Source organism: Chrysemys picta, chromosome 1 (assembly GCF_011386835.1).
Source record: "Chrysemys picta bellii isolate R12L10 chromosome 1, ASM1138683v2, whole genome shotgun sequence".
In the NCBI taxonomy this organism is placed as follows: domain Eukaryota; kingdom Metazoa; phylum Chordata; order Testudines; family Emydidae; genus Chrysemys; species Chrysemys picta.
The window spans coordinates 185,021,052-185,309,409 of record NC_088791.1 but is presented as its reverse complement, the minus strand read 5'-3'; the positions used below and the strand labels follow the sequence as shown (position 1 = coordinate 185,309,409).

At 40.5% G+C, this 288,358-nt stretch overlaps 1 protein-coding gene and 2 long non-coding RNA genes across 5 annotated transcripts; 2 read left to right on the top strand and 1 right to left on the bottom strand.

The window, feature by feature from the left end:
• Window positions 1-130,678: 130,678 nt before the first annotated feature.
• On the top strand, window positions 130,679-135,859 carry LOC135977134 (uncharacterized). The gene is made up of 2 exons (XR_010594485.1): window positions 130,679-133,785; window positions 133,928-135,859. It is a non-coding gene; the product is annotated as an uncharacterized LOC135977134 (long non-coding RNA).
• Window positions 133,728-161,548, bottom strand: LOC101950857 (T-cell surface antigen CD2-like). 3 transcript variants are annotated; one of them, XM_005289282.4, is made up of 5 exons: window positions 161,350-161,548; window positions 156,123-156,425; window positions 147,352-147,612; window positions 140,197-140,313; window positions 133,728-137,885 (listed from the first exon to the last, which is right to left on the bottom strand). In XM_005289282.4, exons 1-5 carry the CDS (start codon window positions 161,546-161,548, stop codon window positions 137,800-137,802), a joined length of 966 nt encoding a protein of 321 aa, XP_005289339.1. In that variant the 3' UTR covers window positions 133,728-137,799. The 3 variants fall into 3 exon arrangements, with proteins under 3 accessions (XP_005289339.1, XP_005289340.1, XP_065432377.1); XM_065576305.1 differs by having other exon boundaries at window positions 137,876-137,885; window positions 140,197-140,317; XM_005289283.5 differs by lacking the exon at window positions 140,197-140,313.
• A 306-nt stretch (window positions 161,549-161,854) lies between these two features.
• Window positions 161,855-272,556, top strand: LOC135977132 (uncharacterized). The gene is made up of 3 exons (XR_010594484.1): window positions 161,855-162,121; window positions 182,972-183,426; window positions 272,244-272,556. It is a non-coding gene; the product is annotated as an uncharacterized LOC135977132 (long non-coding RNA).
• Window positions 272,557-288,358: the final 15,802 nt, after the last annotated feature.

The following is a 288,358-nucleotide window of genomic DNA, read 5'->3' as shown; positions in this document are numbered from 1 at the left end:
CAGACACAGTCTCTCTTTGCTCCAAGCCACTTATTTTGACAGCTAGACCAGCTTCTGTGGTTGCTAAAATGAAGTATTTAATTGTGGATAGTATAAACAATATCTCCTCTGCTATAAAGCAAATGACAACTACAAAATAAAAGGAGGCAGTTGAAAAAATTCAGTAGTCAAGTTAGCCTAAAGTACTTGTAATAACTTGGTTTCAGAGTAGCAGCCATGTTAGTCTTTATCCGCAAAAAGAACAGGAGTACTTGTGGCACCTTAGAGACTAACAAATTTATTAGAGCATAAGCTTTCGTGGACTACAGCCCACTTCTTAATTCATGAGGTTGATGGATTTCCACTCCATACGGCTAAATGCAGTGCCTTGCATAATGACAGGTCCACGAAAGCTTATGCTTTAATAAATTTGTTAGTCTCTAAGGTGCCACAAGTACTCCTGTTCTTTTTGCGGATACAGACTAACACGGCTGCTACTTTGAGACCTGTCATTATGCAAGGCACTGCATTTAGCCGTATGGAGTGGAAATCCATCAACCTCATAAATTAAGAAGTGGGCTGTAGTCCACGAAAGCTTATGCTCTAATAAATTTGTTAGTCTCTAAGGTGCCACAAGTACTCCTGTTCTTTTTGTAATAATTTGGTGTCCTCATTTGTCCTTATCTCTGCTCTACGTTTTTTTAAAAAGTCTGGTTTCAGCATCCATTCATATACCACAAAAATGAATGTTATAACTATATAACTAACTATAACTAAAATTATATATATATATATATATATATATGCACTTCCATATTTCTGGGCTTCCAAGAGTTTCAAATTGCGAACTAAAACCAGAGGCTTTTGAGGTCTAATTGTGTGGCTTGTCTCCACTCCATATTGCCCACAGATTCAGCTACCACTAGCTCTTCAAGTAATAATGTTTAAATGCAGAGACAGTACCTGAGGATACTATAGTGTGTGCTCATGCCAACATACTACTCTAGTATCTAGTATCTGTGAAGCAAGAGCTATTTGGTAAAATGCTTGGGTATAGCTTGTGCGGTCTTGGTTGTTGAATGGTTCCCTTACAATCCACTCAAAAGCAATTAAAAGTAAGCATAGTTAGATGGTGAACCTTCATCAGCATGAAAATTTGCGAATAATTCAGCCTTTGGAGAAGGAAGCCTCAGGAGCAGGGGTAGTATTTCTGGGAAGTGCCAAAATGGTGGCTTGGCTAGGCAATGAGGTTCTCTCATTTTCCAAACAACTTCATCAACGTCCTATGAAAAGTGCCTGAGAAAATGGCGCAGGATGAAAAAAAAGTTGGATAATTTGGGAGGTGCTTTCTACCAGAACAATTTTTTATCTCATTGGAAACATCTCATATATTTTACCATGATTTTGTCCTTTTCTCTTTTGCCCTTGCTGCATGATTCAGAAAATAATAAATGAAGAGACGAAAAAGGAGAATGAGAGCATGTGATCCCATAGTAAGATGATTCTTGGCAAAGAACCACAAATAGGATTTAACAAAGAGTAAATTACTAGATCCAACTGAATGATAGGTCTGTGCAGGCAAAATGTGTTCAAAAGTTCTCCTTTTTAATTGATTTTTGCTCTTTGATCAGGGAGGCAAATAAGAAAAGGCCTCAGCAGTTCAAGCAGTGGTTGGAAAGGGGCTAGAATGGAAGCAGCTAAAACAGTACATTTGGACAGAAGCTGCAACCATCCATTTTTGGGGGAACTTCCTGATGATCTTAAACTGCAACAGATACAGAGATCACCTGGCTAGAATGCTACCCACTATGAGATAGTGGGATGTAGGACTGTGATACTTCTTGCTGGACTTCCAGAGGAATGCTAACAAAATTTCACTGGGATCATTCAAACTCTGTGCATATTAGCACAACATGAGCAGTACTTCCTTTTGTCATGGGAGCTGCAGTAACTATTGATTTCTTTTTCTTCACAAAACATTGACCAACAGACTCCCCACCACCACCACACAGACCGCACACTAGTTTTTAATGGGTCAGGATTAGGTAATTTCTCTTACTGAGAAAGAGCCCTTTAAAAGTGAAACATGCTGAAATCTCTCTCGATGATATAAAGTTCAGTCTGTCAGACAAGAAGATAGATCCAGGAGTGCTGCTAGCTTTTCCGCTGCCCTAGGTGGCGGAAGGTCCCACCCCGAAATGCTGCCCCCCCACAGAGGCGGTGGAAGGTCCCGCTGCGGAAATACCGCCGCGGTCGCTGCCCCCCAAATCACAGTGTCCTAGGCAACTGCCTAGGTCGCCTAATGGGTTGCGCCGGCCCTGGATAGGTCTAGTGGATCTGAACACATTTGTGACTAGGGTGAAGAGTTAATTTGTTGACTAGGGTTTGTTGCTTCATTTGTTGCTTTTATTCCATTTCTTTAGTCAAATAGTAAATTAAAACTGTGTGTTAACTATGTTATATGGGGCCAAAGTTTGCCAAAGTGGTGCAAAAATCTCCTCTTTAAATAAAGAGTCCTGAGGTTTATCTGAGTTTCTGGCTCCAGAGACTAGGCCTGCCTACTCCAATCCTCTATTGAAGTATGTCTACACAGCCTCTCAGCCCAGCTCAACAGACTCAGACTAGCAGAGCTTGCACAATTGTTTGAAGTTGCACCTTGGCCTGGAGCTCAGGCTTTGAAGGTCTAGGCTTCAAACAAACACACTGAATCCCATGTAAAGTTAGTCTTTGTTATTTCATTCTACAACATTTGCAGCACAAATCAGGAGAGAAAACAGATGTGCTCATCAGCTCTGGTGTTCAGAACAATGGTGGAGCTGCAGCTAACATCCACATCTCACTGCCTCATGCAATTGCTTAACTGCATGACTCACTTATACATTCATTCACGCTGTTTTGTTGGTAAGGAGGGTGTCTCGGGCCCCAAAAGGGAGAAGATGTTAATGAAACCCTCATTCACTGTTACATCATTAAATAGTGAAGTGTGGTTTGGAGTTTCACATCAAGCTATTGCTGGTAACAATCACCATTAAAATATGTTTAATGTTTTTGTTTTGTTTTTTAAAGAAACAGCAAAAGAAGGAAAAAGAGTTAAAGCATTTGAAATGTAAAGCATTAAGGAAGGCTTTCATTTTAACAATAGCCCTTGCTCCTTTTCCCATTAGCTGAATAGATTTCTTAGAAGGACAATCCCTGTTTGATCGTTTTAGATGGTATTAACTGTCCTTTGGGAGCAAAAGTTAGCTTAGATGGTTTTGTGCTGCTGTTGTTGGAGTCTGATCCTGCTGTCTGTAAGATAAAACAAGACAAACACACACAAAGGAAGAGAGAAAAGAAAAACCAAGCTAGAAAACACCATTTTTGGTTCTGGTGCTGACTTTCACGTATATTCTCATTGCTGCATAACACAGGCTCAGTGCACTTAGACAATTTGTGACCTAGCAAACTTGTACGAGTGCTGGCCAGTCTAATATGGTGCTTTTAGCTTGCCTTTCTGGTCACAGATTTACAGCAGTGTCACAAAGGAAGGAGTTGTCAGTGTCTAAGTCAGACTATTACTAGACAGAAAGCAAAAGAAGAGAAAGAGGAAAAATAAGACAAGGAAGAAAAACGACACATGACATTGGGTGAGACAAGAACTCGAGTCTCTCTTTCCATGTGTTGTCTGGAATGTAGCCAAAGCTGGTGGAGGCAGTGATTATGTCATCTGGTTCCAAGTCTGTGATCTGCTCAGGATGCCTTTTAGCAGGACAACAAAGGCCTGAAATTATGGTGTCATGGTGGATCCCAGGAGATGATGAGAGTGACAGCCATGAATGGAAAATTGCTCCTTTCAGTCCAATTGTCACACTGCTCCCATTTAGTGATCCATACATTTACATTGTCTAAGAAAGGATGGCAACGTCATGTTCATACCATTACTATTAGCCAGTCAAAACAGATGTAAGTGATTTCAGCTTTAAAATGTTTCTCCCATTTCTAGAATCTTTCAGCTCATTGCCAGGCCAAACTGTGACTTTACCAGGAGCTTTAAAGACCACTTATCACATTTCTTCTAAACAAACGAGTTTGTATGGATTTGTCCCCATTTTTTGACAGTGTTGATTTTTTGCTGATTTTCATAAACAATTGTATGGAACAGCACCCCCAGAACCCTTAGTTCCAGCAGCAGTGGCTGCAGTATAAATTCCATAGGTGGACACTGTGGGTGTGAACTAAAAGGTTCCTAGTCCACATAAATGTAATCATCTTCAAACAGGACTACATTAGTGCAAACTAGGACTCTTTTAGTTTGTGCCCTCAGAGTTCACAGGGGAGTTACTGCACAGCACTTCGGTGTGCACAGGTATTCACATCCCCAGTGTCCAAACTCCAGCACAGTGTAGACATAGAATGAGACCCTGCACAACAGTACCTGCTAAATACTGCCCTCTCCCATCCTCCATCATTCTCATCCTTCATCTAGCCAATGACCGAGGACTAGGTGGGATGTAAGCATAGTTCCAGGGGCTGCTGATTATCGGGGCAAGTGAAGCTATGCCCCACCAGGAATCCAGGCCTTCCACAGTGTCCGGCAGATAATCTACAACTTGACCTTTAGTCAAACCATCAACATAAGATTGAAATTCTCTTATCTCACTGTCTGTCTGTGTCATCTTCTCCCTCTGCTTGTGAACTCTTTATTCCTATTGGAGAGCAGTTTGACTTTCATGGGACTACTCATAAGAACATAAGAATGGCCCCACTTGGTCAGACCAAAGGTCCATCTAGCCCAGTATCCTGTCTTCCAACAGTGGCCAGTGCCAGGTGCCCAAGAGGGAATGAACAGAACAGGTAATCATCAAGTGATCCATCCCCTGTCACTCATTCCCAGCTTCTGGCAAAGAGGCTAGGGACACCATTCCTGCCCATCCTGGCTAATAGCATTGATGGACCTATACTCCATGAATTTATCTAGTTCTTTTTTGAACCCTGTTATGGTCTTGGCCTTTATAACATCCTCTGGCAAGGAGTTCCACAGATTGACTGTGCATTGTGTGAAGAAATACTTCTTTTTATTTGTTTTAAACCTGCTGCCTATTAATTTCATTTGGTGACCCCTAGTTTTTGTGTTATGAGAAGTAATAAACAACACTTCCTTATCTATTTTCTCTGCACCAGTCATGATTTTATAGACCTCAATCATATCTCCCCTTAGCTGTCCCTTTTCCAAGTTGAAAAGTCCAAGTCTTATTAATCTCTCCTCATACGGAAGCCGTTTCATACCCCTAATCATTTTGTTGCCCTTTTCTGAATCTTTCCAATTCCAGTATATCTTTCTTGAGATGGGGCGACAACATCTGCAAACAGTATTCAAGATGTGAGTGTACAATGGATATATAGAGAGGCAACATAATATTTTCTGTTCTATTATCTATCCCTTGCTTAGTTATTCCCAGCATTCTGTTCACTTTTTTGACTGCTACTGCACATTGATTACATGTTTTCCAAGAACTATCCACAATGACTCCAAGATCTCTTTCTTGAGTGGTAACAGTGAATTTAGACCCCATCATTTTATATGTATAGTTGGGATTATGCTTTCCAATGTGCATTACTTTCATTTATCAACATTAAATTTCATCTGCCATTTTGTTGCCAAGTCACCCAGTTTTGAGAGATCCTTTTGTAGCTCTTCTCAGTCTGCCTGGATCTTAACTATTTTGAGTAATTTTTTATCATCTGCAAATTTTGCCACATGACTGTTTACCCCTTTTTCCAGATCGTTTATGAATATGTTGAATAGAACTGGTCCCAGAACAGACCCATGGGGGACACCACTATTTACCTCTCTCCATTCTGAGAACTAACCATTTATACCTACCCTTTGTTTCCTATCTTTTCACCAGTTACCAATCCATGAGACCACCTTCCATTTTATCTCGTGGCACCTTACTTTGCGTAAGAGCCTTTGGTGAGAGACCTTGTCAAAGGCTTTTTGAAAATCTAAGTCACTATATCCACTGGATCCTCTTGGTCCACATGCTTGTTGACCCCCTCAAAGAATTATAGTAGATTGGTCAGGCACAGTTTACTAAAACCATGTTAACTCTTCCTCAACAAATTATGCTCATCTATATGTCTGACAATATTGTTCTTTATTATAGTTTCAACCAGTTTGCCCAATACTGCAGTCAGGCTTACAGGACTATAATTGCCAGGATCACCTCTGGAGCCCTTTTACTCATGCAAGTAAATGTTCATCACTGGGAGCACAAATGTCCATGGGCCAGATCTTTATCCGCTGTAAATTAGCAATGAATGCAATGGAGTGATACTGAAGTGGTGAGGATCTTGCCCCCATATTTCATGTGAGAAAGTACACTGCCACTTCTAATAACTTTATTTCCTTATCCTGATTAAAGAAAAAACAAAACCCTCAGTAGTTAATCTTAAATGTTGGCAATTTCATCTGCCAGCTTCTTCTCTGTCCCCCTTTTTCATTCCTTTTTTTTTAAATGGTTAATTAAAATCTCCACTTGTTACTTCACAAAACCACAATTGTTGCTGTATCAACATTTGAGACTGGTAATTGCTATTTCATTTGCTAGCTGTACATCAATAAAAGTTAAGACTTTTCTATAGAGGTTGAACAAATCTTTCATAGTGAAGTCAGCAGTTTTCTCCATATAGAAATAATTACAACAGAAATGTAGGTCAGTGTATTTTATAGTTTGCACACAGAAAAATAACTACAAAACTCATTCTGAATTTCTGACACATAATATTTTTATGTACAAAAAAGTCCCTTCATAAAGAAAAAAGAGCAGCTACACTGTGTATACTAAAAAGACATAAAAATTCCAGAATAAAAGTAATATACACATACCTGATAGTCTCAATGATTCAAATTAAAGCCTGAGTTCTATAGTAGTTCCCTTAAAGAACCATTGGACTCTTATGGAAAACTGAAAAAATTGAACTAAACTTCTCTCTCCAGACTTTTTTGTTAGGTCATATTTTTAGATATTTTCTTCTGATATTTATTTTTTTCCTTTTTTTCCTGACAAAAGAGGATCGTCGTTGTTTAGACCTCCAGTAGCTCATGCTCCTGAATCGCCTTCTTAAACTCATTTGTAACTAGAGCTACCCAGATGAAAACTATTCTGTTTGATGATAATTTTCAAGGTTTCAAAATTGGTTTTAATTCTGCATTTTTTAAAATGAGACTTAAGCTCGTACATTACTTAGGCCTTACAACATTGAGCAAAGCAATGCCTAAACACTTTTAAAAATCTAGACCTTAGTCCAGGGATAGGCAACCTTTGACACACGGCCCACCAGGGAAAGCACCCTGGCGAGCCGGGGCGGTTTGTTTACCTGACGTGTCCGCAGGTTCGGCCGATCGCGGCTCCCACTGGCCGCGGTTCACTGTTCCAGGCCAATGGGAGTGGCGGGAAGTGGCACGGGCTGAGGGATGTGCTGGACGCCGCTTCCCGCAGCCCCCATTGGCCTGGAGCAGCAAATCGCGGCCAGTGCGAGCTGCAATCGGTCAAACCTGCGGACGTGGCAGATAAACAAATTGGCCCGGCCTGCCAGGGGGCTTACCCTGGTGAGCCACATGCCAAAGGCTGCCTATCCCTGCCTTAGTCTCTAAACTGTACTTATCAGCAAAGAGATCAAGTAGTGCCAATTGTGATGTGAACAAATGTCCACTTGTAACTGGACTGACACGAACAGATCACCTCAATTATTTTTATTTATATTCCAATAGTACTTAAAGGCCCCAACTAAGACTAGAACTTCTCTGTATTAGGCCCTGTATGAACATAGCAAGTGACAGTCCTTGTCCCAAAGAGCTTACAAGGTGAATAGACAATACAAAGACTGGGAGAAAAGAAATACTGTTATTAATTCTGTTTTACAGATGAGGAGCTGAGGAAGAGAGAGATTAATTTGCTGACGTGACTTGAGGGTCTCCCAGGCAGTCCATTGCAGATCTTTGAAGTGAGCGCAGACCTCCTCAGTCCTAGGTCAGTGTGTTATCCACAAAATCATTCTTTCTTGAGAGCACTGCCTAACCATCACATTGGTTTTATATTTTTGGTCAGTCCAAACTTAGACCAGATTCAGACCAGCAGTAAAAATCTTTTAGCTATTACTAGTCTCCTGAGTGATCCTGGGTGAAATCCTGGCTCTCTTAAAGTCAATGAGAGTTTTTCTATTGATTGCCTTGGAGCCAGGATTTCTTATTTCTTAACACATTTTTTTTCAAAGCTTTCTATAAAATACTGCTGTTCTAACTTTGTATTCTAATGTATTTTATTTACATTGAAACAATGCATGACACAAAGAAAAACTTATCCCTTAACTTAATGCTGCTATCATTCTTGCTGCTGCTGAAATTTTCTTGAGCTCTCAGATCACTAGGTGACGGATTCTGTTTTCTCCCATTCCTTCATGAAAAAATGTATATGCTGAGAATGGAAATAAAACCTTAGATTTCTCATAATTGTATAAATATATAGTGTTTGTTTATTGAAGAATACTGTGACTTGAATCCTGCCTTCTTATGTGACTTTGACAGCTTAGAGAAGCTGCGATCAAAAAACATCTACCAGCACTGTTAAAATATTACCCCAACAAACACACAGAAAATGAAAAATATATGTTATTTTCACTGAGATGAAAGTACTTTTTATCCATTTGTCTGTGTTTGGTCTTTGAACAGGTACTGTTTCATCTGCGCTGGTATCAGTAATGTATTTAGCATACAGCATCCTTACACGATTTCAGGAACCAGACCCTGCGCCATTGAAATAATTGACAAAACACTTAGTAGGGGTAGGACTCAGCCCCAGTTCTGTATTAATCCCTGTAAATATGATTTTGGATTTTTCCCTCCATCTCAAAGGTATACCTATTTCTGTCTGAAGGGAGTTCAGTCAGGGCTGAGTCAGGAAGATCAATTGGTATTTGAAGTGGATGGAAATTTAGAGAGCTTTTCTTGTGGACATCTAGAGTGAAATTTGTACAGAGCCAGCACAAGGCCAATGCACCATATAAACCCTTAGAATGGGTATCAATGGGATGTAAATGGTGTATGGACCTTGAGCTGGCCCTCTGCACAGGGATGAATTCTACCATTTCGATTCTAATTTGAAATCCATTTCTAGAATAGTATGGAGAAGATTAATTTCAAAAAGTAATAGGAAGGACCTGGCCTCCATCTTAAAGAGAAGATAGGATACCATCCTCCCATTACCATTGGATTACTTTGTATTTTCTCAGCCTATTTGGAAATATAACTCCTTTCTGAACTGGTCTGTGTACAATAAAATAGCTGTGTTAATTTTCTTTCTGGACGAGTAAAATATTTATTTTATTCTCCATTTGCATTGATATGATAAAGTTGGGTGAACAGGTTTGTAGCAGAGAAGGTAAATTTTGATCATAATTTTGCAAGATTACATTTAAAAATAGCAACAAGGCCCAAATGACTGCAATAGGAGCAGAGGGCACTCTGCATCTTTCAGAATTGAGCCAACCAATACTTATTGTATTGACTCTTCTTTTCCTAAAGCCTTCCTTAGTAACATTCATGTTTATTTTTAAATCTAATTCTGCTTTCATAATTTTTGTTTTTTTCAATTACATAATATCTAGTGAATAATTAACAGGGATTTTGGTTTGTTTTTAAACAACTGGTTAATTTTATGAGCATTGATGACAATCCAGCAATAACAACAGTAATAACATATTATGGACCAAACTGAAAACCACAGGGGGTCAGAAAGATATGTGTTCCCTGTGGATAGCATTGCTCAGTTAGATAAGTGTGTTATGGAGGGTGTTCTCTTCCCTCTAAATTTTCAGGTATTGGTTACAGTCAGAGGCAACAGTCTTGTGATCTGGTATGACAAAAAACTATAGACAACATATTCGAACGTGAGTACCTAACATTAGACTCTAAATCCAAATAGAACTTAAGTGATGCATATAACTTGTGCTATCCCTCTGACCAAGGGTGAATTTTATCACTGCCAAAAAGTGGGCTGATTTTCAGAGATGCTCTGTACTCTAAGAGGGAGCAGTCAATAGGAGTTTTCAGTGCTCAGTATGTCTAAAAACCAGGCCAAACATTTTAGGGCCTGATCTAAAGCCCATTGAAATCAGTGAAAAGACTCCCATTAATTTTAGTGGGTTGGAAATCAGACCATAGGATCTAGGGGCCTATTGTTATGCATCAAAGTTTGCAAATGTTGGTCTATGTATCTATAATGCACTAAAATCTAAACCTTGGCTAATCAGGCTCTGGCTCATCTCAGAAGCATACTGGTGTTCAGCATTTGATTTTTTTCAAATGTATGTTTTAAATAAATATACAGATTAGCTATGGGTAAATGCATTCAAAATATGTTCCTTCTAGCTAGATGTGTTTGTGTGTTCGTATGTATACAAATAAAATTATTTAGGTGAATATCCAGATATCTTGTACATTAAAATAAAATCTACACTACACAGAAAAAAAAAGGAGATAAACTGTGCTTTCAGAATTCCTTCTGTGTTACTCATGGATCCTCTTAGCTAGTCGTGTTTTCCCTTTCCATTTGTGGGGAGTCTCACCATACCATAGCCCCCATGGAGCTGATATGCTGTTCATTGGTCAGCTCCCCTTAATGTGTCTTTCCCTCTCAACATTTGCGTGCATTCATTTTGCTGTTTTGCCTTCCTCTTCCCTGCACCACTACTGAACATCCCGGAGTAAGATTCTTAGGGCTTGTCTACACGGAGCAGAAATGTGCACTATAGAAATCACAACCAACTGTGCGCATTGCTGCTCTGTGTCGAACACCCCTAGAGTTGCTTTTAAATATAAAACTAAAAAAAATGACAGGCATTTTTTTAGATCTAAGGGATCTGGATTTTAATTCTGCAATTTCATTTCCCACCCACCCCCATTTTGAAGCAGAACGAGAAGGAAAGAAAGAAATTTCCCATGGAAAAAAAAAGTTCCATCCCATAGTTCATTTTGAGTTGATCAAAATGTTTCATTTAGATAAAATCAAAAACATTTTGTTCAATTTAGACTTTTGAAAACATTTTTATTAGGGCTGTCAATTAATCTCAGTTAATGCATGCTATTAAGGCAAAATAAATTAATTAGATGAAAAAATAGTTGAGCTTTAGTTGAGCTAATAACCTCCATCCTGAACACCCCTTGTGCATCCTGTCAAATAAGTCCTCATAGTCCCGAATGTTGTGCAGATTAATCACCTCCTCCTGCAGTTTTCTTATCAACTGACTGAGGGACTCCAGCAACAGACACCTCTCACACCAGGTGGTTTCCCTTGCCTAGCTGTCTGTGGCAGGGATATGCAGGCTGCATTCCTGGCAAATCACGACCAGGACCTGAGCAGAGGCCTCTAGGATCAGGATACCTGTCTGGCCTGGAGCCCCATAGATGCAGGCAAACAAAAATCTAGCTGTGGTGTTGATGACCATATACTTTTCCTCTCCTTGTGGGTTCTTGCTTGTGGAGCATCTGTACTGTGAAGAAAGACTACATCCTCTGCTGGCAAACTCAGATGGCCAATTCCCTTAGTTTCCCAGCTTCCTTCATCTTACAAGCCAGTAGGAGCCTCTGATTATTTTTTTTAAAGCTGCCCCACACTCATACTATAGGCCACAGGTGGAAAAGGTGACTCCCCTCCATCCCCTTTCACTCAGCTACCTCCGGGTTATTAAAAAAAAAAAAACTGCACTGCTACTCACCTAACTGAAGGTCAGTCTAGCCTAGATAGTCAGTCAGAAACTAAGGGTATGTCTACACTACGAAATTAGGTCGAATTTATAGAAGTCGATTTTTAGGAAGCGATTTTATACAGTCGATTGTGTGTGTCCCCACTAAGCGCATTAACTCGGCGGAGTGCGTCCACAGTACCATGGCTAGCGTCGACTTTCAGAGCACTGCACTGTGGTTAGCTATCCCACAGTTCCCGCAGTCTCCGCTGCCCATTGGAATTCTGGGTTGAGCTCCCAATGCCTGATGGGGCAAAAACATTGTCGCGGGTGGTTTTGGGTACATGTCGTCAGTCGCCCCTCCCTCCATGAAAGCAAAGGCAGACAATAATTTCGCACCTTTTTTCCATGCAGACGCCATACCACTTTCAGCAAACAGTGCAGTAGGACAGCTAATCGTCATTATCCAACCACTGCTTCCATGGCAACTCTGTTCTCCTGCAGAAGCCATACCACGGCAAGCATGGAGCCCACTCAGCTGACCGCTGCTGTTGTGAGCATTGTAAACACCTCGCGCATTATCCTGCAGTATGTGTAGAACCAGAACCTGCAAACGCAGGCGAGGAGGCGACAACAGCGTGATCACAATAGTGGTGAGGACATGGACACAGACTTCTCTCAAAGCGTGAGCCCTGGCAATTTGGACATCATGGTGGTAATGGGGCAGGTTCATGCTGTGGAACGCCGATTCTGGGCCTGGGAAACAAGCACAGACTGGTGGGACTGCATAGTGTTGCAGGTCTGGGATGATTCCCAGTAGCTGCAAAACTTTCGCATGCGTAAGAGCACTTTCATGGAGCTTTGTGACTTGCTTTCCCCTGCCCTGAAGTGCCAGAATACCAAGATGAGAGCAGCCCTCACGGTTGAGAAGCGAGTGTCAATAGCCCTCTGGAAGCTTGCAACGCCAGACAGCTACTGGTCAGTTGGGAATCAATTTGGAGTGGGCAAATCTACTGTGGGGGCTGCTGTGATCCAAGTAGCCAATGCAATCACTGAGCTGCTGCTATTAAGGGTAGCGACTCAGAGAATCCCATTGCAGCAAAACCATCCACTATGACCTGCACATTTCCCAAACTGTGGTGGGGCGATGGACGGAACACATATCCTTATCTTGGGACTGGACCACCTTGGCAGCAGGTACATAAACCGAAAGGGGTACTTTTCAATGGTGCTGCAAGCACTGGTGGATCACAAGGTACATTTCACTGACATCAGTGTGGGATGGCCGGGAAAGGTACACGATGCTCACATCTTCAGGAACTCTGGTCTGTTTGAACAGCTGCAGGAAGGAACTTACTTCCCAGACCAGAAAATAACTGTTGGGGAAATTGAAATGCCAATAGTTATCCTTGGGAACCCAGCCTACCCCTTAATGCCATGGCTCATGAAGCCATACACAGGCACCATGGACAGTAGTAAGGAACTGTTCAACTATAGGCTGAGCAAGTGCAGAATGGTGGTAGAATGTGCATATGGATGTTTAAAAGTGCGCTGGCGCAGTTTACTGACTTGGTTAGACCTCAGCGAAACCAATAACTGTTATTGCCACTTGCTGAGTGTTCCACAATATCTGTGGGAGTAAGGGGGAGACATTTATGGTGGGGTGGGAGGTTGAGGCAAATCGCCTAGCCACTGATTACACACAGCCAGACACCAGGGTGATTAGAAGAGCACAGCAGGGCGCGCTGTGCATCAGAGAAGCTTTGAAAACCAGTTTCATGACTGGGCAGGCTACGGTGTGACACTTCTGTTTGTTTCTCCTTGATGAAAACCTGCCTTCTTGGTTCACTCTACTTCCCTGTAAGCCAACGGCCCTTCCCCCTTCGATCACCGCTTGCAGAGTCAATAAAGTCATTATTGTTTCAAAATCATGCATTCTTTATTAATTCATCACACAAATAGGGGGATAACTGCCAAGATATCCCGGGAGGGGTGGGAGAGGAGGGAAGCACCGGGGGTGGGAGGGGGGATGAGGGGAGGAGGGAAGGACAAGTCCACATTGCACTTCAAAACTTACTGAATGCCAGCCTTCTGTTGCTTAGGCAGTCCTCTGGGGTGGAGTGCTTGGGTGCCTGGAGCACCCTCCCTCCCCGCGTTCTTGGGCGTCTGGGTGAGGAGGCTATGGAACTTGGGGAGAAGGGTGGGCGGTTACACAGGGGCAGCAGTGGCGATCTGTGCTCCTGCTGCCTTTGCTGCAGCTCCACCAGATGCCAGAGCATATCAATTTGATCCCCCAGTAGCCTCAGCATTGAATCCTGCCTCCATGCATCGCGCTGCTGACATCTCTCATCTTGCTCCCGCCACCTTTCATCTCATTCATCCCCTCCTGTCCTCGCGTTCATTTTCTGCTTTCCTGGACTCTGACATTGTTTGCCTCCATGCAGTCTGCTGAGCTCTTTCAGCGCAGGAGGACTGCATGAGCTCAGAGAACATTTCATCACGAGTGCATTTTTTTCACCTTCTTATCTGCGCTAGTCTTTGGGATGGAGATGATAGGGTTAGAGTCAAAATATTTGCAGCTGCAGGAGGAAAAAAAGGGAGAGTAGTATTTAAAAAGACACATTTTAGAGAACAATGGGTAGACTCTTTCACAGTGAACCAAGCTGTTAACATTACATAGCACATGTACTTTTGGGACAAGGTCGCATTTTGCCTCTTATATTGAGGGCCTGCCGGTTTGGTGTGAGAGATCACACACGCAGGGCCGGGCAACAGAATTCGGCTTGCAGGCAACCATGGAAAGCCAGAGTCTTTCAGCTTCTTCAACCTTCAAAACATGTGGGAATGGTTTCAAACAGCAGCGCCCTCCTTTCCCATACCAAGCACCAGTTGGATTGGCCATTTAAAAGAGGGGCTGTACTGGCCGCAAATGCATCCCAAGTCTTCAGGGCAAATTAATCATTAAACACACTTGCTTTTAAACCATGCATTATATTGACAAAGGTACACACACCAGAGGTGCCTTCTCCGGCTTCATGGTCCACGAGCCCGGCTTGGGAGGGTTGGGAGGGTATTAGCTCCAGGGTGATAAACAGTTCCTGGCTGTCGGGGAGAATGGTTTCTCCACTTGCATGCTGTGTACTATCCTCATCCTCCCCCACCTCATCTTCCTTATCCCCAAAATCCTCATCTCTGTTGCATGAGACTCCCCCTTGCAGGTGTCCACAGACAGGGTGGGGTAACGGTAGCACCCCCCCCCCTAGAATTGCATGTAGCTCATCATAGAAGCAGCATGTCTGGGGCTCTGACCAGGAATGCCCTTTTCCCCTTTGGTAGGCTTGCCTGAGGTCCTTAATTTTCATGTGGCACTGCTGCGGATCCCTGTTGTAGCCTCTGTCCATCATGCTCTTGGAGATTTTTTCAAATATTTTGGCATTTCGTCTTTTGGAACGGAGTTCTGATAGCATGGATTCCTCTCCCCAAACAGCAATCAGATCCAGTACTTCCTGTTTGGTCAATGCTGAAGCCCTTTTGTGATTCTGGGACTGCATGGTCACCTGTGCTGATCAGCTCGCCATGCTGGCCAAACAGGAAATGAAATTCAAAAGTTCCCGGGGCTTTTGCTGTGTACCTGGCTAGTGCACCTGAGTTGAAAATGCTGTCCAGAGCGGTCACAATGGAGCACTCTGGGATAGCTCCTGGAAGCCAATACAGTCTAATTACGTCCATGCTACCCCAAATTCGACCCGGTGATGTTGATTTCAGCGCTAATCCCCTCATCGGGGAGGGGTACAGAAATCGATTTTAAGAGTCCTTTAATTTGACAAAAATGGCTTTGTCGTGTGGATGGGTGCAGGGTTAAATCTGCTAAATTCGACCAAAACTCGTAATGTAGACCAGGGCTAAGCCCACATTTCAAACACTGCAAACAAGCCAAATCCAATGGCAAGTTCAAAGCACAAAAAAGTGCTTTCTTTTTGCCCCTACAACATGCACAAAAGCAATAAGGCAAAATTAACCCAGAGATCTTCACCCACTGACTTAGTCTCCCAGCTGACTTTGTCTGATCACCCAGGTGTATGTTCTTAAGTGCTTTATTCGACTGAAGTCTAGTGCAGCCCCCATTCTTGGTGTTTTGTCCTGCTTTTCTCTTTCTGTATCTATTTCCTTCCTTTTTTCTCTCTCTTCCCTTTCTTTTAGTCTCCTTTTCTGTCCCCTTGGTGTTTCTCTTTCATGTCTTGTTTTACTTCCAAGTCCCTATCTCTCCCTCTGCCCCTTCATTTTCTTAGATTCTTCTTTGCAGGCTACTGTGATTCTAAAGGAGCGCATTGGAGCAGCATGAAAGAGCTTAAATAAAAAAGAGAAGGGGAAATGGAGGATGCCAGTAAATGCCTCAGAGATGACTTAAAATACTCAAAAGGTACTTTAGAAATATAAGTGCCCTGGAGCCCTGCTAGGCAGGTACTTTAGAAAAATAGGTATCCTGCTCAAAAAGTACCCCAGAGCACTCCAAATCATAGTAACTGCAAACTCAGTGTATGAAATGAAAAATCCACGTCCAATGCACTGGGGAAGCTTTTAGGGATGTGCAATCCCCGTTGCCTTTTTTGTTATGTGCTGCACACTTTCACAGTATAATTGCGGTTAAAAAAGCCAACAGGGTGCAGAGATCACAAAACAAAAAGCACTTCAGCCTTTCCCACCCTTTGGCCCCAACAATAACCTTTCTTCAGTACTGTATTGATTTTCCTCACTCTTAGCACATCATTTCTTGCCTCAAGCAGGAAGCTGTAGAATGGAGACATTTTCCCTCCCCTCAAACACCTTTCAGATGAGTACTTCCATACCAGTGGGCAGATTTAAAAACTTACAGCACCTCCTTTGAAAATGTGCATATAAAAATGTAGTTGTTTGGGGTTTCTTCGACCCTTCCTGACACCAGGGATACAAGTCCAGCTGTCTCATAACTGGGGATACATGTCAAGTAATTATTGGCAGACCTATGAATTGATCAGGAAAAATTAATATGGTAGGATATTAACCCCCCAAATTTAAAATTCAAACCCTGATCAAACATTAATCATAGAATTACTGTTCTTTTGACCTGTGTTTTAGATTATCCCAAGAGATATTTTACATCACACAAAATGGTAACGCTAGCCTATTGAGTCTTATTCTCTTGTGTCTGTATTATCCTGTGCTGTGGAGAAGAGAGTCATAGTTCTTCTTTTCGTCAGTACATTTTCCTCAATATAATGAGGCACTATTATTTGGGGAATTAAGAGTCCTGTGCTTTTGTGTTTTTGCTTTACCCCTACGGTTATGTAAACTTTTTGAGGAGATGATATTTAAGATCATGGGAACATTTGGAGGGAAATAAAGATCATTCTTTATTCTTAGGGAAAATAAGATCATTCTTAGGCTGAAGAAATATTCACTGTCACTGAATATCTTTGCCCAGATGGAGTCTGTGGCTCAATTAGCACATTACATGGAAGATGATTTAAGATACACTTTTGTACTGGAAGTAATTATAAATGATTAAAGTAAAAGAGAGCACAACTTATAAGGGTCACACAGTGCTGGCAGAAAGAATTGCCAACTTCCTGTGACGTATTTTTTGTCAGGCAGTCTTATTAAGTCTACTCTATGCTGTCTCCTAGCTCCTCTCTTTCAAAGTTTATAATGAACATGGATGCGTGTATCTAAATATCCACATACTTCAGGCCTATATATGATCAAGATGCACCTGGATTTATAGGCAGTTGAAACGAAAGGTCATAGCTGGGAATTACAAACATGAGTAAGAGTTAGGTGCCCAACTCCTACTGAAATTCATTGCAAGTTCAGAGTGGGTTTTTTCAAAAGCACCTAAGTGACTTAGGAATACAAGTCTCTGAATTTCAGTGTGACTTGTGAGCCTAAAACACTTAGGCACTTTTGAAAATGCTAGATATAATTTCATTGAGTACATATGCAGCTCTGATTGGTATTAATGTGCCAGAGACTGAAGGCAGTATGTAATTATTATTCATTATAGTAGATAGCTATAGGAAACAGAGTATTATGTGAGAGGAAAAACAATGGTATTACCTCATAAATAGATGGGGGCATTGTAAAATACCATAGAATGTGCTTATTAAGGCCTCTGTTCCAGACCAAAGTGGATGAGCGGCAAGATATAGTGCTGTGCCAAAGATACTGGGGCGGGGGGAGGCTGCTGAACATAGTACTTCATTATGCACTGGAGTATAGTTGATCACCTGTCCTTTAATTAGACCATATTTCTACCCCTATCGCCCCTATTTGTCTGCTATTCACCAAGCCTTTGTTCAGTGCAAATGGAGAGGATTGCTCATATGTGAACAATGTACATATTTCCGTCATGGGTGCTGAGCAATCCCCACATGGTGAGCACTCATCCATGCTTCTGGCAGTAACAATTTCCACCCTGCAGGACTGAGTCCTAGTTCAAATGCTTTACAATATGAACCCTAGTCATCAGCTGCCAGGTTAGTTGATGGAGTGCTGCTGTGCTATGGAAACTCCTTCAGGAATCTGCCTTATGTGCGCAACATCACCCAGTGCCTTGGAGCATCTCTTTCCTCCTTTTTCTGAACAGCTATTCTGTTACATTAACCACGGTGCAAGAAATGGAAGAAAATTGATTTTACCTTGATTTTATTTTTCTGAGTGGGGCAGTGACCCAGATGTCAGAAGGAGAGAGCCACCCCTAAGGAAGGGAAGGGGGGAATCTGAACATTAATTATCCATGTTGGGCAGCTAATATATAAGCCAGTACCAAAATGGGAGAGAAGTTTATCAGATATTGTTTTGGTGAAGGACCTTCATTTTATGTGATTTAATGAAATCCTTTCTGTGATGGTAGGTGAAAAGGAAACTGAAAGGAAAATAAACTCTCTACAAATATTTGTTTTAAAAACATATTTCCAGTAGTAGTTTTTGCTTAAGGGTCCAGCCCTAGAAGTCTTTTAACTTGTGTAAGTCACATCTGGCCCTTGGGGTTTAGAGGTCTTTTCTTCAGACATTGGAGTCTTTGGAAATATCTATTATAGCAGCAGATACAATAGCAACTTGCACAACACAGCAGAAGACCCCGTTAAGGGATATTACCTTTCATTAATTGGCATTGATTCCTGAGTCAACAGGGTCTTCTGCTGGGTTCATGCACAGGAAATAAACCCTTTCAACACATTAATATCCAGAGGCACTGACTTTACTTCCTTTACGCCTCAACATCTCATATCCTTAAATCAAGTGGAAAGTAAATGACTAATAGCCTCATGCTGCCCACTGTGAAAATAACTCCAATTAGGAAAGGGAAAACTTCTCCAATTTCAGTTTGGAAGTTCCCTAGGAATTTTTCCATTAGGGATGAGTTCTCCCCTTTTTTAGAAAAAGCCAAAGACTTTACCCCATTTACTGGTACAACTCAGGGATCTGTAAAAGGTAAGGGATGTACACCCTGATTCCCTTTACCTTAGCACAGGTGCACCTGCACTTGTAATCAGGGGTGGCTCTAACTTTTTTGCCGCCCCAAGCACGGCAGGCAGGCCGCCTTTGGTGACTTGCCTGTGGGAGGTCCCCAGTTGCACAGATTCGGCGGCATGCCTGCGGGAGGTCCACCGGTCCCGCGGCTTCGGCATACCTGCCGCTGAATTGCCATCGAATCCACCGGACCGGCGGACCACCCGCAGGCATGCCGCCGAAGGCTGCCTGACTGCTGCCCTTGCAGGGACTGGCAGGGCGCCACCCATGGCTTGCCGCCCCAGGCACGTGCTTGGAGCGCTGGTGCCTGGAGCCACCGCTGCATGTAATGTTTCAAGAGGCTCCTGCTACTGTGGCTAGCATCCCTCCCCCCATCCATTGAAAAGGATGTCTGTGTCCCACATGGAAGGGAAACCACTGTCAGTTAACGTGGCTTCTATTTATTTACTTTATTAACTTCTTGTTATCTTAAGTGAGAATTCAGGGGGACCAGCAAGCTACCAAACCGTTTTCTGACCATGCAACCTTAACTTGGCCAGCATAAGTATATGCATTCTGATACAGTCTTTAATTACAACAAAGAGTCCTGTGGCACCTTATAGACTAGCAGATGTATTGGAGCATAAGCTTTCGTGGGTGAATACCCACTTCGTCAGACGCATGTAATGGAAATTTCCAGAGGCAGGTATAAATATGCAGGCAAGAATCAGTCTGGAGATAACGAGATTAGTTTAATCAGGGAGAGTGAAGCCCTCTTCTAGCAGTTGAGGTGTGAACACCAAGGGAGGAGAAACTGCTTTTGTAGTTGGCTAGCCATTCACAATCTTTGTTTAATCCTGATCTGATGGTGTCAAATTTGCAAATGAACTGAAGCTCAGCAGTTTCTCTTTGAAGTCTGGTCCTGAAGTTTTTTTCTGTAGGATGGTTACCTTAAAATCTGCTATTGTGTGGCCAGGAAGGTTGAAGTGTTCTCCTACAGGTTTTTGTATATTGCCATTCCTAATATCTGACTTGTGTCCATTTATCCTTTTACATAGGGACTGTCCAGTTTGGCCGATGTATGTAGTAGAGGGGCATTGCTGGCACATGACGGCATATATAACATTGGTGGACGTGCAGGTGAATGAACTGGTGATGTTGTAGCTGATCTGGTTAGGTCCTGTGATGGTGTCGCTAGTGTAGATATGTGGGCAGAGTTGGCATTGAGGTTTGTTGCATGGATTGGTTCCTGAGTTAGAGTTGTTATGGTGCATTGTGTGGTTGCTGGTGAGAATATGCTTAAGGTTGGCGGGTTGTCTGTGGGCGAGGACTGGCCTGCCTCCCAAGGTCTGTGAAAGCAAGGGATCATTGTCCAGGATGGGTTGTAGATCACTGATGATGCATTGGAGAGGTTTAAGATGAGGACTGTAGGTGATGGCCAGTGGAGTTCTGTTGGTTTGTTTCTTGGACTTGTCTTGCAGCAGGATGCTTCTGGGTACACATCTGGCTCTGTTGATTTGTTTCCTTATTTCCTCGTGCGGGTATCGTAGTTTTGAGAATGCTTGGTGAAGATCTTGTAGGTGTTGGTCCCTCTCTGAGGGGTTGGAGCAAATGCGGTTGTTCCTCAGTGCTTGGCTGTAGACGATGAATCATGTGGTGTATCCGGGATGGAAGCTGGAGGCATGAAGGTAGGCATAGCGGTCAGTGGGTTTTCAGTATAGGGTGGTGTTAACGTGATTGTCAGTTATTTGTACTGTGGTGTCTAGGAAGTGGACCTCCCGTGTAGATTGGTCCAGGCTGAGGTTGATGGTGGGGTGGAAGCTGTTGAAATTGTGGTCTTTAATTACGGTATCACACACTATTTGTTCTACAGGACCCCTGCTTCGTTCAGTAAATTGGATGGACAATGAATGAGTCAGAGGATTTCAAAAAGAGATCTGATGTCTTCTTGTGTTCAAAGCACTGGACTGGGACCCAGTAAAGCTGTCTCTCTTCCTGACTTTGCTGCAGACTTCCTACGTGATGTTGGATAAGGTTAGAGCAATGCATATGCACAAGAGATCAAAATTAACAGTGCATGAACAAACTTAATTCTAGAATTTTGAGTGCTAAACTTTGAAACCTTAATGTCCTTTTCACATAGTTTCCCGCCCTGACCATCCCCATGCAGTGGGATATATAAACAATTTCCAATTCATTTTCAAACCTGCCATTCTCAATCATCTAGTTTCTGGTAGGTGTAGCAGCAGAAGTAAGTTGCCATGAGGGATTTGAGAGAGAGGTTTATGCCCTGCAGATGAGCCTAGGAAGAGTATAACAACAGCCTGGCTCCTTTCTCCCTAGCCATTCCTCCACTATCCCCTCATGCATGTACAGGGAGAGACGAGAGCCCTGTCTGTGGCCTCGAATGGAAGCAATATGGCAATGAATCAAGTTAACTACACCTAGAGCTGGGTGAAATTTTTCAGCCCCAAATTCTTTTGGCCAAGCAATGCTGATTTAGGTCGACCAAAACATTTTGTAAATTAGTGTTGGATTCACCAAATTTGTTTTGACTGAACACCCCCCATCACCACCACTACCAAAAAACCCCACCCCAAATTGAAATGTTTTTATTTCAGCATCTTTATATGAAACATTTTTATTTTTCTATTCAAAATTACTTTGTTTCAAAACGTATATAGTTTTTAAGTTTCCAAAGTCTTTAAAAAACAAAACCAAAACATTTTGTTTGTTGTGAAACATACTTTTTGGTTTGCCAATTTTTTTTTAAATGTTCCAGGTTGATCCTAAATTATTTTGTAATTTTTTTTTTCAGTGTGGCCAGTGAACCAAACATCAGTTATTCATACAGTTCCAACTGCAAACAATTAATAGATTCCAAAGCCAGAAGGGACCACTGTGATCATCTAGTTTGACCTCCTATATAGCACAGGCCATAGAACAGGAATCGGCAACCTTTGGCACACGGCCTGTCAGGGAAATCCGCTGGTGGGCCAGGCCGGTTTGTTTACATGCAGCGTCCGCAGGTTCGGCCGATAGCAGCTCCCACTGGCTGCAGTTCGCCGCTCCAGGCCAATGGGGGCTACGGGAAGCCGTGCGGGCCGAGGGATGTGCTGGCCACCACTTCCCACAGCCCCCATTGGCCTGGAACAGCGAACCGCGGCCAGTGGGAGCTGCGATCAGCCGAACCTGCGGACGCTGCAGGTAAACAAACCGACCCGGCCTGCTAGCAGATTTCCCTGACAGGCTGCGTGCCAAAGGTTGCCAATCCCTGCCATAGAACTTCCCCAGAATAATTCCTGGAGCATACCTTGTAGAAAAAAATATCCAATATTGATTTAAAATCTTTCCCCTGCAGTTATTTTGCTCCTTAGAACCCTCCCTCACAGTAGAATTTTAATGATATTGTAAAACATGATACAAATATTTTCCATAATTGACTAACATAGCAAAATGTATTTTTTTCTGTCGCAGGACAGACTGTCTGGAGAGATAAAAGAAAAAGTAAAATACAGTTACCATTGTTTATCAGATTCCGAGGAACTTCAAAGAAGGAATCAGAATGTAAAATATCTTATTAAAATAGAAATGTCAAGCCTAGGATGAGCTCTGAAAGACTATAAAAGGTAAAGTTCCCTTTTAAATACCATGGCATTGCTAGTTCATTAACTAGGAACTCGGATTGTTAACTAAGCTGTCAACTAGAATTTAGAATTAATTATATAGAAATAGCACTTTGATTTTCTTAGTCGTTACAAAGATTTAAATGCCGCCTCTTAATACCTGATTTTTCCTTAATGAGAATTAGATATTGAACAAAATGCCAGTCTTCTTAACAGTGATGCATGTGCTGTGTGCGCATTTTGGGGGAGTGGGAAAAGGTGATGCCATGTTCAGCCCCCTTGTACCAGACAAATGATCCCTCTGTTTGGGGCTTTTGAGGAAATATAATGGGCAAGGGTAAGGATCCCATCAGCCCCCTGAAAGGAAGGAACAGTGGTAAAGGGGCTAGTCTGGGATTCAGGAGACTACGGTTCAGTGGCTTCTTGTGTGATCTTGGTCAAATCATGTAGTCTTTCTATGACTCAGTTCCAAATGAGGACAATAGCCCTTCTCTACCTTCCAGGGGTGTTGTGAGAATAAATACATCCCAGATTGGGAGGCATTCAGATACTATGGTAACATGATCCTATAAGTAATGCAGGGTTAATTTTTTTGGCAAAAAAATGCAGGTTCAGTGACACCCAAGTCTTTGACAAATTCATGTAGGTTCTGTGGCCTGCTCCATCGGCAGTGCAGTGCATGCTACCCCTTCCTCAGGATAGATTATGTAGTAGTTAGTATTGACCATTAGCCTGATTGTGGGATACATATAGGCAACAAGGCTGATTCTCTTCTCACTTTCACAAATATTACCACCATGAACTTAAAAGGAGTTTCTCTTGATTTTTCACCAATACAACTAAGAGGGGAAGTAGGGCAATGCTTAGGGGACAGCTGAAGGCAAACCCAGCCCAAGTCTTTCTTTCTATAAGACACAGTGCCAAGCCACTATGCTGGTTCAACAAACTTATACATGTAATGATCTCCATTTCCCACTTCTGCTCAGTTGGAGATATTCCAATCCAAAGATATTTTTTTTAAGAGAGGCATTCTCTTTGTATTAAACATCTTCATTTCCCTCTTTCCTTCTACAGTAGTTGCAAAATGATTTCCTCACCCACTCCTTTTGTGATTAATAAATATACTTAGTGAATAAACAGAATTATTTCCCTTTCCTCACCCCCCTCCTAGCTACCATGTCATACTCCCTGACCTGATTTCTGTTATTACTAATAAGTGCTAAGTACCAATGTGTAAGTATTACATAATCATATAAAGTTATTATTCAGGATGAATAATACATTAGTCTAACAACACTGACTATTCTGCTCACTTGTTATTTGGGAGTTGATAAAAGTGAATAGTTGTGAAGAAGCGTAATTCCAGTTGCCAAATTAGTCATCTACAATGTATTGCACCTATTTTCAGTGGTAATTAATTGTTTCTCTTGCTTTCCTTTGCTATTTTTCAGCCCCTCCCCTACTCCCCCCCCAAAACCCCCACAAAACAAAACAAAATGAACCCAAAACCTTGAAGCTCAAGAAATAGCTCCATTCAAATTCTGACAACAAATAGTAGAATCTTTTGTTTACCCATTAACCCATCCTTACTGTCCTCATTATTGTTTATGTGTTTAGTTGCTTAGTGCTATAATTGAGCACAGCACTTTACAGGTAAATTAAAGACTGGGGCAAGATCCTCAGCTGGTGTAAATCGATGCTGCATCATTAAAATCAAGGACGTTGCAGCAATTTACACAGGCTGAGGATCTGGTTTTCTAGCTCTGTCCTAAGGAGCTTATGTTACGTCCTTGGAAGACCCCTGTTGCTCACCTGAAAGACCAGAGCTGACCTTCAGTGAAGAAATGGGCAATCCACTCATTTTCATGTTGCCTGGATTTTTGTTGGATGGGCTCCTAAACTTCACTTGAGAATTAAACTATCAACCACCAAGAGAGGCGCTTCTTCCCTAGATAATCAAGCATAAACAACCTACCATCATAAAGAGACTAAAGGTCAGTGAGGGGAAAAATGAGGCACGGCTATACTCTGATGCTGGCAAGGTAAGAGGTGTTGCCAGCTCATGATTTTTTCCATGAGTCTTTCGATATTTGGTATTTTCTTAAAGTCCCAGATCCTGAAGTCATGTTAATTACATGAAAATTTCAGCTTTTTTTAAAAGTGAGTTTCTAGCCCTCATAGTTGCAGAGAAAAGCTTGAAATATGCCTCCTAAAGTCTCAAAATGCAAATGAAAAGACCCCCAAATTCATTGCATTTTAAAATCTCATGATTTTTTGGAGCCTGATAGTTTCTGAATGATTGGGGTTGGCAAATAGGGGCTAGCCCACAATATTAATAGAAATGCTCAAAATACGGACATAGGAATTGTCCCAATAGTCCAGATTAATGATCCCATCTAGTCCAGTATCTTGCATTAGGAGTGTTGGCCATTATCAACAGCTTCTAATCCCATAATTTAGATGGCGCAACCTATACTCACTGCAGTCACCTTGGATATATAGTGAGCTGTTTACACCGTATAAAAATGTGATATATGTCTTATAGAACGTATAGAAAGAAAAGATCCTTGCCCAATAAAAGTTACAATTGTGAACTATTAGGTAGGTCTCAGTATCAGAATTTAACAAAACATAGTATGCATAAGAGAAACAATGTAGGATTTTATTTAAAGAAACATAGGAAATAATTTTGGCAGCTATAGACACATACAATTTGGCTTCTGCTATGTTCTTCAAATATATTTCTTCCTCATTGTTCCTAGAATATAAAGCCTCAAAGGAGATTATAACTAGGAGAAGAAGATGCTTTTATTGACACTTCTCTGTCAGTAATGTATGTAGATCTGGAAAAGATTTTAATAAGAATATTTCCTTCTGTTTAAATAAAAAAAATCTCATTAAAATAACTGAATAATAAGCATCTGATTAAATTTTGAACTTGTCTACACAAGGCAGCAAAGCGCACCAGAGGGTGTCATTTGTAAAGCACACTAATGTTCTGAGCCCTAACTGCTCCATGTAGAATCAATCCTGCTCTAAAAGTTACCTATGTTGTGTTAACATAATCTGGAACTATATCAGTGAAAACTAGGTAAAATTCAGAGAGTCCCAGAAGGGTCTATGCCAGGCAATTCGAGTGCAACACATTAGAGCGTTCTCCAGTTTGCACCCCTGTAACTTTGCTGGTGTTGTGTAGGCAAGCCCTTGGTTAATTTAAATTGAGGCTTTGTGACTTTAACAGAATTTTATGCTCAGGAAGACTCTGGGCTTATCTACACAACAGTTTATTGCTCAGCAAACCAGAGTGTGAATGTACAATATACTAGACATACAAGGGTATGTCTTCACTAGCAACGTTAAAGCGCTGCCACGGCAGCGCTTTAACATAGCTGTGTAGTCGCGGCACCAGCGCTGAGACAGAGCTCTCCCATGAGGGGAGTAGCTACCAGCACTGGGAGCGCAGCACACGGTCTACACTGCCACTTTATAGCGCTGAAACTTGCAGCGCTCGGGGGAGGAGGGGGTGGGAGGGTGTTCTTTCACACCCCTGAGCGAGAAAGTTGCAGTGTTATAAAGTGACAGTGTAGACAAGGACTTAGTCACTGCGTGGGCCATGCTACTACACACTAAAATCCTGTACAGTATGTCAAACCGAAATGCAGAACTTATAGTGCACAGTAGCCGGCTCTACATGGTAACTTAATGCATGGAAGGGTAATGCACTATAGATTCAAACCCTGGCTTGATGTGCACTAACGTACCATGTAGATAAGCCTGTAAGAATTAGAGCTGGTAGGAAAATAGAATTTTTGTTCCTCAGGAAATTCTGATATTTTGGAATTTGTTTTCATTTCGAATTCAAACAAAAAGTCAAAATGGCAACATTTACCACAATATGAAATTTCAAAAATATTTCATTTAAGGAAATATCAAAATGACTGTTGAAATATTGTTAGGTTATGTTATATTATAATATGTAAATTTTCACCAGCTCTTCTACAAATAAAAGAGCAGTCACAATTTAGTTGAAGGTATACATAACTTGTGCAGGTTAGTCCTTTTGTAAAAAATAGAGCACTACCTATAGAGCAGGGGTCGGCAACCTTTCAGAAGTGGTGGGCCGAGTCTTCACTTATTCACTTTAACTTAAGGTTTCGCATGCCAGTAATACATTTTAAAGTTTTTAGAAGGTCTCTTTCTATAAGTCTATATGATATAACTAAAGTATTGTTGTATGCAAAGTAAACAAGGTTTTCAAAATGTTTAAGAAGCTTAATTTAAAATTAAGTTAAAATGCTGATCTTATGCCGCTGGCCCACTCAGTCCGCTGCTGGCCTGGGGTTCCGTTCACCTAGTTCGGCAGCGGGCTGAGCAGGCCTGCGGGACCCCGGCTGGCAAGGGGCCGGCAGCTGGGACCCCAGATTGGGGGTGCAGGTGGGAATGTGGGGGGGGGGGTGCAGGAGCTCCTGTTTGGTGCTCAGGGTGGGGGTGCAAGAGTCAGGGCATGGGGTGGGGGAGGTCTGGGTATGTGTGAGGGGGGTGCAGGAGTCAGAATGGGGGCTGGAGGTGTGTGAGGGGGTACAGGGGTCAGGGCAGAGGGCTGGGTGTGTGTGTGGTGTAGAGGTCAGGGCAGAAGGCTGGGTGTTTGAGGGGGGTTCAGGGGTCAGGGCAGAGGGCTGTGGGGGGGGGTTCAGAGCAGAGGGTTGGGTGTGTGTGGGGAGTGCAGGGGTCAGGGCAGAGGGCTAGGTGTGTGTGGGAGGAGTGCAGGGGTCAGGGCAGAGGGTTGGGTGTGTGTGTGGGGGGGGGTTCAGGGGTCAGGGCAGGGACCACAGACCGGGGGTGGGAATGGGGGGAAGGTGCAGGAGCTCCCGTTTGGTGCTCAGGGTCAGGGTGGGGATGTGTGTGGGGGGGTGCAAGAGTCAGGGCATGGGGTGGGGGGGTGGGTATGTGTGGGGGGTGCAGGAGTCAGAACGGGGGCTGGAGGTGTCTGAGAGGGTGCAGGGGTCAGGGCAGACGGCTGTGTGTGTGTGTGTGTGTGTGGGTTTCATGGGTCAGAGCGGAAGGCTGGGTGTGTGTGGGGGTTCATGGGTCAAGGCGAGGCTGGGTGTGTGGGGGGGTTCAGGAGTCAGGGCTGGGGTGCTCAGCTCGTGGGGGTGCTCACGGCAGGGGGCTGGAGGGGATGTGCCCCATCCCCACTCCTTTCCCCAGGGTCCTGTCCCCACCTTTTCTCTGCCTCCTCCCTGGAGCAGCGAGCACGCTGCGGCTCGGCTCCGTTCCGCTCCACTCCCCCTCACAAGGGTGATCAGCTGATTGGCGACAGGGAGAGGGACAGGAAGGAGGAGGGCAGGAAAGCACCATGCTGAGGGAAGAAGCAGGGGAGGGGTAAGCTTGGCTGCCGGCATGACCAAGCTTCTGCCTCCTGCCCCCGCAGGAGAAATCGGTGGGTGGGAGGGCTGAGTGGGGCCAGGACCCCAGCAGGCAGCAGCCTGACATCATAAATCGGCCCGCATGCTGTCTTTGGCACGCGTGCCACAGGTTGCCGACCCCTGCTATAGAGCTTAGTCCTGTTATGAAGATGTAATATAAATACTTTTACTATGTACACATCGGCTCTGATCCTGATAGTCATTCCTCCTGGGTGTAACCTGGTGCCTGAACAGAGCGCCCCACTGTAGTCAGATGATCTCCATGCAGGCACAGGTGTAGCCTATAGCAGTGGTTCTCAAACTTTTTATCCGCGGACCTCTTGAAAATTGCTGAGGGTCTCGGCAGACGACTTAATGATCTTTCCAAATGTTTTTTGTACCGTTAGCTAACTATTGTAAAGCGCTTTGGATAAAAGCACTATATAAAAAACCTTATAATAATTTAAAGTTTTTTTTGTTCTACAAATAAAAGCACACACCTCATATTTTAATATCAGTAATCTTACCCTTCTAATGTGATGGATGTTCCCTCTCTCCCACACCATGGCAGCCCCCCAAGCTGGGGCTGGGAAGGAGGGGGGCCTCCCCTCTCTCCCCTGCCGTGGCAGCTCCTGAGCTGGGGCTGGGAAGAAGGGGGGTCTCTCCCCCACCGCAGCAGCCCACGAGCTGGGGTTGGGAAGGAGGGCTATCTGTCCCTGGCAGCCACAGCCCTGGAGCTGGGGAAATCCGCTTCTTTCTCTGTCTGATTCAGCCCTGCACATCCCAAATTCCCCCTCCCCTCTTCTCACCCCATTGCCCCCTCCCAACTACCCCCTATTGCCCCCAAGGCCACCACCTCACCTTACATGTGCCTCTTCTCCAGGGTCCAGGCACCTAATTAGTGGAGCCACGCCAGCGCGGCTCCAGAAATTAGGTGGGTGGCCCTTCATTTTCTTGTGTGCGGCTGCTTATGCGTGCACCTTAGGTGGAACTATCCATGGACCACCTGGATGGAGTTCACAGACCACTGGTGGTCAGTGGACCACAGTTTGAGAACCTCTAGCCTATAGGATGGTTTGGGTAATAAATAAGTAGAAGTAAGGTTTGGGGCCTAAGTTAGCTTAAGTGTACAGGAGTATGTGAAATTGAAGTTGGTAGTGTGAGAAAATTGGAGGCAGAGTGTTATGGGAAAGTAAGATTAGCAAGGACATTATCATTATGTTTTGGTTATAATTGGCTTGAGTAAGGTTTTCAATAAATATTTTTAAGAATTGAGTGTTTTTATTAAAATGTCATCTATATTTGTAGTATGAGAAGGACATCAGTGCAGATGTTAATTTAAATAATGTGTAATGTAAATTGCCATAAGAAGGTGGCAGAAATATAATTATGGTTAGGGGCATTTTAATGATAATTAGTATTATAATACATTATAAAAGGAGTAGTTTTGCTAAATTGAAGGAGAGGTCCAATTAACATCAAATGGATACTGTTAGGTTCCAGGATTATAAAACTGTATTTCACTCTTTTGTCAGTGGACTGATGATCCATTGATACACCATTCCATCTGTGAGTGTAAGTATAATTGTAGTATCGTGTCAGAAGTAATTGCGTGCTGGTTTGCATAACTAATCATTTGTCTTTTTAATACAGTTTGTTTGTATCATTCAAACTTTGCCTGGTGATCCTCTACTAATTTTCTGTAACCGACCCAGAGGCTTGAAACTGAAAACTAAGTTGGGGTTCATTGCACCCTTATCTTAAGCAACTTAATTTGAATTGGGAATATTTGAACATCAAGGTTACAAAATGTTACGGAGCTCCAGCCATGGGAGTGATTTTCAGGGTCAGATCCTGGGTATATGCATTAGGAGCATGATCCTGCGCCACTGAATTCAGTGGTGTAGAACTGGCCCCTAAATAAATAGATTTACTTCTAACTCGTGTGGTGCTGAGTCCTCCTTTCACCCCTTTCCCATCTCTCCAAAATCCTTTGATACCATTATGTAGTGGGTCTTACCTTGCATGTATTTTATGTGTAATAGCTTTCTTCAACTCGGTATGACCCCACTTTTATAAATTAATGCTTCAAGTATACATTATACCTGGACACCTTGAAATCCTAGAACCTAAAGGACACTTTTTCACAAATAAATATTGCTCTTACTTCAAGATGTGCTTTAATAAAACACTAGCTTTCCACTCTGACAGTTCAACTCTCCTCTTTGCATTTCAGACTCCAAGAATTGTTAACAAGGATGTGGGAGGGAAAGCAATATACCTAGATGAAGTGAGCTGTGCATGAAATCAATATTTATTTGCATATACACTTTGCTCTGGATGTTTGTAGAGTGCAAAGGGATTTTTTGAATGTCTAAATGCTTTAAATAATAGCCCTTCTCCAGGAGTACATTGTATATCACCAAATAACAAAACCACCTATCTTATCTTAATTTACAATGCCTCCTGGCTTTCAGAACTCAGTCCAGTAAATGACCAGCTATACATTCTCTTCTCTCTACCACATCTACTGGAAAAGTACATAGTTGCAGTAAGTAGGTCAAACATATTACTCCTGTACGGAAGAAAACAATCTGTTAAAACCTGCACAGGAATGTGAATTTTATCACTGTAGATCAAAAGACCATTCTTTGAAGGATGAAGAATGCAGCCTAAATCCTCCCCTACACCCTTTTGGCTGTTATTGGGAGATATGGATTGTTGCTGCCCACATGAAGAGCATCCCTGATGAATCCTGCCAGCACAGAGTAAGAGGGTTCGAGGAGGTAGGCAGAGGCATGCTCAGGAACAAGAGCGGCGCCAGGGTTTTTGCCGCCCTAGGCGGCAGCGCTCCTCCTCTGAGCATTCGGCGGCGGGGGTCCTTCCGCTCCACATCTTCGGGGCACTTCGGTGGCGGGTCCCGGAGCGAGTGAAGGGCCTGCCGCCAAATTTCTGCTGAAGACCCGGAGCGGAAGGACCCCCCGCCGCTGAATTTCCGCCGAGGATGGCAAAATGCCGCCCCCCAAATCCTGCCGCCCTAGGCGATCGCCTAGGGTTGCCTAGTGGAAGCGCTGGTCCTGCTCATGAACACACCTTACTGCTACTCCAGAAAGCAGCAGTCAGTAGTCCAGTAGCTCATACTATTGACTGTAGCAAACAGGCCTGGCAGTCACCAACCCCTTCTCCCCCACCCAAAGAAAACAACCCACAACAGAAGACCATGCCCTCTTGGAACTCTTGTCTGATGGGTGTTTTAGCTAGAGCTTTCCTCCTAGTGCTAGGTGAGTATCTTGCCTGCTACTGTATGGGTGAATTAAGGGGAAAAGAGTCTCCCTGTGCCCTACCACTCCTAAACACACCCATCCAACATAAAAGAGAGCTGGCTCCTTTATATGATGTTGCATGATTTCAAAATATTGGTTCATGAAATTTAAATAGTCTTATCCTGCAGTCAAAATAGCATAGTTACAATGCTGAGCACATGACTATAACAGTACCCTAGTTGAAATAGAATTCATTAGTTGGCAAATGTACTGAATTCATTTCTTATATTTTTATATATGATTGGAACACATCTTTGAGACACAACACTGCCCTAGTGTTGAATAGCTGACAATGTTTCTTTATACCACACAGCTCTCATCATCCACTAATAAATGTGTATGTAGCATCGTAATGTATTCTCAATAATACTTCTCCAAAGTATTTTAAGAGAATATAAACATAAATGCTCCTATCCTGCTGGTGGACCCTTGTACCCATGTGAAGACCCACTGACTCAGTGGTGCTGCATGAAGATGAAGGGGTCTATTTGTACAAATGCAGTTGCCGGTCATTGCCTTGATCTTTTCTACCTGTGTTCTAACTATTGCTTAGACTCACAAATAAGACAAAGTGCTACATTCTGAATAAATTCGCACAAGCTCTCAAAATGCAAATATAAAACTCTGTTTCCACTGACAAGAATGGTCCGATCAAGCAGTAAAAAGCAAGTAGGACAAGGATAGGGTGCACTCATTATTGTATTTTTTTTCCCTGAGTTCTTTGCAGGGCTAGCAAAACAAGCAACCATAACATTTGACTGTCAATCATTTGAAAAATAAATTACTTTGCCTTGCATCTTAAGCCTATTTTTAAAAGACCCTTGAGTGTATATGCCCAGTTGCTTTTCTTTGTTATGTTTGTTTGTTCAAAATATGCTGAACTATTTGAAATAGCTTTGAGAAGGAGCACAAAGGGCATAATAGAAACATGTTGGCTGAATTCTTATTTTGAAATAGTACTCAATAAAATGAGTGATTGATGTCTAGTTTTGAAATGTGCAAAGAAACTTTTTATTTTTTTTAAATATGTTCTCAAGTCACTATTACACTATGCTTATTTATGGAATTTATAGTTACATATATCTTCAAGAGCAGCTGATTATGAGGATCTGATGGAGTAAATCTCCACCAATAATATGTTACAATTGTGGCTGAAGTCCTTAAATTGCAATAACACTTGCTGCCACTAAGGACTCCTGGTGGGGCTGCAGTACATATCTGGCTTCCCCCACTGGGAATTCTGGCTCTGGAATACACAGAAAAGGCAGCAGAGGAAGAAAACACAAAGGAGGGACCTGACTTTTTGGGGTTATTTCACATCACATGCTCCCTGTGGCCTCTGTTCCTTTTCCAGACCCAGGAAGGACCTGGGTAAAGGAATGTCTGAGCTTGGTTGTGGGTGCTAAGCAAGGTCCTTAACTGTTGTTTCTGACCAAGACTGCCATTTTAAAAAATGGATCATACTGTATATGCTAGCAAATAGAAATAATCATAGAAAGAATACTTAAAAATTAAACAGAGGAACATGTTGGAGTGGTTGATTATCCCTTTAACTTCCTTTGTTCCTCTGAAGAAAACTTTAGCCTCCTAACCCACCATCTCAGCTGTGTCCATTTTGTTCTTAGCACCTATCTAGAGCTGTGCGCTGCTTGAATTCTAGTACTATAAAGCAAAGTTAATTGAGAAAGCTGGGCTTTTATAACCCTGAGCCAGCTTTCTAATCAGCTTTTTGTTCCACAAAGTAAACTCAATATCTGTATTTACAGTCTAATTATAGTCTAATTCCTTTAATTGCTTTAGATTAGTTTTGTATCAAAGACCCTTTCTAATTTCTTGTAAATAGAAAACACAAATACAATCCTTTGCTGTTGTTTTTTCTTAAAAAATCCCAACACTCAGGTCAGGCAAGAAGAGACCTTAGCAGAGGAGACAAAAAACTGAATGCCTTAAGCACAGGAGTTAATAGTGGTAGAAGTGTTTTTCCTTTGGTGGAGTAGCATTTGTAATTATCCTGCAGCCTGAAGAAATGTGGCAAAAGAACTTGAGAACGCTGCTTAGAGAAGAAAAAGTAAGTGCATATGCTCTCTCTACACTAACCTTCATGCTCCCTACCACTTTCTATAGATTCTCTTCCCCTCCCCCCCCCCCCCCCCCAGAGGGATTAAATCCCCCATACGTGACCACATCATTTAAGCTAGGTATCCTCCCTCTGGGAATGATGCACCATGACCAGGGACTCCTACCATATCCCCCTTCTCCTCCCACCAACTGGAGAGAAAGTGATGTATCATGGGAGATATAGTCCAGCCAGGGATCCCAGCCCATGGAAAAGAATGGGAGTATAAGGTATACAAACTACAATTTCCATGAGGCACTGTGGCAACATTTGGAATAACAATATTTTGGGAGTTTGGCTAAAATATTTTGTTTTTCAATATTTCACTGACATTTCATTTTGATCAAAGTTTTTCCAAGGTGATGATTCTGTTTTCCAACCAGCTCTTATTGGAATGTATCTATTATTCAGTGGAGAAGAGCCACCCATCATGGAAAATTTAGGAATAAATTCACTCAACATCATATGACAGTCTTATAATTGCATAGGCTATAAGAATATAAATAAAATGAATAAGCATGCAACTGGTTTGGGAAAGACTTTTTTTTCCCACTCGTGGATTTTTTTTAAAGGAGTAGTAACTTTAATATCAAAGAATCTGTGATTCATTACAAGATAGGAATTAGGTGTGATGTAGAAGGAAGTTTTATATTGATAAGTATCATGATATCTGGAGAAGACTACGCATTTAGGTCAGTCTATGATTTTATTTCTAGGCAGGAATTATTTGCTGATCAATTTTTGGTTAACATTGTAAATTTTGTAATAAGAATTATAAGTGGAGGAGACATTAACACCTCACTAAATCTCCTAATGGATAAATCAGCTAATAATAAATGTAAAAAGCCATAGACTAGGACCTACAGTCAAGGGAAAATGTAATCAAATGTGGCTTCAGGATGACACCTGGAGGAAACAGCCAGATTATACCTTTTTATCACTGTCTGCAAGTTTATATACCAGGATTGATTACATTCAGGCCACATCACACATCACAATTGTTAGCTGAGGTTATAGATTCAGCTACCATACCCCAAATATGGACAGATCATGTATATCATGTTTGTAATTGTGATGGGGGTGTATAAACTCCACATCAGGCAAGAAGGGGTGGAAGAGCAGATTTCCGCTCAGGCAGTCCCAGCCCACTGTGCCTATGAGGAGGAGCCTAAAAAAAGAGAAGCACAGTACAGAATGGCCCAGCCTGAGGAAGAGGAGGACAGACCTCCCTGAGAGGAGCACAGCAGAGACCCAAGCTATCTTAGCAGTAGGGTGGATGTCTGAATGATCCTGATAGGGCAGTAGAGCTTTATTTTTGTTAACTTAGTTGTCTTTCCTTTGTTACATGGGACTAGGAGCCTGACCCCAGGGAAGACTGCTGCTGAGAATGTGATCCCTCTGAAAGAAAGGTGGGATGATGTAGGAAGTAGCCCATGGAAGAAGCAAGAGGTGTACTCACACAGCCCTTCACTGCTTGCTACAAGGGCCCCTGGGCTGGAACCTGGGGTAGTGGGAAGGACTGCGTTCCCCTAGAGCCTTAGTGGTGAGACCAGTGTGAGGACCCCAGACCCAAGGGGCCAGAAAGACTATTGGGCCTGGACCAGGGCCATTGACCTGACATGAAATTCTGGGACTGTTGAGTTAAAACCCTGGCTTATCGCAAAAAGGTTGAATTCCAAGTAACTAGTCTGGAGGGCCAAGTCACAAGACAATGGGGACCACTAGCAGACCTGGATGGATGGTCAGCAGGACTACTGAGAGAGACACTGCAATGCCATACCTAGCCACAAGGTGAGTAACCCTATTTGAAATCAGTAATGGTGATCTGACAGAAAATACATGGATAGAATCATAGAATCATAGAATATCAGAGTTGGAAGGGACCTCAAGAGGTCATCTAGTCCAACCCCCTGCTCAAAGCAGGACCAATTCCCAGCTAAATCATCCCAGCCAGGGCTTTGTCAAGCCGGGCCTTAAAAACGTCCAAGGAAGGAGACTCCACCACCTCCCTAGGTAACGCATTCCAGTGTTTCACCACCCTCCTAGTGAAATAGTTTTTCCTGATATCCAACCTGGACCTCCCCCACCGCAACTTGAGACCATTGCTCCTTGTTCTGTCATCTGCCACCACTGAGAATGCTAAATAATTCTCCCAGTTGAAAGATTCATTTATTTTGAATTCTATAAAGATGGAAATTAAATTCTGTTTTGATACTAATGGTAAGGTCAAACATCTAAAAACATTGTTTGGGAGGTATATAAAGGAGTAATAAGAGGTAAATAAGTTAGCTAGCATCCCGAGGAAGAAAGAAAGGGAAGCAGAAAAAAGAGATGATATGATCAGGGGATAAGAGGGGAAATCAGGCTAATAAAAACCTCATAATAGATTAAGAAAAGAGAAAGACAAGAGGATAGGACAAGAAGCAATGGGCTTAAATTGAAGCAAGGGAGATTTAGGTTGGCCACTAGGAAAAACTTCCTAACTGTCAGGGTAGTTAAGCACTGGAATAAATTGCCTAGGGAGGTTGTGGAATCTCCATCATTGGAGATTTTTAAGAACAGGTTAGACAATCACCTATCAGGGATGGTTTAGATAAAACTTAGTCTTGCCTTGTGTGCAGGGGACTGGACTAGAAGATCTCTTGAGGTCCCTGATATGATTCTAAGAGTCAAAGACAGGCAACAAAAATGCAAAATAAATAAAATTTTATGCTAGAAAGATTACTGAAGAATTCAGAGGTTTTATACTACTGTTTATGCCTCTCACTATTAAGAGAGTATGGGTAAAACTATAAAATATATTAATGAGTATAGCTGATCAAAAACATTGTGACCAAACATTTTTTCTCAAAATTTGCTGACTTGTCAGAATTGAGACATTCTGCAGATATGGCTTGTTTTGTGAAATTCCCACACTTGTTTTCCTGCCAGCTCAGACTCACAGCTCCTCGGCAGCCAAGTGGACTACTCTAGGGCTAAGTTACTCAGGCCTTTCAGAAACAGGGCTCCACTCCCTCTTGCAAAAAATTTAGATTTTGTTTTTGTTTTTTGTGCCTAATCAGAATGAAACCAAATTTTGAAATTATCCATGAACCAGAATTGCCCTTTTCTACCATGCACTATTAATGAGGCTAACAAGTCAAGGTTCACTCAGGAACAATTAGATTAGAAAGACCAATGGAAGATGAGGTGGTCATGATTAAATCAATGCCACCACAGAAATCCCTGGGACTAGATAGGTTTTATAAAATTACATCAGAAATTATTGCAAAGAAACTAATCATTCTGTTTATATAGAGTAAGGACATTCAAGTACAGGAGGTGGACATAGTAGATAAAAGACAAGCTTCTAAATCATACTCATTGAATGTCTCGTTTGCTCATACAGTCCACTTTTAATGTAGGCGTGACAATATTTTCAAAGATTCTTGCCGGTGGAATAGAAGCAGTCCTTCCCCAGTTAATACACATTGATCAAACAGTTTTCATGTGATAATTGAGTCATAACATTAGCTGACTCGTAGAAATAATTTAAAATCTATAAAATAAAATAAACATCTAGTGCTATTCTTAGATACCAAGACCTTTGATGAAGGAGCGAGTCTTTCCTCAAAACACTGTCTTCAGAGATGGGGTTAGGAGGCAATTTGAAGATTTGGATAAATATATTGTATCCTCCTTCCCCTAGGATAAGAGTTAATAAGGTACATTTCAAATAATTTCAGCTACAAAGAAGAATCAGACAAGGTCATCCTCTGTCTCTCTTGTTGTTTGCCCTCTTTATTGAATTCCTGGCACAAAAAATACATCAGAATAATAGCATAGTAGAGGTTACAATTAATAAATGAACATAAAATTGCACTGTATGTAGAAGTGGAGGTACTCATGGTTACTAATTGAGTAAAATCTATGGCATATTCTGAAAGAAACTAATAAATGTGGTGACATCAGGCTATCAAATTAGTTATACTAAATATAGGGCTGGAGAAGTATGATGGGGTGTCCACCCCCACACTAGGCCTGAAGGGATTAAGTGGCCCAATTAACCACCTAGGCTGCAACTGGAGGAGAAGCCATGGAGCAAGGAGGACTAATTAGAGATGAAGCTCAGTGGGAGAGGAATAGGAGGGGCCTGTAAAAGCCCAGTTGCTGCAAGTAGAAGGCGGCTGCAGAGGAAGAGATGATGTAGTCACTCTTAGGGCCAGAGAAGGCAAGGTACGAAGTAGCCCAGGGATACAGCCATAAGGTTGAGAACTGTACAGAATTTGACTGCTTGTTGCAGGGTCCCTGGACTGGAAACTAGTGTACATGGGGGCCCTGAGTTCTCCTACCAGCTACTGGGGAAGAGGTACTGTTAAGGGGCAGTGAAAGGGAATACAGCCTGGGACAGTGAGTCCTTTGATGCACACAACCCCCTCACTTCTCCCTTGAAGGGGAAAACTGCACTGACATGGCTGGCATACCAAGCCACAAAGCAGGAGTAGTCAAATACCAAGCAAGTGAGACATGGAGAGAGATGTAGTGAACAACTGCAGGAAGAGGTGTCAGACTGGCAGAACTAATCCCTAGACACAGCCAGAAGGAGGCACTCCAGCAGTGAGTAGAGCACCCTAAACAAGGAGCCATTGATCAACAGCTGCAGAATGTATTCGTGTTATTGTGTAGAAATAAATTCCTTCGGAGTCAATATTTCTCATAACCTCAAGCATCTATATGAAATTAATTTTTCTCCCATTATTTCAAAACTTAAAAAAGCTCTTTTGGATTGGAAGAAACATTTGGCTTGGCTTGGTCATATAGCTGTGGTAACAATTAATTGGTGGTTAATTTCCAACTTCAGGCCCTACCAATATGGATACCAAAATGAACTCTAGTGGAAATTCAGACAAGAATTATTAAATTTGTTTGGGGCAATTGTGACGGGTTGGGTCACAGAAACCCCCTTGGGGCTGCCAACTGATGTGCCAAGACTACTTCTGCCCCTGCTCTTCCTGCCAGCTTGGGACTCCAGAGCCTTGCCTGGCTGTGCCAGACACAGTTGCCGGCCACAAACACAGACCCAGCTCTGACCCACGTCCCACAGACTGTAGGCTTAACTGAAAGCAGCTTAAGAAGTGTTCCTGTCTTTAACACTCAGCCCCAAATAAATCCGTTTTACCCTATATAAAGCTTATACAGGGTAAACTCATAAGTTGTTCACCCTCTATAACACTGATAGAGAGATATGCACAGCTGTTTGCCCCTTCCCTTCTTCCCCCCAGGTTTAATACATATTCTGGGTTAAATAATAGGTAAAAAGTAATTTTTTTTTAAATACAGAAAGTAGGATTTAAGTGGTGCCAAGTAGTAATAGACAGAACAAAGTAAATTACCCAACAATTTAAAATAAAACACGCAAGTCTATGCCTAATACAGTAAAGAAAACTGAATACAGATAAAACCTCACCCTCAGAGGTGTTCCAGGAAGCTTCCTTTTGCAGACTAGTCTCCTCCTAGTCTGGGTCCAGCAATCACTCACACCCCCTGTAGTTACTGTCCTTTGTCCCAGTTTCTTCCAGGTATCCTTTACGGGTGGAGATGCTATCTCTTGAGCCGGCTGAAGACAAAATGGAGGGGTCTCCCAGGGGTTTAAATAGACTTTCTCTTGTGGGTGGACACCCCTCCCTCCCCCTCTGTAGAATCCAGCTACAAAATGGAGTTTTGGAGTCACATGGGCAAGTCACATGTCCATGCATGATTGAGTTCCTTACCAGCCAAGCCACATTCCTGGGAAAGCTCAGATGTGGATTGGTGTCTCCAAGTTCATTGTTGGCTTAAGGGCTTCTTCATTGGGCACTTACTGAGAATAGTCTTTTCCAAGGAAGCTGACCAACTGCTTCACTAAAACCTACTTAAAATCAAACAAGTATACAGCCAATATTCATAACTTCAAGTACAAAAATGATACATGCATACAAATAGGAGGAATGTATTCAGTAGCTCATAACATTTACAGAGATATGTTACATGGCATGTGTAGCATAAAACATATTGCAGTTATGTCATATATACATTCATAAGCATATTCCCATAAAGCATTATGGGGTGCAGCATCACAGCAATAATTTCTCCAGAGTGAATAAGAAAACTCTATAGTCCTCTGTGGAAGGGAGGAAAAACTTATCAATGGTTTCAGATTCTATATAAGATAAGCCTATTAAATATAGTATACTACAGGTTTAAATGTGGAGTTGAAAATCGTGGAGAGATGTGGACCTTTCTGCATAGATGGTGGGAATGCCCTAAAACAATAACATTTTGGAGGAAAATAACAGAATTTTCAAGATAATTAAAATGACCCATAATGATTCTATTAGGTTACAGTCCAAAGGAGGTAATTAACTTGAAGAAAGTCCCATTAATAACACAATTACTTCTAGCAGCCAGATGTGTAATACTTCAATTTTGTTAAGGACAGATCTTGCAACACTATTGTCCTGGAGAAATAAACTATGCAAAATCCTTTCAGTGGAAAGAATAACAGACAGCTTTGTACCAGGAACAAGTACATTTTACAATGTATGGTTACCACTTTTGGAATTTGACCAAAATAAATACAGAGCTAATGATACAAAGTTGACCAAACACAAATAGTTCTTTTAAAGGTTAGAAATTTCATGTTATGAATAAAGTTTGTTAATATTGTGTGGAAAGTTCGTTTGTTCAGTCAAGCTTTTTTTTTCTTTTTTAACTTATTAACATACAAGTCCTGCAGTGACATCTGTAGCTCATCAAACTTGGACCCCGTTCCTACAAATATTTGTCCAATTTGCATGTCACTAGTGCCATTGATGTAATTATGATAACGCATGTGCATAAATCTTAGTGGGATCAGGACCCAAGGCTCCAAATGGGAGTCAGGAAGAGCAAGTTTCAAAAGTGGGAGGGCTTTCAGCAGACAGTGCCGTGTCACCAATCTTAGAAAACAAAGTTTCCAGATTTATGGCAATCTGTCAAGATAAACAAATGTACTCTTATGTTCCATGAGAGAGTTTAAATGCAGTATGAGGAGTCTGAGAAAACCCCTATAGGAAAATGTGGCACATACAATAGGACTACTTTAATCTTACCAATTGTACAGATCTTTATCTTCCTCTAACAATTGTGTTCTTATTCTGTGGAGTTAATAGCTAGTTATATGACATTTGTGATGAATTTGAATCAAGGACTTTTTAATAGTCTCTGGTATAACTTCACTGATTGCAATATCTCCTGCCTAAGCCCCAGAGCGATTCACTAACCGAGGGAAGATAGGCATTCAGCTGCCTAAGTCACATGTGGGACTTTGGGTGGCAGACACATATTTTCTCTCAGTTTGTGGATTGCAAGCGGAGATGGGTGCCTCCCTGCAGTCTGGACTTAGGCACTATTTCCTGACACGGGAGGGTCTTAGGACACACCTGTATAGTCACCATCTCTCATTGGCTAGCTTAGGCAGCTCCCCACCAGGGGTGCTGGATTACAGTCTAAGGCAGAAGTTCCCAGACTTGGTACATGGCTGGTGGGCCGCGAGACACTTTGTTTACCTGAGCATCCACAGGTACAGCTGCTCGCAGCTCCCGGCCAATGGGAGCTGCGGAAAGTGGTGGCCTGGCCCAGCATGCCTAAGGTGCCTATCTTTCCCCATTCATTGAATGGGAGTCTAGCACTTAATCAGACTTTGTGTATCACAGTTTTGTTCCCATGATTTTCTGGGTTCCTAAAATTTGGGCACCATGATGCCTAAGTCTCTTTGTGGATATGTGCCAAAGTTCTCTATGGATTTTTTTACCCCAGCCGGACCATCCTCAGTGTGATGTGAGGCCAGCAAATACAGGCCTATGTTTTAGCACACCCCTTCTTTCTGTGTAACATTTGGCCTATAGACTAAATAGTGTTTAGCCTATAGCAGAGGTTCTCAAACTTCATTGCACCGTGACCCCCTACTAACAACAAAAATTACTTCATGACCCCAGGAAGGGGGGACTGAAGCCTGAGCTTGCCCAAGCCCCACTACCCTGCGTAGGGGGGGCCAAAGCCCGAGCCATGTTTTGGCTTTGGCCCTAGCTCATGCCATGCTCCATGCCACTGCATTTTCACTGCTATTTTTAGCCACATTAGCTAGATTAAAGTTAGCAGCCGGGGGGGCGGAGGAGGCGGGGGCTAAGAGGCAATGATGTTAAAGCACTGCCGCGGCAGCGCTTTAAGCAGAGTCCTTTGCCACAGCAGCGCTTTAAAATCAGCTGTATGGGCCAATACCAGTGGCCACTTTTTACCAGTAAGTCATACTGGCCCGTACTATCTTACTTTCACCCCTACTTGTTTCTCATATTGACATCCATCACTAATCCCTGAGCTGGCCCATTGTTCTCTTTTGGCTAGCGATGGTGATAATGCAATGATCCAATTATGCGTAATGAGGATTCAGTTATTGTTAGATGTTTTCTTTTTTTCCCTGCATCTTAAAATAGCAAGTTTGTGCAACGTGGTTTGCAGTGATGTAAGTTCCCTTTTATTATATGCAGTAAATCAATCCACTATTTAATTTAATTTGGTTAACAGTGAGGTACAATCAGTATCTTTCACTGTATAGTATTTAGCTATTTTGGATGCATCTAGACTACTTTGTTTTCCCTGCACGGTGAACTTTACAGCCCCATTACAACCATTTCCTTTTAAGCTAGATGTGTGACTGACATCTTTTATATTTTTCCAACATTAAAACAAATAAAAGGCAAAATGTTGTTTGCTTTTGCTTCCTTTCTAAAGAAATGAATTGCTGCTCTAATTTATAGTTTCACATTTCTGATAAGACCCGTGTTTTTTGAGGAGCACTCTTGATGACGTATATAACTGTTTAAAATATTTATTTAGTGTGTTTGCTAGTCATTGTTGGTTTTACACTTTCAAAGAGTCCTTGTAAACAACACAATAATTCTTTCTTTGTAAGGAAGCCCGAACCCCACTGTAATGATTTGGGAGCAATCAGAGACTTGACTTAAGCCAGCAGTTTATTCCATCACTGCTACAAGCCTGAACCAATAACTTTGCATTTATTGTATGTATTTGATTCCTTTAACCAATTTTAATTCTCACCTTTCTTTCTTTTTATAAATAAACCTTTAGATTTTAGATATTAAAGATTGGCAACAGTGATTATTGGGCAAGATCTGAGTTGTATATTGACCTGGGTATGTGGCTTGTCCTTTGGGGTGAGAAGAACCTTTTATTTGATTAAATTGGTTTTAAAGAACCACTCATCTTTAAGTCTATTGTTTTTGGTGGAAATATAAGGACTGGAATATCTAACAAAACTGCTTTTTCTTCTTAGCTAGTGTAGTGAAACAGAAATTTACTTTTGTTGCTAGTTTGGTATATTTTATGGGAGAATAACTGCCAGTTTTGGGGTGTATCTGCCCTATTTCTCAGCAGTTTGTTCTGAATTTGGTATTCTCAATTGTGACCCACGAAGGCACAGTTACGCATCTCAGCACCAGAAGGGTTTTATTCATGTTTACAGTATAAGTATAAAAAGTATTTAATGTTCCTTTTAGAAATTACTTTCTTAAACTGTTTTCCTTTCAGAGAAGAAATAATTCTGCCCTTCAGAGGACATCATAGCTCTGAAAATAGGAGCATCACTCCATTAATTTCTGAACCAACTTGAACTCACCAGTTTCTGTAGTAATAAACATGAGATACAGTCTCTGACTTAGAAGAAAGCCAGATACCAGAGGAGAAAAGTAATGATCCACCAGTTACTTAACACAGCTACTCAGAGTCAGCCACAAAACTTTGTTTTCTTGCAGTTCCTTTTTATCTGTATTTCTGAACATGTGGAAGGTAAATAAAGAAATAAAAACTCGATGATTGACTGCTTTAAACAGGAATCTACCAGCAATTCATTGTTGTCTTCCTGCTAGTTCAGTGAACATGGATTAGGGATATTTTTCAAGAAGTTTTCATAAAGGTCTCTCCTGAACTATTACACCACAAGAATGAAGATGTGTATCTGTTATTGTAAATTTGCCATGTGGAAAATGTGGAAGCTTTGAGCCCTCAAAAATTCTTCACATGGATTTCCTACTGAAATCAAGGGGTGTTCAGTGGATGAACGTGTAGTCTGAATGCAGAATGGTCTGGAGGACTGAGCACCAGGTTGGGAGTTCTAATGCTGGTTTTGCCACTGATTTACAGTGTGGCCTTCGGAAAGTAAATTCACCTTTCTCTGTTTCTCCATCTGGAAAATAGGAATAGAGCTTATCCATCTAATTCACAGGGCTGTTGTGAGAGTTCATTTGTATGTAAAGTTTATTAATGATAAATATTATAGAAAAGCTACATAGTACAGCTAGAAATGTTTAGTTAGTCTAAAAAGGTCTAGAAGGAATTATTTGTGTACATACATCCTCTGTCTCTTGTATGCACAGTATAAGTGTACATCAGTATCTATATACATGAATTTCTTTGCTTTATTTCAATCACTTCAAACCTGTGCATTTTCATGAGTATTCACATGCAATTTTGTGAAATGCTGCTTCTTCTTTTCTTCAGCAAAATGGCAGCTCTTCATCTGCAAAAAGGGGAACAAAGAGGACCAGGGGAATTAGAGACCAGTCAGCCTAATTCCAATACTTGGAAAGATACTGAAACAAATTATATAACAATCAGTTTGTAAGCACCTAGAGGATAATAGGGTTATAAGGAATAACCAACATGGATTTATCAAGAACAAATCCTTTTTTGAGAGGGTTATTGGTCTACTAGATGGGGAGTGGGTAGCAGTAGAGACAATATATTGATTTTTAGTAAGGTTTGTGATATGGTCCCACATGACATTCTCATAAGCAAACTAGGGAAATGAGATCCAGATGAAATTACTCTAAGGTGTGTGCACAACCACTTGAAAGACCGTACTCAGAGAGTAGTTATCAATGGTTTCCTGTCAAACTGGGATGGTGTATCAAGTAGTATTCTTGTAGGGGGTCAGTCCTGGGTCTAGTACTATTTGCATTAATGACTTGGCTAATGGAGTGGACAGTATGCTTATAAGGTTTGCAGATGATATGAAGCTCGGGCGGGGGGATGCTGCAATTACTTTGGAGAACAGGATTAGAATTCGAAACAACCTTAACAAATTGGAGAGTTGGTGTGAATTCAACAAGATGAAATTCAGTAAAGACAAAAACAAAGTACTTCACTTAGGAAGGAACAGTCAAATGCCCAACTACAAAATGGGGAATAACCGGTTTGACAGTAGTACAGCTGAAAAGGATCTGGGGGTTATAAAGGATCACAAATTGAATATGAGTCAACAATGTGATGCAGTTGCAAAAAGGGTAATATCATTTTGGGGCAAATTAATAGGAGTGTTGTATAAAAGACTCGGACGGTAATTGTCCCACTCTGCTTGGCACTGGTGGGGCCTCAGCTGGAGTATTGTGTCCAATTCTGGGTGCCACGCTTTAGGAAAGGTGTAGACAAATTGGAGAGAGTCCAGAGAAGAGCAACAAAAATAATAAAAAGTTTAGAAAACATGACCTATGAGGGAAGGTTTAAAAAATTGGGCATTCTTAGTCTTGAGAAGAGAAGACTGAGATGAGATCAGATAAGTCTTCAAATACAGTGAAGATGTAGGTCTGTTAAAAAGAGGTCTGTGATCAATTGTTTTCCAGGTCCAATGAAGGTAGGACAAGAAGTAATGGGCTTAATTAGCAGCAAAGAAGATTTAAGTTAGATATTAGGGGAAAAAATTCTAACTATAAGGATAGTTAATCTCTGGAACAGGTTTCCAAGGGAGGTTGCAGAATCCCCAATGTTGGAGGTTTTTAAGAACAGATTGGACAAACACCTGTTAGGGATAGTGTAGGTTTACTTGGTCCTGCCTCAGTGCAGGGGGCTGGGCTTGATGACTTCTCAAGGTCCCTTCCAGCCCTACATTTCTCTGAATCTCTGTTTCTATAAATGTAGACATGCACCTTCTTAAACTGCACAGTGAGTTGCATTTTTTACAAAACCGCAAACATAATTTTCTAATGATGACAATTTTCCTTTTCAGAAATGTTGCCTACCCAGAGAACAAGGAAGGAAGTTCAAATTAGCTACATCTGATTTCAGTGATTGATTTTTATACAACTATTGTAATTGTCTGTTGCGGCTCTGGATTAAGTTAAAACACCCTTTTCTACTTTTAACTTTTTGATTTGTGAGAAAAAATGTTAGTTTGTTGGAGTTATTAGCATCTGCAAATATAATAGCTTATGGAAGTTAAGAGTGTGTGCGTGCGTGCATTTCAATGATATTTCAATGTGTTTGGCTGACAGTTTTCCTATTACTTCTATCTAAATTGATTTTTGTGCATGAAAAGTCTCTCCTCTCATTAAGTTTGGAAAGACTCTTGCAGCTGTCTTACTGTTTCCTGTGGCTTTGTGTGCCTGGAAGTGTAAATTTCCAGTAATATTTTATTCATTTTGGCCCTGATCCAAAGCTCACTGAAGTCTTTGAAAAGGCTACTATTGACTTCAAAGAGTTTTGGATTAGGGACCCTATTAGATTAGTGGAGGTTCTCAACAGAAGTGTGCATGCGTCTTTGCTGTGTATCTGAAAATCATAGTATATGTGTGCGCCCATGGCTCTATTTTGTTTCTCTGTATCATACTAGACCATTACACATGATCTTATTTTTGAACAAGCTACTTCAGCTAACTTGTGGGTTTGTCTGTGCTAGAATTTTAATTTTTGTAGCCTATTTACCAATTATTTAAAAACAGACTAGTGATATTTTCAGTGTCCAACTTGAAACATTTTAAAGCAGCTTGACTTCTAGAGGAGGGCGCTCAGTGCTTTCTAAAAACCTCTTTAAGCTGGACACCCCAAAATTGAGACATGCAAATCAGAACTCACTTTTGAAAATCTTGGACTAAGTTTTAGGATTTTAAAGGATGTATGTTTCACATCACCATATACACTAAAAATGGTCTAGAGTTAGGGTTAATCTACAAATGAGGTAACAAATGAATGTAGTCAACACAGACACTGAATCAACACAGGGTCAACAACACAGCATCACACCCAAGAACATTCTCCTTCACTTTTCTTTTCCCCAACCCCTATCTGACCCTATCCACCTGCAACCTAGTAGTGGAAGGGAAACCCATGACAATATCTTAGTAGTAGTCTCTGGCCTGGTCTACACTATGACTTTAATTCAGATTTAGCAGCGTTAAATCGAATTAACCCTGCACCCGTCCACACAACGAAGCCATTTAATTCAAAATAAAGGGCTCTTTAAATCTGTTTCTGTACTCCATCCCGACGAGCGGAGTAGCGCCAAAATCAATTTTATCATTTCGAATTAGGGTTAATGTGGCCGCAATTCGATGGTATTGGCCTCCGGGAGCTATCCCACAGTGCACTATTGTGACCGCTCTGGACAGCAATCTAAACTCGGATGCACTGGCCAGGTAGACAGGAAAAGCCTCGCGAACATTTGAATTTCATTTCCTGTTTGCCCAGCGTGGAGAGCACAGGTGACCACAGATAGCTCATCAGCACAGGTAACCATGCAGTCCAATAATCGAAAAAGAGCACCAGCATGGACCGTACGGGAGGTACTGGATCTGATCGCTATATGGGGAGAGGATTCAGTGCTAGCAGAACTTCGTTCAAAAAGACGAAATGCAAAAACTTTTGAAAAAATCTCCAAGGGCATGATGGAGAGAGGGCACAATAGGGACTCAGATCAGTGCCGCGTGAAAGTCAAGGAGCTCAGACAAGCCTATCAAAAAACAAAGGAGTCAAACGGTCACTCTGGGTCAGAGCCGCGGACTGCATGCAGTTCTAGGGGGGGCCGCCACCACTACCCCACCTCTGACCGTGGATTCCGAGGGGGGGGATCATCTCATCAGCTACACCTGAGGATTCTGCGGACGGAGAAGAGGAGGAGGAGGAGGATGAGCTTGCAGAGAGCACCCAGCACTCCGTTCTCCCCAACAGCCAGGATCTTTTTCTCAGCCTGACTGAAGTACCCTCTCAACCCAGTATCCAAGACCACGACCCCATGGAAGGGACCTCAGGGGAGTTTACCTTTTAAAATATAAAACTTGTTTTAAAAGCAAGGATTTTTAATGATTACTTTGCCCTGAGGACTTGGGATGCATTTGCAGCCAGTACAGCTACTGGAAAAGTCTGTTAACGTGTCTGGGGATGGAGCGGAAATCCTCCAGGGACATCTCCATGAAGCTCTCCTGGAGATACTCCAAAAACCTTGCCACAAGGTTTCTGGGCAATGCAGCCTTATTCTGTCTTCCATGGTAGGACACTTGACCGTGCCATGCTTGCAGCAAGTAATCTGGTATCATTGCATGACAAAGCCTGGCAGCGTATGGTCCCAGTGTTTGCTGGCATTCAAGCAACATCCGTTCTTTATCTTGCTGTGTAATCCTCAGGAGAGTGATATCGCTCATGGTAACCTGGTTGAAATACGGGAATTTAAGTAAGGGGCAGAGGTGGCAGTTCCTACTGGGCTGTTTGCCTGTGGCTGAAAAGAAATCCTTCCCTGCAGTTAGCCAAGCGCAGGGGGGCGGGAATTGGCCCAGAGCTTTTCGCGTTTGGCTAGCAGGGATCTTCCCTGATACCAGCCACGCGGTGGGGGGAGGGATAAAGCAATCATCCAGAGAATTGGATGGGGGCGTGGTTAGTTTGTTTTCTGAGGCTTAATGTTAACAGGAAAACCGCAGCACTCAACGGGCTTTGCTTGGTATGTGGGAAAGGAGGGGCGCAGAAGCCGAAAGACAATGGCTTACCATGTCTGCATGCAAGCCGAATTCTGTTGCCCGGACCTGCGTCTGTGATCTCTAGCAGCAAAGCCACAGGCACTCAATATTAAGAGGCAAAATGCGATCTTGCACAGAAATCACATGTACTATGTAATGTGAATAGTGTTGGTCACCGTGAAAGAATATAAGCATTGTTCTGCAAAATGTATCTTTTTAAAAAATTCTCTCTTTTTTTCCCTCCCTCCAGCAGCTGCAAATTCTTCAAGCCTCCTTCCTCCGTCCCGAAGGCTATCACAGATAAGGCGTCGGAAAAAGAAGACGCGAGACGAGATGTTCGCAGAAATCATGAAATCCACCCGCAGTGACAGAGCTCATCTGAATGAGTGGAAGGACACGGTTTCAAAGTATAGGAAAGAAGACAGTGAACGTGAGGACAGGAGGGACCAACGTGAGGACAGGAGGGACCAACATGAGGAGAGGAGAGACGCTCGAGATGAGAGGTGGCGGCCGGAAGATCAGAGGAGGCAGGATGCAACGCTGGGGCTGCTGCGTGAGCAAACAGACATGCTCCGGCGTCTGGTGGAGCTTCAGGAATGGCAGCAGGATAACAGAGTGCTGCTACAGCCCCTGTATAACCTCCCTCCCCCCTCACCATGTTCCATAGCCTCCTCACCCAGACGTGTAAGAACGCGGGGGGTGGGGGGGAGGCTCCGTACACCTTCCCATTCCACCCCAGTGGATAGCCCAAGCTAAAGGCTGTCATTTTTTTAACCTTTTTTTAGTGGCCTTTTCCTTCCCGCCGATCCTCCTCCCAAACCCCACCCGGGTTCCCTTCCTCTTTTTATAATGTATTAATAAAGAATAAATGATTTTTAAACAATAGTGACTTTATTTGGTTTGAAAGCAAGCTGGGGGAAGGGGGAGGGTGGGTTCCTTACAGAGAATGAGTCAATAAAGGGGGCGGGTTTTCATGAAGGAGAAACAAACAGATATTTCACACCGTAGCCTGGCCAGTCATGAAACTGGTTTTCAAAACTTCTCTGATGCACAGCGCTTCCTGGTGTGCTCTTCCAATCACCCTGGTGTCTGGCTGCACATAATCAGCAGCCAGGCGATTTGCCTCAGCCTCCCACCCCGCCATAAAGGTCTCGCCCTTACTTTCACAGAGATTGTGGAGCACACAGCAAGCAGAAATAACAATGGGGAGATTGGTTTGGCTGAGGTCTGAGCGAGTCAGTAACGATCGCCAGCGACCTTTTAAACGGCCAAATGCACATTCTACCACCATTCTGCACTTGCTCAGCCTGTAGTTGAACAGCTCCTGACTCCTGTCCAGGCTGCCTGTGTATGGCTTCATGAGCCATGGCATTAAGGGTAGGCTGGGTCCCCAAGAATAACTATTGGCATTTCAACATCCCCAACGGTTATTTTCTGGTCCGGAAAGTAAGTCCCTTGCTGCAGCCCTTTAAACAGAGTAGTGTTCCTGAAGATGCGAGTGTCATGAACCCTTCCCGGCCAGCTCACGTTGATGTTGGTGAAACGTCCCTTGTGATCCACCAGTGCTTGCAGCACCATTGAAAAGTACCCCTTGCGGTTTATGTACTGGGTACCCTGGTGCTCCGGTGCCAAGATAGGGATATGGGTTCCATCTATCGCCCCACCACAGTTAGGGAATCCCATTGCAGCAAAGCCATCCACTATGGCCTGCACATTTCCCAGAGTCACTACTTTTCGTAGCAGCACCTGAGTGATTGCTTTGGCTACTTGCATCACAGCAGCCCCCACAGTAGATTTGCCCACTCCAAATTGATTCCCGACTGACCGGTAGCTGTCTGGCGTTGCAAGCTTCCACAGGGCTATCGCCACTCGCTTCTCAACTGTGAGGGCTGCTCTCATCTTGGTATTCTGGCACTTCAGGGCAGGGGACAGCAAGTCACAAAGTTCCATGAAAGTGCCCTTCCGCATGCGAAAGTTCCGCAGCCACTGGGAATCATCCCACACCTGTAACACTATGCGGTCCCACCAGTCTGTGCTTGTTTCCCTTGCCCAGAATCGGCGTTCCATGGATAGAACCTGCCCCATTAACAACATGATATCCAAAGCACCGGGGCCCACGGTTTGACAGAATTCTGTGTCCATGTCCATGTCCATGTCCTCATCACGCTTGTCGCTGCGCTGCCGCCACCTCTGCCTCCTCGCCTCGTTTTTCTGGTCCTGGCTCAGCATAAACTCCATGAGAACGCGCGAGGTGTTTACAATGTTCATGACTGCTGTCTTGAGCTGAGTGGGCTCCATGCTTGCCGTGGTATGGAGTCTGCAGTGTTCACCCAGGAAAAAAGGCGCGAAATGGTTGTCTGCCGTCTGTTGCTTTCATGCAGGGAGGGAGGGAGGGAAGGGTGAGGCTGTACCCAGAACCACCTGCGACAATGTTTTTTGTCCCATCAGGCACTGGGATCTCAACCCAGAATTCCAATGGGCGGGGGAGACTGCGGGAACTATGGGATAGCTATGGGATAGCTACCCACAGTGCGGCCGCATACATTCGACTTCATACAATCTGTTTCCCAAATTCGAATTATATAAATTCGGATTAATCCCGTAGTGTAGACATACCCTAAGTGATTAAATTCTCCATTCCCAGTTTATGTGAACAGGTCTCTTCCAAATTGGTAATGTGCTCCCTGGCATTTCATTTCATAAGTGGCAAATGTCACGTGGGTGAAAATGTTGAATGCTAGTAGCAAGTCTCCTTTTCAAACACAATAGTTCTTTTATTTGTGCAGATGTTTCTTTCCTCACCCTACTCTTAAAATTTCTGTGTTCTGAAGTGTATTAGGGTAGCTAGAAGCTTTAGCCATCTCTCTATAATTGATTTTTTGGAATCACTTGTTCTTCATTGTTCTTTCCCATTCTTTCAATCTCATACCGTTCATCCATTAGTTCCAGTATTTGCCTATAATAGCTGGAGTATCACTTTTGCCTGCTGACCAACGACGTGAGTTTTTTTACTATTTTAAATACTGTCACTGTTTTCTCATTATCTGTGTCTGAATTGATTTCACCTAGCTTTTTTATTTGTTCTTTCACTGACAGATTAACTACCAAGTGTTTGTTCAGCTATTTCCTGATTCACTTTGACATGAATGTTTGACATTTTCAGTCTGATATCTTTTTGAATATGTCTTCTGCACACATTTCTTTTCATGAGTTGTATTATAGTCTGAGATGACAAAATAATCTCAGTAGACTCTGTTAGTAATGGTCCAATTTTTAGACACTTTGAAATATTGTATCCACTTCTCAGGAAAAATCCTTGATATTACCGTAAACTCCAGGTAATATCACAAGTCAAGCCTTCTCATGAGCTGGCCATCTTCATTCAGCTACCTTATGTACATTCACCACAAGATAGGAGTGAAACAATATTGCAGTTTAATAGGATAATTTACCCACAGGCTACAACTTTAATTATAGCCTGTCTTGCTTTTCTATACATATTTGCTAAACCAGTCATAGTAACTTGCTCAGACTGTTAATTTTATTATGTTTATTTAGATTTTAAATGATAAAAAGATGTCTATCCAGGACTTGAGATACCTAGATATCTTTAATAACATAAAAATCTCAGCAGTAATAAAGTGATCATTTCAATAGGAACTCAGACATCTACAAGAAGCTCTTTATTATAGAAAAAATATCATCAGCTCTCTCCAGAATCCCTGTCAAACAAATGTCCTTTGCTTAATGCTATATTCTTAAGTATATATAATTTTAAACATATATGCTTATGTTCTAAATGTAGTAAACTGTCTTTATTAACTGACTAAAGGAAAGCAATTATCTTTTTTTTTAAATTTTTTGGTAGCAAGTAAGCAATTCTATAAAGGTTTGTAGGGTAGCAGTGTGTGTGGGATCTGTAACAGCATGAATTGCATAAGTGCCAACAGCAATAAAAGCAAGTACTATAGAAGGAAAAACACAGAGAAAAAGCTCTCAGTAGTCTTTTCAGGAAAAGGGATAGTGAACAGAGAGATGGGGGAAATGAATTATAAACAGCTGAAGAAAAATCAGATGATTTAATTATGCAGAGAAAGAGAGATTAGCCTTGAAGATAGAATGAAATCACAGTTAGCTGACTTGCTGTATTCTAATGAGAAATGATGGTCCAGGTTCACAGAGAACCTCCAGCCTGCTACAGAGGGCCCAGCAGACTGGGAGAATCTTGGAGTCAATGTCCTGGAGAGAAACAGGGAAGAGGCTGACAAAGGCAACAACTACGTTCCATCCAAATGAAGTACACCACTGCAGCAATAGACAGCTCAACAGCTGGAGCAAGAGAAGCTACAGCTGGAGAGGGATCCAGTGTGTCTGGAAACCCAGCAGCTTGCAGACTGGGAGAAGCAGCCCCAGTAAGAGAGAAAAGAGAAGGAACACCAGTGTCAGTAGGAGAGAAGAGTACCAGTACGAGGATAGAGAGAAGGACAGGAAGCATCAAGGATCAGCTCAAGATGGAGAGACTACACCAGTAGAACCAGAGTCCGGTGGGTGGAGCCAATCTTCAGGTATCTGTTCTGGTGAGTGACAGACTCCAAATCACCTCCTCCCTTTAGGGAGGGGTATGATAAGGATGTGTTCCAACATACTTTTGAAAAGAGGTGTGAATTGAATAAGATGGGGAATGAGGACATGGTATAGTACCTGACACCACAACTGTCTTGGACAAAGGACTTGGACATTTTTACCCTTATGGAATGGGTGGACTATAAAGATTATGATCATTGTCAACAAGTTTTGTTGCAAAAATCTTAATTGACACCAAAGTGTATTGGAGAAGGTTTTGGGGAATTGAGAAAAAGGGGACATGACCTATGCAGAGGTTTTAAATCAAATTAGGGGTCATGTAAGGAAATGGGGCACTGGTTGGGGTGTTACCATGTTCGAAGAGACCTCTGAGTTAATGGGGGTAGAACAGTTCTATCAACTCTGCCATCCCAATGTGAAATCATGGTTAATAGACAAAAATCATAGAGATGTTATGGTAGCTAGAAAGCTGGCAGACGAGTATGTGGATAGTCATCCTGGTTTAGAAAGGGATGGATGGGATCAGAGGGCAGGGACCAGGCCTAAGCCTATACCCACAACTAGAGGGGAGGGAAATCATCTCTGAGAAGCCCTGAGATGGGTGAGGAGTAGCGGAGTGCCATATGTGGCCAGTAGGGTCACTTTGCCCAAGAATGCCCAATGAGTCCCAGTGCAGCCCTGGAAAGGCCAGCTGCACCCCAACTCACAGAGTTAACTGTGTGACTGAACCTTGGGAGGGAAAGAGTCACACAGACTGTTTGCCAGTGGCGTGTAATGTTCATGCTGAACTATTCACAGCCCATACCACTGCTATGTACATGACCCCTTGCAACTCCCTGGTACAGTTTCACTTGACTGCCAGTAGGCGCAGAAGATGGTGGTAATTGGAGAGACATTCACTGGCTGTAGATATATGGGAACTGCTAAGATGATAGTTAAGCTCTATGTAGTGAAACTCCATGAAATACATCCAGGGTGTGAAATGTGGGTTAAGGCTCCTGGTGTAAAAGCTGTGTTCTGCCTGTAGCACAGATTTCTATACAGACTTAGGAAAGGCCGGGGGGTTCTGGGTATAGGGGTGTTGTCAGTTATTCCGTATTCTTCGCTTGTGGGAAATTATGTTATAACATTGAAAACAGAAGAGGTAAATCAGGCTACCTCAGTTAGCCTCAGGCAGGCAGGAGAGTGTGTGAGCAAAAACTAAAACAGAATAGCTTATGGGGCGGAAGAGGTTAACATTCACCCTGCCAGTGTCTGGGAAGAGTCAGGTTATATCCCCAATCTATGCAGACAAATACCTGAGGAGAAAGGGGATGAGATCACCAGCTGTTCCGGAGAAGGGACAAGACCTACTGACTTAAAAGGAAATTCAGAGGGCCCTAAAGCCAAGATCAGGGAAGTAAGCTCTCTCCCAACCTTTACATTCAAAGGGACTAGGAACAATACAGGGCACAATGATGGCAGTGTCTCCAGCCAAAAGTAGGGACACAGAGGTAGCTGTGGTCAGGGCTGGCTCCAGGCACCAGGCACCCAAGCACATGCTTGGGGCAGCACCTGGTAAGGGGCAGCAGGGGGAGCGCGGCACGGCATTCCACGGGGGAGGGGGGCGCTCCGGCAGCGCGGTGCTAGGTGGGGGGGGCGGGCTCTGGTACGTGGCGCTTGGCGGGGGGGGCGGCGCGGGCGTGGCGCTGGAGGTGGGTTCCGGCGGCGCTCGGCAGGGGGCGGGGACAGGCTCCGGCGGCGCGGCGCTCGGCGGGGGGGGGCTCGGGGTGGCGCTTTTTTTTTGCTGCTTGGGGCAGCAAAAAAGCTAGAGCCAGCCCTGGCTGTGGTGCATTACCAAATCTATGACACCCACCTCAGGGTGGGAAATGCCCAAGTAGAGAGCAAGACAACTGCTTAGGAGATGGTAAAGGATCCTGAGCCGCATGGGAGAGGGAATTCTGCTCACCTAGACTCAGTGTGTGGGGAACAAAAGGCTACCCCACTGGGGGTGGGGTATCAATACTCCTTCCCCCAGAAAAGCTGAGGTTAGCAGAGTCCCTGCGTCCCAACCTCAGGGGAGGTAGGGTAGAGAAAGGAATTAGGCTATGGAGAAGTGTGACGTGGTGGGGAAACTCCGTCCAGTGCACGGTGAGTTCACCCCATCCTTGAAGCTGCCCTCTGTCTCCAGGCCATGAGACCTAAGGGCAGGAATCCCTAGAGATGCCCTGATCTGCAGGGTTTTAAGGCCCAATGGCTGGAGTCTATGGGATCTCCTTGATCCACAGGGCAATAGGGTCAAGTGACCCACTTCTGGGGTGTACCTCTTCTCTGCTGTGCAGTAAAGACTAGTGGCCAGACTCCATAGAGGTACATCAGGGTTTTCAAGGCAGTAAGGCCCAATGCCCAAAGTCAATAGAGATACCCTGGGTCTACAGGGCAGTAAGGCCTAGTGGCCAGAGTCATTAATGGTACTCTGGGTTCGCTGACAGTCTGATCTAGCAGCCAGAGTCAATGGAGATACCCCTCCAGGCGTGGCTGTTTGGCCTAGTGGCCAGAGTCCATAAAGTCACCCTCCAGGCGAGGCTGTATGGCCAGGCAGCTGGAGCCACCTTCTCAGTGTGGCTGTATGGCCTAGTGGATAGAGTCAGTAGGATAGCCCTCTGGGCGGGGTTGTACAACCTAGTGGGCAGAGTCACTAAAGTTGCCCTCTGAACAGGGCTGGATGGTCAAGCGGCTGCTTGGAGTGGGAGGAGTTGGCTGCCACCCAAGTGGGGAGGGGAGGGTTGGCAGCCAGGTAGGGGGACCCAGGCCCTCTCTGCTTCACCGGGTCACAGCCTAGGCCCCTTGCAGTGACAAGTGTGTCTGCCGCTGGGTCAGTGAGGAATCCGTCTGCAACACATTGACCAGTCTCGGGACAATAGCTTGTCCCTCCCCAGGGCTACTTCCTACCTTGTTGCTCCAGTCAGCGATCTGAGCGTCTTTGGGGTCTCTGGGTCCTTTGGCCGGTGCAATTCCCTGTAGTTCTGACTTCCCTGGGGTGTCCACCGGTAGCTGGCTGTCTGTGTGGGTCTGGGCTTCTCTGGCTTCCACGGTCCGCTGCTCCAGTGGTTCCTGAGCAGGAGCCAGCAAGGAGCGTCCTTCCTGTCTGGCAGTCAGCCCGGACTGAGCCTCCTTATAATGCTGTTACACCTACAGCATGTTTATGTGAACAGGTGAGATGTGAAATTGTGAAACGTAATGGCAAAGCTGCCATCCAAGGAATAAACCTGTCCTGGCAATAAGTCAATTGGTCCTCCCCAGGATGCCAGTCAGCACTCTAGTTACACTCACTTCTGTCGTGGGGAGATGTGACCGACTGACTATATCCTGTAATAGCCTGAACAAACCTTATGGAATTAAGATGAACGTTACGAATTTAAATTAAACTTTACTGAATTAGGGTTAACGCCTTTGAGGTGCATGGTATTAAAAATGCAAATATGCATGTGGTGTTGTGGATTTCTGTGTACCTTCTCTAGTACAAGTAGGGATGCTCCATTATCAGGCTTTGGAGCCACCACCCGGGGAGAGGTTTGTACTAGTTCAAACTGGATTTTCCAGAGGCCAACAGACAAAGATGACTTTTGGATAAAAGCCTGAGTTTTAACCTGACTCAGGGCCCTCTTCCTGATCCAGCAAGTGGACAGGACCCCTGGTCCATGGAGGGTCCCAATCCTTAGGGTAGGGTTGGAAGGACTGGGCCTACTGACAGCTCATAAAACGAGATAATTGTTCAAAGCTGCAACTCTGATGAGCTTGTAACCACAAAGAAACAGCTAGGGAGGGTGTCCGTTCTCTTATTGTTTTTAATATGTTTTCTCTGTAATGCTTTTCACCTTAAGAATTAAGTAGGCTTGCTTAGGAAGAGCCGTGTGGTAACTTATCTCTGTGCAAATCACTCTGTCATCAGTCTCTAAAGAAAAAGCAAGGAGGCCTGTTTAGACAGACTGTCTTTGCTGGGAGTAACACAGTGAAGGCAGGGAGCTGTTCAGCCTGGAAATAAGCCAGTCAGAAGGGAGTGAGATGTGGGTCTCCCCCCGGCCATTGTCCTTGTCGGGTGAGCTGGAAGCCTGAATGTGGGTGCCCTTGCTAGACCACTGAAGGGAGAAACAGGTGCAGTTGCCCTGAACTGAGACGGTTTGGTCCCAGCATTTGAATACATGAATTTAACAGAATTAATAACTCAGCATGCTCTCATCAAACCAGGCACTCCTAGGTCTTGATAATCCATTCTGCTTAGATATATAGTATGTTTTCTATAAATATAGAGCATCTGTTCCAATAAGGCCTGAATTCTGATTGGGGTCTTTGGGCATCACCATTATACAAATAATAATTAATAGTATATCCAAATCCTCTCCAAAATCTAATCAGTTAGTCTGGCTGTTCTCCTCTACATTTCAATGATCCCAAAGCCCACTTAGTTCATCCCTGCATATGGATTAAAGAAAACATTTGGTTATAATGAGCAAAAGAGTATAAACCAGTTCTTTTGGTGAATCTCTTAATGAGGTAGTGGAGTACCATGAGGTTATTTTTATTGTGATATGAGACATTACACAGTTTACTATGTATCTAGTCAACAAGCTGCACACAGTTATAAAAAGACTATACGTTTCTACTTTATCTAGTATGAACCTTCCAATAATCCCTGACAGCCTGCAATCTCTGCAGCTTGTTGTTAAAAGATGCATTAAACAAGCCTGTCATCAGTCTTGCCTCTTACTGCTATAACTCCAACATTCAGTAGCTACATTGACTTGGAAGAAACTCTAGTTTTGAAAAGCATATCTCACGGTCATACTGACGATCTATTGTACAGATCTTAACTAACTCAAGCAGGTTTTATTTGTTTGCACACACTATTTTCAAGTTAGTTATACCGTAGAATTTCAGAGTTATGAACACCAGAGTTACAAACTGACTGGTCAACCACACACCTCATTTGGAACCGGAAGTACGCAACCAGGCAACACCAACACACACAGAGCAAAGACAATACGGTGTTAAAAGTAGACTACAAAAAAAAAAGGAAAACTAAAAAAAAAAAGGCTTGACAAGGTACGGAAACTGTTACTGTACTTGGTTTCATTTAAATTAAGATGGGTTAAAAGCAGCATTTTTCTTCTGCATAGTAATGTTTCAAAGCTGTATTAAGTCAACATTCAGTTGAAAACTTTTGAAAGAACAACCATTACGTTTTGTTCAGAGTTATGAACACGCCGGGAACGGAGGTTGTTCATAATCTGAGATTCTACTGTACCTTCACAAGTTGAACAGTGAAGTAAAGAAACTGTGCTGTATTTATCTAGGCAGATTTCTTATTTAGGATGGCGGAAGGGAGTATAACAAAAGAAATGTAGATAGAATGATGGGGAATAATTCCCAAGGGTAAGATCTGTTCAGCTTTTAGAGTGAAATAGTCTCCTGAGGGAATGATTGTTTTTTTTTTTTTAAAAATAGTAATCTAACAAAAATACTCTCAAGTGAATACTATGGAGGGATGATGGGTGAGAGGGAAATGCATATACCTTGTTTGAAGGGAAACTTGTTAAGATCACAAAAATGAATGAAAAGGATCATGAATATGAATATTCATATGAGTAATGTCATTGTTCACAAAAAGTTCTCATACCCCTACCTGAGGATGCAGATAGGTCTCAAACTCTCATTTTGCATCCCCTTTTTGTTGTCTGGTCTACTAAAGGTTAAGTCCATTAGTTCAAATGATATAGGTTTCTAATGAAAGGCTATGTTCAAGCCCTGCTGAAGATGCACAAGGGTGGTGCTACGGTTACCGGTGATAGAATTTTGTTTTTTTCTTCCAGTTTCCTTGAAAATGCTATATGTAATTCACAATCAACATAGTTGTTTTTAAAAGACACTAGAAAACATCAGGCATTTTATAGTGCAATGTGCAAGAAAATCCAGGTGTTCTACATCATGGTCAACTGTCACACGTTTCTTTTTACTTATGTAATGCATGGGCAGGTTTGACATTAGAGAGGTATGGTTCAGTGCCAAGGCAACATTACTTCCCAGAACAGAAGACTATCATAAAGGTCTTTCACTGGTTTAAAGGGATATGGTTGAAATACTTCTTCTCTCTTAAAGAATATTTGAAATGATACGGAGATCTACTAAAAACTGTTGCTATAGTGGTTCCTCATTTAAAAAGAAATCTACCAGTTGCCTTCGATAAGTGAATAAAAGTTTCTGATTATTGCTTATGTTACATACAGAAAATACTATATTGGTTTTTATTAATGTGGGAGATTTTCTATTGACTTCAACAGGCTTTGAATCAGACTGGTTTGTCTTGGTTATATTTCCATTATTGAACAATTACCCATGGGTCTCTGAATTCCTGTAAATTTTGAAAATGTTATTTTTTGTCTTGGCATAATCATACTTTCAGAATAACAAATATAATTAGCTCATGATTACTTGTGCCAAGATTTCCCTCTCTCTTGTAATTTCCTCTCTTTCATTGTTGACCAAGCCCAAAGGCGTCTCACTTTAACTTGTTTCAAAGAAGAGAGAAATCAATTATGTTTACACAGTTCAAATGCTTCCTAATAATTCTGCCTTATGCAAAATTTATAGTTTGTTCCTCAGGGGCATTCAAACTCATGACCCATGATTGACAAAACCAGTACAATAATAAGTGAGCTCTATAGACTCGTGCCTCAGAGTTAATATGCCAGTTTGCTACCTCACATTTAGTATGAATTAGTACAACACATCACACATATATTTCATGCAACATCAACCAGATGAGAAGAAAAGGCATGTCCTCTCTAAGACACATATATTAGAAACATCTATTATACAATGAATAATGAAGCCTCATTTTTAATTGTTAACAGTTGGGTATTTCATAATATGTAACAATAAGTGAGAGGAAGCACACCTCACTACAAAATTAAATCTCACAACATACCTTTGAAGTAGGTCTTTTCATTCCCCTTTTACAGATGGATACATGAAGCATAAACTGTGAGACTTGCTCAGGGTCATCACTCAAGTCAGTGAAAGCACTGAGATTAAAAACCAAGGCCCCTGATCCTGCAAAGATTCATGCACATGCTTTAACTACATATGCTGTGAGTAGCCCCATAGAAGTGTTTAAAAAGAAACCCTGAAATAAAACCTACAATAAAAGAATATTAAGGTTGAAAAACCAAGCACTTAAAAGTTAGGAAATGCCAGAATCAAGATTGCTGTGTGTTGCCTTAGCTCAGCTCCCTTGTGAATATCCATACAGTCTTTAACTACATGTTGAATGCTATTTTTTTTCCACTGGATCCCTGCCTTGCTCAATGCACAGAGGTGACAGTGCTCAATGAATGGGCAACCGATCTATATTTCTTTTTATCATCATCATAATCATTCACTCTGTTATCCCACATCTTACTGACTGCAATTGTTGGAAATAGGCATGCAGCCATTCTGCAAAAAGGGCCATATTTTTGAAGTTTAATTAACCCATCCTACCTAGCCCCACATCATATATCATTTGAAATCTTATTTTATGCATATATAGATGAGGTATAATGTGGAGCTGTCAAGTGCTGCCATAAGCCTTCAGGCAAGGTGAAACAATGGAACCCAAAATAAGAAAGTGTCATTGTTTTGTCTGAAGTGTTGTTGTAGTTGTGTCGGTACCAGGATATTAGAGAGCCAAGGGTGAGGTAATATCTCTTATTGGACCAACTGTCTCCACAACAGAAGTTGGTCCAATAAAATATATTACCTCACCCTCTACTTTATTTATTTTTGTACAATTGCAGAGACACTGCAACAGGACTATGACTACAGCCTTTATTGTTTAATTTCCACACCTTAGTGTGCTGTTTATTTGTCAAAGCTACCAAATGACAATGTATTAAAATATTTGTATTGGTTTTGCAAGGGAATTCCCCCCCCAAAAATGAAGAAGTTGTTTGGCATGTGGCAAAAATGGCAAACAACAACATTTTGCAATATACCAACATAAAATGTTTTCACATGGCATTCTTAATTTTCAAAGTATCTCATTATAGGTTTCTATATTTTCAATTGCAAGTTGCTGACCAGATCAATCTCACTCTGAAAGCTGTGCACCAGTAGCAGTAGATTGCGTACCCATAATTTGTTCTGCATAGTGGATAGATATAAATGTATGTGAACTCCTAATGTAACACTTCTCTATTTGTAAACTTTTGTACATATGCTGTAGGATCTAGTCTGCCGGGTAGAAGGTTTTAATTTGTAATTGCTGTCATGCAGTACTAGCGTTTGAAATATTCTAGAAACTGATTTTTTAATTCAGGTCAGTATTAGTGTCAGAGATGATTGTACAGAACTTCATATTATGAATATGCAAAAGCTATTACAGAAAGTGCCCTAGCAAGAATTAGTGAAGATAAATCCACAGACAAGTCCTTGTTTCTGCACTGAAGAGGGAAGAAAAGCATGTTACAATTCTTATCAATCATGTCATCAACAATATGACAAACCCATTTGACCATGAACCATATCCAGAGGTCCTTATCAACATATCTACTGGACTGTACATAAATACCAGATGTACCAATAGTCTCTGCTGAAAATAGCAGATGTTGGTTCACTTGATTCTGATGGACCACATAGCTTCTTCAGTGTGGTGACGACGCAGGAAAGGAAACAGAACACCAGGTCTGTGGTAGCCGAAAAGCCCCTCTACCTCCAGGAACTTTTCCTGGGGCTTTTATTCTTTACTTACTTTGTTTACAACACTTCTTAGTGGTTACATTCCTGCGCATAAAAAGGCCAGGCAGTATACATGCACATAAGATAACAAACCCATCTCTTGAGCGCGTGAATGCCAGCTGCGAGGAAACAATCAAATCAGCCAAATAAGTTTCCCAAACATAGGCGCTAGAACAAGGTCACTCCTGCCTCATTGCCAAGGGAACAGTTTGCCGTTCTTCAAGGCTTGTGATTAGGGAGCAACACATTCCTACATCCCCCCCTTATTTTATTTTATAGATGCGGTGTGTAAACAAAGCGCTCTCGCAGGGTAGCATACACAATGCCACTAGATTGGGTATACACTAAACAAAACAGCAAAGCAAAACGCCAATCCCATAAGGCTTGACCAGTTGCCAAACACCCCCCATGGGGTTTGTAAGTAAAACAATTAACTACTTTGGCACAAGTATTATTAGCATAATTTGCTACAAAGGGGGTATAAAGCTGTACGTAATCAATACTCTATTATTGCAAATTGAATGGTTTGCAAACAGGAACAAGGCAGGTACTTAACAAACTTTGCATTTATACCTTTCATTACAAAAAAAATAATGAGGGACAGCTGCATTTCGTTATACATAGGCCATCTTGATATCTTAATTCCTTACTTGTTTTGACTCTTGCCAACATACAATATTTTCTAGACTTTATCTACACAAGGTCTTCTACACCTTATCTATACAGGGTCACAAAAACTTCTCACACAGTACTTTCTCACCCGCCTCACACAATCCTCGCTTCTACAAATCTCGCGTTATCAGGGTTACAGTTAGCCTGACTCTTGCTAACAAACTGTCATGCATAGCAGTTCTTTTCTGACAGTTCTTTCTCTGCTTCCACGACCCCCCCCCTTTTGTACTTCTAGTACAACAAACATTCTTAAATCTCTATTTGCATTAAGCCCTGGACTTCAAATTCTACATCAGATGCTTCAATCTTAGGGGTTCTGATTGGATGTAATGACAATGCATGATTAGCATAAACATGAAAGGTATTACTATTATTACGTCTTTACAATAATGATAACATAATCCTAAGCTAACTAATAGCAACACAAGCAATAACATTCCCATAGCAATAATATAATGGGGCTGTTGTACAATCTTAATCATAAAGCACAATACATCCTACTTAGTACATAAAATGGATACTCTATAAGCTGTCTGGAAAGCATACTTTTCAACTTAATATATATTTTGAAGCATGTGAATTTGCCCTTGTACTTCAGAGATTTTCTGAATCTCTGGTAACAGTGAAAACAAATTCTGAAATCTATCAGGTACTAAACTAGTCCAATTAAAGGGTATCTGGAACCTAAGGGCTACTTAAAAAACTCTATCTGCAGGCCAGTAAATAATATGATTGCCTGCAGTGGTAATGAGATTAAAATGTATGTCTTGCAATGTGGAGGCTTTAACATACACACAGCTATCATTAGCTTAAAAGAGTAAGTGTCCTGTCAGGTGTAATCCCAGGAGCACTGACTAAAATTAACTGGGCATACCAGGTAGTTTAATTTCCCAGATGTTTTGGTGAATTACCCAATCCCACATGCATCCTCCCTATGGACCCGGCAGGATTCGGTATGTGGGAGGCCACACCCTCTTTACCGGTCCATATGCTTGGAAGGAGCATTGAGAACGTCTGCACTTTCACTTAGAAAGTCTTCAAGTATATCTCCATGGCCACAGATTAGATGGTACTCCTGATGTGTCTGTAAGGGCAGTGGGCCAAGCCTGAACATGCTAGATCCCACTGCAATGCCTTCCCAGCCTCAGTGATATTCAATACTATCTCTGTCAGCAACTTCTGGGTCATTGTCTGTATTTGGATGTGTTACAGGGGTAATAGTGTAGTAGAGGAGATGGCAGGGGCAATGGCAACAAGGTGCCTTTGGTACTTATCATTTAAAATCCAATTAGGGAGGGCAATACATGCTGAAGGACTTATCCAAAACACAGGGCGCAGCCTGTAGAATAAACCTTAAAATCTAATCAATACCACGTTCCCAAGAATGGGTTCCACAAATTTCTTCCTGCCAGTGTATAATTTTTTGTTTCTTCACCAGGGTCAGTTCTTAATGTCTCTTGTAGTCAGGAATTCCTGGACTTTGTGGTTTCAATGAAGCAAGTGTTCCTTCTTCTCTTCTCTTGAAACAGTGTGGTTTAGCATCATACAGGGGAGAGGTTACTAGCACATCACCCTGTAATGGTTTTGCTTCTTCTAGAAAAATCTAGAGGCACAGTAGGTCTGTCAGTGGACAAGGGAGAGGTTACTAGCACTTCACCTTGTCTTTTTTTTTTTTTTCTTTCCTTTTCCTGCTGTCCAGAAGACACGGCCGAGCTAGAAGGAGAAATAGGCTTATCATCAGTCGGAGAGTCCTCCCAAGGTGGAGGGGTCTTTTTACAGTGAGAAGCATGGGTCCAGGCAGGTAGTCCTTGGCACTTCACAGCAGTGTTGGCGGTTAACAGGACTTGGAAAGGGCCTTTCCAGTGTGGAGCCAAAGCAGTCTTTCGTTGATGGACTTTACATAGACTCAGTTTCCTTGTTTCAATAAATGGCAGGGCTGCTAGGGTCTTTGGGTAGCACTTCTTTTATCTGTGGGAAAAAAAAACCTAACACATTTCATTAGTGCCTGGCAGTGTTTTGCAGATCTCAGTTGCTTGGGCACATTCAGGCCCCCCCTTTTCGTGGCTGTCAGCCAGGTCTTATCTTTGGACTGAGCTTGCTAGCTATTTTTTCCTCAGTTAACTCATTCCGTGCTTTTTCCTCTTCTCCCTTTCTCGGCTTCTTTTAACCTACAAAGGCAACTTTCACTCTTCACTTATACACTTTTTTCCAACAATGAACGCATACACATTGCCATTTACAGTACATTAGTCTTATTATTCAATGTATGCCATGTACACTCTTCCAGTAAAATAACTTTATTACAGAGCTTTGGAGCAACAAACCGGGACAAGCACACCCACTTTTGAGGAGTTCACTCGGTACAACCTCAGGTGTCTAATCGCTTTCCTCCCTCCCCAGCCCTCTGGCTAGAAATCTGAGGTAGCCAGAAGGATCCCATGGGCAATATGGGGAGTGGGTTAACCTTCCATGTCCTTGTTTCCAAAGACTGTTGGTATGCAAATTTTAACAACAATTTTTCAATTAAAAAATCTGGCCAATGAAGTTTCTTTTTCTTACTTAAGCAAATATATCAGACTTTAGTATATCACATTTTCCTGATTTATCCAAACACTTTGTATTCCAAGTTGAATAAAACAAGTATCTGCTTTTTGATTTAACCCTTCTATTTAAATTTGAGCTAGACTGTCCTATGAAAATATTAAATCCAACAATTCTGGCCACAAGACAAACATCACAAGACAGGACAAAGAACACAAAAATAATTCCTATTGTACCAGTAAATGCATGGTACATCGAATGCTATTCAGCTGGCATCCGTTTTCTCTGATGATCTGAAAGACAAAAGAACCGAGGTCTACCCCTTCTGGGCAGTCAGTCATTACTTAAAATATTTACTTTATTACACATACTCTTGTTGATTTTAGGCAAAACAGAGGAATTACCACATATTTCCTTGTATTTGTTTCATATGCAGCCCAGGTTTCAGTGGCTACTACCTTATTAGTTAGAAAATTGCATTAATACAGATGCTTTCTGGCTTGCTTCCAGATCCAAAGCTATCCACGGCTTAAAGATTCTTACTTAAAAAGGGACACAATTAACTTTCCCGGACTTTTGATTGCCTTTTACTTCTAACTCCTGCTTTCAAACACACAGTGATCTGAACAAGACAACACAACCTATATTGGTAGGTTTGCATTTCTTATACCTCTACTACAATATATACTGCACATGTTCTCCACAATTCAATTTCCACAACACTAGCCACATCAATTTCTACACAAGGTGTAACTATTTCTTTTTGAACACCGGGTAAAGGCCATTTACTTAACATATAATTCAAAGAGCTATCCTTAGAGGGTTTTACCAGAGAGTGTCTCCTTATCCTATTAGGACTCACCTTATTGGAGCACGAACCCAGGGGCTGCGGTGAAGCAGAGAAAAGGGGCGAAACACCCCGTTGGCGCCGTTCCCAGTTCGCCGCAGCCGTCCGGAGTCCAATGTCCGAGCCAGGAGAGTCCCGGCGGAGTCACCAGAAACTGTTACCGAAATATCGGGTCCACCTAGCTGAGAGCCAATAACAGCCAGACAGGGATAAGGAGGAGTTGCTTTATTCTGCAGAATAAAGGAGAGCTTTGCACCTTGGTACAAAAACTCTGTCTCATACACATTTTACCATTCCAATTATCATCCTGGGGATTTGAAATCCCCATGCCTATAATTACTTACTCCTTTCCTTCCTCTATGCCCTCAAAGTTTCCAACCTGTTTTCCAGTCAAGAAGCCATACCGACCCGCAGTCTGGATACCAGGGGCACTGGTGATCTATTTCCCTTAGGGGGTCCTCAATATGAGCGACCGGGACAACGATGCATGATCGCTGCCGTGTAATCTTGAACTCTCTTGTGTGCTCCTTCTGGGCACTGGAAAGTTCGCCCCCCATACTCACGAATAAGGGGCGGCAAACAGCCGCGGGCGCGCTCGGCATATCCAGCCGGTGAGTAGGGGGTTATCACGTCGGGGTCACCAGCTGTGGTGACGACGCAGGAAAGGAAACAGAACACCAGGTCTGTGGTAGCCGAAAAGCCCCTCTACCTCCAGGAACTTTTCCTGGGGCTTTTATTCTTTACTTACTTTGTTTACAACACTTCTTAGTGGTTACATTCCTGCGCATAAAAAGGCCAGGCAGTATAGATGCACATAAGATAACAAACCCATCTCTTGAGCGCGTGAATGCCAGCTGCGAGGAAACAATCAAATCAGCCAAATAAGTTTCCCAAACATAGGCGCTAGAACAAGGTCACTCCTGCCTCATTGCCAAGGGAACAGTTTGCCGTTCTTCAAGGCTTGTGATTAGGGAGCAACACATTCCTACACTTCAGCCCACCTGGCATCAAAACATTTGCTGACATGATCAAGACCACCAAATATAAGTCTAGCAAGGGAGGACAGTCACAGCAACTATCAGTTCAGAAACTGTTTCCCACAAAGAAACTATTCTTAGAAACTCAATAGGACCTGTGCCTATGTCCCTCTTCCATTTTGATGGAACAATGAGAAGAACACACAAAGCTAAATTTGGGCATCATCTGGAAGCTCAGGCTGAAAGAATCCATGAGCTAAAAAATCATAGTGCACATCAGAGGTGACATGACTGTAATACAAATGATGGCTGGGGGCAAATTCCATGCATTTGATGAATTGGCTGCTGAATACTCGAGGCAGATCCTAAAAAGATTTCACAAAGCTAATTCTGTAATCAAAGTCTGATGGACATGACAACATAACTCTGTGAAAATCTGCAGAAAGACAGCACCGGACAGGATTTAAGATTGGATGCAAGAAATACCAGGTGGACACCTTATGCCTCCATGGAAAGTTTCTAAAAATGTCACCCAAAAAGCAGTTACTTGTAAAATTCCTCTATGGGCTCAAATTGCACCTGAGAGCATAGGACAGAATACTTCCTGTATTCTACACGGACCCAATGGCATCTGACCTTCCACAAGATCTTATTTGTGCCTGTACCAGTAGGGGTTGCTGCACAACCAACTGTGTTTGTTCTCAGAACAATCTTCTCTGCACAGAACTGTGCACGTGCCAAGGCAATGAAGACTGTAGTAACTCACATAGTCTTCAACAGCAATCATAATGATGAATAAGATGATGATATTGCCTAGAAATGTCACCATATCTATTACACAACAACAATACCTATAAATATTATTATTAGATTTTTTTTACCCTTTAAATTGTTATGATGAATTGAGGTCACAAATAAATCCGATGTTATGTCTTGAAATAATACACAGAGTCATTAAACTATCACAAGAATGCTAATATTTAAAGTGGTTATTTTAATGTGTTGATGGTGTCATCATTTAGTCCAGTTTCTATGGTAATGGCACCATTTGACAGCTCCACATCATACCTCATCTTAAAGTAGATATAATCAGCTTTCAAATAATGTATGATGTGCATCTGTGTACAGAGGATATAGTAAGTCAACTAAATATATGTTGTCTGCTGCTTGCTTGAAAAGTCCTGCTCAGCCCAAGAGTCCAGGGTTAGACCATGATCAGCTGCTCTGTGAGGATGGTGCAGCTGTTCAGTCAGAACATGTGAGCTGGGAGATATGGAGTATGCTCAGTGAAGATGGACTCTCCAGAGAATTTAGCTGTCAAACTTTAACAATTCTCAATTGAGCATGTGCGAACTAGGATTTGCAGTGCCATAAAAGTTGGCCAACTTCGGGTGAATTTCATGGGGACAGCAAAAGACTGATGTCATCACATTACAGCCCCACTATTTCTACTCCCAAGGTCAGGTCCTTGCTCCAAAGTAAGGATGTGTTAGAGCGTCTCAAATGGTTGTAAGACTTTCTAATATGGTCAAAGAAAATATTTTCCCTTAACTTTGTTTTTGGAAAAAGCGGAACCATTCTAATTGCAATGGGCATAGGCGCCGACTCCGTGGGTGCTCAGGGGCTGGAGCACCCACAGGGAAAAATTGGTGGGTGCTTAGCACCCACCGGCAGCTCCCCGACCCAGCCCCCCACCCCAGCTCACCTCCACCTCCTCCCCTGAGCATACCGCGTGCCTGCTTTTTCCCCCTAGCTCCCAGCGCATGCACTGTGAAACAGCTGTTTCATGCGGCAAGCGCTGGGAGGGAGGGGGAAAGAGGGGGAACGCGGCACGCTTGGAGAAGAGGCGGGGCTGGGGCGGGGATTTGGGGAAGGGGTTGGAATGGGGGCATGGCAGGGTGGGGAAAGGGTGGAGTCAGGGCAGGGCCAGGGGCGGGGGGCATGAGCACCCACCGGTGCCGGGGAAAGTTGGCGCCTATTGCGATGGGTCATGGGGCTGGTCTGCTCTGCACTCAACCCACTGCAGCAGTGCCTGTCCCATGGGGCTGGGCCCAGCTCCCCACTCCAGGTGTTTTGACCTTGCATATGGGTTTGCAGAGCCACTCAGGGCTGGCCCAGCTACCTCTCCGTCAGAATGGAGGACAGATGGTGCAAACAGGAGTGGCACTCTGACCCTGTGTGCAAGGTCACAACATCACTCACTCAGATTTGACCTGGCTGGCCCGTCATCAGGCTGGAGGAGCAGCCAATCCAAACCTGAGTGATGCTGTAATCCCATGAGCCAGGATGCAATGCCTGGAACACCCTGTGCGACAGGCGCTACAGCTGTGGGGTGAGCTTGCTCTCCAACCCTACCCCAGGGGTCTTCACTCTGCACTGGGACAGTATTAGGATTGTTGTAGTACCAGGGGAAAAGGTGTTGCTGCGAGTGGCCAGTGCCCCTTCAGCTGAGTGAGGAGGGAGAAGTTGACCTATGATTTGGGGCATCCCCACAAATTTGGGCTGTGGGTGGGTTACAAAAAAAGAATTGTATTAGTGAAAAAAAGTTTGTGAACCACTGATATAATTAAAGCTGTCCTGGACATCAAGTGATATCCCATTATATGAAATGTGACAGATCACATAACTAAACTGTCTGCAGATTCAGGCAGATATGACTACTTTGGTGATACTCTCTTCACCCCCCACCTCCTTTAAATGAAAGTTGAGATTCTGGAGCACAACTATGTGATAAAACATGGAGCACATGGATTATGTGACAAATCTGGCAGCTATGGATTAATACAATACATGGAACCCTCAGTATAATCTAAAACTCTCCATTGCAAATCTGAATGTTTCTGTGTGGTCAATCTTAAAGAAAAACACTGACAAGATCATTCACTAGATCTGAAAACTTGGCTTCAAATGTTTAGTTTGTTACTTTTATTCATATGTAACTGCTGTACTGTCAGAGTAAAATAATTAGAATAAGAATGAAAGTAATTTTACTGCCTGTAATACGACAAATTCTGTTGTTCTTATCATATGTAACAAATGGCAAAGGTCTTTATAAGAGAAATGAAGAGCAAAGTAAATCTCATGTATAGGGATTACAGAACTATTTTGTTATCAGCCATCAGGACTACAGGGAATGAATTCAACTTCATATTGTCACAATAAAATGCAGAATAAAATAAAATGTGCATTTATGAACCCTGTCTCTTGGTGGTTGTTTCATGTTAATGACTTTATTAGCTTAAGTGCCTTTGGCATTTTGGAGTAGTACTGCAATTACAACAAACTCGGAGCTGTAAGTGCCCAGCAATTTTATCGGTAGGAAAAGCTTTTTAAAAGTTATCATCTTAATGATTTCAGCCATTCAGTGGGAGTGAAAAATGATTGGGGGGGGGGGGGCATGAAGAGCAACTATTAATTATGTAGTTATGTTTTGTAAAATAGTTAGGAAAAAGCTCAGTTACAAAGAAATGAGAAATATTTTAAATTTAATAAAAATGTGCTTTCTCAAATCCTTTATAATCTCATTAGAGTATGGTAGCTGCACAAAGCCTGTTCACCTTTAACAAAGAAAACAAAAGGTGACAAGTAAAATGTGCTTAATGGGCAGCTTATTAAACTAACATAAGAATAGCAACACAATTGTACAACACCAGGCTAAGGGCTACAGCTGTTTTTTTTTTAGCAAAGGAAGCAAGATCATTCTGATTTCTGTAGCAAAGGAATTAACTTCATGATTGTCATTTTATTTGTCAATACCATTCTTTGTTAAGAAAGGCAGGCTTGGTAAAATGTGAAGAAAAGGAGATGGAACATAGAATATGTTGGCTAAAGAAGTTTTCTCAAATGCAGTAAGCTATTCTGGCCAAGTTCAGTCCTTGCAAATGGAACTTAATTAAACTGAAGGGAATTGCACAAATTTCTAGCAAAACTGAATATGACTCTGTCAGTAAAAATGAAAGTGGGAAAGCTATTTGTTGTGAATTCAGGCAACCCCTCCCTTTGGTCTCATCTGATTAACTGAAAACAGACTCAGATGAACACTTAAAGTCTAATCCATCAACCAGCTTTTGTGTGTGTGTGTGTGTGTGTGTGTGTGCAGGGGGGAGGCATTTATCCATGAAATATCAAATGGCAATGCTGCTGCATCACTTCCAGTATAGTCCACCTGTAAGAAAGATCATTGTTAATTGGCCTACCTAGCCACCTTAATCCCTTCGTGTTTTGTGTGAGGTAGACACCCTACCTCACACAAAACACAAAGGGATTAAGGTGGCTAGGTAGGCCAATTAACCATCTATGCTGCACCTGGAGGAGGACCCAGGGTGTAATAAGGGTTAATTAAAGATGAAGCTCAGCTGGCAATGAAGAGGAGCGGCCCGTATAAATCCCAGTAGCTGAGTGAGGCTATAGTCACTGTTAGGGTGAGAAAACAAGGTTGGAAGTAGCCCAGGAATACAGCGGTAAGGCTAGTACTGTGCAGACCATGACTGCTAGTTATAGGGTCTCTGGACAAGAACTCAGTGAAGAGGGAGGGCCTGGGTTCCCCTGGAGAAGTGGAGCCATTAAGGAGGCAGTGGGTCTGGAGAGACTTTCATGTATGTAATTTTCCCAGAAGGGGAAAGCCACAGTGATCTAGCTGAAGGACAAGCCATGAAGTGGGAGCAGTTGAGTCCTGGAAGAGGGGGACAGAGAGAGAGAGAGAGTGTGTGTGCAACTGCAAGAAGGGGTGTTGTTGCTCTGGTAGAGCTAATCCCCCCGATGTGGCCAACAGACAGTGAGTAGCGCATGATTTGATAATTCTTAGGAGTAATAAAAAACACTTAAAGTGAGTAAAATAATTGAGGTAGGGGGAGGGGAAAAAGAACAGACTAGATAAATGAGCAGTGGAGCCTCTGTAGAGGCTGGAATCAGGTGCTGGAAGCAGGAATTGCTGCATGATAGCAAATCCACAGCCCAGAGGAGAGGGATAGGAGGAGGACCTGGGAACTAAGTAGTGTGTATGTGGCTTACTCTTATAAACACTGATATCCCTGAAGAATTTGCTGCAGTGTTTAAGAGTGGGATGCTGAGAGAGATTCCCCATGTGGTGACAAAAATACAAGCGCTATGGAAATCTCATTGGCAATGAGAGGGGAAGTAAGAACTGGACTTGCACAGATGGTAATAATATGTTGTAGAGCAAAATTAGATGCCAGCTGATTGGCATAACAGTATTGTCAACATAATAGACTCAAGATAAAGATTCTTATAGCTCTGAATAAAGGAAATCAGACAAAGTACAATCCTTCAAACACTTGTGCACAAACTCCTCTCAATGCTATTTGTGTGAATGTTCAAGAATAGTGACTCAAAGCATATGAATGAACTAGAATTGGTCAGAAAATGTTTATTTTTAATTGTCAAGTTGTTGGTTAAACTGAAAACATTTTTTAATGCTACTTCCATTAAGTAGAAGTTTCTTGGTGGAAAAATCATAACTTTCTGTGGAAAACAGATATTTAAATTCTTTTTTAGTCATAAACCTGATGTCCTGGGGTGGGGGGGAAGCTATTTTGACAGAATATTTTTTTTAAGCAGTCTTTATGATACATTTAACTAGATATTTGGAATTCAGACATTTGTTGTGCAGACATCAAACAGTTGTGTTAGTGATACTAATTTTATAGTCCTTTTGGTAGAAGATGTGGATTACTCTCACTCAACATTTAGAAAACAACTTAAGAAAACTGTTCCCCATAACTGAAGCACATTTTGGAATTTTTCCATTTACCTAAATGTTTAGGTATGACTGTCAAACAAAACAGTATATAAACTTATTTAACAGACACATTCATAATAGAATGACAGAAAAGTTATGAGGGGTGGGACCTTTTATGAAGTGAAATAAGTCCTATGACACATTTTCTAGGATATTGTTAGTCAGACCTAACAACTCTGGTATAGATCGAATCAGATTGGGTTACCCTTTTCTGATATCTGATTGTTTTGTTACCCTATACATTCCCACGTAGTCATTCGGTGACTTATATCTTGGAACCTAGATCTAGTCATTCATTTAAACTATTACAAGAAAACAAGATCACTCATCCTTTCTAAAATCAATCACTATGCCAACACACACAGAAGACAGTAGCTATACAAACACAGAACAAATGGGTAAATGCATTGATTATATTAGTGCTCAAGGCAACAGTAATTAAGTGGAAAAATACATCTATTTAATTTGAAGGCTGAGACTGACTTTATAAACTCCAAGACAATTGCTGTTGAAAATCATGTACTTTGCATAAACATATAGGAAAAAATATATTGATCTGTGTAGATGGAGCATTAAGGCCAATTTAATGTTAGCTCAACATATTTACTTTTGTTTGCAGTTCTAAATATTTTATGTATACATGGTCTGACACTCACTGATTTGAATGGGTTTTGGAAAAGGCTATTAGAAAAGATAGAAACTCAAAGTAAAATAGACAAGTAGTTATGGAAAACTTTGTAGTAATGAAGGGGGGGGGTGGGAGGGTGGATGTGGAATAGATAAGATAAAATTTTATATTAAGAAACTAATCCTAAAGTTTCAGGAGACAATGGCCACCTTACTGCCTTAGCTATGTTGACAAATGTGAATTTCCTACATTTTATATAGTAGTGCTATATTTATATGTCAAAATGCCTATACTCAGTCTTTTGTACTATTTATTCTTATGCTTTTATTTTTTTACTCAATTTTATGTTTTAGAAAATGCAGTCAAATTAATGGAATGGTGGAGAGGAATGTGGGCCAAATTCATCCTTCATTATGCTCAATGGAGTTGTGCTAGGAATAAATCTCAAATTGTAGTTTTATGCTGTTATGCTTTTATGTTCTCTGCCATTCAGTGAATTCTCCCTTTAATGACAGGCACAAGGGCTTCAAGACAGCAGAAAAGCAGAACACGGAGAAAGCAGAACACTGCATTTTTGGGCTTTAAAACAGCTAATTGTTAAAAATGAAATTATAGTTTCTATAGAAAATTCTGAGAATGAGGAACTAAGTTATGTACAACTTTGTGAACTTGTGTACCACTGATCTAATCTGAAACTTTTTGGAGCGGAGGCCTGTTCCTAAGGAAGTATTTTTAAACTGTGAGAAACGATCACTTCTCCATGTAAATCCTGTGAACTTATGTGAAAAGGGAATGAGGGTTCTCAAACTACTACTTGTCTCTCTGGGCAGATCATAATTATTCAAATACCTAAATTATTTCTTGGCAATGTTTCAAATTAATATAGATAACTTCCTCTTCTGTTGAGCATAGTCCATTGCTCTTTTTCTCTGATGTTAGTTTCTGTGTCATGGAGTCTTTTGTACGTGTAAAATCAAACACAGGAGTAGCAGAAAGCTGAACCAGGCTGCATATTCTAGCATCTGGTACATAATTACTGCACATGGATATTCTTAGAATTGTGATATGACTATGCCTTCTGTAACCACATCCATCTGTGACAATGAATAGATGACATATCAGGCACAGATTCCATCCAGTTGGATTTCATCTGTGGTGATAAACTTGTTCAGGTGAGATGACCGATAAATCAAACAAATGTGGTTTAAGCAGAGTTCATCCTAAAAATATATATTTATCTAATCAGCTTGCTGTAGTGTAAAAATATTTGTAATTACAAGAATAACAAATTCACAATGCTATCATTTAATATACCTTTACTGACACCATTAATGGAATGGTAAATTATATACAACTAAGAAGAACTATCAGTTTGGGAGTGGGGGGAATTACAGTTGTTCCTACATCTCCAAATTCTCCTGATGAGTTTGGAAAGCAGTTGCTTCCAGTAGTAAAACCGTCAGCTGATTTTTAGTAACCTATTGAGAATACAGATACACATTTCTCTTTTATTGCTGTGATAAAAATGTCAGAGAGAAAAGCATGCAGCCTTAAATAGTCATTAGAGACGGCCATTCTTAAAGCACCAAAGGCAGTTGCTTTCATAAGGTAGGCATCAGCATTCATAGTTAATCTAAAATAAACTTCTTATTGAAATGTTAATAGTTACAGGGGGAAAGGATTTTAAAAAAATACTTCCAGAAGCTGAAAGTGGGGCTCATCTAGAGATGGACTCATAATAACTAAATCATATACACAAACCACTATATTGTCACTCCAGCCTCCCTCATGAAGTGTGCAATTATTCTGCCATGTTAAAGGCACTTGCAGCTGTATTTATGGAAAGACTAATAAACTTGATCCAGGTGTGTTTTCCTCTTGGAGGATGATGGGGATCCTCCACATCAACTTCTAATAAAATGTGCTTCTAACTATTCAAGTAGGTGTCAACTAGCTGCTGCATTCAGTGGATGCTTACATAAAGTAGATGTACTTACTATGCTTGTTTCCACCACTGTGATGTTCATACACATTCTTTACTAAGTGTGTATTGAGTTTATATGTACTGAAACATTCTGACTACAGTTTTTTTCCTCTAGCCCCCAAAGACTTCTCCAACAGTGGTGTATAGCTGGAGTGCAGAGATCATCCCCTCACCTCCAACCTCATGCCTACACTAATGGTTGTGGAGGTGGGATGGAGTTTTTGCAACCATTTGGTGAATTTCCTCTATCAGGGTAGTCCCTGATAACCAGACCCTATGACGTAAGGGCCTCTGTCTACCTCTAAAGCAGGATAAAGGGGCCAGAATGCAGCAGGTAATTTGTCCATAATAATCCTATTGCTTATTAAATGTTAAGCATAGATAAAATATGAGACAATTGCTGCCCTGAAAAGCAGACGGTTTAGGACTCAAACTAAACAAGCACACTGGGAGGCCCAGAGGGTGGTGTGCTCTCATGCATAGAGAGAATGGGAGCAGTGATATTTTGTTGACATGAGTTATCTTTGATAGGCCTACTGAATGAAATGCGTTTTCAAGCAGGGTGAATTGTAAAATTACTCATGTTTTCTGTGAACTATAAAATCCCATGGTTTGGGAGGCACCCAGGTTATTACCCCAGCATTGCCACTGATAAAAACTTCAATATTCTAATTCCTATTTTTAAAATTCTGTGCAAATACTACACACAGGGACAAGAGTAACATAATTCTAAGGAGCTTTGCTCCTGAAGCAAGAGCACATATTTAGTGAGTACAGCTACATTAGGTAATTGGCATGCAGGTGAGTATTTATACATGAATGATAAAATCTTTTTCCCTCTTAAATCAGTTTCTAGCTGAATTTTCATATGCCTTAAAATACATTTTAAATATGCATTGAGAGAGAATAAAGAGAAATTTCCTGTCAAAGATATAAAGGAATGAAATAGGGCATGTTTTTTCTTTATACAGTATTGAGGGAGGAAACCTAATTAAACATTTAATGAATAAGATCATATCTTTCTAAGTGTGTTCCTAAATGTCAATGTATAACAGATTTGATTACTGAGGGGTAAAAGAAGAAAAACACTTCTATCCTCACTTGAGTTGAGATGTTTTTTATATGGGATTTGCATGTTTGGGACCAAATCAGAACAACCCATGTATAGTAGGAGAGAACAGACACAGATTTGTCTAGTGTCCCCAGGGAGGAGATGACTATGATGTACTCCCTGATCCAAAGCCCATTGACCTCAATGGGCTTTGGATCAGATATCTTTTGTCACAAGTGGCCTTGCTAACATCACTGATAGGACTGCTCTCTCCAAAGAAGGTCTGGAGAGGATGGAGATGGTCTAACACAGGTAAATAGTGTGGGAGGGCACTGTATTTAAGACCTACTGTGTAGAAATTCTTGCTGCTGCCTATAAGTGAAAAGGAGAAAGTGAATGGAGTGTTTACAATTAGCATATGCATGGCATTGGAGTAATTGCGATGTTTATGAGCAGGGTATTTTGCATTTATTCTGATCTGGAGATTGGGAAAAATTCATTCTAGTCATCAGAAGTTATAAAAAAGTGTTGGCAAGATGAAGTCTTGAGCTAATGGGGATTTTGCCATCATGTGGATGGATAGTGGATCTGCTTCTCCAATATGTTAGAAGGATAGTCACAATAATAGCAAGGGGAAGTTTGAAAGGCCTAAGATGACTGTGAGAAGAACAGGATCAACCTGGAGTATTTGCGAGTTCCTGAGGAAAAATGAGTGGTGCTTGTTCTAGGCTGGACATTACTAAAATGTGCTAGTAGGAACTTTGTATTTGAAGTGGTTAGGAAGGATTTCCTATTGTGATACTGACTCAAACAACAGGGTTTTTAAGGGATTATTTAGGAATTGTTAAATTTTAAAGCTGAAATTCCTCTAGCATATGGTTTTGGAAGGATGCTTCTTGAATAAAGTAGGTATGATATGAACTTGGCCTTGTGGTTAATATACTTCTTGCAATGGTTTCAGAAACTCTTGCTCTGGGTATACTACTAATGTAAAATTGTCGCTTGCATATACTCTGACACTGATGGGAAAGAAGACTACCCAGCTTTTGTTACATTTTGTTATGTTTACAGGCCTGATTTCCTAAATATTGTAATTCTATTACAGCTTTCAGTTCATAAGTACCTGGGTAGTCTGCTGATATGGCACCATTCCTAGAGATCTGCATCCTAATGACTTCATGCTTTGAGGAGCATGTGTATGACATGAGAAACAAGCTTACCTTACAATAAATGTTACTCTTCCATGTACTGTGTCCTCGGTTTCATGTACAGTAGCCTCATGCAATAACAGATTCTCAGGTGCACGATGGAATTAAAAAACCTTACGCTACAGGAGTTAACACTAAGATAACTTGTGTGTGTAGAACTGTGCAAAACTTTTGTTAAATTCTTACTACTTTTAGTTTTGTAATGAAATCTAACTTGCTTGCTAGGTCAAAATTCACTGTTTAAATTAAGCTGGGCTATTTGACAGAATTTCAGCTAAAACCAGGCAAATTTGACTGCATCAGTTGATTACTTAGCTTCCAGTTTATGGGGTTGATTCAGCTGTCTGGGAGGTTCTTCAATTATATCAGTAGTTTTACTAGCATTTTCTCTTCTAATGAAGACCTGTAGAAATACAGATGTTAAAAACAAAATAACTTTGTAAATCTACCTCTCAACACTTGATCCAGTTAAGTGTGCTGAAGTAATATAAATTCACTGCACTACAGAGGTAAGATGACTTATGTATTCTGGAAATGTTCTCCAGTGTCTCAGTTTCAAAAATCTATGCTAAATTAGAAATGATCCACAGAGAACACTGGCAGAGCACCTCCTACAAGGAAGAAATGAAATATTATCGTGGGAGGAACAAAGTACCTAGTAGCTAGCCATTGGCTAGAGTATAAAGTGTGAACTGAAGGACATTGGTCCAAAAGAGCAGTTTTTATTCTACAAAGCACTTTCTAAATGTAATCCTGTTACACATTTATCACATGTGAAGCAAAGGTGAATTCCTTTCATATTAAATATTCATATCTTATGTTTGATTAAATCGCCACTTCACAAAAAGCAGCTCTTCCAACTGACCCTAGTTGGCAGTCTCAGCACTGAGTCTATGGATTGAATAAATAGGCATAAAAATGCTGTAATATTTCATTTTCTGTATTTCAAGTGAGGTTTGTGGCTCATTAGTGTTGTGATGCTTCTATTGTTACTACCCAAACGATGTAAATTCAGTGGCTAAATTCTGAGTACACACTGAAATACTGAGTACCCCCACTATTAAATATGTCACTTAAGTCCATACCATTAACTGACATATACTAGTGGACTTGTACCATTTTTTGTCTCTTCAACTGCAAGATGGTATTTCTTCTTTCTCTACACCCTCTTGCTTGTAAGGAAAAATGGAGATATCCGAGGAATTTGTCATTTTCTTTAATGGAACAGCAATATATTTTCCTATGCTAATAAATAAATTATGGCTTTCTGGCTGAGTGCTGCTTTGACCTTTTAATGTTTTAAAGCTCTAAATTGTGTACAGTATGTATAAAATAAACATAATTAACACAGTTTCTAAAAAGACTCAGCCTACTGTTTTTAAAAGCTTTTAAAGCAGTAGGCTATGTATAACTACTAAACAGCTGAAAACCATTGTGTTTAGCTCAAAATCTAGATTTCCTAAGAATATACTTCAAAGAAATAAAACTAGTAAAGCAAAAGAGCTTTCTCCGTGTTGGGTCAGATGCTATGAAAACTAAATTGATATGAGTGTCTTACTAATATGAAACATACATAAATCAGCAGGAACAAACCACCTCATCAAAATACCATACATTCTCTTCAGGGTGCAATATTACAGTCTCTATCCTTAATTGCTACTTTATTCAAATGGGAATATTCTTCTATTTCTCAACAAAATCCCTCCTCTACTCCCAGGAATAGGTGTATGGCCCAGAGTCATGGGTAGTGGTGGGGAGCAGGGCAGGACCCAACAAACAGCCATACTGTATACTCCCCATGGCTGGATTGGCCATGCTGTATATCTGCTGGGACCTTCTGGTCATGACAGAGGGATGCTGGGCCAAATTTGAGTGAGTGACATAGAAACCTGGTGCATGGGGTTGCAGCGCACTCAGGTTTGGCCTCCATCAGGTTGAGCAGCTAGTCCAAGCAGATCTACACCATAGCCAGCCTGCCCACAGTGGGAATACTGTGTGGCTGGCTGTTCTTCTTAAGGCATCAAGGGCCAAGCTATTTTTGGCAAAGGCCCTGCCTGTTCCTCCAAAGTGAAGTCTGGTCTTAGATCATCTTTTTTTAAACTATTTTGATGATCAATATCATGACATTTGGATCCAGTAATTCTAAAACTAAAGGAGTTACTGCCCACGGAGGGCAAAAATCTTCCTCCCTATAATACTCAATGAGAATGCTCCCACTGACTTCAATAGGGCAAGGCTTTGGGGCTCTTGTTTCAAGCCATAAAACTATGAGTTGTATTTTGATATGTACCCTCCAAGATTTTTTTTTGGTCTCTTGGAGATGCTTTCAGCATTCTGGCAGCTAGCCCTCCTGTGATGCTTTCTGCACAGATCACCTGCAACCAGATTGAGTGAGCCTCCTCAGCCAGTATAAATGGATGAGGCTCAAGAATAACATCCTTGTTCAGTATGTCAGATAAAGACTCAACCAGACCTTTCAAACAAAGAAAATCCCAGAATGAGCTACAAAAACAAAATCTCTTGCAAAGACAGATACCCAACATTAAAGTGAAAGAATTAATCTGTTAATTTACCAGAGTGAAATAGGTCTCATGGAGGAGAATGTAACTTAAAATTCTTAAGTCTACATTTTGCTGGCTTATCTCATACATAGGTCAAAAATCCTGAACTGTTTATACAGTAACTGTTTTTGTACAATTTGCAAACATGAGATAGTGTCACTTGTTTTGTGTAGACAGTTTTTCAAATGTTATGCTTGAGTTGCCATCTGTAGTTCACACCCCAGTGCATTCTGGCTGTAATTAGGGCACAAATAACAGGAAGAGCCTTAGAGTGTCGGTGGAGTGTGGGGGAAATGAATCCAAGTAGGATGCAACACTCAGTTTGGAATGGACTAGGACAACAATTGTAAAGGTCATCAGTATTACTGACAGCACATGCTGAAAGGCCTATGCTCTCCATTAATAGATTCCAATAAACCCCTAATACCAGAATACACACCATGGGCCAAATTCTGCACTTAGTTACTCCCATGCAACTCCATTAGCTTGAGCGGCATTTCATTGTAAAATGAGGGCAGACTTTGGTCTAGTTTCATTTTTTTCCCCCTTGAGGCTTATTGAGGCTAAAATCCAAAGTCCGCTTGTTTACCATTGTATAGCTTGTGATGCATTTTTAAAGCATAATTAGTACTGATCATTTTTCTGACTTAATGTACCTATACTATCATGAAATTAGTACCTATACAATGTGTGAGTGACTTTTTTTTTTTTTAATTTCAGCCTCCTTTGTCTTTAAACTGTTTTGAAGAAGCCATTTAAATGATGGTCAGAGCTGTAGGCACCTATATAAAGGCATTTCTCTTTACCACTAACCCCTCAGTCTCTTCTAACATAGGTTATATTGATCTGCACACCACTGAATCTTCCTCTTCTTAGGCAGAGTGTGTTGTGCTTTAGGTGGACTTTGATCTCATTTTAATTGATTTGTCTAACTCAAAGGACTGATTATTGAGGTTTTTGCTTTGTCCACATATATATACACACTATGGTTTTTAGCTATCTTACCGCTCCTTTAGAAGTGCTCATTCACTCAGATCTACAATAGAAGTGCTACAGTGGCACAGCCACAGTGCTGCAGCTACACTGCAGTAGTGTAGATGACAGTGATGGAAGGAATTTTTCCGTAGCTTAGTGAGGCAATAGCTAGGTTGATGGAAGAATTCTAGCTGCATCTACAAACACTGTCATAGGAATGATGATGATCCAAAAAAGAGGTAATGAATAAATATACTCAGGAAGCAAAGTTAAACAGCCTCTCACCTGGTACATGTGCCAGGAATCCTCATATTGTAAATTTGTTAGCAATGCATTGCTGAAATGGACCTGTAACTTCAGTTATGTACTGAACTAAACACAGCTCTGACTGTATACTTCCTGTGGGTTGTATTAAAAGTTACAAGGTGCATTCATGTAGATGTAACTTTCAACTCTACTTTTTATGCTGGTATGGTTTTTTTTTTTTCTTCAAATTTAGCAAGGGTCATCCTTCTCACTAAGGGCTATGGATATACTAAGTCTAACCCTCCCCTCCCCCCCACACATACACTTGAGTTATTTGATCTTAAATGAAAACTCAGAACAATTTTTCAAAAGTACAGCATATATTGTTCATGCTCATCACTCAAACAGCTAAATCAATTTTGCCTCAAACTTGCTAGCAGAATTAATCTTTGAGTTTGCATCAAGCATGTGAAATTTCAGTCTGAAAGGAAAGTGGGTGTGGGGTTTTTTGTTTTTGTTTTTTTAAGATAGAGGTGTGAATAAAAAGGTGTTGGCTATTTTCTATTGTCTCCTTCTCTAGGGAATTCACTACCCTGATGCATTTTCTGGAAGAAACTATACAATGTGTCCACAGGTTATAGGGCTTAGAAGGCCAAGTTGAGTTATACCTTTTGCCAGTCATCTTGACAGGTTTACGTAAGGATAAGGCATCATTATTGTATTGACTCACTCCCATTTCTTAGTCATGCTTCACTTAATTCTTTTTATCCAATGTTTGTTCAATCTTATCTTTTAAAGATTGTTTCAGTATCTAACCTGAAATTGACAATTGTGTTCACCATATGTCCCTCATACCACTATGAACAACTTCCCCTGAGGTTTTGTCATTTTAGCTGTAGCTTAAGCAAGGTAAGACAGGCAAATGTGGCATTTTAAAGGTCTAGTAAAAAGAACAAAGGATGTGCCAGATTAATATTTGTCTGCCATAGATATGTTTAACTTGTAGGTAAATATAAAGAAGGCCCAGATGGAAATGGAATAAGGAATTCTCTAATTTTTTTTCATTTAAGGTACTTGGAAATATATTGGGGAAACTCCAAAGCAACAAATTTACATGCATTGTGTCCACCCTCCTAGTTCATGTGTTCAGTGCCTTCTGTGATATGACCTCCAGGATTAACTTGTAGCCAGTAAGTGTGTTCTATGCCGTAAATTTCAAAAAATCTCAGCCTCTAGGCTAAGTGGGGTCCTGCTCAAATGCATTGCTGAAACGGACCTGTAACTTCAGTCCTTTTGAAATGTACACAGTGATCCCAATTTTCTCCAGCTGGAGCCAGTTGGAGTTGGCTGTGACATAAAAATGGGAATGGCCAACAGTGGTGAACAGTGCCTTCTTAGTAGGGAGACTCCATCGATGTTGGTAATACTTAATCCTTAACATATTCAAAGCACTATGGGTGCTTGTGGGTGCTCACGTGAACCCATCCAAAATTAAAACTAAAGTAAAGCTAGTTCTGAAAAACTGTCTGAATCTGGATTAAAACTAACTTCCCAAAATGTGGAAAAGGTATATATTTGATATTTTTCAATCCAAGACCAACTATTCTCAAGGCTCTGCATCGCTAGCTTTGTATTTGAAGGGTGATATACAGTACGCCAAACTGTACAAATGAAAATAAAGTTATAGTATATTTGGGGAAGAAAGATGGCAGCTGTTACTGAGAGGGAGTAGCATTAAGATTTCCAGAGTAAATAAAAATTAGACTGGGAGCCACTTAACAGCCTAATCTAGTTAAAGACAAAGCATGACAATGACAAATATACATGGTTACACAAAAACAGAAAACTACTACAATAAGATGAAAGATCAATTCTGCAATTACCTACAAACTCTGACAATATTACCAACCATAACATCTGCTAACTAATGAGGGACTAATAGTGCCAAGGTTGGGGATAAGAATGGAATGCAGAAAGCAATTGACAGACACAGTCTTGGTTCCCAAAATCAGAATGGTGATCAACTGGTATAGCTGTGCCTGGTATCCGGGTCCATAACTGGTGGAACACACAGATAGCCAAAAGTAACTTGAAATTCTCCAGACAGTCTCCAGGAACCAGACTAACCATTATGTTTTGGAAGGAAATGTAGATAAACTCTTCAGGACATTGGAACATGTAGAGAAGCAATTCCAGAAGTGATTGCAACTTATGTATGTCAAGACTTAAAATTAAACTCAAGAAAAAACAAGTCCCCCCAAAATTGACAAGATGTTACAGAATCAGTCCACCACACCCATAAAAAAAATCAAATGTCATTCTCCTTTCTGCATGAACAGATTCCGTAATAGATTCTGCAATAACTGTAGTTTGCTTCCAGTCAAGCAAACATAAAGTTTAGATAAGTGAGCATAAGTGGAACTGTGTAAAAGAAAAACAAGCCAAAGAAAAACAAGCCAAAGAAAACATTAACTCATATCTATATAAAATAAAGAACAAATAGTAAAAAAGCAGAGTGAAAGAACAAAAGGAAATGCACATGGACAACATTGCCAAAGAAACTTAAGTGGCTGCTGAAAGAACCTTTTCTGAATTGATAGGGTGTAGTGAGCCGGTGTGGCACCCCTCCGTCTCTGATAGGGCCGAGCTTCCTCCAACCCCAGCGTGGGCAGAGCCATCGGGTCCGGGGCCCGCCCCTCCGAGGTCATGGCCCCGACCCAGAAGTATAAAAGCCTGCCGGCAGAGCTCAGTGAGGCCCAGACCGCCAGAGAGAGCAGATGTCCCGGGCCGAGCTCCCGCTTGGGAGACAGCCGCAGGCCGCGAGCCACCTGCTTCTCCCCCGCGCCGGTCGAGCCTACCTCTCGCCAGGTACCCTGAGGACGACTGGCCAAGCCTGCCCCATGCCAGCTACCCCGAGGAGGAGCCAAGCCTGCCCCGTGCCAGCTACCCTGGGGGAGAGCTGCCGGACCGGCCCCCAAGCCCCGCACCAGAGGAACCGATGCTGCTGGACTGGCCCGAACCCGGCATCGCCAACGAGGTAGGCCCCGAGGGGGAAAACGGAAGTAGCCCAGGGTTAGCCAACCCCGGTCAGGCTGTAGAGGCCTGTGAGCTGATGTCAGTGTGTTTCGGTCAGGATACCCCACTGACCAGCAGCAGCAGTAACCGCTGCTAGGGCCCCGGTCTGGAACTCAGTGGAGTGGGTGGGCCTGCGTTCCCCCCGCCACCCCGCTCACGGGTGGCAGGCTTCCCCCTCACCCGACGCTCAGGTGTAAGACCCTGGGCTTACCTTAACTGCTTGTCTGCTCAGCCCCTGCATCCAAGGGCCTGAGCTGTGACTATTTGTGCCCCGCCCTGATCCAGGGCCTGGGCCTGCTTAAACCGCTGATTAGCGCTCAGCCCCTGCCTAAGGGCCTGAGCTCCCGGAACTGCGGGCCGCTCAGCCCCTGCGTAAAGGGACCTGAGCTTTGACTGCCTGCGCTATAGTGAGCCGCTGTGGCACCCTTCCGTCGCGGAGGGTAGAGCCCTGGCGCGACCCTACTACATAGGGTAAATCACTAACTGGGAAGTATTGTTAAAAGACACAGGAATACAAGAGGGGAGCCAATTCACATACCTGGACAATAGTGCCTAAGCCAATGGGGATATTCAGAAGTAAATAAGATCACAAATTGGCAAGGCATCACCTGCATTCACCAGCTCAAACAAGATTTGGTTATTGAAAATGTCAATTTAAGGTACATCTACAGTGCAATTTAAAAAAACAAAACATGGTGCTGAGTCTCAGCCAGAGTCAATTGATTCAGGATGCAGGGCTATAAAATCAGTGTGTAGAATTTGGGCTCAGGCTGGAATTCAGGCTCTGAGATCCTTCTTCTTTGTGGGATGTCAAAGCAGTCTCCAGCCCAAGCCCAAACATCTACATGGCAATTTTATAGATCCACAGCCTGAGCCCTGTAGGTCCAAGTGTGCTGATCTGGACCATTTACAGCCATGCCAAGGGGCTTCATGCAGTATAGAATTACCCTTCAAGACCAAACTACAAAACTTCCACTCAAACATTATTTCGATCTTCACCTATGGATGTGAAAACTGGAAATCCATCAAAGGAACAAACAGAAGTCTAAATGCCTTCAAAAGCAAATGCCGCAGGAAAATACTAGGTCTTAAATAGTGTGAATTTAAGCAACTACCTTGTCAGACTTCAATAACTGCTTATCTTCAAAATTATCCAAAGAGGATGGAAATATCTGGGACATTAAGAATGTTGCCAGAGCCTCTGTCATGGCAGGCATACCACTCAGCAACTGGAGGAACACACAAAGGGTTGACCAAAAGTATCCCTCAATTGAACAGCACTTAGAGAAGGAAACTGTATGGGACTTATACATAGAGAACATGCAAAAACCACCCAGCATAGACAGGGATGGCAGAGCCTTGTTTGTGCCCACTGCCAAAGCAATATTTGACAGTATGTGAGGGATTCAGATTCATACATCAGAGGGGTGGACGAAAGCGGTATACAGTAACTAGATGTTATCAAATGGAATTGAATTAAAAAAATATGGGCATTGTTAAGTATGCAGTCAGGGCCGGCTCCAGGCACCAGCGTGGCTTTTTTTTTTTTTTTTTTTTCTGCTTGGGTTGGTAAAAACGCTGGAGACGGCCCTGTATGCAGTGTAAGGCAATGGTGTTCCTGATGCATCAGCCATCTAAAAGTGGACTGAAAAACGGCACTAGAAAATGTGCTCTGTGGAACAATCCTGTACTGGCACACAAGATGACAAGAGCTAGTTAAATAATAAAACAACTCCTTCACAATATTTGTGTTTTGCTATAATTCATGAGGTCATAGTATTCATTATAGGTTAGCATTCTGAGGACCCTCCATTATTTATGAAAATATCCACAGGTTCTGAAAGTGTAAACAATGTTAGCACCCAACACAAATTAGTCTTGAAATGTCATTTAGTGTCTTACTTTTAAAACTTCATCCCAACAGGAAGCAAAGCTTGCACTTTTGCCCCAACTAAAGCAAAATGCTAATGTACGTTATTAAACTGGGGCATATGTAATTTGGCCAGGCACACAATGAATAAACACAATTTGAAAACACAACCTGTAGTTGAAAATTATCGATCAATGTTATTCAGTGACTGTTTAATGTATAGCAATTTATATTTCCTAAAATCCAGATCAGTTTGCAAATGATTCACTAACCACAAGGGGGCTAAATTCATAACCACTATCATTCACCCAGCTCTAAAGTTGGGTTACTTTTATGTATCAACTATATCCAAACACTTTGTAGCGCTGTTGAGTGCTGGGCTTTTGGTTTTGTGTTTTTTGCATTTAAATTACACCATAAATACTATGGAGCAGGGTCTGTCTGCTTGTGTTACAGTGACTGCCACAATGGGGATTCTGATCCTGTATAAGGTGAGAAGGTGGTGGGATTGCATGCTGTAAATAAACTACACCACTGGATGCTCAAACCAGATAGGGAGCAGAGGTAATGGACTAGCACCAGGAGCAGGTGTGTTCCTGCTCATCTTAACTAGTACAGATGTCTGGCCTCAGTATACTGCTTGTTAAACCCTTATTAACAACTTAACCTTCAATTCACCTTCCCAGTTATGCCCACTAAGAAATGAGGCAAGTTACTTATGTCAAGCCAGGCCTATGATATGTCCATAAATTACAACAACAGCTGTAATATTAGTGAACAAACAAGTCCTTCCTCACTGAGGGAGGTTTGGATCCAATTTGCAGGTATGCACTACTGAATATAGAAAAGATTTGGGAAAAAATGAAGGCTCTAAAATAAAATAAACATGGGATTACTTCAAACGAATAGGGTAAACCAGACTCAGAACTGCATCAGTTGTGGGAGTGATATGTCATTACTATAACTACAATAGATACTTGTGGGATGTTGAATAAGCTTCTCTATTAATATCGACACAGATTCAGGGATAAAAGTCAAGAGCATGCTTCCAGGTAATTTGCTAGTCATCACAATCTGTGGTATATTGAGCTTAGTTTGCGTGTTTTGTGTATTTGCTAGGTAATCTGCTTTGATCTGTTTGCTATCACTAGATTTTAAGTGATATCTTTTGTAGATAATAAACTTGTTTATTGCTTTGTCTAAAACCTGTGTGTGTGTATGTAAATCATAACTTGCGGCAGAAAGCTGTTGTATATTTCTTGTCCACATTGAGGGAGGGAGGCAAATTTCATGACCTTATGCTGTACAGTCCTCTGTGAAGTCCAAGGTAGTATAATTTGGGGGTTACAATCCAGAGAGGAGGTGCATCCCTTAGGAACTAGGTGGTTCTCTAGCTGTGCCTCCCCATACAGAGCTGATCACAGCATCTAATGTAACTGCAGCTGGGTGTGTCCCTACCTGTATCTGTGCTAATAAAGTGCAGGATGGAGCCTGGGAGAGGGCTTGGCAGGCTGGTCACAGCAGTACAGTGTAAAGGGAGCCCAGGCTGGTAGGTCAGGGCGGGCTCAGTGGCACACCAGTTCCAGGTGGCATCCCAGCAGGGACCCATTACAAAGTGTAAGCTTTGGCTCACGCTCCTCATATAGCTTCCTAAACACCCTACTGGTTTGTATGTTCTGCAATCAATATTATAATGCTAGTTACATATAATCAAAGTTTCTTTCAGGTATGAGTTAATCCAGGCCTGCCCAGTGCTGATACCGGTAATGAGAAGGAGAAAAAAGGGAAAGATGACTGCACTTCAGAATTCTACCTGCTACAGCAGGCTTCCCTGGATGAGATGCAAATTGCTAATGCTTGGCATTAGGGCATTATGAGCACTAGGCAGCTGCAACTTCTTTAACTATTAGACTGTACCTCGTATGTTGTTGTGAGGTGCCAGGTGATGGGAAAGCAGAACTGCTTTCCTAATGCTGCCTTGAGTGCTCATTTAATATACCTTATGTATTCTAGCTCTTCAGATAGCTAGCCCCACTTTCTCTCTAAGGGCCTGAATCTGCCAATGTTGTGCACATTAGGTAAAATTATGGGCATTTTGAATTCAATGGGAGTTTTGTTATTGGCTCCAATGGGGCTGACGATTTCACCCATTGAGTAGTATCTTATTTAGCAAGTAGTCCCATATTTATTCTTTGTGAATACAGGTTGTACAAATTGGTCTTAAGGGCGGGTTTCAAAAGAGCTCAGCAGCCAGATTTTCAAAAGATTCTCAAAAGAATTTAACACACTGGGTTCTGATCAATTTTTGAAATCAGTCCATAAGTGTCATAAGTGTCATAAAGGAAGCTCTTGAGTACTGAGTATTTCAGAAAATATGGTTCTTATTTAGGTGCCAATCTGGCCCCAGTTGTGAGTGTTTAGCACTTAAAAATATGAACCTTAGTTTATTTGAAAACCTGTTCCTGTATAAAATAAAGGGAATAATTTTACAGACTAGGTTGAAATTCTAGCTCCATTGACTTCAGTGGAGTCCCTGACTTAAATAAAGCCAGGATTTCATCCATTATTCTTCTGAAAATGTTCTTGCAATGGACTTGTAAGAAATTAATAGGGTCACATTTCAAGTTGAACAGGGCCTAAAAAAATCCTAATATGTAGTTTTTGGAGCAATCCATTCTCAAATAATTATGCCCTTTTAATAGTAAATATTTTGGTATGTTTATATTATTCTGTGTATTATTTGTAATAAAGGCCCTGATTCTGCACAAGATCTGTTGTGATGGATTCCTGCACCTATGCAGAGCCCTGTTTAAATCAAGGGTCTACCCTTGTGGAGTTAATTGCAGTGTCAGGACCATACTATTAGCTGTGAAGAGACGGTATATATAAATTTTCAGCAATTATGTATTTCTCCTAACTATTTTGTTCTGTAGAGCATTAAAGCATGGCTTAGATAGACTTCTTTGAATGTCAAGTATGCTTATCTTAATCTAGCCTGCATGGGATTCTTTTGTTCATTTCATTTTTAAATGTTTATTCAGAAAATCTTCACAATCCATAACCTCCAAGTGTTGTTCTGAAAATCAGTCTAATAAATAGTCTTGCTACTTCATAATCCCTATTAGGAAGCAAAAATTCTAACTAGATGGGTGTACTTGACCAGTCTCACAGATAGAAATTGAACTAATGTAGTTACCTGTATTTCTTCTTTTTTCTTTAAGATAGAAATGGAAGGGAACATGAATACTAAAAGCCTAACTGCATGTATTCAGTACCCATCCAGAGTAAACAAAATAATGTCTGATTCTGCCATCCCTACTAGTACTGTATACAATCAATGAGTAGTCCTGTTAATTTCAATAGTACTATTCAATATGAGGAATGGGGGTGGAATTATTCCTTTAATGAGCAGAAATAAATAAAACACCTAGTTTCCAAACAGAAGAACTGATCCATTGAAGTAAATGTACCAGTTTTAAATGAATGTTCGCTCAGGAAGGGAAGCTGTACTTTTAAATAAACAAGACCAGCTAGGAGAAATGAACACGCAAATCCTACTGTATGTCAAACGAATATCTAGCACAAGGAAACAAATGCCTCATGAAAATAATTGACTAATGCTGATTTCATCACACTCTATAAAATGCAACTTAATATCAAACATTGTACTTGAATCCATCATACTAAATACACTAGCAGACAGCTCACAGGATACCAGTTCAAAATCTAGGGCCAGTTCTTCGACTGGGGTAAACTGGCATAGCTCCATTTGAGACAATTATTCTGATTTACCCTAGCTGACAATCTGTCCCTTAACGATTATTTCTTAATGGTGTCATGAATGGTGTCTAAAATTAAACCATAATAACCATAAATATGAATCAGATATTTTATAATACAGTATACGGTACCTTTACAGGGGAATGTTCAGCTAATAATACTGCTTGCTTTGGCAGAGCTTTACACTTGAATCTATATTTACATGTGTCTCTCTCCCTATTTCATCCTTTCTTTTCCCTTGGAATTTTAGACCCATTGACTTTTGTTAAGCTTTCAGTGGACAATCTTTTGGTGTTTCTTTTAAATGTATTTTATATAGTTTTAATATGGTGTAGAGCATCCCAAGTGAATCACGAGGATGCTTTCCAAATATATTATTCTAACACCTCTATTTGCTACACTAAATTCTATTGCACTCTTTTAATGTCTAAACAAAGGGATCTTACAGGATTATAATGTCACTAGCATTCATATACCAGAAAAGAGAGAATGCTGACAGATAATGTGATACACAAGGCCACAGGCAATGATTAGTTACTTGCAAGGGATCAGATTTCCAAAATCAATCATATCAATCCATAATGTAGGAGTAGTGCTGGGTGCCCTGAGGAAAGCAGATTTATAATAGGGTTCCAGGCTTCAAGTAAATCAGTAGTTCTCTCCAAAATCAGAATGCAACATGCTGAGGGACATATTCCTTAAAGTACAGATCCACAAGTAGCTGAGGTATTCGTATAAGAAAAGCTGTCTTTTGCATACAGCTGGGTGAACTACTTGATTTCATAACACATAATTTGTAAATCTGTGGGGGAGGGGAGTTGAATAAACAGGTTGCTGAACTCACGTTGGATTAACAGTGAGGTAGCTTAATTGAACTGAATATAAGTAATCTGGATTTACTGAGGGGTATTAAGGAAGTGGAGGTGATGGGGGTGGGATTTACAGGGTCTTTGATTATTTCAGGAAGAGGGTGGTAGGTTTTTTTTCTGGTAATAAGAGGGGAGAGGCCAGCAGAATTAGGAAATTTTGTGGACTTAAAAAAAATATTCCATGGTATCGGACACAGACTTTCCAGGATATCACAACTGTACAAATACTGCTACTATAATATTACACTCTGGGATAATATTTTAAATTGATATGTGCCCAACATTTCTCTCGCTCTCCTTTTTTTTTTTTTTTTTTTTTTTTAAAACAATCCACCGTGCTGCTCCTCTAACACTATGGATCCACAGGAGGTCAGAGCCATCACCTCCAAGCCCCAAGGGCTCCATACTTGCTCCACCCACTACATGGAGCTGGTTGGGAACTTTGTCAGGAAGGTTTTTCAAGTCCAGGATGGAATTTCTGTTGAAAACAAGAGCCATCCCCAACCCTGAACTCCCTGGTGGGTAGGGCACTTATGAGGGTTATCCCAATCCAGCATGAACATGAGCCTTGCCTGACTGAGAACAGGGACTTAAACTTGGGTCTCCCACATCCAATGTGAGGGCCTTAACCACCTGACTGAAGTTTAATACAATTGATCTATTTCTGTTAAAAGTTTCAATTTCAACAAATAGGCATTTTCTGATTGAAAAAATATATATCTCTAAAAGTTCCCATCCAGATCTATAAACTTTTTCTCTCAGATTTAGCCATTGGAGTACAATAAGGAATTCATTTTTATACTATCAAAGGGACTTAGAAAAATTGTACCTTATTATTTCTCATTTCCATGATAAATGGCTATTTTAGCCAGGAATCTGTTGAGCAATTACTTTACTATTCAAATCTTCCGTGAATAGACTCTTATTTGGATATCTTAGAATGATAAATTCCTTTTATTCCTTCTTCCTCTTGTAAGAATTATTCATGTTCGTATTTCATGAATACAGACCTTATAAGAATGGCTTTAAGCATTATAAAGCATATAAAAATGAACCAGTTCACCTCATTTCTTATGTGTGGCCTGTGTAGTTGCAGTGATAAATGAATGTAGTTTTTCAAACAATTATTTTCTTTCATATTCAAATTGCAACTCCAAATTTGTATAGTCTATTTTTCGTCCATTACCCCATTTTGCAATCTGACAATTGGCATTGGGTTTTTTTTGTTTTTTTTTTTACGTGTAGTTGATTTTGTCTGCAGCCTGTGACAATTCTACTCCATAGCAAATGAGTTAGTGTGTGTTCAGTGCTACAGAATATGAGCTGTGCGATACAAGAGCAGATGACTGACCTGCTAAGACCCACCCCGCAGCTTAATATTTATACAAAGAAATGTAATTGGGGTCCAATCCTGCAAATACTTATACAACTCCTGGTGTCAGTGGAATACATGAGACTCTAAAAGCACTGCTCCTTGGTGCTGCTGTGAAGGGAGATTGCTTGGGTGTATGTCAAAGGAACTGGCTCACTGACGGTCACAGTCTGGCTCTTAGTACTCATTGGAGTCAATGTCACATCTGCATTCAACACCTTTATTAGCTGTCTGAGCACTAAAACTGACTGGGTGTGGAGACTGAACCATCTTCTCACACACAGAGATGTATCCTGTAGGAAAGATGGATTCAGTTGGAGAGGCATATGCATATAAGGGTAGATTTTCATTCTCTGACATCTTATTGCAACCTTAGTCCTGGTCTACACTACGAGTTTAGGTCGACTTTAGCAGCATTACATTGATTTAAACCTGCACCCGTCCACACGACGAAGCCATTTTTTTTCGATTTAAAGGGCTCTTAATATCGATTTCTGTACTCCTCCACTGATGAAGGTATTAGTGCTGAAATTGACATTGCCAGGTCGAATTTGGGGTAGTGTGGATGCAATTCAACGGTATTGGCCTCCAGGAGCTATCCCAGATTGCTCCATTGTGACCACTCTGGACAGCACTTTGAACTCAGATGCACTAGCCAGGGTACACAGGAAAAGCCCCTGGAACTTTTGAATTTCATTTCCTGTTTGGCTAGTGTGGTGAACTCAGCAGCACTCAGAAGCACAGGTGACCATGCAGTCCCCGCAGAATGTTTCTACATTCCCCCTATCATCTCCATCCCTGAGGTTATTGAAGATTAGAAGGCAAAAAAAAAACCGCACTTGCGATGAGATGTTTTCCGAGCTCATGCAGTCCTCCTGCACTGATGGGGCACAGTGTAGTGCATGGAGGCATTCAGTAGCAGAGGCCAGGAAAGAATTGCTATGTTTGCTTAACGGCAAAAGTATCATGCCTCGTTAGCAATCCTGACTGAGCCAGGTCGCTGTGTCAGCCTTGGGCGGCGGCATGACCGCTTTGTGAGCAGGAAAGCCATAGATATATACATTACGTTAGGTAGCTTCTGTAGCTAGAGAAAACATTCCTGTGCATTTGGCAAAGTCTGTCACAAAAAAAGATAAGCCCCGTGGTGAACGTGATACCCACTACACTTAACCCATGAAAGCCCTGTAGTGTAGTGGTGATCATATTCACCAAACACACAAAACATCACCGGTTCGAAGCCTGGCGGAAACAGGTCACTGTTCCTTTTTCTGACTCCTTTCCTGCATTTTTAGTCTTAGAACAGAGAATGACCTGGAGTCATTCCCATTTGGTGCTCTAAGAGGAAGATAGCCATGTCTGTCCAGCTGAGTGGGGCTGAGCGGGACCCCAGCTGAGCCACTCACCCCGCTGCCAGTCTGGGGCTCCGTCCGCCAACCCACTCAGCCCACTGCCTGCCTGGGGTTCCGATCATCCAGGCAGACAGTGGGCTGAGCGATTCCGGTGGACAGGACCCCAGAAAAAAGGCACGAAACGATTGTCTGCCATTGCTTTCACGGGGGGGGGGGGCGGGCTGACGACATCGACTCTAGCCTCGGTACTGTGGACGCACTCTGCTGAGTTAATGGTCTTAAGTGGGGACACGCACAATCGACTGTATAAAATCGATTTCTAAAAAATTGACTTCTATAAATTTGACCTAATTTCATAGTGTATACATACCCTAAGTTAATCATTTTCTGGTTTTAGTGGCAGTCAAGGAGCCAGACAGGGATGTTGCTGACAAAGGGCTTCTCAATAGTGCAATTTCTTCAGATGCAGGGAAACTGCAAGAGGCTAAGGTAGCTTGTTCATTGATCTTGTGACTTTCTGACCCAGAGGTCATCAGTCTTTGGGTTATGGAATGTTAGTCTTTCCCTCAGGTGTGTTGCCGACCCAAAAGGCGAGGCTTCTCAGCCTTACCCATGATGCTTATAATGTGTGATCTTACTATGCTTTGCAGTGCCTCCCTGGAAGGCCTTTGGACAAATGAGGAGTGAGTGCTACCTTGAAGCCATGGAACTTAGTTGAAAAGGGTTTGAGTTAGGACATCTTTAGCTGGTTCTCAAGTCAGCAATTTTTTTAAAGACTTGCTTGATGTTTGTGCACCAAATAGACTGCATGTCTACAACCCCCGTCCTCCATCCCTAATATCAAAAATAGAGAACACAAGTCCCCTTGTGAGGAAACAGACGTGGCGCTGTCTGGCTGAAAAGGTCTTGAGATGGTATGTCACCAATTTACAAAAGATTTGGCAGAAAGCTCTATTAAAATGTATTTAAAAGACTCTATCAATCAAAAACCACCCAGCATTCATCAATATATTTTTAATTTTGCTGATGGAACTTATGACAAGATCTCACAATTGTCTTACAAACAAGACAATCTAGTCATTCTGTTTAGGAACTGGATAATATGTCAAACAGCTTTTCTTTGGAAGTTTCCATCTTGAAAGAATAAAGCTACTTTAAAACTTGTAAATTAAAACTTAACACAAAATGAGGTCTGTATTCCCATATGTACTAATTCTCACACATATAAGAAAGATGTTTAAATTCTAAATGGGAAGAACAAAGTAGGCTAACAATACAGTTTAACTTGAAGATTAAACAAGCAAAGGTTAATTTTAGTTAAAGGCACCCCCCCCCCCGCCTCCCCCGCCCCCCCTTCCAAAACAAAAGGGGCACTGGATGGCTTTCAAAATACAAGAAAAATGAACAAGGAACAAAAATTATGTATTGACTGCAAAAAGACCTATCCTTCATTAATTTATCTAATTCTTTTTTTAACCTAGTTCTATTTTTGGCCTTCATGACATCCTATGGCAATGAATTCACACAATGCATAATCAACCTGTGGAAGTTCTTCCTATTTGTTGTTTGTTTGTTTGTTTGTTTGTTTGTTTGTTTTTTAAACCTACTGCCTATTTTCACTAGGTGACCCATTGTTCTTTATGTGATGGAGTAAATAAATACTGTGTTCATTAATTTTAAAGGCATCTAAGATAACCCTTCAATAATCTTTTTTTCCAAGATGAACAGTCCACCTTTTTAAAATTTCTCCTCCTATGGAAGTTGTTCCATATCCCTAATTATTTTTGTTGCCCTTCTATACACTTTTACAATTTATATATTGAGATAAGGTAACCAGAACTGCATATGGTATTTAAGGTGTGAGCATACCATGGATTCATATAGCATTCTATTTTCTGCTGATCTCTCTCTTTCCTAATGGTTCCTTATATTCTGTTAGTTTTTTTGACTGCCTCTGTACATTGAGCAGATGTTTTCAGAGGCCTATCCAAGATGACTCTGAAATCTTTCTTGAGTGGTAACAGCTAATTTAGAACCAATAATTAATTATATATATATATGTGTGTGTGTGTATGTGTATGTGTATGTGTATATGTATGTGTATATGTATATATGTATGTATAAAAAAATAAATGATCCCAACTACATACATATATGTGTATATATATATATGTATGTAGTTGGGATCATTTTTTTTTCCAATGTGCATTTCTTTGCACTTATCAATGTTGAATTAATCTGCCATTTTGTTGACCAGTTATCCAGTTTAATGAGATCCCTTGTAACTTTTAGTCAGCTTTGGACTTAAATATCTCAGGTAATTTTGCATTGTCTGTAAACTTTGCCATCTCATGTTCACCTCCTTTGCCTGATTTATGAATATGTTGAACAGCATAGGTACAGTACAGATCTTTAGGTGACCCCACAACTTATCTCTCTCCACTGTGAAAACTGACCATTTATTCCTGCCCTTTGTTTCCTATATTTTACCCAGTTGCTGATCCATGAGAGGATCATGCATCTTATCCCATGACTTCTTAGTTTCCTTAAGAGATTTAGGTGAGAGACTTTCAAAGGCTTTCTAAAAGTCCAAGTACACACACATCCACTGGATCATTCTTGTCCACTTGGTGGTTGACCCACTTAAAGAATTCTAATAGACTGGTGATGCATGATTTCCTTTTACAAAAGCAGTGTTGACTCTTCCCCAACATACAGGGCCGGCTTTAGGCCGATTCAGCCGATTCGGCTGAATTGGACCCTGCGCCTAAGAGGGCCCTGCAGCTGTCCACTCCGCCCCCAGCTCACTTCCCCCTCCTCCCCTCCCCTGAATGCTCCGCCCCCTGTTCCTCCCCCTCCCCTGCTTCCCACGAATCAGATGTTCGCGGGAAGTCTGAAAAGAAGCAGGGGCAGGCGGCGGCAGCAACAGGTAAGCTGGGGGGGGGCACGAGGAGGGCTCCTAGGAGGCGCGGCGCGGCCCAGTCCGGCCCTGGCCGAGCGGCCCCGGCGGCTCTGGCTCCAGCCCGGCATGGGCCCCGGGGCACCGGCCCCGGCGAAGCACGCTGGCCCGGCCCCACGGCTCTGGATCTGGCCCGGCTCGGGCCCTGGGGCAGCGGCCCCAGTTCCAGCTGAGCACCCCCAGCATGGCCCCACGGCTCCGGCCCCGGCCGAGCACCCCCGGCTTGGGCCCCGGCCCGAACACCTCAGGCCCCGTCCCCGGCGGCTCTGGCTCAGGCCCCAGGCCTCGGCCCCGGTCCCAGCCAAGCGGTGCTGGCCGAGCACCCACAGCCCAGCTCAGGCCCTGGGGCGCTGGCCCGAGCGGCCCCGGCCCGAGCCACTCCGGCCCCGGCGGCTCTGCCTCGGGCCCCGGGGCGCCGGCAGCGTCCCCAGCCGAGCGACTCCGGCCCGGCCCCGGCCCCAGCGGCTCCAGCCCGGACCCAAACCCTGCGACCCCAGCCCGAGCAGGGCCCGATTCCTGGGGGGCGGGGCTTGCCGGGGCCCAGGAATCGGGCCCCGCTCTTGCTAAGGCCGGCCCTGCCAACATATCATGTTCCTGTGTGTCTGATAATTCTGTTCTTTACTAAAGTTTTTGACCATTTGCATGGTACTGAAGTTAGGCTTACTGACCTGTAATTATGAAGACAGCCTCTGGAGCCTTTTTGATTTTTTTAAAAAAATGTTAGTTTTGCTATCCTCCAGTCTTCTGGTACAGAAGCTGATTTAAGCAATAGGTTACATACCACAGTTAGTAGTTCTGCAATTTCATATTTGAGTTCCTTCAGAACTCTTAGGTAAACACTGTCTGGTCTTGGTGACTTATTACTGTTTAAATTATCAGTTTGTTCCAAAACCTCTTTGGCACTTCAATATGGGAGAATTCCTTAGATGTAAGCTAAAAAGAATGGCTCGTTTGTGGGGAAGCTCCCTCACATCCTCCGCAATGAAGACAGATGCAGAGAATTGATTTAGCTTCTCCATAATGGCCTTGTAGGGTTCTGCACCATACTCTGCAACTGGAATGGATTCTAGTGTGTTATAGCAGGGGGGTTGGGAGTCCAGAATCCTGGGGTCTATCTCCTACTTTTGGAGGAGAGTGGGGTGTAGTGGGTTAAAGCAGTCAGAATTGCCAGTGCAAAGTGGTCAGCTTAGGGGGAATCTGACAGAGAGAGCAAGTGGCTGGCTGAGCCAGAGACTGAATGAGAACCAGGGTCAGCTGGAAGCAGGCTACAACTTGGTTCCCCATAGATGGGGAACACTAAGGCTAAGTCACATCTAACTAGAGGTTTAAGGGGAATGCAACGTGAGAATATACTTTGTATCAAGCCACTTCTGTGAATGGTGTGTACATCTGGGGCAAAATGTGTCATACTTGGTCTTGGAAAAGCTGTTTGTTATATACTATCACTGTCCACCAGCTCCTGAAAGAGAACTCTTGTAGGTACCAAGTCCATTGGGCCTAATAGGTATTACGGTGGGCTATGGAGGGGTGCAATTCAGACACCCAGTCAGGGAGTGGTTGGGCTATGGGATCCTGGTCAAAAGAGAAGTGGAGATATGGGCCTGTCACTTGAAAGGGTTGCACTTGGGGGATTGGAAAAGGAGTGTCAGAAGGGGAAGCCTGCCCAGGGACAGTGACATGTATCTTGTCTTAAGTTGTTTGGGGCAGGGACTGTCTTTACATGTTTGTACAGCTCCTAGCATTATGGGGACCTGGTCCATGACAGGGATGCTGCTACAATATAAATTCTACAAATACCTACGAGCCCTGATGGTTCTGTCGTTAGGGTATCTGGGACATAGCCGTCACTCAGAACAAGAATAGTAAATCAAAGTTAAATAAACATAGATTTACCATTGACATCAGTGGGGTATGAAAGAGGCCCATAGAGAATTGAGGGCCAGTTTTTAAAGTGGTTTTCTAAACACAAGTCTAAGACTTATTTTCACCAAGTTTTAGACTCAATTTATTTGTATTCTTTTCCAGAGTAATTACCACACATGAAAATATTCAGATCCTGATTTTACATGCACATTAGCTAGTACTAGTCAATGCTTGTCAACTCCATTCTCTTTAAATTGGAGGCATATGCAGAGTGTTTCTCAGAGAGAGAGAGATTAAGGGATTTGTCACTTGTTTCTGTGTTTAAAAGTTGTAGGACATATGGAATAAATACTGCCGTGAGCACTTCACAGTGATTGATTGGTAATACGGTGGCTGTTTTAATATGTTCTCCTTTTAAACACAGTGCACATTTACTTCAAACATTTTGCTGTCAGTTTCTGATTTGTGTTCTGTTTGTTATGGCTAGAAGCAGAACTTTATGGCCATTAGCAAAAGCAGAATGAGTGCAGCCTGTTATCGCACTCAGACAGTGGGTATGACATAAGTAAAGCAAGTATTAGAAGTATGGACTGCCAAGAGAGGACAAGGTTGATATTCCTTTTCGCAGTCGAGGAATATTAACAGCTGGGTAAGCAGGAATTGAATCCAGTATTGAAAACACAAAGTTGGCAGTGACCTTTTCAAATATTTGGCAGAAGAGAATTTGTTTATTTGAATGTTTTCTGTGTATAGGAGAGCAAACAACTTTGCATTACTGAGCCAATGAGAGGATGAAAATTGAAATGGTAGAAGCTGTGAGCTGTAGGTTGTGTCAGAGCCCAAATGAACAAGAATGGAAAGGATTTGCCTTCAAGGTACCATTTTAACTACCTTAAAAATGCAGTGTAGTCCAGACTTCAATAGATGCACAAAAAATACCTCACGTACCTGTAAGAGGTTGATTTAACTCTTCAACTCTCGGATGCCAAGTTTAGTAGACCTGTGTGCATCTGGTATCCATTGATAGCCTACCCAGCATTCAAGGTTAAAACTATGAGTTACGGAAAGTCATAGGCAACATGCTATGTAGTATGAGAAGATTTAAAATGTTAGCAGCTACTAATGCTCTTCCAATTAAATGTTTTATATTTCAGATATTTTATATGGTTAAATATTATGAATGATGCTTTGATGTTCAGCTGAGAGCAGTAAGGTGGTATCTCCCTTCCTACCCTGCAATTCTGAGGGCCTTCAATGCTGTTGTGCCTCACAGCCCTGATACCAACAGCCAGCATGCAAGCTGCTCAGGCCACATCTTAGCTTCCACTGCCCATGATATATATATATATTTTGTAGAGTGATCCCAACATCCTCCAAGGCCTGAGTTTCCCCAGACTGAACACTCAGAGAAGCTATTAAGTTCATGGCTCTTTTTAAAGAGTCGGTACACTACAGCTTATTAACTTAACTGTGGTGTAAACGCCCCTCCTTTCAAAAACACTGAATTGGTTCAAAGTAAAAGTAAAACAAGTTTACTAAAGGAAAAAAGTCATAGGTTTAAGTGATACCAAATAGAAGGAGTAAAGATAGATAGTTATAGCAAACAAAAGTAGACATATGCTTCTAAGACTAAAACCTGCTTTCATAAATTAGTGTCTTGTTAAAAAAAAAAAAAAAATTCACCAACACTCTTTTCCAGCATAGCTGACCAGATCCTCTGGCCAGGACCCAGCACATGGAACGCAAAGTGCTGGGCTTCTTTGACTACTCAAGTGAAGGATAACTTCATGGTTTTTTCCTACTTTCTTTGTAGTCCAGTAAGCCTTTGCAATGTATTCTTCTGAAATGTAACCCCAGATAAAGTTCCTTCCCCCTGCTGGGTGTGAATGCCATGTTGTCTCTCCCCCCATGCCAGGTGATTTTTGAAATGCAAGTAATCTCTTCCTGCAACCTCCTATACAAATTTGGTCACACCTGGTTTGAGGTGTCGGTCTTTCTTTTGTCTGGAAAAAACTGTTTATCAACTCCCCCAGCATGCCTGGTTTAAACAAATGTTCACATTTCCAGCATATATCTATAAAATCCTTTGTAGGTTACTGTACATATCACACAAGAATATTAATGATAATGAGTTAGTTTTCCAATGATATATGCCAACTTTTGGGTAAATATAAGGACAACAGTGTGCCAGTTGGCACTGGAGAACTCTTACGATCATAGGTCCCAACCAAATTTGGAGCTCCATTGTGCTATGTGCTATGCAAACATATAGCAAGAGATGGCTGCTGCCCCATAGTCTACAATACAATATATCACTTAAATAAACTTATCTTTAAATTGTTTTATTTGAGCTATATTTCTTTTGGAGGGAAGAAAGGCATCTCTAGGTGGCATGGTAAGAGGAAGTAGAAAATATCAGCAGCTACAGTAAGTTTCAAAAAAAAATTCCATTGGAACATGGGGAATAGGCTATTCATAAACAACTGTGGGGGCCTCTATCCCATTTCTGTAGAGATAAATTTTGGATTTGAATTAAATAAGATAGCTGTGGGTAAAGGAGAATGATTGTACATAAAATATTTTCTCATCACCTGAAACATTAAGTGATTTTAAAGATGGGAACAAATAAAAGATTGGTTAAACTACTAATGTAGATTTGTCAATTGATATTTAGAGGGGATTGAGAATGTGATGTGAGTTTCTGATGTTGAAAAGGGAGTGAACAACATTTTTAATAGAACTTAAACAGTGAAGATTGAACATGTAGGATACATATAATAAATCCATGAGTAAAAAAAGAAAAAAAACATTTATCTTACAGGTTGAAGTGTGAGACAAAGGAATTCATAGAAAGCTTTTAAAGAAATATTTACAAAAAATATATTATGGGTTTTTGTTATAGGGATTATAGGTCTGTCTGACACTTAATACCTGGTAGATTTCCTATAGTAATCAGAAAATCATTTGACTGGTGAGATACAATAGATACGTTGTTAAATCTGGGTAAGCAAAATAAAAGGATGACTGGTAATAGTCAAACTATTGCTACTTCTGGACATTTCTAGCTTTACATGGTTTAAGTTACTGTAAACAACAAAGTGCCTGTCTTCTCATTGTTGCATGTGGGAGTTATGCAGGTAGCTCAGATTAACAAGAATGGAATTGATTATATACATCTTCAATGCATTTGTATCAGTTGGCCCCTTGAATAACATTAGCTCAGAAATTGAATTACAGGAGAAGTGATATTTCTTGATTATTAGCTTGTTTCTCTCCCCTCTTCCCCCTCCCCGCCTTCTCCCCCACCATAAACTGGGACGATGGAGTAAACAGAGGGATGACTCAGGATCCTATTCCTTCTCTTAAAAAGATCATGAACTAATATATCTTTCAGCATGATGAGTCTCTGCTTCTCCCATCCTGATCATTAGTTTAAAAAACAAAACAAAACAACCACACTGAGATGAGGGGGTGCTGCCACTGACAGATGGCATCCCCTTGTCCCTCTTGCACTGCAGTATTCAATGAGTTCAAGAAGTTTGCTGTTCATTTCTACCTCAACATTTGTGAAGTTGGAGGAAATATCTAACTGGATGACCTGAACTCATGGACTGTTAGGGTGATGCATAGCCCCATGATGAATCCACCCAATCTTCAATTTATTCTAGCTATGGGCTTCTTCTTATTGAATGCTCAGCACATCTCCCAGCAACATTTCTCCAAGAGACCATTTATCATATGTGGCAGAGTCAGATTCCTCCCTAGTCAAAGGGCAGAGTAGGGACACCTTTTTTTTGTAAGGGTGACCTAATCTTTCTTTATATGCTTCTGAAAGGATAGATGGTTATGTTTGGGGCATCCTGTACCCTATCTGACACCCTATGCCCCATATTCACCACTTGTATATGGTTATATTTTGTAGAAAGTATCATTTGAAAATTCATAATCTGTTGAATATTATTATCCTGTTGAAATGTGTGTGATACTGCATGTGAAATTGTGAGAAATTCTGTGATTTTGCTCTGATTGTTACCCAGAATTATCACATATTTCATAAGCCAATTCCTCAAAGATGAAGACCCACTGGCACACCAGCAAAGTGCCAAATAACCATTACTTGCTTAGTCAGAGACTCACCAGCAGGGGTGTTGTAAACAGGATGTTTTATAATTTATCTGAAAGCCCGTTTGGAACTCACATGTGCAATGAAACTGCCTACTCACAGGACCCAGGAAGGATTTTTCCAGAACACAAAGGTTGGGGTATAAAAAGGTGTGGTGGAGGGAATGCCTCCAGCCACTCCTCTCTCCTCCTTCCATCTCTCTGCTCATGACAGCCACTCTCAAACTGAACAATTAGGAGGCAGCGGTCCCTGTCTGGAAAGGGAGGCAGCCTATGAAACATACTTCATTTCATGGTGAAACAAATCTTTTAATTTTAAGCCTAATAACCTGATACAGTTTAGGAATTAGCTTGCATGTTATCCTTTTATTTCTTTTGTAACCAATTGTGACTTTTATGCCTTGCCACTTAGATTTTAAGTGATTATATCTTTCTTTACTTAATAAACTTGTTTTGTTGTTTTATCTAAACCAGTGTGTTAGAAGGGACCTGGGAGATGGGTCGGAAATAGGAGGGAGCATGGGCTATAATGGCAGAGAGAAAGGAGGGTCAGGGCAAAACTAGGAGACAAGATCAAATCAGTATCTTAGATGCCTATATACAAATGCAAGAAGTATGGGTAATAAGCAGGAAGAACTGGAAATGCTAATAAATAACTACAACTATGACATTGTTGGCATCACCGTAACTTGGTGGGATAATACACATGATTGGAATGTTGGTGTGGATGGGTACAGATTGCTCAGGAAGGATAGACAGGGGGAAAAGGGAGGAGGTGTTGCCTTATATATTAAAAATGTACACACTTGGGCTGAGGTGGAGATGGACATAGGAGACAGAAGTGTTGAGAGTCTCTGGGTTAGGCTAAAAGGGGTAAAAAAACAAAGGTGATGTCATGCTAGGAGTCTACTACAGGCCACCCAACCAGGTGGAAGAGGTGGATGAGGCTTTTTTTTAAACAACTAACAAAATCATCCAAAGCTCAAGATTTGGTGGTGATGGGGGACTTCAACTATCCAGATATGTTGGGAAAGTAATACAGCAGGGTACAGACTATCCAATATGTTCTTGGACTGCATTGCAGACAACTTTTTATTTCAGGTTGAAAAAGCTACTGGGCGGAAGCTGTTCTAGATTTGATTTTAACAAATAGGGAGGAACTCGTTGAGAATTTGAAAGTGGAAGACATCTTGGGTGAAAGTGATCATGAAATCATAATAGACACAATCAACTCCGGTTTGAATAAGGACTGGGAATGGCTGAGCCATTACAAACATTGACTCTATCTCCCCTTGTAAGTACTCTCACACTTCTTATCACACTGTCTGTACTCGGCTAGCTTGATTATCACTTCAAAAGTTTTTTTTCTCTTAATTAATTGGCCTCTCAGAGTTGGTAAGACAACTCCCACCTGTTTATGCTCTCTGTATGTGTGTATATATATCTCCTCATTATATGTTCCATTCTATATGCATCCGAAGAAGTGGGCTGTAGTCCACGAAAGCTTATGCTCTAATAAATTTGTTAGTCTCTAAGGTGCCACAAGTACTCCTGTTCTTCTTTTCATGAAATCATAGAGTTCACAATTCTAAGGAAGGTGTCATAAACATACAGCTAAGGGTAGCATAAAATCCCTCTTTACCCTGTAGAGGGTTAATTCCTCATTTACCTATAAAGGGTTAAGAAGCTCAGATAACATGGGTGGCACTTGACCAGAAGGACCAATAAGGGGAGAAGATACTTTCAAATCTGTGGGGGAAGGTTTTTTGTCTGTGTCTCCCGGAGTCAGCAAGGAAACAGGGCAGTGAAAATACATCTCCCTAAGCCATATCTGAACTAAGCATCTAGTCTTGCAAAAATAGTAAGTAATAGCAAAGAAATGCATTAGATTACCTTTTATTTTAGCTTGTGAATTTTCCCTTTGCTAAGAGGGAGTGTAGTTCATGGATGGCTGGGAGAGCATTCATGCATTCAGCTGGGAGTGTTTTACATGCTAGCAGCTGTAAATGACCAGACCTGGCGGGGTTGCTAGTCACTAGCAAAGCATCCAGGCTGTAGAGCTAAGGGGAGGCAGCAGTTCAAGCTGCACCTTGGGCAGTGTCATAATGGTATGGCACCTGAGCATGTTCTCAGATCACATTTTCCTTGGGGCTTTGCAGCTATAGAGCCCGTTGGCTGGAGAGGTCTCTGGAAAGGAAATTAAGAAGCTTAACTTTTTTATTAATTAAATACTTACTATAATGCAGTGGTCCCCAAATTAGGCTGTGCCCCCAAGGGGAGTGCAGAAGAACATTCGGGGGGTGCCACGAGACCCAAGCCAGTCCTTCTAGGAGGCAAGGAGAGAGTGCCACCCATCCCACTCTGTCCCCAGCTCTGCTTCAGCCTCAAGCCCTGACTGTGGCCTGGACATTGCTCCACTCTTGGCTACTGCCTTGGCCCCTAGCCCCAGACCCAGACCCTGCCACAGTTCGACTCCTGGCCTGGCCATGGCTCCAGCCCCAGCTTTGGCCCCCAGTCCTGAGTGCAGGCCAGCTCCAATTGTGGCCCTGCTCCATCTCCTGGCTTCTAACCATGGTTCCTGGGAGTGGGGCAACTTAAGTTCAGGCAGGGACCACTCTAATGGAAGAGGTTGGGATGACATAAATGTTTCATTCTATTAGCCATGTGTTAAACTCTCTTTAATACTGGACTACTGCCATTAGTTTCAAAGTCTTATATTGGCAGAAGTGGCTAGTGTTGTTGTCAAAGCTGAATCCCCACTCTGTCACTCCAAGTGCAGAAGTGGGGGCCCACAAGGATTTTAAAAATTAATACTGGCCACTCCAGGCTTGTATTACACTCTCAAGGTTACAGCTTTTCCTTGACCTTGGCTTGGTAAACGCTGCCACCACCCAAATGCAAAAAAACAAACAAACAAACAAAAACAAAACCCTTTGAACCCAGGAAGGAGCACTTGGGAATTTCTCCCTGTGGGGTACCCTCAAGCCCTTTCACTCTCCCCTCCCCCTCCAGAAAATTGCTGAGAAAGAAAATAAAGGAAACTAGCTGTGGCTATTAGCTAATCAAACAACATGCACAAACGTCTTAGGACACCAAAAAATCCAATCCTGTTCTTAAAAAAAGTAAATGTTATTAAAAACAAAATGGGAAAAACTACATCTGAAACTCAGGCTTTTTGCTAAATCTTAAAATAAACAATTACAAAAATTAAGTACCCAAAACAGCTTTCTTCGGGGTTCAGCTTAAAGGTTACAAGCAAACAAATGCATCAGGGGTTAGCACAGAGGAGATCCACAAGTCTTAAAAAATAAACAGAACTAATCCTGATTGCATCTAGCTAAACATTCTGATCTACTTACACATTTGGAGTTCAGAGAAGTAGTTCTAGGAATGATCTGATGATTTATGATCATACCTGGGTTAAAGCTGCTTATAGCATGGCTGCTCTGTCCCTCCAGCCCAGAGAACAACAGACAAAGGGAAAGTTTCTTTCCCCAGTTTAAAAAGTTCTAGTCTTCCCATTGGCTCTTTTGGTCAGGTGCCCACTTTTTTTTTCTTTATCTTTTACCCTTTCTTTTAACCCTTTACAGGTAAAGCAAGTAAAGAAGAGCTACCAAGAGGGATTTTACAGCTGACTGGGTGTCCATCAAAGGGAGCTATCCCCCCACTTTATTTATCACAGTTGTGTTCCAGTTGGGGCTCTGCATGTTTGCACACAGGGAAACTTTCAGACCAGCTTGTTAGTCATGCCCAAGTCCCTTAGTGCTCTTGCTGGGAGAGCAGTTAATGCTTTAATAGAGCAGGTCTAGGCCATAGTTAAGGAGCTGATCACCTACATCAGGGATTGGCAACCTTTGGCCTGCCAGGGTAAGCCCCCAGGCGGGCCGGACTGGTTTGTTTACCTGTTGCGTCCACAGGTTCAGCCAATCGCGGCTCCCACTGGCCGTGGTTCGCCATTCCAGGCCAAAGGGGACTTGGGAAGTGGTGGCCAGCACATCTCTTGGACCACGCCGCTTCCCGCAGCCCGCACTGGCCTGGAGCGGTGAACGGCAGCCAGTGGGAGCCGCGATCAGCCAAACCTGTGGACACGGCAGGTAAACAAACTGGCCCAGCCCACCAAAGGGTTTACCCTGGGGGGCCATGGGCCAAAGGTTGTTGATCCCTGACCTACTCAGTGAAATTAGTGTACAGTGGGTGATATGACAATACATATAAGCAAATCATGGATGGGTATTTAATACAGTGTTGGTGGCTGTCAATGATCACTGATCAGAAAGGCTGCTAGCAATGGCTGATTCCTAATGAGTTCTTGGATTTAATTATTTTTATTTTTAAAAGGAAATGCATCATTTTGGGGACAATGTATTCTGAGAACTCTTTACATGACACAGCTTCCTTTCCTGCAACATTTCTCCTGAGCCTAGAAAATGCATATGAATAATGTGAAGGATTTCCCTTGTCCAGATGGGCACTACAGGCATTTCCTAAATCTTGCGTATTTCCTAAATCTATGTTGGTTCTTACTATTACCCAGAGGGTCACCACATAGACTCAGCCTGGCTTCAGGGCTGAGGCCTACTGCAGTAAAGGAACACGTTTTTGTATTAAGCAACAGGTAGTCATGGCAACTGCTGTGTACCATGAACTACTATGACAGATGCTCAGTCTGGGAACTCAAAAAGCTTGGGTGCCCAAAATCAGAAGCTAGATTATTAGAACTCCTGCTCCACATACTCTGAGATCTGAGATTTTCTCCAAATCCCAGAGCATTCAAAACAAAGTACTTGCATTTTCTGCAGCACATCCAAATAGCCCCCTTTTCAAAATCCCCTGGTACATAATTTAAACAATGGCACACAACTCCTATGAGATTGTGGCAGTATACAGTGGAGTTTTCTCTGTTATAGTGTCAGTCTTTGGTAAATTTAAATTACAAATTATTTCAGTCACTAATAACCGACTTTTACTCAGAAGGCTATGTCAGAAATGTTGTTGTGTTTGAGATTGGTGAAGCACACACAGTTTGTAAGCTGTACTTAGCACAGCCACATATAATTGAAATCATATGAAAATAAGAGTGAGAAGTATAGGGAAATGCCCTCCTACCCCCGGATCATGCAGACTTTTAGCTTTAGGCTGATACAAGATAAAGCAATCCCACAATGTAGACATACTTAACCTTGGTCATACTTACAACCTTGTGGAAGCTATTAGATACAAAGATTGAAGAAACAGTCAGTGGAGCACACCAAGAGACGAAATGAAGTTTTGGGCTGCTGCCGCCTCAATCACTCCCAGTGTCCCACTTGTGAACATTCAAGCATCATGTTTTATATCCCTTTTTTTCATACCTTTACATATCCCTGACCATATTTATGTAGGGTTCAGCCCCTATTCCATATGTGGCCTTCCGGGTACCCACAGTTGGGGTTCAGATTGCTGACATAAGTGATTTGCATCAACATGGTGTTAAAATAATTCCTGATGTTTCCAATATGCTGATGGATTAACCTCATACTTACACATACTAAAAATTCTCTCCAAAAGCATTATTTCATGCTTCTGTGGTGTACTTGTTTATCACAAGCTAAATATTGCTAAATCTTATAACATTAGGACTTAGTCATGCTAACTGCTTGGCTACTAAGGCTAGCTAGCAAAACCAACAGGCCAACTAGAGTTCAGCTTCTGGCCAAGCCTACTGTTGTTGTTGTTGTTGTACAGATTCTTAAGTTTCCCTACTTTCATGTCTTGCATCACAGCTCCAATAGCTTTTATTTTCCCACCTTAAAGCATTTTAATATGCATTAGCACATGATATAACAGTTTGTACCCTAAGACCAAGTCAGAGGTTATAGGTCAACAGTGTCTTTCAAATTAGCTGTATTAAAAAAATGGAAAATTCCATAAAGGTGAAAAAAATATAAGGAAGAGGAAAATGAGATTTCTCTTGTCAAGGAGTAGAGAGAGAGAGACCATGGAGCCTGTTCTTAAGTTAATGTTAAATTATGTCAAGGGACTTAGGAGTTTGGTACTAGAAGGGGGAAAAAGAAATAGAGGGAAACAAAGGACTAAATTTTGCTTTGTTCCATTGTTATCTGGAATAACCTCACTGATGTCAATATAGCTGCTCCATATTTATATCAATGTATTTAGGAGCAAAATTTGGCTCATTGTGTATTTTGGACTTACCCTGACCATGGTTTTACAAATGAAGTTACAACTCACTTGAACATAACAAAAATAAAATGTTGCTATGGACCAAATTCATTAATTTGTATTTAGTTTCTAAAAACAGTGTATATGAAAAACTAAACCACTAATTTCTGGGGAGATTGCTATTCAGATAATTTATAAAGACAAATTGCTTTATAATCCGTAGAACAAAATAAATTGCTCCAGAAGAAATAGCTTTCAAAAACCAGGAGTACTTGTGGCACCTTAGAGACTAACAAATTTATTAGAGCATAAGCTTTCGTGGACTACAGCCCACTTCTTCGGATGCATCCGAAAAAGTGGGATGTAGTCCTCGGATGCATCCGAAGAAGTGGGCTGTAGTCCACGAAAGCTTATGCTCTAATAAATTTGTTAGTCTCTAAGGTGCCACAAGTACTCCTGTTCTTTTTGCGGATACAGACTAACACGGCTGCTACTCTGAAACCTTTCAAAAACCTTGCATGTCCGATTTTTTTTTTTTTTTTTTTTTTTTTAGATCTTTACCTCTAAACTCTGATATATACTGGAAAAGTTCTTTGTCCCGATCAGGGGGAAATAGCCAAATAAACATTTGTTCCCTAAAAATCCAAGGCCTTTTAAACTACAGATAATGTTCACAAACATCACCCTACCTCACATCACAATAAATTGTTTCCTTCATAATTAAAGTATCCTAACCATGAATTTTGTTCTATTTTGGGGAGAATGTATTAGCCAATGGGGAACTAAGTACATTGCAATTAAATCTCCCTTTATAAAGGCATTTGGTGTAATTAGCACACTTCATTGATTGGGAATTGCTTTACAGATCATAGGGTAGCTATGTTTAAAATTTTAATTAGGTAAATCTGCCCACAGCATGGCTCTTCCAGTTTAAACTTAGATTAGATTCTAGTGTTTGTTTATATGGGGGGGGAGGGAGGAGGAGGGAACAGTACAATGCTTCTAAGGGGTGGTGTGGAAAGACACACACACACACACACAGAGTACTTGACTGAAGTAAATAGTGTTAAATTACTACTTGATGCTGATTTTTTCCATTTCTTAATATTCCAAACACTTATTTTGCCAGAACTGACATCTTGTTTGCACTTAACTGAAACATTCAATTTTCCCAGTGAGTGACAAGTGTTTTAAATTTAAACCACATGCTAATAAATTATACATTAAAGACTAAATAATTCTTAGTGTTAGAAGCAGGTATTTTCCCCATACAGATTATTCTCAAAACAAGACTCAACCTACAGGGAAACAGCAGATTTGCAAAGGGAGAATAATGGATGTGAATGCAAAAGTGTGTGGATGGGAAAATGTTAGACACAAAGCTCATGTATAGGCTTTTGCTGGTGTAAGGATGAGTGACATCTCTACTAGTATGTACATACACTCCTATGGAAATACAGATTATATGCTTAGACTTAATGGGCCCATATCTGCCCTCCAATGTGCATTTACAACTTCCGTTGCTTTCATGGGAGATGGAGCAGAGCATTCATAGAATCATAGAATATCAGGGTTGGAAGGGACCTCAGGAGGTCATCTAGTCCAACCCCCTGCTCAAAGCAGGACCAATTCCCAACTAATTCATCCCAGCCAGGGTTTTGTCAAGCCTGATCTTAAAAGCCTCTAAGGAAGGAGATTCCACCACCTCCCTAGGTAACCCATTCCAGTGCTTCACCCGCCTCCTAAGTGAAAAAGTTTTTCTTAATATCCAACCTAAACCTCCTCCACTGCAACTTGAGACTATTAGTCCTTGTTCTGTCATCTGGTACCACTGAGAACAGTCTAGATCCATCTTCTTTGGAACCCCCTTTCAGGTAGTTGAAAGCAGCTATCAAATCCCCCCTCATTCTTCTCTTCTGCAGACTAAACAATCCCAGTTCCCTCAGCCTCTCCTCATAAGGCATGTGTTCCAGGTATAAACAGCAGGATTTGGCTCAGTACAGAGATATAATCCACCAAACGTACAGACAGATGTCTAAATGCCTTCGAAAGCAAATGCCTTGGGAAAACAGCAGTTATTAAATTGTATGAATTTATAACCAATACCAAGATTCATCAGACTCCTCTCCAGAAAAGAAAATTAAATATCTGGTCTACGTGTTAAGAATTAAACTAGAATGACTTCCCTGGCAGGGGAGCCATTGGGCAACTGAAGAAACATGCAAAAGGGACTGACTAAAGGAATCCCTCCATCAGACAGCACTTAGAAAGGAAAAACTTATGGGTTTCAGTAACACAGAGGACATGCAAAGGGCAGCCCAGATAGACAGGAATGGCAGAGCCTTGTTCATCCCCTAAGTGACACCTGATGGCACAGGAAGATGTCAACTTTAGATAAAGTCATATCCCTATAGTAAGTAACGGCTGATTGGTTTGTGAACTTTCTTACAAAGTATGAGCGGTACTGATGAGCTAAATGATCCCTGAGGACAACAGGAACAATTTACACAGTTATGCATGGGAGGCATGAGCACTAACGCTATTTATATTTTGTGAATAGGGCGTTGAAAAATGTAGTCTGTAATGACTGTTGTAAGAACAATGAAGTCATAGCAAACATTAGGAAGACTGGAAAATGTAAAGGCTGAGAAAGCCTCATATGGTCTATTAAGATCTGTCCTTGTAAATAAATGATATACCAATTTATATAAAAAATATTGAAAATGTAACTACTTGCTCACACTTTGTTCACACTCTTCAAAAATATTCCCTTAAATGATCCTGTAGAGATCTTCAGCTAAGACCTGGCATTCCAGTTGACCACGTTGGAAGCTTATTCTGCAATACATTTCAACACTAATCTATGCAGCTGTGATTATAAGCAGCAGTTTTTTAGGGTTGGTTTTACGTCCTTTCAGACATGTCCAAACAGTTTTACATTCATATAAAGCCTCGCAAACTCAACTGAAAAATTAGGTCTTTAACATTTTTAAGATTATTATCTATATTGATATTATCATGGCTGTAAGCCATTGAATGGGTATCATATTTAGCAACAGTACTGAAAGGACCATTAGTTTTCTGCTATATATATTGTGCATATACTGTGACTATTTACCCAATGCTATAACAATGTGTCATTTGAAAATTAAATGACAAATTCTTCCATTTAGTACATAAGGATAATACTTTAAAGAGTTGCCATCTTTCTTCCTGAAACTGTCTGTCACTTGTGGGTGTTAGGCTTCTTGGGCTAGATTCATAAAGAAATTAGGTGTGTGACACTGAGCATTGCCATGCCTAATTTTTAGATGCCTAGAAAATTACCAGGATTCACAAAGCCTGAGTTCTGTGCCTAGGCGCCCTATGTATGGGCAGAGAGAGGTGCCTTAGAATGAGATAACAAAAACAGCATACTAGTTGGCTCCTTGCCTAAAACAGACAATCCAGGGGAGGGGTGCCAATCCCCAGTCCTATCTTTTACATAGGTACTTAAGTCTGGGCTGAAGGGAGGATAAATAATTTTTAAAAGTCATCAGAGCAGTGGGACTGAATCCATCACTTCCCAGAGGCATGTGCTAACCACCAAGCTATAAATTCATTCCCACACTTGAGCTTTTTCTCTCTCTGGCCCAATGGGTCTTTAATTAGTTAATCCACATTGGAACAGCTTCAAGAGGCAAGACGGAGGTTGCCCTATGTCAGAATATCCCATAGCTTCATTATTAGGGCACTCCTCTAAAAGGGGGCAGAGCCCTATTCAAATCCCTTCTCCCCTGCAGGTGCAGGGGGGACTTGAATTGAGAAACTCCCACTTCTTAGGTGACTACCCTTGTCATAAACAGATAGTTAAGGGTTAATGCCTCTTTTACGTGTAAAGGATTAAGAAGTTCACCTAGCCTAGCTGATACCTGACCAGAGGGACCAATGGGAGGACAAGATGGTTCAAAAGGAAGGAGGGAAGTTCCCTTTGTCTGGGTCAGTTTCACTTTTGACTCGAGTGGGAAAGCTCCAGAATTCAGCCTCTTATCAAGTAGTGAGTATCAGTGAAGGGAATAAATAGGTTTATGTTTATTTCTGCAGAGGCAGAAACATTGATGCCTCGGGGACTTTTGTGTCCCTCTCCCTCTGGCCCCCCCACCCCCCAAATAAGGGTGCCAAGTGAGTTTAGGTGTCTAAAGGATTCGTCATAAGTTGAGGTAGGTGGCTTTGTGGATCCTATTGGGGCCTGAGTCTGGGATTTTGGTGCCCTAAAGAGGCAGGCCCCTAAGTCCTTTTGTGAATCTAGCCCATCCTGTGTTTTCAGAGGAATTCAGTCACAGAAATAGCAGCATCAATATGACATGTGTCCTTGATTTTTGTCTTTGACTGAGAACCCACTTCTTGTTTACTATCTGTCCGAGTGAGATGGCCCTTTAACAGGAATGGAGGTTTGGCTGCACCTGTGCCACACTTCACTTATTCCCTTTACCTGGGGAGGCAAGGTAAATCATGTAAATAAACTGGCCTGCTTGAGTGAAGGATGGATTGGAGGAGTCTGTGGAGAGGCAGAGCTAACTCTGGGGAGTAGTAGATCTATGAGAGCAGAGGAAGACTTTAGGAAAGAAGGATGGTGAGATATGGGAGTGGAGTGTTTTTATAAAAGCGGGTGCACAGCCAGTAGGTCTGGGAGTATAGGAAAGAGGTGCTGGGTAATAGCAGGCAGGTTGAAGCTATAGAGGTAAATGGCCTGGTTGTTTAGTGTTCCCAGGGCTGGAAACCCATATACAGATTGGATGTGGGTTCTTCCTATACTGCTACGCTGTGTGAAGGTGACCAAGGGAACAAGACAAAGGAATTGATTAAAACCCAGGAAGGTTAGAGCTGAGCCCAGAAATGGGTTGGGTGGAAGAAAATGGATCCTTGAAGAAAAAGGGCTGTGCCTGGCATGAGGCAGTTATTGTTTGTTTAGACTTCTTGTGACTTGACTGGAAGGCTAAATCATCTTGGATGATGATGGTAGATTGGAAGGGGGGAAAAGTCAGATGTGACAGAGGGAAACTGAAGCAGTGGATGGGTCTTAAGTTTAACCAGGTAGGGCCCTGCTACGTCATCTATTGAGGGTAAAAGACACTGATGTATACTGACTTTATACAGTGACAGACTTTAATGAACTCTCCTAGAAACAGATGAAGATCCAAAAAGTCTTAATATTCTAGTAATCTTTTTATTTATTTGTATTCCACTATCTCATAAACAGAGATCACAACCTGACAGTTCTCAACACTGTACATGAATATAATAGTTCCTGATCCAGAGTACTTACTATCAAAATGGCCAAAGGGCTGGAGGAAAGTATTATCTGTATTTTTAAATATAGACTTAAGTGGCCTGCCTAAAGTCACAAAAGAAGTCTATGGCAACACTGGAAATTGAACCCTGCACTCCTAAGTCCCAGTGTGTATTGAGGCAATGTCCAGAAGCTGCAGTCAGGATCCCAGTATGCTAAGCTTTGTGAGTAAGTAATCCCTAGCTCAAGTTTATACCTTAGGTCAAACTAATTCAAAAAAGGGAAAATACACAAAAATTACAAGTCTAATATTTCCACTGAACCCTAGGAATTACTGAAGAGGTAAGAAAACATGGAGTTCATATTTTTAGGATTCAGTTTCTCCAGGCCTCTCCCTTTGACATATTGCATCCCAGGTTAGCTCCTAGTTTCATACTTCTCTTACTCTGGCGGTTGTTCATACCCTCAACTATTCCTTGTTCAGATGTTAAGATGCTTATTGCCAGGTATGAAAGCATTTCTTACAGTGCTTATTGTATAGCCTCCCTTCCCTGTCCCTAAACTTACTGTATCTTCCAACTTTATTCAGCATTTCATGGACCTGTTCAACTTAGGTGAGTGAAAACTTAGGTTCAACTTAGGTGAGTGAAAACATCAAAAAGTGCATATAAAAGTGTGCTATCCCCACACCAAGCTCTTTTCTCCGAACTGTGTTAATGTGTAAATCTTCATTATTCCTATAATGTGACTTTTTTCCCCAAAGATGTTCATATTCCTTTTTCTCCACCACAGGATGACTCTGGCTTTTCTTGCTGAAGAACTATTAACTGATTGTTAAGGTTTCACTGTCATGGCTTAATGTTTTGACACAATTATCTGTACTGATCTTAGTAGTACTTAATTTGAATGATCAAGAAAGTAATCAGAATCAAATATGATTTCTCAACAGACAGTATCCATCCTTCTGAACATCACCATATGTAAGAAGGAGCTCTGAACGTATGGAAGTAGTGTACGTTGCAGAGACATAAATGCCATCTTCTGGGGACTCTGTGCTATATCCTTGAGTTACAGTCAATAGGAACTTGGTCAAGTCCTTTAACCTTTCTGTGTCACAGGTTGCACATTTGTAAAAAAGAGTGTGACTCCTCCTCAAAGTTTAATTTGGTAGACACTTTGAAAGTGAATGAAAAACACTATATTCATTGAAAATAGTAATGTGTGTGATGCTGAAACTTTCCCCCTTATTTACATGAATAATGTACCTATCCAACACTTGGATGTGTGCACAATTAACTTGTTGAAATACAGAGAAAGCATCTAGGACCAATGTTCATGTAATAGACCATCCTAATACACCAAATATAAACTTTTTATCCCCCTCCCACTACATGACCGTACACAGATACTCCAACATGCCCCCAAGAGAGATCCTGGGGAAACAAGTAAGCTTTGAAAAGTCCTCTGAAGGCCAAAAAATTTCAGCTGTCACACTGAGACAGGAATTGGTTCCGAAGTCAATGATCCTGTTGTTGGCCTACTCATATTTAGATCCTAACCAATTAGAGCTTAAATTAACTCACACCTGGAATTGTATCCAGAAACTAATAAACTACAATCTGCACCAGCTTCCAATTAAAGGTCTCCCCGCAGGAAAACTCCACTAAAGCCTTTCCTAGATGGGCATGTTTATTGGTTATACTGGTGTAACTATTAGTATAACTCCCCATGTAGACATGCTTATTCTGGTATAAGAGTGACTTTTAGTTAGTGATATAAGCTAAATAACAGCAGCAAAGCACTCATATACAAAATTAAATTTCTATGTGGGAAGTTATATTGGTAATAGCTATAATGTTTTAAACTCTCACCTTAAGCTTTTTTTTTAAGAAAGAACGAGAGATTTTAAAAAAATACTGCATAGAAAAAGGACACAATTTTCAAAAGTCCCATTTTCAAAACTTACTGGGGCACTTAAGAGTCTAACTTTTGAAAATGGGACACAGACTACTAAATCACTTTATTGCTCTTGAAAATTTTACTCATGGCCTAAGTGGGGTACCACATTTTATGCTAGCTAGTTTCCAAGTATCATTTTTGTATAGTCCTAAGCGAAGACCACTGCAATAATTCAACTTGAATATGATAATCACATAGATAGAAATGGCAACAGTTTTCTAGACACATTGTAGATAGAATTGGCAGTGTGTTTTATTCTATCAAGGTATGGAGAAGTAGTCGAATAAAGATTCAGGGTTACCATTTGGAGGTCCTATTGGATAACAAAAGACAGGTGCAAGCATTCAGGTGAAGAGGTTGTTATATTACCTGTTTCCTCCATTTCTCTCCCCCCCCCAACCCAACAACATGTACACATGTTGTCTGAGTTCAGCCTTCAGGAGCTCTCTCATCCAAAAACCACTCCTGGTCAATCAGTGGATAAATTGATCAACTTGCACAATCAATATATGGTGAAACAGAGAAATGTCACTGTGTCATTCACATACCCATACAGTCTCTTAATAGTCCCATATACATTTTCAAAGATGGAGTTGGTTGATAATCCCATTTTGGCACCCCACCTGAGATTTCTTGGGATGGAGGAGCAATATCCCAATAACACCATTTGAGTCTTATCCAAAAGAAAATAATGCAGTCACTTAAGAACAACTCCCCCTACCACAATACACTGACAAATCCTCATGGTTGGTGGTTGGTGGAAAGATTTTCATCTAGTAGCTAGAAGGATATTGCCTGCTAACAAGCATACCCCTTTCAAAACAGGAGCTGAGTGACTTGTTTAAAATGGTGCAATAATATAGGGGAGGAAGGTTAAAGCAAGGAGGGTAGTGGGTGCTCTTGGTGATGGTGGCAGCAGTCTTTGGTGAAGGCTGGGATCATTACTAGGGTATACTTAGGGTTGTAGTTCAGTGTTTGTAGTGGATGATGGTGGTTCTAGTGGTAATGTGTGTCTGGATGAGTATGTATGGTCAGATACCTTCATTTTTCATATCACTGTTTTTATGGTTTTGTATCGGGTATTCTTTGTGTGTTTAGATCAGTCTTAAATGACACACAGCATAGGGTTAGTGTATTAATATTAATGAAAATGGAATTTATTATCCCATGAATGCTTCTGTTACTAGTAATGGAGTTAATCATGTGCTTCAGATGCCTCAAAGGAACCCCATAACTTTTACCTGACTTCAGTAGCTATAAACAACAGGGTGGGTTAAAGAGAAATTCTAAATATATCATTAATCATAACTTTGTCTGGGCCAGAAGTTGCTTTTCTGAAAAATGTCATTTTATAGTTTAGTATGTCATCCTTGCTGATTTTTATTTTCATACACAATCTGTTCCTGTAATAAGAAGTTTGCCTGATTGTTTGTCAGCTATTTTTCTATGTGATTTATTTTTGAATTAGTTCTACCTCAAAACCCCCATGTTTACATCAATCACTTTGTTCCTGACTACTCTCAAGAACCTTCTAATCATGTGGAGGTGCTTTTTCACAAGTAATAGACCAAGCTTGACTGACCTGTATGAGAAACTATAGTCATACGCCCTAAATATGAATTGCTATAGTTTGAACAACCCACGTGTTCTCTCAGTCTGCCCTGAATTATTTAATGGCAACCTGTTTCTCATTCTCACTTTAACACACTGCATGTGCTAAGTAACTTAGGACTCCAGTTCCATGGACAGTACTATAACTTTTTTTCCTCAGATTCAATGTTTTTGTGCACTGACAACATTTTCATGAATATTTCATGGTTCTTCAAAATATGAAACTCTTATGAGTAACTGCTAACAACATTTCCTTTATTTCCCCAGTGAAGTCAGCTTTACAGATCTGTAATAACACATCTCTTCTCGATCCTTCCTGCAGTAGACTTTCCTGTTGAAGTTCTCTCTGCTCTTAGGATACATATCATATCATTAGTGGACCAGCAACATCTCTTCCATCTTTTCTACTCCCTTTACTATTTTCTTTAGAATTTGTTGTAATTTAACTGGTCCTTTTCCTCATTAGCTTCTATGATTACTAACTGACTGTTTACATTGGAATATCCATCCAGACTTTTTAGCATCAAATTTTGTTAAACCCCTCTCTCCTCCTGGGTGTGAAACCAGACTTCATTTGATGACAAAGTGTAGAATTTCTTCAGATCTCCATGTTACAGTTAGTTGTCTTCCCACCTTCCCATTTGTTTTCCTCATTAGTAACCATTGACTCTAAGCTAGCTATTGAATTATAACGTACATAGACCATGGTAGGTATTTAAATTTAGAAAACACATTAATATGAACTCTATACATGAAGGTAATTATTTGGATGGGGGAAATTAATAAAACTTCATAGGTTGAAGCAGTGTTCATAAAGCACTCAAATACCTCCTCCCTTCTTAATAATTCTGATTTCCTTCCTGAATTCCCTATGAGACAGTCAATATGAATAGATGAGCCTTGCAACATGTCTTGAGGATCAACAAACTAGGGGTCTTTGGGATCAGTGTAGTGGAGCCAGGACTCAACTGTAGTCTGATAGACTACTGAGTAGGTCTTTAAAAACTCCAGTTGTTTATATTGAATAGGAAGCTTTCTTATGCTTCAGCTGTATTTTATGCAGACTCTAAGCTTTCACTTGTGAACATTTCTAGCTCTCATGGTTGCAGAGTTAATCTTGGAAACTAGAACTGATACTAACTGAAGAAAAGCTGCCTTCCTATGTTTGCAACCAGTTCTAGTACCTCTCTGCTGCTCAGAACATTGACAATATGTAGCACGGTGAAAACTGATCTGATATTTCTAATTTTTCACTGCTGCTATTCAGAATGTTGTGAGCACTGTTAAACTGACTATCAGGTCAGTTTCTCTCCTACAGTTTGTGGGTGAATTTTTATATTTTTATATATAATATATTATACATGCACCCCGCCCCACACACAAAAATAGGATTCCAGGATTGTAATTCTGTATATCACTCTGAAGCTTAGAATGTCTGTAGAGTCAGCGTGAAGCAATGGAAATACCTATAAGTGTGGTTGAGACTCTGAACAGAAAAAGCTATCACCAGATTCAGTCATCACAGGGGTCTATGGTCTGTTACTGTCCAATCCGCAAATCTTCAACCATTTTGACTTTACAGATTACACCCATGTGAAAGCACGGCAGATATCCATGCCATGCCAACAATTCTAGACTATTGTGGTATCAGAGGTAACTCAACTAATCCCTACCCTTACAACCACTGAAATTGTTGTATTCAAATTAGCTATAGCCTATGAGACACACTTCACAGATGGAGGATTACTTAGCTCATCTGCCATATTTATTCAAAACCACACACACAACCTAACCAGCATACATAAATGCAAACACATACAGCCCCTCACTACATCACACATCTCATTTGCCACCTCATTGCACAAATGAACACAAATCTCCCAGCACAACACAAACAGCACACACAATAACCTAAAACATCACTTTGAAGCCTAGAGTATGTGTTGACTCGATGTGAAGCAATAGAAACAGCTACAAGAATGGTTGAGAACTTTGTGTTGAGAGCTATTTGTAGCTTTCTTTATACACACATGAAAGCCTGTGCAATTGCTTGTAGTGAGCAACAAGCAACCATTAGGGCGGAAATGGATCCAACATTGGACATCTCAGAAATAAGAATAGCAGACATGCCAAGTGATTCTGAAGAGGGAACAAAACAACATTTTATTCACCCAAATCTAAAAGTGGAAAGCAAACTGAGCACAAGGAGATGAAGGCCCTGCTTCACAAAGGGACATAGGCATTGTGACATTCAGCATTTCACTGCTTAACATTTTTTGGCAAATCACAGGAGCAAAACTAAGATCCACAAAGCCTGGTTTAGGTGTGTAGGCTCCCCATACAATGCATTGGGAGAGAGAGGCATTTAGAATGGTATCCACAAAAGCCATCATGCTGTGTGAGGAGCTTCTTAAACTAGCCAATGGAAAATATTGATGAGAAGAGTGTCCTAAGCCCTGCCCCTATCATGGAGTTCAGTGCCTAAACCTGGTCTGCAAGGAAGTGTCTATCTCTCTGCTCAGTGATCTACAAGTGGGAAACCCTCTCTTGAAGTCAGGCAGCTTAGGCACTTAAGTTTCTTGCAAGAACAAGTTAGGTGCCTGCCTAACTCGACATAAAATGACCAGAGGTGGTCAAGTACTTAGTGACTGACTCTGTAGCCTGGAGGTCAGGGCACCCATGTGGAAGATGGGAGATCCAGGGGCCAGTCCCCTTGTTCCAATGACTCTTTAAGTATTTATTCACATACCCAGAGGCAGAAACGTGGGCACTTAGGGAACTTTTACTGCAAAAACCTGGACACTAAATGAGTTTAGGCCCCAACTGGGTTAAGCGATAACTGTACAAAGGTTTTGTGGATTGTAATAGAGCCTAAAACTGGGATTTAGGCACCTGTACCATTGTGGGTCTTAGGCAAAAGACCCTTTGAACGGGCTAGTAACAGAAATCATCTTCCATTGAATAGCTGACATTAAAAATTCGCTGAACCATGGAATATGGCTTTGTGATGAAGTGATTCAGCTCTGTCGGCAGTTGAGGTCAAGTATGGAGGCTAGAATAAACTGCTTTGCCTGTGGGAAGGGGCAACCAAAACCAAGGGACTCGTGGCTTTTTTTTCTCTGTAAATGTTTACATAGAGGTGCAATTTCCTTTATTGGAGAAAATATAAGGACCATCTGAACACAAACTTAATGCAAGTAAGTGGTTAGGGCACTCACCTGGGATATGAGCCTGAGGTTCAAGTCCTGGACTTGAATGTGGGTTTCCCACGAAGGAGGTGAGCACACTAACTACTGGGCTTTTGGCTATTCTGGGTGTGTCTCTCTCTGACCAGAATTTCCATCCTGGATCTGACAAAGCTTCCTGATTTTTTTTTTTTTTTTGGAGTTGTTTTTGGATGAATCAACATTTTAAAAAAATGAAAATCAGGCAGCCAGCTCTAATAAATAGTGTCACTGTACTGAGTTTAGTGCTGTAGTCAGTCTGAATTTGCTTGCTCTACACTCATTTGGGGAAAACATGACTTTTGCTTACCCCTTGAAATGCTTACATTTAGTAGCTGTGCTATAGTTCATCCTTCACCTATAATTGTCCCAGAACTTATCCTCAGCCACAATACTTTCATGACTAGGTTGAGCTCCTCCCGAAACCTGCTATTCCTGAAACCAAAATCATTCTCTTCCCTGCTACTATGGTTCTACTAGCTCTCTAAACACAGATCTGGGCCCTGGGGAGAGGGCGTTAGAATTCAACACTTTCCAGTGCAAGCGGCACACCACACTGATATCGAAGTATGCAAACACACACCAGAAGTACAGACACCCAAATACTCGTGTATCCTTCTAATCTGAAGCAGAATAAAACTAGGCAAAAAGACAATGTCAAGTTGATTTAAAAAGAAACACTTAACAGATTACTTCATCACTATATATACAGAACACAACATCCTGTTGACAAGAACTCCTGAGATATTACATACTCATATCCCTACCCTTCTGTCTCCCATTATACACTGTTCTTTTTTTTATCACATTTTTCCCATGAAGCTTCGGATTAAACAATTCTAAAGTAATAACTCACTGTCTTTCTTTTGGTCTGGTCTTTCTTTCTCTGCCTGCCTTATTTTCCCTCACATTCATCTGTGGTGTATTCTCACTTCCTCCTATCTAAATAGCTCCCTCTATTCTTTCTCTTCCCCTTATTTCTTCCTCTCTGTTTTCTGCTTTCACATCCTCCTTTCTCAATACCCTGTATCTATCAAGCAGTTTAACCCCCACACTTCTCTTCTCTCCTTCCTCTGGGGTTTTTTGGTCCCTTGTATTTATCCCTCTCCTGCTCCCCCAGGATTTCTCCACTGTGGTTTCTCTCCCCATGGAATTCCTTGGGTCTCCCTGTCCCTTTCAGCCCCCTCCTTGTAGACATGAGGATCTCCTGTGTCCCCCTCACTTCACATCACCAGATGTTCCCTCCTCACTATTGGTGGAGGCATGGTGGGAGAAAGGGTCTGTCTTTTACCTGCTGCAGCTTACTACCTCCTATTACCCATGGGGATTCCTTTTGCGTCACTGCAGTCTCACCTAGAGGTAGAAGGAAGGGATCTATCTGAGCCCATTCCTGAAAATCCCCCTCCCCCACTACCTTGCTTCACACACAGTAGAAGATTTTCCTTGGTGTCCTCTCCAGACTTGGGTCACTAATGTACTAGATAGACAGCAGCAAGGTCCCCAAATCTGTGTGTGAGGGCAGGATAGAACCTCCTCTGTTTGCCCTGCTCCACACTTTTGGTAGAGATTTGGAAGCAGCTAGCAGAGGCAGCAGCAGCTGCACCCCTCTTTGCCCCCTGTAACAGGAGACAGCAAGAATAGGAGCACTTGATCTGAGCAAGTAAAAATTAATGGGAAGTGATGCTCTCCAGTACACCCTCCCTGCCCCAGGTGATTACCATAAAGAACAACTTCTGTCAGAAACAGATTCCTAGCATGTCTAAAGTTTATGCAAAATTATTGCAAGTGTTTTCTACAGTCCTTAAGTGCAATTTGTATCTGACACTTTCTCGGGGTGCCCAGGACTGAGAGTCTCTGTGTAAACCCCCTGCCTCAGTGACAGAGACTTGCTATTGCTAAACTGGGTGTCAGCTCCTTGACACGACCAGCCTGTTTAGTGACCCAAGCAATCTCTTCAGGGCTCTGCCAGTGTTTACCTTACCTTGCAGGTTAACACTTGCTGTACCCCAGAGCCCAAGCTCTGAAGCATCTCTCTATAGTGACCAGCCTCTGTCATTGGATGTTCACAGAAATTACCATATAAGCTGTCCCCGAAGAGACTGCACAGCTCAGAATCAGGTCATCTGTAACATTACAGTACTGAAATTTTACTATCAATGTTAAGATTTAAAGAGATACTGAGTAAGGACAATGGAAACAAATGATTACATACAAACAAAAGGTATAAAACACTTTAACAGGCCAAAATCCTAAAGTAGTTTCTCACCTATAGCCATCTTCCAGCACAACCAATCTACATGGCTGGAATCCACTGTTCAAGGATTTAAAAAGCACCATTCATTTTGCTCCCTCAATGATGAACCAGAATATGTCACTAGTCCCCCAATGTTTTCTCTGGTGTGCTGTCCCTATATTTAACTCAGGTCCTCATGTTTGACTTGCAATGCAAATATAGCTTCCACTGTGTTTGACTTATGAATACTTAATTTACATCAGACAGGGGTAGGTGAATAGACCTGCTTCATCTGGGAGAAAACCTGTCTGTCAACTCTACCATGTTACATAGTTTAAAACATATATTTTAGTAGGTACACACAACTCTGTGAAATGTATGTAATGATGATATTTAAAATGATACTAATGACCAGGATGACACTAGTTTTCATTTGCTATCTTACAAGACACTATTTATGAATAAATACTAGGCAAATGGTGTGTTAGACGTTATGAGTTTTTCAGGCCTGTTAGGAGTTGCTGACACAGAGTAGTGAACTCTTTTTGCCAATTGACACCAGTGGGACTCTGTCACAATATCTCAGTAAGGATGAAGGAACTCAAAAAACTTTCCTTTATTCTCTTCCCCCCCCCCAACCCCCACAAAACTTCTCAAATTATATGAAATTTCACCACAAAAATAATCTTTGAACAAATTTCAATTCAAACCATTTGGTCAAAAATGTTTCAAATTAATGTGAAATTAAATCTTTTTTTCTTCATTTTGATTTCAATGAAACTAAAACTTTGTTTTCCTCCCTTCCCTTCTTATTCCTCCTTCAAACCCTATCCTTCTGAAAACAGATAAAAAAATCCTTTCAATTTTTGGATTTGAATAATTTTGTTCAAAAATCACAGAAATGAACAGAAAAGTTGAATTAACTAAAAGTAATTCATTTAGTTCCTAATCTTTTTGCAGAAATTAATTTCCATTTTTTTGACCTGCTATGTCTTTTTATCTGTCTCCATTTTACCATTGAGTGGAACCCAGGTCTAGCAATAGATAGAAAAATTGCCTATATATATCCAAAAAAAGAAACATAATTCATATTCCCTTGTTTTTGGTAGGATACCACTAATTTGAGGAGCATATGCAGAAAATCCTAGACAAAGGAGACTTCCCTTTGCTTCCTATCTTCTTTCATCTACTGCCTCTAGCATAGATTTCCCTTTGTAACAGTCCAGCAATCATACAGAAGACACTAGACAGGTTAATCCAAGAGCTTCTTTCTATTGCCAGGGCAGATGAGAGAATCATTCAGTAACAGCAAAGGTTGAGAAACACTATGCAAGAGAATAAGTCAAAAGGTTAAGATGAACATCTTCAAGTTGACTTTCTGTTGATTACGATCATGTTTCAGATCAAAGTGACTACATCTGAATCCAAAGATGCTACCTCTGTTTGATCTTTTAAAGACCAAGCTATCTGAATGCTTTCAAAAATGATGACAAAAGGTCAAAAGACTAGTGGCCTAGAAGTAAAGTAGCTTTTGAAAACAAGTGCTAGAAATCAACATTTAAAAAAATCAAAACAAAATCCTCAGTGTTTTGTGGTTGGTTTTTAAAGTCTTGAAAGTAGTTTTGAGTAGATGTCTTAAAAATGGGTCTTGACACTGAAATAACATGTGTACAACAAACTTGGAGAGGTTTACACCTCTTGTACCTCTAGCTGCCTTTGACTCTCGCATTTGAGCCAACAGATTTTTTTACTTTCAACGTATTTCACCTGTGCTTTGTCAGGGTTCCCTCCCCACTCTGAATTCCGGGGTACAGATATGGGGACCCACATGAAAGACCCCCTAATCTTATACTCCACCATCTTAGGTTAAAAACTTCCCCAAGGCACAAATCCTTTCCTTGTCCTTGGATGATGGTGTTGCCACCATCAAGTGATTTAAACAAACATTCAGGGAGGGGCCACTTGGAGCCCTATCCCCCCCCGAATATCCCTCCAAGCCCTTCACCCCCTTTCTTTGGGGTGGGGGGACTTGAGAATAATATACCAACCAATAGGTTAACAAAGTGAGTACAGACCAAATCTCTGGTTTTTAGGACACTGGAAATCAATCAGGTTCTTAAAAGAAGAATTTTATTGAAAAAAAAAAGTTAAGGAATCAATTAGGATGGAAGATAACTTTACAGAGTAAATAAAAAGATTTAAAACCCCTCTGATTCTGCTTCCCAGTTACAAAACAGGAATAAAATTACCTCTTAGCATAGGAAAAATTCACAAGCTAAAACCAAAGATAATCTAACACATTTCTTTGTGATTACTTACAATTTCTGTAATTTTAGATGTATCATTTCAGGATCTTTTTAGGAGATTTTTTTTCCCTGCCCTGGTCCCTCTCTCTGTCCAAGAGGGCACACACAGAGAGCACAAGCAAAACTCCCCTCCCCCGCCTCCGATTTGAAAGTATCTTCTTTCCTTATTGGTCCTTTTGGCCAGGGGCCAACCAGGTTATTTAAGCTTCTTAACCCCTTTACAGGTAAAGGAGGGATTTTATGCTACCCTTAGCTGTATGTTTATGACAGCTTCATACTGTCTCTTTAGTGTAGAGTTCTGGAGGAGTCAAAGAAAAGGAGTTTACTTGAATGGTTTGGTCACTGGATATCCTGTCAGAAAGCTGTCAGATTCTAAGGTGGGCATGCTGCATGCAAAATGTTGTATTTGACTCCATCTTCTCCAGAGTTGTACGGAAGTTGGTGGGTATATGCTTCTGAGGAAAACATGACTGGATGACTTCACTCTCCCCTTCCACAAGTTTTAGAGCTCTTTGCCTATTTTTCCAATTCCTTTGATTCCATTTATCAGAGCAGGGGAAAATGAGACCAATGAGGAGTTTTTTTGGGGTGGGATGGGGTGAGTAGGTATTCAAGATACTTGTACAAAATGAAATAAACAGAGGATTTCAGTTTCCTCCTGAACTGTATATCTAATATCTTTCATCACCACTAAATTAACATATAAGGGTGTATTTAGAAACAAACCTCTGAGAAAAGATAGGTTTGCTGGGATATACTAATAAAACAATAATAATAAAAAAAACCCTCTCCTCCTCATTTGGAGGACAAGGGGGTTCCAAAGCATTTTAGAAACTATATAAAAGGTTCACTTAATCTATCACTGAAATATAGCTGCCTTTGGGTGATCTGTGGCAGCTGTTCAAGATTCACACACACTACACTGCAATGAAAGTTGACACAATTTATGATCAAATCATGGAATGCTGAGAGATTTGTTTTTCCCTGAAGTTGATCATGTAATTACATGAGAATCTCAATTTTAATTTAAAAAAAAAGTAAATTTCTAGCCCTTATGAGTTTCAGAGGAAAGCTTGCAAATGTGACTTGAGGGAATTTGGGGATGACAATACTGAGTCAGTGGACAAAACCAGTGTATCCAGCTGAAGCTATGGGGGGAATTTTGTATTGGCAGAATGTATGTATTTGACTTTGGGATTTGGCTGGGAGACTGACATTTACATCTCTACTCTTGTGAAAAGTGCCAAGTGACATTTAATGAGAATAAGTGTCCAGGCTCTCGATTTTACAACCCTGGCAGCAGTGCTCTGTTTAACACCATGCTGGGACAGGTTTAGGCCTGAGTCATAGGAAGCAGTGCTACTAAAATTATGAACACCATTTCTGGCAATACACTGCATTTTACTTGGGGACCTCCCATTTAAGTACTGACTGGGTTCAATCACGGCTTAGCTTGTGAGAGCTGACAAGATTACATTTTGGGATCAGAGGGAAGCAGGACAGAGTTCTGACCTGAAGAAGAGCTCTGTATGGCTTGAAAGAATGTCTCCTCAACAAAAGTTGGTCCAGTAAAAGACATTACCTCACCCACATTTGTCTTTCTAACATCCTGAGACTGACACAGCTACTATTACGTTGCATATGTGTAAACAATTGTCACTTAAAATAGATTTGACTGCACAAATCTGTATTATACAATGCACTTTAGTTTCTAAGCCTCCATGCTTTCCAATTGTTTACAATTATTTATTTGGTTTAAAATTCATTTCTAGGTTTAGGGAGGAAAATAGTAGTCTTATGAGTTGTTGCTTCTGTGTGCGTGCATTTTTTGTCTTAAACTCTCAGTGAACAATCACCTTTTTGCTTCAACTTCAAAATAAACCAATAGCATCACTGCACAGCTAGGTGAATAACAAGAAAGATACTTTCAGCTTAGTGCACACGTGAACAAAGACGAGTTGTTTCTACTGAACTATAAAAGTCCTTCTCTGCCCTTGAATTCAGACAGAAGCTATACAAGTTACAAATGGTTCAAACTTATGTTCTTCCAGTTAGTTTTATTTAAATAGAGTAGCTTTAAATATAAGGCCCCCATAGTGGGCGTGGGGAAAGGAAAGAATTGGATGGATGTGCATGTTTCTTTTTGCAAAAATGTCATGTTTTTATGTCTCTGCAGTGAGTGAGAACAAAGGATGTGATTATTTCCATAAAGGGAAATCAGCTACTCTAAAAAAGAGAAACAAGAGGTTTCAGAATGAAACAACAAAGTAGTAAGTCAAGAATGGATGTTGTAAACAGATAGTGGTGTTTGATTCATCAGGGAAGGAAAGTGTGTGAGAGGGTGAAAAGAGTCTATTTTTTTCCCTTTTACAAGAGTTACAACAGCCGTATATTTGCAGCTCTAAGAAAACATAGAGACATGAGTGTAACTAATGTGAGTTATCCATGGTAAAATATCTGGCAGGCAGATGCTAGAAGATAAATACATTAATCATCTGTCTGCTTACTGCTGATATTCAGTGGATATAGCTACGGCAATATGTTTAGTCTCTACAGGGTTAGGATGAAGATTTGATCAAGATGGAATTTGCTTCTGAACTCAGTTGTACCATTGAAATATATAACAGCATGTGTTACAGTAGCACTGCACTAGAATACTTTATATAGTTAGCTAGGAAAGCAGGCTTAAGTGATTTTAAAAGGAAATAGGGCAGGTGCCTTCTAAAAGTAGAAGAAAAGTCTCTCAAAAGTTTTGAGCCAGTAACCAGGCTGAGGAAAGGTAAAGCGACAATATATTAGAGAGTATTTAAGTCAGTTAAATATTCATACAGGTTTCAGATTTGTAGGCAATTAATCAAAAAACCCCACATATAGATGAAGGAGCGTGTGGTATAGTAGTTTAAGCAGAGGACTGACTTTCTGAGTAAACTCTGGAAAGGCCCTTAGTTCTGTTGCAGTCTTTCCATCTGTAAAGTAACTCTGTACTAGAGAGAAGAACAACATATTTGTATTTTCATCTACTTCCTCTAATACTAAGATGTTTACTCTGCCTTGAGGTTCAGTGCCAGTGTTCCCCACCATTATTGCTCTATCACCTCCAATACAGCAGCTAGACTCCAATGAGTAGCTGAAAGCTTGTTACTTCTATCATGTAAAGCATCAGTAGGAGTCATTGGAAATCCAAACAATGAACAAGTGTTCTAATGAGATACCTATTGCCATCTCACAATATTAATCTTGCAGATCAGTTTGTCTGGATGTCAAGACCTTTATGGAAATACAGTTAGAAAACTCAGGAAAGAATCTCCTGTTCTCAACTAGGTCATCTGCATAACAAAAATACTTCATTCTGACATCGCAATTTTCTGTCAGCCCACTGGCTCAGAAGGTCAAATATTCTCCATTATTGCCAGGGATTAGCAAAAATTTATGGGAATAAATTGTCACTTCCAATTTGGCAGCCAGTTTGCCAGGATCATTCCATTTTTTTCTGAAGTGACTTTTATATTAGGATAACAATTTTTGTTTTTAGGTTCTTTTTCATAGCTGCATTAATACTTAACTCTATGCTCTTTATAATTAAATATATTGATCTTAAATAGCACTTTTCACAGCTTCCCAGGTCAGGCTGGTGTCTGCACTGAATTTTTAGTCCAGTGTTCATTATAATACCATCTATTGCCATGGAAATTATTATGGTGTAACAGACTTATCTTTAGTGCATCATGCAACATCCAAACAGGAGGTCAGATGGAAAACGAGGGGGAACATTAGTGTTTTAAATATAACTGGTAGTATCTTAAAATATTTTTCATTGATAAAATCCCTACTGGAAACACACATTAAAAGGCAAAATAATTTATTTAGATTCTTTTTATCACTGGAAAATCCCATTAAATATGATTATGGTCAGGACATTGATGTAATTAAAAATGACATTAGAGAAAATTAAACTATGTGTATTTAGATATATTAGCTTGTAGATAATATGAAAAAAACAAACTATGTTCATGAAAGACGGAATTGAGATATGGTGTATAAAACTAGCCACAGCTATGGAGCAAGACATGAATCAACTCATTTTATAACATTATGAATGAAAACTGCATTAAAATTATTTTAGCAGTGGCATCTCTCTAGTTCAACTTGCACACACTTTTAATACTGGTGCAGATAGGTGCTAGAATAAATGTTGTTGTGAAAGAGGGAGCTGTATCCATATGTAGTGGGCTTGTAGTAATGTAAAAATATGACTGGAGAAAGACTGGAGAGTCAATAAAACTAATTACAGCCTGCAGTATTGCTAATGTTCTAAAAAAAGTCACACAGGGTCTCCCAGCGAGAGTTGCTTTCTACAGTAGTAATTGCTTCCCAAGAGCACCAGTACAAGCAATAAGATTGTTGTACTCATTTGGGGTGGGTGGAAAGCATATGTTTGCATGCATCCCCTTCTTTCAGCATATTAAAGACTTACACCGCAAGTTATGGTCAAATATTAAATGCCTTTTATGTATTCAGAGAAATAGTTCAGTGGCAGTAAAACCAAAAAGTATACAGCCTTTTTCTCAATTTCTTTTTGATAAAAATGCTTAAAAATCCATCACATCTATCAAAAAGACAGAAAATAGAACTTGCTAGAACAGTTGGTCTAAGCTTATTATTGTAGAGAAATTCTTGATATTGTGTATGAATTTAAAGTCAATCACTATATAGAATATTTCTAAACAGAAGGGGGCAGCTGGGAAGCAAAGGGCCAGAGGAACAGTATCTGGTACAGAATGTAAAGATGGCAGTTATGGTAGTAAAAGTTTATACCTGTTGTTTGAATTGTCATTGTCTTTTTAAATATAGATTTGTATGTCGCCTCCATGTGGATTAAGTAATTCATGTTGATTTAGCTGGCAAATCGTATTGACTTTGCATTAATTGACAGCACTGCAAGCACAAACTAATATTTGAAAGCCAAGCTGTGGTTGTTTCTATCTTGCACATTTATGTGTGAACTATTAAAATTTTGGAATTCTGCACCAAATGCTTACGTATACATCTGTTTCTAGAAAGTATATTCCCACTACTTGTGTAACTGTCGGTAGATAAAAAGCTTGCATCAAATGCCTATATATTCTTTGGTGAATAATATTTCAAGTATCTGTATACAAAATCTGTATATTGGATATGTGTATTTTACATCTGTACCTGTATGTCTCTGTAAATACCCCTAGAAACACAAGGTTCAGATCTCCCTTGCACCACATCTAATCCAGGAAACAGACTCTGTGTCGCTGTAACATAGGAAAGTGTTTCAGTGAGCCTAGAGAACATTCTAATGGTCCAAGATGACTGGAGCGCATCACATTTTAGCCATGCCCTTTGCTTGCCTCAGAATGCTTTCCATGAAAGGGTGTGTGGCATGAATAGTATAGACCTTTCTATGCTGGCTTTACATTACGTGGGATTGCCCTACAACAGAGCAATTTCCATCTTCCTTTTACGTCTATTCCAACAGAATTTAGCTTGACCTGAAGTTCTTGTGTAAACAGATTCTAAAATAAAAAGAACTTGACTGGCAAGTTTATTGCATGAACAAAATAGAAGGCAGCTCATTTTTACACAGGTCTATGGACTCTGTAGTGCTGACAGCAGTAAAAAGTCATTTCTTGTTAGAAATTAAACAGCTGTTTTTCAGAACATGCACATCTGATATGGGTAGTAATAATGTGACAGTTTTACAGGCACTTTTGTGACCATAATCTCATTAACCAAGTCAGTTATCTCCTAGTATGAGTTGACATTAATAGGCAATGAAAGTAAAACATTCAGGGGCAGGTAGAGTAAAATTAGAAAAATACCAAAACCTATTTTACTTCATTATCACATTGTCAGAACTAACTTCCAGCACTATAAACAGTGTTGACAGTGAGGAGATTTTATCTTGTTGGTCTGCAGAAACTTGAGCTGTGTGGTATTTGACAGATACTAGAAACGATAGGGTTAATGACATCATAAACGTTAAGTATCTGTATGCTCAGAGAAATTACATGGAAGTAATGACTTCTGAGCTGATAGAAAAGGCTGGTTGCTGTTTCCATCAAGGTAACTAGTCCTTTGGAATGGTTCAATAGGAGTTTAGGATCAGTTCAGTATCTGAGCCAGTGGGTCACTCACCCCCTAAATCAAATCATACATGGTCACTGGCCTTTCAGAAATGGTAATAAACTCTTGAGTTTGCAAAACTTGACTGAATAAATCAACAGACTAGACTTTTTTTGGTCAGATCTAGGGTATTTCATATTTCTAGGAGGGCCTGAAATACATTAAGAAAAGGCTTTTTTTGTGATATTTCAAAACTTATATGTCAATATCTGCAATTTCAGTCTGAGCCAGAATCCAGAAGTATTGAGGCACAGGGGAAAAGAGAAGTAGAAAGAAATATTAACCAACTCTTTTTGTACCTCAAAAAGCTTGATCTGGGATGTGTTGGACTTCTGGGAGAATTATTGAATGGGATAGGAACTACTTTCCACATCCCTAGTTATAACAGGTTATATATTTGTAAGTGTCTGTTTTATATAGTAACAGACTGAGACCAACTTAATTTGACATCTGTTTAAGATAATAAAAAGAACAAATTTAGATTTGCAGCACACAGGCTTCTTTGTACAAGGCCCCAAATGGTTGTATTTAGATAAAAGATTATGAATAACAATAGCATATCTATTGCACACCAAACCTTTTCATTTTTTTGACACTGAAAAGAAACAATTGAAATTTAAAACATAAAAGATATTTTGCTTATATTGAATATATTACTAATTCTGCATTTTCTGTAAATAAGGTTATACCCAGGATGGTTCTGTTGCGATTAAGTGGAGACAAACTGCTGTCATTGGCTCAAATATGATCTCTGAGGAATGACTGTGTTTTTAGACAAAATAATTGAGTAGATTATCACCCATCCTGACTGAGGCCCCAATCATGCAAGCACATTTATATGTGCATAACTTTACCCTCATAAGTAATGCCTATACAATCAATGGATTAAATCTTGGCCTCCCTGAAGTCAGTGGTAAACTTCCCATTGATTTGAATGGGACTAGGATTTCACCGAATGGGACTATTAACAAGAATGACGTTGTGCACATGCTCGATGAGTTTACAAGATTGGGGCTTTAGTACAAGGCACAGTGCTTCAGACTGCAAGTAGTCTGTTCATGGTGTTTGAAAGTGGATGTTTATATTCCTTTTCCTTGATCTCCTTTGAAAAATGTACATTATTTATATTCACTGAAATAAAATTGTTCCCAAATGCAAAATCTAAATTAAAAATCAGGGATTTGGAGCAATCAAATTTTTGAATTGCTCCGCTCCAGCTCTGCTCCGGCTCCGAGCAAAATCCTACTGCTCTGCACTCCAGCTCCAGGCTCAGCTCCAAAGCCCTGTTAAAAATATCATTGATCTGTCATTAGAGTATGCTACAATAAAAAACACAATACCTTTTTGGTTTCATTTTAGCAAAGAAAGAGTTTTACAATTTGAGCTTTCAAGGGATTGCAATAGCAATATAGCAAACATTTTCTCAAAGGACAAACTCGTTGGAAGAAATGATCGCATAAAACTGCAAGAGTGATAATATACCCAATCTAAAACTGTAAACTTTCTTTTTTGGGAGGGGGACATAATAAATCATGTACATGGTTGTATAAAATGTTTTATTCTTGTTGACCAGCTGTTTAGATTCCACAAGAACACAGCCATGGGAAAAAGTGAGTAATGCTGACAGCAGATGTTCTTGCTTTTCTTCAGAGTTTCACAACTTATGATTCTAAACAACAAAAGCTATAAAGACTCTTCTTTCTATTTTTATTATCCTAGAGAACCTGTTATCTAGGAGCAATAATGGAAAAGTAGGTGGTTATCTTAGTTTTAGTGACTTCAGAATGCTTTTAGCACTCTAATACATGTCAAACCCCAAATGTCCTACAAACTGAAGCTAATAAGTTAGCTTTCCTATAGAAAATTACATTCCATCATCGATAAAGATGAGGTTATGAAGTTCCATACTTCTGACTGAAAACTTACTCTTGTTTGTCATCAGATGGATGTAGAATAGCTTTTCTCACACCTAAACAAGAGAATTCTCTAATGCCAGGGATCCCAGTTAATTTAAGATCAATCATATACATTTAATAAAACTTGAGTATTACTTGCTTTTAGGGTAAAAATTCCTAAATGCCTAAGCTTACACTCCATCTTACTACTTTAAAAAAAGTGGTATGATGTGTACAGAGAGCCTCTAGGCATAGGAAGATGTAGTTCACAGCAATCACTGTCCCAGTGATAATACTGATATTAAGAGGTATGCTAATGGGCTTTGGGTAAAATTGATTTTATTTATATTTGGGGGTTTTGTAGTAGCTGTTAAAGGTGGTCTTTTTTTTTTTTTTTTTTTTTAAGCACTTAGCAAACAATAATAGAGATTAGGAACATAGCAACATAGTGCAACTAAACCCACAAACATAGAAAAGAGATGTTTCAGAGTAGCAGCCGTGTTAGTCTGTATCTGCAAAAAGAAGAACAGGAGGACTTGTGGCACCTTAGAGACTAACAAATTTATTAGAGCATAAGCTTTCGTGGACTACAGCCCACTTCTTCGGATGCATAGAAAAGAGAGGTTTATTTTCCAAAAGCTCTATGCCACAGGACCAATCGAGACAGACAGTGGAGTCTGTAAATGTAACGATCCTGTATATACACAGGATATGCATTGTGTAGATAATATCCTCAATATCCTACATTCTTCTTTTCTTCAGAGATCGCATCAAGGTCCATTGAGGCTAGCTCAGTGTTTTGGCTTGCTTGTTTTTGCTTTTGTTTTTAAGTGTTCAAGGCTGCAATCCACTTCATAGTCGGGGCAAATTCTGACAAATATACATGCTAGCAATGAAATCATCATTTATTGCAACATGGGGTAGGGAATAGTAGGCTACACTGAGGCTCTGTGGTGGCTCTTTCTGTAGGAGGTTTGGGGTCAGGATTTCTACAAATGGTTGTGGTTAGATAAGTCTGCAAAGAAGGACCCCGATCCTGTGAATGATTAAGCATGTATGTAACTTTGCTCAGGTGAGTAATATTACATATGTGCTTAAGTGTTTGTAGGATTGGAGCTCTATGTGGCTCCCTTGGTCAACTTCTCCTGCCCCTGAGCACACAGTAAATCATAGCTGTGCTATTAGTATGGGGAGGCTGCTGTCACAGCTTCAAAGTGGTTGAGCAATTGCTCCACACTTGCGGATTCACAGCGCTGCCGCGGCAGCGCTGTGAAGCGCGAGTGTAGTCGCACCGCCAGCGCTGCGAGAGCTCTCTCGCAGCTCTGCAAGTACTCCACCTCTCCGAGGGGAATAGCTTGCAGTGCTGCGAGCGAGCGTGCAGCGCTGCAGGCGCTGATTACACTGGCGCTTTACAGCGCTGCACTCGCTGCGCGCAGGGGGGTGTGTTTTTTCACACCCCTGAGCGCAGCAAGTGCAGCGCTGTGAATTGCCAGTGTAGCCAAGGCCTTAATCTAGATTTGAGGTGATTATTATATATCTCCCCCAAAAATCATTTTAAAGAGAACAGTGTAATGAAGAACCTTTCCATTTGAAAGGATATCTAATTAAACCCATAGCCTAAGTATTTCCTTTTTTTTAAAAGGTTTAATTTGTTTGTTCAACAACGTTTTGGATTGTCCTGGTTGAGGTGCGATTAAGGCTTTGTCATCAGTTGAAAGAAATATATTCACATTATTCAGCATAGGGACTTAAAATTGAGGCTACAGGAAATGGATTTTGCGTACCTGGCATGCATCAATTTTTATCCTTCCAGCTCTTCATTTGCAGTAATTACATTGTTAAAAGATACAGAATAAGGAACATTATAGTTTAACTAGTGTGTAAATTGCAGCTCTACCCTGGCCAACTCCTGCAAGTCCTCTTTCAGTTCTTCTTGTGCAAAACTTGCATCGTCTTCAATGAGAGTGAATACCCCAGATAAAGGACTGCAGGATTTGGTGAAATTAGCAAAACCATGGTATAGTGGTAAAATACAGGCAAAATCCAAACCCAATTTTGTATAATGTTTGTCCAAAGTCTGCTTTTTTTCCTCTTTGCTACTGTACTGCATTTAGTTTTCACACTTTCCTATAGGCTATTGAGTATAGTGAAAAGTGTGTTTTTGAGAATTTTCATGTTTTCTGCTTAAGGCATGTCTAAGCTGAAGGGACTTCTTTGCAATCTTTTGCATTCAACTTACACTACATATATTCTACATACTAATTTTAAACTGTGGATATGTGAGAAGTGACTTGGTTGTACATAAAATTGGCACACCCTCAATATCAAGGTATTTCCTAATTGTGGGTCATCAGCTTTCCTTAGATAACCTTGTAAATTTAAGAATGTGTGCAAGCCGGGGAATAATTTGACCCTCTATGACATGTCAGCTTTCTGTACAATTTTTACTACTGTGAGCAATGCAGAGTCAATATAACTACAGTAGTGATCACTGATTTCCCTTCTGACTCATGTATAATCAACACATTCAAAGTGCAGTCACTATTTGTGGTGATGATGCATGAACCAAAAAGATTCTAAGTTGATTTTCAGGTATTGAGTTGATTTTTTGCAGGGCTACTGATTAGAATTTAAAAAAATCTTTTGATATATTAACTAAGCAAATCTAATGAGGCTTGTGGGATAGGAGAATTATGGAATTCGGTAAAGTTGTTTTTGACAACAGTACTTTAGCAGTTAGTAGATACTGTATGTAAGTTAGTGAGTTACACTGGAGAATGGAGCTACCTTAGTCTTTTGGATGGTTTACACTACACTTAGCCTTACAACTGAAGCCAAATGATCCTTTGGGAAATATTCTTCCCTTAGTTACCTCTGTGCTTCCCCATTGACTTTGTTGGGTTGCATAGGTTTATGGGGGGTTGTTTTTCTTTTTCTAAATGCTTAGACATAGCACCTAGAGGTCCCATTATGGTGGGCACTGAACAAACACTTAACAAGAGACCACAAACATTTACACTCTAAACAGAGAAGATCAACAAAGGATAGGAGAGAAAACTGCAGGACAGTGGCTGAGCCAGAAATAGAAACCTAGGTCTTCTGCATCCCAGTACAATGGCATTAACTGGGCTCTAAACATACAAGTTCAACTAACGTCTTGATGTGACAGCCTCAGGTGAAGTTAGATAGGAATAAAGACACCCCATATAGTGATTGTGGAGGATACCAAAGCCATAGATCTAAAGTAATCCTCATGAAATGCCCATGGGAGAAGGGCAGGGGTGAAAGTAAGATGAAAGACTTACCGGTACAGAGACCTGACTCTGGGCCCCCGGAAGGGGCGGGGCCTCGGGGATCAGCTTCCCCCAGCCAGACCTTCCGAGCCGCCTAGGGCTCCAGCAGCGACTTAAAGGGCCCGGGTCTCTGGCCACTGCCGCAGTAGCGGAGGCTGGGAGCCCCGGGCCCTTTTAAACCGCCAGGCCCCGGGACAGCTGCCCCTTCCTCCCTCTCTCCTACCTATCCCATCTGCAGCCTTGGGGGGAGGGGTGCAAAAGGGGCAGCAACGATAACGTCATGTGTGTACGGGCCGGTGCCAACGGCCATTTCTTACCAGTACGCCATACCAGCATGTATCAGCCCACTTTCACCTCTGGATGAGAGAACCAACAAGGTTCAGAGAAAGTAGTTATTAATTAGACTGCTTGGTATTGGTTGGTAGTATGTATTACTGTTACAGGAATCTCTCACGTCAATGGATAATGGGTCCTGCCATGTGACAAGCATATCTGCCTTGGGAACCCTGAACCAGGTCATGTCACTAGCCAAGAAATAAAGTTGCAGTTTCTTGCCAGCACTCCAATATGTCAGACCTTCATACAATTAACACAACTATTTTCCTCTCAATAAGATCAAAAGACTGGCTGCAACAAGTAGAGGCATGTTTGGGTGGGAGTGCAGGTATAGGGAGAAAGAAATAGATGTGATGAAAGTCACCTAAATAGAGTCTTAGGGCCTTTCCCAACACAAGCCCGCCCCCCACCTCCCACAAAAAAAAAAAAAAAAAACACAAACAAAAACACCCAGAAGATGGCAAGGAGAGGTACAACCAAATGAAGCAAAAAAGAAGCAGATTTCAGGACTAAATGCCCCACATTAGCATGGAGTCACTTGGAGAAAAGGGCCAAAGTAATGACCTTTGATCACCTCGAGTCTCCGTTGATGAGCCTTTTTATCACCCATTCAGTATAGATTATGATCTTCTACAACAAAAGCAGCCAGTCTGGGGAATTGATGGCTATTTGCAAGGTTATTTTTGTGGTGGGTCCCACCAGAGCAGGTAATGGGACAGGTTCTGTTCATCCAGGAGAAATGCTTAGGGTCGCTTTTTCATGTGGCTTGGAGACTTCAGCTGAGTGCGTGGCCTGGGCTGGGGGGGCACTACGTGGTACTGAGTTTGAGACTGTGGAGGGGGTCTCTGCTGCTGACATGGCTGTTTCTAGGGAGCGTGAACTAGAGATTGAGGAAGCTCCCGATATTTCAATTCATCATCCACTTGTTGAATTTGCATCGGTGTCTCGTCATCTGCAATTACAAATCCGCCAAGTAATTAGTTAATGACTCGGCATGAGTCATGTCACCAGTACAAACAAACAGAAGATAATCCAGGCTGGTTACAAAAGGAGTCTGCAGGGCAGCCTGTGCCTGTCTTAGTTAAAGAAGCTGCTGAGATCTTTCCTAGGCCCTGTTCCCCTAATGGGGTCCAAGGTTTTCACTGCGCTGGGGGTCAGTGTTAGCAAAGGTATCACACAGAAGCTAGTGCCTTTTAGTTATCCGGATATTTTGGAAATATAAACAGAATGGCAATAAGAAACAAAAATATTAGTCAAAAAGGAATGTGGCATTGTTATTTATGGTGAATAGCTACTACCTAGGGAAGGAGGCTTGGACACTGGCAAGCAGTCAAATGCTTGCATAGTTTAAGTGGTCTGGTGTGGGGGACCCTGTTTATTTCAATGAAATAATAAAACCTGAATTTGCCCTCTACTCCCAGATTACCCCTATGGCCCAGCTGTTGGCTGGTAGGGGTCATGGTGCTCATAGAGTATTTCTGTCAGTTCCATCCCCTCCTATCTCAGTGTGCCTGCTCTGCTGGATAGCTACAACAGTTTACAAGCAAGCAGGAAATATGCCAAGGAGACTGAACTCCTCTCATCTTTGGAGGTGATTCCTTGAAGACAGGGTTGAGACACATCAGCAGGGGGCAGCATAAAAGAAGTTTGCCCTGCTGCTGTCCATGCTGTAATTGTTCTGTAGGTAAATAGAGGAGTCCGTTCACAAGGGCAATCAATCTTGTACTTTTTACCCATACTAAATGTACTTCACATAGATGAAGTAGACTAATGGTCTTTGGCCACTTTATTACCATTTCTGAAAGGCCAGTGACCATGTATGATTTGATTTAGGGGGTGAGTGACCCACTGGCTCAGATACTGAACTGATCCTAAACTCCTATTGAACCATTCCAAAAGACTAGTTACCTTGATGGTAACTAACACAGAGTTAAATGCACCTTAACACTCAGTGAGGACAGAGACAAGTCAGTTTTAAAATTATGTCATGGATCATGGGTAAATCTTTGGTTCCAGTAAGGTTACCCATGATCACTGGTAAGACGTTAAACACAACAGTCCCTGTCTACACGAACTGCTAGGGCACAAAGTTAATGAAACATGGTAACTAAAACAAATTGTTTGCCAGAAGCTGGTAGTGGGTGACAGGGGATGAATCACTTGACGATTGCCTATTCTGTTCATTTCCCATCAAGCACCTGGCATTGACCACTGTTGGAAGACAGGATACTGGGCTAGATGGACCATTGGTCTGACCCAGTATGGCCGTTCTTATGTTCATGACTCCTCAAGATCATGTTCTAACATGTCTTAGTTTTCTAGTGAAGACAGACCTAACAGGTCTGGAGTTTGGGTTTGGTTCAGATGAGCAACCAAAAGTTCAGTTGCTGAACTGTCCAAACCTCTGAGGTCTGCAGGGTCAGACTGGATATATTCCAAGGAAAGGCTATTGGGAGATTTATGGTCCTCCCTATTGCTGGTCAAGCCAGTCACACCATGAAAACATCTCATGAGCATGTAGGACTTAGTTAAACCCCGTTCACCCTAATCATGTGATTTACCTGTAATGATGATTTCATTGTTAATTATTTATAGCTAATACCTCTGTTGTATTCTTGAATTTGATTTCTCTCATTACATACCTTTTCTTCTTTTTCTGTGACCAACAAAACTAAAACTCAATCTAAATTTTCAAAAATTACTAGTGATTTTTGCATACCTCTATGTCCAGGTGCCCAAGTTGAGACACTTTAATGGGGCCTGATTCTTAAAGGATAAATAAATAATAACAAAACCTCTCTTATGCTCTGTACTTTCTGAAAATCTGGTCTCTTTAAAGTCTCGGGCTGCATATCCAAAAAAAATGAAGGCACCCCAAATCACTCTCTAGGCATGCCTACATTTCAAATGCAATTAGTGATGTTGGTTGTCTTTACATATATATAAGTTAATGAGAAAGTATGTTGGTGAGATTCTCAAGCTTACATGTAGATCAAGGATGTTCAAATAATCATGGATGCTTCTCTGAGACAAGCTTTTGGACGGTCTGTTCTCCCCTCACTGGTAAATAATAGTCCTTGAAAATAGCACTGTCTTGTTAAAAACAACCATCAGTAACCAAGATTAAAACTGGCAATTTAAGTGTAGAATTGCAGTGTGACAAAACTCAGTTCTTTTCTCCCTCACTATTTCTGAGCAGTTTGTGGAAAGAACTAGGAGATTTTAAGTGGTCAGACAGCAACATGAAAATTTCAAGGGCTTACCCTGTGCATATCTTTCTGCTCTCTTCTTCCTGATACAGTAAATCAGCAGAGCCAAAAAGATGATAAAGATAACTGAACCTCCTGCAATGCTCCCGATGAGAACAATGTCCTGTGGCCCTAGCTCAGAAAGAAGAAGGAGATGTCACAGGGAGAGAAGAAAACTCCAATGCAAAGTCTGGAATTTTGTCCCAGTGATCTGGAGGATGCACACATGTGAAGCTTTTCACATGGATAATGATGATGATATGAAAACCTTGTAGTTATATAGCATTATATATAATGTCCCAGCATCTCAAAGCATTTTCACAAACAAATTAAGACTCATAACACCCCTCTGAGATAATGTTAAGTATTGTTATCCCCATTTTACAGAGGGATAATTGAGGCACAACAAGGTTAAACCACTAGCTTATGATCACAGAAAGAATTCTGCGTCCTGCCAAGTTTTCATGGAACACAGAGTTCTGAAATGTGTGTGGGATGTGCTTTGTTTGATGAGAGTTCTAGGGAAAGTTTGAGGCAGAATTCACAGGAGTACCAAAGAGTTTTACTTAAGCAACAGTAGGTGTCATCTTGCTGCTAGTGATGGTCAAACCTCAAAAGTCTTGTTCTAGATTGGCACACAAAGATCTGAATGGCCTTCTGGCCCTTTTAGGGACTTTCAAAATGCTTTGAATGGGAAAAAGTAGGGCTCAGAGTCTGACAAAAAACAGACTTTTTCAGGAGTGCTTCCTACTGGGCCGGAAATACTGTGAGAACAGCTGGTCTCATGGTATTTCAGAGCTTGCTCTTCTAGCCTTGGTTGGAACTCGAAACAAGAGCTACACAATAATTAACAATAGTGAAGAAACAGAAAAACTAACCAGACTTTATGTAACCTCAAAACAAATGTTTGGTTTGATCTGAGGGTGAAGGTTGATTGGGTTGTTCCTTATTTTATCCAAATAGGCTTGCTTATATCTCTACTTCCCCCATCCAGCACCACACCTCTTTGGGAGTGCACCTGTGCTTCAGGAATGTCTGTCTATTTGATTGCATACATTCAAGAGCAGGCTCTTTCAGAAGGGATGCTGAGGGGGGCTAAATTCAACACAAGTGTAAAGTTGCTCATTGGGGGTAAGTTGGTCAAAAAGTACAGTAATGTGCACTGGGTGTGCAAATGAATGCCATTTACATACTGAGGATCAAAACCTGACTCAGTCCTTCCTTGGGCAGAACTCCCATTGAAGTCGATTACAGTTGTATCTACATAAGGACTTCAGAACTTGTGCCCAGTGGACAAACGAAAAGTGGGTATCAGGAAAGGCAACCAAAAGGAGTGTGTAAGACACAGTCCTCTTCTACCCCTTCAATATGTCACTTAGACTTGCTTTGCACACTCACTGAATACGAAACTAGTGCACATTACAAACCTTTATACCTTAAAGCTTGTGTGGGTTTGAGATTTTTGCACCTATACTGATGCACAAATCCCTAATGTAGAGTAGATCCTTGTCATAACTATAAAGGGAAGGGTAACAGCCCTCCTGTGTACAGTACTATAAAATCCCTCCTGGCCAGAGACTCCAAAATCCTTTTACCTGTAAAGGGTTAAGGAGCTCAGGTAACCTGGCTGACACCTGACCCAAGGGACCAATAAGGGGACAAGATACTTTCAAATCTTGGTGGAGGAAGGCTTTTGTTTGTGCTCTTTGTTTTGAGGGTTGTTCGCTCTTGGGACTGAGAGGGACCAGACATCAATCCAGGCTCTCCAAATCTTTCTGAACAAGTCTCTCATATTTCCAACTTGTAAGTAAACAACCAGGCAAGGTGTGTTAGTTTTTATCTTTGTTTTCTCAACTTGTAAATGTACCTTTTTGCTAGAGTGTTTATCTCTGTTTGCTGTAACTTTGAACCTAAGGCTAGAGGGGATTCCTCTGGACTCTTTAAGTTTGATTACCCTGTAAAGTTAGTTTCCATCTTGATTTTACAGAGATGATTTTTACCTTTTTCTTTAATTAAAAGCCTTCTTTTTAAGAACCTGATTGATTTTTCCTTGTTTTTAGATCCAAGGGGGTTGGATCTTGATCCACCAGGAGTTGGTGGAAGAAAGGAGGGGGATGGTTAATTTCTCCTTGTTTTAGGATCCAAGGGGTTTGGATCTGTATTCACCAGGGAATTGGTGAAGAGTCTCTCACAGCTACCCAGGGAAGGGAATTAGCACTTTGGGAGTGGTGGCAGCGGACCAGATCTAAGCTGGTAGTTACGCTTAGAAGTTTTCATGCAGGCCCCCACATTTGTACCCTAAAGTTCAGAGTGGGGAAGCAACCTTGACAATCCTACATAGAGCTGGTCTGATTTTTTTACTCCTCACTGAAAATTATGACTTTTCAAAAAATCATAAATGGAAATATTTTGGCTGACAACTGAAATAGTTGAGTTCAGAAATGGCACCTTGGAGCCCTATGGGCATGGTAGATCAAGTGCGTTATGCTTCAATTCTCTTCTGTAGGCTGGGCTCCCAGGTTAAACTATATCCTCAGAGATGCACCACAGTCTCCCTCCACCCCCAGGTTAGGGAAGGGGATCAGGCTGGAGAAGTCCCCGTTGAACAGCTCTACAGTTGGTCTATTGCTTGGGAAGAGGATTCCTCCTTACTGGTCCCCGCCTCTTTGTCCATATATTCAAGACAGATCCTTGGCACAGAATTTGCAGAAATGGAGGTTCAAGGTCCGCACACATTTTTACATGGTTACACACATTTATGTTTGCATACAATTCTCCCAAATGTGTGTGCATATGGGGCACTGGATCATATAACAAATGGATATTGGAAAGCCCCATTTAAACTTGCAAATTCAAAGTTTTGCTCACAAAATGGGGGTGATTGGGTATGCAAATGTGTGCACATGTGCGTGCAAAAAGGTATACATACTTTGAGTTTTGTGTCTTGAAATCGGACTTTAATTATCACAGGGCTTCTCCTTCCCTTCTAGTAAAAGAGGTGGCATGCTGCACGGCTTAATTTCTTAGTGTCTGTGAAGTGCTTTATGATATTCCAAAAAAAAGATACCCTATGTCATCATCATTAATATTATTTGCGTTGCAAAATGGCTCCTGTAAGTAGCCCAATTAAAACAAGAGATTCAAGTAATAATAATACTGAGCTCTTATATGTTACTTTTCATCCATAGATCTCAGTAGATCAGTATGATTATCCCCATTTTACTACAGGGGAAAACTGAGTCACGGGACGGTGAAGTGACTTGCCCAAGGTCCCCTAGCAGGCCAGTGGCAGAGCACCGAATAGATCACAAGTCTACAGAGTCTTAGGCCAATGCTCTGTCAACTAGGCCAGTGGTTTCTAAACTATTTTTCTGGTAACCCAGTTGAAGAAAAATGTTGATGTCCGTAACCCAACGGAGCTGGGGATGAGGGGTTTGGGGTGTAGGAGGGGCTCAGGGCTGTGGTGTGGCAGTGAGGGCTGCAGGGTGCGGCCAGGGGGTTGGGGTGCAGGAGCAGGTCAAGACTCTGGGATGGGGCCAGTGATGAAGGGTTTGGGGTGCAGGAAGGGGCTCCTGGTTTGGGAGGGCTCAGGGCTGGGGATTGGGGTGCAGAAGCAGGTCAGGACTCTGGCCTGGCGGTGCAGGCTCTGGAGTGGGACTGGGAATGAGAGGTTTGGGGTGCACAAAGAGAGTGCTGGTTTGGGGGAGGGGGGTTCACGGCTGGGGATTGGGGCATGGGTTTACCTTGGGCAGCTCCCGGTCAGCAGCACAGCGGGGGTGTTAAGGCAGGCTTCCTGCCTGTCCTGACACCACGCTGTGCCCCGGAAGCGGCCAGCATCATGTCCAGCTCCTAGGTGGAGCATGCAGGTGACTCTGCATGGCTCTGACCCGCAGGCACTGCCCCCCCAACTCCCACTGGCTGGGAATCCATCAATGGGAGTGCAGAGCCAGTGCTCGGGGTATCAATTTACACCCACTGAGGATTGGCCCTGAATGACTAAAGAATGAACTTCATGCAATAAGCTCCAACTATTTAATATACACAAATGAATGTGACAGTAAAACAGCAACTTTACACTGCCTTATGGTGACTCCATCTTTGGCCCACCCACCCCATGCTTGTGCGTCAATTTAACAGGATTATTCCTGGCTACCTTTGAGAAATGTTCCTTGAGTCTTATATCTGTACTTACACTCCTCTCGCTGTTTCAGGATGCCACCACACTGTCTGACGTGGTGGTACAGCTAGGAGTAAAAAATTGGATTTGCCCCAACTCATGGTGGATGGGCAATGACCTGTCCCTGGGGAAAGTTTGGAGGGTTGGAGACAGAACTTCCCTACTCCTGCATAAGGGGGTGGGGCAGGTCTTCGTGTATGTCTCTGGAGGATGGGGCTGAGGCAGTGCCCCCACCTTCAGATGCCTCCACCTCCAAATCACTGAGCAGAGGCAGGGGCTGGTCAGTGCAGAGGGATCCACTGCAGTGCAGGTGCATCTCCTGCCAGTTGACCCTGGCTCTGTGCCAAAGGGCATGCCATCTTGGGCAGCTGGAAGTACTTGGCCTCCCTCTGCAGGTGGCTGCACTCAGGAAAGTGCTGAGGCAGTATCAGCAGCAGGTCCTGCATATAGTCCAGGATGTAGCAGAAGAGGAAACCAGTGCAGTTGTGGAAGAAGCAGCCTTGGCTGTCCTGGGAGAACATGCACCACAGCAGTGTCTTCCACCGACACCACAATTCTATGCCACGTCTCTCACATGCCTCCCCACTTTCAGCCCCTGCTCCCCAGGAAGGTGGATGAGCCTGGACCTGCTGTGTTAGCACCCCTGCCTCGGTTCCTGCTGATAGCAACACTCTGCCCCGGTTCAGTAACTGCCCACCACTGTGCGCTGGGGCCATCCTAGAGTGAGCCCACTGTGACCAGGGAGAAGCCATTTCCTGCCCTTTCTCCCATAAGTGCCTGGGAGCAGCATCCTCTTTGCCTGCAGGTGGTGGGATGAGCCACTTCTTTCCCACTTTTGCTAGCCTCTACTCCGCCCTGGCAGAGCCTCTCACTTCTTCTGTCACTCCACATGCTGGCTAAGCTGCCACCTCTCAGGCTCAGCTCGGGCTGGGCCTGGTGCTAAATGGGTGGACCATAGCCCTGTCACTAGTCTGAAGGGAGCAGACAATCACCCTTTCACTGCAATGAGCTCCACCCTCTAGGAACCTTTCCTCACCCCCTTTGAAAGCTGACTGGTTTTATTTATTTGCAGGCTTTCAGTGGCACTTCATTCTGCAGCATCTGGCGTAAAGGGGGGCATGACCCTGACAAGTTTTGTGACCAGTGATCTAGATCAGTGCTTCTCAAACTCAGGCTGCCGCTTGCACGGGGAAAGGCCCTGGCCGGTTTGTTTACCAGCCACGTCCGCAGGTTCGGCCAATCGCAGTTCCCACTGGCTGCGGTTTACCGCTCCAGGCCAATGGGGGCTGCGGGAAGCAGCGTGGGTACTGGCCGCTCTTCCCTGACAAGTGGCGGACCAGCTTGGAGAAGCACTAATCTAGATTATAAACTAATTGGGGTATGGGCAATAGGCCAAACTCTCTGCGTGGATAACTTCACTGAAGCCCAAGGAATTAATTCCTTAGAGAAGTTGACTCCATATCTTCACCTGTATACCATAGAGCATGTAGTGCAGAGTCACTGATTAACACATATTAAACAGTGATGATTTAACCCTTGGAATCCCTAATTTAGAATAGATGATTCTTTTGTAATAGCTGGAAATGCCCAGTTCTGCAGCTATGACTTTGGCAAAACTACAGGGGTAAAGCTTGTAGCACTGTTCCCATTGTAATAAGTATGTAGGTTTCTATCACCTGATAGTAATATAAGTAAAATTAACAATTAAACTGCTTGGTGTCTGAAGCTGCCAAATGCCCAGATTAACACGTCAAAGGGAACACGTTAATTGCATAGATGGAGATTCCTAGACTATAAAGCCAGCAGGGACCATTGTGATCATCTAGTCTGACGTCCTGAATAACACAGGCCACAGGACTTTACCACAGGTGGGAAGCTATCAAAGCTGTTCAAATATTGTTAAAAACTAAATTTCATTACTTATTTTTCTATTGCCACTTTAGCTTATTTAATGTGAAAGGATTTTGGAGACCTGATTAATTTTTAATTTGTTGACTTCTTGCATTTTACCCAAGTTGGACAATTAAAGAAAAAAGACTGGTCAGTTTCAGGTGTTTCACCGATTGCACACTAGCCTAATGCTGCTGGACTTGCCTCTCCAACACTACAGGACACAGTTTCAGTTCAAACAAAAACAAAATTTCCACTGACGTTTTTCCCCTTAAAGTTTCATGAAAACATTTTTATGAAGAGCAAGTTTTGTAAAACCTCTCCTTTAAGAAAATCTACACCCAAGGCCCAACCTCCTTGATTGCTCATTTAAGCCGATTAACTCCTAAAACACAGCTAATTTCCCAAAAGCTCACTGCAAAGGAAGCCTATGCTTTATATGCACATGTTAAATAACAATCAGGATATCCATTTTTTTTTCTATCAAAAGAATCCATCTGCCAATGTGGCACCACTGACTGTGTAGATACAAGGGTGGAAAAGATGAAGACTTCCTTGCTTCTAATTCTCCTGGCACTTGGGGCTTGTCTACACTTGAAACACTACAGCGGCACAGCTGCAGCACTATAGCTATGCCACTGTAGCACCTGTAGTGTAGACACAGCCTTACACTGGTGTAAATCAAGAGAAATTTCATTGAAGTCAACGAAGTCACGTAGGTGTACAGTGTAAATCTGGATTAAGAGAGAGAATGAGGCCCATTCTTGGGAAATGTAGGGTGTTAACGGACATCTTGACCAATTTTCAACTTGGGTAATTTTATTCTATCCAACTAAAATGAACCCTGAAGTTGTAATGGTCTGTGTAGTGCAATGGATACTGTTGGTGCTGTAGAAATAATAAAAGAACAACAGCTGAAAAAAAGGGTTTTGTTTTTTGCTTCCTGCTGTGTAGCACTGCATAAAACCTACTGCATGTCAATTCCCTCGGTTATTTTATTGGGCTGACACTGGTTTTAGAATCAGCACCCAGGAGACAGCTGTACGTTTGTAAGTCTTTGTGGGCTGTGATTAGGAGACCTTGTCACAATATAGACTTTGTACCTGAACATTTGATTTCCTGATCATCAGTTCTCTTGCTAACGTCATTTTTAACTTCACATTGGAACTTTGCAGTAAGGATTCTGGCCTTGGGTGGATATTCAATCTTCCATGTGCCATTTGTATATATTGGCCCATTTACAGAGAGCATTGTGTTATTTTGAAGCAAATACAAAGCAGGTTTGTTCTTCTGTTTCACCTCACAGATCACCTTTATTAATTTTTGTGAACATATCCATTTGATTTCTGGTTTAGAGACAATTTCTGAAAGGGAACAGAAAAGGCAATCAGTCAGTGAAGATTTCTAATTTTAAAAAGTTAATTATTAGAACTGGCAAGATCCACAGAATGATACAAAGGAACCTGGCGGGATTTTAGAGGCATGGACAGAACATAACAACATGTGAAATAATCTAGGGCAAATTAGTCTGGAACACAGATATTGAGAGAGAGAGAGAAGCAATGCCTGAAAAAATAAAGGGGAGAGCGAACAGCAAATTAGACCCGAGGTGGGGATGTGATGTGGCAACAACAAAGAAAAGGCCAGCACAACACTGGCCTGCGTGCTTTTTTTTTGTTTGTTTGTTAAAACTTGTTTATTTAAAACCTTTATGACTCATTATCACTTTCCTCTCTGTTCCCTCCCTTCAGACCTGTAGAGTGTTCCTTCTTGAGATAACATTTAATTGTTTATTTACAGAGACAGAATTCCTGTCCAGGACCGGCTCTAGGCACCAGCAAACCAAACACATGCTTGGGATGGCACATTTTCAGGGGTGGCATTCCAGCCACCTTTTTTTTTTTTTTTTTTTTTTTTGCGCGCTTTGGGCAGCAAAAGCTTAGAGCCAGCCCTGGCGGCAGCAGCAGCGCCTCGTGTGCGGGGAACGCCCTGGGGTCGCTGCGGTTCACACCGCGGGGGTACAGCGCCCGCACCTTGTGGCTGGGCTGGGCAGGCTCCAAGCAGGGGACACTCAGGCTGGGGGCTGCCCCGCGGGGCACTCGGAGCCGCCTGCAGGTGCCGCAGGGCAGCCCCAGCGCCACAGCTGGGGCTGGGCAAAGCAGCCTGAGCCGCCCAGGGACTGCGGCAGGGTGGCCAGAAGCAGCAGCAGGGCCATAGAGGGCGGGGCGCTGCCGTGCGGGGCCTGTGTCCTGCTCTCCGGGGCTCTGTCCCTCTGGGGCTGCCCTACCCTGGCTCCTCAGCCCTCTGCCGTGCAGTCCCCCAGCTCAGCCCTGCCAGGTCCCAGCCGGTCCTGGAGGCGGGAGCCCCAGCTGGAGGGACCATGGGCTGAGGCATGGCCCGGGAGCCCCGCTGCTTACCCCAACCCTGCCAGCACTGGACCAGCTGGAGGTGAGGGGGAGCGAAGAGAAGAGAGCCCAGGGCTGAGGTGGCAGGGCACGGGGGTGGGGGAGGGGAGCAAACATTTTTTTGCTTGGGGCAGCAAAAAGCCTAGAGCCGGCCCTGGCCCAGTCCCTTTGTCCTATTCAGTTTTGAAACACAAGGGGCCAGATCACTCTAGCTCAGGCTATGTCCACACTGCGCACCTTACAACGGCGTGGCTGTGCCGCTGCAGTCATGCTGTTGTAAGGAGAGCTGTGTAGCTGCTCTTCAGCACCGGGAGAGAGAGCTCTCTTGGCGACAAAATAAAACCACCCCCAATTGCCGGGAGAGCAGCTGATGTGGTGCTGTCTACACTGGCACTTTTTGTTGTTAAAATGTTTGCCATTTGGGGGCTGGGGAGGTCATACCCCTGAGCCACAAAAGTTTTAGTGCCAGCAAAAGTGCCAGTAGTGCGTCTCAGGATGTCTCCTGGGGCTCTCTGTAGCACGTGATATTAAAACACTGAGTGGTTTAATTATTAACCAATCAAGATGTTTTTACTGTGTTATTAACCAATTAAGTTACCAACGTGCACTACCTTATTTGCTGTGAGAATAATAGATAGATATACATACACACATAATATTTCCTATCTATCATACTGTTTGGATGTTTCATTTACTATAGTAATATTCATAATGAATTCACACTACTGTGGCTCTTTTGGGTAATGTTTATCATTAATTTGGCTCCTGAACCACTGAGGTCTGAATATCACTGTTCTAGTTTGTGGAGAACCCACACAGGCATAGCTGAAGGGAGGAGCAAACTACCAGCTTCCACCTGCAAAATTTTTGCTGCATCATCCCATCTGGTAGACAAGTTACATGATCCTGCAGACCTGGTAGACTGCAAACCCTCCCAACAACTCTGCTCTCAGGGGTCCATGGATACAGGAACGCTATTCCATCCATACAGAGCCTGGAGTCAACTTGCAGGCTCCACTGACCACCTCCCTCTCTGTTTCAGGAGTAGAGTTGGCACTAGCTGGGGTGGCTGCTCATTAGGCACCAGGGAGAGGACCCAGATCTGTATCTATACTACCTTGCTCAAAGATTTAACAGCTTCCACCTCGATCTGTGTGCGGAAAACTGAGCTCAAAGCAGGGAGAAGAGCCAAGGAGAGCAAAACATCAACTGCTGCTCTATCTCCACCCACAAATACCTCAGATACTACGCAGGCTCTCAGACACTAAGGTGGTTGCTTGGGACATAGGGAGACTGCACTATTTCCTCTCTTCCATACAGGAGGCCATCAGTCCAATTAAGCAAACACACATTGCAGTTACTATGGGAGAGAAGCTATGCTATGCAGGGAGGAGTTGGCATAGAAGGCATGGGAAGGGGAGAATTACATGAAGGCTTTACATCAGAGCAGAGACAATAGTCTCCTTCTATGCATGACTGCATCTGCAACTCTGCATTCAGTTTTGGGCACTAGAAAGACTGGAAAAGCTATGGCAGTTTAAAAAAAAAAAATTACATCCCTGCCTGCCATAGCTATGATGGTATAAGTGTATAGCCCAGGTCTTAGTCACGTTGCTTAATGCACAGCTGGAACGTGTTCAGATATGACAGTGATGACGGTGTTGGGATCCACTAGGCATAGCTATCTCCCCTTGTAAGTATTCTCACACTTGTTATCTAACTGTCTGTCTGTACTGGGCTAGCTTGATTATCACTTCAAAAGTTTTTTTTCTCTTAATTAATTGGCCTCTCAGAGGTGGTAAGACAACTCCCACCTGTTTATGCTCTCTGTATGTGTGTATATATATCTCCTCAATATATGTTCCATTCTATATGCATCCGAAGAAGTGGGCTGTAGTCCACGAAAGCTTATGCTCTAATAAATTTGTTAGTCTCTAAGGTGCCACAAGTCCTCCTGTTCTTCTTTTTGCAGGTAACTCGGGAGAGTGGAAAGCCAAAGTGTCGATGAAACTCTTTTGCTCTGGGCCTATCTGAAACCCCCAGACTCCATCTTGTGAACTTTCATCTACTTCTGTGCTAACTGCTTACATGTTAAAGCAGAAATGTATTGGTCAGCGTTTCTGGTAGATGGCTGCAGTTTCACTCACACTAGCAGAAATAATAGAGATAAGGAGGAGGGAACAGAGAGAGATAGTTAGTTTGCAGCTGCTTTCCCATATATCCCCAAGGTATTTAGTGCAAAGGGTCAAGGGATGTACCTTGTTCTCCCTTCAAAATGACAAATGTATCCGCAACAGATGTCTCTTGTATCCCCCCTCCCCAAAATAATATATGTATCCTGTGTAATCTATTATCTATCGGTCAGCATAATGACGCAAAAGAATGAATGCTAAGTTGTTTGTCTCTCTGTATAAAAGAAGCTCAGTTGTGCTTGTAAGGTGTGTCTCTTCTGGCATAAGTTGAGGAGCACCCTCTCAGCTGACTGACAAATAAAGGACCTGGTACCCGTCTTCTTGTCTCTCCGTGCCTCCTTGGTAAGCTCCGGGGGGAAACGGGCCTTATTTGGCTAACAACGGCAGTATAAAAACAGATTAGACTAGAAATCATCTTAGCACTACAGAGGCAATGAAGCTATGAATAAGCTGGTTTCTGTTTCCGATTATGCACAGTGAATTGCTAATGGAGCTCCCTTTGTGGAATCTTTATTACTGGCAATGGTACATGAGCCACAACTAGCCCACCGTGTCTCTGAGTCCAGGTTGAAGTTGCAGGCACATCAGTTGGAGAGCAAGAAGCAGCAACTTTTTACTTTTACACTGAGCAAATTCAGTCATTGCAAAAAGCCTGGAAGCCCTCAATGCTAGTTTACAGTCAGTCATTTTTCAGAGTACTGCACTTCAACTAGAACACTAACTACCGAGCAAACACTGCAATCCATCTAGTGAATACAGATTATGTATATGTGCAAAGTATGGTCCTGGTCCTGCTAACACTTAAGCAATTGTTGTGGGCTGGAAACACTATTCATAGATTTTAGGGCCAGAAGGGACCACAGTGATCATCTAGTCTGACCTCCTGTAGAACACAGGACACAGAATTTCACCGAGTAATTTCTGCATCAAACCCATAAGTTCTGTTTGAGCGAGCATGAATTTCAGAAAGATATCCTGTCTCGAAGCATTCTAGACACTATGGACAGATGGCTAGGGTCAGATTCCTAGAGTCACACAATGATGCCAGAAGCTCAGCTTTAACTTTTAAAAATATTAACCTTAATATTTAAAATCAAATTTACATAAGTTTAAGAAAGAAGGTACTGTACATTTGGGGTCAGGCTTCGGTTATGGGGGATTGTAAGTATTGGTTACAAGGTTCATGAGGTACATAGATATCACATACCCAGCATAGACCCAGATTGGGGTGTGGCAGTTGTTAAGGCATCAGTGGATAAGTGGACTCGGGTAAGCCACCCATGGAATGTATTAAGAGTCCAAGTCAGTATCGGTCTAGAGAATAAGTACATGGGTTCATCAGGGAAGGAAGTGGTCGGCGGTCTCGGTTACTCAACCTGGTACTGGCGGTGTCCTGTGATCTGTTATGTGTAGATGTCTCTGGAGCACCTGATGGTGTCAGACATTGTGAGCTGTCTCACGAGCCGGGCGTAGCATCAACCGACTCCACACGCTCTCAGTCCCAGCTCGTCTATCTGATCCTAATGGCCATCATAGCATCTCACATCACTAAGCAGGGTAGATAAAAATCAATGATTTAAAAAAAAAAAAAAAGTTTAAAAAAAATCCATTTTTTTAATTTAAATTGGATTTTTTTGATAAAATGCTTTGTGAGGGAAAAAAAAAAAAATCTATCTAGAGATTGTTTCAATTAAGGTATCTTTGGGCTATAATGCATCTCATCATGGAATAGGGATTATAAATTCTATAGTATGAGACAATATATTCATGTAATGTTTAAGAAGAGTTCTGTAAAGGAGTTCCAATTGTTTGTGGATTAGGGACCCAATCTTATGGGGTTCCAGGGGCTTCTGTATATATTATTTAGGTTAATCTTTCTATCTACCCTCTGGGAGTCCATATCTTCTAGACTGAGCACTATCAGAGATGCTTAGTTTTGCAAGTCTCAAACTGTAGGTGTGTGTCTCCAGAGATAACATGCTTGTTAACAGCAAAAATGTTTTAAATATATAGAGGTGAGAAATAACAGACCTCAACCTATTGTCCATCTGCAAATTTGTGTACACAGAGTCAATCCCTTACCTCTCTCTAAAAGTGCAAAGTTTCAAAAAGTTCAATGAATAGAAGATTGTTGAGTGGAATAGATCTGGACAAGGAGAAGAAGTCTGGAGATCAATGTGAGAAGTGAGGAACAGGCAGCAGAAACAAAAGTGAAACTGTTTGAGTAGCATATTCCAGAAGTCTTGAGGTCTTTCTGAGTGTAGCCTTCACTGATTTGAGATCTACCATACCATTCTCTCATAGAAGGCTGTAAAAGAGACCCAGTTTGGGAATAAGATGCTGATTATGTTTTAAAGAAAGTCACACCAGTGAACTTGTGGAAGTCACTTAAGCACTTGGATTCAGAGACTGTTAAAGTGATAATCTCACTTTTAACAGCAGTAGCTTCTTCTGCCAGTGTAGAAAGAATATTTTCATTCCAAATTGAGAAATTATTTGGGACCTGAAAAAGCTGGAAAGCTTGTTTTTCTTTTCCAGATTATGAACAAACAGGAAAATGAAGGTGAAGACAACTGAGTTAGCTGGAAAAGCCAATATTTGAAGTTTCTCATGTTGACTTGGCTGACAGTCAATTTTTTTTTTTTAATATTTCATATAACTATTTTAGTTAACACTGTTAACAAAAAACAAACTTGATTTTAAAAAACTTGAATGTTTAAATTAAAAAAATTCATATAACTTGTTTTGTTAAAATATTATGTTTGCTGTTGAAAGAAAAAAAACCCAGAATACACAACGCTATTTTAGTTAAATAAAACAAAATGTAAATGTGTCTGGTGATGTCATCCTGTATTAGGAGGAGAACAAGAAAATCCTCCAAATATTAATGATTAACTTGTTGAATTGGAGATATTTATGAAGTCATTCGGAGGTGAACTATCTGCTTCAGTTACCTTTAGTAAATGAAATAACCAAACAATCATTCATTTTCTGATATAGCTGTAAAACTAATCTGAAAAGTTTTCAAAATAACACACTTAAAAAATGTACAGTGTGTACCTTCTAAAAATGAAACCTACATCTATCTTTGAGTTGTGAATAATCTGTATTAAGGTTATAACCAACAAGAATGCACTTGTGTAGAAATCCATGATTAAATTGAGTCTTCTTGTCTAGTGATTTAAATCAAATCCACCCTGTCACCAATGGATCTTGTCCTCCCAACACTTCTAAGAGCTACATCCCCATGTCACAGTTGGGAATCTGAGGCACAGGATAGATTAAGTCACTTAACCAAGGTCACACAGGAAGCCAGTGGCTGAGCTAGAAATTCTATGCCAATCTTATTAATTCCAGTCCAATGCCTTAACCAGTAAACTTTGAAAAATGTGACCCAAGTATAACGAATATACTGATGCCTACTCGAGTCAGCAGGCAGCCTGCCACAATAGCTCAGAGAGTGTTGATTTGCGTGGTCACCACTTCAGAGCTTTGCTTCGGCAGTGGCAGCAGGAGTCCACATACACAATATAATTCATGCTTTAACTGTTCTTCCTGCTTTGCTGTGCCTCTTATCATGGCCCCCAAAGTCCCATTAAACTTCACCACTAGGCCATTTGTCTGATGGTGGTAAGGGGTGGTAACCAAGTGGTTCACCCCATGAGCTTCCCAAAGACGTTTCATGGTCCCTGCCAGGAAGTTAGTTCCTGAATTTGTAAGGATGTCAGAGGGCCAGTCTTGTAAATGGTAATAACAGTCCATTTGCAGGAAAAGGGAGGCTAGTTGAAACAAGATGGAGCTGTTGCAATACTTTTCCTTCTAAAGTTTTCTTGGCTGAAGGGAAAGGAACCAGTCAAAGATGTCTGAATTGATACTGGTCACCTCCATCTAAATAGCAATTATCCCAATAAAGAAAAACTTAACACATTAAAGATTTCTGCATTTTTTCCCTTCAGCTTATACATCAAGTTAGTAGAAAAATCAGGAATGAATGTCATAGTAATTTTTTTAAATTCTGCTCACGTTTCTTTTCTTTAGAATTTTTTTTATAAATGTCAAAATTGGAATATTAAATGTCATCAATCAGCTGTAATAATTGGTCAATAAACAAGAAAAAAATTTCAAACATTTCCCCCCCCCCTTTTAAAAACTTCAAAATTTTGGGGGTCAATTTCTAAATACAAAAAAATTCAAACCAGTCCTGCTTATAAGGGATGGAACAAGTGAACAGTAAACCGGAGACCCAGTTAATTACAAGTAAATAGGGGGCCAGTTGCCGAATCATTTACTAATTGTCAGGCTTCAGATACAGCAGTTCAACATTAATGAAGGATGTAAACATGCAAACAAGCTGGTAGGCTCAAAAGCAAGGCATGAGAATAAAGTACTGTAGAAGAAAAATCTTCATGTTACAGAAATTTGTGCAAGATCTCAGACTTTTTCAGCAGCCTCTTGTTTTGGGAGACTGCTTAAGTATTCCAAATGTACAGAGCACAGTTCTACTCCACATCCCACTGGTTAAACAACCTAGAGGTATCAGTCCCTTGAATGGAAGCTTAAAAAAAGGTTTCACTGTCTGTTGTGAAATCAGGACTTGAACTGGGCAGCAGCACATGTACTAGCACTCTCCTGAGCTGTCTTTTTGGGTTCCAAAATGTGTGTCTTATGGAGAAGAACACAAGCTTAAGGAGCCTAGCGGAGTCCAGGGGTATATTTGAACCCCAGTTAGGGAGCTGAGCCCAGCAGAGCATGCAAACAGTTCAAACATCTCCACAATCCATTGTGAGTAGCATCTCATTTTGAGGTCTCAAAGGGGTTATTTTGTGGGAGGAGCATGGAAGAGTCCTACCACCATTTTTTTTCCAAGTTAGACCCTTGCCTCCCATCCCTCCCAAATGTATATATAAACACTAGGGTTTCTGGATATTTTGTGTAGCAAAACAAAGGCTCAGTGTGACCTGAGCTAACTTCTTCCATTGTTCATAGATACCATTCTGTTTGCCTGGCAGAGTTTGTGGCGGATGTCAGAGAGAGAAGAAATCAAGACAGCAGAGGGACTGAACAAAGGGAAAGAAGGGAACAGGGAGACTCACCTGGCAAGAGAGGAACAGAGAAAGGGAATAGATGCAAAAGAATTAACTCTTCAGTGAAAAGGAGCCCATGCGGCAAAGTTAGAGACCACAAGGAAACAGGATGAAGACCCGTTCAGAAGAAGAAGAGAATGGGAACAAGGGGGTTCACCCAGCTATGGTGGGAGGGACATGGAATGTGACTCACCCTGAATGCTCAGAAGTAAGTTCTTCTCCACTTGCAGACTTCCCATGCCATTGTACACGATTACTTTGTAATTTCCACTGTCCTCTTCCACCAGACAATCTATTTTCAGGGTTCCATTGGTGAACATCTCATACTTTTTCCTATCCTTGTAATATTTCACATTAGAACCTTTGCCTTTCGTGAGGTGTATTGAATTTTTGAGCCATGTTATTTCCTGTTGCTTTTCCACTTTGAAGTCAGGAATGTTCAAGAAAACAGAACTGTTCTGAATACCATACACTTTAGGGTCTTCGTCTGCAGAACCTTCAAACAGGGGAAAAACAATACAGCCAGATCAGTCTCTGTCCAAAGCATCTATGGATGACAGTTAACAGTAGACACTGCAGCATTAAATAAACTTGGTCAAAGTTAAACTCCCACTTTTCCCAAACCATTCCTCATTAATAAGGGGGGCATTTATATAGCTGCTTTCATCTCAGGCCCTCAAAGCAACTCCCAAACATTAGTTAGTTAAGTCTCCCAACACCCCATTTTAATTCTGAACACAGAGACGTTATGGGCCAAATTTTCAGGGTGTCTTGGTTTCGGAGGTGGTCCTTTTAAGATCCCTTGGGCCTGGTTTTCAAAGGCGCTGAGCAACTGCAGCTCCAAGTCAATAAGGACTGTGAGCGCACATTTCCTCTGCAAATCAGGCTGTGTTGTATGTGCCTCAAGATGGGCACCCACAACTGAGGCAGCCAAAATTACCCAAAACACTTCTGACGATTCAAACCTGTGGCCAAAATTTTTAAGTGACCAGTGATTTTGAGTGCCTCAATTTAAACTTGAGACAGGTTAAAGTGCAGCTGCTCTGCGATTTCTGAAAAATCAGCCTCCTTTAATGCGTCTCAAGTTGAACATTGAAAATCCTTAGTCCCTCTTCAGAAATCTTGGTCTAAGTAACTTCCCTGAGGTCACAGTGAGGCCTGATCTACACTGGGGGGGAGGGGGAAAAAAAAAAAAAAAAAAAAAAAAAATCGATCTAAGATACGCAACTTCAGCTACAAGAATAGCGTAGCTGAAGTCAATGTATCTTAGATCAACTTAGAATCACTTTCCCACGCCACGAGGATGTGAAGTTCAATGGCCACCACTCCCCCGTTGATTCTGCTTCCGCCTCTCGCCATGGTGGAATTCTGGAGTTGATGTCAGAGCGATCGGGGATTGATTTATTGCAGCTACACTAGACACGATAAATCGATCCCTGATAGACGTACCCTAAGTGAGTGAGTGACAGAGGTGGGAGTCAGACCCAGAGGTCCTGTCTCCCACATTGCTGTGACCTCAGGATACACGCCCTCCCTCCAAGAGCTCTATTTCAGGGGTACTATCACCTGATAAACACAGGCCCAAAGGCAGGTTTTTCCCTCTTTTCAGGTCATCTTTGACTTCAGTTCCCTTTGTGCAAAACGGATAATACCCAGTTCACAAGGGTGCTACTGCAAGTGGTTGTTCAGCACTTGAAGATGTTAGGTGTCATATAAGGGCTAAATATTGGTATTATTAAGAAAGGTAAAGGCTGTTTAGCCTTACTCATGTTGTTCTTATAAAGAAACATTCATCTTCCTATGGTATGTTCTGTCACAAGATCTCATGCCCATTTATCTCAAACTGAATCTAAATCTAAAAGTCACAGCCTCTGCATACTGAATAGTAATAGCAGATTGGGTTTTTAGAGCACAGATTTTGCCTGAAGGTGACTTCAAATGAGAAACTGACTCTACACAAAAGTTTGTGTGGATTCATAGTCCGTACTGCATAAGCAAGTTGATAAATAATATTGAAACTATCAGACAGGTTAAATACATGCTTGTAAGTGTTGCCGGCACAGAGGGCCCGAGGGGGGTAACAGCGGGGTTCGTTGCCCGGTGTGCTTCGTGCCAATGAACACACCAGGGTGGAGAAGCAGACAAAGTTTATTCAAGAGCTCTGAATAGGCACTAGGAGACCAGCATGTCTCAAATCAAGCACCCTGATACAAGCAGTTTTTCCCTTTTTATCCTTTCCTTCCTGCCCCCCTTCCTTCCCTACCTCCTCCCGGTAGCAGTTACATTAAACAACCTTGGCTGTGTAGCTTGTTTGCAATGTTCCCTTCTGCATGTTATTTTGTCCTTCAGCTAGAAGCAGGTAGGTTCCCCTTATCACTACCGCTTTCCAGCTGCTGGTTTGTGAGGTTAGTAAAGTTTAACATGGAGGGGCTTTGGTTCACTTTGGCCTAGAGCAGGGGGAGGGGGGGGGCTTCATCGACTCTCGTGGTTTTCCACCCCCCGAGTTACCTAGGGTGATGCCTAGTGATACCAACATAAGTTTCAAATAAAATAAATTAATTAACAGCAAAACTTTGAATAATCCCTGGTTCTGAATGAATCTTCCATTTACTAAATTAATTCCCCTCCAATCTACAGGATAAAGCTGTACTGGTAGCATGGTGAGCTACGCTGAATTTTTTATTTTATTTTATTTTTATAAAAACACAGTGCAAGTTCTTTTCCCCATAGAGAGAAACTAGGTTTATGAATCTTTTATTATAATATATCATCATTTATAATAAAAGTTATGTCTAGGATATGATAAAATACATCAGAGAGGAAAACTGAAAATTAATTGCTGCTTTGTGGAATAGTAATATTGAAGTCAAATAAAAAAAATAGAAATTCATGCTTATGCAGCAAAATAATTTTTAGAGAAATCTGAGAGGGACAGCCCATTAGAGCCTAAGACAGGATGAAGAGTTTCATGTAGGGTGACCAGAGGTCTCGATTTTATAGGGACCGTCCTGATATTTGGGGCTTTGTCTTATATAGGCCCCTATTCCCCCTCAGCGCCGTCCTGATTTTTCACACTTTCTGGTGACCCTAGTTTCACGCAATGCATCCGCCAGCCCAAAGGGAAGCTATTATTGAGCTATCGAGTTTCTTAAAAAGCATTCAGCATTTCTAATGGAACATTCTGAAATCACTCACTCTTGGAAGTAACTATTTTAATAATATTCATTGTCCCAATAAGTGTTAACAGGAGCACCAACACCCTTTGTAAAACCTGCAGCATCTTTGACAAAGAAAAAGAATGTAATTCAGATACTTGTTACTTTTCAGAATTACTCCCAGATATTTAGTGTTATTATTACTCATTATTAGTTATATTTTGCATATGTAGATGAGGGAAAGTTGATCAAAATCCTGAGGAAGGAAAGCTTAATAGTATTCCAATTGACAGACAATACTGATAGGTCTTTAAAAGTTTGCTTGGTCTCCCAAATCAGTGGAGCAGCAGTCTGAGCATACCAAACAAACCAAACATTTGTTTATAGACAATGAAACAATATTTTTGATAGTGCCAGTTGAAATACTCTGCAAAGGATAGTGATCAGAATTTAGCTGCAGTCACAAAGAGGACGGGATGGGATGATTCATGTGCAGTGAACTAAAAGGAGCTGCACTTATAGTACTTTACCCATCTGAGAAAAGAAGCATTTTAAACAAATAGAACCATTCAAGGAAATCAAGAGTCTGTTTTAAGTCCATAGCAAGAATATATTCCTTATTTATCTAGTCCTTGTACAGTACATAGAAAACATTAAATAGCCATCATAAATGATCTACTGTTGGATTTATTCCGGTCATTCATGAATAGTTCTTGGGTACTGAATTCACTACTACTTGTTCTAATCTATAAACCACAATCGCAACTAAATGTTTAGATCAAAGTTTTAAAAAATAATTGCTATAACTATAAATACTAATATGTATGCACCTAATGTAACTTACAACCTAGATGGACCCCACCCTACCAGATGATAGTTTGTGTTTATCACCCTTTCTTTTAATATTCCTGTGCAAAAAAAATACTTGCACTGTCAACAGTTCTGTTTTCCTTTACTAAAATGTTTGTTACTAGAAAAGAGAAATGGGTCTACATGATGCACAGTGAAGTCGCTCTTGAATAGGGTTACGAAAAAAATGCAACAGCTTCATTGAGGGCAGTAGGAAAACTCCATGCTGGCATTTACCTATATTAATACAATGTCAGATAAAGGATTGTTAACGTGAAGCTAAAATCATTTACAAAATATTATTATAAATATTATAATAGCAAGCTCAGGTCATGGGTTCCCCTGTACTGAAAGCTAAATAAAATAATAATAGCCAAGAGATCTTACAGCACTTTGCAAAAGAAGGTAGATATCATTATCTCCATTTTACCAATGGGAAAAGTGAGGCAATGTGCTTAACAAAGAGTTGAGCACTCTGCCCCCAACCGCAAAGCATTTGAGTACATGATTCAATCTAAGCATGTGAATAGTTCTTTTGAAGTCGGTGGGACTACTCCCATGCTTAAAGTGAAGCATGTATTTAAGCAATCTGCCTGGACTGAGGACAGAGTGCTGACAACTTTGCAGGATCAAGCCCTAAGAGTTTTAGGGTGAAATCCTGGCTCTATTTAAGTCAGTGGCCAAGGATCAGGGCCAGGAATTTACCCTAAAGAGCCCATTGCTATTTTCCCAAATATCTGCTCTTCTCTGCTTCATAGGGCTAGCTACAGGTGCTAGGGCTGTATAACACTCTTTAAAGGATTTATTTATTTGCACTGTACTTGCTGTGGCAATAGCAATAATTCTCCTAGAGACAAGTGGCCAAATTCATCTCTGATTTTAGTAGAGTTAAACCAGGGAAGAATATAGCCCATGATATTTAAGTAAGATCCAAGAATTTTATCAGGTCCTCCATCCTGCCCCAAGCTTTCCTATTTAGCTTTAAGTAGAAGATTTGTGGCAGAGACAAATTACATTTGTCACATGTAATTGTGCTTACACATTTCTATATTAAAAGCACTATAAAAGGAATAATTTAAAACAGTGGTAATAACTTGCTCCTCAACTACAACTGAGTCAGAGGGCAGGCTTAAAATGTGCAGTGTGGACACCACCCCAAATTATCATAACTAGGTGAAACCCTGGGATAGTGCAGTTATAGGTCCCATCTTGAAAATTATAGCCCTGTTGGAACTGGGTCACTAAATCAATTATCATTGTGGCATAGATGGGCCTAATCAACACCCTGTTAAGATATTCATCACCCTTATCTGGGTACAAGAATTGGGTGTTAACAATCTACCACCGTTTTAAATGCTTTCAGTACCATTTTAAGCAAAGCCAGCCTGAAAGAGCAAACAGCCGGTGCAAACTCACCTTTTACACAGGAGAATAAAACCACCAGGCACTTGGCTAGAAAGATCCCCCTAAAGTTCATTTTCAAAATCATAGCTGCAAACTGCCCCGCCGGGAAGAAAGCTCCTGGCCAGGGAGATGAAGTTCTACGATGATCAGCTGCCTTTCGCTGCAGCAGCTGTGGGCTGGGAAGGGGGCGGGTCGCGGTCAGCCCTTCCATGCTGCGCGGGGCTCCGGCGGTGGAAGGCCCGGACCCTTTTAAATCGCCGGGCACCGGGGTAGCCGCCCTATTTGCCCCTGCCCGTGGGGAACAGGGGCTGGGTTTCTATGATTATCAGATAATGCCTCAGCAGCAGGCGCCGTTGAGGAGCCTGTTAAACTTTTCCTTTATCTCTGATCCTTCATTGTCTAAGGCAGAGCTTTAGCCAACTGGGCTGCTGTTCTCTGCAGCTGACTGCCCTGATGAAGTTGTAATGAGGAAGGTTTCCATGCTACTCGACCCAGGCTGTTTTCTACTAATTGTCACTCAGAGAAACCCATCCCCCTATTGGGCCATCAGGGATGCATTGCCTTTACTGGTATCATCCAGGGTAGGGAGTAAAGTTAGCAACTGTGCACCAGGGGAAGAGAATTAAGTTTGATGGTACATAACTATTATGAAATCAGCTTTAGGGAGAGGTTACTTTCTGGACTCTATAAAGAATTCCAAGACCATTTAGCCTAGCTGGGTCATGAGGATTCAACTGAGCTTTTGCTGGGAATGTATCAGGGCCCGGTTCTGGGTCTAGATCAGGTGAGATAAAATGTAGGTACTTTCTGCTGTACTGAGGTAGTGGACTTATTCCTCTTTAAATAACCTTGATCAATATTTATTCAAGAAACTTCCTGACTCTCTACTAGTTGCATCATATATCAATCTGAGCAGAATTGTATATTAAACAAAAAGAATGCGTGACATGGAAAAGAACAATCTGATATTGATTCACATGTGGTGTAGGCATCCAAACAACTCATAGGGAGATCTCATCTGCTTCTATACTTCACTGCAAATCACTTTGAATGGTAGAGAGAAAGAAAACTTTAACAACTTTTTTGAAACATTCTCATCAGGAACATTGGTAGTTTCTTTGTTTGTTTGGGATGAACTGGGAAGCAGGGAAAAACAATCTGTGCTTGTATATGTCACATTCTTTCAGTGCTTAAGTAATGCAGAAACTGGCTTCCAATTGAAAGTTAATGGGCTGCAGGCTCCTAAGTCTTTTTATAAATGCTTAGGTGCTTTTTATAAATGACTAAAATCTTCAAAAGTAACAAAAAATGACATTAATACTCTCTTCCCCCTGTAAAGTAAACTTGGCTGGGTTTGCATATGCATTTGTTTGTTTTTTATGTAGTATTTATTCTGAATACCATTCTGATCACCTGCTTGTTTCTGTTTATTTTCCTGAGGGTAAGGATTAAATCTCTCAGTAAATATGTGAAGAATAGAAACCAAATATGTGAAGAAGAAGAAACCAACAACAATTAGTTTCAATTTCTATGACCATAAAACAAAACAAGGTGCCTGTTTATATCCACAGTTATGCTAGCTTTTCAAAACTGATTTCTATTGGGGGGAGGGAAAGAGAGAAAGCAAAGAATTTGAATATGATGAAAATTAAAGAGTTCAGTGTTGGATCTTAGGAAAAGCATGTGCAGTATTGGACACCTAGAATGCACAGTGTCTTTTCTGCATTGACATATTGGCAAAATAGGATAGATTTTGACTACAGAAATATTAACTTTTCAGTACTAAACATTCTGAATTGCTTGCAAACAATTCAATATGCTGTTTGTTTTATTTTGCATTTTAGAATGATGCATTTTTAATTTCCTGTAAGGAGATTATTTTAACATAATAAGAACCATTTCACATATTCTGGGATTGAGTGGTACAGCTGGGTGAATATTGCAAGAAAAGTGTGTGGCTATGTTTAATTTTTTTAACAAATTTGCTTTGAATCTGTTTACTCCTTTTTGTGTGTGCTTACTTTTTGAGAATATACTTGTTAATGAGTCTATGGGCAGCAATGTTGGAAGGAAGGGGCAAATGTTAAGCAAACATTGACAAAAAAATTTCCCCCAGAAAGTGGATTTTGAATCCACAAAAGTATTCTGACTGGAAAACACCCTCAGCCAATCATTGAACAAAAACATAACATAGTGTTGGTATCAACTCGAAATGGAGCAACATTTCTGAATATCAAATACTTGCTACAATCTGTCCATAATAATCCGCAGACCAAGAATTATTTCCAGAAATTATTCAGCCAACGTGGCTAACAAATGCATTGATATTTGTATTATGTCTGCTTTCAAAGGTTCCAGAGAGACCAGATGGGTGAGTTAATATCACAAAAATTCCAATCACAGGAGAACTTTGTTATATGGTACCTAGCTCAAATGCTTGCAAAAACAGTCTTTGCCCCACAAATTATAAATTGTAGAAAAATAAGCCTGTCTATGGCAATTCTTGGGCAAAAAGAAAGGGCAAAATTGGACTGTTCTTGGCTAAAATTTTTCAGTCACATCAACTAATTAGTAAAAGGCTGATGTCTAGCCACTGGATCCTGAAAAGACTTAAGCATGTGGATGGCTACTCACATGAGTAGTCCAATTAAATCAGTTGTAGGTAAACTTTGTATATTGATACTGTCCAGGCAAATATAACAGCTCTTAACTAATTTCTCACCATAGCTTTGGCAAACAAACCTGCCCTATGCATAAATAGAAATTATTAATGGTAGTGGTTACTTACATCCAATCATAATTCTTCACCGTGTCAAATTCTTCCACTGCATATGTTGATGATGCAGTAACTTCACAATATCTTGCATACATAGTAACTGGAACTTTTCAACAACCCTAAGCTGTACCAAACTCATGGCACCACTACAGTATAAAGTGTAGCAAGGGTCCTTATTTTCTCTGATTTGCAACTTTTTTCATAAATCTGTTTAATGTTCTTGCTGCTCATGTTACATTGGATAATTATCTACTTCAGTCACTCTCTCTGAGCTAGGAAGGGGTCACTGTGTAGCCCCAATGTTACTTTTAGGAACTCAGAGTATGAAAACTTTTTGAATCATGCTTTAAGCTTTATACTTGAGAGACTACTTCAATGAAGGCCACAATGGGCTCTATGAGCAGGCTGTCCAGGGCATGATCTCTTCCCCTATTGTAATTGACGAAATGAGTAAACCTTCAGGAGTTTCTACCTCCAAGAGCTCAGCCATTCTTGAAGACAATCAGGGACATAATTTCCTGGGTTTAGTTCATCTCTTAATCAATATTTCCTGATTAGAATATTAAAAATTCATCTCAGGCCACCCAGTTCTCTCAGATCTCTGCACTGTTTCCCAGGTTGGGGTGAGCCTCATGCTTTTCTGTATTTATAAGCAGCTTTGACTCGCCTCTTCCATTATTACGTCAATCTTAATTTTCCTTGTTATGCAGATAATATGCAAATATCTTCTGGCTAGTTCAAATCCATTCCTACTATTACTGATTATTAGCGTTCATTACAATCCTAGATGGAACATATTATTAAAAAAAGTTACATCAATAAAATGACTGTCTAATTTACAGTTCTTTGTTTTCTCCCAACCCAAAATACACATTCCCATATTTCAGTTTTTGCCTTTCTCCTCTAGTCTTTTTGGTCCAAATGTATCCTTGGAGCATATTGTTCTACATAATTCACTAAATTTAAATGTTACCATTTTAGAAATATCTTCTAGATTAGACAGAGTACATTATACTATACAAAGGATGTATAGTGCATTATAACACTTGTTCTCTAGGAGTAATTATTGCAATCCTCATTATTTCCATGATATTTCAGAAGGTTTAAAATACGTTGTAACATTGGTTTCCAAATAAAATCTGCCGCACAAATTTATCATCAACCTTTCCTGCTTTTTAAATCATCAGGCTAGTTTGCAGAGGGGAGTATTGGATAGATCTCAGCAGGATCTGCAATGGGGCTTTGGCTTTTTTTTTTAATCCACAGCCTTGCTTTGGTCTGGCACAAAGTCATCCAACCTTAGTTAGCATTCAGGGAGGGAATGTGTCTCAGGAGGCAAAATACCTTTGAAGATCACAGGCTCATGGAGAAAGCACATTTACTGCTGATCTCCTTTAGGCAGGTGGTCTGTCTCAGAGCCTATGTGTAAGGAGCAATGCTAGGCCATGCCTCTGCCCCTGCTTGTTAGAGCACCCTTTCAGGGGAAATGCACCTGTTCATCCCCTGCACTTAACATACCGGTATCTTTGGTGACCCACTCAGGAGTCAGCCACAATTCGTGCATTAGCCATATAGTATAAAATTCACATTAGGTCAATGCTTTGAATGAAGTCCAGGCTGGTCAAGATTAGTGATAGGCAAACATCAATAAGTTTGAGGTCCAATTTGCAAATCCCTAGTACTGAGAATCCAGGACGTTTCCTATGGCCTGTAAAACACCCATCTAATTAACTGGGAGGAAGGGTATTATGATGATGATGGATGCCTGTACAAAATCCTGTGATAGATATAGATTCAGACCCATTCCCCTCTGCGAACATCAAGGGATGGGGTGGGGGGGGCAGGGCTGGCCTTACCATGAGGCGAACTGAGGTGGCCGCCTCAGGTACCAGACTGTGGGGGGGGGCACCACTAGGACCCAGAGTGTAGAAATTTGTGATTACTGCTGGTGCATATGTATTCTCTCTGCTCTAGATGCACAGAGAGAGTGGAGTGCTGTGCTGGAGGAAGAAGGGCATAAGAGACATAACAGGCAGGCAGGAGAAAAGGTGAGAGGGAATAACAGACAGTAGCAGGAGCTGCAGGGAGAGAGAGGAGGAGGAGCCTCTTATGTACCTCTCTAGCACCCCCAGAAGTCTGGACTGATTAACACCAGCTTCTCAGGGAGCTTCCTGTTTCCTGCTGCTTCCCTGAACCCACTTGAGGAGAACAGGCAGTCAGCTGAAGTAGTAGGAGCCAGTTAGGCCCTTAAGATGCTGATATCTTCTCTCACTCAGGCCCCGCTACTAGCAGGGCCGGCTCTAGGCACCAACAAAACAAGCTGGTGCTTGGGGCGGCACATTTTTAGGGACGGCCAAAATTGTTTTTGCCTTGGGCGGCAAAAATCCTAGAGCCGGCCCTGGCTACTAGCCTGCTTATTTGTCCCCTTCAATTGAGTGTTGAGAGCCATTATAGCTAGCACTGAACAGCAGTCATGAGTGAAAGAAGAAAACGCCCCTCTGGGGCAGCATTCAGAAAAAGAAAGAAAGCAAAGGAAGCTTTTCTATCTAAGCAGGAAGGAGCTCTCCTAAGATACACAGACACAAATGTTTATGGTGAGCCTTCCGGCCCCAGGGAAGATGTGAATGGTTAGGAGATGCCTGATCTTCCAGTTAGTCAGAGTGCAGGTGACCTGGCAGCTACTGCAGCATCCATATATCCATCTCAAATGGATGTAACCATGCACATTCCTGAAGAAAAGTGTAGATCAGAGAAGTGTGTGGTGGGGGCACAAGAAACAGCTGCTGCTGAGTTTAGTTCCTTAAGTCTAGATGATGCAGGACTGTGGACCCACTTGAGCAGTAACCTGAGGGACTTCCTTGTACTGCATGGGCCACAGCAAGTGAAAAAGTCCATATTCCCCAAAGGCAATGAAAATAGAATTTTTCCATCCAACACATTATTGGCGGGAAATCCCCAATGGTGACAAAGTGGAGAGGCCATGTCTTATGTACTCAAAAACCCAGAATGCTGCATACTGTTTTGGTTGCAAACTCTTCTAGTCTAATGTTCCAGCCCCATTGGGTTTTACAGGAACAAAGGACAGGAAAAATCTGGCTAGAAATCTGACATGCCATGAGAAGGCAGCAAATCACAAGAGAGCATTCCATTGGTGGAAAGAGCTTGAGATGAGACTAAGGTTAAAGGCCACCATAGATGATCAGCATCAAGAGAAGATTGCATCAGAGTCTCTTTACTGGTAAAATGTTCTGAAAAGGCTCATTGCCATTGTGAGAATGCTTGCTACCCAAAACCTAGCACTGCGTGGCACTTCAGATCAGCTGTAGGTGCCAAACAATGGAAATTTCCTTAAAACTGTGGAGCTGATGGCTGAGTTTGATGCTGTATTTCAGGAGCATCTAACAAGAATCACCACCTAAGAAATGTACAAACACCACTACCTTGGAAAAACAATTCAAAATGAGAACTTACAGTTACTGGCAACAAAAGTCAAACAGAAGATTGTGGCAGATCTGAAGTCAGAAAGATATTACTCTGTTATTTTGGACTGCACACCATACGGAACAAATGACTTCAATGGTGTGTTTTGTAACAACAACAGAACCTAGTGAAAATGTCCCTGCAATGGTGTCATAGGTTTCACCCCCACTCTGGACTTTAGATATGGGGACCTGCATGTGAACCCCTAAACTGAATTACCAGTTTAGATCTGGTTTTGCTGCCACCACTCCCAAGTTCTAACTCCTTTCCCTGGGTAGCCTTGAGAGACTTCTTCACCAATTTCCTGGTGAAGACCGATCCAAACCCTGGGATCTCAACACAAGGAGAATTTAACCATCCTCCCACCTTTCCCCCACCAGTTCCTGGTGAGTCCAGATCCAATCCCTTTGGATCTTAAAACAAGGGAAAATCAATCAGGTTCTTAAAAAAAAAAAAAAAAAAAAAAAAGAAGGTGAAAGACAAACCTCTGGGAGAGATTAGCACACCAGCTACTCTCTCAGACAACAGATTCAAAACACAAAGGATGTTCCCCTGGGCAACAACTTAGTTACACAAAATATACCCAATTTGATTATTCCCTAATGCCCAAGACAAGTTACAAAGAAATAAACATAAACCTATTTATTTCCTTCACTAATACTCAGTATTTGATAAGAGGCTGAATTCTGGAGCTTTCCTACTCCGGTTGAAACTGAAACTAAACAAAGGAAACTTCCCTCCTTCCTTTTGAAACATCTTATCCCCCCATTGGTTCCTCTGGTCAGGTGTCAGCTAGGCTAGGTGAACTTCTTAACCCTTTACAGGAAAAAGAGGCATTAACCCTTAACTATCTGTTTATGACACATGGTGACCGTCAGAGAGCATTTTCTAGAATTTATTGATATTGATGATACTACAGTAGCTGGTATGACAAATGTGCTTATTAAAAAGCTTGAAGATATGGGAATTGTGATAGTTGAAATGCCAGGCAACGGCAGGTGTATGTATTTGGAGACTCTTTACTGAGGAGATTGGATAGGCCTGTGACCAGGGCGGACCCGGAGAACAGAAGGGTGTGCTGTCTACCGGGCGCAAGGATACGCGATGTGGACCTGCGGTTGAAAAGGATCCTACAAGGAGCAGGTAAGAACCCCCTGATAATCCTTCATGTAGGAACGAATGATACGGCTAGGTTCTCATTAGAGAGGATCAAGGGAGATTATGCCAGGCTGGGGAAGACGCTCAAGGAGATAGAGGCTCAGATTATCTTTAGTGGGATTCTGCCCGTTCCGAGGGAAGGGCAGCAAAGGGCTGATAGGATTGTGAGAATAAATAGTTGGCTAAGGGAGTGGTGCTATAAGGAGGGCTTTGGGATGTATGGACACTGGGAGGCTTTCGGGGACAGACACCTGTTCTCGCGGGATGGGCTTCACCTGAGTAGGGAAGGAAATAGACTTCTGGGAGGGAGGCTGGCTCATCTTATCAAAAGAGCTTTAAACTAGCAAGTTTGGGGAGACGGTTGGGAGATGCACAGTTAATCTCCACGCCAGATTCCAGTATGGAGAAGGTGAGTAAAATGAGAGGAGACATAGCTGGGGAGATGAGATTGGACATAGGAAGGACAGGAGGGACGGACACTAGGAGGCCCGCAACATATAGTGCTGCTAATGGGAGACGGGCTAAACGACATACATTAGGGTGTCTATACACCAATGCCAGAAGCCTAGGTAATAAAATGGAGGAATTGGAGCTCCTGGTCCAAGAGCTGAAACCAGATATCGTAGGAATAACGGAAACGTGGTGGAATGACAGTCACGACTGGAACACAGGTATGGAGGGGTATGCGCTGTTTAGGAAAGACCGGAACAGAGGTAAAGGTGGGGGGGTGGCATTGTATGTCAATAGTGAAATAAACTGTAAAGAAATAATAGTGGATGGATTAGACAACACAGAGTCCGTCTGGGCAATACTCACAATGGGTAATAGGACTTCTAGAGCCTCTCCGGGGATAGTGCTTGGAGTGTGCTATAGACCGCCGGGATCGACCCAGGATATGGATAAGGAACTATTTAATGTGCTTAGAGAAGTAATTACTAATAGAAACTGTGTAATTATGGGGGACTTTAACTTCCCGGATATAGATTGGGGAACAAACGCTAGTAGCAATAATAGGGCTCAGATGTTCCTAGATGTGCTTGCTGATCAATTCCTCCATCAAGTGGTAGCTGAACCGACGAGGGGGGAGGCCATTTTAGATTTGATTCTGGTAAGTAGTGAGGACCTCGTTGAGGAAGTGGTAGTAGGGGACAATTTGGGCTCCAGTGATCATGAGCTAATTCGGTTTAAAATACAGGGAAGGAGTAACAGAATTAAGTCAAAGACTAGGGTTTATAATTTTAAAAAGGCCAATTTTAACAAATTAAGGGGACTGGTAAGGGAAGTGGATTGGGCAAACGTATTAATGGATTTAAAGGCAGAAGAAGCCTGGGATTACTTTAAGTTAAAGATGCATGAGCTGTCGGAGGCCTGTATTCCCAAAAAGGGAAAAAGATTACCAAGCAAGAGATTTAGACCGAGCTGGATGAGCGACCGACTCAAAGGGGCGATTAGGAAAAAACAGAAAGCGTACAAAGAGTGGAAGAGGGGAGGGATCAGTAAGGAAATGTACCAAAGTGAAGTCAGAGAATGTAGAGATAGAGTGAGAAAGGCCAAAGGCCGTGTAGAATTGGACCTAGCGAGGGGAATTAAAAGCAATAGTAAGAGGTTTTACAGCCACATAAACAGGAAGAAAGCAAAGAAAGAAGAAGTGGGACCACTGAAGACTATTGCCGGAGAGGAGATTAAAGACAATCTAGGCATGGCGCAATATCTCAATGAATATTTTGCGTCGGTGTTTAATGAGGCCAATGAAGGGATTAGGGATACTAGCACCATTACAGAGGGGCGTTCGGGATGGGGGATTACCGTATCCGAGGTAGAAACAAAACTTGAACGCCTTAATGGGGCTAAGACGGGAGGACCGGACGATCTTCATCCGAGAATATTGAAGGAATTGGCACGGGAAATAGCAGGCCCGTTAGCGATAATATTTAATGAATCTGTAAACTCGGGGGTGGTCCCGTTAGACTGGAGAATAGCTAATGTGGTTCCTATTTTCAAAAAAGGGAAAAAAAGTGATCCGGGTAACTACAGGCCTGTTAGTTTAACATCTGTAGTGTGCAAGGTGTTAGAGAAAATTTTGAAGGAGAAACTAGTTGAGGACCTGGAGGGTAGTGGCAATTGCGATAATTTACAAAATGGTTTTACGAAGGGCAGATCGTGCCAAACGAATCTGATCTCCTTCTTTGAGAAAGTAACGGATTTATTAGATAAGGGAAATGCGGTGGACCTAATATACCTGGATTTCAGTAAAGCGTTTGATACTGTACCCCATGAGGAATTATTGGTTAAACTGAAAAACATGGGGATCGATATGAAAATCCAGAGATGGATAAGGAATTGGTTAATGGGGAGAATGCAGCGGGTCGTATTGAAGGGTGAACTGTCAGGTTGGAGGGAGGTTACCAGTGGAGTTCCCCAAGGTTCGGTTTTGGGACCCATTTTATTTAATCTATTTATAACTGACCTCGGAACCGATTGCAGGAGTAGGCTGGTAAAGTTTGCGGATGATACGAAGGTGGGAGGCGTTGTAAATTCGGAAGAGGATAGGGATATCCTGCAGGGAGACTTGAATGAGCTTGTGAATTGGAGTGTCAGAAATAGGATGAAATTTAATAGTGAAAAGTGTAAGGTGATGCATTTGGGGATGACCAATAACAATTTTAGTTACAAGATGGGGACGCATTGGTTAGAAGTAACGGAAGAGGAGAAGGACCTAGGGGTCCTTGTAGACCGCAGGATGACTATGAGTCGACAGTGTGACGTGGCGGTGAAAAAAGCCAATGCTGTCTTGGGATGCATTAGGCGAGGTATATCTAGTAGGGATAAGGAGGTCCTGCTTCCGTTGTACAAGGCGCTGGTGAGACCTCATTTGGAGTACTGTGTGCAGTTCTGGTCTCCCATGTTTAAAAAAGATGAACTCAAACTGGAACGGGTGCAGAGAAGGGCCACTAGGATGATCAGAGGAATGGAAAACCTGTCGTATGAAAGGAGACTAGAGGAGCTTGGGTTGTTTAGTCTGACAAAGCGAAGGCTGAGGGGGGATATGATTGCTATCTTTAAATATATTAGAGGGATTAATACAAGGGAGGGAGATGAATTATTCCAGCTTAGTACTAACGTGGATACGAGAACGAATGGATATAAACTGGCCGTGGGGAAGTTCAGGCTTGAAATTAGACGAAGGTTTCTGACCGTTAGAGGGGTGAAATATTGGAACGGCCTTCCGAGGGAAACGGTGGGGGCGAGGGACTTGTCTGGCTTTAAGATTAAGTTAGATAAGTTTATGGAGGGAATGGTTTAATGGTAAAACATAGTTGTCAAGGAAAACCAAGCAATGGTAGGTAAATAGCATAATGGCTAAAAGGGGTCAGGATGGAGACTCTTGCCTATATGCTCGGGGTCTTACTGATCGCCATATTTGGGGTCGGGAAGGAATTTTCCTCCAGGGCAGATTGGCTGAGCCTCTGGAGGTTTTTCGCCTTCCTCCGCAGCATGGGGCAGGGATCTCTAGCAGGAGGGTCTCTGCCGATTAATAACAGGATTGGGGACTTCAGCAGCAGAGTCCAGGGAAGGGGCGGGGACGGTTTTATGGCCTGCAGCGTGCAGGGGGTCAGACCAGATGATCATAATGGTCCCTTCTGACCTTAAAGTCTATGAATCTATGAATCTAGGTCAGGGCTATGATAATGGTGCCAACATGAGAGGAAAGAACAGAGGAGTGCAGACATGGATCCGAGAATTAAACCCTTGAGTTTTTTTGGCCCATGCAGTTCTCATTCATTGAACTTGGTGGTCAGTGATGCAGCATCAGCTTCTAGTGCGGCTGATGAGTTTTTTAATGTAATTCAAGGCATCTATGTATTTTTCTCTGCATCAACTCATCGATGGCAAATTTTGAAGCAACATCTGGGAACATCCTCTCTGACACTGAAACCACTGAGTGCCACATAATGGGAAAGTCGAGTGGAGGTGATAAAGCCTATCAAACAACAAATTGGGAAGACAGATGATGCCATAGTTTCCATTATGGAGACTAATGCTATGACAGGAACTGTTCATGGGAGAACAGTGGCAAATGGAATCACCGGAAACATGCATAACTTCACATTTCTGTGTGGCTTAGTGTTGTGGCATGACATACTGTTTGAAATAAATGTTGTAAGCAAGAGACTCTAAGGTGTTGGCCTTGATATATCTGGAACAATGGAACAACTGGACAAAGCAAAGTCATATCTACAGTCTTACTGGTCAGATGAGGGATTTCAGAACGTTCTGAAGAGTGCACAGAAGTTGGCAGAGGAACTTCACACTGAAGCTATTTTCCCACCCATTCAAGAATATAAGAGTCACCAAAGAAGAAGACATTTTGATTACGAGGCACGGGATAATCCCATAAGAGACCCCAGACAACAATTTAAAGTTGAATCCTTTAACCAGGTGCTAGATCAGGGGCCGGCAACATTTGGCATGCGGCTCGCCAGGGTAAACACCCTGGTGGGCCGGGCCAGTTTATTTACCTGCTGACGTGGCAGGTTCAGCCGATCGCGGCCCCCACTGGCCACGGTTCGCCGTCCCGGGCCAATGGGAGCGGCGGGAAGCCACAGCCAGCACATCCCTCGCCCGCGCTGTACCATGAGAGGAGTAGAACAGGAAGAAGGCAGAATTGAGACCTTTCAAAGTTTTGGCCCAAGCAAGGGGGCATGGGGCATCATTTGAGCTCCCCGCCTCAGGTGCCAAAATGTTGTGGGTGGGCCCTGGGGAGCAGGGGGGAATCTTTTTTTCCTATATTTATTCTCAATAGAGCTGTGTGAAAGTCTTCAATCTGTGGGGCTCATGAGAAGCCAAACTACAGAGTTTGCACAGCTGTTTTGAGAATAAATGAAGGAAGAGAAATGCTCTCATTTCCTGTTCTTTAACTTCTTGTTTTGTGCTGGGCTCAAATGTCCTAAGTTTAGGTCTGAATATCTCATTCAAATAAACCCCCACATTGAAAGCAAACTTCATCCACTTTTTTTTTTCTTTTTCAAGTTTTGTCTGGTTTAAAGTCCAAACCATCTGAACCTACCAATTTTGCATGGTTTCTTCCTGAAAACTCATCTGTTCAGCCTTGTCTGAAACTTAGGCCACATTCAGGAACCTGAGCAGAATTTCAGTTTATACTAACATTTGAAAACTCAATTGCATTCTTTCTGTTTGGTGATTATTGTTGTAGTTACACTTTTTTTTTTTTAAGTCTGCCTTTAAAGATGTCGACCTAATTATGCTAGGGGTACAATTTTCATAGATAATATTCAGGCTAGTGGTAGGTGAAGCATTCACAAAGACACTCAAATTGTTTGGAATTTGTGCATTTGCATTTTATGGAGCACCTATATTGGTCCCTTTAAAAACAAAAACAAAAAAAACCCATACTAAAGTGGATCCAAAGTCAGTGATGTGGATTAGCTTTGGTGGGTTTAAAAATGTTTTCAGAATTTTTTCCATCACCAAATAACTATTATGCAAAATTTGGGGATTGTGGCAATGGGCAAAAGCGCAGAAATGGTGATGATAATATACATACAATAACGAATAGTTGCAGGACGTACCATAAAAAGGAACATTGGTAATTACTTAGCGTTGGTCCCATGATACTACTGTTGTGGGTGAAGGTACTCATGTGTAAGTCACTGAAGGATTGGATGCACATTTTTAACAAGACAGAATGTGACAGCTTGTAACTGATCTAAATGTCTTCTTCAAAAATCAAAGGATGCAGTTCAAATAAGATTAAAATACTTTTGATTGTCAAAATAGAAAAAGAGTGTGGAAACAGGTAAGAGCAGAGAGAGAATTTGTTTGTTGAAAACAATACCCCATAAAGAAATGTTGTTTGTTCATATGGGTGAGTATTCATTTCAATTTATTCTGACCTAGTCCTGCTCTCTAAAAATCCAGCCTTTAAAAAAGATGTATTACTCTTTGACAGAAGAGGGCAGTGTTTCTTCACTGTTGCTTGGGGGGGGCGGAATCTGAATATTACTTTAAAGATCATTCTCAAGAGAGTGTTGTGACGAATTTAAATGTAATAAATGCGCTCTGAATATCATGCTACTTAGTAAAAATAACAGGTAGTGGAAAAGTAGGCATTATTGTTACTTAATTATTGTCAGCATTAAATTGTATTGACCCCAAAGAATAGCATATAACCTTCAATATATCAATTGATTTTTGTTATGCTCAAATAATTAATTCTATGAAAAATATCTTAGATTGAAAAAGGTAAGAATATGATTAACCTAATACTAGTCATTCACGTTCTTTACTAAGTAAATTTCTATAAATAAAAATAGCTTACTACAAATTTAACAGGAAAAAAAACACATAGCATTGATGATCTGATATTTTAGAAATAACTCTTTGTACTTCCATGTTATGTATAAGCAGGGTGGCTGAAGGCTCTGGAAATAGAAACTGGTTTGGCTAAAATAGGAAATCAACCCACATCTTTGTACTAAACCACTTGTGAGATGTAAACCGTAGCCCTAACTCAGGAAAATACTTAAGCACGTGTTTAATTTTAAGAATGTTAAGCCTCTATTCTTAAAGTGCCTTTCCTGAATGGGGATGATTTCCTGAATGGGGATGATTTCCTGAATTGGGGCTATGATAGGGGTATATACATCATACTGGCATTAGTGGGCTCAAGGCACCTGGTTGCAGGTGGAGGGCAGGCCAGGTCCACATGAAGATGAATCCCAACTGGGGGAGGAAATGGGTGGTGACCACAAAAAAAGGAGGTCCAAATGAGGTCTTTACTACAGATGGGGATACATGTAGATTTAGCCTGGATGGCAGCACATAATGGGATAATCGAATAAAATATCGGACAAAGCAGCTAAAAGCACTGTAAGAAATGGAAGAATTTCATATAGAAATGCATCTGAGTAAATAGGAATTCAAAAGCCTAGTACAGAAAAATTTAAAAGAGGAATGTTGAATTGTGCCCTAGAGTTGAGGATAATGACATACTTGGATAGGAAAAATGAAGTGATCTTTGTTTAGAGTACTAACTGGCCTTTGTGGCTTAAACAATATTTTTTCTGACTAAATAAATGTAAAGGTAGACTATGTTCATGTTGTAGGGTAAAAGGTTGATGGCCACTATAAACTATCCAATCAAGTCTGCTTTACCATGGAGGAGACAAAGAAAGAGGATTGTGGGGAGTGAGGGTGAGAACTCTGTGGTTCCTTTTTGGTTACTAGAGAACGGAAGAAAGGCCTATGTACAGCAAGCCCTGGGAGGGACTGTGGGAAAGGACATGAAGGAAGGCCAAGGTAGGAAGAAGTCCAGGGATGCCACAGGGATTCAAAGGGAGCAGACTTTAGCTGCTTGCCACAGGGTTCATAGATTGGAATCCACAGGAGAGGAATGGCGTGGGTCCCCCTACTTTTCCTGTGAAAAAGGTGATGTGGAAAGAGACACGAGAGAGGATTATTGAGTTTGGAGCCAGGCCTCCAGTGAGAGAGACTTGTGAGGTTTTGTTGTGCACAAGAGTTGGAGGACAACCCTGCAGAACCTAGGAAGAGGTGAAAAGTCTGTGAAGGATTGAGCCTGGGTAGGGGCAAAGAGTTATGATTATTTGAGTTGAGTTTATTGAACCCCTTGTTTACTCCAGAAGGGGGGTAGAACTATACATGACCTGATTGGGGGGCCAAATTATGAGAAGAGGCAGAAAACTGCAGGGCCAGAGGGTAGATATGCTCAGCAGTGGGTCCACTCTTCTACAAAGGCTTACATGACTGATTTGTCTCTTTAGCACCTCCCCATGTCTTAGTTTTGACTGAAATGACACAGGAGACCATAGGAAGTCGGGGGGGGGGGGGAAAGGTATTTCTTTCTTTTTTTTTAAAAAAAAGTTAACATTTTAGTACTAGCTCTCCACTAAACATGTTAGCAAAGGGTAGTAGAAACTGATTACTTCTCTTGGGGAGCAATGGGGATTTCCTAGCTCTTTGTAAGAGGCTGAGGTTTCCACTTTCAGTCCTAGGAAGCTAAAGAGTTCGGTAAGAGACAAAGGGTTTCCCCAGTACAGAAATGGGGGGTGGGCTCTGTAAAACAGGTATTACAACCCAAGCTGTTGAGTCCAGAAGTGGAATGGTGTGCATCTTATCCTTGCCCCCACCCAACACAAGGCTACCCTCTCTCTATCCTCAGTTTGCTTAATCCCTGTGCCTTTATGTGGACCCTAGACCCATGTAGGATCCTGTCTAGGATTCTAGGAGGGAAATGACAGTGCCACAAAAGCAACTTATTTTCCCTTCCCAACAGTAACTTCCACACAGTAAAGGCAAGATTCACATGCAGAGGGTCCTATCTACATGGAGATTTGTATAACTGACTTTGGACCATAGATCCTATAACATACACACTAAGATTTTCAAAGCTGCCTAAAGAAGTTGGATCCTATTGTAATATAGTCTCCAACCACCTTAGTTGGCTTTAGAAATCTCAGCCCTGTAGTGTTTGTTACAGAAACTGCTTGTGTCAATACCCTTTGAATTATGGAAGCCACTTCTATTTTATGCCACTCTAAACCACTGAACACACAATTTTAGCCATGCTCCCAAACACGGTCATATTTAATTTCACTAAGGCCTGGCACTATGCTCCAAGTGTAGTTGAAGCATTTATATTTGCATACAAAATGCTTTCCTGGTGAAGTCTTTTTAGGAAACAATAAGGAACAGTAATTTTTAATTAAGCAATTTAACGGGGGGGAGTTATAATGAATCCAAGGTCCAAAGTGTCCTGAGAAAATGTTTTTAATTATTTTTTTTATTTTTTCCCATCTTGTTCTCATTTTTAAAAACTTTTTTTCCAATTATTTTAATTGAACTCAGTGCTCTGGATAAGTGCCAGATTAAAAAGCTCTGAATACAGTAGACCTCATTCCTCAGAAAATGTGTAGCTCAGTGGGTGGTAGAACAAGATTTTTCTATATTCGTCACCAGACATAGAGGAATCTCTTATTTCTTACTTCCAGGCTAGACACAGAAGAATCACTGTTCAGTCTTTGGCTTCTCTCCACCTGGGCTGCCAACAATATTCCCTTTAATAATGTTACCTCTCAAGATAGTCTATACTGCACACTCCTCTCTGGGGTAAGTAGAGTACTTACACTACACACACCGCGGCACGGGTGGACACATAGCCCAGTAGTGGACATGGGAATTCACTACTCAGACAAATAAAGACACACCTGAACCTGGTGGGTATGTACTCGGGAATGTACCCTACACGGCCCTCTACTCACCCAAGCTGTACCTCCCTGTCTGCACTGCTGTTTTTAGCAGTGTAATGTCACTCTGACTCTCTACTGCAGGAGTTCCTCCCCTCAATCCCTGGCAGCAGGGAAAGACTACTGAACTGGGGGCCTGACAGTCTTTCACTGCCACTGAGAAATGCTCCTGAAATGGGGAGCAGACAGAGCCTTTCCCCACTGTTTTCCTGCTGCCAGAGCCTTTCACTGACACGTAGCTACATGCCACAGCATAGATGTAGCCTGCTTTTTCACTGCAGTGTTTTGCTATGTGTAGCCTGCATGCTTTGTAGACATGGCCTCCGATTGAAACAGAACGGATGCTAGCATATCTGCTCACATGAGCTATCAAAAAGTCCTCACATTTTCAGGTAATGATTTTTAGGAGTTGACAAGCTGGATGCACTCTGATCCGGTGACCTTGAGGTGAGAATCTACATGCCTCATTGTTAATCCCCTAAACCAGCATTTCCCAAAATGTGGGATGTTTCCCTCTGTTAGTGCATGGAATATGGGGGAAGCATGGACAGACCTCTCAATTGTTCTCTTGAGTGTGATACCATTTTTTTAAAATTTAGTCTCTAGCTGTTCTGAAAGTTCTCTTCACAACCATAACGTGACCAGAGTATAGCCAATGAAGCAACATTTGCCTGAGTTTGCAGCATTCTGAAACAATAGCTCTGAAAGTACAGACTACCTCATTTATTTCAATCTATGTTACCTCAGTTATCAGAGGGGATTCTATAAATGTCAACATTGCTCATTACTTCAAAGCTCATCCAAGACTATAAGAAAGGAGAGGAAGTTTCATATTATAAAGATCTATGAGGAAAACATGTTAAAATACAATTTAATTTGATTAAAATTCCAAAATATGCCTAGGCCTTTAACAGCACATGGCTGGAATTACATTGGGGGCATACTTAACTTTAATTTTCCTGCAGGGGGAATCAGCTTTTAGAAATCTGTGAAAGGCTGCCCAAAACTATTTATCCATTCCCCTGTTCTTCTAGCTCTTAAAGATTTTTCTCATGTTTACTCACTTTACCTATTTTGGCAACTTTTTATTAATTTGGGTTTTACAATTTCCTTGCTATTGGATGGCATACAAGTAAAACAAGAAAGCTGATTTTCCCCCCCCCCCCAGTAAAGTGCACGCACAATGATAAAACATAAAATCACCATTTTCACATCAAAGCATACAGTAATATCGGTATTTTCTTATATTGATCCATGCCCACATCTAGACATTGTATAAAAAAATCAGTTCATTTAAGGAAAGAAACTTAATGGAATAAAGAGAAGACATGCATGGCAATAAATTAGGTTTTGCTTAAATTGTAATAACGCAGCAACGCAACAAAGAATTAATACGTTCTTCTCCAGAAATTTCTCATTCAAAACCCACAGTGATTTTTGAGACCTGAATGCTTGAAGAATTGTGAGCAGTGGAGAGGCTTGAATTAGACCCACTTGGTATGTTATCTGTGAAGGGGACTTAGATTTGGAACTAATCTGCTGCCACAACACAAATGGATAAAAATCTGTGTCCTATGAAATCAATGGTAAAACTTCCATTGACTTCAATGGGGGCCAAGGTTTCACCAATGATCAGCAATAGCCCGTGTGTTCAAATGGGCAGTCCCTATTGGCTCCTACTGGTAAGTGCTGACTGTGTGTCTTAAGATGCAGGGCTCAAATATCCTGTTGGTTCAGGTTTGAAAATTGGGCCCAAATCATCTGTGCCAAATCAGGGTTTTATTTATCTCTTTCTCCCATTCAGATGCCATCACCACAGCATCGAGGAGCCATAGACTGTAGCCTTGTACTGTGTTAATCAATCTATTTGTATTTTAACTTTTCTGCTTTAAGAAAAATGGTGCAAAAAGCGTGAAAGAGTCTGAAAACTGAAGAAAAGAGGAAACTTGTAGCGCTATATCCACTCAGAAAGAATAACTTAGTCAGAAATCATAAGGACTGAATTGGTGCCCAGACTACCATAATTCTTCTTTCATAAAGATATTAGCTTATCACTTTCACTACTTTGTGAATGGAATATTAAAAATGTGCATCACAGTACACTGACTTTTACCATACATGGTTGTCGATGATGCTGAATGTGATTCTTCACCACAATGCTGAAGGTAAGTCTATAATTGTTGACCTAGAGGATTTGTACATAGAGACAGGCTAGCTCCGTATCAGTTAATACTTGTATAATTAGCTGGTGCGTGTAATGGCATGGCCCAATCCTGCGAGATGATGATGATGGGTGTTTCATGACAGCCAGAGAATGACTGCCTTCAGTATGCTGTTACATAATTAGGAGTTATGTAAAGTAGCTTCCCCCCCCCCCCCCCCCCCCCGGTGGGCAATGCTTGACAGTGAAGAAAGTTAGTTAGCACAAACACAGGGCCTGATTTATAGACAGACTTCAGTGGGAGTTGTTGTGGGTTCCCACTACCGATGAAAATCAGACCATATGTGATTTAAGTTTTTGTATTCACTGATAAAATGAGTCTGTTATGGATAAACTATAATCTTTTTTTTTTTTCTTTTTTTTTTTCAAGGCCAGGGTTTGGGTACTATTTCTATACTTCCACATGCTTGGATTTCTTGTAAGCTTGACTATAACTTTGGATTTCCTGAGTACATAATGGCCATCTTTTGATAACCAAAACATTCTTTTATTCATTTTTCTCCTGCCATCATTGCATCATCTAAAATTAAACTTTTGTATGTCCATGTTTACACTTGAAAGATGTAGTCTTTGGATTGTTCAGTTTTGGTTCATTCAGGAAAGTTCTGTCATGATAATAAATTGAGTCATGCAACAGCACAAGTAAGATCAACCTTCCGCTTCTTTCTTTTAATGTTAAGACATTTCAATTAAGTTTGTTATATATGTGTCCAGTTAAATTTAGTGGTATATCCCACCACCACCAAAAATATAAATAAATAAAGGAAATAATTGGTACAATGACGGGTAGAACCTACAGATAATTTCATCTGGCCATGATATTCATTTTGAAAATGTTAATACAATACCTCCATGAAATTAAAAAAAAAAGCTTATTAATGTTTGGTGTTGTGAAAGTAATTTTAACAGGGGTGTAATTTAAAAATGATTTTACAGTTTTATGGAGGTCTGAATGTTTTGTCCGGTGGACATCCACATTTTCTACTGATAGATATTTAACTGTGGACATGATATTGACTTACCTGAAACACATGTAAACCTTCCATTTTACTAGAGGTGGGGAAATCTGCAGAAATTCGACTTGGACGTATGTTAGTACATTTTAATTAAACCTGACCTCTTTCCTCCTTGCTATTTGCAGTTATGGCATAAGGGACACCATTCACCTGCTGGAGCCCAAATCTGGAATGCAATATGTCCAGAGTGGGAGATATTGAGCGTCTTTATGTAGAAACTTTTTAAAATAGGAATGGGATCCATTCCTTTAGTGTAAACAACACTTTCTGTAATCTGTTTCATAATTCTTTTTTCTGATGTAAATATTCAACAATAAAAGTAGGGGGACATTCAATTTGTTGGAACATATGGGTAGCTTTGGGATGAAAGTGAGTGATAGCCCTCAAAGTGTATTTGAGAGGTACGGTGTGGGGCTATAATGGTTCTAGTGCAAGAATTCACTAAATTGAACTCACAAATTTTAGAATGGCTTGTGTCGTGCACAGAACTGAGTTTGTCTTGGCTTTATCATTGACAACTTTTGTGCCTTGTATAAATTATTTACATTGTTTGCCTTCTTATATCTTCCATCTGTTAAATGTGAATAAATTACTAAGCGTTTATTAGCTAAAGCTTGCAAACTGGCTTGAAGATGACAAGCACCATGTACTGTGTGACAATTATTCTTGTATGGTTCAGCAGACCTGAATGAATCTGACTTGAATTTTCAGCCAACCAGGTTGGTCTGCTTTACATTTTATCATTACCCTTTGATCAGTCCTAAATCAAATAAAAATGTTTCTGTAGCTGCCCATGTTGCATGTCACATTGCTAGCAGCACAAAGCATCCGTGTTTTTAATTACTTCTGTTTATATCTAGCTGTATTTATTAGCAATGTTTCAGGGTAGCTGGCAATTAAAATGGAAAAATAAATAATACATGATGCATTTTTGTTCAAGCTAATCTTGGTATTCTAACACTAACAAGCTGTGTGTGAGAGGAGGCTATGCCATTCTATTTTGTTTGTGTTGATTGAATGCTCTTTCTGTAATTGGAATGTGAAAAAGCACACATATGGTGAATTGTTGGAAAAAGATGTAGGAAATAGAACTTTTTAGGGGTTTGTTATACTGCCTTGGAGTAGGGATGAATGATTTGATCTCATCTATAAAATTCTTATAAAATATTATAATAATCTATGCTAATACCCTGAATGTGTGTAGTAACACTGTCAACAGCTGTAATGTTTCAGGCATTAGAGTATTGTACTTTTATAAGGGAGGGAGTGTCCTAAAACCTGACCTCTCATTTGAACCTGGGTATTTTATTTATGCATGTATTTCTTTTTTGAAAGCTGAGAATGGCTTAATTTAATTTCCCTGTTCTCCTTCCTTTTGGTAGGGAGTATCAAAGCTTTTCCAATGTGCCCTGCTGCCACTGAATGTAAATTAGTAAATTGTTATTTGAAATGAAATGGTTGGTGGGCGATTACATAGCCAAAGTATGCCATCATACCATTTTGCATAGCCAATCTTGCTGTCACTAACATATCTGTAATATGTAAAGTCACTGTATGGGCCATGCAAGAAGAAAGACAAGATGCAATGGGCATTGTTTAATTAGGGTGCAACTTTATTCACTTAACATATCTGGGAATACTTGTTAATAAATCCTATCACACAGATCATCTAGGTCTCCTTTTTCCCTGATTCTTTAAGGGATGCCTTCCCCTATATCCACTTCCAACTCCTGTTTATCATGGATCAGTATCCCTTCTGAAACAAGTACCTGCACTGGACACCTGCTACATCTGATACCAACTGATTTGTGATATGTTGACCTAATCTCCTTACCTACCCCACTGGGTCCCTGACTGGCTGTGGAGAAGGCAGAAAAACTCACCCCACTTTTCCTCATCTCAGCTAACCCTGCAATGAGGGGAAAAAATTCTTCCAGCTCTAAAAGGAAAAAAAGGTAATTAGCAAAAGCCCACAACAGATCATAAAAACCTGGACCTACTCTGATCACATACAGGTGCAGAGGTGCAGCTGACCAGTGACTGACAAGGGAATTCCTTTTGGAATGCATGGGGTATAAATACCCTTCCTGGCCCAGACCAGCTGGTCTGGCCACTTCCAGTCCCTGCCACCCAACACCTCTTGGCTCTGCTCAGGTATGTCCACCTTTTCTTTCCCTCACAAACCAAATGTAGTTAGTGATCCTTAAAGGAGCCTTGTCACCTTTTCTTCCTGCTGGCAAGATAAAGATGTACTGTATTCAGTTGCAGTAAGTACATTCTGAAGTGATTGCTGGTATTCCTGCAGAACCTGTCAGGAAAGGAAAGTTATCTTTGTGTCCCATTTCTTTGTCTTTAGCAAGATGTCACAGATATTACACTTGATCTTAGCCAAAATCCTGGACAAATCTTGTTGAACTGAGTAAAGATTTTAAACTCCATTTAATAAGGCTTGAGAGTCTGCAATTGTCTGTGTTTATTGAGGGATTGTATGTATTTCCATGGGAAGGATAAATAGGAAAACAGCAGGGTGTCTTAGGTAAATTCCCTGAGTTTGTAACATCTCCAGAGAAACACCGCAACCTGGAGAGGTTTGCATATGCTCATTCCTGTTGGATTGTCCAGGGACCAACTGACAAAGAGTCTTTAGATAAATACCATAGTTTTTAAACTAGCTCATGGCCTCCTTTCTGATCCAGCCAGCAGACTGGATTTCTGGTCCAAGGTGGTCCCAAATATTAAGAAAAGGCTGGAAGAATGTTGTCCTACTGAGGTATCATAAGACTGAGTGCATGTTCTGAGCTGAAGCTGTAAGGAACATATGACCATAGGGAACATCCCTATGTAGGGCTTGAAGGACTTATCACCAATCAGAGGCCTTGTTGAAAGGAAGGGGTGATCTCTAGTAAACTTATAAGCATGTTTGTATGTGTTTTTGTTATTTTTAATGTTTCTACCTTAAGAATAAATTTGCTTGCTTAGAAACAGCTGTGTGGTAACTGAGAATAGTGGCAATCACACTGTTTACTGTTTCTCAGGAGAGAAGCAAAGCAGGAGATAGCCTGTGTTTTGCTCGGAAAATCACAGTATAGTCATGGAAAACTCTGCAGCCTGGAAATACCCTGGGCAGAAGGGGGAGAGAGACAAGTGAGGCGATAGCTGGGGAGTTGGAAGCTAGAGTGGGTGCCTTTGCTTCTCTACAGAGGAGGAGAACAGGTGCAGTTGCCCTGCACTGTTACACATGGTTCCTGTTGGTTCACATGTTCTCTAAAATATCACAATTTGGTGTAGGGTACATAAGCCATATTTGGATTTAGGCCTGAGTAACTTTAGTTGGGCACATGTTTAATGAAAGTTAGCATTGCTAAAAGATGTCTGAAACTTTTTTTTTTTGATTGCTTGCTTGTAAGCAAAAAGCTATTAGGGTAATATCACTCACTTGCCCTTAACTCTGCTTCCACCTCTTAGAGTTACTTTCCCAGTGTCATAACTTAACTTGTCATGAGGCTGTGTGTGAATGGGTGGATGTGTGAATGCTGAATAATCATTACTTATAATTAAACAACTAAGACCTTTATGCCTTGGGCCTAATCAGAAGTGTGTCTACTAGTTCCTTTATCACATAAGACCTTCTTGAATCCTGTTTTTTGAGAGATGTTTGTGGTTACCAACAAATTGGGGCAAGACATCTATCCACTAAACTGAAATCCTCACTGTGACTTCACGACGCCATTGGTCCATGTTGAACTATAGCCAACATGTTGGAATCCGTAACTGGACAAGAGAATCCTTGGGATAACGTGGAGGAGTCACTGAGCCCTACAAAAGAAGCTATCGAGGAGGAAAGAAGATTGGGCCTCTCTCGCATCACCACACCTCAAGTTGTAGCCTTTCCTCACTAGATTGGCCATCCAGAGGAGAGGAAAAAGACTCTGTCCACTAGCTAAGCCAAGCTTGAAGTACACAAATGAGAGAGAGAAGACCAAACTTTTCCCCCTGCATGTGAAGGAGCTGCAAGCTACAACTCATCATCAATAAAATACTTGTAAATATCAACCTAGTTCCAAACTAAAACCAATTGTGTGAGCTACAAACTTTGATACGGTGTAAAAATTCTTCTGTAGAGTAAGTGGAGGACTCTCAATTGTTCCATTGCTCATTTGTCTGTTTCTGTGTGTCACCAACTGTTCCCCAAAGTACAGTAACTCCTCGCTTAACGTTGTAGTTATGTTCCTGAAAAATGTGACTTTAAGGGAAACGATGCTAAGCAAATCCAATTTCTCTATAAGATTAACGTAAATGAGGGGGTTTGGCTGGGGGAAATTATTTTCACCAGACAAAAGATTATATATATACACACACACACACACACACACCCGTATAAGATTTAAACAAACAATTTAATACTGGTACACAGCGATGATGATTGTGAAGCTGGTTTGAGGTGGTGAAGTCAGAGGGTGGGATATTTTGCAACGAATGCCTTACTGCTAAATAAAGAACTAGCATTTGGCTGAGCCCTCAAGGGTTAACTGGTTGTTAATGTAGCCTCACTCTACAAGGCAGCCGACATGGAGGGAGGGGAGAGAGCATAGTAGACAGAGACCCACACTGTGTGTCTGAGAGTGAGAGATGCACATTTCCCCTGTAAGTAGCTGACCTAAGGCTTAAGTACACTGCCTTGTTAATTAGATCAGCTTGCTGAGACCGCAGCTGCTGCCTGGAAGCTCCCTCTGTCCTGAACCCTGTCATGTGTACCCCCTGCTCTATGGAAATGGGATGCAGGAGCAGTGGGGAGGGGGACATCCTGACATTAGCCCCCCCACACACACTTCTCCTCCCCCTGTACAGCAAGCAGGAGTCTCTGGGAGCAGCTCCAAGGCAGAGGGCAGGAGCAGCACATGGCAGTGGGGGAGGGACAGCTCAATGCCCAATTGCTAGCCTGCTGGGCAGCTGCAGCACAGGGAACTTAGGGGGCTGCCAGTCCACCCTGATTATAAGCCCCTACCAGTTAGCTCCAACGGGCTGCTCTTCTTGCAAGCAGTGGACAAAGCAGGTGGCTGCCAAACGACATTAGAAGGGAGCATTATACAACTTTAAATGAGCATGTTCCCTAATTGATCAGCAATGTAACAATGAAACAACGTTAACCGTGATGACTTTACGTGAGGAGTTTACGTGAGGAGTTATTGTAGACACTAAGTATCAGAGGGGTAGCCGTGTTAGTCTGAATCTGTAAAAAGCAACAGAGGGTCCTGTGGCACCTTTGAGACTAACAGAAGTATTGGGAGCATAAGCTTTCGTGGGTAAAGAACCTCACTTCTTCAGATGCAAGCTGAAGAAGTGAGGTTCTTACCCACGAAAGCTTATGCTCCCAATACTTCTGTTAGCCTCAAAGGTGCCACAGGACCCTCTGTTGCTTTTTGTAGACACTAACCCATTCTGTCTGTTTAAACTATGAGATCCCTGGTTAAACCAGTGTCATTTTAAAGCTACTCTAAGTGTGGAATTTTATAAATCATTCTATATCTATGTGACATTACCAGGGAAATGGAGGCATTGTTTTAGTGAGGAGGAGAATTAGACTAGATAAACAAAATGTTGATGTGATTTCTGTGAACAGGTGAATCTTAAGTGGAGGAAGCAACCAGAGGAGAAAATCCTATTTAAAACCAAGGCAAGTAATAGCCTCTGCCTTTAAGAGACACTTAACTAAATGGCTTAACTCACAGGAAGTGGCTTCTCCCCTTAACTTTCCTGTAAACCTGCTTTCCTTAAGTTGTTCATTATAACTTGATTTAATTACTAATTGTAGTACCTGACAAGACAGATGAATTGAACCATTGACTCATAAATTTGTAAAAGCTATACTGAAGTTTTTTTCACGTCAAAACTTCACCACAAAGTAACCTACATAGAGGTCAAAAGGTGAAACCATTAAAAATTATTCCTGAGCCCATCCTATATTTTAAGTACTCCGAATAACACCCAATAATCCCCATAGTGGATCAAAAACTTTCTGCAGAGTTTTCCATCATAAAATGCTTACTTGATTATATCAAAACCTTCTGTTGGAATGTGTTGATTACATCAAAACTTTTGACTCCCCCTGTTAGGAAGTGCATTCAGAGATCTCAAGCAGGGAGCAACATGATAATTGTGAGATGGTACATAGAAGTTACTTTAAAAAAAATGATGTTGAGCTTTATGTATGTTGTGATTCAACATTACTACCACTTTCACCACTCCTGTTAAGTGTCTACCACTCTTTCTCGGACATATTTTATAATTGTGACTGATTCGGCTTTCAGTTGGCTCTTTGCTATATGGAAAATCTTGCATTGACAGTATGGTAGGAGGACATTACCTAACAAATCTCTTACATTTCTACATCTAGAAGCTTTTGAAAGAGTCTTAGGGCAATATGCACACTAATATCCCCAGGCAAATCAAAATCAGGTGAAATTTGTATGCTGGTAGATAGACCTAGTATACAAACAATTTTTGGGGGGGGGCAGAAAAATTAGTTCCCCCCCGCCAGTAGAAATTTGAATAGAAAAACCAAAAATCAGCCAAAACTCAACATATTTTGATTTGGAAATGCTGCTGCACTGTTCTTTAGAGTGGGCTCTGTGGCCAGACTGCTTCTCCCATGATTTATCATATTCTCCTTTCCTGGAGAGGGAAAATGGTGTTTTATGGGAGATGTAGTCTGACAGGGAAGACCAGTTTATAGAAGAGAATGGGAACATGAGGCAACCAAAGGATAACTTCCATAAAACACCACAGCAGCATTTCCATTGTTCAATTACTAAGATCCTGCACTTTTCAAAACACATTATGAACATAAGTAAATAAAATCACTGAGCATTTCAAACTATACAAGTCCTATTGTTAAACCAGTATAATTAAACCATAATACTCTCCAGCAGCTAGTGTGTGCACTACACTGACTTCAGAATTATCTGTCAATGTTTGTATTAATGGGTGAATTGAATCCAAGCTCTTTATAAAATATTGCATGTGTACATTGAGATGTAATATTGTAATTCCTTCCTGGATCTCGACTTTCTTCTGTCTTTCTTAGTAGCTGTTCTACCCTTCTTCTTTCTTCACCCAACCCCCTGATCATATAGCTGCTCAATCCTGCCCAGCTTTTGCCTAAAAATTATTTTTAGAGGCTCTAACTTTAATTACCACACATCATGTCTGTCTCAGTAGACACTGTGTGTGTACAATCTGTCTACTTTTTATTGCTATTTTTAACCCTAGAGCAATAGTGAGTTTCAAATAATTATAAGATTTTTTTGAACTGGCATGAGCAGAATATTTGCATAATTATTTTTGTTAGTTTAAAAAAGCTCTATTAATAATTTGCTCTTGAAATGCAGAGGATTTGTAATGAACAACCTGTGTAAATCTTTTCTTGAAAGAATATTGGCAATGAGATTTTTTCCTCTAAACCTTGTAGACCACTTTTGAATAAAAACCTTGTTGAAATGCTTTGTAAACACATTCATCTGTAATGCACTTTAGTACACTAAATATTGCAAAAACAATATTTCTGAGCATAGGCTTAGAAAATGTATTACTGAGTAAAATATTGTACTGAGAAATATGGCCCTATTAATATATAAATTACTAATAACATACACTGGATTTGGGTACATTGAAGGCTAGACTCACAAAGGGATTTAGGCACCGAACTGCCATTTTAGGCACCTAAGTACAAAATTTAGACCCTCTAACCCTGGAAGTGCCTAAATTCCTTAGGCACCTAAAGTTCTGCTGGTGGGCATGCCTAATGTTGCATAAATCCTGATGCCACAATCTGCTTGGTGCCTTAGTTCCAGCAGGATCCTCAGACTAGGTGTTCCCCTGTCTATTTAATTGGTGGAGCCCAATCTCCTAGGTGTTCTCTGAGCATGCCTAATCCATGATTGCGTTGCCTCATCTACCCCCACACCATCAGCAGACCTGTGGTTAGAGCACTCTTCTGGGATATGGGAGAACAGATTTAAAACCCTACTGTGCCTGATTGAGAGCAGGGACTTGACCCAAGGTTTTTCACTTCCCACCGTATGCCCTAATCACTGAATAATGGGTATTCTAGGTCTGTCTCTCTCCCGTTGAAGCTATTCCACTTCATATTAATAATTAAGTATTCATTGGAGCAAGGAATGGAAACTGGTTCTCCCAGGTGAATGCCCTAACTCCTGGGTTATAGATTAATTTATTTTTCTCTCTAGTCCAATGAATATTTAAATATTTTCCAGAAAACTGCCTGCTTATATACCACAGAATACATACTACATATATACCTCCATGAAGAGATCACCTGGAAACTTAATGTTCAGTGGGAAGAAAGGGCTTCTGTTAAAAACAAGAAGTTTCCATAAACTTTTTTACAGTAAGAAGAATAAGAAAATGTGCTGTAGAATGCCCTGATCCAAAGGCTATTAAAGTCAATGGAAAAACTCCTTTTGACATCAGTGGTCTTTGAAACATACCTGTATCCCTTGTCTCTGTGTTGTTTAAACTAATTGTCACTCCAGACAAATGACATTTTGGAAAGGATTAGGTGAAAGAGTGTGAAACACAGCAACAAATAATGCTCTAAAAGTTGAAAGTTTGAGGAGAGTATTTCCTTGCATTCAAATATTTATTTAAAGGACTTTGGATGATCTGCAACTCCTGTCTTGTCTTGGAGTTTAAAAAAAAAAGTTTCCTCAAGTGCCCAATCTTAGTTCTGGACCCTCTGGTTCTATGATTTACATTATCTGAATCTTTGTGATATTTCCATATGCTACTATCCCCAAATGAGTTTAAACTTCCCAATACGTAGGTGTCTAATTGTATTAAATGGGCCAAATAGTGCAGACTTCACTTGGGCTGAGGACTGCAGTAATTAGCTCAAAGGCAGGTGTGAATGCATAACTGTTTGTATGGGTACAAAAAGGGAACTTTTTTCAGAGTAGCAGCCGTGTTAGTCTGTATCCGCAAACAGAAGAACAGGAGTGCCACAAGTACTCCTGTTCTTTTTTTTAAAAAGGGAACTGCATGCACAATTTATGTTTAATTTGAAGATGGAATAATTTCTTTTTCCATCTGACAGATATTAATTGTAACCCTTCTGCAAGGTGGAGTTGGCAGTATCAAGGGCCACATTCAATATCTAGGCTAGGGTTTCCTCTTAAAAATGCAAAGAAGAACCATCTTGAGCACCTACCCAGTAATCTGGGAACATTTACCCCACCCCACCCCCCGGCATCTTTAAGAGACAATACTTCCCCACTCACAAGCAATGAGTCTTTGTATAACAAAATACTTTTTTTAAATAAAAAGGAACCCACCAGTAACTTGTAAAAACACCACAATTCAAAAGCATATAACCATGAGCAAATGCCTATCCCAGAGTATGTTGGGCAGTAGCCTTTGTCTCAGTTTTTCATCTTGTGGTATGAAAGGCCAGCAAATGTTCCTTTAACTTGCCATTACACTCTTCCCTCCACTGCACCCCACTTCTTGGTCAGCAAAGGCCCAGAGTTCAGAAATGCATTCAACTGAGTTCTCGTTCCACTGCAGGGGCAGGGAGGGGAGGAGTCAAGCAAAACCGTGGCTGCTGCTGCCACCTCTGCAACTGACTCACAGTTGCCACTGTTCACGCTTGTGCCGCTTGCTGCTGCGGAATGCCGTTCACTCTGCTGCTGCTGTTTGCTCTGGTGCCGCTGGCATCACCATTCTCTCTGTCACATTCCGAGGTTCCACCATTTAACCCTGCTCTCAGTGATTTCAGCAGACAGTGGGGAAGGGTGGGCAGTGTGTTTTTTCTTCTTCACTGTAATTCTGTCCCACACCAAGTCTAAGGCTCAGCAGCTAGACCTGGTTATCGGTGATTTCAACTCTAGTGATCACATAACAAAACAAAGACTCTCAAATGAGTCTGTTCAGTCTGTCCTCAAACAGTGGAGAGGGGAAGGGTCAAATGGTGTCTAGGGCTATGGCTACACTAGCACTTTACAGTGCTGCAACTTTCTTGCTCAGGGGTGTGAAAAAACACCCTGAGTGCAGCAAGTTACAATGCTGTAAAGTGCCAGTGTAAACAGTGCCCCAGTGCTGGGAGCCGCGCTCCCAGTGCTATAAGCTAATCCCCTTGTGCAGGTGGAGTACCTGCAGGGCTAGGAGAACTCTCTCCCAGCGCTGGCGTGTGACCACGGGAGCGCTCCCACGGCAGCGCTTTGAAATTTCGAGTGTAGCCACGGTCTTTGTACCTTGTGGTGTGGACTCTGCCTAAAGAGACTAACACTTTTTTGTAGTTAGAGCACATACTACATATGTGCCTCCATATGGGTGTCAGCTTGGACGGTTTGGGAGCAGTCTTGTATCAGAAAGCTGAGGGCCAATAGAAACTTGTGGCCTTTGCAAGCTGAGGGCTGTCTGATTTGGTATCTCTATCCTCTGCTTAGCGAGTGATGTTCAGTTGAGGGTCAGTGTAATCTGTTGGTAGAAGGACTGAAACATAATAGTCACTTGATATCCAGTGTCAGGCACTGCTTTACATGTTGTCTTTTCAATCCAGCACTGCAGAATGTTGGTGAAGTATGTGGATCACGTTGTATCTCAAAAGAATGTGAGTACTGATCTGACAGATGCGCACTCCATATATGGTCACTCCCAAGTAATTACAGAGAGTGCAAGACCTTTCTTGGATTTAGTGGTTACTATCAAGGTTTGAATAATTATGCTTCCATTGTAAAGCCTCTGAATGATCTCAGGGGATACCAGCCCATCAAAAGCAAATCTAAGACCAAAGGTAAGGGGAGGTCCTGGAAATTCCTGAGCAGAGACACTAAGGGTATGTCTACACTAAAGGGGGGGGTCGATTTAAGATACGCAAATTCAGCTACGCGAATAGCGTAGCTGAATTCGACGTATCGCAGCCGACTTACCCCGCTATAGGGACAGCAGCAAAATCGACCTCTGCGGCTTCCCGTCGACGGCGCTTACTCCCACCTCCGCTGGTGGAGTAAGAGCGTCACTTCGGGGATCGATTGTCGCGTCCCGACGGGACGTGATAAATCGATCCCTGAGAGGTCGATTTCTACCCACTGATTCAGGCGGGTAGTGTAGACCTAGCCTAAGTCCCCTTAGAACTTTTTGGACTGCAATGGAATGAGAGATGTGAAAATACTTTTTGATAAATCATTAATTGCCTAACTCATGCTCTAATCCTAGCATTTGCTGACCCAAGCAAGCATTTTATCTTCCATATGGATGCCAACTTGGAGGGTCTGGGAGCAGTCCTGTACCAGGAAGCTGAGGGCAAACGGAAACCTGTGCCCTTTGCAAGCCAAAGTCTATCTGATATCAAGACTCACTACCCCATTCACAAGCTGGAGTGAAGGCAAGGGCCGGTTCAGCTTGGAGATACCCTGGTCAGAAGGAAGAGAGATGTGGGGAACCAGAAGGAAGAGAGATGCAGGAGCCAGGGGAGCCAGAAGTCTAAGAGTGGGTGCTCTTGCTGGACCACTGAGAGGAAATATAGGTGCAGTTTCCCTGAACTGTGACCTACCTTTCAGCATCAATTCACACACACTTAATTTCCATGTATATATGAGCCATGTTTTGAAATTTCACAGTTCTGAGATTATCAAAATAAGTAAAATTTCTTCCAAGTTTTTAAACACCACTTGCAAGGGATACAACAGCATAGAAATTGGTTATCCAAAATGGCAGCATTTTACAGTATATTTGGTATCCTCTGGTCACTCCAGACTTTGGGTCTGATGTTTTTCAGAGGTGCTAAGAATCTGTGGTTCCCATTGACTTCCAATGGAGTTGTAGGTATTTAGTACCTCAGAAGATCAGGCCCTTTGTCTTTGTTCACAAATTCAGTGAACAGTTTACCTACCTAAAGTTCCCTCAATCTTTTCAAAAAAGTACCCTACTATTTGAAACCCACTCATTCTGACTGTGATTCATTCCATTCATAATGATGTTAATGGTGATGTATCTTTTTTCTTCTGTTTGTGTTGTACTTGACTGTTCTCATAAAGTAAACCTTTCAAACTTGTTTCAAAATATGTGGTTTAGGAAAATCAGAGTACTAAATGTCTTCCCCAGCCTTGTCCATCCATTTGTCATGCAGTCACTTCCATGCCTTCTTCTATGAATCCTCTCATATGTGGGATGAACTTGTCTGAGCTCATCTGCAAAGTCTATACCATGTCCATATTTAAAACCGTTTAAAGATCCATGCTGCTTACAATGAACAATATTGATTTTATATGATCTGCCTATTATTTCCATTCTTTTCTATGACCCCTAACTACTTTTCTGCCCTTACATAAATTCCCCTGGTCAGGGACTATCCTTCTTCAGAGTTTGGAAAGCGTCTCTAGAGTAGTGGATGCTACTGTAAGTAAAGAGCAGATTTTTGTGTGTGTGTGGACAGCACCTACCATAAATGGGCATCTTGACTGAGGTTTCTAGGCACTATTGTAATACCATAATAACAGCTTCTTTATTATTTTGGCTTTGTAGTAAAGAAAGGGGAGTCATAGGAAAAATCATTTAAAAACAGATGGAAAAACCCAGTTTTTGCTATTCACAAAGCAGTTCAATAAGCATATAATATTTTATAAAACAAGTTCACAAAGCATATTTATAACTAGGGATGTTAAACAATTTAAAAAAAATTAATTGAGATTAAAAAAGTCATGATTAATAGCAGTTTTAATCCCACTGTTAATATAAGAACCATTCAAATTTTTGGTGTTGGGCTAGAAGTGTGATGTGTGCATGTGTGTTGGGGGAGTGCTGTCTCTTTAAGCAGAGCACTCAGGACCCTGAATGCCATTTCAGCCAGCAGTAGCTGCTTTTCGCAGCATTTGCTCCTGAGCCGCCAGCAGCAGCAGACAGGATCCCCGTGTTCCCAAACCCCACAGCAATGGCAACTGGGTACAGGGGCAGAGGCACCCTGACCTCAGGTCTTCTCTTCCCCCTCCCCCCCGAGCATGGAGCTCTGGTGTGCAATTAATACTCATTTTTTTAAAAAAAGCATTAATTTGTTTTGAGTTAATTGCATGTGTTAAGTGTGATTAATTGACATCCATAATTATTATTTTTGATTATAAATATTTGCACTGTAAAAAGGATTTTTAAAACGTACAAGTCACAGCATGAAGGGGCATACAAATGTTTAGCATATCTGGCACATCAATACCTTGCAACACCACCTACAACAGTGCCATGCAAATGCCTGTTCTCACTTTCAGGTGACATTGTAAATAAGAAGCAGGCAGCATTATCTCCCATAAATATAAACAAACTTGTTTGTCTTAGTGATTGGCTGAACAAGAAGTAAGGCTTAGTGGACTTGACTCTAACCCCAAAGTTTTACATTGTTTTGGTTTTGAGTGCAGTTATGTAAAAAAAAAATCTACATTTATAAGTTGCACTTTCACGTAAAGAGATTGCACTACAATACTTGTATGAGGTGAATTGAAAAATACCTTTTTTTATCTTTTTCACAGTGCAGATTTGTATTAAAAAATATAAAGTGAGCACTGTACACTTTGTATTCTGTGTTGTAATTGAAATCAATATATTTGAAAAACATCCAACCTATTTATAATATATATAAATTGGTATTCTATTATTGTTGTTTAACAGGGCGATTAAAACTACGATTAATCACGATTAATTTTTTTTAATCCAGTCAATTTGTTTTGGGTTAATCACTTGAGTTAGCTGCAATTCATTGACAGCCCTACTTATAACATGGTTCAGTATTGAACAAAAAATGGCTTTGTCTTTAAAATAACAACAACAAAATTTGTCAACTGCTCTATTGCATTCCATGACTATTTACTTCTGAAAAGGAAAATGGTTTTGTATCAGCTAAACAGAGTTAAAACGACCTGTCTGATTTCCTCTAGAGTGAGAAGAAAAATAACTTTTCATCAGCAATGAATGTACAAGCAACTAGTCACATTGCTTATTTGGTGAAAGCCTGTGAAATATTGTGACTATACTACAGTGAACATCAATATTTAATTTGTTTCATGGGTTTTTTTGTTATGAGTAAGTGTGCAAGTAACACAATACATCAGGGAACTCTGTATATTGGAAATAATAAATGGAGAATTTAGCAACTTAAATAGCATAAAGATGTAGAGGTTCATTTTAATTGTAAATATATTTTAGTTAGGTCTCTGAGATTTGGTAACTAAAACTAAGGTCACCCAGTTTCATGCAGCATTTAGTTAAACTAAAGCAGAATACATTAAAAATAACAAATATGTTCATTTCAACTATGTATTACTGTGTATGTGCGATGTATTGCTATATCATCTAACCCTTTAAAGATGTTTAAAGGTGACCTGTCAGAGTAAAAACAGTCTTGCTCTTTTTGTCTATTATGCATAAAGGCCTGAAACATCTAATTTTAAATGTTTGTTTTTAGGATTTGTGTGTGTGCTAGAAATATTATATTAGGAACATTGTGGTATATGCAAAGATTGGAATGATAATTCCTTACCATAAACATCAAGAACATTAATAAAAGCTGAGAGAAATTAGTCTCAGATTGAGAAAGAGGTATTCATTCTGGAGCCACAGGCCAGATCTTCATCTGGTGTAAATCAACATAGCTTCAGTGACCTCAAAGGAACTATGCCAATTTACACCATCAGAGGATCCAACACATTAAGTTTCCCATTCCTGCAAAATAAAGAGCCATAGAACTTGAAAGATCTCTTTTCATGGGGAAAATGCATCTCCTCATTCTGGTTGGCCAAATTCATATAGCAGGTAAGAAATGGCACCATTATTTTTCCAGAAAAAAAAGATTGTCAGTAAACAATTATTCTTTACTATGAGGTATGAGTAGCAATACCCAAAAGTTTGCAAGCTGGAGTGCTGCTTGGAGTACAATAACTTTGCCAAGGAATAATGACAATTATAAAGTTCAGCTAGAAGCTACTTTTGGCTAAGTAGTCTACAATGAAAATATTGAAAGAGAAATGTGTACACTATAATAATCAGTGAAACATGCTACAAAATGCTCCATGGTATCTTTCTAAGCCTTTTATTCTTCTAAAATATCTGAATCTTATTCTTTTTTTGGAAAAATACTAAGTTGCAGCCAATGCTTATTCCAGGTGGATAGAAGATATACATCCAACGAGGGCCGGCCAGAAGAAAATTCTGTTTTGTGGCAAATAGAGGTTTCAAAAGATAATTGTTCCTATTCAGAATGAAAAAGTCTCCATAATAGCCAATATCAGCGTGGCTCATGATTTCGAAGCAGGGTCTCCCACTCTCTTGTATATCCATTCTGGACCTTAGAAACCTTTCCCCTGAAACCTTTCTGTTGAAAAATAGCATTTTATCATTTTTAACCCACTGTACGTATAACTGTACTGCTGCTAAGACTATTGAGGCCTTATGGAATATATTTGCCACATGTGGTTTGCCTGAAGAGATCATTTTGGATAATAGTCCTCAATGTGTTTCATGTGAGTATTACATTTTCCTCAAAATAAATTCAATAGGATATGCTGGATCATCCAACATCAGCTGAGTTAGCAGAATGCTTTGTATGCACACTTAAAAGGCATTTGAGGAAAATATAAGGGTAGACTGCTACAATATTTTATTGCAAAATTGTAGCAGCAGACTTCCATTTAGTTTGTTGGTTAGTACCATGGACCATCACACAGCAAATTTATTTTGTAAATGTCATTTACTAATTAAATGTTTCCTTTCCATTTAGTGAAAGAACTAGGATTAGTATAGAGGAGTTGGAAACCCACAATGTAAGGCCCTAGGGATTTTGTCTGCCAGCTACAGTGCTAGCTTAAGGGGCTATGCACCAGCTGGAGTTTGGTGGAGCACCTTTGTTCTCTGCCACTTCCTCTGTATGCCCTGACACACAGCTCCATTCCCCAGACTGTCTCCTGAGCCATGGATCTAGTGAAGGAGATATGAGTCAGCACCACTATTTCTTTGCCTATTGGGAACTCTGTGACATTGGAGTATAAGCAGCAGGGAAGTGATGGCACATTTTCTATGCCATTTTCACCTCCTGAGTGACACAGATAGCAGAACAAGGCTAAGGATCTGGTCCTTAGTCTAAGAATGCAAATGTTACTTTAGAAATACTCATTGTGAAGATAAATGGGGAGCCAAAGGGACAGGAGACAGCCACTCTTCCTGACGGCCAACTTTGACCAAAATGGTAACATAGGTTTCCCTAACATACAAATTGGTAATTTAAAAGGAAGGAATGGGGCATATGGAGCTTTTGGAAATACAACTGCACTCTGTGTGTGAGCATGCACATGTTTATTGCACCTTTTAAAGCCTGGCATAGTTTCTGAAGTAGAAGGACTGACTTGTGAGTTGGAAACAATTGCATCTGGAGTTGGAGTGGAGAATAAATTTAAGAATGAACTGAAGTTGAGGAACCCTCCCAGATATTCTCTTATGATCAATTTAACTAATTGATTGGATTTTCACAAGACAAATGCATAGCAGATATGGTTTCTGTTGGAGGATTTCTTGTGACCATTCCGAAATGTAGTGGAAGCCTTCTCAGCTTTCATTTGAAGATGAAGTGGCATTTGAATCTTCAACACAGAGAACTACTGTCCTAAGCTATTTCAGCAAAATAGGTAAATAGGTATTAATAAACATAAAACAGTTTTAAACTGTAGGACTAAAATGCACTTACTTTCCTAATATGAGGATGCTTCCTTTTATTATGTAGTAATAAAATAAGCAAATTATATCTAGTAGCAAGAACATTACATTATGCCATGCTCCATCCACTTAAAACCTTAAATTCATGGGAAAGTAGAAGTTAAGGGGATCTTGGCTAGGCATTCCTTTCCACCTTATTGCCTACAGTGCTGTTGATAACACACCTCATCAGGCTTTCACTTCCATATACCAAAAAGAAATACCTATCCCAGCTTAATCCAATTTGCATTCTAATGCAAAACCTTAACAGCAACCTCATATGCTCGTCTATCCATAGATCAGCACATCGGACTGTCACACATTCCATGCATTTGAAGTGTATTTCTGCTTTAATGCTGATCAGGTCATTAAGATTTTGAAGGGAACAGAAAATCTTGTTTTGAACTTTTCTTGAGAAGGGAAAATCTGGAAAAAAAAATCATTGACTATATTTTCCCAGTGAAAAAGGTATTTATTGTATAGCAAAATTAAAAAGCTTTCTTCATGTGATTTGATAGCTATTTTGAAGTCCTTTGTTATGATTATCTACTGACCTCTGAACTACTCTTCCATGTGCCCAGAACAAAACTTAATTTGTCCCCTTTGTGTACTCTGATATAGTCTCTAATTAAATGATCAGATACTTTTTAAAAACTACAATGTTCTTTTAATGTAGATTTTGTGCAAATGTGTGAGAGAACAAATCAGATAATATATATTTTTGCTGAAGAAATAAACAGGTAGCTGATACAGAGCAGACTGGTGACAAAGTAGAAGAGGAGAAAAAAGAGGAACTGGTTAATCATAATTCTGCAATTTCCCAACTTTTGAGAGCTTGAATTTGCAAACTTAATAATGTTCTTCTAACAGTTTGTAATTTCCTAGGTTAAAAAAAATGGGGAAAAATACATAGATACACATAGATTATCAGCACTGCTGGACCCTTTAAATCCACTGCTTCTGCCATTTGAGCCAACAGCGTAACTGAAGAATGATGATAACCTACTACAGCTTTCTGGACCAGCAGTAGAGGGCAATGGATCACTTTACCAGTGACTTTCACAAATATTTGGATGTTTTTTTACAGGACAAGCCACATTTCTGACCCAAAGCGAATCTCCCTTCCAAATTTCAAGTCCCTGCTCCAAAACAGGGGTGCTGGAGCTTCTCAGAGAAAAGGTCACCAGAATATTTTAATATGAGCAACAAATTTTCCCTATCCTTTCTCTTGGAAACATCTGAACCATTTTGTTTTAAATATAAAATAATAATAAAAAAAAAAAAACAAATCTTGAGATGGGTTTCAGAGTAGCAGCCATGTTAGTCTGTATCTGCAAAAGGAACAGGAGTACTTGTGGCAAAAATATAGGATCTTGATCAGGTGGTTTCGCAGTTTCTTTGAGAGTGTGTGGCACAATCTCTCAGCATAGTCTGTGTGATATGTAGATTGTTCTTTTTGCAAACCTTGAGATAGACACTGGAGACATAAAAGTGTTAATGGTTAAAATTTGGCAATTATAAAGCAGCTGAAAGTTGGGTTTTATAATGGGAAGTATTGGACAAGCTTAATAAAGCAGTGCTGCCATCCTCACCTAGATTTTATGTAACATCTGGGGTTTAATGTGATGATAATATATGGATGGGGTCAAAAGCTATGGCAACTGTGCATTTCTGGGTGGAGAGTTTTGAAAGCAGTAACCAATCAGAAGAGAAGGCTTTGTATAATCACTGTGCTTATTTAATGTCGTGCACTCCAGCTAATAATGGCCTTCAGCTAGAGTACAAGGATTTGCATTCTGAATGGCTATTGAGAAACTGGCTTATTGGCTGAGCCAATTCCAAATCAGTATAATGGGGCATAATGCATTTTTTAACAGATTACATCATATTAATTAATGTATAATGCAATGGATATTTTTTGAATACTGAATAACCAAAAATGGTTCTCTTGGTCTAAAGTCAGAGTTCCTTCTAAAACATTTTGACTAAATACAAATCCTCATAAGACTAGCTTTTGACAGAATGCAGACTATGTAGTAATCTACGTGGTCCAGCTTATAAGGAACTTAGCTAAAGTTAAACTGTTATGAAAGTAGAATGCAATGCATTAAATTAATTTGAAGACTTTGACTGTGCAAACTGAAATATCTTGTTTTCCAGCGTTATAATGAAGTTTTTCTTGGAATATGTTAATGGTGGGAATAAAATTACTTCACTATAGATGATGTCCACTCTATTTATTTTAGTGCATGTATTACTTGAAAGTTAAGCCTTTTATTTTCTAGTCTAAGTAGAAATAAGCAGATTCTGCATTACCAGGTACCTCTTCAAATATTTCTATATTCAGTTTCCACCCCCCACTCTCCCAATATCCATTACTCAAACCTAGTCATTTCCAATCAATGGAACGAGTCATCATTTAAGTTAGAGCTGCTCAGGAATCTTCTGACAAAACATTTTTCATCAGAAAATCTTGACTGAACAAAACTGTTCATTTTTTTTCTGATTTTTAATTTGTCAAATTTTTAAAAAACAAACATTTTATTTTTCATTTTGTAACAAGACTTCATTTTGAAAATTTAGTTCATTTTATGAAAAGGTTAGGAAAGAAAGAAGTAAAAATTGACAAAAAAAAAACAGTTATCCATTCAAAATATTTTTATTGACCCAGTCTGAAATTTTGTTCAGGTTCTGGGTTCTTGAAAATCTAGAAAACTTTTGAAGGAGGGGAAAAGAGTTTTCTGCCCCATGCTAATTATAGATTCTGCCTCTTACAGATGGTAAAAATGATAGAGCCAGAAAGTCCCTGTTCTAAGGATGTGGTTCCTTCAGAAACTAAGCTCAAGAAATCAATAGTGTGCAGAGTCAAAGCTATGGTGACCTGAGTCAGTGGTGTTGCAAAAACTTCAACTATTCTTTCTCAATGCATACAGTATCACCACCTATGACCAATAACATCTGCCTATATTTTCAGTATGTATTGTTCTGCTGACACAAATATTTGCCAATCATTACTACATAGTCTTCACCTACTCTGCTATACTTTTGCCTCATACTAATCTCAGATACCAATTCTTGGAAATTGGTGGCAAGTGCTGATATTTTTAGAGCAACTACTAAATATTGTCCCCCCAGAATGATAGTACAATAGAAAGAAGTTATATTCTTTTAACAAATATTAGTAAATGAAGGTATTTACCATTGCTTACTCAAACAACTAAATTTTATTCTGTTGTTCCCATCCATTTTACTCTATATCTCTTCTATTTCTCTTCTCTATATCTACTACCCTCTTGCAGTTTTTATTTCTGTACACATAAAGGCCTTAGTTCAACAAAATATTAGGTATATGTTTAATGTAAGTTGAATGGGACTATTCATGCAGAAAGTTATAAATGTGCCTGAGTAATTTTCTGAATTGGATCTTAAATATGTAAGAGATTCTCAGACATATGAGCTGGGGAACAGGATTAACTGGTGGATGGATTATTAAACTTAGTTCTTCCATTTATTGTGATATAAGATACAACAGTTATTTCCTTAGGCAGAGAGAAATTGGTATCTCAGATCACACTGTGGTAAGTGTTGGCAAATATTGACTTTTAACCACTGTGGTTTCATATTAATGTCTATTTTTTTTCATGACTGAACTTTAAAAGCAGAATAATTTTGTTAAAATTACAGTAACATATGTTTCTTTGTGGATTCAAAGAATTAGAGTGTAAATGGGATAAATGTTACCAGACATGTTTCTGCATGAACACAAGAATTTAACTGCAGTATGCATTCTCCAGGTTGCCAATATAGACAAGAGTGGGTGTCAGATTTGAAATGTGTCTTGAATTACACTCTGATCCTGCAATGAGGCCTGTACCAAAGCCCGTACCAAAGGCCTTTGAAGTGTTTGGGGCTCCATGTAGGCATAGTTCATTGCAGGATCATGGTATTAGATAAATATCAATTCTCACTTACTCAAATTCATACACACAATGGAATGCCTCTTTTTAGTTTAAATAACTATTTCCCCAAATATGTGATTTGCATACCGTATATAAAAATGAATGTATTTCATTACCATCATTTTATTCAGGAGGGAGTGAATACCAGAAAAAGGTGTTATATTTTTTCCCCTTGCCACCAAATTATTTTAGCAACTACAAAGTGAATTGAGGGCCTTTTAACTCGCTCCAAAGTAGCCCTCAGTAACAGATTTTTTTTTTCTCACTACTTGTTTGATAGATTCTTATGTTTTCATTATTTCTCTGATCACACGCAATGAAGTTAAGATGTGAGGAGTTGCAACCTTCATGGAGGGATACATAAGTAATTTAAATAGTTCTATAATTTAGGGCTTGATACTGCAAGGTGCTGAGCGTCTTTGATTCCCAATTGAAGTCTGTGGGAGCATAGTTGTCAGCACCTCGCAGGAGCAAGCTAGGCACTGACACATGGAACACTGAGACCTTTGAGAAGATTTTTGGAGTTTGTTTGGGGATAACCACCCAAACATTTAGATAATTAATCAGAGCTCTTGACTTTGGAAAACTGGAGTAGAAATCTAGACAAAACAGGATTTATTTCATTATTTACCACACTCCTATGCTTACATTTGGGTCAAAAATATCATAAGAATAGACCTTCTTGTGATAGTTCACTACTTGCTCTCAGAGCTGCTTGAAACAATGCTCCTAAGCCTGTGGTTGGAGGCAGGCCTCAGGCTTGCCTCTCTACCAGCTGATTCCAAAACGTAGGGCAAAATACATTGAAAAGACCCAAAACGAGAGATGCAAATAAACTTCAAATGCAGCAGGCTTCATTATTTTTTCTTGTAAATGATTACTTCTATAATGTTTTCAGTGTTATTGTAGCCATGTTGGTCCCAGGATATTAGAGAGACAAGGTGGGTGAAGTAAATCTTTTACTGGACTAACTTCTGTAGGTGAAAGAGACAAGCTTTCAGGTCTGAAGAAGAACTCTATGAAGCTAGAAAGCTCATCTCTTACACCAAGAAAATATATTAATAAAAGATATTACCTGACCCATCTTGTTTCTTCTAGAATCTATGTTCCATGATTTTATAATGTGATAATTTTTAAATAAATTCTAGTGTTTAGACACCATATTTGTGTGGAATATAGGTAACTTTGGAACTAAAATTATTGACATCTTGTGCAAGGAGAGATACTTGACAGAAAAGCCCTCAGATGATGGGGATCCATACATGCTAGTGGCATTATCCTAACTGTGTATTCATACTCTACAATTACAATTGCATCAGTTTTGGACAGCTTGTATACTTTCATCACAATAGCCCTGTGAGAGTGGGCACTCTAGTTATCATATCCGGTAGCAGGGAAGTTTTCACGCTGAACCTGTGGTCCCAAATGAATGTCTTTCCAGGGGAGTTCACCATATTTGCTTGAATTGGTCCTGCTTACACTTCTAGTTCTGGGCAAATTGCAGTTAGAAATGAGAAATAGTGGAGAGGAAATAACATTTTTATAAGGCATCAGTTATTTTATTAAACTGAACCAGAGCAGTCATTCATGAGAATGATTATACAATGCATTTCTACAATGTGGGCCTGATCTAAAGTCCACTGTAGTCTGTAGAAAGACTCCTAATGTCTACAGTGGGTTTGGATTAGGCCCTATTTTTTAATAACCCAGAAAAAAAGAATCTCATTGACATACCAATAAGATTACAAAATGTAGGCTAATTAAGTGTCCTCCTCCCATATCTGATAAATGTTCTGTTTTACAGATTATATTTAAACAGTGAGCATGTTTACAAAATGAACAATTTCAGCCTTTAACTAGTCTGGAGCTCAGGATCTTAAGAAATGAAATCTAATTGTTCTGTCAGAAACTTATTCTCTGTATAAAATGATAGCATATGATTAAGTTCTAACCTAAAGCAATTTCTATTAGACTGATGAAAACCAATTATGAAAATTTCCACCCACACAAGGAATATCAGTCCAGTAATTTGTCTATAATGCATTTACCATCTGTTTATGTGGTGTAGAGATGTTTTTGGAAAGGTGTCATGCTATGAACAGAAATAATATTGTGGCTGTGGTAAATTACAAGGGAAAGCCACAAAGTTGATAGTTGAGCTGTCAAAATACGATTGATCTTTAGAGGTTCGTTACACTACTTGCCTATTATTTCTACAGTAAATAAACAATAAATCAGTCTATTCTTTAACACTGCCACCATTTTTATAAATTGCATCAAGTGATCATGATATTTAAAACACAGTAAAAATGGATTTCAGGGAACAAATTAGGATTCATACTGCTTTTGCTAGACAAGATGCAAAGGAAAACGTTACTATTGTAGGACTGTAACTCCTATTTTCTATTTTCCAGTTAATCAGATGTCAAGATGTAACAAATTTGGCATTCTTAATTATTTAAATTCTTTGGCATGACTGTTTAGCAGTCCAAGGGAGAAGGCTTACAAGTATACTCTCTAATGCAAACAGGAATGTAATTAATGATGGAGGTAGGAATAGAGCTAGATATATAGATATTATTTAATTGGATATTGGCTGCTTTAAACTTCATTAGGGTTAAAATGGGTCAGGAGAATATCCAATTCCAATCTGAAAATAAAGGAGCTTTTGCCTTGATTCAGTGTAGTTTTCATATTAAATACTTATAAACCTTTTGTGTCACTGATGAATTTACATAGTATCAGTAGGTATTGATTATAATTACAACCCAACACATGATGAAAATGGGAATAATTTTTTAAAATGGATTATCAGCTACTTTTGGAACTTCTGAAAGAACATGAGACCTTTGTGTGTATTAAAAAAACCCTGAGATTTCTTTTAAGATTACTATTAGTTCTTTTATATTATCCATTAAACTTCATCTAAATCTGAGATGAGGAAAAGGTCATACATTTCTGTTTTGATCATGAAGACTGTACGATGCCAGACCTGGCAGGATGAGACCCTTACTTAACACAAGTAATCATTAATTATGCGGGTGGTCCTGCTCACTTCAAGGAATCTACATACCACAGGATTATACACTTGACTATTGGGCCCATGTCAAACATTTCAGAATTCCATGATGTAATCCTGCAAGGCGCTAAGCCTGTATGGGAGATGTTGTTTTCCCTTTCCCTAGAGAGAAGTGTAAACAGAGAAAGCAGAGAAATGGATGCTGTAAAATGTGAAAGTAATGGATTAAGATGAGAGAAAAGGTAACTCCTAAGGGATACTAATTTAAAGTCAAGCAGGTAATGGGTGGCCAGGAACCAGGCTCCGAGGTTATGGAGCAGAATTTAAACATAGTCTTCTGGACTTTGCCCTGGAATTTAGGTAATGCAGTTCCTGCAGAGCACATGCAAGTGGCATTGCCTGGTTCAGGACAATGTGCCAGTGTTGCTCAAAGAGAAAAGGAACATAATCATCACCTGTCTTTGGTATGTAGGTAGCAGCAGCAGCAGTGATGAATCATCTGGGGGAAGTGGGAAACCACCCAATGATGCTTGTAAAATGGCTTTGTGAAGGCATTGATGCCTGCTACATCGTCAGAGCTCTGTAAGAGGGTCCAGGGTTCTGTGCAGTCAATGCAGCTCTGTAGGGTGAGCTACAAGAGAACTGGATGTGGAGGTTGAGGATATCTTTTTAGTGGTGGTTAGGGAAACTGAATTGACCACGGTACCCAGTGGCAAGAAATTCTATTGCCCATAAGCAACCTACTCTTGTAGTGGAGGATGAAGACACAGGCTTTTCCTCTGCCCCTCTAAGATCAGACCCTTCATCAGAACTTCAAGACTTTTAAATAATATAAGCTACTAAATACACTGCAGCATGGATTGATGTCAGTTAATTTTCAAGTGGATTGTCTAGGAGCAGGAATGGGAGTCTCTTCCAACATTCTGGAAAGGGGTATTAATATAAAACTGTGTTGTTTATAAACAAGGTGATTTGAAATAAACTAGATAGAAGTAACAGCTCAGACCAATAAATTATACCCCAGAAAATTGTAATATATTGTCGCATAAAAGAACAGGTATCAAGATCTCAGTTAACATAAAATGTTTACATGAATTGCTATTATCGGGGATTTTCAAAAATAGACTCTCTGAAGCTGTCTTCAGAGCATTAAATATACCTAACTTTTGTATATTAACTTTTTGTGACGTGTTTTTTTATATACTGGCTCCTGTGACAACTAAGCAAATTCATCTTGTTAATGAGGAAAAAATACGGTAAAACATCAAAAAGCAGTTAAACTAAAAGTGCTCATTAAAATGAAGATGAAGTCAGTGCTTTCCTTGTGGTTAACTGATCTCATGAACAACTGCAATGGTAAGCAACATTTCTGTGTAAGAGGCTTTGAGAACTTTTTGAAGCTGCTGCAGTCTGTTTTTGTTCTCTTCCTTGAAATAGGTTCCAGATAGTGATTAGCTGCTGAAATAAGTTTTTATTGGTTAAAAAACTAATCTTATGAAATCTATTTAAGTCTGTTGAAAGTCTCCCTAGAATCCAGTGTCTCAGTAACTCCTAGCACCAGGGGTTCCCAAAATTGCAATTAAATGACTCTTTAGCTAATACTTTTAAAAGATTTTAAAATGATAAATGTTTTCACTAGCAATTAGGATTCTAATGGCAAAGAACATGCAAACTTTGATTTTACTAGGACTATTAAGGTGTGAAGGGCTACAGGACTGGGCCCTTTAAGTTTTAACATGGACACTTTTTTAGATAGTATAGTGTGCCGTCCTCTTAAATACTGTGGACCTACAATCATATATTTATTTGTATTGGAGTAATACCTAGGAGCTCCAGTCAATGGTCGGGATCCCATTGTGATAGGCACTGTACAAACGCAGACTGAGAAGATGGTCCCTGTCCCAGTTTATATTGTATTAACAGTCCCCATTAATACAGAATTTCTGAGACTTGGAATGTACAATCCTTCAGGAAAGTCATCATGGCACACTAAAATATACTGGGCTTCACAGTCTGGTTACAACAATAATAATTTTAAAAAAGCAGGAGGAAGTTTCATACACCCCACATTAGTAAAACCCCTATTAATAATAGAAATTGAGGTACTTGTCAGGAGAAAATAGACCCTTCCACTTCTGTGTCCTCCATTCGTGTCTGCTTCTCTGATGCCACCATTTTGTTATGCTCAAATGGCTGCGTCTAATTAGTCTCTATTGCCCTTCTTTGCAATACCTTGGATACATGTATTATGTTGGAATCATGCTGTAGAATTTTTTCCCATTATTTCTACAATCCCATAGTCATTTTTGCAGCCAACGTTTTTCTCTTTCTGTAAATGGAGTCTCTACTTGTAATGCTGGCTGAACAACAGGTATAAGATTCTTCACTGTAGGAAAGACAGATGCCAATGCCTCTCCCATTTATCCCAGATCACTGATCCAGATGGTCAAGAGACTTTCCACTAAACAGCCAATTGGCCAAGAAGCCTGTGATAATCTACATAATCTCTTTTGTGCGTCTCTGTTTTAAGCATGGAGGAAATTTAATAAATCATCCATGTCACTGGAAGATACTGCTTTTCTTTTGGCACCGTGAAACAGCACTCTCATACATAAACTCTGATTTAAAGAATATATTATGCACCCCACCATGTTTGCATTTTTTAAATTGCAATGTTAACATGGATCCTATTGTTTTGAACTGTAACTTATTCTCCTGTGAATAATTTCTTAAGCATGCTTTTTATTTTTAAGTCTATAAATATATAAGATATTCAGTCGGACACTGTCTGCTCTCATCAGTTTTTTTTCAGAGTAGTTTTCCTATTTACACCTCTCTTCATTCTATTTTCTTAAATAGTTACCTCAGCAGAGACTTAAGTCTCTGATAATTTGTTTTCAGATGAGGTTGTTTCATTAAGATGCTGTTCATAAAGAGTGAAATTCATCCTAGTGCCTGCCCAAGGTACTATATACCACATAAGATCTACTTGTTCTTATCTTTTTTCTTTTTCCTTTATCCAAGCCAGTGTGTCAATTCCTGCTTGGTATATACTCTCTGATTAAATCTTTGTTCCTACAGAAACTATAAACGTACCAGTAGCTCTCTGAACATTTTATCTCAACCATTGGTGCTTATACCATTCAAATATTAAAATACTGTTATCATGCCTGCACGTAATCCCTATTTAGTATAGACATATATTTCATTTTTTTAATCTTTTCACATATATTCAGCCTCTTAAAGGTTTCTGTTGCTCTTTTCTGAAGTCCTTTAATCTCATAGAGTGTAAGTCCAGAAAGAACCACCAGATCATCTAGTCAGATCGCCTGCGTATCACAGGTCACTAAACACCACCCATCCCCTCTTCCCCCCCCCCCCCCGACAGGAAGCCAATAAGTAGAATTAGACTAAAGTATTACTGTCTTCAGGAGACTAAACTACTATGTGCCTCAGGCAGAGAACAGGAGGGTCCACGGTCCACCAATCTGATGAGCTTTTTCTGGTATTTTGGTGCTGAGAAATTAACTTTGATTCAGGTGTTGTATTTTGAGGGTGAGTGAGGAGTGGCATAACACAAGTCTAGTCACTTTTTCTATATTTTGTTGCAGTCAAATTTCAGTCTGCTTGACCCACCTGCTTAATATGGCATAGATGATTAGTTCCTTCCCAGCATAATATAGATGAACTTTCATTCAGTTTCCCCCTCTACAAAGTCCTAAAGGGGAGAAAATAGTGAACAAATCAGTGAGGCCCCACTCATGCAAACTGATCTACTTGGTTGACACCTGTGACTGCGTTGAGTTCTGCTGACTTTGCTGAGGATCTGAGCGGGTGCAGGAGCCCACTTCTATGGAGAAACTTCCAGCACTGGGGCTTGACTTTGTAATCCACTGTTGGCTTTGTAATCCTGCAGTCTTCCAATATCATACCTGTCCTGTTTAATGTTTCTGTCCAAAAAACATCATTGGGGTTAGTAATAAGTTGTGTGATATAACTGGCCTACTGCTGTACTCTGCTTTGTGAGCATGTCTTCTTTGAAGAGAGATGCCTGAAGTGATAATACAACATATATTCATAATGTAGGATATGAACAGTTAATGAACAGTTTTAAAACAATTTTCAAATGAAGGGTTTGAGGGTAAGTTATAGCTGCATATGGCATCTATATTACAGAAAACTTTTTTTTAGAAGAAAAAGTTATTTAGTAGGCATGTAACACCTTCCCTTATTTGATTAGAGAATGTTTCTTTTATTGCTCTTTCTAATCAATTTGGGAAGCTTGTGGTTACAGGATGTTTGGTATAGCAAGTAAAGGCCCTTGTTGGACTAGAAAATGAAGTGGTTATGATTTTCAAAAGATGACACTTTTTGAAGAAGTATCTAGAAAATGCATATATAGGGTGCATAATCTTCTGCAAATAAGGCCTTAAGATCTCTCAATGCAAAAGAGAGGAGAATTAAAGAAAAAAATAAACTAACCCTATGTGGGACTGAGTTTTACCTGAATTAATGTTGTTTGCTTATGCCTGATATAGCATAATGTTGCTGCTGGCCCATGGAAGCTCTGTAGAGTCCCCACAAAAAGTTCACTGAAGTCAATGGAAAGACTCCCTGTTACTTTACTATCCTTTAGACCAGACCCCAGATACTGAGTTGACTTCCTATTCTGAAGAGGAGGTGCTTTGCTTCTGGTGACTGTAGAACACCCAGCATTTTGCAGCCCCACCCTTTCCATAGGAATAGTCTGATTCTATATGGTTTGAGCATCATTCTTGGAAATTAGGCTCATAGGAATGAATATTTTGCAGGACTGGCTAACCAGCATAGACCAAAATGCCTGATCACTATATTTCTTTCTGTAAAGGAACTTTGCCACATTCTGGTAATGTTTTGTTCTATATTACTAAAAAGTCCACGTGTTAATTTTGTCCAAACTTTTGACAGCTTTGGTTCATCCTCACAATAATGAATATGCCCCCTTACTCCTTTGTGACACAGCACATGATGGGCCACAGTCTGGGCCAGCATGGATAAACCAGTATTTAGCAGAATATAGGGTACTCTTTTTATAGTATACCAATCCCTTTACTGTCTCTAGCTGCACTCAGGTTTTAAAGTAGGTTTCACTTTAAAAAAATATTTTAAACACATGTATAACTCTGTAGTTTAGTAATGAATTGCTGGATCCAAAGTAAATCCCACTGGTTTAATACATCAGGATGCTAATACTTCATAGAAGAAAAATGCCTCCCTTTCCCCGTAGATGATGCAGTAACTTGAATATTTGGGAAACTCCTCAGTAGTGAACATCAAATGTTGGCACTGTCTGGGGGCTTAGGAGGAACTGCAGAAAGCAGTCTGCATCGCTGAGGGAGGATCACCATGACACCTGAAACACGTGGCTCAGTGCTGTCACTTGTGCCAGGGACTAGCCAAAGAGAAGTCAGTACAGCAAGAATCTGTTGCCACATGAACTTGCCACAGGGAAAGGGTGGCAAAACTGACCATCACATGAAAGAGCAGCTAGATTTTAATAAGATAATGGGCATAAATGTTTATGGTCAGATGGATTAAGGACTGCCCTTCTATATCTGTTAATTTGCACACAATACTATGCTGTCTGGATTTTCTTCTGTTGAATCTGGGTGGTTCCCAAATACCTACATGGGGCCTGCCAGGCACACATTTCCTCTTCTCATCCAGAACACAGCCAACAAAGCAAAAGGAAGCCAGTTACTGGTTCTTAGTTGCTCTTGCCTCAGTAGAAATGACACTGGCTTCTGCTAGTCCCTTATCCTGTCCCTACAGAATGCTTTTGCTGGCTGTTATGGTGTTTAGCTCTACAATCAGAGGAGAAGGAGTTTTGTGTAGACAATCTTAGTGGGAAGTGTAACTGCAAGACTGAAGAAGAGAGAGGAGTCTGGGATGAAGTGAACCAGAAATAGACTGGAGAACATCTGTCTGATGCAAGAAGTAGCAGCTGTAGAAAAGGAATGGAGAGGGTGAAGAATAATTTGTTTAATTCATTCTTATTTCCAAGTAGCAGATTGTGAACCAGTTCCTCAAGTTGTATAGTATCTTTCTCTCTAAGAAGTTTCACTGAAATTAATGGGGCTTCTCATGAGAAAATTACTACTCGGAGTGAACCAAAGTGGCAAAATTTGACCCTCAATGTTTCTTATAAATATGTCTCTGATTTTTTTAAGTGTAAGGTTGAATTGAGCAGCCACTGATTTCCCTGTTTCCCTATACAGAGCAGGACCTTAGCATCTTTTTTTTTTCTTCAGAGATTTTTAAAAATAGTTAAATATATTTCCTTATTCCAGTAATTTAAATGCACTGTAATTTGACCTGTTACATGTGCAACTAATGCATTATCATTGTTCACAGTGACTGAATTTCCTTCAAAATGGACAGTGATAAATAAGTATTGGAATTAACATGATTATGATTACATCTTACATTACAGTCTGAAAGGGCATTTTTATTTTTTTTTAAAAAGGTCTGGTTCTTCCTCTTTAAAATTTCAAGTTTTAAATGATTACTGCATAGGCTGAATCCTAATTTTCCATGTAAAGCATACAGCCATTTCCTCACTTGCAGTCACTTTAAAAATGCAGTTAACTTTATCAGCTGAAATGTCAGGCATTTCCTGTCCTTTGTTCTCATATGCCTTCATGTTTTCCATCCTTTTAGGAAAGCTTGTGTCAAAGTAAATATATTTGAAGTATTAGGTACAAGAGATGTGGACTGATCTGTCATTCACAACCACCTATTCAGAAGCTTACTGAGTAAAATCAAGTCACATCCATTCTAGTCCCTGACATATTAGACACTCTAGCTTTGATAACTTGGCCCTTTACAATTTTCTGTTATCACTCAGTGCAGCAGGTTCACTGCTTTCTTTTTAAAGGCGGGTAGAGGGTGAGTGAAGACACAATCTTTCAGGTAAACCATAAAAAGGAGGTTCTGTCCACTTATGTTTAAAAAAAAAATGCCTGAACCAATATGGTACTGAACACCCTCCAGTCCCATTCAAATACATATTTCTAGTGATATGTTCTCTTAACCTTACAGGTGTTTATTAGGTGGGGCAAAGTTGAAGTTGGGTGGGGAAGTATAACTTGCATCTGTGATACTAAATGATAGCATTGTCAACCCTAAGGTTGCAAAAATCATGGCTCCAGCCTTCCAAATCTTGAAACTGGTTTAAAAATCATGAGATTTTTAACAAAAAGAATTAATGTAAATTTGTAGTCATCAATGCTACCTTATTTCAGTCCTATGTATATGTATTATGATGCAGTCTATAATTACGTGATTATGATATTTTTCCATGGGACTCCTGCCTCTTTCAGGGCAAAGGTTGGATACATACGTGGGTAGAATGAAGGTTGACATTTCCTAACTTTTGAGTATGTAACTTTGCAACCTAAACTTTCTTTTAAATGCAGTTCTTTTCCATGTAATAACTAAACTGGAGACTTTAAAATAATAGGTAAGTGGTAAGAGATGATTTAGCAATAGTCCTGAGGAGATAAAATGCCATAAAAAGGATTAAATAGGATCTGAGTACATTTTATTATTTGTTTAAATTGAATCAGAGTTATGCTGGGTGAAAAATAAAAGAAGAGATGAGATCCAAAACCAAAATCAGGAGACAAATATTGAGGAATTTTGGGTCTAGTTCTGAACTTTATGCTTGGCTCCCGGTCTTCAAAATGTAGATGTCTGGTCAGGATAAGTCTCTACATCTCGGATCCTTATCCAGACTTTTTAAGAATCATTTTGGTCTATTTAAACTATAGTCACTCCTTTTGGTAAAGATAAGTTTATTTAGGAAAGGAAATGGAACGGTTTATGTTTGGCATTCTGGGTCATCCATTATGTAGGATAAAAGAAAGAAGAACTAATTTTTCACTTATGAAAGATCTTGACTCACATATACTAACCGATACACTCCATCTGCTATACTGGATGTCTGGAGGCACTGCCATCTTTCACAAGAACAAATCTTTGAGCAAAGTTGTTGTAATGTTAGTGCCAATGGCCAAAGAAGCATTTCAGAGGAGTGAAGAACAATATATTTAGCAACTAGTGCATCAACCAGATCAGAGAGGCCTATAGAAGCATCTGAATTTTAACAGTAAAAGATCTAGCTCAGGTTAGTAGAAACAAACTTATTACCTTTTCACTTGCTAGGACCTGGACTCAGACAAACTAATTAATTTCATTTATTAATGGACAGATGTCCACATCACAAAACAAACAAACAAACACAATACCACCATAACTTATTGGAACCCTTTTTGGAAATCTCTACAGACTGGGCATGGAGAATGAACTGGCTGCTTCTCCTTAATGGAAGGTCCCTCCAGGGCACTGGGAGGAAATCTGCATTGCTACTATCTGATTTGTACTTGTGCCAGTATTATGGATAAATTCTCCAGAGCTGTCAATCTAAGAACATTTGCAAAGACTAAAATGAACGGGTAAGAAAAGGACAAGATGAAAATGCAATTGTTTCTGATCACACAATAGTGGACTCTGTAGTAACTGCATAATTTTAGAATTTCAGAATAACTTTCAAGTTTAAACTTCTTGAATACTAGAAATTGAAACAAACCATTCAGCTAAGAAAGCACTTGAAGGCCCTCACACTTCACTGCGTATGTTCTCTCAGACACAACATGCAAATAAAATACATGGAGCAATACACTTGTGTGACTAGAAAGGCAAAGGATCGGATCACAAAAGTTAGAGATAGGAAAAAGACTTAGATATATCTTCATTCAACATCAAAAATCCTCCTTGATATTGGTGAGAGTTTGGGGTATTCAAAGACTATAGTGCTGGCATGCTAAGAAGGTCTGTAAGTCTATTCCTGCTAGTGCAAAATTATAGCCAAGCTATTGATGTGAAACCTGAAATTATTTGAAACTTGTATGTGTGGTATATGTAGTTATGTTGCTATCAGGCTCTTTTCTATACGCTCAATCTTTGAGAAACTTCTCGTGACTTAGTCCAAAATGGCTGCTGTTACAGAATGAGTCAAACATAACCCTGCTCTCTCATTGAGACTTCATATTAGTTTCTTTTCTGAGCTCTAAAATAAATAATCCTGACTGAAATTTTTTGCTCTTGCCTATTGAAAAACAGAAGAGCAGCATGATTTTCAGGTTCATAAACAAATTGGCAAAAGTGGATGACATTTTTTTTTCTATCAAGATAGGTACAAATATTTGAAAGCTGATTTATTCAGGTGTCTCTTGCACTTCAGTAGGGTTGTTTGTAAAAAGTTATATGATATAGTTCTTTTGGGTCTCTGCGTAGTTGAGCCTACCACCATGTGATCAGAAGGGCCTACAATATAAATGGTCACGAGAGGCTGTGTTTAGTTGAACTCAGGGATTCTATTTTCTAAAAGCACAAAAATAATAATTTTTATCGTGAACACTACATATTTCTAGTTTGAGAAGTGTAGAGGGAAAGACAGAGATTAGCATTGTTGAAAATTTTGCTAGAGGCAAAGTATGTACAAAAATGAAACATGTCCATATGGAACGTACTGTCTCACAGGCCAGAGTTCCCTAGCTGTTACGTTGTGCTTCTCACACATACACAGAAAGCCTAGAAAAAATCCTGTGGCACCTTATAGACTAACAAATGTATTGGAGCGTAAGCTTTCGTGGGTGAATACCCACTTCGTCAGACGCAACATGCATCTGACGAAGTGGGTATTCACCCACGAAAGCTTACGCTCCAATACATCTGTTAGTCTATAAGGTGCCACAGGACTCTTAGTCTGGATCTGTAAAAAGTGACAAACACGGCTACCCCTCTGATACAGAAAGCCTAGAGACATTTCAGTTCCTTTATGTGTGGATTCGGTACTACTTATACAAAGTGCAGAGTGTTTACTAACACATAATTATCTTGGCCCTCACTTTCAAAGAAAGGTAACAGCCATATTGCCAGCCCCAAGTGTCCAAAAATCATGAGTTAGACCATTTAAAATCATGAGATTTGCTTAAAACAGATAATTTATTTATAAAATTTGGAGTTTTAATTTGCCTTCTGGTGTTCTGAGTCTTTAGCGTTCATTCTTTTATTCTTTTCCTCATAATTAGCATCAAAACTACTACTGATCAAAAACTGGAAGAATTGTCCCATGGATCATTGTGAAATTTAAACAAGATTTAAATCAGGATCAAAAGTCAAAATAATGAAAATTTTGATACAGCAAAAATTTGCAAAAAATCTGATTGAGAAATGTCAAAATGTTTGGCTTCAGTTTAGTTCACATTAAACTGCATCTGGCTGAGTCACCACAATGCCTCATGGGGATTGCCGTTTGAGTGCCTCATGCCCCCATTCACCTCTGTGGATCAGGCTTCCCAGAGATTTGTGATTAAAATTATGAAAGTTGGCAACTCTCTAATAGACACATTCCATTGTGCAAAATTGCCTCACTGTATTCCTCACAAAGAAGCAGGATTTTCAATGAGTTGCAGAAACATTTGGGAATGGTACTGTAGAGGCAGCATAGCATCCTCATCATTGTCCAACTCTCAAACAAGGAGTTCTGTCTTCAAAGTTGAGTCTAAGCAATTGGGGAATACAGCGTGGGTTCTGCACAGTTTACCTGAGACAATGTGGCAGACCATTGTCCTTTAGGCGAAGGAATCCATGTTCAAGTATGAACACACATAAATGTGAATATGTTGTTTTATGTAAAACTTATAATAATTTTAAGGAAGCAAATTAAGCTCCAATTAAAATTACATCTAATTCATCCTTGTTTCTGAGAAACTATGAGGCTGCATTATCTTCTTTATCTCCAGATTAATTAGGTTTGGTTCCATTCAAGTTATAGAGTGAACAAACTATCTCTTGGGTAATAATGGCAAATATAGCAAATGTGACATGCTTTTTAATATTGCATGCTCTTATAGTAAAATGAATTTCTGTAATATGGATGTTAGGTGATAAAAGGGCATGAGAGATGTTAGAGTCAAGAGATTATTTAAGTTTAAAATAAATCAGAAAGGGGAACAAAAGGAGCCTTGTGTCCATAATTTGATATGACTAAATGTAGCAATTTATTGAAGGGAATTTCTAAGACATCAAACAATATATATGAAAAAAAATATTAAAACTGTCAGCACCTGGGAAAAGATACTTGATGAATTAACATTCATGCGAAAGAAAAATATGTGTTTAAAATATTCATCAAGATGAAAAGCTGTTGGAGAATCTCAAACATCAAAAGGGAAGGAAATCCACAGAAACTAAAGATAATGGGGAGATAAAAAGAATTGTAAGTCCTAAACATTCTTTTTGCGTTGTGGACTTTCTCTTTTAATGTATTTTGGCTAATCTCCTTCCTCCTTCCTAATTGTAGAGGCACAAGAATTAGATGTTCTTCAGGTTTGTATCCACTGAACTTCTCTGATCCACACACTCCATAATCAGCACATAATAATGAGTGGTTTCTTTTCAATTCTCAGCAAAGTTTTAATAGCACAGACCGGTAGTGAGATCTTATATTTCAAGGCTTCATTACTTTTATGAGGCAAACTACAGTACACTTGCTAGGATTTTTATTACATTTATATCAGTTACAACTGAACTATAACTATGACAACAAAAGAACAAGTTTTTATGCTTGTGTGTGTGCATGTGTATTCACTTATGTGCTAAATTTAAGTCCTGATTCTTCAGTTGTGAGTTACTTAACACACTTCAATAATTAATTGAATGGGACTATTCAGATATATGTTTTCAGGATGGATATCTTAGTGGGTCTCCCTGTCATTAAAATGATCATGCTTTGACTGTGTAACTGAAAATATTTCACAGTGCCTAATTCTGATCTCACCTACATCTGGGTAAATTACAAGTAATTCTAACAAGGCTAATGTATTTACACTAGTGCAGGGGTTCTCAAACTTCATTGCACTGTGACACCCTTTGGCCAAGAAAAATTACTACGCGACCCCAGGAGGGGGGACTGGAGCCTCAGTCAGCCCGAGCCCCCTACCCCTGGGGGAAGGGGAGGGGCAAAGCTGAAGCCCAAGGGCTTCAGCCCCCAGGCAGTGGGCCTGTAATCTGAGTCCCTATGCCCAGGGCTGAAGCCCTCAGGCTTTGGTCCTGGGTACCAGCAAGTTTAAGCCAGCGATGGCGACCCGATAAAATGGGGTTATGACGCACTTTGGGGTCCCAACCCACAGTTTGAAAACTGCTGCACTAGTGGTTTTTTGTTTTTGTTTTGTTTTATTTCAATTTTGTTCATAAGTACTCTAATGAACACTGGAAACACAGGAGGGTTAGCAAGAAACTCATATTTATTTCCTGACTTGAGTCATATAACCGGACTTACAGATGTGAAGCCAAATATTTCAATTACATGAAAGAGGTCTTTATTCACTAACTCAGTGGTTATTGTTAGTAACTCCCAACAAATGAGAAGAGAGTTGGGCCCAGTATGCATAAGTAACTTAGAGCTGAACAGAAAATGTGTGTCTGTCTGCTGTGTTTCTTGACACTAATTCTTCAACATAACAGACTGAACACTTGAATCAGAGCCATTTGTTTTTCTGTTTTTCTTTGTAACTGATTAGGAAGTTGTCTTGGTTGGAGTAAGATGCTCCTAAGGGAGAAAGTAAATAGTTAGTTGCCTCATTGCATTACTGCTGTTGTTTTACTTAAATTTCAGTGCCACTCCATAGATCTCAGTCTCTTAAGAGTCATTTATTTGTGATATATGGGAGAAGTCACATTCCAAAGTAAATAGTGCAAATACAACAAGTGCTCTTTTCTTTTGATAGAAAGTGCACTAAATATGCAAAATATTATTATAATACTTGGACTCTTGGAGGATGAAAATATCATCATGCTACTACCAGCTGTCTCCTGCGTGCTACATGATACATTAAGTCCTGCGAATGGTTTCCATTCACGCATCTCTCATTTTCACTGGTGACTATTGTGGCAATTACCATCCACTTCCCTCCCACATGAAATTCTGACATTTCAATATTTGTTTTCATCCCAAAACAGGTTGAAAAATTGAAATTTATCATGTAATGGAGATTCTAAGAACCTTCAATTTGGAAATGTCAAACCAATGTGAATTGAAACAAAATACTTTGGCATTCCTGAAATCAAAATATTTTGTTATCTGACTATACTGAAAAGAGGAGAGGAGACTTTTGACCTGGATTTAATCAGGCCACAACTTTATTATTAGATGTCTGGAACTACCCGGCATATAACAGTGCAGGTAACCCCATGTTTATTCCATAATTACCCAGGAGGCTTTCCCAGCTCCCCCTCTTTTTCCATCCAGGTCCCTCCAGCAAATCCATTGCTGGGACCTCACCATCCCCCTTTTCCCCCACCCCCTTAGGAAGGTAAAGGTGGGGTATAAGAATGCGGGTTGGCTCCCTGCTGGACCATTCATAGGAGTCCCCAACTTCCCCCTATTTGCTCTTTTACTGAACATCTCTTTTTAAAGCCTTTTCCAAGTCATTTATCTGGTCACTGTATGCCTTTCCTATGGAGTACCTGCACTGAACATCTGCCCTACACTTAAATAATAAGTTGCGACATATAGCCTTCCACCTATCATGCCATGCATGAACAGAGCCGTTCCTGAACCTGCCTGAGGAAGGCGGAAAAAAACCCAACTGCACCCAAGCCAATATGGTGGCAAGGGAAGCATTTCTTCCTAGCCCCCCTAAACAAAGGGGCAGCTAACATAATGCCCGGAGCAGGTCTAGACCAAACCTGGTATTTCACCACCTAAAAGGGAGGGAAGATGGGTGCCGTCTCAGCCTGCTCCATGCAAAAGGGAGAGAAGGCACAGGGCTGCCCCTTTTAAGCCCCTCATTCCCAGGGGATGAGTCAGCAACCATTCTGACCCTTTTGCAGCAGTTTTCATTTCCCTATATCCCAGCCATAAAGCAGTTACCTTCATTCATTCAGCCAGCCAAATTACTGCCCTCCTACGCCCCGCTTAAAGGTGTGGTGCAGTCATTTTGTTTAACTGACCCAAAACATTAAATTGCATTTTCCCTTTGTGGCTCACTGCCTTATGGGAATTGTAGTTCAGGAGCCTGATGTCCCCATTCTCCCTTATGGACCAGGGTCAATCTCGCATGATGCACCGAAGAGAAATCCATGGTGCACTATCAGAGACATAGTCATCCAGGGAGCTCAGTCCACAGGCTAGAAGGAAGGCTGAATTATACCTCCCAAAAGGCAATGAGCTGGTAGGGAAACGTAGTTTAACATTTTGCTGAATTTATTTGAAATGTTTAGGGTCAGTTCAACAAAACAAAATATTCCAATTTTGGTTTAACAGATCTGAAATGAAATATTTTATTTCAACTTTCCCAACGGAAAACTGAAAATTTCCAGCAACATTAAAGATTTTTTTCCCCCACAGAAATTTTAGATTTTGAAGAAATTGCATCTTCCATCAGAAAATCATTCAGAGGGGAAATGCCTATCCACTCCATCCTTCACGCATCTTCCTTCCATCATAAATGTAACCGTGTGTCTCGTCTTCTCATGACATAACCATTCCTTTGCCACTTTAGTTCCAGTTTTCATCTTCAGTATTGCTCCAATGTTCAGACCCTAAGTAAACATTTTCCAGTGCTTTCCTACTCAGCTTTTAAACCTTTATATTACTGATAATGTGTAAAAAGCTCATAAAAGGTGCTCAGTTGATACCAGTGGAGACTGCCAGTCTTTTGGACCAAACAATAGTTAGAGATCATGGATTAACAGTGCAAATTTCTTCATGCTGTCCTCATTGTTCTTCCACCTATGGAAGCATTAGCATTTCACCTCTCTTGCATGAAGTTTCGTACCCTGCAAGATGAATTCCATTGCATAACATTAAGTCCCATTAAAATGGTGTGCTGATCCTGCAGGGCAGGTGGGGTTTCAAGGTTCCTACATTGTAAAGGGGCTAAATGTACTTCAATCTCCATATTCCTTCATTCCATGGTGACACTGCTGAGCCTGTCAACAAGGGTACCAATTAGTGTCACTTGTTTTGGTTTATTATATGCCTGTAATGCTCTTAGCAGACTGTTGGATGCTATATAAATAATAAATGATAATGCACTATAATAATAATGAAGCATTTTAAAAGCCATTTAAATCTCTCTCAGGATATTTAGCTTTGTAAGTAACACACATTCTCCCTTCACAACCTATAAATATTGAGAATATCCAAACATCATGTTACATAATAATATTAGCCTTTTAAAATTCCATGGCTGCATGAACCATACTTTGTTCTTTATTTGAATGGTTTCCAGTGATCTGAGATGATGGCTGGAATTCCTGCCCAGATAATTTTTAGTCTATTTGGAACAATTTTCCAACCACATGTTTTTTTTTTTTTTCTGGTAGTCCAATATTTTTCACTAGATCTTTGTTTTGGGCCAAATAGGATTTCTACAGAGAAACTCATTCAGAGAGTTGAAGCATATCATTTTCACTGTATACGACCTGGAACAGCTCAGAGCCCATCTGCACTATAGTCCATGTCTCACCCCCTTCAAGGGCTACAGTCAGGTAGCAACACCATTTGCTGGCTAATGCTCTTACACTGAACTGTGCTCTTATTACAGTTGATGTGTGTGAACTTGTCAAATACAGCATCAATTCCTGTCATTGTCTCATGGACAATGAGTTATTGCTCTGATTGATCTGCATAGTTGCCAACTGCTTAACACATCTCAGCTTTTCCCTGTGCTTTGAATGAATTCAAGCCATCAATCAACACGTATGTGACAAACTCTTCATCTGGAACATCTGTGGTATGAATATCACTGAGCCTATTGTGGACTGAGCCAACTGTGATGTCTTTGGTTCCAGTTTATTTCTCATTCAATTTGAAGGAGAGAGATTTGTGCTGCAAGCCTATATTTCACAATTTGTAGCCGTCGGATAAACAGTTCGGTCAGGTGTTTCAGTTAATGGCATAGGGATTGCTGAAAACACAAAATGGGTAGAGATTAGAATTATTTGTCGCTGCCCCCAATATGGAATTTTATAGTGGGATGATGATGTATGATCCAAATAGAGCTGGGCTTTCCCCCCACACCCTATTTCTGTTTCGGTAAATAATTTATTTTCTAAAAAAATGCAGTTTCAATCCACCTCAAACTATTCATGGATTTGTGTGGAGTTTGCCTAATACGTTTGACCAAACCCAAAACATTGAAATGATTCAGAAATGCTGACCTAAAACATTCCAGTTTGACCAATTCACTTTTTTTACTTTTGGTTTTAGCCAAAAAAATCATTTTCAGTTTGACTTTTTAAACTATTTTTTGGAATGGTCAGTGAACTGAAAAATCTATTTTCCACAAAACTCTAGATCCAAACCATAAGCAAAGCTTTTCAGAACTGTTCTTGGCTAATTTATAATTATCCAGGGCCTGATCCAGCACCTATTGAAATCAACGGAACTCATCCTATTTATTTAGAGGGGTGCTGGATCAGGCCAAAGATGTATATCTATCTATATCTATATCTAGATATAGATAGATATGGGTTTTTTTGAGCAGCCATGACTTAGATTAAATGATATACACAGACATAGTTACGTTACCTTTGAACCACAACCTTTTGCTGAGAACATCTTAAAGTAAACATGGGTAAAACTCAGCATCTGTACTTCGCAGTATGTCACTTTCAATTCTTTAAATCAGTTTTTGTTCCTGATTATTCCAGTATCAAATCCAAGTTTTTGTTTGTCTAAAGCATATATTTCAGAAAGGAATCTTGTCTTGAAGTGAAAACCTCAAGACATGAGGAATCTACCACTTCCCTTGGTAGTTAGCTCCAATGGTTAATCACTTTGTGTATTTTTTAAAAAGGAAAAAGAAAGTGCTCTAGCTCTAGATGCCTTTGCAATATGTGCCAAAACGTCAGTCTAGCTGTACAATAGGGAGTGTTGCTTTGGCTTTGGTGTACTCTGAGAGGAACTCTGGATGCTTCCAGTAGCCATCTCCTTGCATCTGAGTTTTCTTGCCTTAGAAGAGACACTTCCACTATCTTCTCAAGTGGAAATAGTTCAAAATGTACCTCCTTCCATTTTTTGACATTGAATAGGAATATAGTTTCTTGCATGACTTTTTTGTGTGGGGAGGGAAGTGAAGAGAGGCTCTCCAATATAGCATGAGAGTATTATCTAGAATTGGGTTTGTTTCAGAGCATAAATCAAATTATTCAGATAGTAAAAAAAATAAGCATATTTGGAGATGTTCTCCACTTTGTGGAAATTATGCTTTACTTTCAGACCCATTCCTTCATCAAATAAAATGAGGCTAGTGTAAAATGAAATGGATGTGGAAATTGGTCATAGAGTCCTGGAGCAGACAGCCATATACCTCTTAGGCCTTGTCTACACTACAAAATTAAGTCAACTTAAGGTAGTGCACATCCCTACCAGGAGCGCTTGCACTAACTTAAGAGGGGCAGTGTAGGCGGATGATAGTCCCACATGGGGCTCACTGTTGGAGCCTCCCTGCCCTGGGGCTGGCAGCCCAAGCTGTCAACCTGGCGCAGGGCTCACAACTGGAGCCCCACCTGCCCCAGGGCTCACAGCCAATAGGTGTTTGTCAAGGCTGTATCCCCACTTTGAACTTTAGGGTACAAATGTAGGGGCCTGCATGAAAACTTCTAAGCTTAACTACCAGCTTAGCTCTGGTCCGCTGCCACCATTTCCCAATTGGATTCCCTCCCTGGGAAGCCTTGAGAAACCTTTCACCAATTCCCTGGTGAATACAGATCCAAACCCCTTGGATCTAAAACAAGGAGAAATTAACCATTCCCCCTCCTTCCTCCCACCAACTCCTGGTGAATACAGATCCAACCCCCCTGGGATCTAAAACAAGGAGAAATTAACCATTCCCCCTCCTTCCTCCCACCAACTCCTGGTGAATACAGATCCAACCCCCCTGGGATCTAAAACAAGGAGAAATTAACCATTCCCCCTCCTTCCTCCCACCAACTCCTGGTGAATACAGATCCAACCCCCCTGGGATCTAAAACAAGGAGAAATTAACCATTCCCCCTCCTTCCTCCCACCAACTCCTGGTGAATACAGATCCAACCCCCTGGGATCTAACACAAGGAAAAATCAATCAGGTTCTTAAAAAGAAGGTTTTTAATTAAAGAAAAAGGTAAAAATCATCTCTGTAAAATCAGTATGGAAATTAACCTTACAGGGTAATCAAACTTAAAGAGCTCAGAGGACTCCCCTCTAGTCTTAGGTTCAAAGTACAGCAAACAAAAATAAACACTCTAGTAAAAGGTACATTTACAAGTTGAGAAAACAAAGGAAAACTAAAACGCCTTGCCTGGCTATTTACTTACAAGTTTGAAATAGGAGAGACTTGTTTAGAAAGATGTGGAGAACCTGGATTGATGTCTGGTCCCTCTCAGTCCCGAGAGCGAACACACTCCCCCCAAAAAAGAACACAAACAAAAGCCTTTCCCCCCCCCAAGATTTGAAAGTATCTTGTCCCCTTATTGGTCCTTTAGGTCAGATGCCAGCCAGGTTACCTGAGCTTCTTAACCCTTTACAGGGAAAAGGATTTTGGAGTCTCTGGCCAGGAGGGATTTTATAGTACTGCACACAGGACAGCTGTTACCCTTCCCTTTATAGTTATGACAGTGTTGTAAGTAACACAATGCTTACACAGACACTGTACGGTCCTAACTACAAGTGTTATGCCTCTGGTGGAAGTGGAGTTATTAGGTCGGTGTTGTGGGTGACTTACATCGGTGGGAGGAATATTGTAGCGTAGACGCTTAGTTAGGTCGACATAAGCTACCTTATGCCGACCTAACTCTGTATTGTAGACCAGGCCTTAGGCATCACACACTCCCGTGAAGAAAATTAGCCTCTAGAGTTTTTCCACATTGATAGTATGGCTTTAAATGGGACTAGCCAGTAGGCAGAAGAAAGTGTAACCTCCAGGACAATGCTGCTATTGTTTTGTGTGGTGTGAAAGAGTGAGGAAAATGGTTGCTCTGCTTTCTCTTCAGCTTTGTTGCAATGGGTCAGCATTCAGCTTCAGAGAACCAGGAATAGGATGTTTAAGGTACTTAGGCACTTAACGATGCAGGTAACTTGTGTCTACGAACTTTTGAAAATCCTGTTAGGTGATTAACTCCTATGCATTTCAGTGGGAGAGGCATGCTGACATTCTTAAAATCCGAGTAGGTACCACATACCATTACAATTTTGGCCCCTAGTCTCGTTATGGGCCTCTAGGCTGCCATAGTAGGTTTTTTGTTTTTTTTTCTGATTTAGGGGAAACCATTTCAAACACTTTTTAGCTAGGGATCAACATGTCACATTCGGTTTTTTTATCCACTTTCTGGAAATGAAAAAAGAACAAGTGTAGGAGGAACTTTACATGACAGGAAGGTATTGCTTTGTTTCAGACACTTCCCATTGTAACACAATGATCAGCATTCCATTTCTCTTATTAATGACAATAAGTGAGGGGGCAAAACAGCTATTGTGTTGCAAATTAAGAATAAAATGTCCCAAAACCCATACGGGACTTAGAAATCTAAATCCTATATTTTTCAAAAGTGGCATAGGCTCTAAGGAACCTAAATACTATTGACTTTCAATGACAATTTGGCTCCCAAGCAATTTTGTGTCAATTGTGAAAATGTGACTTAGGCTTCTAAATCACTTAGGTGCTTTGGAAATTTCCTCCCGATACAGTTTCTCTTTCTTTGGGGGTGAGGGCGTGCTGAGTTTACAGCAGTCTTTGGCAGGGCCAGCGCTTTCACTAGGCAACCCTAGGCGGTCGCCTAGGGCGGCAGGATTTGGGGGGCGGCATTTTGCCGTTCTTGGCGGAAATTCGGCAGCGGGAGGGTCCTTCCGCTCCAGGTCTTCAGCGGAAATTCGGCAGCAGGTCCCAGAGCGAGTGAAGGACCCGCCGCAGAAGTGTCTCGAAGACGCAGAGCGGAAGGACTCCCACCACCGATTACTGAGGAGGAGTGCTGCCGCCTAGGGCGGCAAAAACCCTGGCACCGCTCCTGGTCTTGTGAGGAAGAATTATTTTGTATGCAATCTTCTGGTTAGAAGCTAAGGAGATGAGGGTTCAATTCCTGGGTCTGCCACATTCTGTGTGACCTTGGACGAGTCCTTAATCCACCCTAGGCCTCAGTTCCGCATCTTTGAAATAAGATAAATACTAACCTATTGTGAAGGGATGTTCAAAGATAAATCCATTACTGAATGTGTAACTCAGAAAAGCTGGTGATGGGAGACAAACATACTGAAAGATAAGTGGGGGGCAGGGAGGGGAAGAGGGACAAGGAATAGCCCCTTCAAGCAAAAGACTAGCAGGATGAGGGAGTTGCAGGTGTGAATCAAGTAAGTGGCTGGAGGATGAATGTGGCTTGGGGATGAATGTCAGAGGGGAGTTCTACCAGCTATGCACCAGCCAAAAGCTAAGCCCAGGTTCATGATCCTTTCCTGAGGCTGAGCTTGTGGGAAGTTCCTAGTGAAATAGAAGACTAGGTGAATTCTACCCATAAAATACACACATTGAAAAAAATCATTCAACATCTTCTTTCTTGAAACCAAATTACAGTATTTGTGATGAGTGTCCTCCAAGATGATGTAATTCTGACAACGTTTAAGTAGTCATTTCAAAAACTCTATTGTGGAGAGGGACAATATGTGGTATAGTATTGGGTGAAATGAAGCACAAGGGCAAATACCACTCTACCTTTTTAAAGTTCAAGTTTAGTTTGCTACAAATATTTAGAGATTTAGCATCATGTCAGTGCCTCTTAGAGATAGTTTGACTAATAAGGATATTTATTAATAGCTTTAACCTAGCACATTAGGCCAGCACGAAAGGAGTCAAAGGCATTATCATTGGATGGGTAAAGCCCTGGTGTATGCTCAAATCTATATTGTAATGCTAAATAGTTATGTACCATATTTTAATCTCTCTAACTTGCATTGAAAAGTTCCTTAGATAATGCCATTGATTTTAATGAGGCTGATTGCAGGCTAAAACACCCATCACCATGGGTTAGAGGGTAGATTCTGGCCTTATATGATTGGGGACACACAAGTGGGGTTAAAGCCTATGGAAACTGGTGGAGGAGGAGAATTACATGAAGGCAACACATTCTCTGGATCTCCAAGTGTATCTTGTCTTAGCTGTGTGTGTCTGTTAGAGCTTGTACAATGTACAAAAAGGACATGTCCTATTCCAAGGAGCTTACAACCTCAGTTTCCAATTTGTAATAAATTCTGTACATTCAGACCTTAAATGAAAAATCATCCTTCCTTTCTAAATGTTTTGGGCCAGATTCAAGATTATTAGGGACCAGGACATGGAGCTCCCACCTAGTGGTTGGAGCAAGAATCAGTGGGGAGGAATAGGAGCCCAGGGTGAGAGCTGGAGTCAAAGGCCAGATGCCAGAGCCAAAAGTCAGAGCTTAGTGTCAAAACCAGATTACCTTGGGCTGGGCTGCGCTGGGCTGGACAGAAGAAGGCACAGGAGCTATCTAAGCCAGTGCTTTGAACAACTGGCAAACTGTTGCTGGACTTAAGAGCAAGCCTGCTAGCTTCCTCAGCCTATCAGACAGGACACTCCATCAGGCAGTCTATCTGATGCAACCCAGCACTGCACATTAGGCTGTCAGGAGACTGAGCAGGCGCAGCTGCAGGGCCTTATTTCTGATGAAAATATGACACACGCCATCTGCACCATGTCAACCGGGTTTCAGGAGATCATTAATTTCCGGCTCTGAGACAGTTCTTGAGTGACCTTGGGCAAATAACGTAAAGTCTCTCTGACAAGTTAACATACTAAGTCAGTTTCCCATCTGTAAAATGAGAAATTCTTTCTCCCACTGTTGGGTTGTCTTGTCCTTTTACATTGTAAGCTCTTTGAAGCAGGGAGTTTCTCTCACTATAGGTTTGTTTTTCTCTCCCTATCATAATGCGTCTCCAATCTTGGTTGGGGTTTCTAGGCACAGCACAATACAAATAATAAAGTAATTTCATATACTGTATAATTTCTTTAACACAAAGGGTAAATTGTGAATATACTCTGCAGTCTTAACATATACATTAATACATTGCTTTCACACAATAGGAAAAGCCATCAAATTTTAGAGGGGCAAAATCAACATACATTGTCTGTAAGAGATAATATATTAGAACGGAAGTTATAAAAATAGACACAAATTTATTTAATCAGAATAAAACTTTTCCTCCTTACCTAAACCTACAGAATACTTTTTTTTATCTACAATAGCCACAGTTCCTGCCAGTTAAAGAAAACTACTTTTTCATTCCCTGAAGCTGTTTTATTGTATTGAAAATTTTTTTTCACATTAAATAAATTACTTGACATTGTTTTGTAAAATACATTTTATGAAAGTTTCTTTCAACTTTTGGATTTGTGTAATTAGATTTGTCACAAGCATATTTTTAGTATAAAGCTATATAGGAACTGTAGAGAAAAGGTGGTGCATGTTTTAATTGTTTGATGGAATATAGTGTATGTATTCATTACGATGAAATTTTCATCAACATTTCATCTTTAGGATCTTTCAGACAACAGTCTCATTTTGACGGACTTTACCATAATTTTTAATGCAAAATGTTGAAATGGGGAATGTATCATTTCCTGTAACAAGAGATCTTTTAGAACCATTCCAGCATTTGTTTACTTAGACTTATACAAACACTAAAAAGAGGGCAATTAACCATATGCTCTGGGTACCTTCTGGGTAATCAGAATGAAAATCTTTCAGAGTTTCGTAAATAGTTTTTGGTGTCTCCATTGCTCCTATTTGGTTTTAGTAATAAAACTAAGACAAGTTCTTATGTTATCGTGATAATCAACATCCTGGTTTAATTTAATCAATAAACAATTAATTCTCATTCCTATTCACAATACTAAATATTTATTTTTGCATCACACTAACATTGTGCTTAAAGTATCAATTTAAGTCACTTACTGTATTGCAGTAACACTCAATTTGTCACTTACTCTATTGCAGAAGACTCAGTTATGAATTAGGACTTTCTTGTGTTAGATGCTGTATACATAAAAGCCCTTTACCAGGTAGTATACAATCTCTACAATCAGAAGACAACGGATGCATAGAACAAACAAATGAGCAGGAGAACCAAGTGATTATTTTAATAAGTAGAGGTGACTCCAACCCTGTGTTTATATTGAATGTGGAAGTGGTTTTACATTTCTATAGGACAAGTCCATAAGTTAAGTTTTATGTCAACTTATGTTCTTCCATTCATATTATAATATTATACAACACACATGACAAATTTGGTGTTTGACAGCCTAACCAGGTGGGCATGGACATATATGTAAAACGTTTAATCCTCCAGCTAGAGTTCTTGCTATACTCAGCATGTGTAAAGGAAAATTTTGTGGTTCTTAATGGTTCAGTTTTACCCTTTCTTCTAAATTTGATGGCTTTGATCCAGCAAAGCACTTAAACACGTGCTTGATTTAAGCATATGACTCGTCTTAAACGAGGAACGTTCTTAAGTGCTTTGCTGGATTGGGGCCCAATTTCCTGGTCTTTCTTTGGAGAAGACAAGCTGTTTCCTAAACTCTTTCTATCTTGGATCCTAAACTCTGAATCTTGGGAGAGGTTTCATGGTATTAGAAAGAAAGTCTAAATGGAATGCGACTAAGAAAACTATTGCACTGGAACAGTTACATTTATCACAGTGTAACTCTTTGACTGCCAACAATATGGTTACAGGTCACTGGGCTCAGGAGATCTGTGTTCTGTTCCTGGCTCTTGTCACTTAACCTCTTGGTGAACTTGGATATGTCACTTCACCGCCTTGGTGCCTCAGTACCCCAAAATGGGGATACTGATGCTGACCTCCTTTGTAAAGTGCTTGGAGATTTACTGATAAACAGTGCTTTAAGAGAGCTGGGTATTCGTATAGACGCTTTAAGTAGAATATGGGTATTTGAGTTCAGTTTTAAAAACAGAAACCAGAAGAAAAAGCTGCATTGTAGATAGCTGAAATTTTCTGTCAATTTTTTGGATAGAAAATGCAGTTTCTACAAAATTGAAATATGGGGAAAATGTGGGGGTTTGCTGTAATTTTTTTTCAGTTTTCAATCGGAATAAATAATGAAATATTGCATTTTGGGTTGGTTTGACCTGAATCCAAATATTCTTGACCTGTTGGAATGGACCAAATATTCCATCTTGAATCAGTGCAGCATTAAACTGTATCTGTCTGTGTCGTGTTATGGGAGTTGTAGTTTGGCTGCCTCCTGTCCCCATTTTTCCCTATAGGTTGGGCTGCTTGGACAGGTTCTTTGGCTGCATTAGGACTCCCATGATGCACAGTTCTCTCCCTCTCCGATCAAACTGCATGATGTCTTGTGACTGTGGGTACAGATTTGGGACTGTGACGGGGTTCACTCATCATTGTGGTGCCTCCTGCTGGCTGTCCTGGGGATTATCTCTGTTTGCCAGTGCGCCCTCCTCTGGTGGTGCCTTGCCACCATCACTTTCATTCCAGAACCCACACCACTCTCAGGACTGATGCATCCTCTTCAGTGACACTGACCTCTGGCTGTGCCACACACTGTGTCCCCCCCTTCCCCACTCTTCAGGGGACCTGCAATCTCTGTCCAGCCACTTCCCTCAGGGGCAACTGCCATCCATTGTCCCAGGGCCGCTTCCCGTTTGGCTCCAGCACCCTCTTCTGCCCTTACCTCAGGACCTCAGCCTGCATTCCCTAGAAGCCAGCCAGCAGCTCTCTCTAGCTCCCACAGTCCCTGCTTGCAGCACTGCTTTGCCCCAGGTGCTGGCACTCCTCCCTCCCAACCCCCGCTCTTCTTCTCTCAACCTCCAGTCAGCTACTGCACTTTGCTCTGCCTTAAGTCCTTCTTATATAAGCCTGCTGGGACATGATTGGCTACTCCTCTCAGCACCTTTCTAATTGGCTGCCTCTGGCACAGCCCCCCTAGAACTGCTTTTAACTCCTTTTCTGCCAGCGAGGGGCAGCTGCCCTATCACAGGAACAAAAACCAACACTGAAATACTGGAATTTCCTGAGGGATGGAAATTGAGATTTTTCACTCACATTGAGGTTAAGTGCCCTTCTTCATAAAATATGTTCAGCTATACAGATTGTTGTAAAGGAGTTATTTTTATTTACAGGTGTTATCCACTCAGAGAGAGAATTCAGTTGAACCACTCATTAGCAAGACATCTTTGTAAATATCCAAATATTTACAGAACAGTTCAGTACCTAATTTTATTGAGGATGGGAAAAGCATTGCACTCTTAAAGATTTTAGTGACTCGTGTTCTGAAATATAGCTTTTTTCTGACAGAGCTGGCAGTGATCAATATAGCACTGAGTCAGTTCCATTGCAAAAATAATCCATTAAAGTGATCAGACTATAAATATGAATAATTTCAGAAGCATAAAATGACTATCTTGGCTACACTTTCTCTTGGCTACATGATCTAGTACCAGATTGAAATACTCCTTTATATTTCTGTGGCTGACCCAAAGATGTGTTTGATAATCCATATTTTCCACCGTACTTTTTGAGAGTTGCAAAATAACCACTACTAATGTTAATTATTCTTTAATCATAGCCATCGCTTACATCTGTACATCACACCTGTTGTGAGAGTAAATTGACAGACACCCTGTTTTTTGGGAGACTGTTAGAAAACTGACATTGGCAGTGACTTGAAGAGCTCTATCCAGATAATTTGAAGACTCCTGGAATTGTTTGTCTCATAGGTGTGATTTATTTTTTCCTCCTTTAAAGGCTTGAGAGTCTTTCATCATGAGTGGGTCAGAGCTATTCCTCTAAACCCCAGGAATTAGGAAGACAGTATAGCCCCAATTTTATTGAGACACTGAAAGACATCTGAACCTTTTGTAAAATAGGGAAAATACAAATATCTGAATCAAAAGTTGTAGCCTTCCTGAGCTGCCATTTTCTAGACAGGCCTTTCTCAAAACATTGAATTGCCTTAGAATCTGTTGAAGATATTCTTTAGACTTTTTTCTCCTCTTCTTTTGTCATGCTTTTCAAGAGCAGTCCATATCCTCCAGAAGTTGACAAGATCTTGTTGGTTTCATCACAAACCCGTTTAATTCTTTATCTATTTCCTTAGTTCAAGAGTTCTCAACCACTCCATACTATGACCCTCTTTTCTATACCAGGTGCTCCCTCCCATCTAGCCAGTATCTGCCCTCTAATTTAGTAATATGGCAAAGGCAGGGTGGCCATAACCCTTCTGACACATGAACCTCTGTTGTACAAATTCAATGGTGGCTACTTCTTTTTCCATTCTTGTTGTTGTTTATTGCCCTCAGTCTCACTGAATGGCACTTGATGAATTGTCCAATAGGTAATAGTATTTGCAAATTAATTAGGTATTCACTGAGAATCAGATTGGCAGAATCACTCTTACTTAACTCAGCAGACTTGCTAGCCCAAGTAAGGGCCATGCAATTGATCACTCAAAAGGCTCTTGTTGGGTACAATATGTGTATTTGTTTGCTTGCCTTTATTTTCATAGTTATGTATGTTGCTTGAAGAACACCTCAGTTGTCTGGTCCAAGAATATTAGAATTAGAGCCCCATTGCAAACACCCTGTCATGGGGTGGTCCTCTGAGTCTCTCACCTTTGATAGAGACCACATTTACTCTAGGCCACCTTCACCACCACCTTACTTTATTAAACTGTTCTAACAGGCCATTGGCTATAGTACTATTTACATATTTACAAAGCCCAGTCAGCTCCCCATCTTCCTTCAGGCTCTCCAGCACCCCACCAGAGCATCCTTCCTCTCCATTTATCTGCTTTCAGCTGCTGTGGTTGTCTCCCTTTAATTTGTTCTTCAGTTGCAGCTCCCCTTCTTAATCAGCCCTCCATTTAGATTCCAATTAACATATATTGGTGTAGATTTGAGTGACAAGGTACTGTGTCTGTTCCTGATTCAGAACCGCTATCACACACCCCTTAAGATATTGTAATTGTGAAAATGAAATGTCCTGTAAATAGACACCCTGTTATGGTACATGTAGCTATAGTTGGCAGTCTAAATCCTAAGTAAAATGTACTGGGGGGGGCGGGTCTCATTCTAGTTCCTAGTAGATAATACCACTGTAAGAGGGTCCAGACTCACCCCTGTGGCACCTCCTGCTGGTCACTCCAGGGAATTAGCTCACCAGCCTCTGGAGCGCCCTCTGCAGGCTGGTGATCTGACTCATTCTCTCCTTCTCAGCTCCCGTGTCCCTCCCAGGACCCAGTGCCCTTTGCTCTGGGTACTGCCCCCGGCAATACTCACACAGATCTGGGTCTCCCCTCCCTGGGGAACCCAAACCCACTATCCCCACCTTGCCTCAGCACTAGGCCACTGCCAGTCACCAACTAGCCCCCGCTCCCTGGGGCAGACTGCAGTATAGGCCACTCATCACTGGCAAGGAGGGTTTGGACCTGCTACCTTGGCTTAGCCCTGGGCTGCCCTCTGCAACCCCCCAGTACCCCTTGGCCTTCCGCTAGGCCATAGCCTGGGGCTATCCAGGCTGGAGCTCCACAGCCCCTCAGCCTTTCCCTAGCCCTGCTCCAGTCAGGTACTCTGTCTTAGCTCCCTGCAGCCAGGCCCTTCTCTCTCTGCCTTCAGGGAGAGACTCTGAGTGCCTAGCTCCCAGCCTCTTATATAGAGCCAGCTGAGGCCTGATTGGGGCATGGCCCAGCTGTAGCTGCTTCCTCAATCAGCCTAGCTTAGCTTTTCCCTTTGCCCCGGCCCTCTGCTAGGGCTGTTTTAAACCCCTCAGGCAGGAGTGGGGTAACCACCCTGATACAACCACCTATCATTATACTTTAAATCTTTAGGATTTACAGAGGCCTATTCTTTATTTGGCATCTTTATACATAACCTTACTTTTTTCTACTTCAAATATTAAGAGCCAGAATCTCAGCTTCTGTAAACGGTGAAGTGCCATTTACTTCACTGAAGGAGGGAATGCAAGGGAAAAGACCAATGCACATTAAGAAATTCAGGATCTTGGGTATAAACATTACTGGGCCCTATTCATGCTTGTAAAACACACACATCTCTCAGCAACATAGTTTACTTTTTAATGCTGTTCTTTCTCCATCTCAGGTACCTACAATAACCACAGGATCTTCTTCCACTTGGAATAGAAAATAACAGGGTACTACAATCACTTCAGACTTTTATGTGAAATTTAATTTTTTTAAGGGCACCTGTGGCATAATGTGCCCCTGCATTAACACCCTGCACACTATTACAATAATCTTTGTACAAAATATTCCTTGTAAAGTATCATTTGAAAACTCATAATTTGCTGGCCATTATTGTCCTGATAAAATGTGAGTGGCAACAGTGTATGTAAAATTATAAGATTTCCTTGTATGATTTTTATTAACACATGTTCTAAAACCCACAGCACTGCCCAAACTGAGGTTAGGTCTATCCTAAATAAATATATAAAGGGGACTGGAAAGAGGGGCAAACATCCCAAGAAAGCCCTCTATCTCTCCCTGCCCCTCGTATTCAATGCACCCGAAGTAACAAAGAAAGCCTTTGTTGGACTCTGGGAGAAGGGGTACTGACTTATAGGGTTTGAGTCAGTAAGAAAGCTGAAAACATATGGTGAGAAACTTTGCTTGGACCTGATAGTTTGTTAGGTATTAGTAAAAATCATATCTTTATTTTTCTTGTAACCATTTATGACTTATGTTTCATTACTTGTACTCACTTAAAATCTATCTCTTTGTTGTTAGTAAACTTGTTTTATCTAATCCAGTGTGTTTAAATGAAGTATCTGAGAAATTCCATTTGGGGTGTCAAGGTGTGTGCATATTATCCTTTTAAAAGAAATAACTAACTTAATATAACTTGTATTGTCCAGGAGAGGGCTGGGCAATACAGGACATACATTTCTGGTGGAAAATCTAAGATTGGGAGTGTATTGGGGTCATCCTGTAGTATAACTAAGGCTGGTGAGAGTCAAAGTGTAACCCCAAAATGTCTGGCAGGCTGCAATTACACACAGACACTCAGGGTATGGCTTGCATGCTGGAAGACTGTCTGTGAGTGGCCTTGGTAGGAGCTGCTTCAGCAAGGCTTATAAGGCACCCAAGGTTGCAGGGAAGGGGTGATACAGATCCCCATTGGTCTGGATTGTACCTTGATATGTCACAGCGCCTACTGTATTCGAAGTTAACAAGTGATTCTCTGATTACAAATAATTTTATTTTACAGTGCCAGTTGTGTGCTGCCTCATGGTACATCTATGGCCTTGTGCTATCAGAGTTTGCAATCCAAGGCCCTGATCTTGTAATCACTTATGAATGTACTTAGCATCATTCATGTGAGTAGACCCATTTTAGACTATGGTACTGCACACATGCTTAAAGCTAGGCATGTATGCAAGTGCTTCCTGGATCAGAGTCTAACTTTATATTTTGTTTATAAATATTGATTGTAATGTGATAAATAAATATCTCACATAAGAAGAGTAGCAAAAAATAATTTTCATCAGCAAACCTATTCAGGGTGTTGGTCTTGATTTAGTTTTTATAGAGCAATAAGATAATAAAAAGGTCCTTATTTTTTTTCCCCTCCGGATGTAGGTTTCCCTGAATATTAGGATCCATTAAATGCAGCACTAAAATATTCATGAAAGTGCTGCCTTCTTGAAATAGGGTCAGTTACACTGTCTATTCATTTAAAAATACATTTAATTTACATATAGGTGTCATCCATTAGAGTGGGAATTAACATTTTGACCAATGGCCTTTGTCAAGATGACTGTGAAGAGGTCTTCAAAAAAGCTATTGGTCAAAATGTCAATTACCTCACATAATGAGGGACACTGGTAAGTACAATAACCCTATTTTAAAATGAACACACTATCTCAACAAGACAGCACTTTCATGAATATTTAATTTTCTAATTGCAGTAAATTATTGCATTATACAGTACATATAAAGTGATCTTTTTGTGGTTCCCAGAAAATGAACAATGGGACATACTGATAGGTTATATTGAAAAAGTTTAAGGACTTTTATGCAATGAGGTTAAATAAATATAAGTAGTTGTTATATGTTCTTGTGGAAATTATAATAATTAGCTAATTATGCCTTTCCAGTTTAAAAATAGGTTTAAAAGCGGCCACAGAGACTTACTTCCTAGATGTTGTGACTAATAGTTACTGGGATTGTGTGGTGCCTTCATGAGCAGCTGGTCCGGCAAAGCTCTGCCACTTTTAAAATAGCTTTGTTTATGTGTATGTCCCATCTCTCTAAAACTGGAAAGAAAGTCTTGTATCACTCCTTATTGCTTACCATAAACTCTTTCAGTCATATACCATTCTATGACAAACTGTCCCCAGAAACTAGAAGGAAGGGAACTTACTACAATTCTTCTAGTCAAAGAAACAAACTTCTTTTTTGTTTATTGTTGGAGTTTTTGTGGCTGTTGGGAGCTTGAGTAAATGTTTTCAGCCTCCTAGGCACCCACTGAGGAGAGGTAGACTCCAGCTAATGCAAGAATGGATAGGTGCAAGATAGAAAAGAAAACATGGCTTCCTAGTCACCTAAAGGGAAGCATTGACTATATGAAGGTACAATAGGCCACTTTCTTCCTGATATCTTTTAATAGCAAAAGTATCCTCTTCCTTTCCTTCCACCATCTAGAACAGGTCTACAGTTTGACTGCTATTTTACAGATGCTGTGTTAAATGTAAGAAATGTCTTCTTTGGTTCCTGCACCATGACTGCACATGATATGAAAAATTCTGATACAGTCAGTTGGGCCAAGAGCAAGACTTTCCCCATGGTCTTCTAGCCATCTATTTGATGCGTCTCAGGCTTCATCTATCGAGATGATTTATCAAGACAAGGAAGAGGGTAAATGGGAGCCAAGTATTGATGATCATAGACAAGAGTAGTAATGCTACTATATATAACACATACATAAAAATGGATAATACTTAGGTGGAGAGGGAGCAGTCCTGCAATACAATTGCTAGTTTTTTAAAAAGATGAGTTTATACTGTATTAACTTCCGTGTTCTCACATCTTCAAAATTCTCAGATATATTTTCTGAAATTTTAATGGATAAGAACCAGAAGTTGAAACACCAATGCTGAAAATTTCATTTTCAGAAGGCAAACTAAGGGGCAGTATGAAATCACAAAAGATGTTTTCTTCTTTTATAATGAATGTGAGGGTATGCTGTCTGAATTTGATCTGTACCCCAAAATGTGATTTATGTCCTATGTGCTCATCTCTCAGAGGGAAGCAGACAGTTTCAACACACTTACCCAGTGGCAGATACAGCTGGCTGAATGGGTCTATTTATCCAAACAATAGAGCAAATTCTATAGGGGACATTCTCTTAGATGGCCTGTTGACATACTGGGAAAAGCCAGTCTGATGCAGAAGACTTCACACATGAGTCCTGTAACAAAGACCATTGAGCAATATAGCAATTGGGCCCAGACACATACAGAATGGGAGCATTCAGAAAACTCAGCTTCCTGTAGGGGGGGAGGGGAACAGATTGGGTTTAAAAACTGGTGCCAGCCTGGCTCTCAAATTCAACCTGGCTTTCTAAAAGAACATAAATTGGCTATGTTCTGTTCTTGTAGTTTAAGAGGAAAGCCTGTCTTACTTAGTATATAGTGAAGTATAAGATTGGATGAAACTAAAGGTACATGTAGGCTGTCAGATTTTAAATCATTTTTTCTTCAATGCTTTGTTCCAACTGCTAAATAAAAATATTTTGTTTGAGGAAGGTCAATGTATCGCTGGTCACAGGTTCCTGAAGGGAGAAAACACAGGTACCTGAAAACCAGTCAAACCTGCTGTGTTCTAAGTGATTGATACACACACCATACTGTAGTCTGATCTGGTCTAACAGTGGAAGAGTAATGTGCTTTGTCCATGAGATAGATAAAGGGCAAGAGGCCTCAGAGCACCTCAGCTGGGTGCACTCAGAGACCAGAAAGGAGACAGAGGTATAGCTAGTTGCAACCATGACAAATAGCAAAGACTACAGAGTCAGGTCATTAGTGTGACAGCATTTATCTTTCTGAACTCTTGCATGTAAAATATGAATTTGAACTTTCACTTTGGTCAATATAATCTGGCATCTATCTTAAAAATTTTAAGAAAATATGACCATTCTAAGTATTCTATATCAGTTGCACTGTTAGGTGATTTATATTCATTAACAATTCCATCAGCTACTGACATGTGTTAGAGGTACCACAATTACTATTAATTTAATATACTCTTGTTTATGAGCAGCACTCTATACGTCATCTGTCTCTGTGATAAAATGAATGGTTGTTTAATTTGTCACAGATCTAAAAGATTATTTTTCAACCGTATTTTCAAAGAACCATTCTTAATTTTTGAAATGACACCCAAGATGTATTTGGTAGTGATTGCTTGTTTCTGATCAATTAAGTTACACTCAACTTTCTTTGTGGGGCCAGGATAAGTTTCTCACATTTTTGGGAATGCGAAAGAAGAGTTTGGAGGTATATTTACTTGTGAACATGGACAAATTTCAAAGATATTGCCTCATAAGATTAATAAATACTGAAGTACTTGTGAATTTGAGGAAATTAGAGATTTAATTTTTTACAAATGGTAAAAGATTGTATATCTGTTAGCTGAAGTGAACTATATATTTAATGCAAAAACTGAATATTTTTGATGCAATATACGTTTATATGTCTGGTTAATTTACTTGTATTAAAGTAAAGTGTTCAGGGCACTGCAATCACAAAGCATTAGATAAATAGAATCACACACACATACATACACAAACTGATAGGAGGAGGAAACCCATCAATGGGCGCTCTGTGGACATATTGAGTGTAGATGAAGAAGGTGAGGAGGCAGATGATGAGGAAGGGGAGGAAGAAGCAGACGAAGAAAATGATCCAGATTATGACCCGAAGAAGGATCAAAACCCAGCAGAATGCAAGCAACAGTGAAGCAGTGTGTATGTGGCCTTGAGGATTACCTGCACTGTAATAGCCTAAACACAACTATTAGTTACTTACAGACTTATGTTTTGTATCTTCTTGGTAGAATTAAGTAAACAACAATTTGTTAAAATGAAGTCAAACACATAAGTACCAGTTTAAAATGTAGGTTCATTCTACCTAGCATTTTAATAGTATAATTTTCTGCCAATATGTAGAATGCAGTAAATCCCCTAAAGCATGAATGTTAATTCATTGCTACATAGTTTGGTTCTTGTGAAGTCTTTTGTCATGTAGCTATTAGACTGCAGCTGTGAAGATGATCAGAACTGTTAACTGAGACCAATATTTGTTTAGAGAAAATCCTTTCCTGAAGAACCAACCTGAGTGTAGAAAAGTGCTTTTACAACATGAAGAAAAAGTGACAATAAGAAGGGTGAGAAAGAGGGAGAGTTATGAAGAATAGTGAAAAAGATACATAAAAACCCTTGCAAGTTTTAACTAGAGACACTGGATACCTATGAATGGAAAATACAAGATATTGGCATAATTAATCCTATTTCTATCAAGCAAATACTTTATTGTTCTGATCTCATATGACATATTTTTTCTTAACCAGTCCTCTAGATAGAAGACTGGAGATGATTTGAACATCTATCAGCCCAAGGAAATAACATTGCCAGTTTTGTATTGACCTTATTCCAATCATCTGTCTCGAGACGGCCCTGAAGAACTTTAGTGATACAAAACAGTATTTTCATTACTGATCTCCATTTGACATATGACGACTTCTCAGGCTGTGTCAGGAGTAAAATCTGTTTCAGATGCTCTACTCCAGCGATCGTAATCTAGAATTCACCAGTTTAAATAATCTCACTTAGTCAAATTAGTTCTGTATTTCACTTTGCAATGGACTTCTCTTTCATTTCAAGGAAATGACTACTCTATGAGGACAAGATTTTTGCTGCTGTTACTCAGCCTGAGTAGTACCATGCTCTTGTATGTCGTCCAACTGAAGAAAATAAGGTAACTCAGAGTACAGCTCAGCAAAATTAAGTGTTAGAATGTTCCCTGAGTAAGCAATACATGTATTTTCATAAAATAACATTTCTGCAAAGATGCTCTGTCATTTGAAGTCCTATCTCTTTCCCCAAAATCTTTTTTTCTTTTAATATGTTTTAATTTTCTATAATAAAAACAGACTTAATGGGCCAAATTTAAATGTCTTGGTTGCCTACTGACGTTACACAGGAATACATTTGTTCCAAAGCGTTTACAAAATGCCATTTAATTCAAGTTAAGGCAGAAGTAAATAAATACTTATGCAATTTAACATAAACATTGTTACATTTGAATAAAAATATAGATTTGACTTAGCAAATCCCCTATAGTCAAAGTTGTTTTGTCTGCTAATTCTGTAGAAATTAGTGATGCAAGTAAAAATTAATTAGGAGAGCACAAACCCTAATCTTGCTAGGTAGCATTCCCCAGTAAGCAACTTCTTTTCCTTCCCACCTGTTCCATCAACTAGATTCTTCAACAATATTTCTGTGTAATGTTATCTTATGCTGCTTTACAATTATGACCAAATCCAATTGTATCTAAAGTGGGTGCAAATCACTTCAAAAGAGAGAAGTATCAAATCTTGAAGGCTAGAAACTTTGTTTTGAGGTGATCTTATACACAAAACAAAGCCTATGAATTAAATTATAGAACTGCTCTGAAAGGTGTTGAAGCAGCCTTTTCTTTCTCTTCCTCCCCCTCACAGCAGTAGGATGTCTATAAGACAAACAGATTCACACAAACATAATCAAGGAAAATACTTAAGACTAGTATACTCAATAAGGTCCTAATCCAAAACCTGGTGAAATCACTGGAACTCCATTGACTTCAGTGGGTGTGAGCCATGTGCTAAATGCACTGGGTATATATCTGGAATACCCAAATCATTTCTTCTTTAATGTCTTTTAATTTACCATAACAAACCCAGCCTCAGCAATCCACATTTTAGATGAAATGTAAGCCTACTGAAGAATGACCAGATCCAAAAGCCCACTGAAGGCAAATGGACTGTGTAGGCATGTGAAATATTATTCTATTTGGGATGGAACAAATGCTTAACAGTAAAACATCATGACTAGAGCTGTGTTCCCAACATCCCAGACGAGAGTGCTAGCATTAATTCAATTAAGCAAGATGGACATGAGTATATGGCCGGGCCTTTCACAAAATCCCTAGCCAAACCTCTGACACAGCAGTAACTAAATAAGTCAGAGAGGGCCCCGTATCAGTCTGTGTGTGTTTTCACCCTTCATGACTACAATCACTTGTGCAGATGCCACACAAAATTGGTTTGAATAATGTGATGAGAGAATTCAAAGAATTAGAAGTATAACTGTGTTCAAAAAAGAACAATATCGGTTCATGGAGGATAGGCCCATCAATGGCTATTAGCCAAGATGGTCATGGATTCAACCCATTCTGATTTATTTATATACATATACAAATAGAAAATAGATCTGAAAAAGCTATTAATGTCAACTCTTAACAAAGAAGTAAACATGATTAAGAATTAGAAGCAGCATAATCAGGTGATCTAGTACGACATTAAAATAGAAAAAGGAAGAGTTCAAACTGTTATAGATTCAGATGGCAACTATAACTCAAAAGATTTTTCATTATTATCAAGGATTAATCAGGGAGGAAATTAAAGCTCTGGAGGATGAAATGGGAGACGAGATGGCAGAGGATGGTAAAATTACTGAAGTATTAAATTAAATACTTCCTTAATATATTTACAAAGGATGAAGCTAATGGTTCAGTGGCTGGCAATGGCTTCAAACTTCCTTTTGTAAATGTTGAGCCAGATTTTGATCTCAGCTACAAAAGCAAAACTGGCTCACATTCTTCAAGACTTTATAACAGTAGGATCTCTTGAGGACTGTGATGCTTATTAAATGTGTGGGCTATTTCTTTTTGAAATTTGGTAATCCAAATGCCAAGAAGTAGATACTGTCACCTTCTATATACTGTAACTCATTTACTTCTTTACATGCAGCAGTGATTAGTATATTTCAAAGCATCATAGGTAGTCTTGATATATCATCATCATTTAACAGTCTGACTCCCCCTGCTTTCAGTGGCCTTTGGTCAGACCCTAAAACTAGAGAGGTTTACAAAACTACTTCTACATATTCCTTACCTTGCAAGAGAGAAATCAAAACATGTTTTCTGAAACAGCTTTTCAAAAATATTTGTGGAGGAACAGAGTCACATTAAATGAAGTTTTAATTAAGCTGATATTTAAAGATTACAGTTCTTGCTTGGAATGCTTACAATTAATTATACAGTTATTTAGATGAGAAACAATTATTTAAAGCATATCTGACAAAATTTTTAATCAAGTGTAATATGGCAATTATCAATTTCTGTAGTCTTCTCTACAGTCTTATTGTTTGTATTCTACCTGGACAATAGGAAGGGTAAGTACAATTTTTGTATACCAGCGGAATAAAAAAGCGGATGCAAATGAGTTAGGGTTTCAGGTTTCACAGCCTAGAATTTTAATCAGTTCAATATGTATGTAACTAAGGAACTGTTTTTTCCCCCCAGATAGCTAATTTTAGAAATATATCTCCACTCTCATCAGTCAGATCAGATATTTAATCTTTAAATGGGCCAATCAAATTATAATTAACCTTTCAAGCTAAAAATTAGACTATTAGGGCCCAATACCCAGGGTGGCTGAGCTACACTTGGCACAGGATCCTCCACATGGGGAGCTGACCCTCTGCTGGTGAGAGTGGGGACTTTCCCTCCCCCAGGCACCATCACCCTTTCTTTCCCTCCTGAACTCCCCTCTGAGGCACATTTACATGGAGATTGGAAAGGTCTGGCATGGACTTCAGGGGATATACTTTCTTCCCTATCTGGCGCAACACAGTTTAGTGAAATCAAAAGATAATCCATCTCCAGGTTTTTTTATCTCTTCCATTAAGCCTCCTCTTGTGATCTTGGGGGTAGCTACAATCAAGGAAAGCCCCTGGCAGTGCAGTTCCAATGGAGATACATTGTCAGGGAGCAGCAGGTGGTACAAGGGACCAGATTCAATATGGAGGCACAGGGCCTTTGAACGGATGGCCTCGTGCTGATCCTTGGGGATATTCAGAGTTTGAGATGGGACGAACAGCCTTTTGTGTGGGCAAACCTTCTGACAGGGAACTGGGTGAATGTGGCAGGACGGAGATCTCCAAAAGGAGATGCTCATGGAGATTCCTTCCTCTTTTGTGGTATGTGTGTGTGTGTGTGTGTGTGCGCGTATATGGGGGGAAGGGTGTTTTATAAAGTTGGTAAACTTTTTCAATTAAAAAAAATCATTTCTATTTTGAAAACAACTTTTAATTTATTTTTCCTTTTTGTCTGCCCAGTTCTAGAGAAGAACATGTTCTGTCTCAGTATTCGAACCCTTCAAATATTTGTAGACTGTTTATCATGTCCTATGCTCCTTAGTTGTCTCATTTCTTAATATCTTTCCCCGTAAATTAATCTCTTCGTTTCTGAAGTAAATTGGATGTTCTTCCTTGAACACTTCCATACAACATTTCAGCTATGATAACATTAAAACTGGAAAGGGTGCTGTTATGCCCTGCTCCGTAATACAATGCATCTGTGGAAGAAGCCCAAATTAGCACTGATCTTTTTGCTGTCATATTATATTACAAGTTCATACCTACTGTCAACCTAAGTCTCTTTAAAAAAAAAATTACATTGTCCCTTTCATGAACAAAATGCCTTATCTAAATTTCTTAGGCAAAGATAAAGTGGTGACTATATGACAGTAGTCTAAAGAAGGCTTGGTACCTTCCTGTTAGTCACTAAATGAAACATACAGGCAACCTAATTCCCAGCATACTCCTTAGTCAGTGTGTCAAATCTTATCCCTACCTTTTTGACACTGGAGGCCACATTCTCCACTATGCTCCACTTTCACTCTACACAGTTGAGAAAGGAACTGCAAAGCAGCTAGTTATTAGTCCCTACAATCAGGGAACATTTCTAAGCCTCTCCAGGCCACATTGTACTTTATGGTGGCATAGGGGCTGCTCCAGCATTGGCTAGTTGTGGTCCCTGAAGAGGCATCTGCCAGCCTGGGTGCTGGTGAGTGCAGTGCTTAGTGTTATGGTGCTTGTAATGCCCACTGAGAGCAACGAGACAGTCTCTCCTGTGCTCTTGATGCTCCCCCTACTGGTGCCCAGGCTGCAAGAAGGGGAAAGAAGATGAATCCTGGCTGGAATGGTGATTGGTGAGGAGCTGGGACTTGTGGGGGAAGAGATGAGAGGGAGACTGGCACACAGAGCTGAGGAAGTGGGAGCAGGAAAGGAACATGGATTGGAGGTTTGTGGGGACTGAGATGAGGAGTGAAGGGGGAGGGCGCAGACTACACAAACCTGATCTATCTCCAGGGTATGTTCCAGCCTGTGCACTGAATGAGGCAGGGGTCCTGTGGAAACATAGTATGTGATTATGTAATTACTGACTGTTTCATAATGCAAACACATGAGAATGCCAATCTAAATTCTAGCATATATTAACAAAACCATTTTTCTTAGTTTGTTTATTTCTTAAGGGCTGACCCTGAAGTTGAGGCTGCACAGGAAGATATGGGGACAAATTCTGTGTTGAGTTACTCAAGTTACTTCATATAAGTCAGTAATGTTATTCCAGATTTACACAGGTGCAGGTGACAGCATAATTAGGCCTCTGGTCTTTGCCAGAAGGACCGGATATGAAAATACATGGGAAGCCCCAGGGGATAGTGATAACTTATGGTCTGATCTGCTGTCATTGGATTCAACAACCAAATTTCCTAACTTTTGAGTGTCTGACTTTGCAACTTTAATATTTTTTAAAATATATTTATGTATGTAATATAATAGTAAAATAATCCAACATGATGAGATAAATTGTTTTTTTTTTAATTATTATTATTATTGGGGTGGGGGAATACACACATTTTTAATCCTAAAAGACCTGCTTTTTAACTAGTGGGTGAATTTTATTTTGAGATTCCTGAAAGTGAATCTCTAAGAGATTGGTGGGAGGGGGGCAAAGTGAGAAAGTAAACAGTAACACTCATGTTCTGTTTCACAATAACAATTTGTCTGCTCATTACATGGTGTCAAAAATATGAAACTCATAGATGTATTGTTATCACATTTCTTATCTGGACTAAAGCTTTCCATCAGATGGTGTTAACAGCCAATGTATACACATCTGGCTCAGTCATGAATTTTTAATTGATGAATACTAAATGAGAATTAAAGGTGTCTTCAGATCTGATGGGAAGCTGTAACGGGTTGGATCACAGAAACCCCCTTGGGAACTGCCAACTGATGTGCCAAGACTACTTCTACCCCTGCTTTCCTGCCCTGGCAGCTTGTCTTCAGCACCCTGTCTTGTTGAGCCAGACATACCCGTCTGCTCCAACACAGACCCAGGGTCTGAATTACTTGCGCTACAGCTGCAGGCTTAACCTGAAAGCAGGTTACAGAAGTGTTCTCATCTTTAACACTCAGATGTCCAACTCCCAACGGGGTCTAAACCCCAAATAAATCCATTTTACCCCGTATAAAGCGTATACAGGGTAAACTCATGAATTGTTCGCCCTCTATAACACTGATAGAGAGAGATGCACAGCTGTTTGCACCCCCCCCCAGGTATTAATACATATTCTGGGTTAATTAATAAGTAAAATGTGATTTTTATTAAATACAGAAAGTAGGATTTAAGTGGTTCCAAGTAGTAACAGACAGAACAAAGTGAATTACCAAGCGAAATAAAATAAAACATACAAGTCTATGTCTAATACAGTAAGAAACTGAATACAGATAGTATCAGAGGGGTAGCCGTGTTAGTCTGAATCTGTATTCCGCAACAGAGGGTCCCGTGGCACCTTTAAGACTAACAGAAATATTGGGAGCATAAGCTTTCGGGGGTAAGAACCTCACTTCTTCAGATGCAAGTAATGGAAATTTCCAGAGGCAGGTATAAAATACCTGTGGTATAATTGATTTTTCAGTTGGGTAGCTGAACTGAAAAATCTAGAAGAAAATGGTTTGTTTTGAATTGACTTTTTTCATGCCAATAGAAAACAAAGCAAAATTGTGCTAGTCAAAGAAAGTGAAACATTGATTTGAATCAATGTTCCATTTTTCTTTTGCTAAAACCATTTACCGAATTTAACCAAAATCACAAATAGTTTGTCACCCCCAAACTGCATTTTTTTTGGTGAATTTACTATTCATTGAAAAAGTTTCACACAGCTTTAGTTTTGAGGGCCAATAAAGAGTGTTTTGTGTGGAGGCTGCATGTAAGGAGGGGACTGGTGACATTTCAACTTCATTTTGTAAGCATTGCATTTTGCCAGGTTTGCTTCAGGTTCACACACTCCAGTTTTGTTATCCATGGCCATGGCAAGCTTATGGGCTCAAAGAGAAGAGCTATAATGTTATTCCTTACTCAAGTGAATACTCAGGATTCCTCGGGGTTTAGGTGTCTGTGAATGCATGGGACACAGTAAGCAAAGTTAATTCCAATGTACGTAATTGAAGTCAGTGCCCAGTGGCAGGTGAAAGTGTCAACCACTTTTTCATTGAATCATAGAACTGGAATGGAACTTCAAGAGGTCATCTAATACAGTCCCCTGCACTCATGGCAGGATTCTAGACCATTCCTGACAGGTGTTTGTATGTGTGCAACTGATTTGTTCCTTCCTAAATGGAGTACTTTGCATTTGTTCTTATTGAATTTCATCCTATTTACTTCAGACCATTTCTCAAGTTTGTCCAGATCAATTTGAATTTTAATCTTATCCTCCAAACCACTTGCAACCCCTCCCAGCTTGGTATTGTCCGCAAACTTTATAAGTGTATTCTCTATGCCATTATTTATATCACTGATGAAAATATTGAACAGAACCAGACCCAGAACTGATCCCTGCAGGACCCCACTTGTTATGCCCTTCCAGCATGACTGTGAACCACTGATAACTACCCTCTGGGAACAGTTTTCCAACCAGTCTTGCACCCACTTGATAGTAGCTCCATCTAGGTTACATTTCTCTAGTTTGTTTATGAGATGGTCATGCGGGACAGTACCAGAAGCTTTACTAAAATCAAGATATACCACATCTACCGCTTCCCCCCATCCACAAGGCTTGTTACCCTGTCAAAGAAAGCTATCATGTTGGTTTGACACGATTTGCTCCTGACAAATCCATGCTGACCGTTACTTATCACCTTATTATTTTCTAGATGTTTGCAAATTGATTGATTAATTATTTGTTTCATTATCTTTCCAGGTATAGAATTTAAGCTGACTGGTACGTAATTCCCTGGGTAGTCTGTATTTTCAGGAAATACTTAGCACCTTGCAAGATCAGGCTCCCAAAACAATAGCTTAACTCTACTCCCCCCTGAAGTCTTTGATTTTAATAACTCAGGGCAAGTCTACACTTAACATGCTGCAGCTGTGCTGCTGTAGCACTTCAGTTAAGATGCTACTACACTGAGGGGAGATCTTCTCCCATCAGCATACTTAATCCACCTCTGTGACCTTCCCATCAACATAGCACTGTCTACACCGGGGGTTAGGTTGGTATAACTGCGTTACTCGGGGGAATGACATAGTTATACTGATGTAAGTTTATAGTGTAGACCTGGCCTTGTTCTTACGTATTACTAGTAGCATGGGTAAAGAAATACAGGCCAGATTCTCAGCTGGTATAACTTGGCATACATCCATTGACTTTAATGGAGCTATGCCAATTTATACCAGCTGAGAATCTGGCCTTATGCTTTTTAGTAACATGACTTTAACCCAACAATATTTCCTTAATAGTTTTAGAAGAGTTAGTATTTGAAATCCTAAACATCTTATGTTAAGCATATCCTTTGAGCTTCATATTTGCTACCAGGTCTTATCAGGATGACAGCACATTACTGGAATAATTAAAGGTTTCTTATTCTTTCCATCTTCACCTCTATGAAAAAAAGCCCCTATCTTGTTTTACTTCTAAACATAACTGATCACCAGATTGTTAGCTGTAGGCATGGATTATATTTTTCTAATTTAAATCCACAGAATGGAGGAGTCTCTAATAAACCTCTTTGTCAAATCTTGAGCCATCTGATGCAGCATAGGTATCAGACTTGTCTGCTACAGCCAATGTGATAGACAGATGCCTTTTAAAAACACATGTAGAAAAATTAGGGTGAATTTATGAAGTCTTTGTTTTAATAAAGAACCAAATTGGATGCTGCTGCTAGATGTCAGTTATAAAATATATTGAGTCGTCTCAAGTAAAAGTGTTTAATACTGACTTCTCATTTTCAGTACTTAATGGGATGTGATTGATTACAGAACAGTGGTGGTTCTTGCAAATGTGGAATTATATATCAGAATAAACAACAGGTGTTCTGTATTTTTTTTTCTTTATGAAATATATTTAGAAAGTGAGTCTTTGAGAGACATTAAAGAAAAATGATCAAGAACTGATTATATATGAATGAAATGAGGTAATGTAGATTGCTGTGTGGCATTTTAAATACTTAAAAAAAAAACTGTGGAAGTGTTAGAAACTATGCTTTCTGGGAAAGCAGTTAAATGGGAATTGTCTTTGAAACTTGAAACATATTAAATTACTCAAAAGTAAGAGGGCTCCATTATAACTTATAGTACCTGATGTGTGAGCCATTAGCATGTGCTCATTTAAACATATGCATTGTTACAATTGTGATGAGTTAGCAAATGCAGCTGCACAACATTAATCCATCCTATTGACAAATATTGTAATAGAAATAGTATATTTTAGGGGTGAATTATCCCCTTTGTGTGTTCTATATATAAAAGCAATTACTATTGACAGATCTATGCACTGAGAGAAGCATATGTCCATAATTATTTTAGTATTTAAGACTGAAATTTCAAATCTGTACCCAACCTAAAATTATGACAATATTTATCATTGTCTTCCATTAATCTCAGAATGGGAAATGACCTTCTTTGTACTGTGCATTCCATTACAGATGTGGTTCTAATGTTTCAGAAAATGCATTTTTTCAAGGCGATATTACACATGTGGCTAGATTCATTAACGGGATTTATACTCAGTGTGGCAAAGTCTAAATTTTGGGTGACCTCCACCTGCTGGAATCTACAGTCCTGACTTGGTTTCTTATACAATGCATGGGGAGAGTTAGGTGCCTAAGAAAGGGCTCCACAAAAGCTATCATGATGAGTGAGAAGCTCCCAAAGTTAGTCAGCAGGAAATGCAGAGGAGAAAGATGTATCCTAAAACCCCACTCATCAAATGGACTTTGATGCCTAACTTATTTCCACTTGGGAGTCACAGCAGTGAACCCTCTGCTCAAGTTAGGCACTAAGCCAGGTCAGTTCTTTCTCCCAAAAAATCCTGAGGAGGATATTCTCTTATTATAAGCCTTATCCCAGTGGTTAGCACATTTACCCATAATGTGGGAGAGCCTCGTTCAATCCCCACTCTGCTTAAATTGGAGGAGATACTTGAACCCAGGTCTCCCACCTCCTCTTACAGTGCCCTAACTACTAAGGTATGGGTTATTGTGGGGCAAGTTTCTCCTTTGTAAAATAGTCTTAGGGCCAGAGAAAGAGTGTGTATGAGGGTGGAGAGGAATGACTTCATAACCAGTGGTTAGGTTACTGACCTGGGATGTGAAAGACTCAAGTCCTGCTTGAAATCAGACAAAGTGGGCACTGAACCTGGATCTCCCCCATCCCATGTAAGTGCTCTAACTACTGGGCTAAAGTTTATAAGAGGGGCATCCTCCCAGTGTTGCTTTTTCTGGTAGGTGACCTCTGAGCACACCTACCAAATCAGGTCTCACAGGCAAGATAGGTGGTGGAATACCTAGTCTGAGGGTCCTCCTGTGAGTTAAGTGTGGGGTGTAGGAACACTGGGGACTTTACCAGTGGAAATTTAGGTGTCTAGGAACTTTAGGCACCTCAAGGGTTAGGCAGCAGCTAAGTAGGGGTTTTGAGGATCTAAATTTTGGACGTAAGTGCTTAAAGTGGCAGTTAGGCCAAATCTCTTTGTGGATCTAGTCTGTGTTGTTTTTAACTGTGGGGAAAGCTACTCAGTTTGTGCACGTTAACATACCTCCTTTGAAGTCAGCAGAGCTGTGCCAGTTACACAAATTGAGGATTTGGCCTATGTGTTTTAACTATTAAATTTATTAGATAAAATTAATGTAGGTGTAGAAGACTGATGCAAGGCTCCTATACCATTTAATTGCTGTGATGGGCCTGTGAATGATTATACTTCTAGCAGAACGGCCGCATAAGGTGGGCATAGGCTCATTTTCCCTCACAAGTACCCTGACCTTTTCTCCTACAAGATTTATATTGCTCCCCAACCTTACTTGTTGCTTTCTTCTGAAGGCTTCACCGCCTCCCTTCCTGATATCTTCTGGTGTGGGGGGTAGGTGGCTAACTCATCACATTTTCTATCTTCAGTGGAAATGGCAAGGATCAATTATCCCCTGAGACAACGTTAACACAGCAGGTAGGTTTCAGAGTGGTGGTAGCTGTGTTAATCTCTATCAGCAAAAACAATGAGGAGACTGCTCCCATGTCTCCCGCATTAAGTCTAATAGGCCCCGTGGCCATATAGTAGCTTGAACAGGGAAAATTTTGTTGATGACTGGGGTACCTCATGGATTGCCAGAAGTAAGTGCGGGAGTAGCTAATCCCACCGACGTAGCTCCTCTGGGGGGAACTTGTACAGCATTTCCTTCAGAGTCCACTTGAATCGTTCCACCAGTCCGTCAGTCTGTGGGTGGTAGGCAGAGGTGCATAACTGTTTAGCTCCCAGGAGTTCGCATACCTGCTACAACAGCTGGGAGGTGAAATCTGTGTCCTGGTCCATTAGGGTTTCCTGGGGCAGGCCCACTTGAGCAAAGACCTTCACTAGTTCACCGGCGATGGTTCGGACAGTGGTGCTCTGCAATGGCACACACTCGGGAAAACGGGTGGCATATCCACGATGACCAACACATACTGGAATCTCGCGGCACTTCTCGGGAGCGGGCCCACCAGGTACATGGCCACCCGCTCAAATGGCATCTCCACTATGGTCATGGAGACCAGAGAATCTTGGGCATCCGTGGAAGAGCTGCTAATTGGCACTCCAGGCAGGAGCTACAATAGTTTCTCACCTTCTCATGAACACTGGGCCAGAAGAACCACGTCAGAATCCAGGCGAGGATCTTTTCATGGCCCAAGAGCCCTGCGGCAGCGATGTTGTGTGAGAGCTTCATTACTGCTCGTCGGTGGCACTGAGGCACCAAACTCTCAGTGGAGAAGTAATTTATATTCATTGAGGATGAATGGAAAACAAGGCCTGGAAAGCCTGTAAGCAGCACATCATTCTTAACTCACAAATCTTAAGTGGGTTAAGAATTATGCAAAATGTAGTAATTGATCCTTACATAAAAGAAACATGTTGTAAATGTCTTATTAGAAGGCATGCTACCTACAACAATATTCAAGTTCAATTTTAATGGTTTGAATTTTTCCGTGGATAAAAGAACTTGTCAAGATGGATTAATAATTCTATCTTCAAGCACCGTTTCCCAGAACAGCAGTTTTAAGTAAATTTTAAGGGGGATACAATATTGCCAATCCCAAACATTCAAATATCACGAGTCAGGACTAAAAAAAAAGCACCCTGATAATGGCTTAAAAAAACATGAGATTTCAAACAAATATTATAATACATTTTTAATTTTTTTTATCTGCCTTCTGGTTTTGTAAATTTTCTGGGTGCACTCAGGTCACATTTCAAACTTTTCTCCTCAACCATAGGGCTAGAGGCATATTTTTTTATTTAAAAAAACCAAACACCTTCAAATCACATGGATCCAGGAGCTTGGGCTTTATGAACCCCCGTTCCTCCGACTCAAGATAAAATCACAAGAGTTGGCTACCATAATAAAATATAACCCCCCATCATATACCCATGTAGGAATTCCTATAATTATATATAACATAGATATTTAATAAATGTATGTTAGGGTAGTAGGGTTTCTGTTGACCCGCCCGTTAACAAGTGGCAGAACCCTGCCTAAGAATTGTAATGTTACTAACTCATTATGACTGGTGTGGCTAATTAACTGTATCTGGACATATGGGAGGAGAAAATGGTTTCTTAGGGATCTAGGCCACAGGTGGTCCTCAGGGAAAATCACAGGCAAAGAAAAATCAGGGAGGGAATGTAACTTCTGATTTGTGGTGAATGATACTAGTAAAGTCACATCTCAGGAAGGTAATGAGTTTGGATGCTAACTCAGGGTCTGTCTGATGTTTTTTAAAGCAAGGGGTAGAGACTCAGTTTGTTCATAAGACCAAAGTAGCATGATCCAGATAGGTAGTTCCTTGTCCCCTCTGCACCTTTGCATCAAAGGCCCCGATCTTCAAATTACATGTGTTTAACTTTACATATATGAGTAGTCCCTTTTGATTTCAACTGACAGCAGAGCAAAATACTTTCCAATCCTAAATGTGCACGCTCACACACTCTCTCTCTCTCTCTCTCTCCCCTCCCCAGACCTCATCTTATCAGCCTTAATAGGAATAGTTTGAACATAGTGGGGGTGTGAATGCATGGCTTTCAAGAGTGAAGAACTTAATGAGGGGGAACTAATTTTTTTTGCGCAGATATAGTGTCACATACCTTTTTCACAGCTAATTTATGAATAATATGTTCTTAGAGTTCTGTTTCCTTAAAATATTCATCCAGCTGCATTTGGAAATTAAAAGCACAGAAGCAACGTTGTTTATTTCAGATGTAAGCTTTTAGGAAGATGATCTTCTTTCAGTTCCATTATAATGTGACTGCATGAAAACAAACCTTTCTGGATACTGAGTCCCCCCACAGTACAGTACTCAGTGATTCTGAAGATAGTGCTGTTTTTGCACCCCTAATTTAAGATCAAAGCTTTCTAAAAGTTTAGTATATAGTATTAAAAAACCCTGCACAAATGACTGGACAGCCTATTGAACTGAATCCTGACATTCATCATTTAGGATTACAATGTAACTGAAGTTCTACAAAAAGCCCTAATTGAAATTAGTTTGACAATCTGTGTTTTATTCCCTCTAGGCTACATGACATATCTCAAACCCACATTGTACAATTTGGTACAAATTGCAGTTTACTGGGACTATGATGGATGACAGAGTAAGTTGGAATAAGTTACATCTGGCATCTAAACATGATTGCTAGTCCAGGGTGATATAGTAGGAGACTGAGATCATAACTGCATCAAATCTGTCAAGTAGGCAAACACAGATAGAGTCCAGGATTATTTAACTGTTTCAGGTGACAATTTTGACACCAAAACTTTGATAATTATTCATTCCATTGCTTTTGAAATACTTGGAGATGGAGGTATGACCCCCCAAAAGGGCAGGGAGCCAGGGATTCCTCAGTTCTCATTGTATCTTTGAAAGCAAGTCCTTTTGTGACTTCAGGGGAAGTATTATAAAGCTGGAAGGCTGTTTTATGGGCATATTTGCCCTCACATTTTTGCATTTTCAATAAAGCTTTGTGGGTGCAAATCTAATTATCTGATTTTTCTCCAGCAGTCAATTAGTTAAAGGAACAAGAATTCTTATTGTGCCTGCGATTGGCTGGAAGGCACAAAGTGTACCCATAAAGGGAGTCTACCTTTTTAAAAAATTAGCCCTTAATCTACATGACTTCATTTCACTAGCCCTGCAATGAGAATAACAATTCATATAGAGGTTGAGAGGATGAAGGCCTAGGGTGTGTCTTGGACTGTCCAGCTGAGCAAGGGATTCATTGAGAGTAAGAACAGTCCTTACATGTCTAACAGGGTCACCTGGATCTTGGGACCAGCGTAAGAGTGAATGGTGCTACATATCTGCTTATTCCCCCAGAGTGGGCAGCTGGAGGTACGGAATGAGCAGAGCAAAGGTTCCACTACCAGTTGTTGGCCAGAATATCTGAGTCGGTGAGATGGGGGGGGGGGGGGGGTGGCAGGAAGGGAGTATTTGCTCTAAAAGTGCCATAGAAATGCTCTGTATTTTCTATGAACTTATATTCGGTCAGTAAGTAGGGCATTTGGTGATATATAGCCAGCCTTACAAGCACTGGAAACCAACAGCTGCATGAGGGATGTTGGAAAGACACTAGTAAACAACAGGCAGCAGTTTGTACTATATGTTCTACCTAAAGACACTTAATAAACATTTTGTGCAAATTAAAATAAATTAGTAAATCAAACAAAAAAACACTTCAGGTTCTGAACAGCAGATGTTCATGGAAACCGATCCTGATAAAATTCAGAGACACAGAACAATGCCTTAGATCAGTGGCTTTTGAACTTTTTACCCCCTGGTGAGCGCTCACTTACCCCAGTCTGAAAACCACTGCCTTATATCTTCTCAGCTGCACTCTCAAGGCACTGACAATATAAAAATGTAAGGGAGGTACACTGATTGGGAGCCCAAGTACCGGTAACTACTCCGGGCATACAAAAAAATCGCTTGTCTCAGAGAGATATTTTTAAACTATTGTTCAAATAAAATATGTTAAAAGTCTTCAGAGTGGTGTCAGGCTGATAGGTTACTTATTGAAGGTAATTTTCAGTGAAGTTGTCACTGTATTTCACATGTTCAATGTAGATTGAGTATGTTTACTAAGGTTAAGTGGTCAGACACTTTGCTGGTGATCTTGAATGGCTTCTGCAAATTAACAATAGGCCACACACATTTACTATTGTCTTTAGTTGAAACTAAAATGTATAAATCCTTGGGAGTGAGGAAAGAAAAAAAAAAAAAAACAGAGCTCAATGACCTGGTATCACCAGTTTAGCGGATTGTGCTGCAGATACATCATTTGTCAATACAGATGCAGGAGAAACGGCAGTGGTTTAGAGAAGTGTTTAATGAATCACAAAATTGCAGTGAATTGTATAAGTTTATGTATTAACAGAAACCAACACACCATCTGTGTATACTGTACAAATGTATCTTTCTCTGTTACTAAAGGGGATTTTTATGACATTTGAATGTCTCCTTCCCCACCCCAGACATGCTAGAAACAGGGAATTAAAGAAACCCTGTTATTTTAGATAAAGGTATTAAAAGGAATCATTTATCACAATTCCCAACAAAGAAGTAACTCTAAGTTATGGTATCCAGCTAATTTGAACAACCTTTGATGTAATATAAAAGAGGTGATCAAGCTGTGGGGGGAAAAATTAAATTCATGAAAAGATTCCTTTAATATATTCATATAATTACATGACCATTCAAGTTTGTACAATGGGATCTGTATTGCTTTAAAATAAAGAGGTTTACAAACTCCCTGAAAGTTTGAGGTAATTAGTAGGTGGAATAAAGTGATTTACTTTCTCCTTTGGAACCACTTTTTTTCTTTTTATAGAAAACAGGGCAATCTGATCCTTAACCTTGAGCCAGAATTATAAACCATTCTTTTAAATTTTGCACATAGAAATACTATCTAGGCTATAATTTCATGCCTTGATAGAGTACTTTTAAGATGCCTGAGAGCAGAGAAGACATTGACATTAATCTTAAATGTTACTGCAGCAATATTTTATAGGAAACCTTTTCTTAGGTCCTTAACTCTGGAACTAAACATACTAGATGCTATTATGAAATGGACTAGTAAATACTCTTCCTGTAGACTTAATTCCCTTAGTTTAAATAGGTCTTTGAAAAGCAAGCAGTCATTAGAGCTTAATTACTTGAATATTATACTTAATTTGTTTAGGTAAAAGAAATAAAAAAAATCAGTTTAATATCTGTTCAGTTTAGCAATTTTGACTGGTAAGAAAAAACACTAGTCATGTGTACAATTTTCTACAATTTAAAATATGACAAGTCTAACTGAGATTCCCATCAAGTGAAATTGTGCAGGAAGAAGAAATGGTAAATGCAAAAACTTGTTAACCTATTGGTAGAGTGCAAGAATATAGACTTAAATCTTCAAGATGTAAACTCCCTCTGTCTCAAGCGTTGTTTTTCAGACACTGTCTTCCATAGGAGAGTGAAGAGGATGGAATAGGCTTTGCTTGAACTTGAGCTGAATGCAGTGATGACCATGCTCTTTGCAGGAAGGATTTTATAATTCTGTTTTTGTCTTAGCTGACCCTAGAATTATGAAGAAAGCTACTAAGAAAAAAAGTAAACAATTTATTACATTTGTTACAGTATTGAATATGCTATATGCATATCTATGCAACAAGCCAAGTTCAGGAACATCATGTAGGAAAAAACGTCTGATCTTCACATCATCCTCTGACCCACCCTATTTTTAGATGTGAAGTTCTTGAACTTCCCAAAGCAGTTTGTAGAGGAGTATGTAATCCCTCCAGTACTGTTTAGAGCTGGGTAAAATATATTTTGACAAATAGTTTATTCTTAAAAAAATAAATAAATGCAGTTTTGGTTTGACCAACGCTATTTTTGTGAATTCAACACGAATTCACTGAATAGTATCTTGGAGGGAAAACTGGAGATAGATTCAAAACAGGTCTTAGGTGCTTTTCACAAATCTCATGGTAGTGTCCCCCCCTTATGCCCAATACTTTAGTGGCTAGGGCTATGTCCTGGGATGTGGGAGACCCAGGGTGAAACGCCTGATCTGTAGCAGCGACTTAAACATGGTTTCCCTACTTCCTAGGTGACTAGCCTTAGTCACCAGAGTATTGGCTATTCTGGGGTGGGTCTCTCTCATTCTCTCCTGTTGAAGTTGTTCCACTTTGTATAAATAATAATTGAGGCAGGGACAGGACCCTCCCCCCCCCCCTCTGGGTGGGTGCCTCACCACTGGGGTACAGAGCCGTTCTCATGCTTTCTGTGGCCCAATAATTATTTTTAAGTGTTCTATACAAAGCAGAACAGCTTCAACAGGAGAGTCAGAGAAAGACACACCCTGGAACAGCCAATGGCCTGGTGGTTAGGGCCCTCAGCTGGGAGGCTGGAGACACATGACTTGAAGTTCCTCCTCCAGAGCAGAGATCTGAACCTCCTTCTTCCACATTCCAGGTAAGTCCTAACCGCCAGGCTATGGGATGTAAGTGGGGAGGCATACCACCTCATTTCGTGAAGCTAGCCTTTTATTTCCTTTTATTTAAAAAGGTTTAAACTGTCAAGTCAAACTAAACATTTCATTTGGGAAACAACAACAAACAAAAATAAAGTGGGGAGTGGGGAAGAATCTGATTCTTTTGATAAACTGAAAATTAAAAAAATAAATATGATTTTGGGTCCACCTGAACTGAGTTTTTGTTTTTCAATTTTTTTTCAGATCCACCAGCAAACAAAAAATCAGTTATAAAACTAGAGTTCAAGCCAAAAAAATACTTTATACTACAACAATTTAGGTAGTCTAGGAGGTAAAGATCCACAAAGCCTGATTCTGATCTTGCAACAGTATAAATCTGGAGCAAAATAATTTAAGTCAATATAATTGACACAGTTGTAAAAACAGGGTAGATTAGTTCAGAATCAGGCAGGAGAGAATTATAGGATCCTGCATGCATTCAATGTCTTGAGTAAAGAATAGGTCAGATTTTCAAAAGCAGCTAAATAAATTCAGCACACAAATCACATTGATTTTTAATTTGGACTCATGCTTCTAAATTGCTTAGGATATGTCTACACTGCAATTAAAAACCCACGTCTGGCTTGTGCCGGATGACTCAGGCTCAAGAGCTTGGGCTAAGGGGCTGTAGATATTTGGGTTCAGGTTTGGGCTGGAGCCTGGGTTCTAGTACCCTGTGATGTGGGAGGGTCCCAGAGCTCAGGCTGCAGACCAAGCCCAAATATCTACATCACAATTAAACAGCCCCTCAGGAGATTTTAATTCAGCTGGCACAGGTCAGCTATGTGTTTTTAATTGCAGAGTAGCAATACCCTTAGGTGCTGGGTGGGATTTTTCTGAAGTGCCTATCATATTCAGTAGACCTGAGTCCTGCATCTCTTCCACCAGGAGTGACTCTACATAGTGAAGCAAATTCTTGGTTTTGCTCTTAAATTCCTTCAGTGTGAAATATTACCTGGAAGGGAAAAAAAAACAAACAAACCCAAACATTCTTCTGTCTCTTTTAAATGAATGCAGAAACGAAGCAGTGTTGTATTCCTTCCCTGTGCCCTCCAAAAACAAGGGATTTTTTAACTTCTCCTGTAGTTCTTATCAAGTTTTGTATCCACTACTATCGCTTCACATCCTACATTATAACTGGAGATGAGCCCAAGAGTTCAGAGATGTTTGGATCTGTTTTAGTTAAGCTGAAAAATTCTGATTAAGGTAATAATTTTCCCAAATATTGGAAGCTGGAAGTAGGCTTTATTGGTCTGACCCTTCTCTCATTACAACTCAGTGAACTGGTACTATCACTGAAACACTCCCGCACATGAGAGGAAATGTGATTCTCAGAGCTAACACCATGAATTTATCAGTATATTACAACCAGGGAAGAAAGCATATGTGAAATAATGTGTGCTCATCCAATATGAAAATTTGGTGAATGCAATATCTGTCTCAATTTCTCATTGATGCCTGGGTTTTGGCATAAAATGAAGAATGAAGCGTGTGGTAAAGCAAGATGAAAGATTAATATACTGTATCATATTTTCAGTTTCTTCCTCAATTATTGAGAGGAAAAAAACCTGTCATTCACAGTATAGTGTTATTTTTCTTGTGCTTGTTTCCCACATAAATAGATCTTTTAGGCCTGCAAGTCATTACGTTCTCATAAGAAATAGAAAAGTTATGTAAATAACAGAGTAGAGCAAAGTAGAGTAAAACAGAGTAGAGCAAATCATGCATTGTTGAAATATGATTCACATAAAAGCACTAAAATGAAGTTGATGATGAGATATTTTAAATAACCAGTACAGAATGACTTTTACACCTTCTGTTTCAAACATGCATGACCCCCATGGACATTTTAAACTGTATTATTAACCCAGGATAACCCCTGTAAAATAACAAGAACAAAATCAGCTATTATAGATTTCTGAGAAATTTGTCCAGGATTATGTGTCACTCAGGAACTCAAAAGTGTCTTTCTGTATGGAATTTCAGAGAACATGTCTTCTTTTTCTGCAGGATGGAAGAGCTTCGTATCAGTCACTATTATCTTTCAATTTTTTAAAATGAAGCGATGACTGTGTTTAGTTGCAAATGCAAAGCATTATGAATCACAGTGTTCTGCTGCTGCCTTAGTTGACTTTCTACTTTTGTTTTTAGCTTCTGATCTATTCTAAGTTGCTAACAGATATTGTAGTTTATTACTTTAGAAAAGGCCGCTGAAAAAATAGAAATGATCTCAATAGTTAGTTTGAAAACAGTTTCTGAATATTTATTAAAGAGTTCTCTGTCTGACATATAAACAGCTTTTGCCCAATTGTCTCCCTTGCCAAAAACAAAAAGAAGAGCAGCAGAGGTTAGCCCAGAAACTACTAACATTTATGCCGATGTTCAATATCTATTTTTTTTATCCTTCTAAATCAAGAACCTAATCCTGTAGTCCTTTAACTCACAAACTCTTAAGGTATAAACTGTAATGAGACACCCACAGCTGGCCCATGCCAGCTGACTCGGGTTTGTGGGGATTGGGCTAAGGGGCTGTTTTATTGCTGTGAAGAAGTTCGGGCTCAGGCTGGGCCTGGAGCCCAGACTCTGACGCTCACATTGCAGGGTCCTAGAGCCCTGGCCTCCAGTTTGACCCCAAAAGTCAACACCACAATTCAATATGCTCTTAGCCTGAGCCCCATAAAACTAATTCAGCTGTCACAGGCCAGCCCCAGTTTTTAATTGGAGTATAGACATATCCTCAGTAAGGGGAAGTTACATTAAATACTGAAGCATCGGGGCCTTTCAGTTTTAAACTGTGTGCGTGTATACTATATTACATATAACAGATATTAAAAGAATGTTTAAATGTGCAAAGTCAAGCACTCAGATTATAATGCTTTATGCATATATACTGATACATTATTGATTATGAGATCATATTATTTCACAGACCCCTGCCTCAATCATTTCAGAGTAATATCACTGCAAAATTATCCCAGTGCCAAATTTCAAGTTCCAGCTCTAAGCCATAAAGATGTACTTCAGCTGTCAATGAAACAATCAAAAAAATGGATTAATACGGTTAAATTTCCTAATCTTCCCCTAATCTCCATCCTAAAACCAGCAGAACTATTTTTTTTTCTGAAGTGTTTTAAAAAAATCAGCATGAGACCGAGAGTAAAAATGGAAAATTTCAGCCCAAATGGATTGCTATGCAAATTATAAGCAATTAAAACAGGTGTTTATAATGAAAAGTGATGGCAACCTTTAACTACACATGTCAACACATGCATACCCTATAATGTACTCTTATAATAGGAACTTGACTTATTCCTTTGAAAGTCTGTGGGAGAGAAAAAAGGAGGCTTATATGTTCGAATACTTAATAAATGAAAGAAGCCTTTTGGATCTAGAATGGGATGAAGGTCCTTCTTACTGTCTGTCAAAGAAAGGGGAAGTGTGCCTTGTCCCACAATAGCTGTTATCTATTATTCCACCGAGAAGATGCAGTAGGAATAACAAAGTAGAAGTCTCCCCACGAGTCTGCCTCCATGATAACAGGTGAATTTTGTGATATGGAAACCTGCCTTCTGACAATTGCATGATCTTGTTTCCACCCACCCCAACACCTCTTATCAGATAGTAACAACTTTTGGTTATTAATGGCATGTCCTGGATTTGAACTGGTGACCAAGAGCACAAAAGCCTCTATTGCCTTTTACAAATCACCGGAGAGAGATGTAGCTACTAATAATGGGATTCATAAAAGCCAGCATGCTCCACGAGGAGCTGCCTAAGCAAGGCAATAGAAAATGCCAAGGAGAGAGGTGTGCCCTAAGCCCTGCTCCTCAAAGGGATTTAGGTGCCCAACAGGAGGCTTTTCCCTCCTTCCATTCACAACTGTGAACCCTCTTTTGGCATTAGGCACCTAAGCCACGTCAGTCCTTTTTGTAGCTGCCCTCCACCAAAAAATGGGGAGAGAAGGAGGGGGAAATGATGAAATATTTAAATATTCATTGAGCCAGAGAGACAGTTAGAAGCTTGTCCACACACTGTGTTGGTCTGCACCACAGGGAAGTAAATTTTAGTGCACACCAGAATGTTTTGCACTAGCCCATTTGGACCCTGCTAGCATGCACTAAAAGTTCCCTGGAATGTATCAGTATTGTTTGAAATGGAACTAACAATCACTAGGGAACTTTAGTGCCTACCAGCAGGGTCCACACAGGCCAGTTAGTGTGTGACACACTCGTGTGCATGAAATTACACCTGTAAGCATGTGGAGAAGCCCTAACATTGACTTTATACTCTAGTGTTTTGCTCTAGGGGGATCCAGGTTCCAGTCCTACTCCAATTAATTTTAAAGTATTTTATACAAAGTAGAACAAGTTAAGCAGGAGAGACTCACTCCAGGATGCTCTATAGCTCAGTGATTATGACACTCACCTGGGTAGCGGGAGACCTGAATTGAAGCCCTTGCTCCAAATCAGGCTAAATGGGGATTTGAACCTGCTTCTCCCACATCTGTGATGAGTGCACTAAGCTTAGGGCTGTTGATATTCAGGGGTGGTAGTCCTAGCACAGCATGTTTTGTGCAGGGTTCAATCTGGTCAGTGTATTATAAATTGAACGCTGAGCACATCTACTAGACCAGGCCTCATATGCAAGATAGATTGGGGGTGGGGGGAGAGGGGGCTTGGTTTGAAGATCCCATTCAGGCTTAGGCTGGAGCTAGGTACCAAGAAGCTCAGTGCCAACAGGTCTTAGGGGTCCTTTTGTATGCATACATTTCCAGCAGAAACTGGTGGAAACTTGGGTGCCTACAGAGTTAAGCAGCAGCTGAGCAGGGGGCTTGAATATCTCCATTTTAGATGTAGGTGCCTAAATCCCTTTGTTGCTTTAGCCCATGCTGTATATACCCCAATGTCATTTGTGTATGTCTGTGTGTATATGAATGAAAGTCTGGTAAGGTTATACTATATTTGAAGACAGCAATGAATTTTTATTCAATTTAGTATTCATTGTATATGTGCTAGTGAGCACTTAGTAGAGTTTAATAAGCAAATGATAGATTCATCTAATTGCTCTGCCCTTAACTCAGTTTTATATACTAAATGCAGATTTAAATTCCTATTAGAACATTAAATTGTTAATAAATGGTTCAGGCACTTAATTAATATATATCAAGAAAGCTAGAGCAATTATTAGATAATTATTGCTACATATTTTTAAAATGTGCAGTTGTCTACCTTATAACCTTACTTTTATGCCAGTACCTACTCTCTTTCTCTGTGTAATAATTCTATTTGTAAAATTATTATCCTTTCAACTACATTTTGTAAAATAAAAATGTGGTACATTAATCAGAATACTATTGCATATTTATAGTTGACTAGATCAAGCATTTAAGTGAAATTATTTTGCTAAAAGCATAAAGCCAAAAAGTAATTAATCATGTAGTATCGTGAGTGGGCCCCCTGTGAGTGATGTCTTTCCTGTGTCTTTTGTTGAACTTTTCCTCGCTTTCTGTCTTTTGCTTTTAATGTATTGTACATACAAGGCACTCAGGGCACAACACCAGGTCTGCCTCTGTCCCCATCTGGACATGGAGCACTATTTAACATTGTAGAACTTCTAAAAATGGCCTCACCTACAGGAAATAGGAGTGGATAATACGATGTGATAGAATGAGAATGTTGCATTGAGCTTGAGTTCAAGAAAATTGCCAGCCTTCAATGGGTGCTTTGCTTCCCAGAAACAACAAGGACAGAACAGTATCTATTCAGAGAAGGTACATCTACATTTGAGTTGGGAGGTATGATTCCCATCTCCTGAAGACATACCCATGCTGGCATTATTAGAGCTAGCGTATAAAAATAGCAGGGTGTTCACAGCAGCATGGGCAGCCAGTCTGGCTATCTGCCCTCAGTACAATCCTGCTTGACCTCCTGGATACATACGCCAGTGCAAAGTCTGAGCCACTTCCCATGCTGCTGCAGACACTATTTTTAGGTGCTAGCTCGAGCACATGTATACAAGCTGGGAATCGCACCAACCAGCTCAAATGTAGATGTACCCAGCGACTGTTGTTATGATCCTCCCTTTTGAAGGCTGCATGGTGGCGGCTCTTTGCGTGTCCCCTCCCATCTCCTGTGCACTCATGTAAAGGTAGATCATAACCACCAGTTCAGTAGGTATGAGCCCTGGTGACTGAGCCCTGAGGATGCCCTAAATGGGTAGCACACTATAGTTTATTTAAAATGTAAGGACATTGTGATATTTATTATTAAATATTGGTTATTTGTATTATGATAGCACTTGGAAAACCTAACCAAGACCAGGGCCCCATTGTGCTAGGCTGTGGGCAAACACATAGCAAGAGACAGACCCTGCCCTACATAGCTTGTAGTCTAACTAGAAAACAAAGCAGAAGGTGGGAGAGGAAAAAGAAGCCCACAAATGTAAGTGACTTGCTCAGCATTACACAGAACATAAGTGGGAAATAGGACCAAGGTCTCTTGACTCCCAGTGCCATGGGGTATCCACTGGACCATACCTCCTCTTTTGGCTCTCAGATAACTTCCTAGGTAATGTTTTGGCTTGAGTGTCTACAAAAAAAAAAAGAAGGTTTAATTCATTTGAGCAAATATAGCTGAACCAGCTTTAAAACACTAAATGCACTTCTGAGCGTGTGGATTCCTGCCAGTCCTGTACATAGAAGGTTGTGATATTTTCTTTCTATAAAACAAATAGGGTATTGAATGGCTGACCTTGCTTGTGTCTATTTTGTTAGCAATTGCTGATTTCAAAACATCAACAACAAAGATCTTTCCAAAGCCAAACTAAGCAGTACTTCTTCAAGCAACATTTTTTCTGTGACTATTGTCACAGAAAATATTCTCAGTCTAATGCATCATTTTTATTGTTCTGAAGGGTTAAGCATTAACATCAGTTAAAGCAAAATAGAGAGGGTACATTTTAAATGGGGAAATTCAAAGGACTCTTATTTTTAAAAGATGTCACTTTCAAATGGGAATATATTCGGTTTGTCCTCCCCCACCACAACCACATAAATCTTTGTTTGCAGAATTTTTCTGGATATGTGGTTGGCATATACTCAACATGACTTATTTCATCCTAGATTAATGTAAAATACATCTATACCGTAGTATGGAAAGTAATGCATGAATAGCAATTAGGCTTCTGTGGTTTGGGACTCTGGAATAGTATGTGTTAAAGGTTTTCACTTTAGCCATATTTATAATTTGTGTCTTTAATTCCCTGGTACGCAAGTGGCTTCCAAATGATAGTTTGTCATTTCAGCCTCCCAGCAAGGGCAGCTCCTGCATGGTGCTTAGGGCCTTGTGCAGGTTTCTGAATCTGGTGAATGCATTTAGGCACTGATCAAGCATGAGTTCAGTGTAGATGGATCGCTGCAAATTCAGTGATTGTGAACCATATTGGAATGACAGCTATAGATATTAAGGGTACATTTTTCAAAAGCTAAGACCCTTTTACCAAAGTGCCAAGTCCCATTAACTTTTAATGGACTCAGGCTCCTAATTGAATTAAGTGCTTTTGAAAATTTTACCCTGAAATCCTCCATTTTATCAATAGACTATACAAGCACAGGCTGCAGATATACAGATTACTGCATCCCTCCCAATAATGTACACCAGCCTTGATTTGGAGGAAGCATGAATTGAGTAGAGAATAGCCAGTTGTTTCTATGCCTCAGTAGTGAGTGTTTTTATGATAGCAATGTGTTCTCTCATTTAAAAATACAATTTTACATAGGACAACAGTCATTAGATGGCCTGAGTAAACAGTAAACTGGTAATCTGGAGGAGACAGGCTCCAGACTCAATACTTAATACTATATTCATATATTTATAAAAGCTTCATATAAAGGTTAATATTTTCTTTTCATAGGGGTTACCCTAAAATAGAATCAGAATATTTCTTAATATGGCTCCTTTGTAGATTTTTTTTATGTTCATTTATAATTAATATAATTCTTTCTCAGACATGTTTAAAAATGCCGTGTTCTTAAATAAATAACTAAGGACTAAATAATCTTATTCTAATCAGTATAATCTCCTCCACTACTGTTAGTTCATGAAATTTTCATTGACTTCAACAACAAAAATTGTATGCAGTGTTGTAGCTGTGTCAGTCCAAGGCTATTAGAGAGACAAGGTGGGTGAGGTAATATCTTTTATTGGACCAACTTCTGTTGGTGAGAGAGAAAACTTGACTCTTTCACCAACAGAAGTTGGTCTAGTAAAAGATATTACCTCACTCACCTTGTCTCTCCACATAAGATTTTAAGTTTCACTTTTATTTATTGTTCCCTTTCATTTCTGATTCTTATGGACTAGCACAAAACTTAAGCTTTTGGTTTCCAGAACTACTAGGGAATATTTCAGTTACAACTATTTTTTAATTTATTTAAATTTTTGAAAAATGAAAACATCCATGGTAGATATTTTGTAAATTTCTCTACCACTTAACTGATTTACACACCTACCATTTCAGTCTCTTTTTCTGTGTTTTAATAGAAGCTATATTTGGGGGGGGGGGGGGGGAGGAGAGGGAGGAGGGAGCTAACACTGCTTAACAGTATGCCTGTAACAGCACATAAAGTGATGCCTAGATGAGATCCGGAAGAGGTTTGGAGTGTGTTTTCAATCCTGTTTGTAGACTGAGATTATGAAATACTGTTATCTATTTTATTATCCAAGATGTCATTTTTCTCTTTTAATTATATTGTTTCTACTATGTCTAGGTATATTTGATTGTCCAAGTACCATGCAGAGCAGTCACAAATCACAATAATAATAAAATTAAGAAGACACCTTTAAGGCAATTCATTTGTTTGAAAGATTTTTTTATATGGCTATTATGAACAAAGGAAAAGTTATCACCGACTCAGCTGGTAATTATTTTGGGTATTTGATTCTTAATATTGCAGCTGCTGAATAAGAGATTGGAATGCTAACCACCTACAGATTTAATAAATTATTCTATCATTAAATATCCCGTTGAAATATATCAAAAGGAAACAAAAAATAGGTAGGTTAATACATCTGAGTGTATGAAAAAATCCTTTATTCCCCAAATGATACAAACTTTATAATCCCACTTACATGAACACCTGTTCTGACTGTTGTTTCCAGTTTAATGAGTTTGGGGAGGTTTATTTCTCTGAAGTGAAAGTAGCTCTATCATTTTGACATTTAATTCTGTTTCTCTTTTATAAATGTCTTATAAAAAAAAGAATCATTTAGCATCTGTTATGCTATCTACAAACATCTGTCTCAGTTAGCCATTGTTAAAAAAGGCACAATACGCTAAAATTCAGTTGACTTTTTTCCTCTTCTTAAATCAATAATTAAATCAATTTGTGATTTAGAGTTTCTGCCATAGCAATAGTTTATTGAAGATTTAATGAGTTCACCCACTTAGACTGGATTTACCAAGGGATCTTTCTTTTCCCTACTACCAATATAAGTGAACAAATAAAAACGTAGTGTCTGTGTCTTGGTTCCATGCCTATTCATAACACTTTTCTTTTTCAACATTTCCACATTATCATTTGGGAGGTGGGAAAGAGATAAGTGTGGCATTTTAATATTGTTCCATATAACAAATATTATAAGGGGAAAACGCGCAAACAATATAGTTGTGCTCTTATAAATCTTGAGGAGAATCTCTTAAGGTAAGTGTGTAGTTTCCTTGCTCAACGTTAAACTATAGAAAGCCACTCAATCTATGCTCTAAGTAATTTTATGACGAAACAGTTACACACCTGAATAAGACATGTTGAACTCAAGAGGGCAGATCTTCAGCTGATGTAAGTTGTCATAGCTCCACTGATCTCAATTAGGCAAAGATTTCACCCAAGATGACTAACTAATTCAGCAGAAAAAATATTCATATACATGTATCAGAGGGGTAGCCGTGTTAGTCTGAATCTGTAAAAAGCAATCTGTAAGAACCCATGAAAGCTTATGCTCCCAATACTTCTGTTAGTCTTAAAGGTGCCCTCTGTTGATTCATATACATGTATCTTCTGTCATGTTGTCATGAGAAGAACTTTGCAATGGATTTATACATATATATATATATATATATATAAATTTTCAGACAGTTTCATTTCAGAGCGCTGAAGTGAATTTTGTGATCCAAATTAATCTGAATAATCAAATCTAAAAAAAAAAAAGAATATTTGGAGGATTGATAGTTGATCATATGTTTCACATTAGGCCAATCCTCTGCCAAAGAAAGCTTGCTATATATAGAAAGCCATTGTAGAATTACCTTCTCCCAAATGTGGTAGAAAGAAACTGCAGTTTTGGAAACAACTGATTAGCTAGTACTGGGAAGACATGTGTGTGGAATTTCCAAGTACTTCAGAGGGACATTCTGGAGTATCTGGAGATAAGCTATTTGGTGATAGCTGTTTGATCTCATTTGTATAACTGATACTTATGTTGTTACATAATTATCTTAACTACTCTATATAGCATCATACATCCACAGGTGTATTACTATTTATATAGAACAAATGCCGTGCGCAGTGCTTTACAAATAGAGCTATGCAAATTGTTCACAGTTAACATTTAATTACTGAATTTAGGCCTTTATTGTGAACAGACTTTGATTTTTATGCATGGTTCATTATACAAAATTATATGACAAATGATTTGTATGAGAATATTTCAGCCACTGGATTGCTTGCAAATTATGTTTTAACCAAGATTTGTACTCCCCCATCTGTCCAAAACTCTCCCAGTCCAAGCTACTGAATTGATGCTCTATAAATCTTACCTTAAAAACTTCACTTTTTTTCTCGTATCTATGCTTTTACATATCTTTCTCCTGTTTAGTCCTCCTTTCTATTAATATCACTATTACTTTTTTGCTTATTTTCTAGTATAAGTAAATAATGGTATTATTGTACTCTAGGAATAGATTTAACTAAGTGCATTGTTCTGAGTGCCTCGCTTCTCAGTTTGCAAAGGACACAGACTATTGCCATGTTTATCACTATGTTGGCATGTAACCGTGGATATTGTGCATTCACAAGGAAAATTACACATATGACACTTTTCAGGGAGTATAGCATAAGTATGTAATCAGCCATTAGGAATTTTATGGACGAGCTTGAACGTGGCAGACAAATCGAACGATAGCTATAGATCATGTGCTGCACACTGTCCATTCAGGCTCAGTGCACAACTCTCAATGATCCCTGTTTTCTAATGAATGAAAGGTCTGCTGCAGATCGCATCAGTGACACTTCTCTGCATTTGCAGTTTTGTTATCATCAGATAGTCTTACTTCCAAAAATGTATTGGGTGATTTTTGAAAGAACAGAATTAATTGTAATGGTAATTCGGTTCATGCACTGCCCCTTTCCTTGAACTGATCGAAAGAAAAAAGCTAGTGACAGTGTTTTTGATTTGACAAGCTAATTGAAGTTGTACAATAAGTAACTGTGATTTCATAGGACACAGAGGTTAATGGAGTATGCTTTCCTGCAGTGGTACAATGTCAAAGATTTTTCGTTTCTGCAATCAGTTTGACTACTCCTATTTGTTTGCATAGTCATCTTATTCAAATACCTACAGCACTTGGGAGACCATTTTTGTTAAGGTGATCATTAGATCAGACAGTTGTTATGGAATATGTGGTTAAGAAACAGTACAACAATATGGTCTTGTTCCGTTAAAAAATGTCACTGTTTCATTAAAATGCAGGTGTTTGTTTCGAATTAGTAAAAGCCTGTCCTAGCATTCTCTAGGCTATGTTTTGCCCACAGTAGAACAAAATAATGATTTTAATATAATATAGATGTCCTAGATTGAAAATTAGATTACATTTTTTTTGGTATTTTAAAGTGAAAATTGATATTCAGAGACATTTTTTATCTTGTGTTTTCTTACCGAGAAAGTTGAAATTAAACACCGTAAAATTTATATGGGTTCTAAAAGATAGAAGGACATTTTAGAATTGACCAAGCTGCACTTTATATTGTTTGTAACAACTGTAATATGAAAATGTGTCCATTTGAAACTAGTCTGACCCCATTAATTCTGTCAGCCATAAATAATGACTTATTTTCATTACTAATATTTTGAACTGGTGACCAAGAAGTTAAAGGCTCTTTTAACAGACTGTTAATTAATTATTAATTATTATTATTAGTAGTAGAACAGTATTTTAGATCTATGCTGTGAGCCTTGCACCTGATGCTTTACATATAGATGTGAAGATAAGACCTCAGTCCTTTATGTGCTTATGATCAACACAGATAATATGGTAACCAAATATGATATTTTTTGTGATTTGACATCACAATATTTGTAATTGTTCCTGCTGATATGTGACTTTATTATGACAAATGTACAATAATAACAGGCTAATAATAGAAAATGAGGTGCTTGTAGTTTAGTAAGGCTTTCTTGATCTATACTGATTTCATGTTTGGGCTAGAGGATTTCTGCCTAACATGGGAATTTCATGGCTGTTAGCTACCCAAGTTCTTCTTTAGAAACATAACTCTCTGCAGCAAAATAGTCAGAGTACTCAATAAACTTAAATCAAACATTTTTTTAAACATAAATGGTACCCAGGAGAGAATAGCAGAGGGAAGGGAATGGGATACAAGATAAGAGGAAAGACAAAAGCTGTAAGAATCTGTTTCAAGTAAACAAGATCCCTAACCCTCACAAAACTATAGCTTTTCCCCAGGAGAATGTCATCTGGAAAGTGGCTAATTTTCACATTTTATGGGGGCACTGTGCTAGAGAGGAGAATGGGACAGAAGGAAAAGACTAAGAATGCATGGAATGAGTAACATATGGTCCTACCTTCATCCTTCCAGGACTTTGTCTTCTTCCACCACCCAGCAGTCCTGACTTGTTATATGCCCTCTTACTGATGGTTCTTGACCCTGTTGGCCCACTGCTGGGATCAGTAGTTCATGGCAGCAGCAAGAAAAGACTGGCATGCAACTGGCTGTCAGAAGGCTGGAGGGTGAGGCCATCAGCACTGAAATAGGTGGCAAATTTTGAAACACTTAGGCTGCTTGGAACAGATTGTTGCAGTGATGAATGGGAGCATGGAGCTATGTAGAAGATAATAGTACAGGGGAGGAGCCTAGTTCCTGTGGGAGAGGAAGGCAAGCCTTCTTTGGTGGCAGGAAATTAGAAAGGCTTAGATGCTGAGAACAACTGTACAATACTCCTCTCTGGTACCTTAGGGCAGAACACTGAGAATGAGTTTTCATTCCCAGTAATCAAAGGGTTAATTTGGGTTTCCAAAGAATTGGCCTACAGGCTAGTCATGAAGGCAATATTGTCCTTGTGAAGGAAACAAGTATCATTACCCGTATTTGGCAAACTGGACATTTTCCTGTTAGCAGGGAGCCATTTTAGAAATTCCTAATGCTCAAATATATCTTCATTATGAAATCATCTCTATAAAGTGGGGTTTCAGGATACCCATCTCTACTAATGAAAACTGCAAAAAAGGTGAGAAAAAAAGTTGACTTTTGGTAACTTGGGAGCACAATTTCCACAGATTTTCATTGGGAATTTTGCTCCTAAGTCACTTAGGCACCTCCCTCCGTTACCACTGCCAGTGCCAGGCAACATTCAGATTCATAAAGCTTTGAAATAGTGACTGGGAAGTAATTTACTCTTAAAATATCATTCATAAATGTATGCAACCAAAGACTTGCAGTCTCAATCATCGACACAATGAAGCATAAGAACATTTTATAAAAACGATTATGGTAAGATACTTGAGATATAATATACAGATTAATTAATTTTTCATCTTAAGCACAGGAACAAAAGATTGTTTGTCATTCTTCTGGACTCTTAGAAGTCTTGGGGCTCTGACAAATATTATACCTGCTTCTGAAAATAGCTTGACTAGAAAAAAGTATTGTTATTTTTCCCTTTAGTTTCATAATCAATCACTAAATGTAACAGTACTCTCTCCTCCAAGTAGCAGTATCCCATCAAATTAGTCAGAATACAGAAATCTATTTTTGCATGTGTAGCTACTCTTGAAAAATGATGTTTTTAATGAGAAATAGGCTTCATAGGTTTACATTCTGGTTTTGTATTTTCATGCTTATGGAGAAGTCTGTCTGTTTTCCCACTGCACATTTGATTTGCTTGCAGCCCCTAAAAGAGCCCAATGGGAGAAACTGGCTTCAATGACCCAAATTTCAAGGAAAAAATAGCCCCGGATATATGGACTATATGAAAGTGTGTAATCTAGGCCCTGGAGCCACAATACAGGCAGCGTTTCAATACCCACTTTACTACCTACTTCATGTATAATTTTGGTGAAGCAATTAAACACTCTGGGTGAAATCTTAGCCCTGCTGAAGTCAACAGCAAAATTCCCATTGACTTCACCAGGGGCAAGATTTCATCCTCTGCTTTAGTTTCCCTTGCTACAAATGAGGAAAATAATGGGGTTCATAATTACCTCATAGAGGTGAGGAGGGTTAATACTTGGACAATGTTTTGGCAATATATAGGCCTATATCATAGAGGCAATCTGCTCCTGTGTTGCTATGGAGGCAGTGACTTACTGAAGTATTTTTGCCTTTTTTCATTAAGTGATGCTTTCAGTTTATGCCTTAACCATGAGTACGGCTTTTTGGTCTAAAATCTAGATTTCAAATGATTTCATTTGAGGAGATCTATAGTAAGTGGCCCTGATCCACCAATCTTCACATGTGTGATGATTATCCCTTCTTCGCTGTACATTAGATCCCTGAAATCCAGAGCACACATTCTACAGAATTAAGATTGGCTTCTGGAAATCAACCACTGGGATTATTTTATCTATGGTTTGGACTTGGAGAAACCCAGAAAAAATTCACCGGAGGAAGCTAGAAATGAGTTAAATAATGAATAGATTTTTTTTCTCCTAATAAACAATGACTTTGCTTTCCAACATTTTGTAGCCATGTATAAATCATTGTTTGTACTCCAGCTTAGAAGTACTTTGAAGCAGTTTAATGTAGTAGTCTCCGTTAAACTTTGTGTTCATATTTCTTATTCCGGAAGCACCCTATTAGTGTGCTGCTCTTAATATGAGGAGGGGTTATGCTGAAGTTTTGGCTAGTGAGAAATCATGCCAAAGACAAATGCTTCAGGTAAGAGTGTCAGAACGTGCCTGGTGCTTTGGGGTGGGGTGGGGGGGGGAATAATCAGGAAATAAGCCAGTGTGTTTAAAAAAATATATCTTAAAAGTATTTATTGACTTCTGCTTCTCTGTTGGATTGTTCAGCATGAGATAAACATCTGACTAATGAGTTAAGTATTTTCTAATAATTTTGTGTTCCTGCAACATATTATAATACTCTTGTAATTGTTTATTAAAACTTTCATCTATTAACAAGTTTCAATGTACCCTTACTTCAAAGTGCTATAACTTAAAATTGCAAAATAAATACATTAGGATTCATATTATGATTGACTTTATGCCTCTTAACTGCACTAATGGAAAGACATTAATAATTGTCTTCTGCATGAATGAGATACATAGTTATTACCCTTGCATAAATTCAACCCTGTATTGTAAGACATTTGTAAATAATTTGCACAGAAACTCCAAACCAATACGTTTGTCTAGCTATTTTCTGAATATAAATGAATATTAAAATTTACTCTATTTTTAAATCAATCTTAATAGTCAGAATTTTATAAGGCGAGCTGGTACTGATCCCTATATTCAGAATGCCTAATATTTTCAATTTCGAAGGATTGTTGTGACCTTATCTTTGAGAAGTATTAGCACCTTCATTATTTGCCTTTGGTATTCAGGAAGGAGAAACTTCTCAATCTATAAAGGTGCCTTTTCTTTTCCCCATGAAATTCCACTCATATTTAGCTGAATTTTAAAGTGTTAAAAATTATAATTTCTCATACTCTGCTTTGTTCCTAGGGAAAAACATTGACTGGTCTAAATAGCCTACCCTGTGCCACCGCCAAAACATCTTGGAGGTGCCAGCACACCCATAGTGGGAGCAGGAGGCAGAGAATAAAGCTGGGCTTCCCCTGACAAATCCTACCTTCTTGCTAGGACCCAACACATGGTCCTAGTGTCCCAGCATCCTTCAGGAACATCCTCTGGGGAAGGGGCTCCTGTTCCTCCCACAATGGAGAAGAGAGAAATCTAGCATGGGCCCACTGATTGCCCTTTGAATCCTGGCACATGGCACCAGCAACATAAACCCCCAGAATAACAACCTTCTCCCTTTGGTAAGTAATAGAGTTGGTCCTATAGCTCACGTGTTAGACATTTGTACTGCAATAGTCTTGTGTCTTTAGAGGAACCTACAAACCGTATTATTTCTCTCAATTACCCAAGAGAGGGCCGGACAGTATAGAGCACACGGTTTTGGGAAAATTTGGGACTGAGAATGTGTTGGGGTCACCTTGCTGGTTGTAACCAAGGCTGGTGGAAACCAGAGTGGGGCTGTCAAGAGGCTGCTGGTGTCAGAGCTCCTGACCCAGGGCTGTCTAGACACTTCAGGGTGTGATCTGTATGCTTGTAGGCTAGTTGTGAGCATCACAGGCTGGAAGCTACAGCACAGTTACAGGGAAAATGGTGACACAATCCATCACAGGTCTGGATTGCACCCTGAACCTAGTAACAGGGTCACCTTAATTGTTTTCACCTGTTTGGGAGGCTGCCACCAGCCCTTTCTCTTTTCAACCTGGTCCCAGACAGCCCATTGCTGCCTTCCCCTTGAATAAGAGTAAAAAGGGTTGAAAAGGAAGGGGGATTGGCCCCTGCTATACCACATGTTAGGAGCCCGTTACCCAGCTTTTTTCTAATCCTCTTCCAATCCATTTCATCCAATCACTGTATCCATTCCATAATGAGTACCTGCCCTGGGCATATGCCACAAGGAGGCTCTGGTAATTAGCTTAGCTGCCTCCCTCCCACCTGCTCTGGGTTCCCATATATTTGTCCAATTCTTTCTTTAATATTGGACAAAAATATATGCGCGCACCTGTCAGATAGGTGTACCCCGTCCTCACTGAATAACTTGGTTGCCCAATAATATCTGTCCAGGTGAGTAATTACCAATCCCCTGATTATTTGGTTTGAAATGTTGCAATGGAGTATATGTGGGGAGCTAGAAAAGCCTGCCTGGATTGATAAGGCTAGAGGTGGCTAAATATTTATACAACCAGCACATACTGTTGTTTCCAAAACCCCAACAGTTCCCTCCTTAAAAAGAGATTCAAAAGTTAATCAGTGGTTTCGCATGGTGACTTAATCAAGTGGAAAACCTGCTCTGAGCATTCCTGAGTTTTGCAAAGTTGAATTTGCCTTTTTACACACTATATTTTCAATTCATAAAGCTGTAAAAATGATTGGGAATAAGAGAGAGTCATTCAGCATATTGAAGTTTATCCATTTTAATACATCATTTCCTTCTAATTGCTTCTTGATTGCATAGCTGTGTTTGCCTCAACAAGCTTGCCCATTAGGCCATTCCAAAAGTGTATTAGCCGACTGTGTTTAAAAGTGCTTCTTGACATCTGCTCTACATTTGTTCTTTTTGTACCTTGTATTTCTGTCACTCATGCTGTCTGAGATCTCTGCCTGATTTCAAACTGTGCTGTTAAGGATTTTAAACATTTCTAATTTATCATCTCCATCAACCTACATTTTAAGCGTATTGTAAATTAGAATTCTAATATTCTTACTTTGCCAACTAGATCAGAAATTACTTTGCATGATCTGAGTTCTTGCACCTTTCATCGTTTTTCTGTTTACCTCATTTAAATGCTTGGTCCTGGTCCTATTGTATTCAGTAGGGCTTTGTTTTGTTTTATTTTTGTGTGGGGTTTTTTTGCTATGAGCAAGCCCTGAGTGTGAAAACAACAAAGAGGAAAGTGTTCAGTCAGGGGCCACATGCTAAATGGGATTTTTCAAAGGAGCCTAAATCCCATGGGATTTGGTTGCCTAGCTCCCTTAGGATGCTTTCAAAATCTGTGATAATGTAGGAAGACAAGAAAAATGAGATAGGGTGCCCTAGTGTCTAGCACACTGCATTGGGACTCAAGAGACCTAGGTTCTGCTCTAAATGATATTTGTAAATATGTGGCTATATGCATAAACTAATCTCCATCTTTAGTTGTTTTATTTCCCTACCAATTGATTAGGTGTAAAGTTTATCAGTCATCTAGAATCCAAGTTCCAAATCCTCCTTTTTTCCTCTTTTAAAAATAGCTGCTCTGGGACAGTTTCCTATCCATCCACACCCAAAACTCCCATCGAATGCGATTATCAGACCTGTATGTATTTAACAATGAAAGGATTGAGCCTACACTGTCCTACATTTCTTCCCATCTGTGGAAACACCAATCATTATGCAAGATGGAGTTCTAAAAATACTTGGAAAAATTCAAAGCAAATTTCATCTTTCCTTTTTGATTTTGGAATGCATTGACATTATCTGTGAATTCCTTAACCGAACCCTGTGATTATGTCACCTGACCCCAATGGATTAAGTCATGTTTTTTTTTTTCAATAAAACTATTACTGCCTGAAATATCCTGTGACTTACTATCCATTTTTAGTGAAGTGAAAGCAAGGTAGCTAAGTGTTTCAGTCTCTGCTTGCTCCTTATTTACTACCCCTCCATACTAAATAGAAGACCTTTACTTTCCATAGTTATTGTCTTGCATCTCATGTACCTATACATTTAGCACTACATCAATACACTACATCATTTCTTTACTGATACGTTTTTAGCTCAGAGTGTACGTTTGCATTTGAGTTAGTTCCTAAAACGATGACGCTCAATACAAGTGGTAAGACAACTCTGAGCAATGTGGATTTTGTGCTCTCAGAGCTCTGAATGTAAGAAGCTATGTATTGTGTAGCTAATCCCAGATATATCCTCTTCTTAAAGGGTTTGACAAATAACAGCCTCATTTCATTTGATAGTTCCTACCCATATTGTGACTGGCTGCTTATCATCTGATGGGATTTCTGCCAGGTTTGTAAGGTTAGGTCAGTGTGTACAGTATTTGATGTGTTTTTACTGTTTCGATTTGCTCTTGATGTACACTGTTATAACCTTTTGTATACTGGTCTGAGAGGAACTTCACAATTCCATGAAGTGTCTTGATACCTTATTCCATTACCTAATGTACAATTGAGCCATTTTCCATAACTCTTGGTGACATTTACTATTTTCAGAAAACCCTTGCATTCAAAACATAATGTAAGTGACCCTTCTGATAGACAAAATTAGATGCTGCAGGCATGGAGACTGTACTATTTGAATTTGTTCATATTTTATCATTATCTGGGATATCATTTGATGGGTGATAGTTTATGTTAATATCAGGTCTGCTACGTCATAGTAATTTGGTGATGTTGAACATTTTTTCATAAGAAACATTGTGCATTATATACCTTGTTTGTTTAAGTGAATTTTGTGACCCGCATATGCGTCTTACATAGCCTCGTGCTTCAGGTGAGGTTGTAAGAGATCGTTGCCTCTTACCACTGTATGGTCAGCGTCTTCTCTCCATGTGCTTGTAGCTTCTATGAGAGCAATCATCCATTGTATATAGTTAGTTAAATTGTCCTCTTATTTGTGGATGTAGCTGGGCCCACCCTGACTTTGTCAGGGGACTATGCCCCATGTCCCAGGGTTTAAGAACTGTGCTTCATGCCGTCGTTTGCTCTTGATGAGCGAAGAGCACAGCCACTGCCTCTACTGCTTGGGGGAAGCGCATCTAGCAATATATTGTGATAGCTGCAGGTCCTTTTCATCACGAACCCATGACGCTTGTCTCCTGCACCTCTGCAAATTCCTCATGGAGGAAATACTCCATCACTATGTAGCATCTGATCCTGGACCCACAGAACTAGTGGTGCATGCCCCACCCTCTACCTCCCACCCATATCCGGCACACCACCAAAGCACAACGAGGGCAAGAAGGAGAGCTGCAAGCGCTCCCATCTGATGATCACTGGACTACAAGCACCAACAGCCCTGCTGATGGCAGGCTTTTCCGCGGAACAGCTGTCATTCTCCCCGGGGTCCCAGAGCAGCTTGGTCTTCTGGGTGCATCAGCTGCACTAGGGGGGATACCCCCAGTCCTGCTGCAGTGGTACACTCCTGGGGTGCAGTCTGTCCCACTGCTCGTACCCACCTCTGCCAGCCTTGCACTACTCCATCCATGCCCTTCTGCTGGAACTCTCCAGCTCGGACCCAGAGGCAGACCTGATGGCATCATCCTCTCCAGATGAAACACTGATTTCCTCCAAACCTCTCATCTCCTGATGATCATCACCAGAAAGGTATGGCACAGCACTCCTGTCCCTACTGCTACCCTTACCACAGATGCCTCCCTAGCTGGATGGAGTGCACACCTAGATGGCCATGCCGTGCACGTGATGTGGACTCCATCGGAGGCACACATGCACATCAACATCTTGGAGCTGCATGCAGTACGCCTGGCTTGCCGCACATTCCTGCCTCTTCTCTGCGATCAACACATCCAGACACTCTCGGACAATACTGCAGGAGACCATCTGCCTCTGGAACTGGTGTATATGCCACAACATCATGCCCCATATGGCGTAACTTTCAGGGATGCAGACCTTCTGGCGGATGCACTCAACCAGACCTGGTACCTCAACCATGAGTGGGAGCTCCATGGTCCGACTGTTACCAGGGGTTTTCAGAACCCCCAACAGGAGCAACTTAACTATTTCATTCCAGATGGTGTAAGGAATAAATCAACAGGAACACAACAGTTCTGTCTGATAAGATTCATGCAAGTAAACATACTCTATCTAAAACTACAGTTTATTAGATTTAAGCACACCCAAACATAAGCAATAGGATTAGAACATACCAGGTATTTACCTAACATCTGGAATGGTATTGAGTAATTAGCACAGGGCTGGCCTTACCATGAGGCGAACTGAGGCAGCTGCCTAAGGTGCCAGACTGTGGCGGGGAGCACCACTAGGACCCAGAGTGTAGAAAATTGTGTCTGCTGCTGGTGCGCATGTATTCGCTCTACTCTAAATGCACAGAGATAGTGGAGTGCTGTGCTGGAGGAAGGAGAGCACAAGAGATATAACAGGCAGGCAGGAGCTGCTGGGAGAGAGAGAGAGAGAGAGAGAGAGGAGGAGGAGCCTCTTATATATCTCTCTAGCACCCCCAGGAGCCTGGACTGATTAACACCAGCTCCTCGGGGAGCTTCCTGTTTCCTGATGCTTCCCTGAACCCACTTGAGGAGAACAGGCAGTCAACTGAAGTAGTAGGAGCCAGTTAGGCCCTTAAGACGCTGATATCTTCCCTCACTCAGGCCCTGCTACCAGCCTGCGTATTTGTCCCCTTCAACTGAGTGTTGAGAGCAACTATAGCTGGCACAGAACAGCAGTCATGAGTGGAAGAAGAAAACGCCCCTCTGAGGCATCATTCAGAAAAAGAAAGAAAGCAAAGGAAGCTTTTCTATCTAAGCAGGAAGGAGCTCTTCTGAGATACATAGGCACAAATGTTCATGGTGAGCTTTCCGGCCCCAGTGAGGATGTGAGTGGTGAGGAGATGCCTGATCTTCCAGTTAGTCAGAGTGCAGGTGACCTGGCAGCTACTGCGGCATCTGTATCTCCATCTGAAATGGATGTAACCATGCATATTCCTGAAGAAAAGTGTAGATCAGAGAAGTGTGTGGTGGAGGTGCAAGAAACAGCTGCTGCTGAGTTTAGTTCCTTAAGTCTAGATGATGCAGGACTGTGGACCCACTTGAGCAGTAGCCTGAGGGACTTCCTTGTACTGCATGGGCCACGGCAAGTGAAAAACTTCATGTTCCACAAAGACAATGAAAATAGATGTTTCCATCCAAAACATTACTGGCGTGAAATCCCCAATGGTGACAAAGTGAAGAGGCCATGGGTTATGTACTCAAAAACCCAGAATGCTGCATACTGTTTTGATTGCAAACTCTTCCAGTCTAATGTTCCAGCCACATTGGGTTCTGCAGGAACAAAGGACAGGAAAAATCTGGGTAGAAATCTGGCATGCCATGAGAAGGCAGCAAATCACCAGAGAGCATTCCATTGGTGGAAAGAGCTTGAGATGACACTAAGGTTAAAGGCCATCATAGATGATCAGCATCAAGAGAAGATTGCATCAGAGTCTCTTTACTGGCAAAATGTTCTGAAAAGGCTCATTGCCATTGTGAGAATGCTTGCTACCCAAAACCTAGCACTGTGTGGCACTTCAAGTCAGCTGTATGTGCCAAACAATGGAAATTTCCTTAAAATTGTGGAGCTGATTGCTGAGTTTGATACTGTACTCCAGGATCATCTAAGAAGAGTCACCACCCAAGAAATGTACACACACCACTACCTTGGAAAAACAATTCAAAATGAGAGCATACAGTTACTGGCAACAAAAGTCAAACAGAAGATTGTGGCAGATCTGAAGTCAGCAAGATATTACTCTGTTATTCTGGACTACACCCCTGACATCAGCCATACAGAATAAATGACGTTAACAGTGCATTTTGTAACAACAACAGGACCTAGTGAAAATGTCCCTGCAATGGTGACTGTCAGAGAGCATTTTCTAGAATTTATTGACATTTATGATACTACAGGGGTTGGTATAACAAATGTGCTTCTTAAAAAGTTGGAAGATACGGGAATTGCGATAGATGACATGAGAGGTCAGGGCTACGATAACGGTGCCAACATGAGAGGAAAGAACAGAGGAGTGCAGACACAGATCCGAGAGTTAAACCCTTGAGGTTTTTTTGTCCCATGCAGTTCTCATTCATTGACTTGGTGGTCAGTGATGCAGCATCAGCTTCTAGTGAGGCTGCTGAATTTTTTAATGTAATCCAAAGCATCTATGTATTTTTCTCTGCATCAACTCATCGATGGCAAATTTTGAAGCAACATCTGGAAACATCCTCTCTGACACTGAAACCACTGAGTGTCACGTGATGGGAAAGTCGAGTGGAGGCAATAAAGCCTATCAAACACCAAATTGGGAAGATAGATGATGCCATAGTTGCCATTATGGAGGATAATGCTATGATAGGAACTGTTCCTGGTAGAACAGTGTCAGAGGGAAATGGAATCACCAGAAATGTACATAACTTCAAATTTCTGTGTGGCTTAGTGTTGTGGCATGACATACTCTTTGAAATAAATGTTGTAAGTAAGAGACTCCAAGGTGTTGACCTTGATATATCTGGACCAATGGAACAACTGGACAAAGCAAAGTCATACCTATAGTCTTACCGGTCAGATGAGGGATTGCAAAATGTTCTGAAGAGTACACAGAAGTTGGCAGAGGAACTTCACACTGAAGCTATTTCCCCACCCATTCAAGAATACAAGAGTCACCAAAGAAGAAGACGTTTTGATTATGAGGCACGGGATAATCCCATAAGAGACCCCAAACAACAATTCAAAGTTGAATTCTTTAACCAGGTGCTAGATTGTGCAATACAGTCAGTTGAAGAATGTTTCATGCAGCTCAAGGAACACAGCAGTATATTTGGGACGTTGTATGATATTACAAAACTACTCACTATATCTGAAGAAGACCTATACCGTCAATGCAGGGCACTAGACAGTGTTGACACATGATGACATGCGCGATATTGATGCGAGTGATTTAGGTGATGAATTGAAAGCCCTTTCAAGATACATTTCAGCAGGATCAACTCCAAAGGCTGTTCTAGAATATATGTGCACAAATAAGATGACCACCCTCTTTCCAAATGCTTTTGTTGTTCTGCGCATACTTCTATCACTTCCTGTAACAGTTGCCAGTGGAGAACGCAGCTTCTCCAAGCTGAAATTAATAAAAACACATCTACACTCCACAATGACACAGGAGAGGCTGGTCAGCCTTGCAAGCATCTCAGTGGAGCATGAGCTGGCCCAGACTGTAGACCTTCAGGAAGCAGTTCAAATCTTTGCAACCAAGAAGGCACTGAAAGCACCACTTTGATTATTCATACAGATACAAATGCCAGTGTTTACTATGCAGACAAGAAAAGTTACATTTGCTGTTCAGGCGTTTGAAAGTGAAGTGTTACTTACCATTTTTGAACAAGGCATTTTAAGTTGTTAGTTCTCCTTTATTGGGGTAGGTAGCAGAGCAGTACCATGAGAGAAGTAGAAAAGGAAGAAGGCAGAATTGAGACCTTTCATAATTTTGGCCCAAGAGAGGGGGCTTGAGGGTGTCCTTTGAGCTCCCCGTCTCAGGTGCCAAAATGTTGTGGGCTGGCCCTGAATTAACAGCAGGTTTGAAGTGGCCAGTTGCTCACCCACTGTGGAGAAAAGGTGTCAGAAAAAATGGCTCTCAAGATAGCTTCAGAGGGCTGCTCCCAAGTACACTCTATTAACTAATCTTTTATAAGTAACTTCTACAAAACACATAGGTCATAATGACCCCAACTGTATCATCACTTTTCTAACTTTCAATATACTTTTAATATCAGAGGTATCTAGACTCAAGATTTTCCAACCACCAAGGTTCTCAGTCTCAGTTGTTTACTTGTTTGTCCCCTCCTCCCATTCTGATTAGCATAAAATGCATGTTTGACACCCATTCACCATATGCTTCTGCACAGTAGATGGGACTCCACATGGGCATGTTATGCCGTGAAGTGGAAGTACTTCACCTCTTGGGCGCAATGCCATCCCTTTCAGGATCTCTCTATGCCCATCATTCTAGACTACCTCTTAGAGCTTAAGAACTCAGGGCTCACACTTAGCATGATCTGTGTTCACCTCGTGGCACTCAGTGCCTTCCTCCCTCCACTGGATGGACACTCAGTGTTTACTCACCCTATCACTACACAGTTTCTGAAAGGCATGATGAACTGCTTCCTGCCAGTCCATACACCTATCCCCTGGGACCTTTCTGCCCTCACCCAGATCTCCTTTCAAACCACTGACCACATTCTCCCTCTCACATCTATCCATGAAAGTTCTCTTCCTCATGGCCATCACTTCTGCTCAGTGGGTCAGTGAATTGGCAGCCATGATGCCTGAACTCCCATATGCATCTCCCATAAGGACAAAGTTTTCCTGCACCTTCACCCTAAGTTCCTCCCAAAAGTCATCTCCAAATTCCACCTCAACCAGTCAATCCATCTCCCAATCTTCCATCCTAAACTGCATGCCACTCCCTGGATATTCGGCGAGCACTGGCCTTCTACTTTGACAGGACTTACGCCTTCTGCACCTCCCCACACCTCTTTGTGGCCAATGCAGAACGATCAAAGCAGTAAGCCTTCTCCTCACAGAGCATATCCAGATGGATCTCTAAACGCATTGCAGAATGCTGTGCATGGTCCAAAGCTGCACTACCCTGCAGGATTACGGCCCACTCAATGAGGGCACACACAACCATCTCTACCTCCCTGGCGGATGTTCCCAGGCACAATAGCTGCCTTGCATTGACCTGGTGCTCCATCCACACCTTCCTAGCGCACTACGACATTGACCAGTGGGCAGCCATGGACACGACCATGGGACGTGCCATCCTGCAGCAAGCATTACCCATCATGTTCTTGCAGCCATCTCCAAGTTGATCACTGCTCCATACTCACCCACGTTTGGAATACATATAGGGACCATCGCTTGAGGAGGAAGAGGAGGCTACTTACCTGTAACTGGAGGTTCTTCAAGATGTGTGGTCCTTATTTGTATTCCAATGCCTGCCCACTGTCCCTTCTGCTGTGGACTGTCTATTCAGCTGTAAGAGGGTGACTGAAGGCACATAGCCCCACATGGCCTCTTATAACCTTGCCTGGAGCACGAGGCAATGTAAGGCACATGTGCAGGTCAAAAGACACTGCGGCTGAAAACTTCCAGCTCTGGCTCATGGTGTGGATGTGCACCCACATTTGTAATACAAATAGGGACAACACATCTCAAAGAACCTTTAGTTACGGGTAAGTTACCTCCTCTTCCCGACCCCAAATATGGCAGTCGGTTAGACCCTGAGCATGTGGACAAGACCCACTAGGTAGACACCTGGGAAAGAATTATTCCCATCTGAGCCCTCCCTATCTAGTGTCCCATCAACAGCCATTGCAGATATTTCCTACTAGCAGTTGCAGATCAGCTACATGCCATTTTAGGCAGTCTCATCATACAATCCCCTCCATACACTTATCAACTGCCAACAAAGATGCTATTTCAGGTGGTGATTTTTGCAATGTAGAACTTGTACAGAGACACCAGGAATTGAGATTTTCAATTAGCTCTACATAACCCACTGAATACCCTTCAGATGATAAAGACTTTAAGTCACTGTGTGCTAGTGCTGGGCTTTAACTAGTGACTAAGAGATTGATCCTGCAAGAGAATGAGCATCTTAGTACTGAGCACTTTCTTTTCCCACTGGGCCAGAATGTAATATTACCCTTACACTGAACAGTACATTACACTACACATAGTCCTGTTGATTTCAGTGGGACTACTTGTGGAGAAAGGTTCTACTCAGAGATACAGCATGGCTCAGTGGTTAGTTCATTAGTCTAGGACTTGAGAGACTGGGCTTCAAGTTCCTGTTCTGCTACAATCTTCTTGTGTGACATTGGTAAATCATTTAGCTTCTCTGGCTGAGTTCCCTATCTGTAAAATGGGGATGAAAATACTTTCCTGGCTCACCGGAGTGTTGTGAGGATAAGTACATTAAAGATTATGAGGTGGTCAGATAGTATGGTGATGGAGGCAACATAATTACCTTAGACAGTGTGACTAAAGGTATCAAAATTTAGTTAGTGGGATACAGAGGCTACTCAACAGCTAAAAGTGATGGGCCTTGAAAGTGGACATCCAAATCCCATTACCAATCCAAATTCTAAGAGCCACTCTGTCCCTCCATTATAATTTTAACTACATGAGTTTATGTGGAAAATATTAATCCTGAGACTTACTAAGACACGTTTTTGCAAATTCATTTAGAGCAAAAGATTTCTGAAAGTGCCAGTTTACTCCTGTTCAAACAACAATATATATAAAATATAACCAATTTAACCTAACCTAACAGGCTTGAAGCAAATTGATATAGATGAACTGGCTCTTTGTAATGTATTAAACAATACTCTGCATTTTCTATACAAGATAAATATTGATGAAATAAACAGTACTTTGTAGTCTACTATGTGCAGATTTCTCTGAAATTTTAATGGTGTGGAAGCAACAAAGTAGTCAATGGTTCAATGTTACTATATCTCCTAATGTCATAAATGTCTTGAAATTATAAAGGAAAACAAATATCTTTTGTTCTGATCTCTTTAATTTGAAGGATGAAACCAGCAGGAAAAAAATATTTTGTGTAGAGAGAAAGTAAAACCATAGTGTGAGTGCTTTCTGTTCAGTCACCAGGAGCAATTTTCATATAGGGCCTGATTCTCCATCCCTTACTCAGCCAAAGGGAGTTTGACAACTAATGGTTATCCGAAGAGACTGTGTTAATTCAAACTTAGATTTTTTTTAAAACAAGCTGGAATGGACTTTAAGATCAAGAGAAATGTTTCCTTAATTTCTGTTTTAAATAAATAAATGCAGCTACTTTTAAATGGACAAGCAATTCCCCTGCAGCATAAGAAGCTCAGACATTTCCTTTTCCTGTTCAACCACTGGCGAAGATTCGTTGCACAAGTATTGCAGCATATGTGTGGGGCCCACCTCTTGTCCTGATCTCCAATTTTGCAGCCAAAATAAAGGTGATAGGCTTTCTTAACCATAGTGGTTATACTGAGCTTTTGTGATGCAAAAGTCACTTCACCACAAACATAGCAGAAGTTATCTGCACTGTTCACACAAATACGAGGCATCTCTGCTCACTTTGGCTAAACAGAAATGTGTCCCTTTGCAAAATCAAACACTGACAAATAAGAGAGCACGACACTGTATGATTTCTAGAGCTGATATAGGGCAATTTGTTCAGCAGAGTGATGTAAGCTTCGTTATGATTGCATCATCCATGACTTCTAGGAATAACATGATGCAATTCATATCATGTATGACACAATACCAGCTTCAGATTGCATCATTCATTGTTTTGCCTAAAAAGCAAGTACTGTCCAAACCCAGTCATAGATTTATTCATAGATCCAGTCAAAGATGTATTTTAGTCATTTCTGGTTTAAATTGAGATCCCTTCCCTTTATAACTCACTTATCCTCCACCATTCCCAAGTCCAGGGTCGTATATACTGACCCAATAGCATATCTTGAAAACTAGAGCCAATCAACAATTTTAAGCATCATTTTCGTTCTCAGTGACCCAGAATTAGTAAAGTTTGACTACATTTATTTCAGAAGTATTTTGGCTGTAGAACAGTGTTATCAGTGCCCAAACTGATTGTACGCATAGCACACACTGATAATGGCATAGCAGATGCATTTTTGATTTAATAATTTAAAAATTGATTTAATATTTTTTCATTATTCAAGCTAAGAGAAATGCAAAAGGTAAAATAGAGTTCTAAAATTTTCAGACTCAGTAATTAAAGGTTCTATTAAAGACACATTAAAGACATGTTTGTTTACAAGATTATTTTTTTAGTTAAAAATGAAAGGTAAATCAAACTAAAACTGAAGATTCCTTATGTTTAGAATGCCTTAATTAGATAAATTTTCTAAAACAATTTGAATATGGAAAGTTCTAAGTATTGTTATTTTATCAATATGTTCAAGCAATAACTTCTAAACAAGTTGTTAGAAAAGGCTGCATTTTTTTCTGTTATTAGCAAAGAAACAATTGAAGGAAAAATAAAATGACAGTGACTGCTATCACATCAATAACTAAATAACTTGATTTTGGAATTGCAAGTCAGCTTTAATGGCTACACTCTCATTTTATTGCCATTTCACTAAATACGGTGATAGACTTGTCTCTTGACACCACGGTGTTTAGTTTGATTACTGACTTAAGGGCGTGGGAAAGTTTTCTGAGTCGATTTAATAGAGTATCATTCTGGAGGGAGGAATGGTTATTACAAGGTGGGTTAAAAATCCACTCAGATGCAGCAGAGGGCACAGGTTTTGGAGTGTTTGATCAAGGCAAATGGTGTGCACAAAAATGGCCCGACACCTGGACACAAAACGGGGTTGTGCGTAAAATAACCTTCTGGGAATTTCCCCCCATTTTAGTTGTGGTGGTGATTTGGGGATTGGAGCTGGCTAATAAAAGGGTGTGCTTCTGGTGCAACAACATGACAGTGGTACAGGTTATCAATCGCCAAACTTCCAAATCGCCCAGGGTTATGAAGTTGGTAAGGGCATTTTGTTCTACAATGTTTAATCTTCAACATCTGTTTTTCTTCCAAGCATGTGCTGGGTATGGATAATAGCATAACAGATGCCTTGTCTCGTTTCCAGTTTGACAGATTTCGTGAGTTTGCACCAGTGGCTAGCAATGAACCCGAGCAGATGCCGGCCCTCCATAGAGGGTGGTTGTTGCAGTACCGAGTCAAGGACAATGCAGCTGCTGGTGCCCATTGACGATAACACATGGGACAATGGGTTGTTTCTCCCCAGTAGGGCTGCTAGGCAAGAGGTCATTTGGAAATGTCTGGGAACCCGGCTGGGTTGGGGGGAGGCAGCCAAGCAAATTGTTGGTGCCTCCTTGTGGTGGATGTTCAGTGCAGGTACTCCATAGGGAAGGCAGCCAGTGACCAGATAAATGGCCTGGTAAAGGACTTAAAAGGAGGTGCTTGATAAAGGAACAGAATAGGGGAGGGGGTTGGGGACTCCTCTGATTGGTATGGCAGGGAGCCAACCCCCACCCATTCTCATAACCCACCTTAACCCTCTTATGAGAGTGGTGGATGGTAAGGTCGAAGCCATGGGTTGGCTGGGGGACCTGGATGGAAACAAAGGGAGGCTGGTGGAAGCCCCGGAGAATTGATTTAAATAAACATGGATTTGCCTGCACTGTACACGTTATCTGCTGGGTAGTACCAGACATCTATATAATAAAGTTGCGTCCTGATTAAAATCCATAACAAGTGTCTCCTGTCCTTCTTGCGGTGTACCCAGACAATTAGTTTGATTACTGACTGAAGGCAATCTTTAGTGTGTTTTCTTAACAATTTTGATTTAATAAACTTTCTTCCTTAACTATATTACAAAGTATTACAAAGAATATTCCTTGAAGCCTGTAGTTAAGACTTCTTTTTAGCAATAGAATTTTTAAAGAATATTTTTGACATGGACAGTCTTATGATAGAAAATAAGAATCACTATTGGTATCATTTTGTTGTGAACACCACCTGTATACTATTTCCATCTCCTTCACTTTCAAGCTGTAGATACATATACAATCTACCCTAAGTGTGTCTTTCCTCCAGCTGCATTACTGTTATTTTTTCTCCAATTTTTCTTCATTTTAGATCCTATGTCTAAAGATGCTAGAGTTCAATTTTGAAATATCCTGGCTATCAAATCTCACGTGACGTCTATCACTAGGTCAGTATAATTCTCTTATAGGGACAAAGCTGGAATATATAGATGTGTTCTTCCCATGCTAACATAAATGTTCTTAAGGTCAGGTAGGGAGAATCATTTGTGAATCATGTGTCTCTAGGACTTCTAAGACTAGTTTACATTTATAAAAAGCTGTTATACTGTTCATGACAATAGCATAACCTTTGCTTTTTTAGTTTTTCCTTTCTAAAGTACACGATATACTACCACTGAGCAATACATCAGTCTGTTTCAATCAGTGAACAGGAACAGGTGGGAGGGTCTCTTGATCACTTCAGGAATTTTTTAGTGTAAACAGAATGCAATCAAGAGGGTTAACTCCAGATTCTAGTCTCTCCAACAGGTGCTGTGACTCATTCTCGTAATTATATGCTGTTAGTTCAGGTACTACTATTCCCTTATGTAATTTGATTTCTTTGCTATAGTACAAAATATAAAATGACTCACTTTTCCATTACCAATTGGTCTTTTTGTCCAAATCTTATCTCCAGGAGAACGTTTAATTGATTGGTGCTGTTTAGTTTGTTAGGCTTGTGTAATACAAATTATATGACATCCTGGCCTCCTCAGGTTCTGTGATCCACCCTCAGTAGTTTTTGGTATTATCGATGCTAACTCTCCCCTGTTTTTGCCAACTAGTTGGTTTACTGAATCACTAGAATGTTGGGACATGCCTGACACATTCAGTAGCACAGTGGGTGCACTCTCTTAGTGAACACAGGAATGATAGGAAGCAGTCAAGTTGTTAATTGCTCTCTGTTGGTGTAGTACCAGTCCAAGTGAGAAATATAATGTTTGTACTTTCAGAGCTCTCACAATCTGCCATTCAATCAATTGATCTAAAACATCAATAATTAAAATAAAAAAAATTTTTTAAAAGGAAAATAGGCCAACATAAAACTTTTGTTATTGCTAACTTGCTTGCTGTCTAATACAATAAGTATGAATGTATGAATTTTCATGCAATGTGTGAACTTACAGGGAGAGTGAAAGGTTTCACATAGGAAGCACATGGATAAAGTAATAAAATTCTCTAATAGGAAACATCTAAACTTCAACACAATTCTCTGTGAACACAAACTTTCACCTACCAGTGACAGTGGCCATTTCTTAGTGTTTCTCACACAAAAGTAGACAGCTGTTCATCTGTGATGAAATGTGTAAAATATATTTGAGAGTTCCCTTTCTCTCATTTTAAAATGTATTCAGGAGTGTTTTAATCCTTGTACTAATTCTTAACAAACAGGATCCAGGTAGCTATTTACTTAAAAGAAAGCTCTCTTGATATGGCATAATAGAAAAGAAAAATTAAAAGACCCACTAAAAAGTCTTCACATGATGTCAGCTGTATCCATTTCTTGGGGTACTGAGGCTTTAGGACCTGATAGGCTTTTGTAGCTTTATTTGTGACTGAGCAGTTTGTTTGGCAGTAACTGTTCACTGCAGACACTACTGTGATTCTGGAAAGCCTTGCAAATGTAACTTTGACAAAAAAAGACTTGTCATTACTTCAGATTATTTGAGAACTTGAATGGATTGTGG

Excerpts from the sequence above, each read along its gene's own strand:
- LOC101950857 (XM_005289282.4), bottom strand. The coding sequence starts at position 161,548 with ATGGAAGGGCTGACCGCGACCCGCCCCCTTCCCAGCCCACAGCTGCTG. Across the intron at positions 156,426-161,349 it reads TTTATTCTCCTGTGTAAAAG|GTTCTGCAGACGAAGACCCT; the intron begins GTGAGTTTGCAC and ends CCCTGTTTGAAG. Across the intron at positions 147,613-156,122 it reads CTTACTTCTGAGCATTCAGG|AAATTGTCTCTAAACCAGAA; the intron begins GTGAGTCACATT and ends GTTCCCTTTCAG.